Source organism: Balaenoptera musculus, chromosome 2 (genome assembly GCF_009873245.2).
Source record: "Balaenoptera musculus isolate JJ_BM4_2016_0621 chromosome 2, mBalMus1.pri.v3, whole genome shotgun sequence".
Classification (NCBI taxonomy): domain Eukaryota; kingdom Metazoa; phylum Chordata; class Mammalia; order Artiodactyla; family Balaenopteridae; genus Balaenoptera; species Balaenoptera musculus.
In genome coordinates this window covers 25,624,628-25,912,985 of record NC_045786.1, presented here as the reverse complement: position 1 = coordinate 25,912,985, position 288,358 = coordinate 25,624,628, and the positions used below count along the sequence as shown (strand labels likewise).

The following is a 288,358-nucleotide window of genomic DNA, read 5'->3' as shown; positions in this document are numbered from 1 at the left end:
CCTAAGATCTGAGTCGATTATGGTGGGGAAGGAACACTGGTCTGTGTTCATGGATTTCTTACATTCATGATCGAGTTGTTGGGAAGTGCGGTTTGAAGAAAGTGAGGGCTGGAGAGGGCCTGTGTGGTGCAAAAGCAAGAGACAGTGCTTCCCGCATTAAACCCTGGCTCCCAGAGGTGGCATCAGATAACCCAAAGGCCGAAGGGGCTTGTCAGAGATTTTCAGTGTTCTCGTGGGGTGGACACTACAGCTGGGGTCATCAGAGAGGGCTGCCAGCCCTGGGACAGTCACAGAGCAGCTGGCCCATCTTGACAAGTCCTCTTTCCTGACACCCTCCCCACCATGCACGTTTCCTCATATGTAAAGGGAAGAGCACGGGCTCTGGGGCCGGACAGACTGGGATTGTAGTTATTGCTGCCCTGCTGACTGGGCCCAAATCACTCGTCCTCCCTGTGGTGACAGCTGACACTCTGGCAGCCCTTCCTGGGCGCCGGGCCCTGCTGTGAGCACACTGCCTGTGCAGTGACTCACTACCACCCTACGGGGGGCCACCCTTTGCAGCTTCCCCATCTACAGATGAGGAAGCCGAGACCCCGAGAGCTTAAGAAAGCAGCCTGTCCCACAGCTGGTAAGGGGCAGAGCTGGAGTTGGATGCAGGTCTGTGCCCCTGATCTCACTCACAGCCTCCCCAGAGCTCCGTGGCCTCCACCGTGACCTGATGATGAGAATCGCACCTCCTCCAGCACTTGAGGATCAGAAATCATCTTAACATGCCTGGCATGCAGTAGGTGCTTAATAAATGACAGCTACCATTGCTATCATCCTTCCAGCACCAACACTCTGTATTTCCACCCCTCGGAACAGTCCAAGGGAAGAGCCGGGGTCTCGTTTGGGAACTGGCCCCGGCGGGGCAGCTGCAGAGCCCCCTTCGTGCAGGAGGAGGAACTGGTGCTCTGACTGCGGGGCCTTGCAGGCTCGGCCTCTTTGGGCTCATCCTGCCGCAGCCTCAACAGTCGGGGTTGGCTGAACTCCTGCAGGTGCAGGCTTGGGAGCAAGCCCGGAAGAGCGGACGGAACGTCTAGGTGCCATGGACGTGGCTGCCCCAGTGCCATGAGCAGAGAGCCAAGCCCGCTGTCACCTCAGAGGCTCAGATGTGCATCATGGTCCCATCTGCCAAAAGAAGCATTGACGTCATCCCCAGGGACCTTGTGTCTTTCATGGGACGTGTGCTCAGTGCTGCAGGAGGGAAAGAAGTAGAGGTAAGGAAGGGGGGGTTCCAGGTCTCCCTGCACAGTGTCCACGGGTCTGCAGTTGCCAGTGTGGGCCTGGCTGGGGAGCTGGCATTCAATCCCCTCTGTCCTGGTGGGTGCCCTAAAGTATGGGGACCTGCGTGCCTGCCAGCACTTAAGCTGGAAAGGGTGAGGTGTCTTTCTGCGTCTCTGTCCAGCCTCATGGCATCACACCGGAACCACCCTGCCTGCATTTAACAAGCTTTAGAACCTGTCGTGGAGAACCCCTGGGGCCAGGGCAGGAATGCAGCTGGTGTTGGGAAGACCTCCTGTCCCTCCCGTGGGTGTGCCGGTGACACCCAGGAACCAGGCTGCGAATGAGGGGTCTGGGCAGACTGGAACCAAGATGACAGTTTCTCCCCCGTCCCTAGAGACAGCAGAGCCCCTCAGACCACCGCCTCCTGTTTCCAGCTTGGCTCTCGTGACCCTGAGCATTGGGAGGAGTGCACCCCATGGGGGACCGGCACACACAGGTTAGTGATACACGGGCCTCCCTTCTGCGTGCAGATGGGAATCGGGCATCAAGGCTGAGGGGACCACAGAGCTGAATGTGCCCCCCTGGGTTTTACTTTCCTGACACAATTTTTTTTAATGTTTTCTGTTGTCCTTTCTCATTCAAGCAAGGCCATCAGCCAGCTCGGCCACATGGCTGGCCGCTCTCCCAGACTGCTAGGTTAGGGACAGGGATGCAAGCCCAAGGGGCACACAGGGTGGCACTCTCTGAATCTGGGGGGTCCCCTGCCTTGGTCGGTGTGTCCAAACTGCAGTGGCTGCAAGTCCTTCACGGTGGCCGACAGCCAGGCGAACCCCTCACAGTGCCCACCTCCGTGCCGGCCACCGGCCACTCCCACTCCGGGTGTCCCGTCGTCACATCTGGGCCTCGGCCAGGGACTCGGGCTCCTGGGCCACACCCGCGTCTGTCTTCAGCCTCCTCTCCCCCTTCCCGCCCCCCCGCCCCGCCCCGCTCCATCTTCTTTTCCTTTTCCCTCCGCACAGCGCCAGGACTTGTCCTGTCCTCAGACACCTAGACAGACGTTTTGTTGGTAAAGTGCAGTCACTGCAATTGCCAGGTGTAGGTCCTTGGCCTCGTTGAGTAGGACGGGGCCGGGGGGAGGGAGGAGGATGGGAGGGGGGCCCTGAGGACCTGAGCGAGGAGCCCAGGCCTGCAGAGCAGCCCGTGTTTCCAGAACAGACTTGGAGCAGCCCCTCCATGCTCAAGTTCCCTTTTCCTTTCAGTCCGCGAATAACTGGACTTAACCTCTCTTCATCCCCCAAAAAGGTGCTTTCTGACTGCAGCTCAGAACATTCCATCCATCTTTGGGGAAGGAATTTATAAATATTACCTCGGCTTCCATGTGCTTTCGGCAGGCCTGTCATAAATCAGTGCAGGGCTCCTGGACCTCCCAGGCTATATAAAGCCACTCTTCTGCCTCCTGTTTCCAATTTTAAATCAAACACAGCTCAGCCCCGCAGGCTCCTGTTGATCCTTGCGGATTCCAGGGGCCGCTCAAAGGCTCCCCGAATCAGCCGGCTAAAAATGACTCTGTTGTTCCCCTGGAGAAATGTAAAATTAAAACTCACGTGTGGGGTGGAGACTGCCCACGATGAATATGAATGAGGAATACAAGATGTGTTTCTCCACCAAAAAAACAAAGCAAAAAAAACACCTGTCTCTGAAAAAGGTCTGGGCCCAACTCACCTGCCAACCTCCCCACCATCCTGCTTTTTGTGTGGTTGTTTCTATAGCAACCAGGTTCTCAGACAGGTGCCCGGACACCCCGTCCCCCCACCCAGAGGGGAAGCAACCGGTTAAAGGCCTCCCCTGGCCCTCTGATCAGGTGCCAGGGGCTGGGGGGCTGGGGCACCTTCCTCCAAGTATGGGGAACGGAAACGTCAGGGGCTAGTCCTGGGAGACGCGCTTGAGTTAACCTGGAAAGGATGGTGGGTTTCCAGGCCTGGGGAGACAGTACCCGTGGGGACAGTCAGTGAAGGAATCTCGCACTGTCCCCTAAGCACCTTCTCCAGTCTTCCCACCTTTCTAATGGCCTCAGAATCTCCAGGGACGGGAAGGAGCCAGGCCCTCGGTGCAGAAGGAGGGGTGGCATCTGGAGTCTAGCCTCAGGTGGGCCCAGGCTGTCCTGGCTGATCACCTGGTGCTGCCCTGCAGGCCTGGGATAGCTGAGCATTTGTGGAGGGACCCCTCCCTCCCCCACCCGCCACGGGGAAACGGACCTCATGCAACACTGCCAGCCCGTGGGTAAAGCTCATCTCCCTGGACACCGAGCTGACCCATCTCTCGTCCATCACGTGCCCTGCAGGCTGGTTTGGAGGGCTCCCAGGATAGATGTTCAGGTCTCACTGAGGGCAGGCTTCCATGCCGGGACCAGACCGTGTGAACTGCTCACCAGGCATTGCATTATCAGCTCCTTAAATCCTCAAAACAAGCAAGTGTGGCAGCTGCTTTAATGAGCCCATTTTAGAGAAGATTGAGGCCTCAAGGGTCTAAATAGCGTCCCCAAAATCATGCATCTAGTAAATCAGAGTTTGAACCTGGGTCTGACCAGCTCCAGATCCAGCATCCTTCCCACCATCACAGAGAAGCTTCTCGGAGCAAGCAGCCTGAGACTGACGGCAGCCTGACCTTGCAGAAGTCTTGAGGCTGCAGCAGAGCTGCGAAAGGCACGTTGATGGGAAGGGCCTGCAAGTGGGAACAGCTGCTGGGCAGGGTGTGGGCAGCCAGGACGCAGAGAGAACACAGACATCAGCCGGTGTTGAGGGAGCCCTGAGAGCCGCTGTGCCAGCGCCTGGATGGCTGCAGAGGGAGTGTTGTCAAGCCTTCCACAGTCCTGGGCCCTGCATGGGGTCCTCACCGCATGGCCCCCCGCCCTTGCCCGGGCACTGGAGGGCAATGCAGTGTGGGGCACCTGCTGCCCCAAGGAAATGGAGGAGGCCGCCATCACCAGGAGAGAGTTCTGCCCTGGCCCACGTCTTTGTGACAGTAGATGCCAATCAGTTTGCAGTGCTGAGCAGGCATCCCTCTGGCCAAAGCTGGGCCCAGGCCTTTGTCACTGGAGAGAGGAGCTCGGGAATATCTGGGCCTCCAAGCTTCTGTTGTGGGAGAACCCTGCCTCCCCCCAGACTCACATCATGGGGTGATGATGGGCAATCATAAGAGACTCATGGGTTGAATTATGTCCCCCAAAGTTCATATGTTGGAGTCTTGACCCCCAGAACCTCAGGGTGTGACCTTATTTGGGGATAGAGTCATTATGGAGGCAGTCAAGTTAGAGTGAGGCCATTAGGTTGGGTCCCAACCCACTATTACTGACGTCCTTCTAAGAAGGGGAAATTTGTGGAGGGTTTTTTCAATTTTTATTTATTTCATTATTATTATTTTTTTGACCATGCCACATGGCTTGTGGGATCTCACTTCCCTGACCAGGGACTGAACCCGGGCCAGGGCAGCAAGAGTGCAGAGTCCTAACCACTGGACTGCCAGGGAATTCCCAAGATGGGTAAATTTGGACACAGTTGGACAATCACGTGAGGACACAGGGAGAAGATGGCCATCTACGTACCCAGGAGAGCAGCCTCAGGAGGAACCAGCCCTGCTGACTCCTTGATGTTGGACCTCCAGCCTCCAGGACTGGGAGAGAATAATTTCTGTTGTTTAAGCCCCACAGCTTGTGGCGCTTGGTTACAGCTGCCCAGCAAGTGCATAATACTCCCTGTATAAGGCGGGGTTAGGGGTATTCACAGATTCTTGTCTTAGTCTGAGTCCCCGAACTGGTTTTCTCCTGGTCCAGCTCTGATTTCATGAGCCATACACACTAGACTCTGAGAGAATCCAAGGAGAAAGGAGATCTTGCACATGGAAAAACACCTTCTGATGCACTCTCTTGCGGCTTCCCAGACTCTGGTCCTGCAGACTCACCTCTCCCAACCTCAGCACCTCTGAGAAGTAAAACAGTCACTGGAGTCGGCGTGACAACGCACAGTGCTTCAAAACCTGAGGGTGCATTCTCTCCATCCCCCTGACTGAATGCAACGTGACGTTCTTACCACGGAGCCTGAGGTAGAGATAAAATTTTAGACTTGAAGAATCTTGGGTCTGTACACCACCTTAGGAGTTATCTGGCCTGATTTCCCATCCAGGATGAAAGGCCTAAACATGACAGCACCCTGGAGAGATGGCTGGTTTGCATCTCCTTGAAAGTGTCCATTAGAGAGTTCAAGGTCAATTGGCCAACAGTTGGATAATTCTTATCCTTAGAAAGTGTTTCCTTATGTGGGTCTGAAATGTGTCTTTCTTCCTTCTACCTACATCCTGGGTAGATTCCACAGCCCCAGAAAATATGACGAACACCTTCTCTCTGTGTCAGTTCTTCAAACAGCTATAGAGACCATCAAGTCCTGCCCTACACTCTCTCCTCTGCAAAGTAGCTCTAATTCCCTCCAGAGTTTCTTATGTGACACACATTCAGGCCGCCTCACCTCTTGACATGCTTTAGCATTTCAAAGTCTCTCTTGTCGATGTGTCACCGGGCCCTAGCCAGGTGTGACCAATGCCAGTGGCGGTGGGACCACATCTCCCTGTGCTGAATACGGCACCTCTAAGAATGAAGCTTGTGGTCAAACCGGACTTGTGCGCAAGTGATATGCTACTCATCTGACAAATATTGTTGAGCGTGTGTGTACGTGCTGGACTTCAGGGGACACAAAGATGATTAAGACTCAGGACCTCACCACAAATGGAGGGAAGATCAGTAAAGAAGTGGTTACAAGACAGTGCCGGGGGGTGGAGGAGAAAGTGGATGAGTGGAGGAGGAAATGCCTCGGCCGTCCAGCCAGTGGAGGGGCGGGGGAGGGCGGGGAAGGACTACACACATGTGACTCGCCAGCTGAGTCCTGAAGGCAGCCAGGCAGTGTGATGGGGTGGGGGGGTAGGCAGGCCTGGATTTGCTGTTCCCAGGCTGAGTGTACAGCATGGGAGAAGGCACAGAGGCACAAAGGAGCGACCACCTCCTGTCCATCCTTCTAATACTGTTCAATCCTCCAGGAAGGCTGACTTTCCAATCCCTCCAGGTTGGGTCAGATCCCTTCGCTCTGTCCTCTGTGACACCTGCTGCAGACCTGTGACCTCCGCACTTACTCTGTGATATTGTCATGATCTGTGATCTCCCCACGGAGCTGTCACCTCTTTGAGTTCACCAACTTCATCTCCAAATGCCTCGCAGAGAACTGGCAGAGAGTCATTGTTCAAAACAAGTGCGTGGATGGATGGATGGATGGATGGATGGATGGATGGATGGATGCAAGGATGGATGGATGGATGGGTGGAAGGATGGATGGATGGATGGATGGATGGATGGATGGATGTATGGATGGATGAATGGATGGATGGGTGGAAGAACGGATGGGTGGATGGATGGATGGAAGGATGGATGGATGGATGGATGGAAGGATGGATGCAAGCATGGATGGATGGATAGATGGATGGATGGATGGGTGGAAGGATGGATGGATGGATGGATGGATGAATGGATGGATGGGTGGAAGAATGGATGGATGGAAGGAAGGAAGGATGGATGAATGGATGGATGGGGACACCAAGTGTGTCCCAACCAGAGACACTGGAGCTCATTGTGGGGAGGCAGGATGGTGAGGCGATGAAGACCTGCCCGCCCTTCTCAGGGGTCTGGTCTTCACACCGCAGGCAGTGGGGAGGCAAGGGTTACTTTTACGCAGGAGATTGATTTGAGGGAGAAAACATGCTGGCAGCCATTCGAAGATGAAGATTAGAGGCGGAGTAAACAGAAGCAAGTCATAAAACCTGGGTGACAGCCCAAGCGAGAGAGGACAGGGCGTGACACAAGGCAGTGACCACAGGGAGTGAATGGCAGACAGAGGGAAATGGGTTTAGAAGATAACTAGATGGAGCTTGGTGGGATTCAGGAAAGGAAGAGGCCAGAAGGACTCGGGCAACTGGGCTGATGGCATAATCCTTGTCTGAAAGTGAGAAATGAGAGAGAGAAGGATTTCCGTTTTATTTTGACAGCTGGAGGACACTGGAGGAGGGACAAGATAATAAATTCTTTTTTTTTTTTTTTTCGGTCTTGTTGATTTTCAGGTAATGGGCCTTCCAAACTCATTCCAGAAGCATGAGTTTGGGGCCAGGCTGGGTGGAAGTTCTGGGGGCCATCAGTGCCCCTAGGAAGCTGCAGGAATCAACGAGGCAGCTGGGAGAGGACACAGTGCGGGGAGAAACGGGCCAGAGACAGAATCCAACCTGTCAAGGCATCGCTCAGAGCCCACGCTCAGAAGAGCCCCGAGCTTGGTTCGATGCTATGCTGTCGCCACCCTTCTCAGAAATTCCTACCAATTTTTCAATTATTAAGAATCAGGGGCCCACATTTTCATTTTGCACTGGGCCCCCTGAACCACGTGTCCAGTCCTGCTCCCCACGCTGTCCTTCGCTCCTAGGGCAGGGCTGCAACATGGGGGGGACCAGGTGCCCACGGAGACGGAAACACGTGGTCGGATGGAAGAGGTGCCAGGAGCCAGCAGACTGGCGGAAGCAGAGGAGAGGGTTTCAGAGGGAAGGTGCGTCCCTGGGTTCTTTGCCCTGGACCACAGTGAGGATGGCAGAGCATTTGCCCCCAGGCGTGCGGTCCTGCCAGTTGAGGCCGATGCCCACCCGCGAGCGGAGCGGCTGCTGTTCCCGGACTCTTCTTCCACTCGGACCCGTCCATCCTCCCACACTGAAGACGAGGCAGGGTCTCTGATGAGGGGCTGATGTTTGTTTCCACCCAGCTCGTTGACACAACTTCGGATTTTTCTTTTGGGAGCTTCTTTCTCCAGAAAGCACTGCTGGTACTGATTACACCCTGACTGGGGGGAATGACCACCCTAAAGATATCAATCCCTGTGGACTGGAGAGGACCCAGACCCCAAATGACCCCACTTCCTCGCCCCCGCAGGGGAGGTCTCCAGCCGGGCCAGCTCAGGCCCCATCCTCAGTACCCCTCGCATAGCGGGCTGGAAGCCCCAGAACTTCTCCCTGAGACATCACAGCCAAGGTGACAGATCTGGTTGGAAAACAGGTGCTAACAGCCCAGAATGTGTCATCAGCCTGGGCTGAGATTGTAAATTCTCCCCACGGACCCCTCCCCCATCACCATCGGCACCACCAAAGGAGGGAAAGAAAATACTCCAGAGGGACTGGATTAAGGCCTTTCATCTCAGAAAGAGGGAGATTAGGCAGAAGCTGGTAAAGAGATGGTCTTCTGGGAATTCCCTGGCAGTCCAGTGGTTAGGACTCTGCGCTTCCACTGCAGGCCCGGGTTCGATCTCTGGTAGGGGAAGTAAGATCCCACAAACCGTGTAGCGTGGCCAAAAAAAAGATGGTCTTTTCCAGGAAGAACTGAGCCACAAGAAATGGTCTTAAACATCCACAGGGAAGATTTTGATCAGAGGTGAAAAAGAGTTTCACAATAGCACAGATCTTGAGAGGCCTACAGAGAACACCAAATGAGAAAATTTACCTGTGCAGGAGCACCGGCTACATGGGGGGAGTCTCTGTATTCCACGAAGCCCCTATCGCAGGCTTTGCATAGGCGGTTGGTAAGTAAACGCCTGAAGTTATGCATGAAAGCTTTTTTAAGATATCCCAAGAGATACCAGCTGCATTTCCAAGAACCAGGCTCTCCAAACAAAAATCTGGGTCCAAAGTCCTCTACGTAATTTTAAAAGTGAATTTTCAGTTCTTGGATCTGGAGGCTTTGTGGCCTCATCCAAGTCTCAGATTCTGCACAGTCACAATTTCAAAAAATAATACAGTGTTCCCAGCGGAGACGCTCCGGGGCTGGAGGAGGACTCTTTGTAACCCAAAACCTGTGAGGAAACTTTAGTTCTGGCGCCAAAGAGAGGTTTCCACTGAAAGGGAACAAAAACAGGCAAAGAGGTTTTGCAACAGGCAAGCGCTCTGTTTAAAAAAAAAATGCGGGGATGTCAGGAAACTCCAAAGAACTGGCTAAAAACAAGATTTCTTTAACCTAGAACATGGGGACTTCAACAAGGCGAAGGAAATTGGATGTTGGAATCTGGCCCCACCAACATTCTCAATTCTAACCTTCGTCGACCTGCTGGAAGGGAGGTGGTAGGTGAGGAAAAGGACATTTCCTTCATCTGGGATCGCATCTTCATCAGGACTGCTCTCTGCTGTTGTGCAGACAAAGCTCCATTCATGGTGCTTGGAGAAGGAACTACCAGATACTGATTCCAACGTGAGTTTCATTCATTCATTTATAAATCTTACAATTATTTGTTGACTGCTCCCTGCCAGGCACTAGGCTATTTACTGGAGATGAGAAACACCTACCTTCAGGTAGCTACTGTTTAGTGAAAGCACCAACAGGTGGGCTGCAGAACTGAAACATCTCCAGGACCGGAGATCCCGAGTCACCCAAGAGATGTGGGGTGCATCACAACTGCCCAAGCTACATCATCGTGTGTATTCCCAACAGATGAAAACCTCAGTGTTGATTAGGCCTTGAGAGGAACCAAGTCCATCCCTTACTGTGTTACGTCTGATGATTGCAAGAATTTTCCCCAGTCCAGCCTCAAGCTCCATAAATGTCGAGCCTCATTTCTCTTCGCCACTCCGTCCTCCCGTGCCCCGGCATCATTGGATGTCTTCACGTGGCACTGAGACCACAGGCCGGTGGTGGGAGAAGCATCCCCGAGGCCGTTTCTCTACCAGAATGTGTGTGGATAACGTGACTGTACACGGAGTGACTGCAGCCTGCCTAAATCAGGGAGGAAAGTGAGGGCAGCCGTGACCGACCGCACCTACAAATTGTCTGCAAACACACAGCCAGGGGAGCACCTTGCAGGGACACTCCCTGGCTGTGGAGGGAGTCGCCCTACGAGGGTCCGGAAGCAGAAGCTTGAGTCTACTTTTCCCCAAGGTCAGTGCAGGTCTGGGGGAAGGTCTACATGTTCCGAGAAGTCATCTCGGTGGTCGAGATTCTCAGCCCCGCAGGTCACCTCGGGTCTGTGTCCAAGAGTCACAAACATTTAAATCAGGCTCTTCCTAAATGCCAAGAAAAGATGTGGTGATGCCAATCCTGTGCCCTGTTTTTAGATCTAACTGCCAGACCTCTCGTGCTGTCGGTTTTCTGTTTCTGATTCTAGATGTGTTTAACTCTCTTTGGAAGCCTTCTCATCGTTTTCTTTCCATTCTTCCCTCTTTTATACCTGTATTGCCCCGTCTTCTCTCCTCCATCTCTTTCTCTCTCCTCTTCTCCCCTGCTGTCACCAGCATCTCTCTACTTTAAGATCTGCCCCCTCCATCCCTCCTTCCTTTTACTCTAAGCTTTCCCTCAACTACTTCTGTCTCTGGTCTTCACATCCCACTCTGGACTCTCCCGCCTGCCCCCATCTTTCCCTGGAGCTTTCACTTCTTTCCAAATACAACCAAGCTCCACTTCATCCTGACATAATTTTTCCCCTCTATTCAGTAGTTGTTTAAGAACTTGCTCTCGGGACACAGCCTTATTGCAGTCTGTTTTTCCTTCCTGTGGCCTGAAAGCCCTGAGCAGCCTTTCCCTTCAGGCTGCAGGACGGGAGCAAGGCTAGGAACAGCAGGAGCTGGTCCAGGGCCCCCTTGCTCCTGTGTTTGCAGGCACTGCCCGAGAGGGAAGGGTTTCTTGGGATGTCCTCTGTCTCAGACATGATGGAGAAGAACATGTCAGTTAGTTGGAAATTCCTCTTAACTCCGTTTTTTCTCGAATTTCCTCTAATTCTATCTGTTTTTGTCTGACTTTCTACGGAAGCCTATACCTATATGTTCATCACTCCACTAACAATTTCTACTAGAACACCCTCTCTGAGCCATAAAGAGCAAAACAAAGTCCCTGTCCTCAAGAAATGTACTGTCCAGGGTCTATGGACACAAAACTATCACCTATAAATAGTCATCTAAGTAATAAAATGTACAATGCTGACCATACAGGTGCAGGTCAGGGAGGGGAGAACCCAGCCTGAGCCTCAGGACTGGAGGTTCCCAAGGAGACAGTGAGAGACAGGGCAGCAGGTCCCCTGGGAGCCAGCTCAGTGGGGGATTGGGAGTCGCAGAGAGGCAAGGAGAAGGACCTTTAAACTAAGTGATAGTGGAGCGAACCCATTCACCACCAGAGCTCTCGGTCCCTCCCTGACACACCTGCAGGTTCCACTCCCTTCCGGCCACTAGGAAATTGGGTTATAAAATCCAATCGATATCCTGATTCTTGGGAACTTTGATTACAACCACCTGCTTTGGGGATTACAGACCCAAAAGGGAGGGGAAGAGCCCGGAGGAAGGTGTATGACAGACATCCGGGGATTTGTCTTCCCCTTTCGGGTGAATCTTTGGATTTAATATCCATATTTTCCTCACCGGAAATGAAATTACATGGTGTGGTAAGTACTCTTACACTAAAAGAACAAATTGGAACTTTCCGAAAAAATCCAAATTAGTTACCTAATAATCCCAAGTTTATGCAAAGGCTTCCAGAAATACCTGAAGAAGAGCAGTCTTTGCAAAACCTTGCCCACGGGCACAGTACACTTCAAACTCCTTTTAATGCCATTGTCCTTCTATTTGCTCTTCAGTGAGAGAATCACAGATGCTTAAAAGCAAATCATTGTAGTGACCCAAGAGATTAAAAAGCCCAGCTCCCTCACGAGGAGAAGAACATCACTCTAACATGTACACAGTTCTTAGCATTTGCCAAGGGCTTTAACAAATGTTGGCTCTGGCTTATTGAATACAACAACTTGGATGTTATTATTCCCATTTTATAGATGCTGAAAATGAAGCTCAGTAAGAATAACTGAGATGGCCGGATTGCTATGTTAAGTAAATGATAGCCCAGTTTTTTGAACCTATATCCTACACACAAGCCACTGCTCTTTTTTTTTTTTTTTTTTTTTTTTTTTTTTTAATATTTATTTATTTATTTATGGCTGTGTTGGGTCTTCGTTTCTGTGCGAGGGCTTTCTCTAGTTGTGGCAAGTGGGCACCACTCTTCATCGCAGTGCGCGGGCCTCTCCCTATCGCGGCCTCTCTTGTTGCGGAGCACAGGCTCCAGACGCGCAGGCTCAGTAATTGTGGCTCACGGGCCCAGCTGCTCTGCGGCATGTGGGATCTTCCCAGACCAGGGCTCGAACCCGTGTCCCCTGCATTAGCAGGCAGATTCTCAACCACTGCGCCACCAGGGAAGCCCCCACTGCTCTTTTTATTAAAAAAAAAAAAGTTTCTGATCATAAAAGCGAGATTTTTTTAAACTTTAATTCAGAAGAAGATAAGGAAGAAAATAATGAGCAGTCAACATTTGGTGCATAGCCTTCCAGGATTTTTCTCATGAAGATATGTATATATTTAAAAAATAAAACTGGGATCGCACTGTGCATACATTTTATAATTTATATTTTTTATGTAACAGTACATCCATGAGCATTTTCTTATAGTCCAAGATATAGATACCAAGATAGATCATATTCTGTGCCAGAAGACAAATCTCAACATATTCAGAAAAATCTTACAGAATATGTTATCCAACTATATGGAATCAAATAACAAAAAGAAATCAATAACAAAAAGATAATAGGAAAACCTCGGATCACTAAATACACATCTAAACAATCCATGGGTCAAAGAGGAAGTCTCAAAATAAATTTTAAAGAAACGCATTGGACTGGATGAAAATGAAAAACACAGTACTTTGAAATTTGTGGGATACTGCTAAAGCAGCGCTGCAAGGAAAATTTATAGGACTAAATGAATATGTTAGAAAAGAGGAAAAACCTCAGATTAATAACCTAATCTCCCACCTCAAGAACCTAGAAAGAGAAGAGCAACATAAATCCAAGGAAAGCAGAAATAAGGAAATAACAAAGAGAAAAGCCAAAATCAATTAAATTAAAAACAGAAAAATAGAGAAAATCAACAAAACAAAGGGCTAGTTTTTTGGTAAGATCAATAAAATTGACAAACCTCTAGCAAGACTGACAAAGAAAAAAAGAGAAGACACAAATTACAAATAGGAACAAAATAAAATAAAATACCACCACAGACCCCAGAGACATCAAAAAGATATTGATGGAATGCTACAAACAATTCTACCCACATAAATTTGACAACTGGATGAAATGGACCAATTCCTTGAAAAACACAAACTACAACAACTTACCCAAAATGAAATAGATAATTTGAATAGCCCTATTGAATAGCCCTGTAACTATCAAAGAAATTGAATTTGTAATTTAAAAACTCCCCCCAAAATAAATCTCCAGATCCAGAAGATCTATACAATCTCTTACAGGAAATAAGAGAGGGAACATTCCCCAATTCATTTTATGGAACCAGCATTACCCTAACACCAAAAGAAGTGTACAAAAAAAGAGGAAACTATAGACCAATATCCTCAATGACTACAGATGCAAAATCCATTTTAAAATAGTAGCAAATAGAATTCAACAATATATAAAAAGAATTATACACAGTTACCAAGTGGGGTTTATTCCAGAAATACAAGACTGGTTCAATGTTCAAAATCCACTGGTGCATATAAAAAAATAAATTAATTAAATTTTTAAAAAACCCATTGGTGCAATTCACCATATTAATAGGCAAAAGAAGAAAATTCACATGATCATATTAATTGATACAGAAAGAAAATTGACAAAATTCAACACTCATTTATAATTTCAAAACTATCAGAAAAAAAGGAGTAGAGAAGAACTTCTTCAACTTGATAAACAGCATCTGCAAAAGCGTACAGCTAATATTATACCTAACAGTGAAAGACTGAATGCTTTTCCCTAAGGTCAGGAATGTCCACTCCAGACTGGGAGAAAATATTTGCAAACCACATATTTGACAAAGGACTAGTATCTAGAATCTGTAAAGAACCCTCAAAAGTCAACAGTAAAAAAAATCCAATTAGCAAATACTGGGCAAAAAACATGAGACATTTCATCAAAGAGGATGCACAGGTGGCAAATAAGCACATGAAAACATGCTTAATATTATTTATTAGGGAAAAGCAAATTAAAACCACAATGAGATATCATTATGTATCTTCATGATTGAAATAAAAAAGAGTGACAACACCACATTGGCAATGATGCAGAGAAACTAGATCATATATGCATTGTAGGCAGGGATGTAAAATGGTACAGCCACTCTGGAGAACAGGTTGGCAGCTTCCTAAGAAAAAAACTAAAAACCTAAACATGCAACTACCATACAACCCAAGTTGCACACTTGGGCATTATCCCAGAGAAATAAAAACTTATATTTAAATTTTAAGTACACAAATGTTTATAGTAGCTTTGTTATGCCCTAAAACTGTAAACAGCCTGATGTCCTTCACTGGGTGAATGCAGTCCATCCACACCATGGACTATTACGCGGCACTAAAAAGGAATGAATGATTGATACATGTAACAACCTAGATGAATCTCCAGAGAATTATGCTGAGTGAAAAAAATTGAATCCCAAAACGTTGTATACTGTACAATTCCATTTATATAACATTTTTGAAATGACAAAATTATAGATATGGAGAACAGATTAGTGATTGCCAGGAGTTAAGATGGGAATGGGGACAGAAAGCGGGCATAGCCCTTAGAGGGCATCCTGAGGGATCCTAGCAGTGATGGGAACATTCTGTGCCTTACGTATTAATGTCAGTATCCGGTTGTGGTGTTGTACTATTTATAGTTTTGCAAAATATTACCATTGGGGAAAATTGGTAAAGGGTACACAGGACCTCTCTGTATTATTTCTTAAAGCTGAGTGTGAACCTACAATTATCTCAAAATAAAACATTTAATTTTTTTAAATTAGAAAAAACTGGGATCATGCTTTACATATGTTTTATATTTTATTTTTTATAATATATCATGAGCATTTTCTCTTGGTCTAAAGTAGTCTTATATGTTATATTTGTTGACTGCTTATATTTCATCTATGGATATATTATAATTTTTTAATTATTTGTTTTTCCTAGGGATCTGGATTATTTTTTAATATTTTGCTATTATTATTTTAAATTGCTGAGAATAGCATCATGGTGTCCATTTTTTTAAAAACAGCTCTAATGAGATACAAATAACATACCATACAAGTCACCTGTTTAGAGTGTACAATTTAATGTTTTTTAGTATTTTCAGTGTTGTACAACCATCACCACAATCTAATTTTAGAATGTTTTTGTTCCCCCTAAAATAAGCCCTATACCCATAGCAGCCAATCTCTGTTCCTCCCCACTCACCTGCCCCAGCCCTAATCAACCACTAATCTACTTTCTGTCTCTATCAATTTCCCTATAGAGACAAGTTCTGGACATTTCATATAAATGGAATCATACAGTATATGGTCTTTTGTGAGAGGCTTCTTTCACTTAATGTTTTCAAGGGTCATCCGTGTTGTGGGAAGTGTCAGGGCTTCATTCCTTCTATTGGTGAATAATATTCCCTTGTATGAATATGTCACATTTTATTTATCCACTCAACGGTTGACAAACATTGGCTCGTTTTCATTTGAGTGGCTAAGATAAATAGTGCTGCCATAAACATTCCCATACAACTTTTTTTTTATGGACGTATGTTTTTATTTCCTAGGAGGGGAATTGCTGTGTCATATGGTAATCCTATGTCTAACTTTTTAATCTAGTGTGCATTTCTGATTATTGCTTTAAGGCACATTCTTAGCCATGAAAATAACTGGTCAAATCATAGTGCATCTTTAAAGTTTCTGGTGTGCAGTGCCAAATTATGCTCCTAAAAATTCTGCCCCGACCGGAGCAGGAGGACACTTTGACAGTACAAATCCGGGCTCCAAAGGCTCTTCCAGGATTGGTCCCACAGTTATCTGATCTGTTTGGAGCTGCAGCAAATGACGAGGCAGCCCACTCCGTTCCGGGACAAGGCTTAGTAGAAGGAACCAGAAGACCCGCCTTCCTCTCCCAGGCCTGCTACTTGCTGGCTGTGCAACCTCCAGCAAGGTATTTATTTCCTCCTTTGCAAAAGGAAGTTAATGCTCGTCTGCCTACGCCACTCAACGTTGGCAGATCAATGTAGCAACTCGGTGTAGGCATGCTTTTCCAATGTGGACACACCCAGACATGAGTGAGTCTGGCCAAGGGATCACTTTTTGAGAAGCGCCGCTTAAGTGGGTTGTCCACTGAGCCTTGATTTTGGGGTGGAACTTGGTAGTCAGGGGTCAGTGATTGGTTGGCTCAAGATATATCTACTTTAACAGAACCTGAGGATAAAAAAGCTTCCTTTTTTTTTTACCATGAATGTGATTGCACAGCACACTTTTGATGTGTCATTAAGCTATACACACACACACACACACACTCCCAGCAGTAGCTCAGTTAGGGAGGGACAGAGAGGGCCGAGATGCCAGGGAGTCCGTACCTCGATTGTAGGGTTTTCTTATTACTGATGGAAACTTCTTCCCACCATTGGGATAAAATGTGCCCTCCAGAAATTCTCACCATTAGTCCTTACTCTGCCCTCGGTCCTGCGGCCATGGCAAGGTTGCCTTTCTGAGACTCTTCCCACAAGGCCAGGGCCTTCCTCCGTGGCCCAGTGGACAGTGGGCCTGCACATGAGCCCGAGGGGAGCTCTGTTCATTTTAACAGATGAAGAAATGGAGCTTATAATGGAGAGGGAGGAGAGCTCATCAACTCACAGGGCTGCTTCTGAGTCAAGACAGGAACTACTGAATTCTTCCTTCTCTAGCTGCCTTGGGCCTGAGAGCTCTGCCCCATCAGAGCCCCCCAGAAACACCCTCCTGGCTGCCCCCTAAGGATGGTTCCCCTGTCCACACACCCACCTCCCCCTAAGCCCAGCCTGGCTAAGAGCACAAGGGCCTCCCCAGCCAGGGTGTCTGGGACTGAGAAGCCCTTACTTCCTGGTTTCTTTCCACACAGCTGGGCCCAGTTATACTAGATTATGTGCATTAGGAGCCCCAGTCTCAGGAGCAAAGGCATAATTTCCCCCCAAGGGCATTGTTCCACGCATGCCAGAGGGATGAATTAACACTATTGGATTAACCCTGGAAGCAGGCCCGCCCTGCTCCCTCTCACAGGTTGTGCGCTGCACAACTGCAGGGGTGCCAGGCACACAGTGACCTGCCTAGAGGGATTTATGATTTCATGGGAACAAACAAATCTTAATACAGATCTCTCTTTACTATAGACAAAAGGGTCGGGAACAAGCAGACTGTCCACATCAGTTCAGAAATGACAGTGGAGGATCTCAGGCTAAGCCGGAGCTGAGTCCCAAGTGACCTGCTTCCAGCCCCGGCTCAGCCAGGGACCAGCTGGTTAACCTTAGGCAGGAGCCTTAGTTGCATCACTCCCAACAATACAAAACATGCACAAGTACTGCAGAGCTATATAATTTAATAAGTATCACGTATCATTATTTGGAAAATTAAAATTCAACTGGACTAAAGACCTCAGAAGTCCCTGCTGGCTGGCTGGCTCTAGAGTTCTCTAAGGCAGACGAAGAGGGTTAATTGGTAGAGGATTCGGGGTGGCAGATGGGGAGGGAAGCCAGGTGGGGCTGGTTTTACCTAAACACTAAGAGCAGAGAAACAAGCACACACCCTCTCCCAATTCTGTGATTTTTTTTCAGCCGTCTCAGCTGGAACAAAAAGCCTTTTGTGAGCTTAGTGGAGCCTGACTTCGCACACTTTTCTGTCTCCTTCTCCTTCTGTGTGGGAAAAAACAAGCCGTTCCATCCGGGTTTGCTAGGTTCCTTTGAAGGGCTTGCGGCTTTGGTTTAGGCAAACAGGAACCTGGCCGGGCCGCCTCCGCCCTGGTGAGGGAGCTTTTTGGCAGGACTTTCTCCCGGCCTCGTCGTGCAGAGATTGCAGAGGGGGAGGGGAGCACGGGATGGGCGTGGGGGGAGAGCAGGCCTGCAGGTGCTGTGCCAGGCGAGAGACCTGGTAATTATGGGGTTTCTGAGTGCTGAGCAAGCAGGGCGCTGGGCCCTTCCTTGTGTGATGGGAACCCACCGACATCCCCTCACTGAATCCTCTCCTGCGCCCAAGGAGGCGGGGACCACGGCCCGGTTCCACATCAGGAACCGAAGCTCGCAGGGCGGCCTGCCTTTGCCGGAGGCCACACGGACCAGGTGAGTCTCACCCCGCGGCCTTTGCTCCTTCATGGCCGCCGTCCGCTCCCCAGAGAGTCCCAGCCTCCCTCATCTTTCGCAAACCCAGAACCGGGGCCTCCACGGAGGCAGCGGGATAGCCGAGCCTGAAATCACGTCTCAGTCTCTTGAGACTGGGGTCAGTTCCCCAGCATCGGGGAGGAGAGCAGGTTCACGCTCAGACTCCAGCCCCTGGGAGCCCTGCGCACTCTGCTCGCGCCCCCGCCCCGGGGCTGCTTCCACTCGGTGCCGGAGGGGGGCTGGCCCCGCACGGCCTGCCCGCTGCACGCTCACACTCTCAAGCTCACTCACACTCATATATTCGCACTTACGTGCACTCGCACACAACCCCTCACCCACAGTCACACACACACACCCCTCCCAGCGCACCACGGGGCGCTGACACACAGGCACCTTCCAGGAGTGCGGAGCCTCTGTCTGCACGTGGGGTGCGTCGCGGCCGGTGCACGGCTCAGCAGTCACGCAGGGTGACTAATGCTGGGTCAACCCCGAGGATACACGGGGGCCTCGGGGTGGAGGGATGAAGTCAGTTTCATGCAGTCTCCTCTCATCGGAGTGGAGTGCCTGAACTAAGGGGGAGGGAAGGAAGGTCCGTCAGGACCCCACATTTGGGGCAGGGGTCTGTGAGGGGCCCTTGCAGGAAATCAGGACTGCACTGGGAGATTCAGCGGCCTCATAGCGCCCATCCCTGTACACACGCACACATGCTCACACACACATGCACACTCACACAGCAGCCACACGGCCTGGTCAGCTCCCTGAATGCTGCAGGGCTGAACAGACGAAAGAGCGGAGATTCTGAATATCAGCATTATGACCAGCATTCACTGAACCCTCAGTAAGTGCTCGGCTTTCTGCCGAGCTCTTTCCATGCAAAAAAGAAATTTCCAATTAATTCCCATGACAAACCCAGTGAGGTAGGCACCATTGTCCCCATTTTCCAGATGAGGCCACTGAGGCTTAGGGCTCCGGTGACTCCTCCAAGTTCCCACCGCTGATAAGGGGCCAGAGAGCCGCTTGGTAACCAGCTCACTCGTCCCTCCCCTGCGGGGCCTCTCGGGCACCGTGAAAGCCTCTGCCGGCTGAGCACCTGCACTCAGAGGGCAATGCCCAGAGCCCAGACCCTGACTTTAAATCACTCCTTTTAGCCATTCAGCATTTCTCTGCCACAGTGGATGGACTTGCAGAGCAAGACTAGGCCTTTCTTCTCACTGGCCCCCCACTGTGGAGGCCTAGTGGGGATGATGTGGAAGCAGTGGCTGGGTGGGAGGCCGGGACACCTCGTATCTTTTGCTTCCCCGGCAGCTCCTGAAGATTTGTAAGGAGGCATGAGTTAGGGAGCCGGAATGGAAAGGGGAGTGGGGCTGAACCACACCATACCTCCCCAAAGATGTCATCCTAATCCCCAGGACCTGGGACTTACAAGGCAAAAGGGACTTTGCAGATATGACTAAACTAAAAGTCTTGAGCTGGGAGAATCCCTGGGTTATGCGGTTGGATTATAGCCAGTGTGACCACAGGGTCATCGCACATGGGCCTCCGTCTTCCCTGCCCTCGGACAGCAGCTCCCCTGCTTCGGGTTTGGACTGAAACTATACCACCAGCTTTTCCTTCCAAGGGGCAGGCAGGAGGGTCAGATCAGCAGCAGGAGCTCACGGATGGTGGAGTAGGTGAGGAAGGGGCCACGAGCCAGGGACTGTGCAGCCTCTAGAAAAAGGCAAGGAAACGGATTCTCCCCGACACCTCCAGAAAGAACCAGCCCCTCGAAGCCTTAGTTCTAGACTTCTGACCTCCCGGACCGTCGGAGAATGCATCTGTGTTGTTTCAAGCCACTGAGTTTGTGGTAATTTGTCACATGCAGGAAACTAATACAGAGGGAAACCAGCACAAGGAGGACTCAGATCAGCTGGAGAAGATGCTGGGGACCGGTTTAGTCCACTCCGGCTGCCATACCAGAACACCACACGGGGGCTGAAACAACAGACAGGCACTGCCTCTCAGTCTGGAGTCTGGGAGTCCGAGATCAAGGTGTCAGCACAGCTGGTCTCCTCGGAGGCCTCTCTCCTTGCTGTGTAGACGGGCACCCTCTTCACGTGGCCATCCCTCTGGGCACACGCACTCCTGGCTTCTCCCTGTGTCCTAATCTTTTCTTATAGGGACACCAGCCAGATTATGGGCCTCATTTTAACGAATCACCTCTGTAAAGACCCTGTTTCCAAATAGTCATATTCTGAGGTGCTGGGGGAGGGGTTAGGGCTTCAACACGGGAATTCGGGGGCACGTAACAGGGAGCCTCCAAGCCTGCCTCATTCCCACAAGGCCCTCACTTTTCTGGCGTTCCAGACCTCCCTAGGGCCCAGCGTGAGCCCAGGCAGCCTCAGCCTGTAGAACCAGTTGGAGCTGCCAGGAGAACCGGTCGGGGCAGTCCCGGGGGTGTGGGTTTGCAGAAGGGACCGGAGTTCCCTGAGGACTGGTGGTCAGGACAGGACCCAGGCACCAGGCACGGAGGAACTCAGTCTCTCCCAGGCCAGACCCCAGAGCCACTCTCCCAGTCCTAACAAGGGCCGCTGAAGGCACCAGGGAACAAGCAGCAGTGGCTGGTGGCAGGCAGCGGGGTCGGGAGTTAGACGTGCTCTGGTGACTTGGCTCTTTGCAGGGACATTGACACGGAAGGGGCAGAAGAGGCAGCAAAGCATGCAACACGCAGCCCCCAATGCAGCCCAGGACTAAGAGAGGAGAGATCTCCTGATTCCTCCCTCTCTCGACACCACCCAGGCCCCTGACCACTCAGGGCCCCAGAGCCTCAGGCAGCAGGAGTGACAGACTGCCTTCCAGACTCCCTCCTCGCTGACCTGTAGCCTCCAGCCTCCACTGGGCTCCCCTCCCCCCTCCTCCAGGCCGGGATGGACTCGCTCACACCCACAAACTGCAAAGGCGCAGGGCGGGTTTCAGACAGAAGACAGCCCATGCCAGGTACACGAATGGAGAAGATTCAATACATATAGTTACATAAGGTATAAAATTGCTACACTGGTGACTCAAAAGGTAAAAAGAGGCTGAGGCAGCAAAGGGAACAGCTGGGATTGTTAAAACGCGGAAACGTGGGCCTTGGACCCCAACCTCGGAGGGAGGGGGTCTGGCGGGTGCTGGCGTGTCTGAGGTGCCATGAAGTTGTTTTTACAAGCGTTGGAAAAGCCACAAAGGGATTCAGCTCCCCACCCCGACCCTCTGCCTCTGGGACACTGAGTGTTTCTACAGCTTCTTCATAAAAACACAACTCACATCCACACGGAGAGAATCACATCCTTCCCGAACTCTTTCCTCCTGCATCACCACCGGCCTGTCTCAGCCAAGGGTGAAAAGTCTTGGAATCTAATAGGGTGGCCGTTGAACCCAACCCTGACCCTTTTTCTCTCTTGCTACTTCAGCTTGTGTGATGGTTGATTTTAGGTGTCAACCTCATGGGACTGACTGATGCCCAGGTAGCTGGTAAAATATGATTTCTGCCTGTGGCTACGAGGGCGCTTCTAGAAGAGATTCACATTTGAATCAGTGGGTGAGGAAAGCTGATCCCCCTCCCCAAGGTGATGGACCACGTTCAATTCTTTGAGGACCCACGTGGAACCAAAGGTGGAGGAAGGGGAATTCACTCTCTCTGTTGAGCGGGGACGTCCAGCTTCTCCTGCCCTCAGACGTTGGTGCTTGTGGTTCTCAGGCCTTCGGACTTGGACTGAATCACACCCCAGCTCTCCTGGGCCTCTCAGATGGTGGGACTTCTGACTTCTCAGCCTCCATAATCACGTGAGTCAATTCCTAGCATGAATCTCCTATATCTCTATATACCCTGTTGGAGAACCCTGGCTAATATGCCAGCAGCGTCTCTCTTTGCCTTGAAGACGTTGATTTTATTTTATTTTTTATTGAAGTAGAGTTGATTTACAATATTATATTAGTTTCAGGTATACAACATAGTCAATATGTTTACAGATTATATTCCATTTATAGTTATAAAATAATGGCTATATTCCCTGTGCTATGCAATATATCCTTGTAGCTTATTTATTTTAGACATTAATAGTTTGTATCTCTTAACCCCCTACCCCATCTCACCCCTCCCTGCTTTCTTCTCCCCACTGGTAACCACTAGTGTGTTCTCTATATCAGCGAGTCTATTTCTGTTTTGTTATGTACATTTGTTTTGTTTTTTACATTCCACATATAAGTGGTAACAGAGTATTTGTCTTTCTGACTTATTTCACTAAGCATAATACCCTCTAGGTCCATCCATGTTGTTGCAAATGGTAACACTTCATTCTTTTTTATGGCTGACAAGTATTCCATTGTGTATATATACCACACTTTCTTTATCCGTTCATCTGCTGTTGGACACTTGGGTTGCTTCCATTTCTTGGCTATTGTAAATAATGCTGCTATGAACATTAGGGCGCATGTCTCTTTTCAAATTAGTGGTTTTGGTTTGGTTTTTTTTTTTTTTTTTTTGGATATATACCCAGGAGTGGAATTGCCGGGTCATATGGTAGTTCTATTTTTAGGTTTTTGAGGAACCTCCATACTGTTCTCCATAGCGGCTGCACCAATTTACATTCCCACCAACAGTGTAAGTGGGTTCCCTTTTCTCCACATCCTCACCAATATTTGTTGTTTGTAGACTTTTTGATGATAGCCATTTTGAAAGGTGTGAGGTGGTATATCATTGTGGTTTTGATTTGCATTTCTCTGATGACTAATAATGTTGAGCATTTTTTTATGTGCCTGTTGGCCATCTGTATGTCTTGTTTGGGAAAATGTCTATCAGGTCTTCTGCCCATTTTTAATCAGATTGTTTGGCTGTGTGTGTGTGTGTTGAGTTGTATGAGCTGTTTATGTACTTTGAATATTAACCTCTTATAGGTCATGTCATTTGCAAATATTTTCTCCCATTCAGTAGATTGTCTTTTTTGCTTTGCTTGGTTTCCTTTGCTGTACAAAAGCTTTTAATTTTAATTAGGTCCCATTTTGTTTACTTTTGCTTTCATTTATTTTGCCTTAGATGACAGATTTTTTTAAAATGTTGCTTTGGTTTATGTCAAAGAGTGTTCTGCCTATGTTTTCTTCTAGGAGTTTATGGTTTCAGGTCTTACATTTAGGTCTTTAATCCATTTTGAGTTTATTTTTGTATATGGTGTGAGGAAATGTTCTAATTTCAGTCTTTTACATGTAGCTGTCCAGTTTTGCCAGCACCACTTATTGAAGAAACTGTCTTTCCTCCATTGATTATTCTTGCCCCCTTTGTCATAGATTAATTGACCATATAAGTGTGGGTTTATTTCTGGGCTCTCTATTCTGTTCCATTGATCTATGTGTCTGTTTTTGTGCCAGTACCATGCTGTTTTGCTTACTGTAGCTTTGTAGTATAATCTGAATTCTGGGCCTGTGACACCTCCAGCTCTGTTTTTTTTTTATCAAGGTTGTTTTGGCAATTTGGGGTCTTTTTGGTTCCATATAAATTTTAGGATGATTTGTTCTAGTTCTGTGAAAAATGTCATGGGTATTTTGATAGGGATTGCATTAAGTTTGTAGATTTCTTTGGGTAGTATGGGCATTTTAACAATATTAAATTCTTCCAACCCATGAACACAGGATATCTTGCCATTTCTTTGCATCATCTTCAATTTCCTTCATTATTGTTTTACAGTTTTCAGAGTGTGGGTCTTTCACCTCCTTGGTTAAGTTTATTCCTAGGTATTTTTTTAATGCGATTGTGAATGGGATTATTTTCTTGCTTCTCTTTCTTATAGTTCATTATCAGTGTATAGAAAAGCAACAGATTTCTGTATATTAATCTTGTGTCCTACAACTTTACTGAATTCATTTACTAGTTCTAATAGGTTTTTTTGGAGACTTTAGGGGGTTTTTTGTTTGTTTCTTTTTTAAAGCAAGCATCTGCCTGTGTTGTTGTTGTTGTTGTTAATTAATTAATTAATTTATTTATTTTTATTTTTGGCTGTGTTGGGTCTTCGTTTCTGTGCGAGGGCTTTCTCTAGTTGTGGCGAGCGGGGGCCACTCTTCATTGCGGTGCGCGGGCTTCTCACTGTTGCGTCCTCTCTTGTTGCGGAGCACAGGCTCCAGGCGTGCAGGCTCAGTAGTTGTGGCTCACGGGCCTAGTTGCTCCGCGGCATGTGGGATCTTCCCAGACCAGGGCTCGAACCCGTGTCCCCTGCATTGGCAGGCAGATTCTCAACCGCTGCGCCACCAGGGAAGCCCCCTAGGGTTTTCTATATATAGTATTGTGTCATGCAGCAGGGTCTCTCTGGTCTGACATCCCCCTACCTGTGGCTGGGAGGCTGGGTACACATAGGAGCATGGGAGGTTTTCAGTGTAATTATCCGGGCTGGGTCCCCAGGGCAAATGATTTCCAGTTAGTTGCCTGCACTCGGTGAGGGATCCCAGGAGATAGGCTGGCAATCCTGTTCTCATCCATGCCCCTGTGAACCTGGTCATGTGCCCACGTGTTCTACCCAGCACCAGTCCAGCGAGTGTGGGCTGTAATTCCATATAATACTGTGGCCCTGAGCCCCAGGATTTTTTTTAACTTTCCATCGCTTGTTTGCTCTCCAGCACATGTGTTTGAGGAGCTTTGTTCTTAGAACATGAGACTGTCAAACCTCACTTATAGGAAAGTCCAGAAAGGATGGTTTTCCTATTAGGATAATTCGAGGAGGCATGATAAAGGGACTGGTTATGAAGGGTTAGAGGGTAGGTCCCTGGAGAAAATCTACCTTTCTGTAAACTATACCTCTTGGAAAATGGCAATGCTGCTCCAAGGTGACCCCAAGGGCTCTCACCCAAAAAGCCCTGATGGACACAGGACAGCCCAGAGTCCCGAGTGGAGTCCTAGGGAGACAAGGGTGGTTTTAGGGTCTGAGAATGATGTGGACCATTCTGTGGGTCCCTAGCGATCCAGATCTCGGGCTTGAGAACCAGTGGGTTTCCCTGGCCTTATCCCCTCTCTTTCCAGCACATTCTCTTTGGAACCTTGGGATTTCCATAGGCTGCTTTGATTTAAAGCCAAATCTGAGATGACCCAGTGGGACCATCCACTTGCCTCGCTCTGTGTGGCTCGGTGACCCCCATGGATTTCCCTCTGAGGACCTGAGGCTTCTGCCCTCCCCCATATCAAGAGATGCCTTAGGGAACACGGGTCCCGTAATTGATGGGGTCAGTGACCCACAGGTCATTCTCCTGGAGTCATCTTCCTCTCCAGCTAGCAGTCCACACCCACAGAGCAGCACCCCTCGCCCAAGAGGGACAGTCTGTGTGGCACTGCCCCCCGGGGCCGACATTACCCAGCGCCCCTTTGCATGTCCCTCGAGGCTCCTCAAGTACACTCGGCACTGCCAGTCAAGGGCAAGCACAGGGCCACGTTTCAGCCTTCTCTGGGCTGGCATTCAGGCTGGAGCCCAACACCCATCGCTCAGTTCAAAACCAAAAACAGCCCTGCAGGAAAACTCATCAGGCTCGGCTCCAGGCCAGCCAGTTAAAAGTGGATGCTGGTCCCTCAGAGGCTCACACAGATCATTTCTGCTAATTAAACAAATATTTTTCCAGACTGGTCTCGGTTTCCGCTACCGCCGTTGGCCCCAGTTGCTGGCACGCCATTGGACCTGTGCCCTGAGGAACAGCACAGATCAGGGGACAGACAGAGCTCTGGGGGCAACAGAAAAGACGTGTCTTCAGAGCAGAGGAGTCTGAGTCCAAACAGAAAGAAGGGCGAGGGAGGAAGCACGGATGCTCCAGCCCTGAGTCACAACCAGCTTACAGATGCCAGCTCATTCACACACACAGACACACACACAGACACACACACAGAGACACACACACACAGACACACACACACAGACACACACAGACACACACACAGACACACACACACAGAGACAGACACACACACACACAGACACACACAGACACACACACAGAGACACACACAGACACACACACACACAGACACACACAGACACACACACACAGACAGACACACACACAGAGACACACACACAGACACACACACACACGCAGACACACACACACAGACACACACAGACACACACACACAGACACACACACACACAGACACACACAGACACACACACACAGACACACACAGACACACACACACACAGACACACACACACAGACACACACACACACACAAGCAATCTAGGGCACAATAACGATTCCAAATTCCGAGGCTTGAGGGCATTTTGTTCTCCCCCTGCAGGAAGCGTGAGGGCAGCTCAAGAAGTTACTTGGAGAAAGGAGCTAGGAGATGAGGTTCAAGGCCTCCATGTAGCCAACATCAGCAGGGCTTCTGAACCCCTTTGGGAGTGTAATTATCACAGTCACCGCCCGCTTCCTCTCACCTGACAGCCCCTGCCTCCCAGAGAAATGTCCACACACATCACGTTTCCGCACCAGGTCAGGAAGTGCAGGACCCTGAGGCCAGCCAAAAGCAGACCGCTGATGGCAGGTCCAGAATCCCAGTGCCGAGCAGTTGGTCCCTGAATGGGAAAGAGTTTGTCCTCTTTCTGCCCCCGCAAGACCCTGACTGGAAGTGCTCAGCTCTCCAGAGCCTCCCACTGCCATGTCCCCACAAACCCTGAGCCACCCTTTACACCTGGGACCCCTGGCTTTTCTTAGAAAAGGCTGAGCTTCTCACTGCCCCATCCCCATGAAGACCTGCCAGGCCTAGCTGCATGGAAGGAGCGATGCCCGTGAACTTTTTCCTCTCTTGAACCAGGTCTGTAAAGCAGAGCAAAGCAGAGGTGCTCCGGTTGAAGAGGGGGTGGGAGAAGACCCCCCACTGACCCCTAGGTCTCTGGGAAGCACAGTTAGAAAATGCTGGACTAGGAGATTCCTAAGTGCCCTGCAGCCCAGGAATGTTATGATCAGAGACTCTGGATCTAAAACATCCCCCTCCCCGCCATCCCACTACCGGTCACCCATAAAACCAACACTCGCTTGACTAGTTATGCATTCCTTCTTTCCAGATCATTCCATTGTAGTGAACTGATGAACTAGCCATGCTTCAGGGTTCAGGGGGTGTTATTAGGTTAATGACCCAGTCCAGCCCCTAAGGGAGCTGCATAGTAGTGGGAATCACTTTGCTCCAAGTGAGAAATGTTAAAATATATTTTTTGCATTTTAAAAAATGTTATAAGCAACTGCTATACCATAGAAATACATTGCAAGAGAGGTGAAAACTCCCCCTCTCCTCTCCCTCCAAATCCAAGGCCTGGGATAAAGCAGTACTTAAGTGACGAGCATCTTGGCAGGTCTGGCGATTCGTGCCAGGAGAGCTGGGTACCTCCACCCTCCTGCGGCTCTGGCCTGTGCCGGTGCTGCTGACCAGGGTTCTTGGTCCCCTTAATCAATAGAAATTGATCAGAGGCCAGACAAGAGATTCAGGCAAGGCTTTATTGGGGCCCCTGCTGCAGCAGGGAGGAGAGAGAACAAACAAGTTCCCTTGCTTGCTTCCCAAGGTGGGGCGCGAGCTGGTTCCTTATGTGGGGTGAGGGTAGGAGTGTGTCCACGGGTCTGGCTGGAGGGGTGGCTTAGGTGTTCTGCCCACCCCTTTGGTGGTGCTGGGTGCAGGGGGCACACACAGGACCCTGCTTTTGCTCCCGACACCCTGTTTTGCTCCCTGGCTCTTGGGGGTGGCAGTTGGGTTTTTTTGGTCTCTTTGTATCTTGTCCAGAATTTGCCCCAATTCGCGAGCAGGCAGGCACGCAGTTACGCAGTTATTTTTAGTCCCTTATAGTTTCTTTGTGTTTTGTTGCTCGAGGAGACGAGGAGAGGTGTGTCCAGATGCAAGCATTGCAGCACTGCAGCAAAGGGTCCCAGGGCCCAGCCTGTCTTACAGGTGCTGCCATGACAGCCTTTCCTGGAGGCTCATAAAACATAGGGTTGTATGAATTCCAACCCTCACTCCCTAAACAAGTGCAACTCTGAGCCTGTCACTTGCTCCTGCTGCCTTCCTGAGATAAAGGGTTAACCTTTATCTGACCCCGCAGGGAGAAAACCAAACCATAAAAGCATCAGTCATCCCCTGATGAAGAAATGATGGTCCAGCTCATGAAGACCAGGCAATCGGGGCTGAATAATCATCAGAGCTTCCAAACCACCAGGGGTCTGAGGTCTCTACAGACCTATGCTTCCAGGAGCTTTGAATTTATCAGAACTGGCAAGAAGCATCGAGTCGAGCACCACACGTTGTCTTGTGCAGACTCTACTTGAACACTTCTGGTGATGGGGAGCTCTCCAGCTTGCGTTGGAAGAAGGTCCTGATAATCAGGAAGTCCTCCCTCACAGGGAGCCCAGACACTCTTCCCAGGTTGTGCACACCCCCTGGGGCATCTGCTGGGCCCCACACGTATAGGAGCTCCCCACGCAGTACGCTGACACCTCACGAGATAAAAAATGCCCATCTCACATCAAAGAAACTTCTCTGCATTATGAGTCACCCGGCATCTTTCAGGCTGGACATTTTCTCCCCTAATAACCAGACCTTCCCTGAGCTCAGCCAGGCCAAGTGTTTCATCTCCATGCATGTCCTGTTTGAGCACCAGGGGAAGTCGTGGGTACATCTGATCTTAGAGCTGGGAGCAAACAATACATCAAAGGCAGCTCCTTTTGAAAGTAGCGACTGCCCTGTTACAATCCAGCAACAAATTCCACCTGGCATTCCAGGAGGAAATCCCAGCTGACCTCTCCCTCCCCGAGACCCTCCGGAGCTTAACTCACTGCCCGCACCGTCCATCAGACACTTCTCACTGCCCGCACCGTCCATCAGACACTTCATCACGTGCTCTTTCCAGGCGTCTTTTCTCCTGGAGAGGAGAGTCTGAGTAGACAGAGCGTTTCTCCTTCCCCAGCCCCACATTCTGATCACAAGCTAAGTGCAGGGTCGCAGAGAACTCACTAAGTTCTCTGGCTGAGGGGTCACACCCCAGAGACCCTCGTGGTGCCACTGCTGCACCACAGCACTGGGGGGCGTGGGCCTGGAAGAAGACTGAACTCAGCGCCTGCCTGGGGTGGGGGGGTCTCCCCGCAGGACAAGGGGAGCCAGCTAGCACGTTCGGATGGCACTTCTGCATCGTGGCGTGGGAGGGTGGCACGAGCCTTCCCATAAGCTGAGCGGACGCGGCAGAAGGGACAGGCTAACCCAGAAGGAAGGCAGCTCCTGGGGTGCAGGGGTGCACAGCCGGAGCAGAGCTAAGGGGAGGAGACAGGAGCCCAGCTAGCGAGGGTGTCCCCCACGTCGGGGAAAGCTGCTGTGCTCGGGACTCACCCCTGGAGAAGGCCAGCAACGGTGCCTGGCATGAAGAGACCACTCTGGACCACAGCACCACTGCCCCCTGCATCCCTCCTCTCATCCCGACCCCGAGGAGCCCGGCGCCAAGGCAGGAGGCTCCAGCCCGAACCTGGGAGGGCAGTGGCCAAGGCTGGACAGGGCTGGACCTCGCTCCTACACTTCTGGGCACACATGCCCCAACGCTGACAGGAGCCCCGGGCCCCCTCCTGGCGTGGGGAAGGACACTGTGCCCTCCAGCTGCCTACTTCAGAAGAGGGGTCCTGGGCAGAAACGAGGGGCAAGGCGACAGTCTCCATCTGGACACAGGAAGGAGGCACCATCCTAACCATCCATCAACAACACCACCTGTTAGGGAAGGTTTCCCCTGGGCTCCTCCCAGGGGACTTGAAACTCGTTGTGTGTGGTATTGATCTCACCTTTGATTCCCAAATGCCCTGGAATGTCTGGCACAAAGAAAGTGCTTCCAAGATATTTACTGGATTGAGTTTAACAAGGAGCCCAGTGTCTGGGGACAGCTCTGGTGTTTTCAGCATCACAGAATCAGCCAGCTGTCTGGTTCTATCGCCCTTTACAAGTGAGAAGGGCATCCTGCCCGAAATCACTGTCTTGGAGGCGGGAGAGACTTTGGAGGAAGGAAGTGCAGTTCCAAGTCAAGATCGTTATATACTTCAGTGTATTGGGGCCCAGATAAATCAAAGATGATACAATCTGAAATCTCTCCCAAGCGTCCTTATATGGGAGATTCGTCCTACAGCCATAACTCAGTACATAGATGCACTTTTTTTGGTAAGTGCACGAAATTTTTTTATGGGTCTTCCCCTCCACAGAGGATGCCTCAGCAAAGTGCTTAATAAATTGAGAGTACCATGTCAGCAAATATTTTGGAGTGTAGACCCTTGGTGCAGTTTTGCACTGACCATTGCCATGGGTGAACTTCTGATCTTTGATCAAGTGGGCCTTTTTTTTTTTTTTTTTTAACTCTTCCCCAAGATCCGCAATACCTCTGGGTAACCTGGACCATATAAATATTTAACCAAGTTGTTCCACGTGGGATTTTCAAGTATGAATGATGCAATTTCCCTCGTAAGAAAAATCTGTGTTCCCCTGATTTGCAGTCACAACCCACCACGCCTGCAGACCCCCCACCCCCACCCCGCACACTGCCTTTTTCTTACCACACACACACTGTCTGGAGAGAGAGCCAAGGGACCTCCGGGGAGGAAACTGCGAAGAAACGGAATGTCTAAATAAAGTCAAGTCTTCTCAGAGCACCTCGCGTTCATTATTCAAAGAACATTTCACACATACCCTCTCGCTCTGTACAAAGCACACCTTCCCCGGTGGCTCGGAAAACTCACAGACAGCCAGGCCTAATCAGTAGACATGCACATCCATAAATATCTGGTCCTTCGAGCCAGCCTCTAATGTAACTGCAGACTTGGGAGGAAAATGCAAAGAATATTTAAACTTTAAATGATGACACATCACCAAAACTAACGGGCAAGGGCCAGTCGGGTTCTCATCTAAAATTAAATGTAGTGTTGTTTGCAGAACTTTTACTCAAGTGCCTTCAGATTCTTCCCTGAAATAGATTTGAGTCTTTGCCCCTTGCTCGTGGCTTTGTCTCCAGACAGCTTGCACTGATGGGAAAAGGTCGGCGTGGGTGCAAGGGGAGGGGTCTTGACTACAAGGCTGGGAGTAATGGACTGATCCCATCCAGAGATTCTTTGGAAACAAGTTGGAAATGATCTTCTAAAGGATTTGGACACCTTAAGAGAAACACATTCTATTTTATTTAAAACAGTCTTGCAAGTCAAGCAATCCATCCGTGGCTGGTTGTTGAGAATAGCGGGAACATGACCACCCAACAATGGCTCTCAAAGAGCCAGTGATACAGTTTCCGGAGGTGAAGAGCTGAGTTTACTGGTCCGAGGCTGGGGAGAGGTCAAGGTCCAGCCCTGCCATGTACTAGAGTTTGTGCCTCGCTGGACAAGTTATTGAAGGTCCGGTTTCCTCATCTGTAAGATGGGGATGAGCTTTGTTGGGAAGGTTAAGTGTGGAGGTACCCACGGGCCTGGCACGTACCAGTTCCCTATAAAGGTGGGTTATTACTGTCACCCATAAATAATGCTCCGAGGTACCAGGTGACATAGCAAGTAAGTGGCACCGTCATTAAATTCATGGAGGCTCAGTGGTAGAGAGATCGGGGCGACACAGAGAGGGAGGAAGGTGTCCACAGAGAAAACATTTAGCCGTGACTACGATTTCAGAGATCTGGTCACTAAACATCCCAACCACGACCCTCGCTCCTCCGTAGGCTTGGTTTATTCTGGTCTTGGCCAGACGGGATGGATGTCTTGTAAAGGGTGGGATTTGGGGCCGTCTGCTTCTGTTCTGCTGGCCTCCCCTCCCACCCTGGACACCACATCCCAGTGAGCGACTCGAGATGGAAAGGGGGCGGTCCTCAGGCCGCCCCCAGAGCAGGGCTGCAGAATGTCTTCAGTGGCCTTACCGTGAGATGACCACCAGCTTCCTTTCCTGCCCCTGAGGAGGACCCAGAAGGATGGGCGGGCAGAGTGGGGAGATCCATCCACACCTGCAGTTAGAATCCATTTGACCCATGCATCCCAACACTGTGACCAGCCTGGGAAAGGACCCAAGTGGACCCTGCATGTCGTATGAATCCCGGATGAAGGGCTGGCTGAGGGTCACGGTGCACAGCCATTTGGGGAGGGTCTGGGAGAGTCTGCGTTGGGTTCACTCCCTTCTTTGTGCAACCTGCTGGTTGAGCATCTGCTGACAGGTCGTCCAGTTCTGTTAGGAGATGATGGGAAAGGTGAGTCAGAGCACATGGGGCTCGAACAGGTGCCCAGGATGCTGGACTTTACTCGGTGGACAATGTCCCTTCTGGCCTCTTATCACCGTCAGCGTCCCATCAGTGATAATAGTAATGCAAATAACAACAGCAATACCTAGCATTGCCTGCGAGCTTAGCATGAGGCGTTGTTTGAAGATTTTGCGTGAGTTAGTCCTTCAGTCTTCAGTACACTCTATGGGGAGAGACTTCCATCTTACAGATGAGGAAACCGAGGTGCAGGAAGTTTAATGATGCTTCCCAGAGGCAAAAGCTCCGAGTGGCAGAGCGAGCCTCCCGACTCTGCCTCTCCTGACAGTCCCCTCCCAAGTTCACATCACCTCCTCGGCCCCCTCCTTGCTCCCGATCGCGACCACCGCCCCGTGCTCTGGTCCTAACCCTCCACCCAGGCTTATCTCTACACCCGGCCCGTCTTCACCATAGCCGCTCTCAGGGCTGGAAAGCAGTCTGACGGCCCCACCCCTGTCACAAAAGGTGGAACATCTCATAGAGGCATCTTGTATGCTCTTTAACTATTCATCTGCTCCCATCAGCGGCAGCGCCTGCCACCTCCTTGGTCCCCCAAAGTAAACTCGGAGGCCCAGGGCTGTGTTTACTTCACACTGTGCTGCCTGGACATAGAGAGCGGGGCTCAGTACAGGCCCCGATGAGTCCTGGTATAGAGCCCGTGCCAGTGCAGCGTGCCAGCCCCAAAGTGGTTTCTCAGGGATCTGGACATTTTCTTCTTTGAAACCCTCGAGTGACAGCAGCCAGATTCCTCTGCTCTCCCTGTACCTCTGTCCCCAAAGTCGTGTCCTCACACTTCCTCCCCACCTGGAATGTCTCCGTAAAGGAATGAGGAGGCCCTGAAGGGACAGCCCCCCAGCAGCAGAAAGGCCTGTCATCGCCACCTTCGTGGCCCCAGCCACTGAGGCTTCATGACCCCACAGACCAAGGCTGACCCCTGGGAAGAGAGGACATGGACATTTCATTTAACACAACTGAAATCTCAATGAAATGAACACCAAAGGCAGTAGCCCAGAGTTCCCCAAAGGGAAGAGACTTTGAAGTTGGGGAGATCTGAGTTTTTACTACGTATTCTTTTTGTGCCATTTGTGTCATACATAAAGCGTGTATAATTCCTGCTGTATTCGTCCAAGGAAATACCAGCTGCTGTAACAAGCCACCGCAAGCCTTGGTAACTAAATGCAATAAAGCATGCACTTCTCTCTCTCAGGCAAAGCAGAGTGATCATGCGGTTCTCCAGGTGGCTCTGCTCTGCCCTGCAGCACGTGGTCCTCCACCAGACCTGCTGCCTTAACCAGCTGACTGGGGGAGAGAGGAAGCTAGAGAGGAGGGGGCCTGGGGCCAGCCTGGAAGAGGTGTACATCGCTTCAGCCACGTCCCCCATCTGGAAATAGGGGGAGGAGGGGCAGGAAACGTGGAAAACCAAATGATTTGGAGAACACCTGCACTGACTGCTTCTGTCTCGTCTACCTGACAGAACTGTGTTTATCAGAACAACACAGAGAGGTGCTGAACAGGGTCCTGGCCCGTGGTAGATGCCAAAATAATAAATTTCCTTCTTTCTTTGCCTTTGGTGGTTAGTTGGGGCTGGACGGTTTCTAGAATGATGTCTGTGTGTAGAGGAGCCCTAAGTCTTTTTTCTTTTTCTAAGGACCTGCTAATGAGGCTTTTTGCAGCACTAGCCAGTCATCAGAGGCCCAGGGGTGTCCGGCGGGGGGGGGGGGGGGCGGTGGTCGCCCTGATTTTCCGGAACATTTGGAAAGCTGTGCGCTGCGGACCACGACGACGTGTGCTCCCACACCTCCACCCACCCCGTCAGCCACAAACACACGTCTGTCCTGCTCCGGAAGGAGACGGAGGCTCAGGTGACTGGATTCCGAATTTCCTAAGTGAAGATTAAAGATGCTCGAGGAGTCAGTGCGGATGGAGCCAGGGAATGAGCTGTCTCTGGCTGAGAAGGTGTGACTCAGGGTAGAGTCAGCTGTTCCCCGCAGATGCTGGGAGGCTGGTGGGATGAGACACAGGGGAGGCAAGAGGCAGAGGCTCAGACTCTTCCCTCACCTCCCCTTTAATCCCTTCCTGCCCTCACCTGAGGCTTGTTGATGTAGTAGGGGAGGGGATGGAGGGGGCTGTTGGCCAAGGACCCTGTGTCTTGGGGGCAGAGACAAGGTGCTGGTGAGGATGGGTGGCCTACAGGGATTCAGACCACCTCCAGGGAGCAAACGGAGCTCAGTATTGGCAAACAATTAGCTGCACAGAAAGGGAAGAGAAGCAACTCAACACAGCTTGTGGGGGAACCCATCCCCACCGTGGCCCATGGTTCGTTGTCTCTGAGAGTCTTCCCGCCAGGCTGAGGGAGCTTTCTGTAAGATTCACAGGTTCTCGGCTTCCAGAAGGAGCCCCAGTACTTTCTCATCTTGGTTTTGGACATCCCGTTGCTATTGGTAACAGCAGCATCCAACAGCAGCTGTTATGTGGCGGCTGACCCCTCGGGCAGCCAACCTCCTTCCTGCAGCCTCATGCTCCCCAGCGCTCCCTGGGGACACATCACCTGCTCATCCCCAGGTCCCTGGGCCTCTCGGTGGCTGTACCGATGGGGCCTCCAGACCCCTCGGGTTCCTTCTTCCCACACCTGCTTTTCACTTATAATCCCCCAGCAAGGAGAAGAGGAGAGCAGGGAAAACAGTGCCATGAGAATCCATTCTTCTTTGGGATGATTGTTTTCCCTTCATCTCTTAGGGTTTGGAAGGTGAGGAGGCCCCACGATCTTCAACCTAAGAAAAGAGGCAGAACGCGGCAGCTCTGGCCATGAGCACCCAGGTGTGGGGGGAGCTCATTTCTTGCAGGCCATCTTCCTTTCACTTCTCCAGAAAAGCCACAAAATGCAAACACACACACATTCAAATCCAATCTGGACAAAACCGTCAAGGACCCTAACACAGAAGCTGGGGGCATGCCAACCGACTTCTCACCCAGCTTCAGGGGACCATCTCCTGACTCACTTTGGTGGTCCTGGCACCTGGCTATGGTTCTGGCCCCTGGGCAGTTACTTTAGAAGCTGAATTTCCATAACCGTGTGATAGGCCCTCCTCTAGGCCTTCAGATGCTCCCCCTGCCTTCCTTTCCCGCTGTCTCCCAGATCCCTCCTTTTAAGACTCATATTTCATCTTAAGCCAGATTTCTCTTTTCTCCTTAAGCATGATGACTGGCCATCACCATGACAACCCTCCCACCCCGCCAACCTCCTCTTAGGAATGGGCCCACAGGCAGGGGCTTGTCCTTGTCCTGTGTTAGTCAAAGTGAGTCAAAGCTCAGCTTCCACCAGGATCAGCCATGAGTGCTCCTCCCATTTGTTTCCTCGTAGCTAGGATGACTCCAGCACTGGAGAGCTTTGGGTAGGGCAGGAAAATCCTTCCCTGGGAGCAGGAAATAGGTTACCTTCCTTTGGAGTTGGCTCATCCAGTGATAAAATGGGGCTGCTCTGGGTCCCTGCACAGCACAAATCCCACAATGCAAGATCATAAAGCATCTTAAAATATATATATTTAAAACAAATACATATTTTAAATATATGTTTAAATATAAATAGATATATATTTTAAATATATATTTAAATATAAATATATATATATATACACACATACACACACACACTATATATATATATATATATAACTATTTTGAAGATTTTTCTCACACAGATGATCAGAAACTACTCTGATGGGTGATTTTGCTCAAAAATTAAGCTAGCCGTAAATCCACAAAAGATGGGCATGAATGGAAGTCATCTCACAAACCTTGCTGTATCTTGTGGGAAGCAAACATACCGCACACATTTGACTTCTCAAGATATTATGAAAATATTTGTGGGGCAAAAATACTCAGGTGTAGATTTAAATAAATTTTGTTAAAGTAACCATCTATAAATGTTTGCCCAGTGCGAAGGGGGAATACTCCCTGCTCAAAACTTGTATTCCTTAAGGAATCATTTTAAGAGAATCAGCTAATTAAATAATACCAGTATTTTTCATTGTGGTTGAAGGGAATAACTCTCCTTTTCCGATACCTGTGTGCATTTTGTTTTGTTCTGTGATAGGAATGATATCAAATGTATTTTATTAATTTATGGCCATGTTGCTGAACCTAAGTAGAAAAGCCACACCTGGATGTGGGTGTAGTAGGTGCGGTCTCTCCGACAGGTGAGGTCATTCCTAATATCACTCACCAGGTAAGAGGAGGTAGGTGGCTTAGATCTAAAATGATAGGAGGATCAGAGATCATTAAACCTTGATCCAGTGCTGATTTCACAAGTGTATCCACATGTAAAAATTCATCAACCTGTGCAGCTGCGTACACGGAACTATATCACCTCACATCCCGTAGAAAAATAGAATAAGTGATGAGAGGGCGTGCCGAAGGCAAACTTCAGAGAGCATCTCAGTTCTCTTGGCTTTGACCATAGAGGTGTCAGAATACCCGCCGCCCCCCCCCCCCCCCCCCCCCCGCAAACTGAAGAGAGAGGCTAGAAGGGAGGAGAATGGGGCCCAGACAACACACCTGTAAAATGTTGCAACCTGTGAGGGCTGGGAGATGCATATCTAAGTAAGCAGTAGGATATGCTAGTTTCTCTTCTCTCGGACTTTGTAAGCTAATTTGTTTTATGTGTTTTGGATTCTCTCCATTTATTTCCTTTATTTCTCACTTAGTATTAGACAAAGTACGGTTGCTTATTGTTATGCACAGTAGTGATGTTCGTTAAAATAGCCACGAGCACTGAATTAGCAGACACTAAACCATCGCTCCTGGGTGGGGGGCGGGGGGCGGTGGGGAGAGACAGAATTAGGCTCCTACAGCTGCTGGCTAACACACAACCTTGTTTTGTGCGTTGCTGTGTAAAGACACCTTACTTAGTGGGTATTGTTAGGGCAGAAAGGTGGCGACAGTGCAGGCAGGTATCTTTCTCTCTCCCTCCTTCCTCCTCCCTCCTTTCTTCCCGGCGTTCTCTCTTCCTCTCTCCCTTTTGTTTTTCTATCTCACTCTTCCACTTTCCATTTATTTATTTGTTTGGCTGCGCCGGGTCTTAGTTGCAGCATGCAGGATCTTCGTTGCAGCATGCAGGATCTTTAGTTATGGCATGCGAGCTCTTGTTGCGGCATGTGGGATCTAGTTCCCTGACCAGGGATGGAACTCGGGATAGCATTCCCTGCACTGGGAGCAAGGAGTCTTAGCCACTGGACCACCAGGGAAGTCCCTTCCTCTTTCCTTTTTAATTAAGTCTTTCCTGATTAAAGTAATTGTATCAGACACCTGGGCACATCTCACTCTGGGTAACAAGGACTTGACCTTCCGTTCTGGAAGCAGAGAGGCCCACTGGGAGGCTACTGATGATCGACAGTGGAGATTGCAATAGGTGGTCATATTCATAATATATTTGGAAGGGAGAGCTGGCCGAATGTGCTGGAGGACTGAACGTAGGGAGAGGAAGGGCAAGGGATCAGGGTCTCTAAGGTTTCTGACCAGAACAACTGAAAGTTGGAGCTATCGGTTACTGGGATGGAGAACACCGGTGTGAGGGAGGGGCAGGACTGCAGGGGGTGCCCAGGAGCTTGGCTTTTGATGTTAACTTTGACCTTCCTCATGGGTCTTTGGGTTCAAGTAGGATCCCAAGTAAGATCCAAACGTATTTGCTCTGCCTCTGTCTGCTCAGGCAGGCCCTCAGCCCGTGAGAAATGCCACCCACCCCACCCCTCCACTGCTGAGAATTTCCCAGGGTCCACAGGGAAATGCCGAGATGAAGTCACAAAAGAGTGGGGCATGGCCACCAAAGCTGGAAAGCCCTCAGGTGCCCAAGTGAGCACGTTTCCTATGGAGATGGGGTGGGGGGACACATACACGCCTCTCTCCTGCTGTAGTAAGATTATGGGGTTTGGGGCGTTGATGATATCACCAGGATGGCGACTTCACTCCCCATCATGTGATACTGTCCTGAAATGTCTGTCTTTCTTCTGTTTCCCCTGAGTCCCTTTGCACAAGATTCTCCGCCGAGTCAGAGTTGCCCACTTTGCCTCAAAGAGTGTTCAAGTTTCATACAAGAAAGCAAAAAGGAAGAAGGGCCCCGGATCCATTTCTCACTTCCTGATAAGCCACCAATGCCCAACCCAGAATCTACAGCTAGGAGAGCCGGAGCTTTGGATTCCAAGAGGAGGCTCACCTCCGGAAGAGGCTCTTTGATGATCGGAGGGGGTGGCACACGAGGAAGTGGGTAGAGCTCACCTCTCACGACAGGCTGGGGAGACTCCAGAGGAAAGCCAGGGCCACCTTCCCAAAGTCCCTTCTCCAGCAGCCTTAAGACCTGACATTTCCAATGTGAAGATCACCAGTTCAAAAGCTTGATGGCAACATAAATATTTTAATGGGATCACAAATAATTTTGCCAGGGAAGATAGAACCTGTTAAGCTAATGGTTACCCAGCACTCATTTCTCTAGTCCATCTTCCCTTTCATCCATGGCAACCATACCAAGGACAGGCACATGGTGGGTGTGCTTTGACAGAAAAGAGGGAAGAAGTCAGAAAAGGTCTGGAGCAGAGCTTCCAAATTAGCTCTAGAAAAACTGTTGTGAGGCCATCTGCCCCTCAAATGAGCTTGCTTATTCATCTTTAAAGGATGGTTATCTGCTGTAAAGGGACATCCAATCTTTAATGTGTTACCATGATCACAAATCTTCCCAAAAGACGGGAAGTCCTCAGTGTGAGCTGGACTTCTGGAGTGGAAATGAGCATCTGCAAGCCCCCTCCCCTTTAGTCCGGGGTCAGAGCGGTTCTGTGTGTCTGTGGAATTACTTGCCGTTATCACTAGGGGACAACCCTGTTCTGCAACCCCTCCTCTCCATGTGAACAGGGGAGCAGACCCTGGACATTCTTGCCTCTGTCTGACCTGGGGAGGGGCCATGGGGCATCTCAGTTCTACCAGTGGTCTGGACAAGCTGCTCAACCTCTCTGGACAGTAGGGCGGAGGCTCAGCAAGTGAAAGGCTTGCACAGAGCCCATCACTCTGTGGATAAAGTTCTATTGACCGATAAGGACGTGGCTCACACCTCACGCGTTTATGCAAATGCGTGTTTGTGCTTGTGGGTGGGGTGCGTGCCAGGTGGGAACGTGCACCCTCCCACGTGGACACTGCCAGGCCCAGGGCCAGGTCCCTCCAGTACAACGGCCCAGGACCTTGTCGTGAGGGCCCTGTGCTCCTGAGTCACAGCCTCTGTTCTCAGTGCCTCGGGGAACGTGGGTCGTGTAGCTGTCACTCCTCAGGTGGCGGGGCTAGAGGGGAGGATTCTTGCAGCAGGAGTTGTTCAACAAGTATCTACTAAGCACCTAATGTGTACCATGCACAGGGGTTAGAATCCTTGTTAGGTGGTTGGGGACAAGGTCAGGGAGCCAAAGTTATTGACACAAGATTTTTTTTTTATAAATTTGATATCTATTCACACAGCACATGGAATGCTTACTGTGTCTGGGATTTTGAAAGCAGAGGAAGAGGAAATCTAGCCGTGACCATGATTAGGACCAAGTTTCCACCAGCCCTGTGGGATCCAGGAGCAAAGGAGAAGGGCCGCTCCTGCCTGCACACCCGTGGAGGTGGGCACACCTGCTCATACCTCTTCCACACCTGGGGCCCAGGAGTGGGGTTCGGAAACTCTGCAGTTGGAAAAACGCAGCCTGGACAGTAGATTCTGGGTGGGGGACAGGGACAGGGACCTGAAAGCAGGTCCCATCTGTGTGTCCTCTTTCTCCTGCCTCGGGCCTCATGCCTCGGGCCGTGGACTTGGTAAGGACAGAGCTTCGCGGTGGCCTCCCTGGATGCAGGACTCACACCCGCTGAATTGCTGCCCGGTGGCCTTGGCCTTGAGCTGGCGGGAGGCTCCGAGTGTGTGAGGTGCCTCCAGGGCTCCCAGGCTTGAGGGGCCTTGTTAGCCCTCTCCCTGCCCTGTCATGGCCACCTTTGCAATTTGCAGGCCTCTGAACCAATAATCACACCTCCCTGGGTGAGCTGGGCCTCAGAAGGACCAGGATCCCAAAGCCACAAGCTCTTTGCAGCCCTGACACTGAGGAGGGTGGCTCTGGGCCTCCCTGCGGGGTTGGTTCCTTCTCCTCAGGGCACTCACAGGTTCCCCAGGCCTCCCCCTGGGTGCATGCTCTCGGAGCCCTTATTCACGTGGCTTTCACGCCCACAAACCCCGGACCTGGTCACCTTGACCACACCCGCCTGCATTACAGCATGAGAAACCCAAAATTCAGGGAGATTAAACACATCGCCGAGCGCAAGCGGATGACTGGCGTCTGAATCATTCTGAGGCCTTACAAACATGGTTTCAACAAGGACAGAGCCTGAGGCCAGGCGCCCCCCAACAGCAATGAGACGCAGGGAGAGAGAAACCCTGCGCCGGGCAGGTGGCTAGGTTAAAAGCCAAAGAATAAACTGAGATGCACAGCGCTGCCCTGGGCCCCTCCCTCATGAGGAGCACACTCCATCGGAGACGGTCCCACACGGGATGGGAACTGCACAGACAGAGGCCGGCCGGGGAGGGACAGGGCCTGGAGGCCGGTGGCCTACGCTGGTATATGTTTAAGTCAGTATGGGTGGGTCTTCCATTGGAAAGATGGGAAATTAATGAGTGTTCATTCGACCTGTCAGGACCTGTGCTAAGGGTCTTCTGTGCAGAAAATGCTCACAGGAGCCCTGGGAGATGGGTGTGGTTGAGGACCAGGGGCTCCTGGTGACCGGCTTTGGGTGGTACATCCGGGCCGTTACATCGCTCCCAGCAGCACATCCAGCCTCCACCGGGCCTCCGACACTGTGCCCGTCTCTTCCAGAACAACATCCCGCCTGCAGACTTACTGCAACGCCCAACCTGCCCCACTCAGCCCAGGTGGCTCCTCCTCCTCCTCCTCCCAGAGCCGAGGCCAGCCCGGAGGAGGCTGGGGACAAAACGCAGCTGTTCCTTCTGGAGCAGGCCGCACACAGCGTTCCTGGGCCTGACACATGTACTGGAACTTCGTGATCTGACACTAACGCGCAAAACTCCTGGCTGCCCACGCCTGCCGCAGAGGAGGGGGCAGCGGGCAGGAGGCTGGGCCCGCCCGCTTGAGCGGATGCCCGGCTGAGGCCGCCAGGGAAGGCTGCTCTGGACCAGTCCCAGCTCAGCATAAGGGACCACGGGGACTTTGGAGAAGACTGGGGTGCTCAGAGGTTGTCGGGGGGGCCATCCAGCCGGGCGAGAGTCAGAAACAAACTGGAGCCCAGGATTCTGACCTTTGTAATGATAAGAGTGCCCAGCACTTAGAATGTTCCAGGGAACTAAGAACGACCAGGGGCTGGCCGGCCGAGCTGTTCACTCACCCACTCCCCTCAGCGGCCCTGCGAGGCCAGGCCTGCTGCCATCCGCGTCACACACGAGGAAACAGAGGCAAGGGATGGGAGACTGGCCCCAGGTCACACCGGCCTGGTTAGGCTCTTGCTGTCACATCCCCTGTGCCTCCCACCAGGAGGGCCGCCTGGTTAATGACCAACATGGTCTCAGGTCCAAAGTGTGCGGGCAGTGTGCCCAGCCGCTAGCTCACCAGCACCTGCTGTTCTGTGGATGGTCGTAAACGTCCTGTGACCATAAAAACAATGGTTTGTAGACTCTCAAGGCACGTCCAGACACACAGCCAACCAGGTGGACGCTCAGACACTTCCTCCTGATGCCAGGCGTCCCTCCACACCCCCCTGGCGGCAGGAGGCCGGCCCGCCATCAAGGCAGACACCACGGGCATCCCCTTCCGACGCCTGCCTTCTGCACGGCACCTGCCACCGCGGCCTCACTGGGATGACCCTGCCTCTTGAAAAGCCTTCTCTGACCCTCCATTTCCACTTCTGCGTGATTCCTCAGATCAGGATATTTTGAGAAAGACAAAGCTAACCCAAAGAACTATTGCAAAATCAAGGGATTAGAAACGAGCCTGCAGGGTGGTGGGAATGAAGCAGAGAGCACCTAAAGAAGGGAGCCCTGGTTTAAACATGTGCTCAGGCGAAGGGCCTCCATGACTACCTGGACCTACAGGGTTTTCCTCTTCCAGAAGGTAAAAGAGCTGGGGCTGGACACGCATGAAGCCTGCCTCCTGAGATACGGCTACTCGGGATGGGCCGGAGGGGCCCAGGGAGCAAAGGAAGGGCCGCATCTCTCAAGGTCTTCAAAGGGCAAAGCCCCTCTGATTCCCCAGGGAGGACACTATCGAGGGGTCCTCGTGGCGGTGATCCCACCGATCGCTGGTTCCAACATTGGTGAGACAGGCCCTTCGGAGGTCGAGGTGCTGAGGCTGCAGAGTGAACCTGCCCAGGTGGCCACCATCCGTCCCTCCCCAGGCCTTGTTTTCATCTGATTTTAAATTTATGTCTTACTGTTTCAGTCTTTCGATGCTCATGTTCTCATACCTGGGAAAGGAGGGCAAAAAGAGTCCCAACAGAGGAAGAGAGAAGGGGAGGATGGGACTGAAGACAGGCGGGTGGGAGGGAGGATGTGTACAAAAGGAAGGGCTCCGCAGGGCCAGGTGGACCCCTGATGTGGCAGACACTCAGGAACACCTGTCGGTGGGGTGCAGCAGGGCGCTCGCTGTGGGGGGCTCTGGGCGTCCTTAGCAGGCAGAGGGACCCTCGGTTGACATTTGGGACACTTGCTCCTAAACAGTGGACCTGGGCCCAACCCTTGGCCCTCCCCTCCACTCCTTGACCCCTGGAGGCCAGGCCAGAGCCTCTGCTCTTTTCTGCACCCCTGGTTGCTTTGGCAACGGCTGCCGCTGGCCCCTGGCCTTCCAAAGCCCCAGCTGTAATGTGAATCTCAGGCAGGCTTGTTTGCTCCTCTGGCTTTGAAGACAATACGGGAGGGAATGCAGCAGCTCTGGTTTCAGAACCTGTCTCCGAGGACACCCCCCAAGTGCAGGAACAGGATCTGGGAGGAAAGGTAAAGAGGGGGCCACAAAGCAGTGCAGCTGGGGGAGAAGACCCCAGGGTGGAGTGGTGGGGTGAGGAGCTTTCTGAGAACACCCTTTGGATCAGTGAGCAGGAGGGTCCACAGGGGCCGGTCTGTAGTTGACGAAGTAATAGCAGCTGAAGAAAGTGTCTTGTCCCTAGCCTGTTCCTTTGCTGTTTAATCAGAGACCAGAATGAAATCATGCTGCTCAGATCCACAGAGGAGGACGCCAAGCTACAAGGCAGAGCTAATGGGCTTCAGAGGACTGAACTGGTAAAGGAGACTTCATTACATTAGACTCATGGGCCAAAACCAATCATTTTAAGCAATACCTTATGGGGGAAGTTTGACTGCCCAGAAATTGTCTGGAGGGTTCTAGTCACTCACAAACCCCGTGTGAGCAAGTAGGAACAAGACATCTTGGAAAGCAGATGTGACCAGAACACACCTGTGTGCTGGCCCATCGCCTGCTCCCCTCCACTGCCTAGAAGCTGGGAATCCCTCAGGGAAAGTGTGTGGATTTTGGAAGTTAAGGAGACCGATGCCATTTGAATGCAGGTTCCAGTATTGCATTTAGAATGTAAGTAATTGTGTAACCCAGGAGCTGTTTAATGGTGTGGTTAAACTAACTGGGTTTGGACCTTAACTCTAGTATTTATAAGCTGTGTGTCCTTCAAAAAGTTATTCATCTCTCTGTGTGTCAGTTGCCTCATCTATACGATGGAGATAACATTCCTAGGATTTCATTGTGGTTTGAGCCCATCACTCCAGATAAAGCACCTAGTAAATGTTTCTAAGTGGTTGCTACTGGTGTCAGTGACTCAGCTGTGTGCTTTTAAAAGGTTGATGAGTTCCTTTTGCCTGGAGGGCCCTAGACTCTGAATGTCTGGCCAGCCTCACTGTGTTTGGACAACTCAACTTCCAAACTCCTGGTCGCCCCTGATACCATTACAATAATCATATATCGAGGTTCAAGGTCCACTGGAAGTCAAATCTTCTGCCGTCTTGGGCCTAATGGGTTCTGACCAGTTTGTCATATCCTCACCGGCTGTGTCATTCTTTTGAGGGTCATGCCGTGCCCCCTTCCCTCCTGTCTCATAGATGTTGATTTCGGGAGCTGTCACCCGCACTGGTGAGAGAAGTAAGTGATTTACACAGTGCCTTGCGACAGTGCAGGCCTCTGTCCCCGAGACTGGCTCCCCGGCAAGGAGGCCGTGTCTTTAACTGCTTGTCAAGTTCTCTGTTTGGGAACCGCCTTCCTGCCTATGTGCCTTTCCCCAAACCCAAACCAGATGCGAAGCAACCAAAACTAGGCTGCGTCTTAAAACCGGAATACCGTCTCCCCCGCCACAAACCCGTTCGTCGTGGCCACCTATGGCCCTTTACATAGTCATAGGTTATTTATTTTGCCAACACTGTGAGTGTGTGATGCAGGTGCTCTTTTAAGGGCTTTGCAAACAGTGACTCCTTTAACCCTCATAACAGCTCCGTAAAGTAGATGCTTTGTCTTCATCACCATGTGCTGGGGGCAGGGCTGGGGGGAACCTTGGCCTGGAGCAGTTCCATACATGCCTCAGGTGTACAGACAGTGAGTAGCTGAGTTAGGATTCAAACTGGGGCAGCGAGCTCCAGGGTCCCTTGTCTTGTGCTGCCTCCCGTCCTGCCATGCTTTCTGCGTTGTCCGTAAGTAGCCTGGGATCTTCTAGAAGGCGGAGACAGTGTCTTCCTGAAAAGATCTTATAGTGAAGGTGGTCAGAGATGACTTGTGATAATGTTGAAAGCTGTTGACCCAGAAGTGCCATTTACCCGCCCTGCCACCCATCCACCGTTGACCAACCGCGGCCCCGGGAAGCAGGAGAAGCAGTTCCTCCCTGGGGGAGCCGCTGCCCAAATGCCCTAAGGGGCGAGGGTCCGGCCCGGGGAGGGCAGTCTCGTGATGCCCGCTCCTCCAGGGGAGGCGGCTTCCCGGCAGCACTCACTTGACCCCTCGGAGACCTGTAGCCACCACACTCCGTCCAGCTTCCCCAGCGGAAGACGGCATCTTCTCTTCCATTGTTCTTGGAGGAAGTCTTGCAGTGGGCACAGACAGCCTTCCTTCCAGGCCCCCGGGCAGGCTTGTTGGAGCCTCACCGGGCAAGAGCCCCCCCCAGATGCCCCTGGAGTTCCCGCCGGAGCTGCAGCTCAGGGACGGCCCGGTCTCGCTCCCTGAAGCTGGAGAGGCTGAGCTGGGAGGGACAAGGCTGGCTCCCAGTCACAACCCCAGCAGCTTGCATGGCCTGAGCCCCGGGGCTGGGCGGCTGCCGCTGCCATGCTGGGGGAGAACTCTCACGAGTGACACCCGCCTGGTGTGAGCAGAGACCACACCCATACCTGCCCGCAGATCTGTAGAAGAATGACGCCTCTCACCCGTGTCTCATGGGGCAGGGGGCATGCCTCTCCCCAGCCCTGGTGAGGTTTACTCCCCTCCCCACTGCTGGGAGTCTCTGAGCACATGGGGAGTTTTGCTCTGGGAGGCCTGGGGTTTGCAGCACGAGGTCTGCTCTGAAGAGCACACAGATCGGAGCCCGCTCCTACCGTGGGTGCAAGGTCTCTTCCCACGTGCCAGCAAGGTGGCAGGTGAGGACAGATGTGTGACCCAAGGGCAAGGCAGGAAGGGACATTTGCCATCCACTGCTCTCTGCGTCTCTACGATCGGCTAGCAGGCTGCAGGGCATTCCGAGTATCACCCCGTCACACTTGAGGATATGTGATCCCAGCAACCCTGCAAAGCAGATGGGCTGGGGCTTTATTACGTCCATTCTACAGATGAGAAAACTCAGGGCCACAGAGGTGATCAGTGGAATGGCGCCCCCAGCCCGTACTCTTCCCTTTGCCCCTCTGCTGTGGAGCATGGTACCAGGCAGTGGGGAGGGAAATGAGGCGAGGGATTGCACAGACTTGAGACTGAGCTCCTCCTTGAATTAGGGGCAGGACGCCCTGCCTGCCCCCCCCACAGTCCCAGCCCTGCAGAACCCTGTGTCCTGGAAGTAAAGGCAGGCGTTGCGGCCAGGACCCAGAGATCACCAGCCCCTGTTTTCCCCTTACCCTCTCCAAGGAGAGCCTGCCCAGACTTAGCAAGCATTTCCTCTCTCCGGACACCCTCACCTGGTCATCCCCAGGACGCCCCTGGCCAGAGCTGCCTTTCCTTAAGAAAACCCAGGGACATGCAGCCACTGGCAGCCAGATGGTGGACCTGAGGGACCTGGGGATGGGGGTGCTGGCATGCACTGGGAGCTGCCTAATAATAGACCTGCACTCCAGGATGTTGAGTGACAGCCTCTCCACGAGCACATCTGGGACCGGGTGATGGAGGACTGGGGGATTGGGAGCCAGGGAGACTGGGTGTCCCCAGTGGGCTTAGTGAAGCTATTTTGAAGCCGGTTTATTGGGCTGCCGGGAGGGCTCCCCCAAGATGGCGTGCTGACCCGGGGGCACTGGTGCTGGGAAACGATGGGAATGATGGCTCAGAGAAGCTGGGTCAGCCGGCATGGGAGCAGAAGGAAGGGGGAGGGGCACTGGGAGGGAAGGGGGCATCCACGGGACTCCAGACTGCAGGCAAGTCCGAGATGTCCCACGTGAGTGGCCACCGCAAGTCTGTCCTGGAGGGCCGTCACCAGAGCTGCGGGTGGTTCCCATCCACTGGCTGAAGCCTGTGGCCGACCACACACGCAGCCCTGCTCTGGGTTCATGGAGGTCCCTTGACACAGTTTCCACAGAGAACAGTCCAGGTGTAGAGGGTCTTGTGCTGCAGCCCCCTACCCGTGACAATTCCTGCTGCCCCAGCACCCAGCCCCCCACCCTGAGATGCTTTGTGATAATAATCCAGATTCTACTGACTCGACTGAGAAACGATTACACGGATGTCCCGAAGTTCAATCGTATGAGACACAGTCCTTGACCAAATGGGGTTATCATCTAGCTGGATAGAATATGTGAGTAAAAAGGTGAATGACGTTACAACACAACCAGTGGTAAGAACCAAAAAAGCCTCTCTACAATAAGAGTTCCAGACAGGGACACCACAGTGCCCAAGGTTGGCCAGGATTGAGGGGGATTTGAGGTTGAACTGAACTCGGACCCCCGTCTCGGCACGGGGATGTGGGCAGCAGGCCAGGCGGGAAAGGAGGAACACACCTCGTGGGGGGTCGAGGTCTCCTCCCAGGGATCGTTGGAGGATCAGGGCCAGATGAAGGAACCTGTCTGAAAGCTGAGGGTAAGGGGCTTAGTCCTAGTCCTGTGGCCGGTGGGCAACCGTCAAAGGTTTAAAAGGCAGGGGCCCAAGTGGGGTTCTCAGGGGATCAGTCTGGGTGTGGTCTGGCTGGACTGCAGGGAAGAAATAGCCTCGAGGGTCCTGAGCAGAGTGCAGGCCATGAGGCAGAGAGGCAGGGACCCGGGGAGGTGGGAGAGAGAGGCAGGAGGGGAAAATGATGACTCCACAGTCTCCAGACTAGAAAATCCAATAAAGGGACGCTTGCTAATTGTCCTCTCGATGACTTAGCAGCCTAATTAAATGGCATCTTTGTAAGCGGTTCCACGAGGAGTGAGGCTGGTGCCCAGAATTCCAAACACAGGAGGAGTAGCGTTTGCGGGGAAATTGTCCAGCTCGCCACCCTCATTTGTGACTGACTGGGGCGCTGACTGCTGGGCTGCAGAGACCAGGGATGAAGGCAGAAGGAGCCCTCCAGATGGAAAGAGAAAGCCCCCCACCCAGTGGGCGGACCCCAGCCCCGAATCCACCCTCCCAGCCCAGCTTTGGGAGCCCCCATCGTGTGCGTCCATGGAAGGGGCCTGCTGACCCTCTGACGCAGACAACCCCAGTTTGCTGGGAAGCACACGTTTCGCTTAAAGTTTGACTGGCGCTGTACGGAGACTCACCACCCTTCTGTGCTTTCCATCATTGTGCTCATGATCTGGGGGCCCTCCCTTCCCCAGAACTTGTTCCCAAGTCTCCCACCTACTGTGACTCTGTTTCTGCTCATACTCACCGCTCCCCGCCACAAAAAAAAAGAAGGAAAAAAAGTAATGAGGTAACAAAGAGGTGACGCGTGTCTGAGCCATCAGAGCAGGGCAAAGAGGCCTTCCCTCTCAAGGAGGCGGGCGGGAGCCATGGCTGCAGGAGGACAGAACCGTAACCGAGGCCAGGATTAGACCAAACTCCTCCCAGCCCACCCCGCTCCCCGGCTTGAGGGCCCCTCCCATCTGTTACCACCCCTCCACCTCCCTCATTAGGGTCCTGACCTTCAGTCTTCCTTGTTGGTCCTTTGTCATATTTGGCAAAGTTATCCTGATGCCCTGAAGTCTTCATCTTATAGTTGCTCAGAATTCAGACAGGATGCTAGCAGTGCGGTTCAAATACAATTGCATTTTGCTTTTCTTTCTCGAGGTTTAATATTTACAATAAAGTACCCAACTAAACCATTAGGAAGAACTTAAAAGGAAGGCACACAGTGACCACCCCTAAGTGGCCTGCTTGAAGATTTGGGGAGGTGGGCAGACAGAGGGGACCTGAAACACCAGGTGCCCCGGGACACCCCGCCGGTGACAGGGGCCCAGCCTGGAGGCGGAATGCACTCTCGGACCTGCAGCCATCAGGGCCTGCACCTGTCCCTGCCTTTCACCCCACCCCTCAAGAGGCCCCGGGACAACTTCCCAGGCCCAGACATGGGGAACTTTCGGGGCTGGGTCTGGAACGAGGTCTTTCCGGGTCACAATCGTGCAGAGAGCTGGCCTCCCAGCGTGAGCCGCTCTAAGCTGGAGGTCTGCACCAGGCGAGGGGGTGACAGGCGTAGCTAAAGGCTTCCCAGGACAATGAGCCGGGCCTGCTTTCACCTGTTGTTCTCAGCCGACAGCTGCAGGAGATGAATGAGCCAGAGATGGGCCAGTAGCGATGGGGAGGCCATTCGGCCCCTGTGCACCCTGTGCATGCACAGAGCACTGCAAACGTAGTCTTGCGGACTCAGTGCCCGAGACTCAGACTGCAGCCTTTCAGTGCAGGACTCACAGCCTCCAAGGCCCGATGTCACCATGGCCCGAAGCTGAGCTTGTCACAGGATTTTGGGCCAAGTTCCTGCTGCGTGAACCTCAGGAAAGACACATGGCGGAGGCAGCAGGACCACGGCTGTGCTTTCCATCAGGGTCTGCTCTGGGAGCCCCTCCAGCCCACACCTGCCATAACTGCTCCTCAACCACCCAGAAGGCAAATGCAATGACCCGTGACCACGGAGGTTTCATGGGCTTTCCTTGCATGTTTTGCCTGCTCACGGTGTCATGCTCAGAACTCATCCTCTTTCTCTGTTGTATTCGGCAAACTTCATCGGGATACCTTGAAGTCCTTGACTTACAGATTCTCAGAATTCAGACAGGATGCTGTCAGTGTCGTTCAAACACAATTGCATTTTGCAATTATTTCTCGATGCTTAATAGATATGAAGCACCAAGCTAGGTCACTAGAAGTAATGTAAGTGTTAAAATTGGAGCAATCCAGAGGCAATTAGCATGGCCCCTGAGCAAAGATGACACACAAGTTTGTGAGGCATTCCATGTTTTTGGATGTAACTGACCTTATTGTGGTAGTGATTTTGTTATACATACATAAAAATCACTACTTTGTACACCATAAACTTACAAAATGTTTTACGTCAATTTTAGCTCAACAAAGCCAGAAAACAAAAGAAAGCAAGCAAGTAAACAAGAAAGTAAGAAAGAAAGAAAAGGAAGGAAGGAAGGAAAGGAGGGAGGGAGGAAATAAAGAGAAAGGAAGGAAGGAAAGAAAAAAAAAGAGAGGAAGGAAGGAAGGGAGGGAGGGACAGAGGGAGGGAGGGAAGAAGAAAGAAAACTTAAGAGGAGGTGACAGAATTACCACTCTCAAGGGACCTGCTCGAAGATTTGGAGAGGTGAGCTCACAAATGGACCTGAAATACTGCAAGGACGGCACGAGAAAGAATAGAGTTCAGGGCCCACAGACTGATTCAGAAGTGAAATGCTAGGAAAGGAGAGAGGATCCACCCAGGCCATGGGTGTCCCACAAGACTGGCTGTTACAAAGGATGGAGTCATGTGATCCTATGTGAGTTGCTGATATAAGGGGAGTGTGCAGAATTGCCCAAACCCCAACCAAGAGGGAGGAAGAGTGAGGTGGTTCTGTCCCTGGGGGCAGCAGGAAGCCCATTGCTCTGGGGGGGGGCGCGGGGCAGGACCTCCCCATCATTCTTAAATTACTGATTAAATGAGATTGAGATTTTTTTCTTGAAGTAATTTATCTGTGTTTGTGGTTAAAAATATAGAAAATACAAATGAACAAGCAGAAGAAAATGTAAATCACGTGTATCCTCACCCACAGTACCACTTTGTCCCACGCATCTTTCTCTACATGAGCACAGTTTTGCTAAATTGCAATTTGCCAAAAAGAGCGTAGATTTGGGGCACATTTATCTTAGTCTGTGCTATTGTTGGATGTGTTCAAAAGGCGCCCACTGACAGTGATTCCTCTTTTGTGTGCAGAGGGTTGAACAGAGTTCCCTTTTGGGAATAATGGCCTTTATTTGTCACCCATCGACCTGGACGTCTTTGGATACATAAAGGCAAGCCCTCTACCTGCCAGGTAGGATGGCCTGTTACCGCCCATTTCACCTTCGTTTTCCATGGTGCGTGCCTGTGACATGGTGTGGGGCGTGCGGTTTATTTCAAATTCTTCTAAATAACCTCTCTGCCTCTCACTTAACCTCTTTAGTTCAAGAGTATTGAACCCACAGGGGCAAGAAGAGGTAGAGAAATAGCCGTGTACACCCAGAGGTGGCCCCTGACCTCCAGGAAGCAGCCACCTTGGGAGAGGCGGCATGCGGATTAAAAACACCCTGGTAATACACAATTGAACACGCTCACAGGCTTGCACACTGTAAGGGCTGGAGAGGGACTGAGAAATAGCCTGGTCCCCCCACCCCAACTTTGACATTACAGATGAGGAAACTGGTTCCAGACACGGACTTGTCCAAACGCCTCTTGCAGAGCCCCAAAATGTCTGTTTCTGAGCCCTCATGTAATTTCTTAGCAGTTTCTCTGCCTTCTGTTTGGGACACAAACACATCAGACACATTTTTGGTGAGTTTGTAGTAAATCACTGTGACTCACACCATCTTCTTCCAAAAGGCAAAATAGCCCAGAGCAAGTCCAGGGCCTTCCTCGGCCCCAGAGCGTTGAATGGGGGCCAGTGACGTAAGTGCTGATCCCACCGGTGCTGGGACAGGAAGAGAACTGGGGGGCTGTTCTTCTCCGAAAGCCCCTCCCAGTGGAGTCACTGGGGTTTTATAAACCAAATGTCTTTACAGCTAAAATGAATAACCATGACCTCAGCCATCACACACGCAGCCTCTGCTGCTATACATTTAGCATCGCGGGGTCTGGGTGGTGTCCTGTAAATAACCCACGTCTGGGGCACATGTCGGGGAGGAGCTGCCGTCAGGAAGGGTTCTCGTTGGAGGCCAGAGACCGTAGCCCGTGAGCCCCACCGTCATCTGTTAGCAATTTCTCGCTCCCATTAAAACCAGATGCTGGATCTGTTTGCGTCGTCCAGACCGTCACAGGGGATTCATTTTTATGGCTTGGACTCGGGTCTCCGAACCACATCAGTTACAGCCCTTGGTGTTGCCAGTGGGGGTGTGTGAGATGAAATGAGGACAGTCTTATTGGGAACAGTTCACAGATTGTGCGGAGATGAATCCTGCGTTCATGGTGAGAACAGAGGAGGGAAAAAAATCGAGATTCTAGGCAAATCGACCCCCAAAATATGATGCCTAATCACGATCAGCAAATCATTGCATTGGGGAGTTTAGGCTGCATTCAAACCTAACTTTATGAGGGTTGGGCAACGGAGACCTAGGACCCAAATTTAAGGAGTAACTTCCAGAGTTACGAAACAACATGCCATTATTATTAGTCTTATTAGTATTAATTACAGCATATGAAAATTGAGTTGTTATTAACTAGCCTAATGGAAACTATAAAGCACACAGTGGACCAGCCAGAGAAGAGACCTGGGGTTTGTCCTGGTTCTTCCATGAATTTCTTGGTGACCTTGGGTATGTCACAGGCATGGAGCCTCAGTTTCCTCTTCTGTCAGATGAAGGGTTTAGATGATCCAAATTTCCCTCCATCCCTAACTAGGACTCGGATCTAAGCACCTTTAGGAGGTGTGGAAATAAATTGTCAGCAGAAAAAGTCATGCCTGACCTGAGAAATCATCGTACCTTAGCCGCGGGCACTGCTGGGCTGAAAGACACCAAAGCCTCTTAGACAGAAAGGCCAGTGCCTTCCCAGAGTCCACAGTCTAAGACAGCCATGATCGCAGCCACGGGAATTTGGGTCCACACCACAAAGCCCTCCACCCTGGAGGCCACTACAGAGCTATGAGACTGCAGGCTCTCCAGCCTCTTGTCAACCATGTCCTGCCTTCCAGGGAACACCCCTCCCCCAGGAGAAGAGCCAAGGTTATGCCCTGGGACAGGTACCCTGGAAAGTATATGGAGAATAGTCTTCAGGGAACTCCCACACCTCACTGAATGGGCCTGACTTGGTCAAAAAACATCCCAGCCCCACAGGAGGCTCATCAGCCACGACAATTCCACCAAATCCTAGAAGAAAAGGGACGTCTGCAACCAAGAGTTTGCAGACTGTCTCCTCTCTTGCTCTCTTCTGTTTCCTGAGAGTGACTGATGGTGCCCTGGCCAGGAAGGGCCGCCGGGGAAGTCATTTCCTCCTCAAAGGCGCTTGACTCACCTCTGATTCACCTCGAGCGAGTCTGCTCAGAACCAGACAACGCGGGCAATTTTCCTGAGCTCTGATCTGTTGTAGTTCTTGACTCGAGGCCCCCATCGCCCCGCGTCATGGAGCTTGTGCAGGAAGCTGGGGGCTGGGGCCTGTGGGGCTGAGTCCTAACCCTGTTTCTCTGCTCTGAACTTGGTATGGTTTAGAAGGTGTCCTGCTCATCTCCAGCTTCTGGGCCACGGGAACAGGAGGATAAGGCTGCCAGATTCACAGGGGCTCGGGGCCCAGCCACAGTCGGGACCAGGCCCCGCTTGTCCTGAGCACACAGGAGACCAGGGGCACTTGGCAGTCACCAGCCTGGTCTTACAAAGAAGTCCGACAGCAGCTCTCACCAGGCTTGACATCCACAGAGTTCACATCCTAAGAAAAAAGAAGAGGGTATTTTCCACTTAAAAAGCCTTAATTGTCCACCAACCACATTTCTTCCATACTTACTCCCAAGGCTTGGTGGAGGGACCTGCAGCTGACGGCCTAGGAGAAAACAAGAAGACTCCATACTGTGCCATTTTTCTGAGTGCTGTGTGCCCGGGGACACACACACATGTACATGTACAACTAGTAGGGACCATGCCTTAGCAGCCCCATCAGGATGGGCAAAGGGATCAATGACCAGAATGGTTTTGGCTAAGACAGAGCTGCCCCATGGGCTCCAGCTGGTGAGAGAGGAAGTGGCAACTCCACATGCATCCCGTAGAGGACGCTCTCAGCCTACACGGAGGTGACCTTCCTCTGCCCATTCACACCTGTCATTCCACCAATAATCACTGACTCTACAAGATGGACCCACATGGTCGACCTGCATCATGGCAACGGCCTGGGGCTGACCACTGTCTCTGTCAGACCACGGTGGGGGGGCTTCCCAGGAGGCACTGAGCTCACAGCTGACGCCACTGAAAATAGGTGGGGCGGCAGGTGGTCACCTGAAGGAGGACAGACATGCTGGGGAGGAGCAGGTGTCTCTGCAGATTTGCCCGTTCCCGGGGGGCCTGAGCACACAGGCAGGATGGGTGACCCAGGGGCTCTGCAGAAGCTTCCACAGACCCCGCTGATTCTCACAATCTGTGGACGATCCAGGAGCAGGCTTCTCCATGAACAAAATACGTGGTGTGATCCGAGACAGGAGAGTGGCTATGGAGGAGAAGGGGGCTGGGGGACGGTCCTCATCCTCTGCTTGGGCATCAAGGGCAGCTGGTGAAGGGGGGGACACGGTGTCATCCTCACGGGACACGTGGAAATGTGAACCCTGGAGGGTTTCTCTTCCTGAATTTTCCCCTTTCGAATTCAAACTTTGTGCCTCAACGTCCCCTGAGTAAAAGCAGCAAGAATGAGAATAGGAACATCTATTGGCTACTCTGTGTGCACCAGGCACATTTATTATTAACTCTCTTAATCCCAAGGGAGGCAGGAGGCAGGCAGGAAGCAGAAATAGCCTGCACATTTCCCTGGCTTTTTGTGGTGGATGGGAGAGAGTCAGTGTCTTGAAGAAACTTACAGGGAGAAGAATCTGGCCTGTAAGGAAGGAACCAGAGGAGAGAAAGAAGGAATGAGAGAGAGGACTGCGGTTCCCAGGGGGGAGCCAGTGGGGCCCTGTACCCACACTCTTGGCTCCTCTCGGGGAGAGGGGCAGGTGGGAACATGAGCAAGACCCTCCTCCAGCCTCAAGCCTGACGTGGAGGTGCGGGGCCGACTGGTAAGCAGTGAATATTTCAACGGCTCCCGTGTAGACTGGGCATCAGGCCACAGGACCGTCCCCCAGAGCTTTTGCTCTACTCAAGACCCCTGGAATATGCCACAATCTTTGGATGGGGAAGCCCGGGAAGGATAGAGGTTAATTTTCCCAGCATCCTGGAGAAAGATGGGCGTGAGATCAGATAATTACGTTGTTAATAGAAAGATAAAGTCGGCTGTTTCTTTTTGCACTCAGAGTCACATATGCTACATTGTCTTTAAATTCCCAGCTCAACACTCAGCAATTCTTCAATGAGTGTTTATTAAATGACTGTATGAGCCAGAGTTAAAAAGAGGGTTAAAGATGAATAGATCACAGACCAGTTGTTCTCAAACTGTGATACAGGGAACCCTGAGGGTGTCCAGGCTCTTTTTGTAATAATCCAAAGACATTAGTTGCTAGTTTCCCTCTCAGTCTCTCACTGTGGAGTTTCCACAGGCTACATGACGTGTGATATTGCAAACAATTGAGTGTAGAAGCAGATATAACAATCCCATGGTCTTCTATGAAGCCAGGCATGAAAACCATTTGCAAAATGGAGAATGATACCACTCTTTACACTAATTTTTTTGTTTTGGAAAACATAGTTATTACTCATAAAATATGTTGTGTTAATGTGCAATGAGTTTATTAATGTATTTTAATGAATTAATACATAATATATATTTTTAATTTCTCAGCTTTAACTTTTAACATAGGCATCCGTCGATAGCTATAACCCAAATAAACAAAAGCTCTTGGGGTCCTCACTAATTTTTGAGAGTGAGGGTGGTCCCAAGAGCAGGTTCTTTGGGAACTGCTGTAACAGAACAGAGCAGGAGGGATGAGGTCGGGGCGGAGCTGGGGAACAGGAAGGCAGATTTGCAGCTGACTGTCGACCTCTCCAGGCTCATCCACCAAATGAAGATGCTGGACCCATAGGCTCCATCCTTAACAGTCTCTAATTTCACAGGCAGAGGCAGAGATGGAAGCTCAAAAAAGCCAACGGGGCCCTCCCCAAAATTCTGTCTCCCTCGAGTGCACCATGGAAATGCCACAGGGTGGGTTCGAGGCTAAAAATAATTGCCTCAAGACCTGGGGGTCAGAGGGCTCCTCCCAGAGCCAGAAGGGGGGATGATGTCAGCTCCCAGGAGCCGGCAGCATTCCTGGCCGCTCAGGTCTGTGGGCGACTTCTCAGGAATCCACCATCCTTTTGTGCCTCCAGAATCTCCGCCTGAGCCCAGTGTGTGTGTGTGTTTGTGTGTGTGTGTGCGCGTGTGAAGTAATCCGATTCAGGCTCTAACAACGTCCTTTCACGGAAGCCCTGGTGGAGGAACAAAGCTCAGAGCCTTGTTTTTCAGACGGCCATGACTGCCCCATGTTGGGGCCCCAGTGAGCAGAAGTGCTAAGGAGAGGGCGGGTGGTGATTCCAGCAGCCATGACATCTTTTCCTTTCTACCCTGTCCCTCGCCAGGGCTGGAGCCCACACTCCTTTGCAGGGTTATTGGAGAAATGCTCTGAAACACTGTTATAAATACCCACTAATAAATAAACACAAGTTATTTCTGAAATGTACCCAGGAATAGCCAACTGCCCAAATAACCAATGTTGTTCTTCAGATTCTGGGAAAAATAGAAATGTAGGCATGGTTTATTTTTCCATTGCCCAAAGCAGCAGCATTGTGCATATATGCTAATTTTAAGTTTCTGTTTCCATGCTTTTTTATCTTATCATCTTGTAGCTTGCAGCAAGAGAGAAGAAGGAGAGAAAGGAAGACAATGAGAAGGAAATAAAAAACAGAAGTGGGAAGGAAGATTCTACTCTTCTCTTCCAACTCTTTTGATAACATTCAGAAAAACAACATAGTCTAGGTTTTCATGCTTCCTTGACCCTGGTAGACATGAATGATAAAGACCCAAGATGGCGGGTGAGCCATAGAAGGATGTTATCAACTTCCAGATCCCAAAAGAATCAGAAAAAAAGAGAGAAATCTGGGAAAAAGAGAAAGACCACGATAAAGACTGGGGTGACTTGAGGCATCAGAAAAGGAGTTTAAATGTAAGTAATATAAAACAACTAGTATTATTAAGCACCTGTGATCTACCTGTCATTTGACATGCGTTGTCTCATTTAATCACCAAAAAGCCTTTTCTCATGTACAGATGAGGTAACGGCTCAAAGAGGCGGACTCATCTCTGAGTTCTCAGTGGTCTGGCTGGTGTACGGAGCCCTCGGCTTGTCCGCTCACCGCCACACCTCAGTCGGCTGCCTTTCCCATCTGTCCCCGCTGGGCAGCAGAGAACCCCGTGAGGAGGGGACCCGGTGGTGGTCAGCCTTGCAGCTCCAGCCCCCTCACAGTGCTGACACCGAGGCACCAGCACGACAGCAGATTCCAGCCAAGTGCTGCACTTGGCAACTAGGATGCAGTGCTGGAAACAAGAGGAACCCGTGTCCTCACTTTGTCAGGGGGCTGAAGGGCCCAGCAGAGGGACCGCCCCAAAGGGCAGAGATGGCACAACCGACCTACGACCACCCCGACCCCACCCAGGTGGATGACTGCGGGGTCGGGGGAGAAGGAGGTCGGGGTGCGGCCCTGTGTTGGGGGTCTATGGCCGGGGGCTTTTCTTCCCCAGCCCGTGGGAGGGGGTGCTCCTCTCTGAGGCCAGGTGAGGCTCAAGTGAAGCTCATTCAGGTATCCTTCCTCCAGGCAGGGCGCCGGCTTCCCCTCCCAGCCGTACCTGCTGAGCAGGGGCGGAGCGTGTGGAGGTACCTAGGAGTACATGACACGGTCCCCCAGGTGTGGGGTATGCGTGAGGGCCAAGGTCTCTGCGGTGGCCAAATCAGCAGGGGCTTTAAGAGACCAGGGCCCTGGAAGGAGGGAGAGGACATCCTTCCAGTTCGACGAGGCTCTAGAAGGTCAGAAAGGGACTCAGAACCTCCCACGGCTCCCCCTGAGCAGAGGGGAAAGAGGGGAGCCCGGAGCAGGGGCCCCCCACTCAGGAAGCAGATGGGAAGTGTCTGCCCAAGGCGGGGCTGAGGGACACAGCGACTCCTTCCTCGGGGAGCCTCCAGTCACAAAAGGAGCCTGGGACCACCACACACACACACACACACACACACACACACACACACACACACACACACACGTGCGTGCACACACGTGCACACACGCCCACATACAGGCACACACGTGCACACACGCATGCACACAGTAGACCCACCATCTACACAGGACCTGCCATGTCATCAGAGGCCCCAGTGCCCACGGAACCAGACTGACATCGGGACCCTCCACCACCAAGCGCAGCCTCACTCAGGTAAGCAAACTTCTTCCTCTGCCACCGCCACCCCCCCACCCCCGTTTTAATTGAAGTATAGTTGATTTACAACGTTGTGTTAGCTTCTGGTGTACAGCAAAGTGATTCAGTTTTATATATATATATATATACTCTTATTCTTTCCATTATTCATTATGTACAAGATATTGAATATAGTTCCCTGTGCTGTACAGTAGAATCTTGTTGTTTATCTATTTTATATATAGTAGCTAATATCTGCTAATCCCAAACTCCTAATTTATCCCCCTCCCCTTCCCCTTTGTAACCCTAAATTTGCTTTCTATGTCTGTGAGTGTTTCTGTTTTGTAAATAAGTTCATTTGTATCATATTTTAGATTCCACATATAAGTGATATTGTGTAATATTTGTCTTTCTCTTTCTGACTTACTTCACTTAGTATGATAATCTCTAGGTCCACCCATGTTGCTGCAAATGGCATTATTTCATTCTTTTTTATGGCTGAGTAATATTCCATTATATATATGTACCATATCTTCTTTATCCATTCCTCTGCTGATGGACATTTAGGTTGCTTCCATGTCTTGGCTATTGTAAATAGGGCTGCAATGAACATTGGGGTGCATGTATCTTTTTGAATTATGGTTTTCTGCAGATATATGCCCAGGAGTGGGATTGCTGGATCATATGATAGCTCTATTTTTAGGTTTTTAAGGAACCTCCATACTGTTCTCCAGAGTGACTGCACCAGTTTACATTCCCACCAACAGTGTAGGAGGGTTGCCTTTTCTCCACACCCTCTTCAGCATTTATTGTTTGTAGACTTTTTTTTTTTTTTTTAATTATTTATGGCTGTGTTGGGTCTTTGTTTCTGTGCGAGGGCTTTCTCTAGTTGCGGCAAGCGGGGGCCACTCTTCATCGCAGTACGCAGGCCTCTCACTATCGCGGCCTCTCTTGTTGTGGAGCACACGCTCCAGACGCGCAGGCTCAGTAGTTGTGGCTCACGGGCCTAGTTGCTCCGCGGCATGTGGGATCTTCCCAGACCAGGGCTCGAACCCGTGTCCCCTGCATTGGCAGGCAGATTCTCAACCACTGCGCCACCAGGGAAGCCCTGTTTGTAGACTTTTTAATGATGGCCATTCTGACCAGTGTGAGGTGATACCTCATTCTAGTTTTGACTTCTATGCCCCCCTTTTTTTAACCTTAAAAAAATTGTGGCATATAACACACATAGATAAAAGTGTGTAAAACAGAAATGTTTGTCTGTGAATTATCATGAAGCAGCTAACAACTGTGTAACCACGTGTCTGTTCAGCTGCTGGAACAGAACAGCAGGCTGGGTCTTAAACAACAGACACTTATTCCTCACAGTGCCGGAGGCTGGGAGTCCAAGAGCAGGGGTCCAGTGTGGTCAGGGTTCTGGGGAGAGCCCGCTGCAGACTGCCTTCCGTTGTGTCCCCACATGGCTGGGAGCAGAGAGGAGCCCAGCTCTCTCGTGACTCCTACAGGGGCACAAACCCATCCCTGAGGCTCCACCCTCATGGCCTCATCTCACCCCAAGGCCCCACCTCCTAACACCATCACATGGGGCGGAGGGGTAGGGTTTCAACATGTGAGTTTTGGGAGGACATAAGCATCTAGTCTATAACACAAGCAGGCAGAAAGCAGAACATGGCCAGGCCCCCAGAATCCTCCTGCGGGTCCATCCCAATCTCCACCTTCCCTTCTCCCAACCCTCCCTGCTACCTGACTTCCATCTCTGCCCTGTAGCTTGGCCTGGCTTTAACTGAAACCATTTCTTAATTTTCCCCTTCTCTTCCCCACCTTCACCTACTAGAGTTGTGTCATGGGTTGAAATACGTCTCCCCAAAATCCATATATTGAAGTCCTCACCCCCAATCCCTCAGAATGTAACCTTATTTGGAAATAGGGTCATTGCAGATGTAATGGGGTCATCCTAGAGCTGGGTGGGCCCTAATCCAACATGACGGTGTCCTTACAAATAGGGGAAATTTGAACACAGACGTGAACACAGGGAGAACACCATTGAACATGAAGGCAGAGCTCAGGGTGATGCTTCTACAAGCCAGGGGACACCAAAGTTTTCCAACAAACCACCAGAAGCGGGGAGAGAGGTCTGAACGGATCCTCCCTCAGAGCCTCAGAAGGAACCAACCCTGCTGACACCTTGATCTCAGACTTCCAGCCCCCAGGACTGGGAGATGACCCATTTCTGTAGTTTGTGCTGCCCAGTGTGTGGTGCTTCATAACAGCGGCCCTAGAAAACGAATACAATCCTTCCACAGCCTAGGAGAGTGTATGAAAAGGAGGTGCAGAGCTTTGAATTGGCTCATAAGTCATGGTTTCAAACTAGACAGACTAAATTTTAATATCAAGAGTGGTCCAGCTCCTGTTCAGGGAGAGGGTTGGGGGTTGCAGGGGGGTGAGGCTGCCATCGGGTTGGACGAGGAGAAACACTTCCTGCGTCAACACACAGGTCGCAGCTCTTCGTGGGGCGGCTGGAGGCTGAAGGGGCTCCTCAGGGCGTCTCTGTGTGGTGAGGTGTCTGGGGGGGCCCACCCTGGGGCCTGCGGGAGAGACATGACCCACATCTGGCTCGGTCACCCTGGGGCTGATGCCACCCGTCGGTATGGCCCGTGCTCTCACCTCCAAGGGAGACTGAGTCCTCTGCCCAGCGTGACCTCGTTTCCTGTTCTCTGTTTCCCCCTCGTGCAAAGGAAAACTCCCTGCTGCACTTAGGGCATGAGGAGTGACGAAGGGAAATTAGTCCAAGGCTTTCGTGATGTAGAAGTTGCTTTAGAAATGGTAAACAGCCAACTCGAGACCACGTCGCTCCCCTCAGGAGACATTTGTCTCTTCTCTAAATTACTGGGTCAAGACTTTGGTTAGACTTTAAAATTAAAAAGCAGCAGCAGCGGGCTTCCCAGGAGAGCGTGCATGTGTGTGACGCATGGTTTCGGCCCTGGAAAGCATTGCTTTTCAGTGGTTTTCTGGGTGGCGAGGACAGGGCATCCTTCCCTGGGTGTCGGGGCTCCTGAGCACTGGGGCAGCTGGTCAGCACGCCCAGCTGTGTCATGGTGGCCGTTGGGAGGCAGCACTTTGCACGGAGGTCTCGTTGGACCCACCCTGCCTTCCCCACGTGGCTCTGTTGGGAAGCTGCCAGCTGGCTCCAATGTCCAGATGACACAGCTTCGTCTGGGGCCCCTCGAGGGACGTGGAACAAAAACACTGATCAGAGGGAGCCAGACACAGAGAGTGCAGGTTGCACGACCCTCCACGTGGGGCCCCAGAAGAGGCAGAACCGCCAAGCTGCTGGCGTCCGTGTGCCCCTGGCCTGGGCTTGGGGATCAGTGGAAGGGACAGCGACAGGGCCCCTGAGGGTCGGCTCTGCTTTGTGTCTCCACCTGGGGCTGACTTCACAGGTGGGCTCAGTTTATAAAATGTCAGCTAGCTGAACGCATACAGATTGTGTATTTTTCTGTCAGTACATTCAGTGAAAAGTGAGACAGAGAGAGACAAAGAGAGACCGAGAGACATAGAGACAGAGACAGAGAGACAGAGACAGAGAGAGACATAGAGAGACAGAGACAGAGAGACAGAGACAGAGAAGAGAGACGGCACCAGCACAGCCAAAGTACCCTCCAAATGTTGGGGTTTCTGCAGATTTCAAGCTGTCTTGTCTTCTTCTACATGGGGTGAGTTCCTTCTCGCCCTCTCATAAAAGTGATACTGATGTCTAATGTCCCAAATCAGAAAGAGCCTGTTCTCCGGCCTCAGAAGGGAGAAGTTGGCCCACTTTCCTGTTCCCTACAGGAAACGGCCCCGTGAGGAACATGATGCTTGGGCTCCAGGACGTCAGGCAGATGCGATGTAATTACTGACACAGGACCTGGGGGCAGGCAGCCGCCCCAGGGGCTGCATGGACACAGGGACGCCCTCCCCACCTGTCTCAGAATTAGGCTCCCTCCCACTGGCTCTGTCTTCAGGGATCTCCACCTGCTTCACCCAGGATTCCTCTGGGGAAGACCTGAAGGTGAGGTGGAAACTGAGGCCTTGGGGGTGGGGGGCAGGGCTGGTGTGGGATCCACGCTCTGTTCCTGAGGCAGCTTCATTCCCAGAACCCGGGTGAAAACAGCACATTAATTCGCAGAACAGGCATCAGTCAAACTGAGTTCCACTCCTCCTAAGACCTAATAAGTAATCTCTCTCTCCACCTAAAAATATAATCTGGCTTTATATCCAGCCCACAGGGTTATATAAGGCGCAGGGAGCAGGGAAACAGCGAGGCTGAGCTCTCACTCTCAAAAACAAAAACAAAAATCGTGCCAACGAGCAGGCGCGGACCTTACGGGCAGACCCTACAGAGGTCCTCTCGTGCGCCCCGATTTCCCCAGCGTCAGCCCTGACGGCTTCATCAGAACACGCCTCACCGACTCAAGTTAAAACCTTCACTTAGCTGCTTCTCTCACACTCTGTCACCTTAAAGCATCTTAAGGCCAGATTCCCCTAGGGCCACAGTGGAAAGGGACCATGATGTCCCCTCCTGTGACAATTACCTCCTGTCCACCAGCACTCGAGATCTGACCTCTTTACCAGAGAGTCCAATGAGTCAGGTCTCAGAATCCTGAAATCTGGACAGGCCCTCCCCCTGCCCCCCCCCTCCGCCCGCCCCTCGGCCATGGACAGGTGAGAATGCACCTCAACGTGATTGGAAGGCCAGGAACTGGAAGTGAGAAGACTGCCCAGGTGGCTTTTACTTTTGCTTTTACCTCTTAAAAGAGCTAAGAGCGCACATTGTTCAAGCCATAAGTTCTTTAAAACGTTAAGTGTATCCAGTTACATGATGTATTTGTAGTAACAAGCCCAGAACTGGCCATCAGGAGGCAACAGGTCCAAGAGTTCTAATTCCATCACTTTCCAGGGTTTAATTTGGGGGTAGATCTTGCCCCCTCCCTGGGCCTCCGTCCCCTATATAAGCTCAAAGGAGGGCATCAGATGGTCACTAGGTCCCTTCTGGGTCTCCAGGGTCTGATTCAATTCCTCCTGGGTTTCCCACATCAGCGTTGGGCCTCCCGCAGCCATGGCGTCTCCTGGTGTCCAACAGTCAGGCCCACGGGGTCTAGCAGGCCCAACCGGTGGGTCTCACTGCTCTAAAACCTGGGGTCCACCAAACTGAATGCCCCCAAATGGTTGTGTGTGACCCCAACTCAGCAGCTGCGCATGCACCTCTATCTACCTAAACGGACAGGCACAGAGTATGGGCAGGTGCCGGGGTGGCCTGGACATAGAACAAAGGTGCCCCGGAGCCAAGGCAGCTCCCTCACCAAGAGCATCACACACCCTCCAGCCTAGAAATGCTGTTGCCTGGACACGAGCGAAGTGAGGTGCGCTGGCCATTTCCTGCCTAAAGGGAGCACAGTGGAGAGGTCACAGGTCACCACAAACCGGCAGGCAGGGCCCTTCCCGGACTTAAACACCAATACCCAATTCCGGTTTGGCCATTGAGGTTCAGGCTGGCATCTGGAAGCCCGCCTCATGGTTTCCGCTGACTCATTTCCTCATCTTCCCTGGGGAGACTGAGGCCTGCAGGTGGTTTTCACCTCTTCCGTGACCACACCAAGTGGGGCTACAGTGTCACACAAAAGGCTGGTTTCAAAGTGAGAAAGCAAGAGGGAGAGGTGTGCCCGGGTGAGTGATTGCATCCCGAAGGGCAGACTCGCTGATGGCCCCAGCCCAGCGGGCCCAGGAGCGGCGTGCAGAGGTGCCCCTCACCCTGGGCCCCGCTCCTTCCCTCCCGTAGACTAGACGTGTTCTCAGCAACCGTGCGTGGATGCAAGCCCGAGTCCAAGAGGAGAGCCTTCTAGAACCACTGTTTCTCCTTTTTCAAAGAAGAAAAGGTTCTTTCAGAGAAGCCCCCTCCCCATCCCCAACTAGTTCTCAGGCGCATCCCTCCTGCCAGGAGCAGCCCAGAAGGAGATGGGGCTTTAACGCCCCACACGCACACAAGATCCCATCAGCCGCCCTCACCCAAGCCGCCCCTGGAAGTTATTCTTTTTTTTTATAAATTTATTTATTTATTTATTTACTTATTTTTGGCTGTGTTGGGTCTTCATCGCTGCACGTGGGCTTGTGCGGTGCGCAGGCTTCTCATTGCGGTGGCTCCTCTTGGTGTGGAGCACGGGCTCTAGGCGCGCGAGCTTCAGTAGTTGTGGCACACGGGCTCAGTAGCTGTGGCTTGCAGACTCTAGAGCAAAGGCTTGGTAGTTGTGGCTCACGGGCTTAGGTGCTCTGCGGCAATGTGGGATCTTCCCGGACCAGGGCTCGAACCCATGTCCCCTGCATTGGCAGTCGGATTCTTAACCACTGCACCACCAGGGAAGTCCTGGACGTTATTCTTGATGCGTTTTCTCAGCCTTATGCTGCTGTGGACACCAGGGGCCGCCCTCCCCCACTACCCCACATCCATCATTTGCAGAGAACTGGCACAACCCAAGCTCCAGGTGATTTTTCTCATCACAGGTGTGGTTCAGGGAAGGATGCAAAGACTCAGTCCACGCATTCAGGGTGAAATGCAGGGTTTGTTCTCTCTTTGGGAGAAGAGGTGCTCCCTCCCTCGTCCTGGAGGTGAACAGGGGAGCACATGCCCTGGCAGGTGTGGCAGCCAGGCCATCACCGTGAGGGAAGCCAGCCTGAGGACAAACCTGCCCCATGGAGGAGGCGGGGCTCAGAGAAGCACAGACAAATCGACCTCTAGTCCTGATGAGACAGAATTTCCAGAGCGAATCCCCCAGAATCTGGCCCTACCTCTGGATGTTTTCGTCATGTAAGCTGACAGGTGCCCTGCTGTTAACATAAGTTGGATATGTATTTTCTTTACTTATTTTATTTATTTTATTTATTTATTTATTTTGGCCACGCCGCATGGCTTGTGGGATCTTAGTTCCCCGGCCAGGGATTGAACCCCCGGCCACCACTGTGAAATTGCTGAGTCCTAACCACTGGACCGCCAGGGAATTCCCATGATGTGGATTTTCTTGACCCATGAAGCACTCTGGTAAAACCATCTTTAGAAACCTTTGCTATTTGCATGCATCTGTTATTACACAGGAAGTAAACACATCATGCTTGCTATAAAGGTCACGCCAAGGCAAGTCCTAATCCCTCCCTTCCAGCCAGTTGCCCCACCAAGTCCCCCTGTCCAGGTATTCAGGAGCCACTGAGCAGGAACCTCTCAGGCGTCCCATTGTGATATCCCGACTTGTCCCTACAACATGCTGAGGTTATAGATCCTTGAGCAGAACGGGCAACGTGATGAGCGAGAGATTCTAGGAGGATTGTCTGGTGACACGGAGAAGCAGCAGAGCCAGCGGGAGGCAGCAGCAGTGATGGGTGCGGGGAAGGGAGAAGTTTTAGAGACACGTCCAAGGAGGAAGGGCCGATGGACTTAGAGGGACTAGGGGCCAGCAGGGACCTGCAGCTGTGCAGTGCCTGGCAGAGGGGGACATGGTGGGGGTGGGGAATGGGGACTGGGGACTGGGGACTTAGCGATTTGGCTACATGAACTGCGATATTTGGCTACATGAACTGCAATGTCTGCAGGAGTGATATCAGGAAGCACCTATTCTGGTCTTAGATCATTTACAGTTTTGTTTCTGTTTTGCTTGGCGGGGTGTGTGGGAGTTCACATGGTGAGTGAGAGGTTTATGGGAAAGAGGGCATGAGAAATCACTGCTCTGCTAAGAGAAGTAAAGACGGGGATGAAGGGAAACAACGCTTGTATTTCACTGTTAAAACCTCGTTGGCTGTGGGGTGAACATCACCAAGGCTGGCATGCAGGAAATTCTGCTTTGTTCCTTAAAAGGTAAGTTCGGCTAAGAAGGTCCTCCCTTCTAGGAGGTATTTTAGAATAAGTGGAGTAGATTCCCTCACACACACACAATGAGATAAACTCCTGTAAAGCGGCTGACGTTTGCTGGGTAACTAGAGGCAGAAAGTATCCCATTAAAACAACAACATTTTACAATGAGGTAACAGCCCAGACAGATGAGCGGTGGTGCTGAACTGCAATCAGGCCTCCTGGTCCCTGCACTAGAGTCTGGGGTCCATCCAAGTCCTGCATCGTTACTGCGTTCCCCCTTTCACTCTGAAAAGGGCCTGATTTGGACCATCGATTATTTGGTCCACTACCTATGGGGTGGAAGAGTCTGGATGCAGAGTCACCAAGTCCTTTTCTTGGTCGCCGTGAGAGCCTGGCGGAAGATTAGGATTGAGCGGAGGTGACTCTGGGTTTGAGAACCTGAGTTTTCTGCCTGCTGCCTGGTGGGCTCTGCATGGGGTCTGGAAAAGGGGTCCCTTCTCTTCGGGGTGTGCAGTACGAACTTCTCTCTTTTCATCTGTAGTCGGTGAGTCGCCTGAATGCCTGCTCATCCAGCTCTCTCCTCCTGGCAACCTCCTGGTTCACTTCTGAGCCATCTGGCCACCAAGGCACCGTCGCTGCGGGGACCACGGGCAGCTGAGGGTGTCTGCGTCCCTCCCCGCAGTCCACACGCAGCTCGTTTATGTACTGAGCTCTCACAGCACAAGTGCAGCGGCCGCAATCTCCCGAGCCCTCAAGAGTTTCGGGGAACTGGCCTGGGCCAGGGGTGTCTGCTCGTGGTCACTGCTGTCTGCCTCTCGGGAAGCATGGCTGAGGAGGAGGGAAGAGGCGCGAGAAGGCTGGTGTGGTTCACAGTCACAGGGATGCGGCCACAGACGGGGGACAGAGTCCCGTCGAGGCCTCGCTGTTCTTCCGGGCAGCTGTGCGGTCTGCTCACCTGTCCTCACTTCCCCGTGGACTGGTGAGAGGAGGCAATGTAGCAAGGCAGGTGCATCCTTTCCAAAGAGCAGAAAACCAGTGATTCCTCCCCAAATGGTCCATCACGCCCAGAGCTGAGGGTCAAGCCCGACGTTCTGTGCCAGGACCTCCTCCACTGCCTGTCTCTGAAGAGGCAGCAAGACCTTGCTACGGTCTGTCCCTCTGCTCACCGTCTGAATGACACTAATCTCGGCGTCCATGCCGTGTGCCATCCCGGGCAGCCTCCCGACAGCAGGATGGGGCCCGGGTCTGCATTCGGAACCTGAGTTCTCCACACGTACCCCTGCGCCTGTGACCCCGGCCAGTGCAGACTGAGGGGTCTAACAGAAAATGGACAATCAACAGTCTGACGGTGCTTCCCACTAACATGCGTGCGAGTTATCAGAAGCCACCATGAAAGCTGGGTGTCAGGCCCCGTGCCAGCCACTGGTCAATTCTGATTTTTCTCCCAACGTACAGCTGAGGAAACGGAGGCCCAGAGATGTTAGCTCTTTGGGCCCAGGTCACACAGTTAGGCAGAGGCAGAGGTGAGATTTGAACCCAGGTACTTGGACCAGCAGTGATGCTCCACCGTTCACTGTACAGACACTACACCCTCTTAGACCTAAGGAGGCATCTCCCCGTGACCTCCCAGAACCCATCCGCCTCCAATGGCTCTAATGTAGGTAGCAGGGCTGGGGGAATTTTAATGTCACCCCTTTGTCTTAGTGAGCTCGGCTGCTGTAACACAACACCACAAACTGGGCGGCTTATAAATAACAAACGTTCATTTCTCACAGTTCTGGAGGCTGGAAGTCCAAGATCAAGGTGAGGCCAGGGTTTGTGTCTGCTGAGGACCCGTTTCCTGGTTCATAGACAGCTGTGTCCTCAGCTGGAGGAAGGGGCGAGGGAGCTCTCTGGGCTCCCTAATCCCATCATGACACTAATCGCATCATGGGGGCCTCCACCCTCGTGACCTCATCACCTCCCAAATCCCCACCTCCTGACACCATCCCCTTGGGTTAGTGCTTCAGTGTATGAATTTGGTGGAGGACAAACATTTACTCTGCAGCACCCTTCCTCTCCTTCCTGGGGCCTTTTGGTTTGGGTACATAGAAACATTATTTGTGGGACAACTCAAAATGGACAAGCTTTGGGGAAATGCTGGGGTACTGATGTGGGCATGGAAGGAAGCTGACATCCTGAGGGCAGGCACCGCGCCTGCCTGCTCCCTGCTGTACCAGCGTACTCTGGTACTCTGTACTCTGGCCCAGGGCCTGGTGCAGAGTGGTGAGAGCTCACTGATCATTTCCTCCGTGAGTGACTGGTGATTTTTAACAGGTATAACCTATGTGACTGCCAAGGAGATCCACTGGAGTCTCTACGTCCTCAGGCTTTGTTTGCAGTCTCGCCAGCATCCCATTAATTGAAATGTTTGTGGACTTACACATTCTTCGGGTCTGCTCACTACGCAGGAGCCCCCAGGTGACCAGGGTCTTTATCCTGGTCACCTTAGCATCACCAAAGAGAAGAAGCATCATGGCAAATCTCCTCTCCACCTGGTCCTACCCTTCCAGAGGCCCCAGGCTCTGCTGGACCAACGAGCTGGAGGAACTGTGGGTGGGCAAGGCTTGTAGTATCATCTTGGTGCAGCCAGTCCATGCCCTTGGGTGCACACATTGCATGTGTGTATCTATGCATACGTGTCCAATACCATTTCCTGGAAGGCCACAGCTATGCCATGAAGAATGAATGACTCACTTCCCCACAGAAGCCCTCGCCAGCTCACAGGCCTGTCTGGAGCTGCCCAGAGCCCAGGTCTCATGGTGAAGGATGCTCAGCTCACTGCAAGCCGGCGCCCCGGCCTCCGCCCTCAACCATCTGTTTGACTTTTGGCCACTGAGAAGAGAAACCTGCTAACTCTCCAGGTAATACCCTCTCTCTTTAGCTTCTTAAGTAAATATTCCAGAAGGGGAATCAGTCAGGTCTCAGACAACAGCAGAAGTCTGAGAGAAAACGGGTCCCATACCTTCCCATCCAGATCACCAATCCACCGTCTCCTCTGCATTTCCCCCACCTCTGGCTCTGCAGATAACCTCTCTGTCCTTCTTCTCCTCCTGGCATTTCCTGACTCTTACTCATCATTCACTCAACACTTTAGGAACCTACTCTGTGTTAGATTTTATGCTTGGCCCTGAGGATACAAGGATGGATCAGGCAGCGTCCCTGCCCTGAAGGTAAAAACTGAGATCAGCCAGGAGAAAAAGCTTGCTCTGAGTCGAGTGTTGGCAGGTGTTGTGAGGGGGAAAAGGAGAAGCTGAGTCCTGGACCACTTCTCCTTGCAGGTGAGCAGTTCAGAGAGGAAAGTCTTCACTGCTTTGGGTCATCCTTGGAAACCGGAAGGCAGGACTGGTATGGGTATCCACATTCCCAAACAGTTCTGCCATGTTAACAGTATGTGGTGGCTCTTTTTCCTAACCACGCACCCCTGGTCCCCCGGAAGTACTCTCTTCAGCATAGAATCGAAGACATGGCCTGTGTGTGGTTGGTCCTGCACAACCAGACCCCCTAGAGATGGTGAAACCAGACCAGGATGGGACTGGAAAGATCTGACGCCTTAGCGCAGAAGCAGAAAGAACAAGGGGAGGTCCGGAGGCATCCTGAACCCAGTCTACCTTCATCCTGACTCCTTTTTATTTTATTTTATTTTTTTTATTTTTTATTTTTTTTAAATTTTATTTATTTATTTATTTATTTATTTATGGCTGTGTTGGATCTTCGTTTCTGTGTGAGGGCTTTCTCTAGTTGTGGCAAGCGGGGGCCACTCTTCATCGCAGTGCGCGGGCCTCTCACTATCGTGGCCTCTCTTGTTGCGGAGCACAGGCTCCAGACGCGCAGGCTCAGTAATTGTGGCTCACGGGCCCATTTGCTCCGCGGCATGTGGGATCTTCCCAGACCAGGGCTCGAACCTGTGTCCCCTGCATTGGCAGGCAGATTCTCAACCACTGCGCCACCAGGGAAGCCCCATCCTGACTCCTTTTTAAAGTTCATGAGCCAAACCATCTCACGGGATGACCTGTACAGTTAGGAAGCAGGGAGAAGGCCTGTGTCCACAATCCCCTTGAACCCACTGGCCAGGATAGAATTTCCTCCCAAGCAGGTCAGGTCTGGGCCATCAGAAGGATCTGTTTGCTTGTGTGTTTTGTTTGTTCGATGGGAGGGGGAGGTGGGGCAGCCTGGAAACAATCAAGGTGACTGTTGACCTTTCACCAGTTAAGGTCCTAAGGTCCCAACACCCAACGTGTGAACAGGCGCTGGAGGGCCCAGTAAGCCAGACACATGCAGACCGCCTCCCCACGGCCCCACTGATCAGGGAACAAATGCAGACAAACAGGCAATCCGTGACATCCTTGAAAAGGATGTCTCCAGTCCCAGCAGAGAGACAGGGGGGAGGCTGGGAGAGGCTTCAATCATTCACAGGCCCCCCACCAGGAAGATGCCCCTTCAGTGCCCGCCCCCTCCCCGAGACTGAACCTGAGATCCGTCCGGTTCTGTACTCCACCTCCCTCACCCCTGCAAGTAGGACGAACAAAAGAGGCACGAACACAAGGTTGAAAGCTCTAGTCCAAGTGGTTAGGACCACAGGGTTTGCTCCATCCTAGAGCTCCAGGTGGACCTCCGGCTCTGGGAGGCTTTGTAGCTGGAGGGGATGGGCCCACGACTCCAAGCCAGTCGGGACCTGGGGTGGCATCCCTGGGGATGCTGGAGAGGGATGCTGGTTCAGTCTGTGCTGGGGCCACGAGGTGCCGGGCTCACCCAGCCCAAGGAGCTGCGTGGGGCGGGGAAGGTGTACGGAAACCTCAGTGGTCTCTAGGGGGATCACAGGCGAATTCATCAACCTCAAAGCTGCTGCTTGTGATTACGAGGCAGAGGGCAGTGCATCATGGTTTTGGGATCACTTTGTGGAGGTTTTTCAGGAAATCAAGGTCTGCCGGGAGCCAGGAATCTGGGTGTGTTTAGCCCCGCGCCCTGCCCTTGACAGTCATGGAATAGTCCTGAAATCCACATGCCCGACCCGCCCTAAGCTCCCTGTTTTGGTTGGGTTTGTTTTGCCCTGTCTCATCACTAACCCTGTGGTTTTCGAATGCCTCCTCCCTGCCCCTGTTCCATGAGGTCCCTCTGTCCCCACAGGGGTCTGCTGCCAGGAGCCAGAATAAATAGTGGGAGCTGGAAAAGAGGAGGGTTGAAAGTCAGCGGCTCCCACGAGTCTCTCTGTAGGGTCTACACCCCACCCAACCTGCGTTTCATCTGCACACCACGGCTGGCTCCGGCACCGCCCTGGCCCCAGCTGCTGGGACTCCTCAAGTTTCTTTAGGTTGGCAGCAAAGGGAACTGGATGCTGCTGCCCTGGAGGACGTCGTGTTCTTACATCCGCCTCAGACCACAGCCCTGTGACCACAGAGATGGAGAAATTGATTTCTTCCCTTTCCCCCAACCGTCCCCAATGTGACTACCTCTGCCCCACAGTCACTCTGGTTGCCTTGGATACGAGTTCTGCTTTCCCTTCATCCATAGAGGATAAATGGCTGAGGTGTCACAGCGCGCAGATTTCATAGCCACGGCTCAGATGCAATCAATACCTTCCTATAACAACCCCACACAAGATATAGGATCTTCGTTAAGTCAACAAATATTTTTCACAACTGACACTCAAATAGGAGCCTGATTAGCAATTGGTTTTCATTCTTCTTGGTTGTGGTATTTTAGCTATTTCCTTCTATCTTTCTTTTTTCCTTTTCCCCTTCCTTCCTTCCTTCCTCCTTTCCTTGCTTCCTTCCTTCCTTCTTTCCTTTCTTTTATTTGTTAGCCCTAATATCCTTATTCTTCAAAGTATTAGGTAAAGAGAGTGCCAAAAAGCCTTTGGTCATTTATTCTAGTGTCCTTCAATGACCACAGTCAGCAAGTTCTATCCAAGTTCTAACTTAAATCATGTTGGCAGCTAAAATAAACAGGCCTGTTTTCTCTCAAAAATGTGAATGTCTACACTAAAAAGCCTTAGTTAGGTTCCTGTATGAGTCATTCTGTGTTGACGTGGGAAGATTTGGATGATTAGCCCGAAGTTTCAGGAAGACGTTGCATCAAAGGAGGGCTGATAAAACATAATTTCAGGAGGTGAAGCCTTACTCTAAGAGGCTCTCATACATCCAGGGCTGGAGTGAAGCTCATGAAATAACAGTAATTTATTGAACAATTACTCTAGGCCAGTCCTGTGCTGAGCAAGTTTATTCATTATATCATTTAATCCTCCCAACCGCCCTCTGAAAGAAATATTGTTATTTCCATATTCCAGTCAATGCCTTCAGAGCCCATGTCCTCCCCAGGGTCAGCCACTCACAGGCAGAGCCTGGTCCAGGCGGGGCTGTCCGGCTCTGAGGCTTGGGCTCTAACTGCCGGGACCGTGGGGGTCTGGGTCTTCTTCCCTTGTTCTTTTTTCTTTTTTTTAAATTTCTTTATTTTTATTTTTATTTATTTTTGGCTGCGTTGGGTCTTTGTTACTGCGCACGGGCTTTCTCTAGTTGTGGTGAGCGGGGGCTACTCTTCGTTGCAGTGCGCGGGCTTCTCAATGCAGTGGCTTCTCGTTGCAGAGCATGGGCTCTAGGCGCACGGGCTTCAGTAGTTGTGGCATGTGGGCTCAGAAGTTGTGGCTTGCAGGCTCTAGAGTGCAGGCTCAGTAGCTGTGGCTCACGGGCTTAGTTGCTACGCAGCATGTGGGATCTTCCCGGACCAGGGCTCGAACCCGTGTCCCCTGCATTGGCAGGCTGATTCTTAAACACTGCGCCACCAGGGAAGCCCATTCCCTTGTTCTCATTCTTGGCAACTAGCGACAAATTACTTTTCTTCTGTGGCTTCAGTCTCCTTACTTTGCAATGGCATTATTGTCAACCATTCACTAAAGAACATCAATGGACAGTTCCTGGCACTGCTCTAAGGGCTGTGAATGGGAATTGCAGCTATACAGCCCCCAGGGTTGTTATGGAGATTATATTATGGGATGGTGTCTAGAGATCACTTAGCACAGAGCTGGTACACAGCTGGTACCTGACAGACAAGGGCTGGCTCATAATGATGGCCCCACAAAGCCTTCCCAGAGTGCGCAGGGCCACCAAACTTCTCTTCTTCTGAGCTGACTCTGCTCCCACTGCCATACGGCCACCTGCTGATAAGGTCTCGCTCGGGCTCATGTATCCTCCAGCATCTAGCAAAGTGCTAATGGCATTGAAGAGGCTCAGAAACATCACTTAGCTGATGCCCCAAATGCTCTCTACCCACTGCACCAGGCACACAAGCATCCATCCACACCACTGGTGTGATGGCTCATTTCATGTGTGACATCGGCTGAGCTAAGCGATGCCCAGTAAACATGATTTCCAGGTGTGGCTATGAGGGTATTTCCAGAAGAGATTAGCATTTGAATTGGTGGATTGAGGAAAGACCACCTTCGCCCACGCAGGTGGGCACCATCCAGTCCATCAAGGGCCCGAATAGAACAAAAAGATGGAGGAAGGGGGAAGTTTGCTCGCTCTGAGCTGAGACATCCATCCCTTGGACATCGACCGATATTCCTGGTTCTCGGGCCTTCGGACTTGGACTGAATCACCCCCCACCCCCAGCTCGCTTGGGCCTCCAGCTGGTAGATGGCAGACGGTGGGGCTTCTCAGCCTCCATAATCACATGAGCCAATTCCTATCACAAATCTCCTCTGTATGTCTATATATCTGATTGATTCTGTTCCTCTAGAGAAGCCTGAGCAGAGTGGCTGGGTCCTAGTCCCACTCTTACCAAAGCAAATAGACAATCAACCCCCTTGGTACAGAATGAAACAGTTCTCCTTGAATAACTGTTTTTTTTACAGTCATTTTTGTCCTGAGAGATTTCAAGTGCTTTTAAGGACCCTTGAAGCTTGAGGAGACTTCTGTCGAATCAGCTGTGAGGGGAGTTTTCTGGTCCCTCCGCTGTCAGTGAGGGAACGCCAGGTTCAGGCCTCTTTGGGAGAGTCGGCAGGTAGAGTCTTCTTTGAACTCAGGACGGGGCAGAGACCCCCGGCCCCGGGTTCCCCCAGAGGCCCTGGGGGGAGGGGCAATGAGATCATGTCTGCAGAGGTCCCCAGCCACTTGGAAGGCGATACCGCTGTAATTTCTTGGAAAAGCCTTCTCCTTCCCGTGGTTTCTGCTCACACCAGCTCAGTTTTCCTCGCCTAACCGCCACTCACAGCAGCCTCCTGTTCTTGCCAGATTTCCATCTGCCTGCCCTCCCGGCCTCTCCTCTGGGTTCTCCCCTCAAGGCCAGGTGCCCATCTGTCCACAGGAGCCTGAGTTTAAAATCCTGTGGTCTCCACCAGCTATTTAATCCTCTGGATCACTCTAACAAAGGGTGTTTGGGGGTTGGGGGAACATGTTTCATTTTGTTGTTTCATTTTTATGCATTCTCTCACTCTGGGTACAGGGGTCTGGGGAAGGAGGAATCCGGGGAGTAGGTTTTCGTGGTAGGAGATGCTCACCTGTTGGAAGCACAGTCATATACGCTTGGGGGGTGCTCTGCCAGCCCGCAGCTTGTGTGTGATGAGCCCACCCCCCCATGGGCTCCTTCTCAGTGCCTGGGGTAGAGTTGGGCAGGGAGGCCCTGTCCCTCCGTAAACAACTCCACCCAGGACACCTCGGATCTGGGTTCTGGTTCCACTTGTGTTGATTTTCTTGGGGGTGGACGGAAAACCCTTCTCCATCCTGAGTTCTGACCCTCTTATCTGAGGGATGGCTATCGCCATCCAGCATCCACAATTTTCCGTGAGAACATGGGATGCTTAAGTGGAGACAGAGACGTGAAGGAGTTTACGGGGCAGACGGATGTGTGAGCCATGAGTGTGAGGAAGGGTACAGGTGCCACCGGGGAGGGGCGTCCAGGGAGACCCTAGAGCTGACTTCTCCACACGGGATGGAGCAGGTGGCAGGTGGGCAGGGCCTTGAATAGCACGCCAAGGAGATTGGGCTTTGCCCTGAGGACCAAGTGTTCTTAGCAGGTGTGGGCGGAGCTGGCAAGACCAGAGGCAGAAGATTCTGCCAACTCATCCCTCGGGCTGGGGCAGCAGGGCACCTCTCGGACACACGTAGTGAGTAGAAGGCCCATTGGAACGCAGTGACTCCAAGTCCTGAAGGAGCCTTGAGATCTCTGGACAGACTCAAGCCAGAGGAAATTTTCTGAAAGCAGCAAGCGTGTGTGCTTCAGAGCAAGCTCCCTGCCCCACCGCTGGGCAGTCACTTTGCACACATCACCTCTTCATCCAAAAGCAGGAGGGTAGGGCTCCTCCAGCTCTGAAAGGAGATGCCAGGAGCTCTAAAAGCAGGGGAGGCGCTCTGGCTGACGCTTCCACACTGGAAGGTGGGACAGGGTGGTGATTACACGTGTCGGTTCCCAGGTTGTACACTTCAAACTTCCACTATGTCATGTCCACTATACCATAATAAAGTCGGAAAACAAAGAGCGGGGGTTCTGGGCTACAACGTCCAGGCTGGAGTCTCAGCTCCACCACCAATAGGTGTGTGACCTTGTGCACGTTCCCTAAGTCCTCTGGGCATCCACTCTTCTTTAGCAAACTAGGGATCATGGTGAAATCTACCCCACAGACCTAGTCTGAGGATGTCATGGGATAATTCGTGTGAACACTTGGACTGCACCTGACACATTAGAAGGCTTCCATAAAATGAGCCTTTATGAGGACTGTTTCTCCAGCATTTTGCTTTGAAACCATCCTGGGAAGATTGAATAATAAGGAGTCATTTGGGATTCCTGGATGTAGGAACTACGAGTCTCCCCATGTTCCTAGTGAGGAAACTGAACCTCAGAAGGTTAAATACCGTGCAGCATCGCAAAGCTGAACAAGGGGCAAAGCTCAGTTGGGAGGCTGTCCATACCTCTCATCACCCAGCCTGGCCGGGAGGAGGGACACGCCAGCCTGAGCTTCACAGAGCATCTAGTTCAGAGGCGCAAAAAATTGGGGGCTGTCGGGCTTCCCTGGTGGCACAGTGGTTAAGAAGCCGCCTGCCAATGCAAGGGACACGAGTTCAATCCGTGGTCCGGGAAGATCCCACATGCCGCGGAGCAACTAAGCCCGTGTGCCACAACTACTGAGCCTGCGCTCTAGAGCCCGCGAGCCACAACTACTGAAGCCCGTGCGCCTAGAGCCCGTACCCTGCAACAAGGGAAGCCACCACAATGAGAAGCCCGTGCACCGCAACGAAGAGTAGCCTCTGCTCGCCGCAACTAGAGAAAGTTCGCGCGCAGCAACGAAGACCCAACGCAGACCAAAAAAAAAAAAAAATGTGGGCTGTTGGCTGTCGTGCCCTGGAGGGCCTCTCCCAGACAGGGCTTGGGGTTGGGGGGAGGTGCAGGATCAGAGAAGGCGGCGGTAGAGGCAGGACCCCAGCCGGCCCCATCAACCACACAGGCCTGCGCTGCTCCACGGGTCGAGGGAGGCACCCTCATCTCGTCTTCCAAGCAGGAAAGACACCTGACCCGAGGCGGCCGAGCTCTCCATGCCAGGTAATGGGTCCCAGCTGCGGCCGCTGGCCCGCCAGCCCAGGCTCAGGCCCCGGCTCCCTGTGGTTCTGCAGCCTGGCCGAGCTGTAACTCAGAGCCTGGGTCTCTCCAGCCCCACGTCTGGAACCGCCCGCCTGCGGGTCTACAGAGAGTAGAGTAGGTGCTCAGGGCTCACTGGACGCTAAGACGACGCATGCGCGGTGCGTGGGCGCGTGCATGAGCGCCGGGCGTCGTCGGTGACGCCCGCCCCGTGGCGTGGCTCCCGCCCTCAGCAGTGCGGTGCTGAGAAGAGGGGCCTGCGGTGCGGGAGGACCCGGCCCCTGGAGCCTCACGGAGCACAGCAGCAGCAGCAGCAGCAGCAGCAGGCTGACCACCCGGAGCCGTCGTCCGAGTGACCGCTCGCGCTTCCCCTGCGCGCCCCACGCCCGGACTCAGAGGCCCCGAGGCCCAGCGCAGGGCCGGCTGCTGCCTCCGGGAAGAGGCGAGCAGAGAAGGGAGGTGAGGGGCCGGGGGCTGGGGGCTGGGCGCTGGGCCCCCTCCCAGGGAGGGACGAAGGGGCTGAACTGCACAGGCCTGGGGCAGGAACGCTTGGAAGAGTTAACAGGAAACCCACCAGCCAGACTCTCCTCTCTGCTCCCCAAGAGGCTGGGGGTCGCTGGGGGGCCGAGGAGAGGGCGCGATGAGAGAGCAGGTCTGACCACAACCCGCTTCTTCAAGACGCCCATTTCCGAGGAGGGGGGGACCCCGAGGCAGAGCCCTCAGCCCACACGCGGGAGCCTTGTCACTTGGCTGTTTTATGTGGTTTGAAAGTGAATCAGGTTCTGGGTTTTGAGGCCAAGATACTTTTTTTTTTTTAACGCCCCCCCCCCCCTTTCCTCTTTGGTGAGCTTGTTATGACTGGTTTTGGAGCCTGGCTTACGGAGCGGGGAGAGTGTGCAGGCTGTGCGGGTGTCGGGGCCCTGACAGGGGGAGGCAGCCCGGAGGGGGCCTGCGGAGGCCGGAGGCCGGGCACCCCTGCAGGGGGCGGGGGCTGCCTCCCCAAGGGCAGGAGGAGGGGCGGTGGCGTCGTCCCACCTGGCCGGGGTTGGGGTGTAGGAGGTGGGGAGGTAGTACTCTCAGCTGCGAGTACTTTGCGTCTGTGAGTTAGATTGTTCTCTGGTGCAGACGTCATTTACCCGCTCGACTGTTTCTCCTGTGCTGGGGCAGTCGAGGCCCACCAGGACGAGGGAAGCTTCAGGCGTGCCCTCGGCCAGCCCCAGGAGGCGGCTGGTGGTGCCCAGCTGTCCTGGGCAGGCTCGGGGGGCTGAGCGCCAGGGGTTTGGGGGGGCGCCCGGCGTGCACTGCCACCAGCATTCCACAGTGACCGCAGCCCGGGAGAGGCTGAGGACGCGGTCCCAGACTAAACATGAGACGGGAAAGCCTGCCTCTGAAAAATGGCTATTTTTACATCCCTCTTCCCCAAATTCCAAGATGCTGAGATACGATTTAAAACAAAAAGAAACCAGAAGAAAAAAAAAAAAGGATAGGGGGAAAAAAAAGCCACCCGCTAATGAAACTTATTCACTCTTCCAGCATTTCTGTGGAGTGCTTTTACCCAGCAGCCCGTTGAAAGAATGCTGATTTTCGGGGGCCCACCCAAACCTACAAAATCCATCACAGGAACAGGCCTGGAACTCTGTATTTTTAACTGGCGCCCAGCTGACTCTTGTGCAGCACGTCTGCTCATCGTGGGGCCTGCTGCCAGCCACTGGGCCGGGCGCTGGAGACCCCGGGTGTTCAAATCCCAGGGAATTCACAGCCCCGTGGAGACACTTCCCACAAAAAGCAACCATCTAATATCCCTCATCCCAGTGGGGTCCAGGCAGAGCCAGTGAAAGCTCTTGTTGGAGGATCTGGGGTTGGTTTTGCAGCCCCAGAACCAGGAGTTTCTCTTGGCTTTGGAGGCGGAAGGCAGAAGGTTCTGGTTTCCAGGTGTGGGGTTGCCCCCAGCAGCCTGCGTCCAGCCCCCTTGCTCTGCAGTGGCCCAGCCCCCAGCCCTTTCTCAGCAGGAGAAGTCAAAGGTCACCGGGGACACTCCAGACAGGCTGCTGGCCCACTGAAAGGCCTCTTTCTTACAGCAAGCGAGTGCGAACCAGAGAGGGGAAGTGACTTGGCCCAGGTCGCCCAGCCAGGGTAACTGCAGAGCAGAAGCGAGACCGACCTTGGGGCACACAGCTGTGCTTTGGCCCGGCTGTATTTCCTGCAGAATTAAAATTTGAGAGCAGAAGTGACCTCAGAGATCTTTACAGTCCACCTTGAGTGTTTCAGTAAGGAGCCTGAGGCCAGGGAGGTGACACTCCTGCCCCAGGGCCACACAGCTCAGCAAACCTGGGCCAGAAGGGGGGCGGCCAGGCTGACAGGGCTGAGATCCAGGCGGGCAGGACCAGGCCTGGGTGCCAGACAGCAGGCCGGACCATCGGTGCCCCCTTGTGGCCAAACACCAGAATGCCAGGCTTTCCCCCATGGCACCTTTCACCCCACAGGTCATCCATCAGCCAGTGAGGCTAAGGGGTCTGTGGGTATGGGGACTCCTCAAGTGGCTGGCCAGAATTTTGGGGTGAGCCCTTGGCTCATCCATGAGAGCTGCAGACACGCGGAGGACCCCAAGCTTAAGGGAGGTTCCTGCTGAGGTTAAAAAGCTTAAGTCGGGGATCTCTCCTGGCTCAGGCTTCAGTAGTTACAGAGCCCAGGTGCCATTTCCCCCAGAGCAGCCCCTCGGCAGCCCACCCAGTGGCTAAATCCCTGGCCTGCTCGTTATCAGGCTGACTTTTCCAGTCAGGGATGCTGCAGTGCTTGGTCCGTGGTGCTTCTAAGAGTCTGTGAAAACATTTCAACTTGAAGTTCTTCCAAAACTGAAGAAGGAAAAAAGTGAATATAATAATGATGAATATATAATAATCCAGCCTGGAATATGTAATAATCCTACAAACACAATCATGAAATATAATTTTTGTGTGTGTGTGTTTTTTTTAATGGGGGAGGAGACCATGAACGCAGAAGTCCCTCGGGCCCACGACAGTCACAATGCGGCCTGGAGCTCTTATGAAGGCAAAAAATACATTTCCAGAGAAGGAACAAGATTAGGCCATCCTCGTTTGTTTACACGGAGTGGACTGACTCATCTGTTCTCTGAGACATGCAGACAATCTTGAATAAATGGTTTAACCTCTCAGAACCTTCTCTCATCTGAAAAACAGAGAAGAAAGGAATATATCCCCAGTACAGCTCCTGTGATATACAGTAGAGGCTCAAGAAATGGGAGCTTAATAATAATGTCACAGACTGGTAACTTTTGTCCCCCCAGATTCCTGTGTTGACGCCCTAACCCGCACTGTGATGGTACGTGGAGGCGGGGCCTTGGGAGGTGATTAGGGGTAGATGAGGCCATAAGGGTCGTGGGATTCGTTTTCTTACGAGAAGGGAGAGACCAGAGTTCCCTCCCTCCGCCCTGTGAGGACACATGGAGAAGACCGTTTTCTGCAAGCTGGGAAGCAGGCTCTCACCTGGGCCTGGCAGCGCCCAGGACAGTGAGAAACGAATGTGTGTTGTTTCAGCCCCTGGCCTGTGCTGTTGTGTTGCGTTGTGACAGCCCGAGCTGAGACAAATAACCTCCATCGTTATTCTTTGCAGGACTGACTGCCAGGCGGGAGGAAAAGCAGACTCATTTGCTTCGATCCCAAGGAGAGAATGAAGGCCAGTGAGTAAGAGCTTTACCGTCATCTCAGAGCAAAGCCTGAGTTGTGCAAAGAGAGGACAGACGCCGTCTGGAAGTGGCCAGTCCCGCGTGGCCAGGCGGGTGGGTGGTTAGAGCCTCCACTAAGGGTCGGGCCCAGGCCCATGCGCCGCCGTGGGAGGTACGGTGCGGGGGGGAAGGAGGACGTCTCCCTCTGCAGGGGAGAGAGGACCAGCCTTAGGGGGAGTCACAGAGAGCCCAGAGGGTCTACTCTGTGTCCCTCTGGGTGGCAGTCCATCGCCGACCACCAACATGGCAGGGCTGGTTGCTGAGGTGGAAGTTGCCCTGATTTATCTCTGGTTTTCGCTGACTCTCTGGCTTGAGGACAGGGTGCTGCGGCCTCTTTCACCCTCCAGGCACTGTGGACGGGTCGTGAGGCCGGGCCGCTCTGCCAGGACACCCTGATCACTGTTGGTTCACAGGTCAGACACCCTGATCACTGTTGGTTCAAAGGTCAGAAACCCCAAAGGGCAGCTGAACTTGTGGCAACTGTGGAGACAAGCTGGTGTGGTCTGCGAGCTTAGGAACCTTCTGCAGCACAGGACCATCTTGACCATTTCCCAACCGTTCCTCCCTGGCATTCTCTCTTTTCAACCTTCCGTGGTACCAGGGGTTGGCAAACTGTGGCCCATGAGCCAATTCTGGCACACCACCTATTTTTGTAAATACAGTTTTATTGGAACACAGCCATGCAATTCATCTGTGGTTGACTTTGCCCTGTAATGACAAAGTAGAGTAGTTGCAACATACGTTCCAAAAAACTGAAAATGTTTACTATCTGGTTCTGTACGGAAAAAGTTTGTCAACCTCTGCTCTAAACCACAGGCAGTACCTATCTACCCCCAGACTTATTATGTAAAAATAATGAATCCTCCTATGTGTAAGACAAGAGGTCAGCTTTCTGTTATTCACAGCCTAATTGATATAATAATACTTACACTTGAGGTACATAGAGTTTACACAGCTATGGGAGCATAGCATAGCAACTTTGGGGAAATTAAGAAAAAAGCACATCCCAAATTCTCTTCATTAGAAGAAGGAGCATAGTCATCCAACTGGACATAGTCCTGCATAACTCCAGGAGGCTCTATTCACACCATAGTCTGGGTGGAGTTGTGAAGTACACAGCCTGGGCAGCTGTACATGGCAGCCCTGTAGCCCTGCCTTCATCCATTCATTCAACCAGTATGTGTGGATTATCTCTGTGCCAGATACTGGGGAAGTTGAATATAACATGGTCCCCAAAACAGCTATACTCCAATAAAAATTAATTTTAAAAAAATGGTCCCAGATCTTTAGAATCTTACAGTACAGAGGAAGTAAACCAAATATTGATATGTTAGGGACAGAACTATATCCCCCTTACCCCCAGTTCATGTTGAATCTATAACTCCCAACGTGACTGCATTTGGAGGTGGGGTCTTTAACCAAGCTTTGGGGTAAGTGTCCTTGAGAGGCAAACATAATTCAGCACGTAGCTTAGCTCTGAGCCTGTGGGACAAGGACACGCTGGCCTGCCAGTCTACATTCAGACGTACGGTGAGCCATGGCTGGCACCTTCCCTAAGTTCAGGCAGGTGCACCCGACCCTGAGATTTTCCTTGACTGGTGTGCTGTTTGAGAAGCAGGAACAGACCTGGGAGATGTGAATACAGTTGCCTGGATTTCTTTCTTTCTTTTTAATATTTATTGATTTTTATTTTTGGCTGTGTCAGGTCTTACTTCATTGCAGTGCACAGGCTTCTCTCTAGTTGTGATGTGCAGGCTCCAGAGCACGTGGGCTCTGTAGTTTGCAGCACGTGGGCTCTGTAGTTGTGGCTCGAGGGCTCAGTAGTTGTGGCACGTGGGCTTAGTTGCCCCCACAGCATGTGGGATCTTAGTTCTCTGACCAGGGATCGAACCTGCATCCCCTGCATTGCAAGGCAGATTCTTAGCCACTGGACCACCAGGGAAGTCCCAGTTGCCCAGATTTCTTCTCTCTGGTCTAAATCAAAAGGCCCTCTTCTATCTGGGGGAGTAAAATGCTGACAGGCCCTGACGGGTCTCTGGGCTCACTTAGGCTGCATACCTGACCTGTTCCAGGTGAAGTGTGTTGGACTTCGAGCTTCCATCTCCCTTTGAATGCTTGATTTCCTGAAAATACACTATTTTGGAAAATAGTGTTTTCTTTCCCTCAGCTCAGATGGGAACTCTTTCTGCTGCCCCTCCTGTCTCCCCGCTCGTTAAGTGTTGGCGTGAGGCCGTGTCAGAGAAAATGTGGCCTCTGCTCTGCCCAGCGGCCAGTCCTCCTACAAGCCTAGTGTCCTGCAGGGCCAGAACTGAGTCAGGTTAGGTTGTCCCAAAGGAGAACAAGAGAGCAAGGACGTGACATCTGGCTCCAAGAGGGACACAGACACGCCTCGGCCCTCATGGCAGAAAGGTCCTTCTCCTCCCTCCTGTATTACGTGCACAGCAGGTGCCCAGGGAGGCTGGTCCAAGCCTTAGATGAGGATGCATCTTCCTGGCCAGCAGAGCTGGGGCAAAGTCTAGAAGGAGGTTGCATTTTGCACACCTTATCCCCAAACCTGCACAGGGTCTTGCTGATGTTTCAGCCTCGTCTTGAGGGAATGCTGCAGGTGGAACCAGGGTCCTAAGCTGAGTGAAGGGGGTGGTGAGCCAGCTCCATCTCTTGATCCCTTTACTGTGTGTGTGTGTGTGTGTGTGTGTGTGTGTGTGTGTGTGTGTGAGAGAGAGAGAGAGAGAGAAAGAGACTGCCATTTTCCCAGGGACTCAGGCTTAAATTCACGAGACCACCATCCAGACTTAATGCAGTCATTCTGTCAGTCCAGTTGCTTTTATGTCTGAGCTGGCGGGCACAACCTTCCTCACTGTTGTCCCTCACTGCCGCCTCTCCTTACCTCTCCCCCACTCCTCAAAGAAACTTTAACGGGCCTCGCATCTCGTTCCTCCAACCTCTGCATCTGTTTGTCTGTCTCCCAGCTCCTGTTATTCCCTGACTAAAATCCCTCAGAATGTCCCCTCCACCTCCAGAATAAATCTCCCTGCCCTCCTTCCCTTCCACTGTATTTCCTGATGCCACATCACACATGTCCTAGGCCACAGTAGGTGGCCTTTACTGTGTTCCCTGGTGGTCCCTTTGTGGGCCCCCAACACCCATTTCACCCCAATGATTAGTCTAAGCAAATCTCCATCACTTCATTGCCAGCGATTGGTTCAGGAATGAACATTAGTCCAACTCTGCCCAATGTCTGCTGAGTGGGCGATGGGGCAGGGGTTGGGGAGCTGTGGAAAGATAAGGATGTCTGCTAGGGAGATTTAGGGAAAGTTTCCCCCATCCTAAAAGAGAACCCCAGAAAAGAGATGATATCACTTAGGTCCTGGAGGGGAGCTAAGATCTTTGCTTTCCCCTCCTAACACCCAACTCAGAACCATGTATTGGACATCTAATACATTTCTACTAAATAAGGCATAGACAGATAAATGATAGAAATAGATAGATGGACAATAGATAGATATATAGATAGATACATAGACACATAGACGTGATGGATGGATGGATGGCTGGCTGGCTGGCTGGCTGGCTAGGTGGAAGGAAGGGAGGGAGGGAAAAAGGGAGGGAGGAGGGGGGGAAGGAGGGAACATCAATAACATGGACAGCTGTTATCTCTGGCCTTGTGGGAATGCTGTTGGAGCCAAGTTAAAAGTCCTGGCTAGATAAGGAACCAAGATGGCAGAGTAGAAGGACGTGCTCTCACTCCCTCTTGTGAGAACGCCAGAGTCACGGCTAGCTGCTGGACAGTCATCGACAGGAGGACACTGGAGCTCACCAGAAAGGGTACCTCACATCCAAAGACAAAGGAGAAGCCACAGTGAGACGGTAGGAGGGGCGCAGTCACAGTAAAATCAAATCCCATAACTGCTGGGTGGCTGACTCACAGACTGGAGAACACTTACACCACAGAAGTCCACCCACTGGAGTGAAGGTTCTGAGCCCCACGTCAGGCTTCCCAACCTGGGGTTCCAGCAACGGGAGGAGGAATTCCTAGAGAATCAGACTTTGAAGCCTAGTGGGATTTGATTGCAGGACTTTGACAGGACTGGGGGAAACAGAGACTCCACTCTTGGAGGGTACACACAAAGTTGTGTGCGCATCGGGACCCAGGGGAAGGAGCAGTGACCCCAGGGGAGACTGAGCCAGACCTACCTGCTAGTGTTGGATGGTCTCCTGCAGAGGCGGGAGGTGGCTATGGCTCACCGTGGGGATGAGGACACTGGCGGCGGAGGTTCTGGGAAGTACTCCTTGACGTGAGCCCTCCCGGAGTCTGTCATTGGCCCCACCAAAGAGTCCAGGTAGGCTCCAGTGTTGGGTCGCCTCAGGCCAAACAACCAACAGGGAGGGAACCCAGCCCCACCCATCAGCAGTCAAGGGGATTAAAGTTTTACTGAGCTCCGCCCACCAGAGCAACAGTCAGCTCTACCCATCACCATCCCTCCCATCAGGAAACTTACACAACCCTCTTAGATAGCCTCATCCACCAGAGGGCAGACAGCAGAAGCAAGAAGAACTACAGTCCTGCAGCCTGTGGAACAAAAACTACATTCACAGAAAGATAGACAAGATGAAAAGGCAGACGGCTATGTACCAGATGAAGGAACAAGATAAAACCCCAGAGAAACAACTAAATGAAGTGGAGATAGGCAACCTTCCAGAAAAAGAATTCAGAATAATGATAGTGAAGATGATCCAGGACCTCGAAAGAAGAATGGAGGCAAAGATCAAGAAGATGCAAGAAATGTTTAACAAAGACCTAAAAGAATTGAAGAACAAACAAACAGAGATGAACAATACAATAACTGAAATGAAAACTACACTAGAAGGAATCAGTAGCAGAATAACTGAGGCAGAAGAACGGATAAGTGACCTGGAAGACAGAATGGTGGAATTCACTGCTGTGGAACAGACTAAAGAAAAAAGAATGAAAAGAAATGAAGGCAGCCTAAGAGACCTCTGGGACAACATTAAACACAACAACATTCGCATTATAGCGGTCCCAGAAGGAGAAGAGAGAGAGAAAGGACCCGAGAAAATATTTGAAGAGATTATAGTCGAAAACTTCCCTAACATGGGAAAGGAAATAGCCACCCAAGTCCAGGAAGCACAGCAAGTCCCAGACAGGATAAACCCAAGGAGAAACATGCCAAGACACATAGTAATCAAGTTGGCAAAAATTAAAGACAAAGAAAAATTATTGAAAGCAGCAAGGGAAAAATGACAAATAACATACAAGGGAACTCCCATAAGGTTAACAGCTGATTTCTCAGCAGAAACTCTACAAGCCAGAAGGGAGTGGCATAATATACTTAAAGTGACGAAAGGGAAGAACCTACAACCAAGATTACTCTACCTGGCAAGGACCTCATTCAGATTCGATGGAGAAATCAAAAGCTTTACAGACAAGCAAAAGCTAAGAGAATTCAGCACCACCAAACCAGCTCTACAACAAATGCTAAAGGAACTTCTCTAAGTGGGAAACACAAGAGAAGAAAAGGACCTACGAAAACAAACCCAAAACAATTAAGAAAATGGTCATAGGAACATATATATCAGTAATTACCTTAAACGTGAATGGATTAAATGCTCCAACCAAAAGACACAGGCTTGCTGAATGGATACAAAAACAAGACCCATATATATGCTGTCTACAAGAGACCCACTTCAGACCTAGGGACACATAGAGACTGAAAGTGAGGGGATGGAAAAAGATATTCCATGCAAATGGAAATCAAAAGAAAGCTGGAGTAACAACACTCATATCAGATAAAATAGACTTTAAAATAAAGAACGTTACAAGAGACGAGGAAGGACACTACATAATGATCAAGGGATCCATCCAAGAAGAAGATAAAACAATTATAAATATATATACACCCAACATAGGAGCACCTCAATACATAAGGCAACTGCTAATAGCTATAAAAGAGGAAATCGACAGTAAGACAGTAATAGTGGGGGACTTTAACACGTCACTTACACCAATGGACAGATCATCCCAAATGAAAATAAATAAGGAAACAGAAGCTTTAAATGAGACAATAGACCAGATAGACTTAATTGATATTTATAGGACATTCCATCCAAAAACAGATTACACTTTCTTTTTTTTTTTTAAACATCTTTATTGGAGTATAATTGCTTTACAATGGTGTGTTAGTTTCTGCTTTATAACAAAGTGAATCAGTTATACATATACATATGTCCCCATATCTCTTCCCTCTTGCATCTCCCTCCCTCCCACCCTCCCTATCCCACCCCTCTAGGTGGTCACAAAGCACAGAGCTGATCTCCCTCTGCTATGCGGTTGCTTCCCACTAGCTATCTATTTTACGTTTGGTAGTGTATATATGTCCATGCCACTGTCTCACTTTGTCACATCTTACCCTTCCCCCTCCCTATATCCTCAAATCCATTCTCTAGTAGGTCTGTGTCTTTATTCCCGTCTTGCCACTAGGTTCTTCATGACCTTTTTTTTTTTTCCTTAGATTCCATATATATGTGTTAGCATACTGTATTTGTTTTTCTCTTTCTGACTTACTTCACTCTGTATGACAGACTCTAACTCCATCCACCTCACTACAAATAACTCCGTTTCGTTTCTTTTTATGGCTGAGTAATATTCCATTGTATATATGTGCCACATCTTCTTTATCCATTCACCCAATGATGGACACTTAGGTTGCTTCCATGTCCTGGCTATTGTAAATAGAGCTGCAATGAACATTTTGGTACATGACTCTTTTTGAATTACGGTTTTCTCAGGGTATATGCCTAGTAGTGGGATTGCTGGGTTGTATGGTAGTTCTATTTTTAGTTGTTTAATGAACCTCCATACTGTTCTCCATAGTGGCTGTATAAATTTACATTCCCACCAACAGGGCAAGAGGGTTCCCTTTTCTCCACACCCTCTCCAGCATTTATTGTTTGTAGATTTTTTGATGATGGCCATTCTGACTGGTTTGAGGTGATATCTCATTGTAGTTTTGATTTGCATTTCTCTAATGATTAATGATGTTGATCATTCTTTCATGTGTTTGTTGGCTATCTGTATATCTTCTTTGGAGAAATGTCTATTTAGGTCTTCTGCCCACTTTTGGATTGGGTTGTTTGTTTTTTTGTTATTGAGCTGCATGAGCTGCTTGTAAATTTTGAAGATTAATCCTTTGTCAGTTGCTTCATTTGCAAATATTTTCTCCCATTCTGAGGGTTCTCTTTTCATCTTGTTTATGTTTTCCTTTGCTGTGCAAAAGCTTTTAAGTTTCATCAGGTCCCATTTGTTTATTTTTGCTTTTATTTCCATTTGTCTAGGAGGTGGGTCAAAAAGGATCTTGCTGTGAATTATGTCATAGAGTGTTCTGCCTATGTTTTCCTCTAAGAGTTTTACAGTGTCTGGCCTTACATTTAGATCTTTAATCCATTTTGAGTTTATTTTTGTCTATGGTGTTAGGGAGTGTTCTAATTTCATTCTTTTACATGTAGCTGTCCAGTTTTCCCAGCACCACTTATTGAAGAGGCTGTCTTTTCTCCACTGTATATGCTTGCCTCCTTTATCAAAGATAAGGTGACTATATGTGCGTGGGTTTATCTCTGGGCTTTCTATCCTGTTCCATTGATCTATATTTCTGTTTTTGTGCCAGTACCATACTGTCTTGATTACTGTAGCTTTGTAGTATAGTCTGAAGTCAGGGAGCCTGATTCCTCCAGCTCCATTTTTCGTTCTCAAGGTTGCTTTGGCTCTTCGGGGTCTTTTGTGTTTCCATACAAATTGTGAAATTTTTTGTTCTACTTCTGTGAAAAATGCCAGTGGTAGTTTGATAGGAATTGCATTGAATCTGTAGATTGCTTTGGGTAGTATAGTCATTTTCACAATGTTCATTCTTCCAATCCAAGAACATGGTATATCTCTCCATCTATTTGTATCATCTTTAATTTCTTTCATCAGTGTCTTATAATTTTCTGCATACAGGTCTTTTGTCTCCTTAGGTAGGTTTATTCCTAGATATTTTACTCTATTTGTTGCAATGGTAAATGGGAGTGTTTTCTTAATTTCACTTTCAGATTTTTCATCATTAGTGTATAGGAATGCAAGAGATTTCTGTGCATTAATTTTGTGTCCTGCTACTTTACCAAATTCATTGATTAGCTCCAGTAATTTTCTGGTAGCATCTTTAGGATTCTCTATGTATTATATCATGTCATCTGCAAACAGTGACAGCTTTACTTATTCTTTTCTGATTTGAATTCCTTTTATTTCTTTTTCTTCTCTGATTGCTGTGGCTAAAACTTCCAAAACTATGTTGAATAATAGTGGTGAGAGTGGGCAACCTTGTCTTCTTCCTGATCTTAGAGGAAATGGTTTCAGTTTTTCACCATTGAGGATGATGTTGGCTGTCAGTTTGTAATATATGGCCTTTATTATGTTGAGGAAAGTTCTCTCTGTGCCTACTTTCTGCAGGGCTTTTATCATAAATGGGTGTTGAATTTTGTCGAAAGCTTTCTCTGCGTCTATTGAGATGATCATATGGTTTTTCTCCTTCAATTTGTTAATATGGTGTATCACGTTGCTTGATTTGCATACATTGAAGAATCCTTGCATTCCTGGAATAAACCCCACTTGATCATGGTGTATGATCCTTTTAGTGTGCTGTTGGATTCTGTTTGCTAGTATTTTGTTGAGGATGTTTGTATCTATGTTCATCAGTGATATTGGCCTGTAGTTTTCTTTCTTTGTGACATCTTTGTCTGATTTTGGTATCAGGGTGATGGTGGCCTCATAGAATGGGTTGGGGAGTGCTCCTCCCTCTGCAATATTTTGGAAGAGTATGAGAAGGATGGGTGTTAGCTCTTCTCTAAATGTTTGATAGAATTCGCCTTTGAAGCCATCTGGTCCTGGGCTTTTGTTTGTTGGAAGATTTTTAATCACAGTTTCAATCTCACTGCTTGTGATTGGTCTGTTCATATTTTCTGTTTCTTCCTGGTTCAGTCTCGGAAGGTTGTGCATTTCTAAGAATTTGTCCATTTCTTCCAGGTTGTCCATTTTATTGGCTTATAGTTGCTTGTAGTAATCTCTCATGATCCTTTGTATTTCTGCAGTGTCAGTTGTTACTTCTCCTTTTTCAGTTCTAATTCTATTGATTTGAGTCTTCTCCCTTTTATTCTTGATGAGTCTGGCTAATGGTTTATCAATTTTGTTTATCTTCTCAAAGAACCACCTTTTAGTTTTATTGATCTTTGCTATTGTTTCCTGCATTTCTTTTTCATTTATTTCTGATCTGATCTTTATGATTTCTTTCCTTCTGCTAACTTTGGGGTTTTTTTGTTCTTCTTTCTCTAATTGCTTTAGGTGCAAGGTTAGGTTGTTTATTTGAGTTGTTTCCTGTTTCTTGAGGTAGGCTTGTATTGCTATAAACTTTCCTCTTAGAACTGCTTTTGCTGCATCCCATAGGTTTTGGGTCGTTGTGTCTCCATTGTCATTTGTTTCTAGGTATTTTTTGATTTCCCCTTTGATTTCTTCAGTGATCACTTCGTTATTAAGTAGTGTATTGTTTAGCCTCCATGTGTTTGTATTTTTTACAGATCATTTCCTGTAATTGATATCTAGTCTCATAGCGTTGTGGTCGGAAAAGATACTTGATACGATTTCAATTTTCTTAAATTTACCAAGGCTTGATTTGTGACCCAAGATACGATCTATCCTGGAAAAGGTTCCATGAGCACTTGAGAAAAACGTGTATTCTGTTGTTTTGGGGTGGTATGTCCTATAAATATCAATTAAGTCCATCTTGTTTAATGTAGCATTTAAAGCTTGTGTTTCCTTATTTATTTTCATTTTGGATGATCTGTCCATTGGTGAAAGTGGGGTGTTAAAGTTCCCTGCTATGATTGTGTTACTGTCAATTTCCCCTTTTATGGCTGTTAGTATTTGCCTTATGTATTGAGGTGCTCCTATGTTGGGTGCATAAATATTTACAATTGTTATATCTTCTTGGATTGATCCCTTGATCATTATGTAGTGTCCTTCTTTGTCTCTTGTAATAGTCTTTGTTTTAAAGTCTATTTTGTCTGATATGAGAATTGCTACTTCAGCTTTCTTTTGATTTCCATTTGCATGGAATATCTTTTTCCATCCCCTCACTTTCAGTCTGTATGTGTCACTAGGTCTGAAGTAGGTCTCTTGTAGACAGCATATTTACGGGTCTTGTTTTTGTATCCCTTCAGCCAGTCTATATCTTTTGGTTGGATCATTTAATCCATTTACATTTAAGGCAATTATCGATATGTATGTTCCTATTACCATTTTTTTAATTGTTTTGGGTTTGTTATTGTAGGTCTTTTCCTTCTCTTGTGTTTCCTGCCTAGAGAAGTTCCTTTAGCATTTGTTGTAAAGCTGGTTTGGTGGTGCTGAACTCTCTCAGCTTTTGCTTGTCTGTAAAGGTTTTAATTTCTCCATCAAATCTGAATGAGATCCTTGCTGGGTCGAGTAATCTTGGTTGTAGGCTTTTCTCCTTCATCACTTTAAATATATCCTACCACTCCCTTCTGGCTTGCAGAGTTTCTGCTGAAAGATCAGCTGTTAACCTTATGGGGATTCCCTTGTATGTTATTTGTTGTTTTTCCCTTGCTGCTTTTAATATGTTTTCTTTATATTTAATTTTTGATAGTTTGATTAATATGTGTCTTGGTGTGCTTCTCCTTGGATTTATCCTGTATGGGACTCTCTGTGCTTCCAGGACTTGATTAACTATTTCCTTTCCCATATTAGGGAAGTTTTCAACTATACCCTCTTCAAATATTTTCTCAGTCCCTTTCTTTTTCTCTTCTTCTTTTGGGACCCCTATAATTCGAATGTTGCTGCGTTTAATGTTGTCACAGAGGTCTCTGAGACTGTCCTCAGTTCTTTTCATTCTTTTTTCTTTATTCTGCTCTGCAGTAGTTATTTCCACTATTTATCTTCCAGGTCACTTATCCGTTCTTCTGCCTCAGTTATTCTGCTATTGATACCTTCTAGAGTATTTTTAATTTCATTTATTTTGTTGTTCATCGTTGCTTGGTTCCTCTGTAGTTCTTCTATGTCCTTGTTAAATGTTTCTTGCATTTTGTCTATTCTATTTCCAAGATTTTGGATCTTTACTGTCATTATTCTGAATTCTTTTTCAGGTAGATTGCCTATTTCCTCTTCATTTGTTAGGTCTGGTGTGTTTTTACCTTGCTCCTTCATCTGCTGTGTGTTTTTCTGTCTTCTCATTTTGCTTATCTTACTGTGTTTGGCTTCTCCTTTTCGCAGGCTGCAGGTTCGTAGTTCCTGTTGTTTTTGGTATCTGTCCCCAGTGGCTAAGGTTGTTTCAGTGGGTTGTGTAGGCTTCCTGGTGTAGGGAACTAGTGCCTGTGTTCTGGTGGATGAGGCTGGATCTTGTCTTTCTGGTGGGCAGGTCCACATCTGGTGGTGTGTTTCGGAGTGTCTGTGGCCTGATTATGATTTTAGGCAGCCTCTCTGCTAATGGATGGGGCTGTGTTCCTGTCTTGCTAGTTGTTTGGCATAGGGTGTCCAGCACTGTAGCTTGCTGGTCGTTGAGTGAAACTGGGTCTTGGTGTTGAGATGGAGATCTCTGGGAGATTTTCGCCATTTGGTATTACGTGGAGCTGGGAGGTCTCTTGTGGACCAGTGTCCTGAAGTTGGCTCTCCCACCTCAGAGGCACAGCCCTGATGCCTGGCAGGAGCACCAAGAGCCTTTCATCCACCTGGCTCAGAATAAAAGGGAGAAAAAATAGAAAGAAAGAAAGAAAGAAAGAGGATAAAATAAAATAAAATAAAGATAAAATAAAATAAAGTTATTAAAATAAAAAATAATTATTAAGAAAAAAAAATTTTTTAAGTAAAAAAAAAAAACGGACGGACAGAACCCTAGGACAAATTGTGAAAGCAAAGCTATACAGACAAAATCTCACACAGAAGCATACACATACACAGTCACAAAAAGAGGAAAAGGGGAAAAAATAATATATCTTGCTCCCAAAGTCCACCTCCTCAATTTGGGATGATTCGTTGTCTATTCAGGTATTCCACAGCTGCAGGTACATCAAGTTGTTTGTGGAGCTTTAATCCGCTGCTTCTGAGGCTGCTGGGAGAAATTTCCCTTTCTCTTCTTTGTTCGCACAGCTCCCGGGGTTCAGCTTTGGATTTGGACCCGCCTCTGCGTGTAGGTCGCCTGAGGGCGTCTGTTCTTTGCCCAGACAGGACGGGGTTAAAGGAGCAGCTGCTTCGGGGGCTCTGGCTCACTCAGGCCAGGGGGAGGGAGGGGTACGGATGCGGGGCGAGCCTGCAGTGGCAGAGGCCGGCGTGACATTGCAGCAGCCTGAGGCGTGCCATGCGTTCTCCCGGGGAAGTTGTCCCTGGATCACGGGACTCTGGCAGTGGTGGGCTGCACAGGCTCCTGGGAGGGGCGGTGTGGATAGTGACCTGTGCTTGCACACAGGCTTCTTGGTGGCAGCAGCAGCAGCCTTAGCGTCTCATGCCCATCTCTGGGGTCTGCGCTGATAGCCGCGGCTCGCGCCCCTCTCTGGGGCTCGTTTAGGCGGTGCTCTGAATCCCATCTTCTCATGCGCCAGGAAACAAAGAGGCAAGAAAAAGTCTCTTGCCTGTTTGGCAGCTCCAGACCTTTTCCCGGACTCCTTCCCGGCTAGCTGTGGTGCACTAAACCCTTCAGGCTGTGTTCACGCCGCCAACCCCAGTCCTCTCCCTGGGATCCAACCGAAGCCCGAGCCTCAGCTCCCAGCCCGAGCCTCAGCTCCCAGCCCCCGCCCACTCGAGCGGGCGAGCAGACAAGCGTCTCAGGCTGGTGAGTGCTGGTCGGCACCGATCCTCTGTGCGGGAATATCTCCGCTTTGCCCTCCGCACCCCTGTTGCTGCCCTCTCCTCCGTGGCTCCGAAGCTTCCCCCCTCTGCCACCCACAGTCTCCACCCGCGAAGGGGCTTCCTAGTGTGTGGAAACCTTTCCTCCTTCACAGCTCCCTCCCACTGGTGCAGGTCCCATCCCTATTCTTTTGTCTCTGTTTTTTCTTTTTTCTTTTGCCCTACCCAGGTACGTGGGGATTTTCTTGCCTTTTGGGAGGTCTGACGTCTTCTGCCAGCGTTCAGTGGGTGTTCTGTAGGAGCAGTTCCACGTGTAGATGTATTTCTGATGTATCTGTGGGGAGGAAGGTGATCTCCACGTCTTACTCTTCTTCCATCTTCTCCTCTCTCAGATTACACTTTCTTCTCAAGTGCGCACGGAACGTTCTCCAGGAGAGATCACATCTTGGGTCACAAATCAAGCCTCAGTAAATTTAGGAAAATTGAAATCATATCAAACATCTTTTCTGACCACAACGCTATGAGATTAGAAATGAATTACAGGGAAAAAAACGTAAAAAACACAAACACATGGAGGCTAAACAATATGTTACTAAATAACCAAGAGATCACTGAAGAAATCAAAGAGGAAATCAAAAAATACCTAGAGACAAATGACAATGAAAACACAACGATCCAAAACCTATGGGATGCAGCAAAAGCAGTTCTAAGAGGGAAGTTTATAGCTATACAAGCCTACCTCAAGAAACAAGAAAACTCTCAAATAAACAATCTAACCTTACACCTAAAGGAACTAGAGAAAGAAGAACAAACAAAACCCAAAGTTAGCAGAAGGAAAGAAATCATAAAGATCAGATCAGAAATAAATGAAATAGAAACAAAGAAAACAATAGCAAAGATCAATAAAACTAAAAGCTGGTTGTTTGAGAAGGTAAACAAAATCGATAAACCATTAGCCAGACTCATCAAGAAAAAGAGGGAGAGGACTCAAATCAATAAAATTAGAAATGAAAAAGGAGAAGTTACAACAGACACCACAGAAATAAAAAGCATCCTAAGAGACTGCTACACGCAACTCTATGCCAATAAAATGGACAACCTGGAAGAAATGGACAAATTCTTAGAAAGGTATAACCTTCCAAGACTGAACCAGGAAGAAATAGAAAATATGAACAGACCAATCACAAGTAATGAAATTGAAACTGTGATTAAAAATCTTCCAACAAACAGAAGTCCGGGACCAGATGGCTTCATAGGTGAATTCTATCAAACATGTAGAGAAGAGCTAACACCCATCCTTCTCAAACTCTTCCAAAAAATTGCAGAGGAAGGAACACTCCCAAACTCATTCTCTGAGGCCACCATCACCCTGATACCAAAACCAAAGATACTACAAAAAAAGAAAATTACAGACCAATATCACTGATGAATATAGATGCAGAAATTCTCAACAAAATAGTAGCAAACAGAATCCAACAACACATTAAAAGGATCATACACCACAATCAAGTGGGATTTAACCCAGGGATGCAAGGATTCTTCAGTATACACAAATCAATCAATGTGATACACCCTATTAACAAATTGAAGAAGAAAAACCATATGATCATCTCAATAGATGCAGAAAAAGCTTCTGACAAAATTCAATACCCATTTATGATAAAAAGTCTCCAGAAAGTGGGCATAGAGGGAACCTACCTCAACCTAATAAAGGCCATATATGACAAACCCACAGCAAACATCATTCTCAATGGTGAAAAACTGAAAGCATTTCCTCTAAGATCAGGAACAAAACAAGGTTGCCCACTCTCACCACTATTATTCAACATAGTTTTGGAAGTCCTAGCCACGGCAATCAGAGAAGAAAAAGAAATAAAAGTAATACAAGTTGGAAAAGAAGAAGTAAAACTGTCACTGTTTGCAGATAACATGATACTATACATAGAGATCCTAAAAATGCCACCAGAAAACTACTAGAGCTAATCAATGAATTTGGTAAAGTAGCAGGATACAAAATTAATGCACAGAAATCTCTTACATTCCTATAAACTAATGATGAAAGATCTGAAAGAGAAATTAAGGAAACACTCCCATTTGCCATTGCAACAAAAAGAATAAAATACCTAGGAATAAACCTACCTAGGGAGACAGAAGACCTGTATGCAGAAAACTATAAGACACTGATGAAAGAAATTAAAGATGATACCAACAGATGGAGAGATATACCATGTTCTTGGATTGTAAGAATCAATATTGTGAAAATGACTGTACTACCCAAAGCAATCTACAGATTCAATGCAATCCCTATCAAATTACCAATGGCATTTTTTACAGAGCTAGAACAAAAAATCTTAAAATTTGTATGGAGACACAAAAGACCCCAAATAGCCGAAGCAGTCTTGAGGGAAAAAAACAGAGCTGGAGGAATCAGACTCCCTGACTTCAGACTATACTACAAAGCTACAGTCATCAAGACAATATGGTACTGGCACAAAAACAGAAATAGATTAATGGAACAAGATGGAAAGCCCAGAGATAAACCCACACACCTATGGTCAACTAATCTATGACAAAGGAGGCAAGGATATACAATGGAGAAAAGACAGTTTCTTCAATAAGTGGTGCTGGGAAAACTGGACAGCTACATGTAAAAGAATGAAATTAGAACACTCCCTAACACCAAACACAAAAATAAACTCAAAATGGATTAGAGACCTAAATGTAAGACCAGACACTATAAAACTCTTAGAGGAAAACATAGGAAGAACACTCTTTGACATAAATCACAGCAAGATCTTTTTTGATCCACCTCCTAGAGTAATGGAAATAAAAACAAAAATAAACAAATGGGACCTAATGAAACTTTAAAGCTTTTGCACAGCAATGGAAACCATAAACAAGATGAAAAGACAACCCTCAGAATGGGAGAAAATATTTGCAAACGAATCATCAGACAAGGGATTAATCTCCAAAATATATAAACAGCTCATGCAGCTCAATATTAAAGAAACAAACAACCCAATCCAAAAATGGGCAGAAGACCTGAATAGACATTTCTCCAAAGAAGATATACAGATAGCCAAGAAGCACATGAAAAGCTGCTCAACATCACTAATTATTAGAGAAATGCAAATCAAAACTGCAGTGAGGTATCACCTCACACCAGCTAGAATGGGCATCATCAGAAAATCTACAAACAACAAATGCTGGAGAGGGTGTGGAGAAAAGGGAACCCTCTTGCACTGTTGGTGGGAATGTAAATTGGTGCAGCCACTATGGAGAACAGTATGGAGGTTCCTTAAAAAACTAAAAATAGAATTACCATATGATCCAGGAATCCCACTACTGGGCATATGCCCAGAGAAAACCATAATTTAAAAAGACACATGCACCCCAATGTTCATTGCAGCACTATTTACAATAGCCAGGTCATGGAAGCAACCTAAATGCCCATCAACAGACGAATGGATAAAGAAGGTGTGGTACATATATACAATGGAATATTACTCAGCCATAGAAAGGAACGAAATTGGGTCATTTGTTGAGACGTGGATGGATCTAGAGACTGTCATACAGAGTGAAGTAAGTCAGAAAGAGAAAAACAAATATCGTATATTAACGCCTGTATGTGGAACCTAGAAAAATGGTACAGATGAACCGGTTTGCAGGGCAGAAGTTGAGACACAGATTTAGAGAACAAACGTATGGACACCAAGGGAGGAAAGCCGTGGGGGGTGGGGATGGTGGTGTGATGAATTGGGTGATTTGGATTGACATGTGTACACTGATGTGTATAAAATTGATGACTAATAAGAACCTACTGTATAAAAAAGTAAATAAAATAAAATTTAAAATTTTTTTTAAAAACCATAATACTAAACTTTCTTTGGGTTATTTGTATGGAAATACATTAATATAAATGTTTCAGACATTACATGAAATTCCTAAAAATCTTTTATGTTCTGGTATAATGTTATAAGTCATAATTCTAGTTATTATTTTAAAATGTATATCAGAAATAACTAAATTTCCTTGTCAATTGCATTATTATGAACTTTCATCAAATCTTTAACCACGGTCATTTTTAAGTCTTTTGTCATTTACAGACAGTTCTGGGTGTACTCTGATGCTTTTGCAAAAATGTTCCTATAAAAGGTTTCATCTTCAAGGAATTCATGGAAAAGACTGACAAGTACAGGTTTCTGGTAACTGACTATACTGCTGAACGGAATGAATAAGCATTTTCAGAACTCTAATGGAAAACTGATGAATTCATAAAAGTGCTAACAAAAGATCAAGATAAAAAAAAATTAATTACATGGGACTGAGTGAACTGATGAGGATGATTTTAATTTTTGTGACTTTCTGTTTGAATAAAAAAAAAAACTGTAACAGAAAAAAAAAAAAAGGTCCTGGCTGCACTGGGCAAGGGCTGGGTCCCCACTCTGGCTGTAGCTTCCTGAGCACCATGAGAAACACTCCTGACCCCAGGTACCTGTCTTCCTCAGTGTTCCACCCGGGAACCAGCCCAGCTGGGCATTCTGATCTCCTAAGGGGATCAGATGTCCCAGTTTGGGCAAAAGGACCTCCTGAGGAAATAAGGTGCAGCTGAGGGTTCAGTCTAGCAAATCCCCAGAAGGGAGAGAAGCACCCCCATCCTGCCATGCACTCGGATGCAGCCACTTCCCAAGTTACATTTTTATTCTGCTGTTTTCAGTGCAGACAATGGCAGCACGCCCTCTCCTTTACTTTATGAAGCTGCTCAAGGGCCAAACTTTACCAGGGGCCTGGATTCACTTGGAAATATAAAAATCACCAGAGGAAACTCAATCCACGGTGGCCTGCCCTCGTTCACTGGTAAGACAGAGATTTATGCAACGTCTCTGGATCTCTTCCGGTCATCCATCACTTCCTTCAGCCATCGGAAGGAACATCCTGAGGAAAATAATGATTCACACCAGGGCTGTGATCAGAGCCACCTGTCCGCACCAAGTCCATACAATTACAGTGTTCACTTCCTGAGGTTCAAACGCTTGGCTGCATCTGGAAGTCGACACAAGACGGCAGCAGAGAGAAAGTGCTATTCTTCGTAGCCAGGAGCTGCGAAGTAACGTTCCAAGGACTCCAGCCTCAGAAGCCTGGCTCCCTGCGATTCCTCCAGGAAGCACGGAGCAGGGTCCACGACGGCGAATGGCCTCGGCTGTGCCTGGCATCGCGAGGCTGCATACATCTCCCTAAAGTACTAGGCGTCAAGGACATTTCACTAAACGGGGCCTAGAAGCTAAAATCCGAGAGCCTGGTGAAAAGGAAACCGCAGCGGGCAGAGCAGTGGTCCCCAAAGTGTGGGTCTTCCCGACACCCCTCCAGCAGCAGCCGCGTTCCCTTGGAACCTACTAGAAATGCAGATTTTTGGACCTCACCCCAGACCCACTGAATCAGGTTCTCTGGGGGTGGGGCCCAGCAGTCTGTTTTAACAAACCTCCCAGGTGACTCAGATCCATGCAAAAGTTTGGGAACCACTGGAACAGAAGCTGAGGAAAGCCCCGTGACCACCTTCATCTCCTCCCTGGCAGATCAGGGTGTGGGATTAGATATTTTAGGTCCGTTTGACCCCAACCCTGGAAATCCCAGCCTAGCTGCTCTCAGGCATTACCCACTGACGGAAGACAATGCTTAGTAGGTAGCAGACTATGCTACATATTTTAATAAATGCCGATTTTTAAGCCGCATTTTTGCTTGGCAAATGGTGGGTCCTAAGTTTATGTTCAATAGACACCACCATGTTGAATCACGACCATCAGATTTGCAAAATACTCCTTTCTTGTGTTAGTCAAGGTTCTCCCCGGAAACAGGACCGATGGGATATGCATATCCATGCAGACAGAGAGCGGGGGATTTATCACACAGAGCTCACTCGATTATGGAGGCGGAAAGTCCCACCATCCGTCTGCAAGCTGGAGACCCAGGGAGCTAGTGGTGTAGTTCAGTCCAAACCTGGAGGCCTGGGGACCAGAGACACCAATAGTGTAAGTCCCAGTCCAAGGGCAGGAGAAAGCCCACGTCCAGCTCAGCAGTCAGGCAGAGAGTAGATGTCCCCTCCTTCCCGTCTTTGTTCTCTCCAGGCCATCGAAGGTTTGGATGGCGCCCGCACATTGATGATAGTCATCTTCTTTACTCGACAGTGGTCTTCTTTACTCAGTCTACTGATTCAAATGCTCATCTCTTGCAAAGAGACCCTCACAGACACCCCAGAATAATGTTTAACCTGCTACCTGGGCATCCCTTGGCCCAGTCAAGCTGACCCATAAAATTAACCATCACATTCTTCATAGAATCCCTTCCTCCCAATCCACCCCGAGGCCTCCCACCCCTGAATGTTACTCCAGGTAGTAACCAAACTCTGCTGGGACAAGTTTTCAACATCTCTTTCACCCCTAAATTGTTTCTTTCTCATCCAACTTTTGCCCAATAACTTAGAAATTGATTTTCCTCTCTCTCATTATTCATTTTATCTCTCACACTCTTCTCCCATTTTGGGCACCAAACTGGACTTTCAGGTGACTCACAGGAGTCCTGGAGGCATACCTGTGACAAAAGGCACCACCTCCGTTTAAAGTCACATCGGTGGGACAACCCACGTTACAAACTTCTAAAACCAAAAGTGCCTTGGGCATCTTGGTAAAGGTTTCCTCCTCCTGCTTTCTCTCAAGTTCAATATAAACCAAATGCCTGTCTTTGAAATTGTGTTTTGTTTAGTCTCGAGTGCATTCGGTCCTGATCCTTCACCATCCAGCCTTTGGACTCCATCATGCTTCCATCTGGGGGTGATGGCCCCTCCCCGAGCAGTGTCCCCACAGCCCTGAGCAGAGCCCTCGAGTTTGCAGTCAGCTGGCTGCCTTGCTTTGGATTTTATTCCTCTGTGACCAGGGCAGGCCCTAGCAGGATGCTCTAACCATCATAGGCAATCAGTTAAACCGATTACATGTTTCTAAAACACAAAGGAATACATTGTTGCAGGCTGGCCTGGGAACTTGTCATATTTGTTTCTGTAAAGAAATGTGTTCAACTAAGAACCAAAGTCCGCCGTCTGGTTCCTTGTGATTAGTTTCCTTGTGATTAGAAATGTCATTCGGTTTTATCAGGTCTCCGCGATTGTGCGGCCCTTGTTTTAGAGGCATGTGGAGTTGATCCTGGGGCTGCCTTTCAGGTGTGGCTCCCTGGGTTACAGGTGTGGAGGTTGATGTCCTCCAGCCTTGCAGGTAATATTGCTGTAATCAGTGCCATATATGTCAGAAACAGCGCCCTACTATCAGCCTGTTCTGAGAGCTTTGGCCAGTCTTTCCTCGTGAGATACCACCAAAGGCAGTTGATAGAACTGGTAATCAATCCCGACAAGCAGGACCCGGTGCCCCACCCATCTTCCACCAGCTCTCTCTTCCTTTCCCCTCCTCCGTGCCTCCACCTTCCACCCTCTCCCTGTGCTACCCTTATCTCTTTTCAGTTGGTTATTAAGTAGAACTGAATCCTATTTTTGCTGTACACTCTTTGCTTTTTTAGAAGAAGCAAGGGACCCCTCTGACTCTCCAGAATAAAAAGGGGGGAAAAAAAGTAATGAATAGATTCTTTGAAGGTAGCTTGTGATGAATTTTTTCCTACAGCTCAATTAATTTCAGTTTTTTTAATCACCTGTTCGTGTTCTGCATGGTATAGATCCCCAGAGGCTCATAGGCAAAATCTCTTGCTCCCTGCGTGGCCCAATCTGGCCCTTTGTAAAAGTCTCCTCCAGGTCTTTGGAAACAGTAAGCATAAGAAGGGATTAGAGTAAACGCTTCACACGTGTAAAATTAAACTTCACTCTCTTGTTTCTGTGTTTGGGAGAAAAGTATGAAACAAAAGAGAAACTGCATCAATGAGTCTTTTGCATCTTCACACTCACTCTGGAAAAGTCCTGCCAATAATTCAAGTCCTTATAAAGCTTTGTAAACTATACAGCACCATGGATATAAAAATGAATGCAATTGTATTTATTAACCCCAGACTTGAGAAACAGAAGCAAGGTCATCTCTCTCTTTCCCTCCTAAGAGTAGAGTTGGAGCTTCCTTCCTGTTTAGGGCTCATGACCCTCACCTGCCCTGTTTCCAGATGCAGTTCCTGTGTCTGCTCCCTGAGAAGTGATCTCAGATCCTTCAGGGCCAGGATTTGTGTTTATGTTTGTTTGGGGTGTTGGTTTTGGGTTTTGGTGGGTTTTTTGGTATCCTCAGTGCCCAGCAGAGAACTGAAAATAGAATAACTGGTTAAAACAAGAAAGAAAAAAGGATAGATGTATGGATATGGGAAGGAAGGATGGATGAATGGATGGAAAGTTGGATGGAAGGGAGGGAGGGAGGGGAAAGTGGACCAAGGGCTGAGAGAATGTTCTGCTTCTCATCTCGTCCAGTGCCCTGCCTCTACCACAGTAGAATGAGCCTCGGGATTTGGTGAAGAACGAGAAGCAGTGGGAGTGTTCTCTGTGGATCATGCAGAAAGCAGAGAGCTAAGTTACTTACACACCCAGCTCAGAGTTCAGTTGCCAGTTCTCATCTCTGAGGTCTGTGGTTCCTGAGAACTACACACCTGGAGACCAGCTGTTGGGAAGTCAAATTCTATATGGGGAAGAAACTATGTTTGTGAGAGAGAGACTTGTCACGAATCTCTCCTCCCTTTATTTGTGGTTTTGAGACATTAGGCTTTTAGGAGGCACCCTGTTTAGATGGGGCCAACTTAAGACATATTTGCATTCAAACTGCCAGAGATCACAAGACTTCGACTCCAACATAACATGGGCTTAGCTGTCGATGCCATATGGTACCCACACTGAGGAAAGAGGAAGCAAAGTCTCCGGGATCTGGAAGTCTTTTCCAGGCCATTACAGGGAGAACAGTCAATGCTGCAGGGCTGCCAAGGGTGGGAAAGCAGTCAGCCTGCTAGCGCTCCCGTGGGACAGCATAACTGTTCACAGCGTGAGCTGGTGAGCTTTGTGCCGGGAGCCAGGTTTAGGCTCATTTTCCCAAATAAAGGAACTCAAATGCTTAAACGTGAAGGGTGTTACCCCCGGAAAGAAAGCAGCCCAGGAGAGGAAATGGGCTTGCAAAGGCATCCTTTGTGTCTGCAAGAACTTGTTAAAAGATAAACTGAGGAATATTAAAAATTGTAAGAGTTTATTTGCGGAAACTGAGTCAAATCTAGCAGCATCCATCTAGCTGTACAAAATGAGAGACTTTGATAGGCCAGGGGGAGCCAGATTAAGGAAGTTATTTTAGGCAAAAAAAGCGGGTTGGTTACTGCAAGGTCACTTTTCTTTAGGGAGTGCAGGGGTCTATCAGGCAGATTGTGTAACTAGTGCTGATCAGGTGGTTCCTGATTGACTCCTCTGGGTTCAGTTCTGGGAGAGTGGAAACTGTAATTATGTCTCGGTTTGGTGATGTGGGGCTTAGCATAAGTGGCTTTATTGGGGTCTGTTGTCTTGCTTTTAACAAATGCCAAAGCTCATCTAGGAGTATCGATGGGTCACCCCACGTAGCATCTCTGTGCAGGTGTCAGTGAAGGGCAGGAGGGAAGGAGGAGACTTCACCTCCTTTTCAGGAGACGAGGACACAGAAGCAGCCGGGAGACCCACTCTTTCCTGCCCCTCCCCTCGTTCCCACCTGCAGAGGTTGGGCAGTGCCCAGGAACCTGAGGCCAGTCTTCCTGCTGTGAAATGGTTCCTCCGGTTATAGGAACACACTTTGATCTCTCCAAAGGCTGGGATTTGGAAGCTGGGGACTTTGGAAGGTTCACAGTCATCCAGGGAGTAAGTCACACCAAAGCAGGAGAGGCCAAGCAATGGAAGGGATCTTACCCGACGTTTTCCTTCCGATGAGATGCAGGCCAGCCCTGGGAGCCACACAGCGCACAGCACGCTCAGGGCCTTTAAAGCCTAGTTTATCTAAGGAAGTAGCTGCAGCCTGTTTCCTCATCCATAAACGAGGTGGGTCAAAAAGAAGTGTTAGGGACTTACCTGGTGGCACAGTGGTTAAGAATCTGCCTGCCAATGCAGAGACACGGGTTTGAGCCCCGATCCGGGAAGATCCCACATGCCGCGGAGCAACTAAGCCCGTGAGCCACAACTACTGAGCCTGCGCTCTAGAGCCCGCGAGCCACAACTACTGAGCCCACGCACCTAAAGCCTGTGCTCCTCAACAAGAGAAGCCACCGCAATGAGAAGCACGTGCACCACAACAAAGAGTAGCCCCCGCTCACTGCAACTAGAGAAAGCCCGCGCACAGCAACGAAGACCCAACACAGCCAAAAATAAATTAATTAATTAATTTTTAAAAAATGTGTCAGCACATATTGTGGAATGAATACAAGATCTTAGAACCCAAAACACGACCTCATTGCCAATAGGAAGCTGAGAGGGATTCTTAAACAGAATCCACTTAGTAACAGTCACACAGATCTCTCTTTTTTTAAGACAATTCTACCCTTTGTCCCTCCTCTGCATTAAATTTTTGTTATGAATAAAAATGCTGAAACACATGGAGAATAACACCCATGTGTTATTACATGTATGTTAACCCATGTGTTATTACATGTATATTAATGCCACATACATATTCACCACCCAACATGAACAAATAGCAGCATTGTCATATTTGCCTCATGTCTTTTTCTTTTTAAACAAATGAAACCTCAGAGTTGAAGTTCCCTTTGTTCCCATCCCCAAGTCACATGTCCCTTCCTCAGAGGTAACCACCGCATGACACTGGCGTGTGGGTTCCATGATGTGTGTTCACTACACACGGGTATTCTTAGATAGACTGTTTTGTATTTCGGTTTATACAAATGGATTCATACTACATGTAAATAAGGTTGGCAACATTTTTTCGTTTGCCATTATAATTTTTAGATCCATTAGTGGTAAGACATGTAACTCTAATTCATCTTAACTGTCACGGAGTGTAAGCATTATGCGAATATATGAATATCTTCTACAACTTCTCCCCTACTGATGGGGTCTTTCACTATGACAAACATTGCAGCACTAAACATCCCCACTCGTCTCCTTTTGATACATCTGAGCGTTTCTTTAAGGTACATTCGCAAAAGTAGAAACACCAGGGGGAATTGGATGAAAGCGGTCAAAAGGTACAAACTTCCAGTTACAAGATAAATAAGTACTAGGGATGTAACGTACAACGTGATAGAGATAATTAACTGTTGTACATTGTATGAAAGTCGTTAAGAGAGTAAATCCTGAGTTCTCATCACAAGGAAGAATATTCTTTCTCTATTTCTTTAATGTAACTGTATGAGATGATGGATATTCACTAAATCTAAGGTGGTCATCATTTCACGATGTACACCTTAAACTTATACAGTGCTATATGTCAACTATATCTCAACAAAACTGGAAGGGAAAAAAAACCCCCAACAAGTAGAAATGCTGTGCACATGTGGTATAAGCACTTTGAACAGTACCATTTAACAGCTCTCCAAAACACACATACCAATTTATATCCCCATTGGCAGTCTGTGAGTTCCCATTTACCTATACGATCTATCAACATTAAGTAAGTGTCAGACCTTTTCATTTTTGTCAAGATGTTGGTATATAACAGTATCATTTTGTTGAACTGCGTATTCACTAATTTGCATTTCTCTCATCATTAGTGACCATCCTTTCCTGTCACGGGACATTTGAGGTTTCCTCTTTTGTAAATTTCTTGTTCATAGTCTTTGCCTGTTTTTTTACTGGGTTGTTAATCTTTTTCTGAATGATTTATAAAACATCCTTATATATTTCAATCACCATATCAATGTTGCAAATGTCTTCTCCAAATCTGTTAGCTGCATGTTGAATTTTTTTTTAATTTTGTTGAAGTATAGTTGATTTACAGTGTTGTGTTAATTTCTGCTGTACAGCAAAGTGACTCGTTTATACACATATATATATTCTTTTTCATATTCTTTTCCATTATGGTTTATCACAGGATATTAAATATAGTTCCCTATGTGCACATTGAGTTTTAAAACATAAACCGCGAGGACTTCTGAATCGATTACTCCTGAAATAGGTGGTCCTATCCCAAAGTCAGAAGAGAATCATTTACATGGCTGTAAGATCTACACACATCAGCAAAGCCACAGTACAGTCACACATACAACTTTTACATTTGAGGAGCACGTCTCAGTTTTCAAGGCATCTTCTAATCACCTAATTTTGGCCTCACAAAAACATCTGAGCCTAGCGGGGCCTCATTTTCTCATTGTTAAGATTCAGTGGTTGATCATCAACATCCTTTCAATGATCAAAGTCTGACCTTTGATCCCTCTCCTGCAGCTGGGAAGACCCAGGCTCAGATGGCTGGAGAGATGTCTTCAGCCTCACCCTACGGATGGGTCTAGACTGAAGGATCTTATGTCAATTACATCTCAGTAAAGGTGGGGAGGGGTAGGTACAGGAGGCCCTAGAATCTTAGTCATCTGATCCCTTGGGCAGGTTCTCTCCGCACGTGGGTGGCATTGAGACCAGCACCAGGGACAGAGAGGTGGAAAGATGGGAATGTGAGACAGACATCACCTGACCGTCCAAAACCCAGAGGAGATGACAGTGGCCCCTCTAACTCCCATAGGATGAAGCTCACACACACACACCCCAGTAAGAAAAGGGCCATGTGAACACAAGGATGGACTCTCTCCAACAACCTTTATTGAGCAGTGAGTATGGGGACCGGATTCTGCCCTGAGCACTCCACGTGTGGAAATGTTAGCAACTTTCATGGCTAGAGGCAAGTTCCTGTTAGAGAGATGAAAGGGCAGAACCCAACGCTCTTTTTAATTTTATTAGTACACGCAGATACACTGATTTACCCAGAACATGCATGTACACCTGCAGCCGAATGGGAGGGGCTCTTATCTCCACATACGATGAAGCACCATCGTAACAACAGCCAGAACCAAGGAGCTGGAAAATACCCACGGCTGCCAGCATGGAACTTTCCACCAGATCTGGGCCCCACCCAGGTAGATCTGCCAAGAGGTGCCTCTGGTTGTGAGCACAGCTGGCGTGACCTTGGCCCATCCCGGCTCACTCTACTCCCCACACTCCTGGGGGAATCTGGTGAGGTCACATTTCTGGGGACGATGGCTTCAGGCTTGACCCTCAAGAGGGTTCACAAGCGGTACCTTCTCCATTTCCCCTGAAACCAAATAGACCTCAACTACTTATACAGAAGTCCTCTAGTTTAACTCCCGGGTTTTGGGTTTGTTTTTTAAACTATGATATAGAATCTTAAGCAGACAGATGCAGTCTGAACATACTACGTCATGTTACCTCATGGTTTATCATGTAGAATTACTTGTTTCTATTACTAAAGAAACAGATTGTGAAACAGTTTCTTTCCCTGCCTTGATGGTGAGTCACATTCTTAGCCAGTTCAAAACACTGAGGCAGTGCCTGAAGCATAACAGATGTTCCTTAAGTATCCGCAAAATGCATGAATCCACGGTTGACAGTACCCACCAGGTGCCGGCGACCTCTTCTGCCAACTGCAGAGCTTCAAGGAATGAGCAAAACTTAGGGTGGGAAAAGGATTCATTTGGCAGCTGTAGAAAGAGATGAAAAACAATCTCTGAAGAGCTTCCTAACAGTGCTTCACATTGGATCACTACCCCTGGGAAGGTGTGCTGAGATGCCTTCCTTTTACCTGTTGCTTTAGAGACTTGTTAACGAAACCTAAGTGTTACAGCGTATGTGTCTAAAAGTTTTTGCTTTATACACTTTTTAAAAGAATTGAGACCTCAAAATAAAGAAAAACTTCCTAAGAAACACTGAGCTTATTGTGGGGAATAAAAAGCCTGAGGCTTCCCCACTAAGACCCGTATAAAGCCCCCCTGAGCGGTGGGTACACCTGGGCGCAGGTGGGTCTCAGAAAGTGCCGACTGTGGCTTCAGAAGACAGCACCCAAGTGGCAGGCTGTCCCCAAAGTGGCGTCCCGGCCACAGTCAGGAACCCCCTCCCAGAGGCCCACCCCTCTTCAGCACAGGTCCTCCTTTTGAACACCCAGGGCCACCTGGTGCTGAAGGAATCAGAGATGGCACCTCCCGGGCGTGTGGAATCAGCATCAGGGCCCTGGACCTCCAGCCCCGCTGGGCTCCCTTGTGCTCCTGGGAGAGTCTTTCCTGACGATCCCTCCGAGGGAGGTCTGTGAAGAGAGACAACTGCACGGCCGGGAGGATGCCAGAGTTAGACTGAAGTCCCGGGAGGGCCAGCCCAGGGCCTTCCCAGGGCCTCAGAAACACCTGCCAAGGGTCTGCAGAGAAGACGAAACAGGACGGCCCGGAGGGACTCCAGTCCTCTACAGCAACAGCATGGCTTCAGGCACCCAGGGCAGAGCGACCCCGTGGCCCAACGCTGGGCTCAGCAAGGCCAGCAGCCTGGTGTCACCGGCCCACCCTGACCCCGTGTCTGCAGCTCAGTTGTAGGAAAGGTAGTCAATGAGCCGGGGAGGGATGTTCAACCTGGCAATTTTCTCCAGCCCCCTGACGCCAGCCGCCCTCCTCAGGCTCACCCTGCAGAGCTGGGACAGGCTCAGAGGTGTCTCTGGAAAAAGGGGACAAGACGCATGTGAGGTTAGCTTAAGGAAGAAGCACAGCATCCTTCAACTTAACAAGTACCAACATGGAACTGAAAACACCTCCCTTTTCCTGAAAAGAGGCTGAACCCTGAGTACCTTCTCTGGAAGGCGACCAGGAAGGACAAATAGGGACCAAGGATGGAAGATCAGGAAATGGAATTCAGGTCATGGCCACTGGGATTTCATTTTGTAAGCTTTTGGCTTTTGGGGTTTTGTGATTTATTTTCTTCCCCATAACGTTATAACTCAGCACACAGATTTGCCAGCAAAGCACTAATCTACAGCTAGTAGGCTTGTTTGTCAAACTTCCAGACAAATGAGGGCTGGGGGAGGGTTCGGGCAGGCAGTGCTGGCTGCCCGCCCCTGCTGTTCCAGGCCACAGGCTCTGCTCTGCTCCTGATCGCTGCAGGCCACAGGGACCCACGGAGAACTGACCCACAGGGGCAGATAGTCCACAAATGCACATCTTGGTGGCAGAGAGTCAGGGCCACAGGCCTGAAGATGAAGCCTGGAGCTATAGCTCACGAGGGATGCACACCAGGGCCAAAGAAGGAAAGTGCTTGGAACTCCCTGGCAGCTGGGCCACGGGAATGTGAACAGAGCAGGGCCTGGCCTCGAAGGCTGCCTTTAGGACCATCTGTGTTTGATCAAAGTATAAATCAACCAAAGAGAGTATTCTCAACTTATGAAACATTATGAAAGACAAAGCTCTCTGAAAGAAAAATAAACAGAATTACTAGTGACATTCATTTTCCCATTTACCTCCTCCCCCAGATTATTTGAATGCAGGAAAAGAAACACCTTCTAGGAAATGTTTCCCCGATAGACGTGGATGGTATTTGCCTCTAAAGTCATGATGGATTTTGGTTGGGTAAGGTTGGCAAAATGTGGAATTAATGGGCTTTTTTTCAATTGATAAGTGTTTGAAAGCCTCTCGTGACTGTAATTCTATGTAAACTCATTTAAAAATGTGTCCCAGAGAGGAGGTCTTGTCTTAGCCGGATGGTTTGTCCTTTGTTTCCTGAAGAGTGAGGGCTGCATCTATATCATCGGCCTCATAGGGACCCAGGCTGAGTCAAGAAACGACTGACTCAGAGATGAACTGATATACGTGATCGCAACAAAGCCTCCTGCACGAGGTTCCCCTGCAGACCTCAGTGCAGGCGTCGCACGAACGACACACACTCACTCTCATAGTGCTCCAGGCACTTGGCGGGGGCACTGCTGCTCCAAGTGTAGTCGGATGGTTTCCGCCCCCGGTTGTCCCGGGCATAGATGTTGCCTCCAAACTGGATGAGCATCTCGATGAGGTCCACGTTCTTCACCTTGGCTGCATGGTGCAGCGCCGTCTCGTGGAGCTTTGCCGCATTCACGTTGGCCCCTGCATGCAGGTCCGGAGCAGGAACAAACGTCACCGAGGAGCACAGGACACAAAAGGAGCAACCCCTCCCCAGGAACAAAATCAAGACTCTGCTGCAGCCTTTTCAAAACCTTCTTCAAAATCCAAAAGCACAGATTCCTTTTATTTTTCCTTAGGAAAAGAGAGCTAAAAAAGAAGTATAACTGGAAACAACCAAAAAGAAGAAAAACAAGACCAGAAACCTTCCCTGTGAGTTCAGAGGCTGCTCTAACGCCCTATGCTGTCTGTCCCCAGGTCCTGAGGCTCTGGAAGCTCAGGTGAGTTGCTCAAGCTCTCCTGCCGTCCTCCACGTGTACACACACACACACACACACACACACACCATGGACACACACACACAGGCACACACATGTGCACATAGGTACACAGTTGCACACACCTCAGATACAGACATGCACTCAGGCACACACATCATGTGCACTCACACACCACGTACACAGGACAGTGGCTCTAAAAATGTGTGTTGTATGAATGAATGAACATTAAATATAAGAAATCTTTTACAAAAGGGAAGCTCAAAGGGAAAATAGGGAATGTTCCCCCCAAATTCCCTGAAGTTCAGATAGAGAGGAAGTATAGTAACTGTGAATTCAGCTCTGCCATCCACCTCGCTCTCGGGATGATAGTAGACATTCAGAAAGATGCAAACAAGTAATAGCTAAACACAGCATTTTTAGATGCTTTTTCAAAATAAGAGATTTTGATAAAAATATGATTTGTGTAAAACACCATTCTTAGGGTACGACCGTCACCATTCTATACAGTGGGATCCCCTGGAGCCTCAGAATTTTTTTTAAGAAAATACCAACTTCTTTGAGGTCTGCTCCCAAGTGGATAAGGAGGTTACAAGAGAAAGGGGATGGGAGAAAAGTATTTTCAAGAAGCCAGCAAAGAGCCCAGCATCAGTGAAGATATTCCCTCAAATAACAGATTCAAATCACAATCATAAAATATTATCAAGGTGAGGCTTAAAAAAATCAGATCACCAGTATGTCACTGTGTAATAAGAAATTTTGAGGGTCAGAACAAGAGAAAATGAGGGGGTATAAGGCTATTAGATTTTCTAGTCCCACAGCTCAAAAATACTTGAAAACTTCTGCTTTCTGGTTTCTGACTTAAAATCATTTTAATCCCCTAGTAGAATATAAGAACTGTGTTCCTAAAGTAGTCTGTGTGATGCTAAGAAAATAGCAAGCATGCCAACACGTAACACACGTGAAGGAAAGCTACCCTACTTCCCAGAGCGAAAACTCAGACGGCAGGTCAGGAAAAAGAATCCCTCAGTTAGGAAGCAGGATAAATTACCTAATTATTTAACTTGGCAGATACGTATTACAAAAATAATAGTAAAAATCAATACATGAAATAAAAGAAGCATTTTCCCCACAATCTAACCAATATACCATATCAAGGGTTTCTTCCAATATTGCTGATACGAATAAGTAATGTTATAGTGTTGCAGTCATAATGCAAATATGAATTTGAACATTAAACTTGTAATGAAAAATAAGTTGCAAAGTCTGCAGAATCTGAAGCCCCTGTGGCCTCCTCTCAGGTCATTAATTCTCTCAATATTCTTGCCAATCGGGGAGGAAAGAGGCTGTCTCTATTTTAGGGACGGAGAAGGGTGGGTGGGGAAGCAGAGTCACTCTCAAGGTCAAGGAGAACCAGCACTGAACAGCTCTTCCCTCCCGCCCACTGTGGGTTCTCAGTACACAAGGCTTGGCGGCGTGACTGTTCCAAGGGACACACGGGATCTGTTTAAAATGTGCCTTGGTATCACTGGATTGGGCGCAGAGAGAGGGCTGGTGACTAAGAGGGGCAGCTAGTGTCTCCGCAGAAGCTGGAAAACAACGGACCAGAGCTTCCTGGAGCAACACGGGTGGGTCTCGAAAATTCAGGAATGGGTGAGCAAACAGGAAGGAGAGTCAAATCTATAACAACACCATTTACCGTGGTGAAAAATTCATGTCTCAACCAATAACACACAGATACTCATTAGAACGGTGGGATGGTGAGGGGGGCAGAGGAAAGAAGGAACGGAGAAGCCAGGGAGAAGGTGGCTTTGTGGGACTAACGATGACGTTGCCTGGAACTGAGGACAAAAGCCAGAGCCAGCAAAACACCCGACGCCACCTGGGCCTTAAAAATTCTCAATTCACGCATCAGAGAGAAGGGATCAGAGTTTGCTCATGATAAAAAGCCTGATTTCAAAGCAAAACAGGATTAGAGTGGATTCAGTAAAACCTCAGGGAACAAGGACAGGGGCTGTCACACGCCCACCAAGAACCCAGCACGACACTATGGAGAACAGTATGGAGGTTCCTCAAAAAACTAAAAATAGAGCTACCATATGACCCAGCAATCCCACTCCTGGGCATATAGCCAGACAAAACTCTAATTCAGAAAGATACATGCACCCCTATGTTCATTGCAGCACTATTTACAATAGCCAAGACATGGAAGCAACCTAAATGTCCATTGACAGATGAATGGATAAAGAAGATGTGGTACATACATACAATGGAATACTACTCAGCCATGAAAAAGAATGAAATAATGCCATTTGCAGCAATATGGATGGACCTAGAGATTGTCATATTGAGTGAAGTAAGTCAGACGGACAAATATATGATATCGCATATATGTAGAATCTAAAAAAATGATACAAATGAACTTATTTACAAAAACAGAAATAGAGTCAAAGATGTAGAAAACAAACGTACGATTACCAGGGGGAAAGGGAGTGGGGAGGGATAAATTGGAAGGTTGGGACTGACACATACACAATAATATATATAAAATAGATAACTAATAAGGACCTACTGTATAGCACAGGGAACTCTACTCAATACTTTGTAATGGCCTATATGGGAAAAGAATCTAAAAAAGAATGGATATATGTATATGTATAACTGATTCACTTTGCTGTACACCTGAAACTAACACAACATTGTAAATCAACTATACTCAAATAAAAAAATTTTTAAATACACATATATATATAAAAATAGAACCCGGCGTAATGCCCGGGACAGGGTGGCAAGCACAGGGGCTTGGGATTTGCTCGCTGAGACAACAGCAGAGACGTGAGGGACCAGCACTGCTGGGAAGGTGGACGCCCCTTATGAACGCTCCCAGCACAGTTAAATATTTACTGCCGGGGACCAGATTAAAAGTTACCTCACCAGAAATAACTGGATTTTCACCCCCTTGGCCGCAGTCCTCTGCAAAAATAATCCGCAGCTTGGCAGCTTGACCTCGCTGCCAACAGAAAGCCTCTGTGTCCACCCCGGGAGGGCACCACGTGGCCCCGACGGCTCTGCTCCTCCTGCAGGGCCAGGACCCTCTCCAGAATCGCGTGCAAAGGCACCTGCACGCGTGTTTTTCTAGAGATGTGGTCCATAGCTTTCATCAGATGTTCCAGCAAAAAGTGACAAATCACTACTCTAAAAAGAAAGCATATGCTGTCCTCTTCTCTCTACTTTTCTGTATGTTTGAGATTTTCCATAGTTAAAAAGTAGTTTTCTTTAAGAAGAAAAGAAGAATGCATGTGATCTAGGAAGGGGTGTCAAGGAGACCATCTGAGATTACAACAGAATCAGGGATGAAATCTGGAGCTGGTGGTAGACGCTGACACCTCAGGAACCTGCCCCAGGGGAAATCTCCTCAGCCCTCACTCCCAGGGGATGGAAGCTCCCTTTGTAACCACCGGATCCCCTGCTTAAGGCCGTCGTGGACATCATGGCTGCCTCCCACCCAGGAGCTGCACCCTGCGGTGTGGGGCAGGGGTCCCGGGGCAGGGGTCCCGGGGCAGGGCTGGGCACTGCTGGGTGAATCCCTCTCCTCAACCCAGGCCCCAGCCACTCAGAATGTGGCAAAATCCGGCCAAAGGGACGGGATAAGTTTTGGACTCGAACCCAGTTCAGGCCGATGGGGCACAGGGAGGTGTGAGGGGGGAGTTTAGCTCTTCTGAGGTGAGGAAGCCACCAGAAGCCTCAAGAGTCAAGAATCTGCATTTTAGCCAAACTCGGCTGCTGCAGCCATTTCTCCCCTGCTAGGGACGCCAGGCGTGGGATAAAGGGAGCGGTGAGGAAGGCAGAGATGTAATTCAGAGGAGGTGAGTGCTTGCTGACACTGCTGAACCCCCCGCGTCAGAGAGACTCTGAAATCTGCTCTAGTTCTGATCCTTTCGGTTACTGAACCTGGAAACTCCCTCACCCAGGGGTCGGGGGAGCTGGTTTCCTCCTTCCTACAAAGGAGTCATCACTTACACAGGGTCCTCAGGACACAGAAAGGACAGTGGGTTACACCACTCGCTTGATCCTCTCCCCTCCAACCACGAGAAAGGAACCAGAGAGAAAACAGATGAAGGTGTGCTGCACATATGCACACCAGGCACCCTGCAGAGGGTGGCTGTGCTATGAAATTTTCATTTTAATAAGCTCAACAGGAAAAATAGGTAGATGCCGTGGACAGAAACGGGATCCAACCATGCCATGAGCGACTCGGCTGGAAGACCCACTGTTTCTAATCTAGATATATAATCTTTGCATAAAAAACAAAAACTACCCCAGTGACTAACCTTACACAAAATGAAGCGTGTTCACTGAAAAGACTTAAAAGTGGCACGTTAAAGTGAATAAGACTCAGTAGTAGAAAACTGTATATAACTGATGCTCAAAAGACCGTCATCCGGAAAGAATTCATACTCTATTTCTGAACCATTTTGGTTTTCCCCTAGGTTGCCCCCAGAATGGACAAGATGGCTGAGCTAAAATGCTCCCTCAACAAAACATTTAAGTTCAGGGCTTCCCTGGTGGCGCAGTGGTTAAGAATCCGCCTGCCAGTGCAGGGGACACAGGTTGAAGCCCTGGTCCGGGAAGATCCCACATGCCGCAGAGCAACTAAGCCCGTGCGCCACAACTGCTGAAGCCCACGTGCCACAACTACTGAAGCCCACAGGCCTATAGCCCGCGCTCTGCAACAAGAGAAGCCACCGCAATGAGAAGCCCGCGCACCACAACGAGAAGCCCGCGCACCACAACGAAGAGTAGTCCCCGCTCACCACAACTCAAGAAAGCCCACGCGCAGCAACGAAGACCCAATGCAGCCAAAAGTAAGTAAATTAATTAATTTAAGAAAAAAAAGAATGCATTAGATGTGACCCTACTTTATAAAGAGAATCTTGAAAGAAAAAAAAATTTAAGTTGGGTTCATAGTAACTCCTTGCCCGTAGCCGCTTTGGCTACATTTTAAAACTTCTGTGGTAGACAGGTCCTGACTCTAGCTTCAGTTGGGCAGGTTGTTTGTTTGTTTTTAATAAATTATTTTTGGCTGTGTTGAGTCTTCGTTGCTGCGCGCAGGCTTTCTCTAGTCGTGGCGAGCAGGGGCTACTCTTCGTTGTGGTGCGCGGGCTTCATTGCGCGGGCTTCTCTTGTTGCGAAGCCCGGGCTCTAGGTGCATGGGCTTCAGTAGTTGTGGCACGTGGGCTCAGTAGTTGTGGCTCACAGGCTCTAGAGCGCAGGCTCAGTAGTTATGGCGAACGGGCTTAGTTGCTCCGTGGCATGTGGGATCTTCCCAGAACAGGGATCGCACCTGTGTCCCCTGCGTTGGCAGGTGGATTCTTAACCACTGCGCCACCAGGGAAGTCTCTTGGGTTATTTTTATTTTGTTTTTGTTTTTCACCATGGGAACCTCTCTATCCTTAGGACACCTGACAGCCTCCTGGATCCTGACGCAGCTGACTCGCTTCCCCTGGTCCCCATCTCCTGATTCAGACCAGGCAAGCCTTGGGGACAATCCCCTGCGGCTGCCAAAAATAATCATTCGCGTTCGTTGAGCACCTACTGTGCAGCAAGTACTGTGGAAATGTTATCACGAATCCTCCCAACAGTCCTGCAAAATAGGTTTTATTTGTCCAGTTTTATAGATGCAGAAACTGAGGCCCAAGGACTCAGCTGACAAGTGGGAGAACCAGCTGCAAACCTGGGCTGCCTGACTGCACCAGTCAGCTCTCTGCCAGCTCGCAGCACAGGTGAACACAATGCACCCACAGTGAGCCAGGCAGGTATAAACGTGACGCACCTGCGTTGAGCAGCATTTTGACGCAGTCCAGATGCTCCCGGGCACAGGCCACGTGCAGAGGGGTCCCAAAGTGGCAGTCGTGCGCTTCCAGGTTGGCCCCAACGTCAATAAGAAGCCTCACACACTCAGAACTTCCTTAAAAGAAATGGAGACGGAGGAAAGGCATCGTATCACATATATTTGAAATAACAGGCTTGGCAGACACGCGGCTGCTGGAGCAGGTGAGCCCCGAGCTTGGCGGCAGCAGGAGGGAAGGGAAGTGGGCCTGCATCCTGACCAGGAGCAGTGGGTCCTGGACACGGGGTGGGTGTCCTTCCCCGGGGAGCTCAGTGGCTCCCCGAGCTCACCAGGCAGTGGGAGAAAAGGAGGGAGGGCACGGCCGGCACCCGTGCTGGGAGAACACAAAGTTGGGCTCACCAGCTGTGGACGCAGAGAAGGCTCCTCACTGCTCTCCAGCCTTCGGGGGAAAAGGAAGGGTCTCCCCACCTCCAGCTGCCCCCCAAGCTGTGTCAGGAATGCCAAGCTGCCTGGATGAACTTCCCTAAACTTCCCCACTGCTCGGGTCCCCCCCCCCACTCCCAGCAGACGCCTTTCTGGCCTCTTTCCCGGCTCCTCTACGGCGTCTTTAACTCCAGTTTGGGATCAGGCTTCATCCCATCCCAGACTCCATCCTCTCTCATCCCTTGATCATGCTTGGCTGTTGGCACCGACTCTCCACCTCCAGCCCTGAAACCCAGCCCCACCTCCACCACCGGGCGCTGGCCCTTCTCGGGTGGACATGCCTCCCACGACGAGGTCCTCCCCCGACTCCCCAGCCAGCCTCCTCCTCACCCTGAGTTGGTCTTGACGCCGTGCTCTCCTCTCCCTCACGTCAAATCCCATTGATTCTTGCCTCAAAGCTCTGCACATGAATCCATCCCACCTGGGCTCCAAGAGCTTTGCACTTGGGTCACTGCGATGGCCCCCCAGCTCATCTCTTCATTTCCAGGATATCCCCCCCCGCCATTTCATATTGAAGGGCAGCAGAATATGCCACCCCAAAATATGCCACTTAGGCATAAGGACTATTTGGAGCTGAAGACAAGTAAGAAGCAGCAGATACAAGAAAAGCTCTCTTGTCTTCCCCCATTTGTCTAAAAGCAGGACATAAATGTATAAAGGTGTCCCCTCCCGTCTCTACCAGGAAAGACAGAAGTTAACCACCAGGGACAATTCTAGACCCTGATCAGCCCAGAGCCGGCACCAGAGGAGTCCACACCGCAAATCTTACTAACTGGCCTTTGTCTCCCAGGAGTTCCCCGCTGTATTTGCCTTCATATAACTTACCATCCCTAGAAGCTCATGGTCCTTTTCCTTGGTCTTGTGCCTGCTCGACAGAATTACTGCTCTTTGTTAAGATGCTACATAAACCCCAATTCTAACGACCCTTTGCCTGAGCTCTCCCGTGTGTATGTGCAATGCACACACTAACTTCCACTTGTGTTTCTCTTGTTAATTGGTCCCTTGTCAGTCTCATCGGCAGGGCCCCAGCCAATGAACCTAAGATAGGTGAAGGAAGAAAAATAAACTTCCCTCCACTACTCTGTACATGGATGGCCACTAAACAAACCTTTCAAAAATGTGTTCTTATCATTCAGCATCTGCTCAAAAACCTCCAGAGCCGTCTGTAGCAATTCCCAGTGCCTGTGGGCGACCAAGGTGACCTAACTGTGGGATTCGGGGTGAGGGCAGCAAAGACTGGCCCTGTGTGCAGCCGTGGAAGAGCCCACACCCTGCACCCTAACAAATGCAGCGAAGACGAACACCGCGCCGACCAAAGCACAAGACACAAGTGTGCAAACCTTGCTCAAAACAGTCGAACCCAAAATCCCTGGTCTGTCATCTGAAACACTGCCCACCAGCTGGCCTCGCCCCAAATTTCCAGTTCTGCCTGTTGTAGCTCCTCTGCTGGGTGCGTCTGACCCAGCAAGGCTGGAGCAGCCTTATCCTCCCACCGTCTGAAATCCACCTGTTCTCAGAGGGCAGGTGAAAACCCACCTGCTCCCTGAGCCTTGAGGACCAGCTCTCGGCTCCTCTGAGAGTGCCTGCCTGGGGGTACGTCTGGGCCTCATCTCCCCACAAGGTCAGGGGCCTGCAGGGCAGAACGAGTGAGCGGCTGCCGAGGGCACCCATTTCCAGGGTTAGCATCTGAAAGGCACCGAATCAGCTAGAAACAGAACCCTACCTTCAGCCCCCAGCCCTGGGTGAGGACTGTATCTCCAGGAGGAAAAGTGTCAGATTCCACGGCTGACGGACCAAGAGCCAGACCCAGCCTGGGAGCCCCGCTTCACCAGCGGATGGCTTCCCCTCCTGGCTATCACCGCTACCCGACTCACCACTCATGCAGGCCTCGTGCAGCGGGGATGCCGTGTACAGGGGCGGGTTGACCTTGGCCCCGTGGGAGAGCAGGAGCTTCACGCACTCGATGCTGCCCGAGGCACAGGCGTCACAGAGCGGGGTGCTGCCATCGATGTTGCGGGCGTCCACCTTGAGGGGGGAGGAAACGAGCATCAGAGGGCAGAGGGCAAGGTACAGGCCACTCGCCTTCTCATCCTGATGCACGTTCATCTTTGAGACACCACGTAGTTTTTCGAAGTTCTTAGGTTTTCTATTACGTGCCGAGGTGCCGTGCCAGGCAAGGGGGTTCAGAGACAGAAAGTAGGGCATGTCTACTGGCCGCCTGAGTACAGCGGGTGTGCAACTGGGGGCTTTTTTTTAGCTCAGCCTCACTCCGGCCACCACCCCAACACCTAATAAGCACAGGCAGGGTATGAAAACGGGCTTTAACTCCAGCCTCAGCTAGGAGGAGTGCCTGAAACTGTTTAACATGCCTCCTCTAGTTGGAAAATCATAAGGCAGGAAAAGGCAACTCCCCAAACCGGCAGATTCTGCTTAGAATTTGTCCAAATTCAGCTGTTTACTTGGGTTCATGCTGAAGCTTGTTCCATTTCCTGTGAAACCGCCTTCATAGCCAAGTTCTGGGAAGAGTGAGCAGAGCACAGCCTTCCCTTCTTCCTCACCCCCCACCGCTGTCCCACGGCAGCTCCTACCAGCTCACCCAGCCAACTGGTAAATACCCAGCAATTCCACCAGCTGGTTACCAGATACCATATGCTGGGGGCTCCACATGGGCTGTGGTGTGAGTACATATACTAGGGGAAAGCAGCGAATGTTCTTGTTCGTTTTACCTGTCCTTCCAGAGCTAGTTTGCCAGCATCCCACTTAGTCATCCTGCTCTCTGAGCCCAAAAGATTCCTGCCGCCAAGGCCCCGCCAGCCCGGTAGGCAGCCCGCCTCTGTGTCCACAGCCTGCCTGCCCACGTGCAGAGCAGAGCATGCCATCGCTTTGCTAACCCGGCCTTCTCTTCCACCACCAGTGACCTCCCGACAGCCAGGCACCCTCACTGGTCCTCCGGGTGTGGTTGCCATGGAGACCAGCCCTCCCTCCTCCTTCAGCCCCTGCTACAGCCCACTCTGGTTTCCCCCTTCCTCTCCTTCTCAGCCTCCTGCGGTGGTTTCCTTTCTTCCCATGTGTTGCATAACACAGAACGCTCTTCCCAAGCCTCCTTCCCTGTGGAGTTGGTCCCACCAGTCTGGGGACCATGCTGTGGGTGGCTCACCTGGGCCCCGGCGGCCAGCAGCAGCTGCACGCACTGCGCCTGGCCCTGCAGGCTGGCCGCGTGCAGGGGCGTGATGGAGTCCACCATGACCTGGTTGACGCAGGCCCCACTCTCGATCAGCTGCTGCAGCTGCCGGGTCTCCCCCCGCTGGGCTGCCTCGTGCACGGGGGTGCGCTCCACCCAGAAACCTGGAAAGAAACACATGCGGTGCTAAGAGCACGCCACTTCTGTCCAGGTCAGATGAACCCCAGGACCCTTTACGAAACCCAAGCCATTGTATACACGATGGTGTAATTGGTCCAAACACCCCTACTCAAAATCCTTGAGTGATCCCCACTGCCCGCGGGTGGAGTCCAAGTCTTTGGTGAGGCCTACAAGGTCCTTCATGATCTGGAGCTTGCTCACCTGCTTGACCCATCTGCCACCACTGCCCTACACAAGCCCGCTCTCCAGCCACACAGCTGGCTCACCGTGGCCCCCTGCCCTTGCACACCTGCATCTCTACATATATTCTCTCTGCCTGAGAAGCCCACCTTTGCCCCCACCCCGATCATCCATTTTGCATCTCCTGTTTAGATGTTATGCCATCCACGTGGGCCCATTTGAAATATCTCCTTCTCCGGAAGAGACGTCTCCCACAACCCTGACATCTACATGCTTATGATGCAGCACTTGTACTGTCCCCCCTCCTGGCCTGGGAGAGCCTTCAAAGTAGGGACTTGATTTAATTATTCAATTTTAGCAGAAATCTCAGGATTTCCTACATACAAAATCATGTCATATGCATTTAGATAGAGGTAGCTTTGCTTCTTCCTTTCTAATCTGAATGCCTTTTCTTTTTCTTGCCTAACTGCCTTGGTTTGAACATCAAGCCCCACATTGACCAAAAGTGCCAAGAGGCACCTCCTGCCGTATTGCTGGTCCTGGAGCTTTGTCCTTCACCACGAACCATCATGTGAGCTGTGGGTTTTCACAGATGCCCTTTATCTGGTCAAGGAAGTTCTCTTCTATTTCTAGTTTGTTGAGTGTTTTTATCATGAGAGGGTGTTGCATTTTGTCAAGTACTTTATCTGCATCTGTTGCAAAGATCATGCTGGCTTTTTTTCCTTAATGCTGTCAAAATGCTGTATTACGTTGATTGATTCTCAGATGTTAAACCAACCATGCATCCCTGGGATAAATTCCACTTGGTCATGGTGTATAATCTTTTTATACATTGCTCAATTTGGTTTGTGCATATTTTGAGAATTTGGGGGTCTACATTCGTTAAGTGTCATTTTTCTTGTGATTGATGTATTTGTCTGGTTTTGGCATCAAAGTAATACTGGACTCAGAGAATGAGTTGGGAAGTATTCTCTCTTTTAATTTTTGGAAGAGTTTATGAAGAATTGGTATTAAATCTTTAAATATTTGGTCAAATTCATCTGTGAAGACATCTGGGCCTGAGCTTTCATTTATTTAAGTTTTTTTTATAATTCAGTCTCTTCATTTGTTATAAATCTATTCAGACTTTTTTTTTTTTGAGTCCATTTTGGTAGTTGGTAGTTTGTCTTTTTAGGAATTTGTCCACTTAATGTACATTATCTAATTTGTTGGCATACAATTTGTTATGGACTGAACTGTGCCCCCTGCCACAAAATCCATATGTTGAAGCCCTAACCCCTAGTACCTCAGAATGTGACTGTATTTGGAGATGTAACTTAATTACAGAAGTAATTAAGTTAAAGTGAGGCCATTAGTGTGGGCCCTAATCCAATCTGACTGGTGCCCTTATAAGAAGAGGAGATTAAGACACACGGACACCAGGGATGAGTATGAACAGAGGAAAGACCATGTGAGGACATGCAAGAAGGCGCTGTCTGCAAGCATAGGAGAGAAGCCTCAGGAGAAATCAAGCCTGCTGGCACCTTGGTCTTGGACGTCCAGCCCCCAGAACCTGAGAAATAAATGTGTTGTTTAAGCCTCTAGTCTGTGGTGTTCTGGTATGGCAGCCCAAGCAGACTAATAAACAATTGCTCATAGTATTCCCTTATAATCATTTTATGTCTGTAATGTCCATAATAACATCCCCTCTTTCATTGCTGATTTTGTAATTTGAGTCTTTTTTCCCCGCCTTGGTCAGTTTAACTAAAAGGCTTGTCAATTTTGTTGATCTTTTCAAAGAACCAACTTCTGTTTTGTTGATATTCTGCATTGTTTTTCTATTCTCTACTTCATTAATTTCCTCTCTAATCTTTATTCTTTCTTTCCTTCTGCTTTCTTTAGGTTTAGTTTGCTTTTCTATTTCCAATGTCTTAAGATGAAAGGTTATTAGGTTATTGATTTGAGCTGTTTCTTCTTTTTTTAATGTAAACGTTTACAGCTATAAATCTCCTCTAAGTATGGCATGAGTTGCAGCTTATAAGTTTTGGTATGTTATCTCTTCATTTTCATTCATCTCAAACTATAATTATTTATTTTTGCATTCCAACCTCGTAAAATACATGTTCAACAACGATGTGTTAAGAAATAAACAAAGGCACGACTCCTCTCCCAAAAAGGAGTAAAATTCTCTAACATCCCCCCTTTCTTCCACAATGCCTTACCTCTCCCCCTCCCCCCCTCCCCTGCCCTCAGCTCTAGAGAACCAGGTGCACGAGATGCAGCACCCTGACCTCCCATGTTTTAGCCAAGGTTCTCAAACTGGAGCTTCCATCAGCATCGCCTGGAGGGCTTGTGAAATCGCAGGCTGCTGAGCCCCACCCCCAGAGCTGAGTCAGGGGTCCTGGTGGGGCCTGGGAATCTGAGTTTCTAAAAAGTGCCCAGACGATGCTGATGCAGCTGGTCTGGGGACCACACTTGAGAACCGACACCACTTCTCCCTCTGAACAAAGCTCCCTTCTCTCCCCACCTCTGGCCTCTCTATCTCACCCCCCACCCCTCCCTGCTCATCCTAGATAACGCCTACTTGTTCCTTTCCTGACTGAAGTGCAGTGGTCAGGTTTGCAGGAGGCCTTGCCCAGCCTCAGCCCCATCCGCGCTGAGTGAGCCCCTCATCTGTGCCTCCACCAGGCCTTACTGTGCTGTGGTCCCCACGTGGTTGCCTGCCATGCAGCAGAAGTAGACTAGTAGTGGGTTCCCAGAGCCATCCATCCCACCTAGACAAGCGGTCTAAGTTAATCACAGGATTCCCATTTCCCGTAGGACGTCTGACCCAACTCCAGTGAACGACACATGAGGGAGAGGCTGCTGAGAGCGTTCACAGTTTCGACACACCCCTCGCCCCGATGTTGCCTAGACGTGAGCTGGGAAGTGCCGAGGCCGTCGGGCCACCTGCCTAAAGTCGGCTCTGAGGATGGGAAGCACCAGGTGAGTCACTGGTCACGTGGGGCCTGCAGCCCTGACAGCCAGGCTTCCTGTGGCGTGAGGGTGATGTTTCTTTACAGTTTAAGCCAGGTGCAGACAAACGCATGCAAACTCAGAGTATAAACTCCCCAGATGCAGAAACTACAGGATGTTTTCTCAACACCCGTCAGAGCACCTTGGATACAGGGCAGTCTTCTAGACACTCTTTTAAAACGTCATAAATGACAGCAGTGCTGGATTATGCTGACACATCCTTATTGTCAAGCCCCAACTTCGGCAGACGACCACATAACACACCTCTTCATAATAAGCAGTTTCCTTTTATTATAACTACATTTTATTATCACATCTCCCTAGAAAACCTTCTGATCAACCACATGGTTCCCAAGTCTTATCAGAAGCACTTTCAAGAACCATATCTGGGGTGAATGTATTTCCTTGGCAGATGGATAACCTCCTGGGTTATGTGTTGATGACTGTCCCCTCTTGGAGATCCCCTCATTTCCGCCGACCTACAGCCCTACCCCACCCCCGCAGTGGAGCCGCGTGGTACGTGGCTCAGGGTTCTCCAGAGCCAAACCGCTCAGGGCTAAAACTCAGCGCGGCCATTTATTAGCTTGTGCGAGAAACAGCTTCCCTGACTGTCAGTTTTGTCACCTGTAAATTGGGATAATAATATAGTTCATTCATCGGTGGGTTATGAAAATTAAATGAATGAAAGTAAAAGCACTTAGCGTTGGGCCGGGCACAGAGTAAGTGCTCCATAAATGGAGTCTATTTGTGGTATTTTAACCCCCTCATTGCACCTAACTGTGCGACTGCACAGGGGTCATGGGGGGCCGGGGAAGTGAACGGAGGACTGGAACGCAGAGGGAGATCTGATCCCCACAAATGTAAAAGCCAAGCTTGGGGAACGTCTTACTTACTGTCCCAGGAGTAAGTAAGTAAGCCAAGCTTGGGGACCCCAGTATGTCTCCCAGTCGTGATGAATGGCCACCTGCATGCCTGTCTTGTGGGGTGGGTAGTGGAAAGCAGCTGTGGATCACTCTCAAGTCAGTCTGGGGGGAGCAGAACCCCAAGGGCAGACTGAGTAAAAAGAGGAGAGCAGGGCGAGTCCTGGGTCCTGCAGGAAGGAGGAAAGTGCAGCTCAGGAAGGCGGTGCAGGGAAGGCCTGAGCATCCCTCAGCAGCCCGTGCAGGTAGATGCAGCCTCTCCCACCGCGGTGCACAGAGACGGATGGACATGGCAATCAGCAGGTCACAGTCATGGGCGGGGGAGGGTGGGGAAACAATTCAAAACAACACAACGACTGCGATAGTGGTGGAACAGGTCAAGCTACAGGAACTTAGAAGCAAGACAGCCCATCAGGAAAGCATCACGGAGGAGGCAGGGCTGCAGTGAGCCTGCCGGGCGTCACTGTCTTGGCTCTATTCCCAGCACCTGGCACAGTGCGAGGCCCAACAAAGATGCTCACGTCACTTGCTTGTTGAGTGCATAAGGGACGAATGAATGGAAGGAATTACTAATGTGAATTATAAAGTGTAGACATAAAATTTTTTAAAGAAAATCTAATTGTATCTCTTTATGACCAGTCTATAGAGGAAGTGCAGCTTACTGGGAACCATATTTTCTAGTGAATAAACATCAGCTGCAGTTGTCTTAGCAGCAACTGAGGGCAGAGATCAGAAGCAGCAGGTGTGATAACACAGGAGAGCATTTGTGTGCATCAAAGAGCATAGTCAACAGTGAAAAGGCACCTATAGGATGGGGAGGAATATTTGTAAACCATGTATATCAGAATATATAAAGAATGCCTACAACTCAACAACATAAATAACCCAATTAAAAAATTAACAAAGGACTTAAATAGGTATTTCTCTAAAAAAGATATACAAATGGTCAACAGGCACACGAAAAGATACTCAACATCACCAATTATCAGAGAAATGCAAATTAAAACCACAGTGAGATACCACCTCACACCAATTAGGATGGCTACTATCAAAAAACAAAAAATAAATGTTGGCAAAGATGTGGAGAAATTGGAACGCTTGTGCATTGTTGGTGGGAATGTAAAGTGGTGCAAGGACTTTGGACAAGAGTATTCTGGTTCCTCAAAAATTAAAACAGAACTACCATACGATCCAGCAATTTTTATCCTAAGAAAATGCAAACACTAACTCGATAAGATATGTGCACCCCTATTCACTGCTGTATTATTTACAATAGGCATGACATGGAAACAACCTAAGTGTCCATGGAGGGATGAATGGATAAAGAAGATGTGATATATACACACAATGGAATATTACTCAGCCTTAAAAACGAAAGAGATTCTGTCACAGGCTACAGTGTAAATGAACCTTGAGGACATGATGCTCAGTGAAATAAGCAAGTCACAAAAGACAAATATTGTACGATTCCACTTATATGAGGTTCCTAGAATCAAAGTCGTAGAGACAGAAAATGGAATAGTGGCTGCCAGGGGTGGGGAAGGGGAGAAATGGGAAGGTGAACAGGTGTAGAGTTTCCTGTGTTATAAGATGAAAAAATTCTGGAGCTCTGTTGTACCAAAATGTGCATGTGCTTAATACTGCTGAACTGCACACTTAAAGTTTACCATCTTAACCATTTCTATGTTTTTAGCCACAATTAAAACTTTAGCCACAATTAAAACTTTAAAAATTATTTTTTTAAATGTCACTTTTGGGGCTTCCCTGGTGGCGCAGTGGTTGAGAATCTGCCTGCCGGTGCAGGGGACACGGGTTCGAGCCCTGGTCTGGGAGGATCCCACATGCCGCGAAGCAACTGGGCCCGTGAGCCACAATTACTGAGCCTGCGCGTCTGGAGCCTGTGCTCCGCAACAAGAGAGGCCGCAATAGTGAGAGGCCCACGCACCGCGATGAAGAGTGGCCCCCGCTTGCCACAACTAGAGAAAGCCCTCGCGCAGAAACGAAGACCCAACACAGCCATAAATAAATAAATTTTTTTTTTAAAAAGTCACTTTTAAAAAAATTTTATTTATTTATTTATTTATTTATTTATTTTTGGCTGCGTTGGGTCTTCGATGCTGCACGTGGGTTTTCTCTAGTTGCGGCGAGCGGGGGCTACTCTTCGTTGTGGTGCGCGGGCTTCTCATTGAGATGGCTTCTCTTGTTGCGGAGCACGGGCTTTATTTTATTTTATTTTATTTTTAATAAATTTATTTATTTATTTTTGGCTGCGTTGGGTCTTCATTGCTGCACGCGGGTTTTCTCTAGTTGCGGCGAGCAGGGGCTACTCTTTGTTGCGGTGCACGGGCTTCTCATTGCAGTGGCTTCTCTTGTTGCAGAGCACAGGCTCTAGGTGTGTGGGCTCCAGTAGTTGTGGCACGTGGGCTCAGTAGTTGTGGCTCACGGGCTCTAGAGTGCAGGCTCAGTAGTTGTGGCACACGGGCTTAGTTGCCCCGCGGCATGTGGGATCTTCCCGGACCAGGGCTCGAACCCGTGTCCCCTGCATTGGCAGGTGGATTCTTAACCACTGCACCACCAGGGAAGTCTGGTGCACGGGCTTTAGGCACGCGGGCTTCAGTAGTTGTGGCTCGCAGGCTCTAGAGCGCAGGCTCAATAGTTGTGGTGCACGGGCTTAGTTGCTCCGCGGCATGTGGGATCTTCCCAGACCAGGGCTCGAACCCGTGTCCCCTGCATTGGCAGGCAGATTCTTAACCACTGTTCCACCAGGGAAGCCCTAAAAATTATTTTTTAAAGAAGTAACAAAGATGGAGGAGGCCCCGGAGATGGGGGAGGTTGTCACCCACAGCTGGTACCAACCACAGGCTGTCATCAGGGGGACAGCTTTACAGTGGGAAGTGGGGGTCAGGGGGAGGTGGTAGCCTCAATGGCCTCTGGAGACCCCGAGAAGCACAGGGGGAGGGGAGAGCCACCCCAGAGATAAAGAACACGGGGTGCCTGGTGGCCCACGGAGCTGCAGCTGCATGAAGGAGCGCTGGTCCTCAGTGGGAAGTTCAGAGGCACCCACCCCCTCCCCCTCCCCCTCCCCCTCCCCCCACCAGAGAGAGGATGGGGGACGGCTGACATGTACTTATAAACTTTAAAGCAAAAAGACATCTGCTAGCAGGGAAGAGAGACAGGAAAACGCTGTACGTTAGTCAACCCACTGACCTCAGGCTTTGTTTCTGGCCCTGTGCCTGGACCCCACTTGTGACCAGATGCCGCCACCCCTGTACCATCTCCCCTGGGAGAGGGGCCGCCCTGGAAACCTAAGACCCTCCCTCTGGCAAGTTCCCTCGGGGATGAGCCTTCCCCTAAATCCCAGCCCTGCCACATAAGTGGCCTCCTAGCACCCCCTTCCCATCACCCTCCCTCCCTTCCTCCTGTCAACAGCCCCCTCTGGTGCTCCCCTGCCCCAGCACCCCCTCCCCTCGCCCCCTCCCTAATGCAGCTAGGTCATCAGTGGGTCATGGGGGGCCTGCTCAGGACCCTTAGATTACTCCTGATTCCAGAAAAACATCCACACTCCTTTGCAAGCCAGGATGGAGTCCCAGCCCCTTTTTCCAGTCTCCCCCCACACCCTCCCATCACCACCCTCACACACACACCCTTGTCTCCAATTACGCTGAGCTTCATGTAGCTGACATAGGGTCGGGTGGTCCAGGGCCTGTTCCTTCGGGGGTGTTGTGCCCCACTCAGCCCCCCACTCTCCATCCTCCCCACCGAGACCGAGTCTTAGCGCCTTCAGGAAGCCTTCCAGCGTGCAGCCTGCCCACCCATGCCCTCCTGTAAGCCACCTCTGTACACACAGCTGCATCTGATTTCATGCCTCTTCCATCCTTCCACGAGCATCTTTAGGACAGGACCATAACCGCCGACCTCCTGTTCCAGCACAGCGCCTGATACACAGGTATCAAATAAATAGACTCTCCAGAAGCCTGTTCTACTTGCCAGACAACTTCTACTGCAGTTGGGTCTGCCCCCGCCAGAGTACACCCCACTACCGGCCCCTTACAGGCCTGCCCAGCCCTGACACTGACCTGGGCCACACCTTGGCCTTGCCCACTCCGGCCGTGCCAGGTGCCAGGGCATCAATTAAACAGGAGTTTGTTGTAGCAGAGCCCAGGCCGCAGTCCCCAGAAGACAGAGCACCAGGGCGCTGGTGCTGCAGGGCAGACAGCAGCGTCCAGGCCCCTCCTGCCTCTTGCCCGTGCTTCGGTTCAAGGTCACGGAGATACCTGTGTCACTCCTCCTGCTGACCGGCTGCTGTCAAGCCAAGCTCATGAAGGACTAAGTGAAAACCATCATCTGCAAAACTAGAGTCTCACCGACACCACCTACAGATCTTCTACCGGACAAGTGCAAGGTCACCCCGAGAAGGAATGACAGGTGCTTGAGAACATTTTTGCCACTTGTCTGCACCCCTACCTGACCTGATTGATCCAGCCTGGGTCCCAGATGTGCACCGGCTGACTCCCAGCCCGACACCCCTGTGTACCTTGGCTGGGCCCTGACACTCTCACGTCTGAGGGCTGGCCCTGCCCTGCCCAGGCCCAGCCTTCGGGAATCAAGAAGCCCCAGCTGAACACTTCAAGTGGTTCACCGGCAACCTTCCCTCGGGAGCGGGATACCTGGTGAGGAGCCTCAGGAACCACCCAGCTCATGAGTCCGACGCCTGTCTGTCCCTTAGCCCTGTGACCTGGGGCACGTCACTTATCCTCTCAAAGCCTCAGTTTTCAATTACACATCAATTTTTTTAAGCCTCAGCTTTCTCTCATATAAAATGGCGATGTTTTTGCCTACTCCCCTGGGGTGGCGGTAATGACAGTGAAATCCTGCTGGGCATTACCAGCACGGTGCCAGGCAAGTGTACGACGACAGCACACACTATGACCATGATGGGATTCTTAGCATCATTCTATTTCTGCTGGTCCTGTTTGGGTCCCAGCCTCCAGTTCTACTGTCTGTCATGTTCCAAAGCCCCACCTGGGACGCCGGCTCCAGCATCTGGATCCCGCATGAGTCCCCCGTATGGAGTCCCAGCCCCTTGGCCCTGGCACCCGCCTTCTCTACGCGTGTCCAGCAGTGGGTGTTCCAGACCAGCTCCCCTGGCCGACTGTTAAATATTCAGCAATTCCGCCAGGCGGAAACCCCTGGGAGCTGAAATCAGCGTGGGGTGAGTATTTACACCAGGGAAAGCAGAAAATCAGATCAGGTTTCCTTTTTTTTTTTTTTTTTTTCTTTTTTCTCCAGAGAGCCAATTTACCAGCATCCTGCTTAGTCATCCAGAGCCCAGAATCCTGCTCTTTGAGCCCAAACAGCAGCTCTCAGCCAAGGCCCCACCGGCCCTCCTAGAGAGCCTGTCCTTGCGAAGTGCAGGGCCTGCCGGGCTCCCGTTCCACATGCAGAGCGGAGCACTCATCGGCCCCACCCACCTGTCCAGAGTCTAGAACCCGGCCCCCGTGCAGACCCTGACCCTGACCACTCCTCCCCCAGCTGGGGGGCCCCTCCACACAGCAGCCCCGCTCTAACAAAGAGTGTTTTCCAAACGCCACGGAGAACACCTACACCACAAGCGGATCCAACGTGCTCAGTATCCACCAGGCACCCTTCAATGCTGCTTGGGCCAGGAATCTTGCTCCAGGTATGTCATGAAGGGGGGCCCAGGGCCCTCGCTGCAGACATGTCCTTCTCGGCCACAGCTGCAGCTCTGAAATAAGCCCTTCTCCCCAAATACCCCAGTAAATAAATATTCTTGAAATGATGATGGATAGCCTCCCCATACCCCATCCATGCCCGCGGGGCACCTGTGTGCAGATGTAGCCGCCGGGAGCGGCTGCTGAAGCCACAGTGGAGCTGGTGTTTCGAGCACCGCTCTCAGCAGGCTAAACTCAGCTTTCGGGAAAGTCAGGGGTCCCAAGTGACTTGTCCCCCAAGGTCCCAGAAGGCCAAGGATTTGTGTGTACAAAGCAGAAACAAATTGAAGAGCTAAAAGGACCTAGAAATCATGGCAAAGTGTACCCATCCATCTGATAGTACAGAGTGAAAAAACAAAATAGGGGCAAAACCCCACAAGGACAAAGAAACCAGCACCTAAGAATGACAGACCTGCTCCAGAGGATGCTGTAAGGACCAAAGACACAATACATGCGAAGTGCCTGGCACAGGTGGTGCTTAATATATGCTTTGTGGTGACCACCCATCTTTAACGTGCTGTCCGAATTAAAGTTCAGTGAGCTTGATATTACCAGTCACCTTGATTCTAAGGGAAAATGGAAATCATTTTTATATGTAGAAACACATTTAGAAATTGGGGCTGAGAATTTTGTTACTCTTGAAGAGATTTTTCAACAAGTTCTATTTCAGCGTTTTAATTATGAATACCCCAAATACTGTTTGTCAGTAAACTTGAGGTTGGCAAACATGGTTTTAAGATCTGTTAAATGGGATAAAAATTAAAGAGAAAAGGTTTACTTTCCTACAGGGACAAGACAGTCAAAGCTCAGTTAAGAGAGGCAAAAGGAAAGTGAAAGAGAATAAGTGAAAGCAAAAGAGAAAAGTGGGAAGAGGTTACCGAAGCAGCAGACAGCGAGGGAAAAGGAAAGAAAGATCTTCCTAAACATGCTTAATGAGAAACGCCCGAATCCAACTCTCGCCCTCACTCAGCAGCCCCTACTAACCGCTCATCCAATTCTCTGCCACCCAACCCCTCCCCTTGCCTCCCTCCCACCCCACGGTGCTGATGACCAGGGCAGGAGGGTTATACCAAAAAAATCAAAACTCACTTGTACTGCTATAGTTGGCAGCCACTCCTGGCCGCAGTGACTACCCGGAATCCCAGCTGGTGTTAAAATCAGCCTCATTTCCTTCAAACGTTTTTATTAGCAGTGTAGTACAGTGCCCAGAGGCTTCTCCACTAAAGGACACATCTAGACACTTTTAGAATGCAGCTTTCGCTAAGGCAGAAACAGAAGCACGATTTGAGAAGATTTTAAGGAAGTTGACCTCCCAGCCAGGGCACTGATTATCTAGATCTCTCAAAGTACTTTCCATACAATTCTAGGTTTAAAAAATCAAATTCCGGAATTCCATGGCAGTCCAGTGGATAGGACTCCTTGCTCTTACTGCCAGGGCCCCAGGTTCCATCCCTGGTCGGGGATATATATATATATCAAATTCCACAGACTCAACAAAAGGATGAACTTGGATATAGGTTCCCGGGCACGGGGACTCAGATCAATCTACCATCCTGATTGTGGACCCCCGGAGGCAAAGACATTTCTCAGAGCCCGAAAGGTGCTATAGTACAGAGATGATGGGTGGTAGCAGTGCTCCCCAGTCCCCTGAGAACCCACAGCGGACATGGCTCATCCATCCCAGTCACAAAACCAGCTCAGCGCTCCAGGCAGCCCTACAAATTGATTACAGATGAACCTATCTGATAGGAAGGACATAAGCATTTTTAACGTAAAACAAGCAAAACAAAAAGAAACAAAACAAAAAAGAACCACCTGTGTTAAAACCTCAGCTTTGTGACTTCCTAGCTGTGCGAACTCAGTTTCACCTCTAAGTTAGTCGATAATGATGACTGTCCTGCAGCTGTCACAGGGCTCGTGGCCAGCGCCTGGCACACGGCCAAGCAGCTCAGTGGCTCTCATCACGGTCCCAGGGGCTGCCTCTCCTTTTCTCTCTCCATCCCATCTTCCCAACACCCCAGAGGCCAATGAACTGGTTAGACTTCGTGGCTGAGGATAACTGAAGAACACCAGCAGCTCACCCTGCTTAGAGCCCAGATCCCTAAGGCACCCTTTCATCTTCTGCCAGCCTCTTGCTTCCAAGTCAGAAGCCCTTGAGCACAGATGATGAATACAAGAGTCACGTTTTCAACTTTACAAATAGACACAACCTAGGGTCAATAATGATATGAATTACATTTGCTAAGTAACAAACACTGGATTCACTTTAGGATGTGACTTGCTCTAAATTCTTGGTTCTTATTGATAAGGCCATATTATAAGACTGCAACCTTTACCTCTGTGAGGTGTTATATTAAAACTAAAGCTACAGGGCTTCCCTGGTGGCGCAGTGGTTAAGAATCCGCCTGCCAATGCAGGGGACACGGGTTCGAGCCCTGGTCCGGGAAGATCCCACATGCCGCGGAGCACCTAAGCCCATGTGCCACAACTACTGAGCCTGCACTCTAGAACCCGCGAGCCACAACTACTGAAGCCTGTGCACCTAGAGCCCGTGCTCTGCGACAAGAGAAGCCACCTCAGTGAGAAGCCCACGTACCACAACGAAGAGTAGCCCCCGCTTACCGCAACTAGAGAAAACCCGCACGCAGCAACGAAGACCCAACGCAGCCAAGAAAAATTAAATAAATAAAATAAATTTATAAAAAAGAATAATAAAGCTACAGAGAACCTACTGTATAGCACAGGGAACTCTACTCAGTGTTCTGTGGTGACCAAATTGGAAGGAAATCCAAAAAAGGGGATATATGTATACGTATAACTGATTCACTTTTGCTGTACAGTAGAAACTAACACAACATTGTAAAGCACCTATACTCCAATAAAATATTTTTTTAATTTAAAAAAATAAAAATAAAGCTACACGGTTTGGTTAGAGTATACCACACGTATAGAATTTGAGATCAGAATGATAAAATGTGTTAAAGTTCCTATGATGGGCCTCTACTTCTGCTGGGATAGCAGTGTCGCTCTGGATTCAACACATTGAGCTTATTCATTAGCGTTGAGAATAAAACTGTCAGCAGGATGTATATTGGGAGAAATATATGAAATAAAACAATGACAATGTCAAAAATAGCCACGAACCCCAGAAACTGTGCGTCCGTTAGTTTAGAATATGTTTTTCTTCTAAAGATACATTCCTTAAACTATAAAACATACTCGGAAGTGATGCTATGCTATTGAACCTTGTACATGAACAAAAATATTAAAATGTGTTTAAAAGGCTTCCATGGTGAGCTGTTTATTGCTTATTTAATTGAACCAACCAAACACAGCACACACTGGCAGGGTCAAAGTCCTGTGCCTGCCTGGGGTGGAATGCCAAGTAAAAACAGAGATGCTTATTAAATGCCTTTGATCCTGTGGCAGGTGGCTGTTTTGCAAAATCAACTAAAATAGCTTTGCTAGGGCTGCAGTTCCTCTTAAGCTAAATTAACCCTTAAGACTTCTCACTTTCATTCGCACTACATTTTTTTATCAGTGTAAAAATACTTTATAGATTATTTTTTTCTTTGCAGGCTTTGGAAGTGTTTTCACTGCTCATTTGCCCTAGAATTACTCCGTAGGCGGGGAAGTTTGCTTCCCCAAAGAATGGCCTTTTGTCCTCGAATCCATTTTATTCTCGGGTTGCCCAAACGGTAAAGAAGGTTCAGTTAAGAAGCGAGATCGCATGTCTCACACAGTGCGACAAGGGCACATGCTCCTTCCGGATTGGATTCCTGGGTGTATCCGTTTCATGCGAACGACCCTGCGCACGACCTTCCCACAGGGCTCCTGGAAGACGGTCCAGCTCCCACCCCGGGCCCGTGCCAGGGCTGCCCTACGAGTGGTCCCGCGTGGGCATTTACTAGGTTCTCCTCGGAACCTGGCAATGACCACGCACAGTCCCGCATCCTCCCCAGGGTGCGCAGCGCTCCGGTGGGTCTCCGGTTCTGAAGTCACAAGGATGACCCAGCCGGCAGGGGACCAGGAGCCGGACGCAGAAACCGCGTCTGAGCTGCATGGGAGCCCCGGACCTGCTCCTTTAAAGACACGGCCCTTCGACCCGGGCCCAGCCAGACGCCCCTGACGAACCCCTCGGAGCGGGTTCGTCCCCGCTCGGGGCGAATGTCAGCAGATGCAGCTCTCGGTCCGCGAAGGCGGCCCCGCACTCCCGGCAACCCGCACGTACCCAAGTCGCCCAGGAAGCTGCCGTCTGCGGCACGGGTCTCCATGCCACCGGCTCCACGCGTCCCGGCTCTGCGGCCCGCCACTAGCACCGCCCGCTGGGCGGGGTCAATCGGCGTCGCCGCGCGTCCAGGAGAGGCGGCAGCGCGCGCCGGGAGTTGTAGTTCCAGGCCCGGCCGGCGCGGCTCCCCCAGCTCTGGGCCTGCGCCAAGCCGCAGACACCTGCGTCCGACTCCGCGCTCGCTGCTAGTGTTTGCTAGGCAAACGTGTTCGTGTGCAAAATATTTGTTCTTGTGCAAACCGTGCCGTGTGTCCATGTGCAGAGGGTGTCAGTGTGCAAAACGTGTCCATACGTCCCTCTGCAAAACACGTGTCCAGGTGCAAAATATGTCCACATGCAAAACGTGCCCGTATGTCCATGTGCACAGCGCGTCCGTGTGTCAGTGTGCAAAACGTGTCTAGGTGCAGAACAAGTGTCCGTGTGCAAAACATTTCCACATGTCCAAGTATCCACGGGCAAAATCAGCGTCCGTGTGCAAAATATGTGTGCATGCAAATTGCGCCCATATGTCCACGTGCAGAACATGTCCTGTGTCCGTGTGTAAAACGTGTCCACGTGTCTAAGTGTCCATGTGCGGAAGTGTCCAGCTGCTACAACTCACTACCTTCCTTTGTATTGAATCGACCTCGGCAAAGCTCCAGAGCCTCCCCGCCCCTCCCCTCCATGCTTTCATTTTAAAGACAGACTTCCTACCCGAGTTGGCATACCCCAGTTTCTTTCATCTTTCCAGAGAAATCATAAATTCCAAATTGTTCAGGTTCGTTCAAACGCACGCATACACCACGCCTTTTGAAGCCTCATGACAGAAATGAAGACCCTGTTTGCAAATGATTCCAAGTGGGCGATTGAGTAATCGATTGCAGCCACATCACGGGACCTGTACTGAGCCTAAATGCAGAAGTTAGTTTGAGCTGAAAAGTAAAAATATCAGGAATGATCCCATCTGGAAACACATAAGGACTAGCAGAGAGCAGACCCAGGAGAGGTCTCCCCTAGGACTGAGTCTTTACCTCCAGTCCGGCGCTGTACCCACAAGGGTTTGAACCCCGTGTATCCGAATCCCAAGCGTGGGGAAATTCATCGCCGCAGGCCTGGAAGTGACATTTCAAGCCTATTAGCAATATATGTTTGTAACCTTTTTGCCACTTGTCTACCAAAATTAGGCTCTTGCATTTTTCTTGCAAGTTTCTTGCACTTTTTACTAAGTGCAGTACATTTTTGAATTAATATATTTGCCCAGGGGATGTTATGTTTTTCCCTATGACAATGCCGTGTGTTTGTATGTTTGTATTTTCTTCAATATTTCTTCCTTAACAAAGGATCATCTAGATCTGGGTATAGACTATATCTTAAAATTTATATTTATATATGTATATACCATATATTTATATACTTATGTATAGATGTATTTATGTCTATATCTGTATGTATATATACACACATACATATATGTGTGTTTGCAAGTATTTACTAAATATATTAGAAAGCAAACATTTCCTTATTATTAGCTTACCATGTTATAATTTTTCTCCACTCTGTTGCTTGATTTCAACATTTTCTTGTAGAAAAGCTTTTTTAAGTTGTTATATATTCAGAAATATATTCTCTTAGAGTATTTCTTTTATCTTCAATATTCTGAATGTATTTACCCACCAAGAGCCAGAATATGTATATTATTCTGTTTTGTTCTGTTCTGTTAAGTCTTTAACCCATCTGGAATTTGTTGCTATGTGTAGAATCTAAGGTAATTTTTTTCTGAACTTAAAAAGAATTGTTCCCAAAATACTCATTACGTAGTAATTCTTTTATCTATTTTTTTGTTAATCTCTAAGGCTACTTTTTTTTTTTTTTGCTAACCTACTAAGGCAAGGCTTTCAGGGGTTTCTCCTGAATGCCCCAGGTGTTCAGCAAGGTCTTTCTTTCCTCTCTGGTAGGTCAGAACTCAAATGTCTCCCAAGCCTGTGTGAGCTCTGGTACTTGGTAATTCTACAGCTCCCCAGGAGTCTTTTTCTGGGAGTTCTTTTCCTGACCTCTTGGAGTCTCTCGTTATACATGTGAAACTTAGTATTCAGTCAGACTTTAGGGAATCCCTATACAAATTTCTGGAGTTCTCCACATACCTTTCTCCTCCTTGTGTACTGTCCCAAAAATTCAAACCACCTTAGTTTCTTGAAACTCAAATTTCTGTTTCCTTAGCTCAACAATACCATCATTCTATGTGGGGTTCTCCCTTCCCACCCATGGTGCAATAAATGCATCCAGTCAGAAAGCTTGTTTGTTCACTTTCTTTCAGTTCAGGGATCAAAGTGCTGGGCTGTCTCTTGTTCAAAGTCTGAAAATAGTTGTTGTAAATGTTTTTCCCAGTTTTCCAGAAATTTATAGTGAAAAGATAAAATGATACCAGTTACTCCATCATGGCCAGAAAGCAAAATGCTGTTTTGGTGTTTTTAGTTTTAACAACTATTAATGCGTGATTAAACTTGTTTTGCCTAAAATTTTCCAATTCTCTATGCCACTGGTTACTGTCTAGGAGCATCCTTAAGGAAATGTGAATGCCATGGTGGGTCCAGTGGGCTGGCTGCTGGAGTCCGTGACTCAACTACGCTTCCACAGCAGGTCCTCTTGAACGAGTTCACCTCCAGTGCCATCACAGTCAATCCTTTGCACCAAACAGATCCATTTCTCCACACACATTTGGGGAGCAGTTCCTCCGTGGTTCCCAAGGCCCTCTCAAGGGGAAACTTAGGAAAAGAAGGTTTACTTGTTGATCTTATTATTCTATCCATTATTGAAAGTGAATATTTCTCTCTTCATTTCTGCAGTTTTTTCTTCATGTGTTTCGGAGTTCTGTTATTAGGTGCATATCTATTTATAACTGGTATCTCTTCCTTATGAATTGATACTTATATCAATTTCCCTCCTTATCTCTAGGAATATCTTTTTTGTTTCAAAGTATGTTTTGTCTTATATTAGTATAGCCATTTCAGCTTTCTTATGGGTGAATATACTCCCATCCTTTTACTTTCAATATATTTATATCTTTGGATCTAGAGTGTGTCTTCAGCAAACAGATTATAGTTATATCATCTTTTAATCCATTCTGCTGATCTCTCTACTAATATCCCTTTTGATTTGTTGTTTAATCCATTCACATTTAATTATATTTATATAGTTGGATTTATGTCTTGCCATTTTATTTTTTGTTTTCTATATGTCTCATGTCTTGTTTCTCTGTTCCTCCTTTACTGCTTTCATTTGCATTAAGTGAATATTTTCTATTGTAGCATTTTCATTTCTTTAATTTTGTTTGTTTATTTTAGTTTTTCTCTAGGGTTTCCTATATACATCTTATCGGAATCAGCTTCAGATTTATACTAGCTTAATTCAGTGATATATAAAAATGCTACACCTATTTAGCTCTAATCCTTTTCCTTTTGCATTATTATTGTCATACATATTACATCTACAAATGTTACAAACCCAACAATACATTTTTATAATTATTACCTTACCATCTGTTGTCATTTCCTTAGCCAAATGCAGCTTTGCCCCACTTACCTCCTTTGTGCTTCTATTGGCAAATGTACTGTACATATATTTCATTTCTACATGTTATAAGCCCCAATAAGGCCAATATTACATTATGTACATATTATTTCATGGCTTTTAAAATTAGTTATGAGAATAAAGGAGAAAAATATGCATTTATACTGTTTTTTATCTTTATGTAATAAATTTTACCAGTGTTCTTTGCTTTTTCATGCAGATTCAGATTACCATTTGTGGTCACTTGTTTTCAACTTGAAGAACTTCTTTAGTATTTCTTGTAATGCAGATCTGCTAGCAAAAAATTCTTTCAGTTTTTGTTTATTTGGGACAGTCTTTTATTCACTTTCACTTTTGAAAGATAAAGTTGCTGGATATAGGATCCTTGGTTGACAGTTTTTTTTCTTTGAGTACTTTGAATATGTCATCTCACTGTCTTCTAGATTCCATTGTTTCTGCTGAGAAGTAGGCTTTTAATCTTATTAGGGTTCTATTATAAACGACAAGTTATTTTTTTGTTGCTGCTTTCAAGATTTTGTCCTTGTCTTTGACTCTGAGCATTTTTTTCCTATGATGTGTTTGTTTGTAACTCTCTGAATTTATACCACTTGGAGTTCATTGAGCTTCCTGGATGTGTATATTACTATTTTTCAATCAATTTGGGGAGTTTTTAGCTATTATTTCTCCAAATATTTTTTCTTCTCCATTCTCTCTCTCCTCTCCTGCTACTCCCATTATACACAGGTTGATGTACTCAACATTGTACCACATTTCTCTGAGGTTCTGTTCGTTTTTCCGTTTGCTTTTTTTTTAACATCTTTATTGGAGTATAATTGCTTTACAATGGTGTGTTAGTTTCTGCTTTATAACAAAGTGAATCAGCTATACATACACATATATCCCCATATCTCTTCCCTCTTGCATCTCCCTCCCTCCCACCCTCTCTATCCCACCCCTCTAGGTGGTCACAAAGCACCGAGCTGATCTCCCTGTGCTATGCAGCTGCTTCCCACTAGCTATCTATTTTATATTTGGTAGTGTATATATGTCCATGCCACTCTTTCACTTTGTGCCAGCTTACCCTTCCCCCTCCCCATATCCTCAAGTCCATTCTCTAGTAGGTCTGCATCTTTATTCCCGTCTTGCCTCTAGGTTCTTCACGACCATTTTTTTTTTTTAGATTCCATATATACGTGTTAGCATACGGTATTTGTTTTTCTCTTTCTGACTTACTTCACTCTGTATGACAGACTCTAGGTCCATCCACCTCACTACAAATAACTCAATTTCGTTTCTTTTTATGGCTGAGTAATATTCCATTGTTTGTATGTACCACATCTTCTTTATCCATTCATCTGTCGATGGACACTTAGGTTGCTTCCATGTCCTGGCTATTATAAATAGAGCTGCAATGAACATTGTGATACATGACTTTTTTTGAATTATGGTTTTCTCAGGGTATATGCCCAGTAGTGGGATTGCTGGGTCATATGCTAGTTCTATTTTTAGTTTTTTAAGGAACCTCCATACTGTTCTCCATAGTGGCTGCACCAATTTACATTCCCACCAACAGTGCAAGAGGGTTCCCTTTTCTCCACACCCTCTCCAGCATTTATTGTTTGTAGATATTTTTGATGATGGCCATTCTGACCGGTGTGAGATGATATCTCAATGTAGTTTTGATTTGCATTTCTCTAATGATTAATGATGTTGAGCATTCTTTCATGTGTTTGTTGGCACTCTGTATATCTTCTTTGGAGAAATGTCTATTTAGGTCTTCTGCCCATTTTTGGATTCGGTTGTTTGTTTTTTTGATACTGAGCTGCTTGTAAATTTTGGAGATTAATCCTTTGTCAGTTGCTTCATTTGCAAATATTTTCTCCCATTCTGAGGGTTCTCTTTTCATCTTGTTTATGTTTTCCTTTGCTGTGCAAAAGCTTTTAAGTTTCATTAGGTCCCGTTTGTTTATTTTTGCTTTTATTTCCATTTCTCTAGGAGGTGGGTCAAAAAGGATCTTGCTGTGATGTATATCAGAGAGTGTTCTGCCTATGTTTTCCTCTAAGAGTTTTATAGTGTCTGGCCTTACATTTAGGTCTTTAATCCATTTTGAGTTTATTTTTGTGTATGGTGTTAGGGAGTGTTCTAATTTCATTCTTTTACATGTAGCTGTCCGGTTTTCCCAGCACCACTTATTGAAGAGGCTGTCTTTTCTCCATTGTATATTCTTGCCTCCTTTATCAAAGATAAAGTGACTATATGTGTGTGGGTTAATCTCTGGTCATTCTATCCTGTTCCATTGATCTATATTTCTGTTTTGGTGTCAGACCATACTGTCTTGATTACTGTAGCTTTGTAGTATAGTCTGAAGTCAGGGAGCCTGATTCCTCCAGCTCCGTTTTTCTTTCTCAAGATTGCTTTGGCTATTCAGGGTCTTTTGTGTTTCCATACAAATTGTGAAATTTTTTGTTCTAGTTCTGTGAAAAATGCCAGTGGTAGTTTGATAGGGATTGCATTGAATCTGTACATTGCTTTCGGTAGTATAGTCATTTTCACAATGTTGATTCTTCCAATCCAAAAACATGGTATATCTCTCCATCTATTTGTATCATCTTTGATTTCTTTCATCAGTGTCTTATAATTTTCTGCATACAGGTCTTTTGTGTCCTTAGGTAGGTTTATTCCTAGGTATTTTTTCTTTTTGTTGCAGTGATAAATGAGAGTGTTTCCTTAATTTCTCTTTCAGATTTTTTATCATTAGTGTATAGGAATGCAAGAGATTTCTGTGCATTAATTTTGTATCCTGCTACTTTACCAAATTCATTGATTAGCTCTAGTAGTTTTCTGGTAGCATCTTTAGGATTCTCTATATATACTATCATGTCATCTGCAAACAGTGACAGCTTTACTTCTTCTTTTCCGATTTGGATTCCTTTTATTTCTTTTTCTTCTCTGATTGCTGTGGCTAAAAGTTCCAAAACTATGTTGAATAATAGTGGTGAGACTGGGCAACCTTGTCTTGTTCTTGATCTTAGTGGAAATGGTTTCAGTTTTTCACCATTGAGAACGATGTTGGCTCTGGGTTTGTCATATATGGCCTTTATTATGTTGAGGTAAGTTCTCTCTCTGCCTACTTTCTGAAGGGTTTTTATCATAACTAGGTGTTGTATTTTGTCAAAAGCCCTCTCTGCATCTATTGAGATGATAATATGGTTTTTCTCTTTCAATTTATTAATATGGTGTATCACATTGATTGATTTGTGTATATTGAAGAATCCTTGCATTCCTGGGATAAAGCCCACTTGATCATGGTGTATGATCCTTTTAATGTGCTGTTGGATTCTGTTTGCTAGTATTTTGTTGAGGATTTTTGCATCTATGTTCATCAGTGATATTGGCCTGTAGTTTCCTTTCTTTGTGACTTCGTTGTCTGGTTTTGGTATCAGGATGATGGTGGCATCATAGAATGAGTTTGGGAGTGTTCCTCCCTCTGCAATATTTTGGAAGAGTTTGAGAAGGATAGGTGTTAGCTCTTCTCTAAATGTTTGATAGAATTCGCCTTTGAAGCCATCTGGTCCTGGGCTTTTGTTTGTTGGAAGATTTTTAATCACAGTTTCAATCTCACTGCTTGTGATTGGTCTGTTCATATTTTCTATTTCTTCCTGGTTCAGTCTCGGAAGGTTGTGCATTTCTACGAAATTGTCCATTTCTTCCAGGTTGTCCATTTTATTGGCTTATAGTTGCTTGTAGTAATCTCTCATGACTGTTTCTATTTCTGCAGTGTCAGTTGTTACTTCTTTTTCATTTCTAATTCTGTTGATTTGAGTCTTCTCCCTTTTTTTCTTGATGAGTCTGGCTAATGGTTTATCAGTTGTGTTTATCTTCTCAGAGAACCAGCTTTTAGTTTTATTGATCTTTGCTATCATTTCCTTCATTTCTTTTTCATTTATTTCTGATCTGATCTTTATGATTTCTTTCCTTCTGCTAGCTTTGAGGTTTTTTTGTTCTTCTTTCTCTAATTGCTTTAAGTGTAAGGTTAGGTTGTTTATTTGAGATTTTTCTTGTTTGTTAAGGTAGGATTGTATTGCTATAAACTTCCCTCTTAGAACTGCTTTTGCTGCTTCCCATAGGTTTTGCGTCGTCGTGTCTCCATTGTCATTTGTTTCTAGGTATTTTTTGATTTCCTTTTTGATTTCTTCAGTGATCTCTTGGTTATTAAGTAGTGTATTGTTTAGCCTCCATATGTTTGTATTTTTTACAGGTTTTTTCCTGTAATTGATATCTAGTCTCATAGCACTGTGGTCAGAAAAGATACATGATACAATTTCAGTTTTCTTAAATTTACCAAGGCTTGATTTGTGACCCAGGATATGATGTATCCTGGGGGATGTTCCATGAACACTTGAGAAGAAAGTGTATTTGTTGTTTTTGGATGGAATGTCCTATAAATATCAATTACGTCCATCTTGTTTAATGTAGCATTTAAAGCTTGTGTTTCCTTATTTATTTTCATTTTGGATGATCTGTCCATTGGTGAAAGTGGGGTGTTAAAGTCCCCTTCTATGATTGTGTTACTGTCGATTTCCCCTTTTATGGCTGTTAGTTTTTGCCTTATGTATTGAGGTGCTCCTATGTTGGCTGCATAAATATTTACAATTGTTATATTTCTTCTTGGATTGATCCCTTGATCATTATGTAGTGTCCTTCTTTGACTCTTGTAATAGTCTTTGTTTTAAAGTCTATTTTGTCTGATATGAGAATTGCTACTCCAGCTTTCTTTTGATTTCCATTTGCATGGAATATCTTTTTCCATCCCCTCACTTTCAGTCTGTATGTGTCCCTAGGTCTGAAGTGGGTCTCTTGTAGATAGCATATATACGGGTCTTGTTTTTGTATCCCTTCAGCCAGTCTATATCTCTTGGTTGGATCATTTAATCCATTTACATTTAAGGCAGTTATCAATATGTATGTTCCTATTACCATTTTTTAAATTGTTTTGGGTTTGTTATTGTAGGTCTTTTCCTTCTCTTGTGTTTCCTGCCTAGAGAAGTTCCTTTAGCATTTGTTGTAAAGCTGGTTTGGTGGTGCTGAATTCTCTTAGCTTTTGCTTGTCTGCAAAGGTTTTAATTTCTCCGTCAAATCTGAATGAGATCCTTGCTGGGCAGAGTAATCTTGGTTGTAGGTTTTTCCCTTTCATCACTTTAAATATGTCCTGCCACTCCCTTCTGGCTTGCAGAGTTTCTGCTGAAAGATCAGTTGTTAACCTTATGGGGATTCCCTTGTATGTTATTTGTTGTTTTCCTTTGCTGCTTTTAATATTTTTTCTTTGTATTTAATTTTTGATAGTTTGATTAATATGTGTCTTGGCGTGTTTCTCCTTGGATTTATCCTGTATGGGACTCTCTGTGCTTCCTGGACTTGATTGACTATTTCCTTTCCTATGTTAGGGAAGTTTTCAACTATACCCTCTTCAAGTATTTTCTCAGTCCCTTTCTTTTTCTCTTCTTCTTCTGGGACCCCTATAATTTGAATGTTGGTGTGTTTAATGTTGTCTCAGAGGTCTCTGAGACTGTCCTCAGTTCTTTTCATTCTTTTTTCTTTATTCTGCTCTGCAGTAGTTATTTCCACTATTTATCTTCCAGGTCACTTATCCGTTCTTCTGCCTCAGTTATTCTGCTATTGATCCCTTCTAGAGAATTTTTAATTTCATTTATTGTGTTGTTCATCACTGTTTGTTTGCTCTTTAGTTCTTCTAGGTCCTTGTTAAACGTTTCTTGTATCTTCTCCATTCTATTTCCAAGATTTTGGATCATCTTTACTATCATTCGGAATTATTTTTCAGGTAGACTGCCTATTTCCTCTTCATTTGTTAGGTCTGGTGGGTTTCTACCTTGCTCCTTCATCTGCTGTGTGTTTCTCTGTCTTCTCATTTTGCTTAACTTACTGTGTTTGGGGTCTCCTTTTCGCAGACTGCAGGTTCGTAATTCCCGTTGTTTTTGGTGTCTGCCCCCCGTGGCTAAGGTTGGTTCAGTGCGTTGTGTAGGCTTCCTGATGGAGGGGATTAGTGCCTGTGTTCTGGTGGATGAGGCTGGATCTTGTCTTTCTGGTAGGCAGGTCCACGTCTGGTGGTGTGTTTTGGGGTGTCTGTGGCCTTATTATGCTTGTAGGCAGCCTCTCTGCTAATCGGTGGGGTTGTGTTCCTGTCCTGCTAGTTGTTTGACATAGGATGTCCAGCACTGTAGCTTGCTGGTCATTGACTGGAGTTGGGTCTTGGTATTGAGATGGAGATCTCTGGGAGATTTTTGCCGTTTGATATTACGTGGAGCTGGGAGGTCTCTGGTGGACCAATGTCCTGAACTTGGCTCTCCCACCTCAGAGGCACTGCCCTGATGCCTGGCCAGAGCACCAAGAGCCTGTCATCCACACGGCTCAGAATAAAAGGGAGAAAAAAAGAAAGAAAGAAAGAAAGAAAAAGATACAATAAAATAAAATAAAATAAAGTTATTTAAAATAAAAAATAATTATTAAATAAAATTTTTAAAGTAATAAAAAAAAAGAAAGAAAGAAGATAGCAACCAAACCAAAAAACAAATCCACCAATGATAACAAGCACTAAAAACTATACTAGGGCTTCCCTGGTGGCGCAGTGGTTGAGAATCTGCCTGCTAATGCAGGGGACACGGGTTCGCGCCCTGGTCTGGGAAGATCCCACATGCCGCGGAGCAACTAGACCCGTGAGCCACAACTACTGAGCCTGCGCGTCTGGAGCCTGTGCTCCGCAACAAGAGAGGCCACGATAGTGAGAGGCCCGCGCACTGCGATGAAGAGTGGCCCCCGCTTGCCGCAACTAGAGAAAGCCCTAGCACAGAAACGAAGACCCAACATAGCAATCAAGCAATCAATCAATCAATAAATTAAAACTTTAAAAAAAAAAACTATACTAAATAAAAGAAAAGAAAAAACGGACAGACAGAAGCCTAGGTCAAATGGTAAAAGCAAAGCTATACAGACAAAATCACACACAGAAGCATACACATAGACACTCACAAAAAGACAAAAAGGGAAAAATATATATATATATCGTTGCTCCCAACATCCACCTCCTCAAATTGGGATGATTTGTTGTCTATTCAGGTATTCCACAGAGGCAGGGTACATCAAGTTGATTGTGGAGCTTTAATCCGCTGCTTCTGAGGCTGCTGGGAGAAATTTCCCTTTCTCTTCTTTGTTCGCACGGCTCCCGGGGTTCAGCTTTGGATTTGTCCCCGCTTCTGCGTGTAGGTTGCCTGAGGGCATCTGTTCTTTGCCCAGATAGGACGGGGTTAAAGGAGCACCTGATTCGGGGGCTCTGGCTCACTCAGGCGGGGAGGGGGGGCAGGGAGGGGTATGGTTGCGGGGCGGGCCTGCGGCGGCAGAGGCCGGCATGACGTTGCACCAACCTGAGGCTCCGTGTGTTCTCCCGGGGAAGCTGTCCCTGGATCACGGGACCCTGGCAGTGGCGGGCTGCACAGCCTCCCAGGAGGGGAGGTGTGGACAGTGACCTGTGCTTGCACACAGGTTTCTTGGTGGCTGCAGTAGCAGCCTTAGCGTCTCATGCCTGTCTCTGGAGTCCGCGCTGATAGCCGCGGCTTGCGCCTATCTCTGGAGCTCCTTTAAGCGGCGCTCTGAATCCCCTCTCCTCGCGCACCACGAAACAAAGAGGCAAGAAAAAGTCTCTTGCCTCTTCAGCAGCTCCAGACTTTTTCCTGGACTCCTTCCCGGCTAGCTGTGGCTCTCTAGCCCCCTTCAGGCTGTGTTCTCACAGCCAACCCCAGTCCTCTCCCTGGGATCCGACCTCTGAAGCCCGAGCCTCAGCTCCCAGCCCCCGCCTACCCCGGCGGGTGAGCAGACAAGCCTATCGGGCTGGTGAGTCCTGGTCGGCACCGATCCTCTGTGCGAGAATCTCTCCGCTTTGCCCTCCGCACCTCTGTTGCTGCGCTCTCCTCCGTGGCTCCAAAGCTTCCCCCCCTCCGTCACCCGCAGTCTCCGCCCGCGAAGGGGCTTCCTCTTGTGTGGAAACCTTTCCTCCTTCACAGCTCCCTCCCACTGGTGCAGGTCCAGTCCCTACTCTTCTGTCTCTGTTTTTTCTTTTTTCTTTTGCCCTACCCAGATATGTGGGGAGTTTCTTGCCTTTTGGGAGGTCTGAGGTCTTCTGCCAGCGTTCAGTAGGTGTTCTGTAGGAGTTCCACATGTAGATGTATTTCTGATATATTTGTGGGGAGGAAGGTGATCTCCACGTCTTACTCTTCCGCCATCTCAAAGCTCCTTGTTCCTTTTTCTTTACTGTTTATGCTCTGTTTTTCAGCTTGATCAATAATCTCTATTGATCTATATTCAAGCTTGCTAATTCTTTCTTCTTTCAGTTCTAATCACTGTTGAGTCCCTCTAGGTGTTTTTGTTTCAATTATTTTACTTTTCAACTCCACATTTTCCATTTGGCTCTTTTTTTTATTTAGGATTGGTTTTATAATTTCGCTTTATTGATATTCTTCATTTGATGTGATATTGTCAACATATCTTTCCTTACTTCTTTTACCACACTTTCCTTTAGTCTGTTGAACATGTTTATAATGGCTACTTTGAAGTCTTTCTCTCTTAAATACAATATTAGTCACTCTCACAAGAGTTTCTGTTGCTTGCTTTTTTCAGTGCATGGTCATACTTTTCTGTTTTCTTTTCATGACTCATAATTTTTGGTTGGAAGCAGAATATTTATGTAATAAATTGCCACAACTCTGTGTGCTGGTCTCCCCTCACCCCTTGGGGCCTTGTTACTGTTATTTGCTTATTTATTTGCTCAGTGACTCACTGGATTATTTTGGTGGTATCTATTTCCTCAAACACACAGTGTTAAGCTTCTGCTGTTTCTCCTTGGGGCTTTTGGAGAAAGCCTACAGTCACCCTGCTGTGACAGTGGTATTGGTAGAGCTCTATTCCTCTAAAATAGATATTCTTAATAACTCTATATCTATTAATGAAATAAAATTTGTACTTAAAAAAACTCCCTATAAAGAAAATACAGGTCCCTAACGACTTCACTGATTAATTCTATTAAACATTTTTGGAAGAAATAATACAAATTTTAATCAGAGTATTTTGGAAATTAAAAGATGAGGGAATACTTACCAACTCATTCTGTGAGGCTAGAGTTACCCTGATACCAAAACTAAGATACTACAAGAAAAGTAAACTGTGGACCAATATCTCTCATGAACATACATGCCAAAATCCTTAACAAAATATAGCAATTCATGTCCAGTAATATAGAGAAAGGATAATGCATCCTAAGTAAATTTGGTTCATCCCAGGAATTCAAGGTTGGGTTAACATTTGAAAATAATGTAATTCATCATACTAGTAGATTTTTAAAAAAGAAAACAACTATATAATCCTCTCAGTAGATGCAGAAAAAATTCAACATTCATTTATGATAAAAGCTCTCAAAAACTAGGAATAAAAGGGCAAATCCTCAACCTAAAAAAGGACAGAAAACACCAAAGGTAACATTATACTTACTGGTGAAATACTGAATGCTTTCCCCATAGATCAATAATAAGATGCTTGCTCTCACCTCTTATATTCAATATTGCATTTGAGGACTTAAACAATGCAATAGGAAAAAAAATACAGATTGGAAACAAAGAAAAGTATTTTTATTTGCAGTCAACATGTTTGTCTTAGAAAATCTTAAGGAATACATACACACACACATACACACACACAAATAGCTATTAGATCTAATTAGTGAGTTTAGCAAGTTGCAGGATATAAGGTTGCTATGGGAAAATCATTTGTATTTCTATATACTAGCAACAAGCCATTATAAATTAAAATTTCAAAATACCATAAAACTATGAAGAGATAAATATAACAAAATGTGCACAAGACCTGTACACTGAAAAATATAGATGTTGCTTAGAGAAAATATGAGAGACCTAAATAAATAGAGATATCATGTTCATGAATTCAAAGGTAGAATATTAAGACGTTAATTCTCTCCAAATTGATCTATGTATTAAACACAATCCCAGGCACTATCCTAGCAGATGTGGGTTGTTTGTTTGTTTGTTTTTGATTTGTTTGTGTGTGTGTGTGTGTGTTTTGAGGTAGAAAATAAGCTGATTCTAAAATTTATACAGAAATTCAAATGACTTAGAATAGCCAAAACTATTCAAATACTGGAAAAAGAACAAAGTTGGAGTCAATGAAAATTCAAACCATATGACACCCTTCAGAGTAGCTAAAGTTAAAAAATATTGACCAAGATGTAGAGAAACTAGAATTCTCATACATTTCTTGTGGAAATATAACTTTGTAAAACCAATTTGCAAGAAGTTTGACTTTATCTATTAAAGCTGAACATATGCCTTCTTTATTGCCACAATAATGCTGTATAATAGACCACCCCAAGCTCAGTGACTTAGGACAACAGCATTAGTTCTCATACTCACCAATCTTTGGGATGTCTAAGTTTATGCTAACCTAAGATTGGTTTGGCCTGCAGGTTGGATTCACATCTGCTCCACATGTGCTTATTCTGAGGGCCCAGACTGAAGGGGCAACAGCTACATGAGACTGTGGTCTCCTCGTGTGCATCACCTGCACTCAGGAGCCAAATCAAACTATGCAAGCACACAAGACTCCTGCATATATCATGTCTGCAAATATTCTATCAACTAAAAGAATTCATATGACCAAGGACAATATCAATGGGGTAGAAAAGCAAACCTGACCAACAGTAGAAGAGGGAAGGGAATAAATATTTGCTGAAGCAAAAATCCAAATCATCATGTCCAGCACGTCCAGCATGTAATACACCCAACATAAATGATGCCCAAGTGTACAGAGACGTGAATAAGAAAGTTCAAGCAGTATTATTCATAATAGCCAAGAACTGGAAACAGTGCAAATGTCTATCAACAGTAAAATGTATAAAGAAAATGTGCTACACCCACCCCTATATACACAGCAATGAAAATGAAAGAACTGCATACACAAAAACATGAGTCTCACAAACAATGTTACTCCAAAGGAACCAGGCACAAACCCATTCAGTTTATATAAAGTTCAAACCACAAGCAAAACTAAATGATAAAGTTTAGGGATGCATATTTAGGCAGCAAACCTACTAAGAAAGGAAAGGAAGAGATTACCATGCAAGTTAGATTTGTTGTTACGTTTGATGGTAGGTAAGGGGAGTGGGTATTGATCCATAGGTGGCGCAAGAAGGAACTTCCGGGTTTTTGGCAATGTTTTATTTCTTGACCAGGGTGGTGGTTTCATGAATATTTGCTTTGTGATAAACCAGGGAGTTGTACATACTGGTTTTATGTACTTTGAAAACATCGGCTGTACTTCAGTCTCTGCTTCTACAGCCAACCTTCCTCAGTTCTTGAACACAATTTCATGTCTAGGGCTTTTGTACTTGCTTTGTCTTCTGCTTGGAAAGTTCTTCCTCCTCATCTTCCAAGAACTAATTTGGTCTGTTTTTATCACTGAGGTTTGACCTCAAATATCCCTTATTCAGTGAGACGTTGTAGCTCTGCCTCTTCTGCTCCGGCGTCCAGCCTCCAACCCCATCCTCAGCATTTCTGGCTTGTTTTCACTGCAGTATTATTAAGTTCTGTTCTGGTGGTGGTGGTGGTGGTGTTACTTGTTACTGTTTGTCATCCACCTCTAGAATAAGCTCCACTCTGTGCAGGGTCCTTATCTGGCTTATTCATGACTGTAATCTTAGTGCCTAATTCAGCACCTGGCCACAGTAAACAATAAAAGATGCTACTGAATGAGGAAATTATTCTATTCCCATAGTGTGGCCCAGTGTCTGGCTCACGGTTAAGTGCATCACCTAGTATCTCTGATTGGTAGAAGTAATGCTATTTGTGGTAACAGCATTGCTATAGTAATGCTATTCCCCTAACTCTGCATGGAATAGAAACTTCTAGCGGTGTTTTCCTAGGGAACCACCATATAAACAAATGTTACATGGATCAACGTTTATTAAGTTACTACAAAGGCGTGATTTCGTAAACGTCGCTTTTGGGCAAGACAAGACAAGCGTCGCTGCGGCAGCTATAGCAGGAGACTCAAGGAGGTAAATACTCCCAACGGTGAAGTGAACGAAGCCCCATATCACATTCAAGGCCGTCATGGCCGCGCCCCTTGCGCGCCTTCCGCTTCCGGTGACGCGTCAGCCCCGCGAGACGCCCCGCTCCGCCCGCCGGGCAACCGCGCCCGCCAGAATCCTTCGTCCAATTCCGGGCCGCGCTGCGGCCTCGCGCCTGCGCAGAGGAGAGAGGCGAGCGCCGCGTGGACGACGGCCGCAGCTCGCGCCTGCGCGTCGGCTTCTCCCCAGCGATTGGCTCCTGCCTCCTAGGGACGCCACAGTTCAGTTTTCACTTTCTCTCCCCCCCCCGCGACATCTTCGCTTCCTGTGGGCGTGGGGTTTTACTTCCGGGTTCCAGCGTCAATCAGTGAGAACGTCGACTTGTTACCTCAGGTGGCCAGGCGTCTCAGGGTCCGTGGCTTCCTATGACCCTCTGGGGCAGGGACGGCGTTTGGCTGACGAGCGCGGCGAGGCCTGCAGGCTCCGAGCCTGGACGCCGGGCCCGCGTCACTCCTGTCGGCGCCTCGGAGCCGCCCCGCGACGCCCGGGCGGCGTTCTTGGCACAAGGGCGGAGAGGAAGGACTGTTTGCGACGTGGAGGGTCCCGCGCGCCGCTGACGAGCCTGTGCGAACGCGGGCCCTGTGGAACCAGGAGGAGGGGAGTCCCCTGCAAGGGGCGGCCCGACGGCTCCCCGGCCCGGGGAGTTGGCCCGGGCGCGGCTGGTTCGCGGCGTCCGACGGGATCTGTCACGCTCGGCCTCGAGGGCCTGAGGGGAGGAAGCGCGTGTGGAGGCGCGGACAGCATCTTAGCATGGGGAGGAAACTGAACGCTCATCTTCGGTCCGCGGCGGCGGTGGCGGCGCAGAGGACAGGTGAGACTGCCCCTCGTGGACGCCCACCCGGGGGGACGCGAGAGGAACCCGTCCTCCGGGGCCGAGTGCTCGGCATGGCCGCTCGGGCTGTGCGGGGTTCGTTGTTGTTGTTTTTTTTTTAATGAAAAATTCAGTTCCAGTCGACTTTGCATGCTTCTCATGGATGCTGAGTTGACTCCCGCGTTCTTGCTTGTTAGCGCTGCTCTGGGTGGGAGGGGCGGGGGGGGGTGGTTTTCAGAATCGCTTTTGCTTTGCTGCTTCGGCTCTGACTCCACCTGTGGCCGCTCTCAGCTGCTAACACACCGATCTTCACCTGTTTCTAGTCAGTCAGAGTCTTCCAGGTGTGTAAGGCGTCAGAATTCCTGTTTCCCCTGTCGGAGGCAGAAAGTGTAGGGCGGCTCAGCACTTCCTTTGAGTTGCCTGTGAGAGGACCGCTGCATCCTCGTGGACGTTGTAAGAAGTAGCCAGCTGAAGCTTTGCTCCTTGGATTGGGACTGGCAGTGAAGTACTTTTCTAAGGATTCTTGGTGAAGTCCGCACCTCCGCTTTCCTTCTGCAGAGACTTCATTGGCCGTGTGTGACCTTTTCTTTTTTAACGTAGGCATAGAAGGAAGAGGTCTTTCCCCAGGGAGGGTCATTTAGCTGAAAACTGAAGTAGCGCGTCATCGTAGGTTGGTCCATGCAACCCAGCAGTTTGTCTGAAGGTGGCACCAAGCAGCATTTGTGGGAGAACGTGGCACATTAACCTCAAAATTGGGGGGAAGATCCTTTGAAAATCCTCAAGTTTCTCTTAATCACCGCTTGTCTATTTGAAATCCATATATTTAAATACACCTCTTTTACCCTTTATTCTCCCTGTAAGGTAAAATTAGAACAGTAAGGTTTTTGAAAATATATTCCGGACGTTAAGTGCTGTGCAAGCATACGGTGTTATTGCAGTAACGTTGGTGATCCAAGGGCCCACGGTGTTCCCCTGCAAAAGCATTAGAAGGGGAAAGGGGTTTGGGTATATTTAATATTATAGGCTCTGAGATTGATAGTAAGCCTACTCGGGAGGTTTATAACAAAGCTGCTATTCCTTAATAGTGTAAAAATACTTTTCTGTTGAAAAACTGCCTTCTAGAACCGGATAGCTCTATACAGTATGCTCAGTACATCAGTGAATAACTCAGACTGGAGAAAAATTAAAAGTGACACAGTGTTCACAACTATTTTAAGGAAGACAAAGAACAGTGTTTGAAATTTTGTGTTTTCAGGACATTTCTCCAAGTGTAACCAGTTCTTTTTTAAAAAGAGCTGTATCAGGAGCATCTCCTGTAATCCAGACATAGTTGCTTAAATGAATTAAAATCTGCAAAGTGTCTAAAAACTTAACTGAGACGTAGTGTTTGTTAAATAAATGCAGTGTGATATATCTATTTAGTATAATTAAATAGATATGGCATCTATTTGTCAAATGAGTCTTTCATTCCTCTACTGATGGACGTTTAAGTTATTTTCAAGTTTTCCCTTATAACTAAAATGCTACAGCGATTTTTTTGCCATTATAAGCAGTGTTTCATGTGCTCATCATAGTATTTCTATGAATCATAGACTTGATTGCTTCTGAGAATGATGCATAATAATGCTATTAAATTACCCTCAAATGATTGTACCCTTTTATATTCACTTTCTCAAAAGATGTGTTTTATCTCCCCACTAGCCAGCACCGGATGGTAATATTTTACTAATTTTCTAATAGTTGAAATAACATCTCATTTAAATGTTTATCTTCCTTGAGTAGTAAGAAAATTAAGCATTTTTGGCCAGGTCATATACTTTGCTGATTTTTTTTTTTAATTGAGTTCTGAATTTTCTTCTTTTCTTTGGCCCATTTATCTATTACCACACTGTTTTAATTATTGTAGCTTTATGATATAGTTTGGTACTTTCTTTTGAAAAAAGCTTTGGGCTCTTCTTTTGCATTTGTCTTCCAGATGAAATTTAAAATCATCTTTTCAAGTTCTATAGAAAATCTTGTTGGAATATTGTTTGTGATTGCATTGAATTTATAGATTAATTTGAGAAGAGACATTCTTTTGAGTTTTTCCTTCTAGGAGGATAGGTATGTCTCCTTGTTCCTTCTGTTAAAATTTTCGTTGTGAAATATGCCATTTGTATGTACTGATTTAAAAAAAAAAACTGTATCTGTGTACTCTGCTTAATAGACCATCACAAGTACCTTAGAAGCCTTTGGTGTGTGCCTTTCTCCAGAAACAAAGGATTCTCTGCCCCCATCACCATGGTCGTCCTGAATTTTGTGTTAATTATTCCTTTGGTTTTCTTCACAGTTTTATCAACCATATATGTATCCTTAACCAACATATTGTTTGCTTTCACCTGTTTTTGAACTTTAAGTAGAATCATATTGCGTATTCTGTGAATTACTTTCGTTAAACGTTATGTTTCTGAGATCCATCCCTGTTGAAGCATGTACCTATAGCTCAATTCAGAAACTTCAGGACTCCTTCACAGTTCTAGGAAGTATTGAGGACCACAAAGATCCTTTGCTTATGTGGATTATATCATATTAGATATTAAAACCAACCAATTTTAAACGTAGATATTGGTATATTTACATATACCATTAAGTTTATAGAGGTGTATACCTCTAAAAAATACTACTACTAATGATAGTAAACCTACTACGTCTTAAACAACATTTTTAATGAAAAATAACTATGTTCCAAAACCCAAAATAAGTTAGTGGCAAGAGTGGCATTGTTTTACGTTTTTGCAAATATCTTTAATGACTAGAGTCTCATGTTTGCTTCTGCATTCAGTTAGTTGCAATATACTGTTTTGGTTGACGTATATGAAAAAATCCGGCCTCACTGAGCTGTATGTTTAGAAGAGGGAGGAATATTTTAGTATTCTTTTAAATAGTTATATTTTTCTTTAATACTCATCAAAACTTAATAGTTTCTTAAAGGTTAGCTGCAATGTAGAGTTTGAAATCAATGAACTTCTCAACCTATGCGACATTAAAACCTATTGGTCTAGCTTGCATTTTTTTTTTTACATCTTTATTGGAGTATAATTGCTTTACAATGGTGTGTTAGTTTCTGCTTTATAACAAAGTGAACCAGCTATACATATATGTATATGTATATCCCCATATCTCATGTATATGTATATCCTCATATCTCCTCTATATGTATATGTATATCCCCATGTCTCCTCCCTCTTGCATCTCCTTCCCACCCTCCCTATCCCACCCCTCTAGGTGGTCACAAAGCACCGAGCTGATCTCCCTGTGCTATGCGGCTGCTTCCCACTACCTATCTGTGTTACATTTGGTAGTATATATAAGTCCATGCCACTCTCTCACTTCATCCCAGCTTACCCTTCCCGCTCCCCGTGTCCTCAAGTCCATTCTCTACGTCTGCGTCTTTATTCCTGTCTTGCCCCTAGGTTCTTCAGAACATTTTTTTTTTAAGACTCCATATATATGTGTTAGCGTACAGTATTTGTTTTTCTCTTTCTGACTTCACTCTGTATGACAGACTCTAGGTCCATCCACCTCACTACAAATAACTCAATTTCGTTTCTTTTTATGGCTGAGTAATATTCCATTGTATATCTGTGCCACGTCTTCTTTATCCATTCATCTGTCCATGGACACTTAGGTTGCTTCCATGTCCTGGCTATTGTAAACAGAGCTGCAGTGAACATTGTGGTACATGACTCTTTTTGAATTATGGTTTTCTCAGGGTATATGCCCAGTAGTGGGATTGCTGGGTCGTATGGTAGTTCTATTTTTAGTTTTTTAAGGAACCTCCATACTGTTATCCATAGTGACTGTATCAATTTACATTCCCACCAACAGTGCAAGAGGGTTCCCTTTTCTCCACACCCTCTCCAGCATTTATTGTTTGTAGATTCTTTGATGATGGCCATTCTGACTGGTGTGAGGTGATACTTCATTGTAGTTTTGATTTGTATTTCTCTAATGATTAGTGATGTTGAGCATCCTTTCATGTGTTTGTTGGCAATCTGTATATCTTCTTTGGAGAAATGTCTATTTAGGTCTTCTGCCCACTTTTGGATTGGGTTGTTTGTTTTTTTGATATTGAGCTGCATGAGCTGCTTGTAAATTTTGGAGATTAATCCTTTGTCAGTTGCTTCATTTGCAAATATTTTCTCCCATTCTGAGGGTTGTCTTTTCATCTTGTTTATGTTTTCCTTTGCTGTGTAAAAGCTTTTAAGTTTCATCAGGTCCCATTTGTTTATTTTTGTTTTTATTTCCATTACTCTAGGAGGTGGGTCAAAAAGGATCTTGCTGTGATTTATCTCATAGAGTGTTCTGCCTATGTTTTCCTCTAAGAGTTTTATAGTGTCTGGCCTTACATTTAGGTCTTTAATCCATTTTGAGTTTATTTTTGTGTTTGGTGTTAGGGAGTGTTCAAATTTCTTTCTTTTACATGTAGCTGTCCAGTTTTCCCAGCACCACTTATTGAAGAGGCTGTCTTTTCTCCATTGTATATTCTTGCCTCCTTTATCAGAAATAAGGTGACCATAGGTGCGTGGGTTTATCTCTGGGCTTTCTATCCTGTTCCATTGATCTATATTTCTGTTTTAGTGCCAGTACCATACTGTCTTGATTACTGTAGCTTTGTAGTATAGTCTGAAGTCAGGGAGCCTGATTCCTCCAGCTCCGTTTTTCTTTCTCAAGATTGCTTTGGCTATTCAGGGTCTTTTGTGTTTCCATACAAATTGTGAAATTTTTCGTTCTAGTTCTGTGAAGAATGCCATTGGTAGTTTGATAAGGATTGCATTGAATCTGTAGATTGCTTTGGGCAGTATAGTCATTTTCACAATGTTGATTCTTCCAATCCAAGAATATGGTATATCTCTCCATCTGTTGGTATCATCTTTAATTTCTTTCATCAGTGTCTTATAGTTTTCTGCATACAGATCTTTTTTCTCCTTAGGTAGGTTTATTCCTAGGTATTTTTCTTTTTGTTGCAGTGGTAAATGGGAGTGTTTCCTTAATTTCTCTTTCAGATTTTTTATCATTAGTGTATAGGAATGCAAGAGATTTCTGTGGATAAATTTTGTATCCTGCTACTTTACCAAATTCATTGATTAGCTCTAGTAGTTTTCTGGTAGAGTATTTAGGATTTTCTTTGTATAGTATCATGTCATCAGCAGACAGTGACAGCTTTACTTCTACTTTTCCGATTTGGATTCCTTTTATTTCTTTTTCTTCTCTGATTGCTGTGGCTAAAACTCCCAAAACTGTGTTGAATAATAGTGGTGAGAGTGGACAGCCTTGTCTTGTTCCTGATCTTAGAGGAAATGGTTTCAGTTTTTCACCATTGAGAACGATGCTGTCTGTGGGTTTGTCATATATGGCCTTTATTATGTTGAGGTAAGTTCTCTTTGTGCCTACTTTCTGAAGGGTTTTTTTATCATAAATGGGTGTTGAATTTTGTCAGAAGCTTTTTCTGCATCTATTGAGATGATCATATGGGTTTTCTCCTTCAATTTGTTAATATGGTGTATCACATTGATTGATTTTTGTATATTGAAGAATCCTTGCATCCCTGGGATAAACCCCACTTGATCATGGTGTATGATCCTTTTAATGTGCTGTTGGATTTTGTTTGCTAGTATTTTGTTGAGGATTTTTGCATCTATGTTCATCAGTGATATTGGCCTGTAGTTTTCTTTCTTTGTGACATCTTTGTCTGGTAGCTTGCACTTTAAAGGGATCTTTCACCCATGCATTGGTCATGAGGAAGATACTAGTTCACTGAATTATGTAGATTTCCCAAATGATGACACATTTCAATATATAATACCAAAAAATCACTTACATTATCATCACCACTTTGGGAACCACTCCTGTGATTCGTTCGTTTTTGTTGAAGTATAATAATCTACTCTAAGAATATATTATACGTTTATCCATTTTATTCTTTATGAACATATTGGTTATTTCCAACATTGGGCTATTATAATTAGTGGAGCCATGAATGTTCTCCGTCATCTCCAAGTGCATATACACAATACTGTTGCTCGGGCATATTTGTAGTGGAAGTGCTAGATCCATTGGGAGGATATTTGCATGTTCAATTTCATTAGATAATATCTAACTTTTCCCAGATGGTGATTCTGATTTATACTACACCAGTTGTGAATGAAACCTCCCTTTGCTCTCCATTCTCTCTACATATGGCATTGTCCAACTTTTTAAAATTTTTGCTGGTCTGGTAGAAGTGAAATGATATATTACTGTGGTTTTAAACTGCATTTCTCTGATTACTTAAAAGAAACTCAGGGTCTGTTTTCTACAGGCTGCTTGTTTTCTCTTACTAATATCTACAAGTTAAAATGAAATATGTTATATATACAAGTTGATGAACACTTCCTGTTGCTAAAAAAGTTACTAGGATCATTTATTTAAACAATTTAAAAACATGTAAAGGTGTACATTGAAGAAAGTCTTTCCCTGTACCTGTCCAGCTCATTCCCCCAGTGTATTTTTTTATATTCCTCCTTCTTACTCTAATTTCTGCTATGCTCCCTTATTTTCCTCCACTTTTCAGTATATTCTGGAAGTCTTCACAAATCAGTATAGAGGAAGCGTACTCATTCTATAGTGTAGGAAAAGCAGTTTTCTATTGTGTGGCTGTACCAGTTTTACCTAATCTGTAGTAGATAGAGTATTTGATATTTTTCTAATCTTTTGCTGTTAAAAAAAAAAAAACAGTGGTGCATGGAGTAACTTTGTAGAGTTGTCATTTTGTATGTGAGATTTCTATACAATTAATTTCCAAAACTGTGATTGTTGGGTCAAAATATAAATGCTTTTGAAATTTTGATGAATATTGCCAAACTGCTTTTCCTTGGATTTTGCACTCTTACCTACAGTATACCTAAGTGACTATTTTTTCTAAAATCTCCCCTCGCGGAATATGCTAATAAACTTACAGGTTTTGATAGTGTGATCAGTGAAAAGTGGTATCAGTTTATTTGAATTTACATTTTCTTGTGAGTGAGTTTGAGCATCTGTATATATGCTTAAAGGTCTTCCCCCCCCCTTTTCTTTTGTACTAACTGTTCATATCCTTTGTCCATTTTTCTGTTTTTTATTGGGTTGTTGAAATTTGGGACTTCTTTACATACTCTAGGTACTAATCTTTTGATAGTTAAGTAGGTTGCAAATTCCTTTTCTCTTTATGGTGTTAGTAATTCTTAATTTTAAACATTTTTACTTCATGTCTGTATATTTAGAATTGTTACTTGTGGGTAGTTTGGAGTATAGCTGTAATTTTAACTTTATTCACATATGGATAACCAGTTGTGGTAGAAATTACCACTGAATCCACTTGGGTTTGAAGTTTTGGCGGTGGCAGATTCTTGACTAGTGATTTAATTTTTTTAATGGTTGCAGGATTACTTAGATTCTTAAAGAAAATTATGTCAGTTTTGGTAAATTAGATTTTTTCTAGGACTCTCTCCATTTTGTCTAAATTTGTAATATTTATTGGTACAGAGTTGTTAAAAGTGCCCTCTTCCTATTTTTAATGTCTGAAAAATGTGTAATTATGTCTCCTTTTTTCATTTCTGATACTGCATATTTCTGTTCCCAACTCCCCTCCTCCTTTTCTATTAATTCATCTTGCCTGTAGTTTATCAGCTATATTAGTTTTTCAGTGAATCCTTTTTTGGCTTTGTGATTATCTCTATCATGTATTTGTTTTTCTTCTCTTTTTTATTTTTTTAATTCTTTTTTTATTAATTTATTTGTTTATATTTTATTTTCAGCTGCGTTGGGTCTTTGTTGCTGTGTGTGGGCTGTCTCTAGTTGCGGCGAGCGGGGACTACTCTTCGTTGTGGTGTGCGGGCTTCTCATTGCGGTGGCTTCTCTTGTTGCAGAGCACAGGCTCTAGGCTCGCAGGCTTCAGTAGTTGTGGCACGTGGGCTCAGTAGTTTGGCTTGCAGACTCTGTAGTTGTGGCACATGGGCTTAGTTGCTCTGCAGCATGTGGGATCTTCCCGGACCAAGGCTTGAACCTGTGTCCCCTGCATTGGCAGGCAGATTCTTAACCACTGAGCTACCAGGGAAGTCTTATCATATATTTCTTTTTGTGTTTATTTTTTGTTTTTTCATTTATTAAACTATTTTTGAGATAGCTGTAGATTTGTATTCATGTGTATGTTTTAGATGTGCTTATTTTAAAGAGCATCTGTTGGAATTTTAATGCAATTTTCAAACATTTTTAGCTGGGATATATATAGCCTATTTACATTTGCTACAGTTGCTCTTTTTTTTTTTTTTTTTTAAACTTATTTTTATTTATATTTATTTTTGGCTGTGCTGGGTCTCCGTTTCTGTGCGAGGGCCTTCTCTAGCTGCGGCGAGCGGGGTCCACTCTTCATCGCGGTGCGCGGGCCTCTCACTATCGCGGCCTCTCTTGTTGCGGAGCACAGGCTCCAGACGCGCAGGCTCAGTAGCTGTGGCTCACGGGCCTAGTTGCTCCGCGGCATGTGGGATCCTCCCAGACCAGGGCTCGAACCTGTGTCCCCTGCATTGGCAGGCAGATTCTCAACCACTGCGCCACCAGGGAAGCCCTGTTGCTCTTATTTTTGCTTTCTATTTGTCCTGGCTGTTTTATATTTCTTTTTTCTCTGTTTTTGTTATGTTTTAAAATAGTTATTTAATATCTTATATCATTTCATTTTCCCCATATATTAATTCAGAAGTTTTATACTTTTTTTTCTTTTTATAGTTATTCTAGGAATATCATGCATCCTTGACTTCTCAAAATCTAAAAATAACCAGTATCTTTATCTTCCTCTTAGATAATACAAGAACCTTAGTAGTTTAGTTTTATTCAGCTCCTCATGACTTAACATGTTATTATTATGTAGTTTAATTTTTTTTTTAATATTCTTACCAGACAGAAGGAGACCTGTTTAGAATTATTATTGCATTTTGCAGTCAGTCCTTTTTTATATTTCGCACATTTTTGCTACTTTCTCTATTATTCATTGATTGTTTTATCTTTTAGACCATCCATCTAGGCCCATTTTCCTTCTGCTTAAAGTCTATCCTTTGGAATAGATGAACTCTCTTAGTTTGTGTTTACCTGAAAATGTCTTTATTTCACCATCACTTAAGGAAGATGTTTTTGCTGAATATAGCAGTTTAGGTTGGCAGTTATTTTCTTGTAGCATTTTGAAGATCTCATTCCTCTGTCTTCTGGTTTCCATTATTGCTATTGAAAAGTCAGCTGTCAGTCTTTCAGTTCCTTGTCTCTGGCTACTTTAATATTTTTCCCTTTGTTTTTAGCTTTCTGCTGTTTCACTGTATCTGTATTTATCTTGCTTGGGTTTATTTGGCTTTCTTAAGTCTGTAAATTGGAGGTGTTTTGAAATGTGTTTACTGACTATTCATAATTCCTAAACTGTGAATTTCCATTTTTATGTTCTATTGATCTATTTATCTTAATGTATAAATAAATCTTTTATAACCTTCATAGTAAATATTTTCTCCTGGTCTTTTGCTTTTCTTTTCCTTTGTTTCCCACAGTTTCCCCAACAGACTGCATTGCCAAACTCGTGGATTTTTGATAATCTGATAAGTGAAAAGTGAACCTTGACAATAAAACTCTGGAACTGGTCTTTTGAGAGGAGTAGGACTGCGACTACTCTTTCAGTTATTTCATCGTAATTGGTTTATTCAGATGTTTCTTCCATTTAGACCAATGTTAGTAAATTATATTTTTATAATTTTCGAATTTATTGGTATAGTGTGTGATAATTTATAATTTTAGAAATTTTCCCCTGTATTTGTGGTTAGCCTTCTTTTGTTGATATTTAATTTTTTCTCTTTATTGATTATATTTGCTAAAGGTTACTTATTCCAAAAGAACCAGTTTGGGGACTTCCCTGGTGGTCCAGTGATTAGGCCTTCACCTTCCAATGCAGAAGGTGCGGGTTCGATCCCTGGTGGGGGAGCTAAGATCCCACATGCCTCATGGCTGGGGGGGAAATAAAACACCAAAAACATAAAACAGAAGCAATATTGTAACAAATTCAGTAAAGATTTTTTAAAGAAATTGTCCACATAAAAGAGAAAAATCTTTAAAAAAAAAAAAAAAGAACCAACTTTTGGTTTTTATTGTTTAACTCAATTGGCCTTTTGTTTTTGTTTTTAAATTTGGCCTCTCTTTTTTTATTTATGAATTTTCTAAGAAGTGTCTGGGTCATACTTTCTGTTTTCTCTTAAGAATTTAGTAACACTTAATTGGATAACTAAATCCCTTGGTAATATTCTGTGTTAAAGACTCTGCCCTCCTTGGTACGGTGAAATAGACCCCGTTTAGAACCTTTGGGTACACCTGCTCCCTCATTAAATATTCAAGACCCCAACTTCTGAGGCCTGTTTTGACCAGTTGAAGCACCTGCTTCACCCTGTGGTTATCCTCCACTTCTCTATGAGCCATCTTTAGTAAATAGGCCTGATCTCTGCCCAGGGCATTTGTGATGGGATATATCTAGGGGTGGTGGCGATTAAAAAAAAATCATTGTTACGGCATGGATTAGATATCACTTTCCCTTGTTATATGTGATAATCAAAATAATCGAAAGCAGGTCTTAAAATGTAATTGACGGCTTCCCTGGTGGCGCAGTGGTTGAGAATCTGCCTGCTAATGCAGAGGACATGAGTTCGAGCCCTGGTCTGGGAGGATCCCACATGCCGTGGAGCAGCTAGGCCCTTGAGCCACAACTACTGAGCCTGCGCATCTGGAGCCTGTGCTCCACAACAAGAGAGGCCGCAACAGTGAGAGGCCTGCGCACCGCGATGAAGGGGGGCCCCCACTCGCCACAACTAGAGAAAGCCCTCACACAGAAGTGAAGATCCAACACAGCCAAAAATAAATAAATAAATAATTTTTTTTAAAAAAAATGTAATTGACCCTGAGAGAAATTTAGTCTTAGGATTTTCTTGTAAGAAGGACAAAACTACTTAACAATATCTTTGTAGTGTATAAATACAGTAATGAGTTTAATGCAGCCATTTCATTGCAGGCTGATAGTTTAATGCTGAAGCACAAATTAGTAAACGTGGTTTGATGAGCCAGAACAGAGGCCGGTTCCTTTATACAGATGTCTGAAAATGGCACCATATAAACTTTGAATTGATTCTAATAAAAAGTGCATAATCTTGAATATGGAAAGTATGTTCTCCAAAGAATCTGTTGACTTTTTATACAGCATAGCAAGAAAGAAAACAAAATATGATATAAGATTATAAGCATCTGTCTGATATACAGAAATCTTTTTTATAGTAGAAATAGATTTAGAAAATGTTAAAACAATCTTCAAAAATTGAATATTAGGTCTAAAAGTAAGCCGCAGTTAAATGAAAAAATCATAGTACAAAGGGATAACTCATTTTTAGCAATGGAAATAATTTTTTTTTTTTACTTTTGAATTTTCTTTATTTTTTTATACAGCAGGTTCTTATTAGTTATCCATTTTATACATATTAGTGTATGTATGTCAATCCCAATCTCCCAATTCATCACACCACCCCCACCCCCAGCCAGTTTTCCCCCTAGCAATGGAAATAATTTTTTAAAGTTTTTTAAAAAGAAGGCAGTTGCTCTCCCATTGCATATAGTAAATATGCAAAGTGATTTTGCTATTTTAAATAGTAATTAATCTACATGATTCTTTATGAATTTAAGTAACTTCCTTTGTGAGTTAAGGTTTTCCTATATGTTTTCTATTTGTTCAGTACCATAGTGGCAATGATTCTCTAGGAGCTCCTGATTAGTTTTCCTCTAGCTAGTGCAGATATGGTCCAGGAAATGCATATGGATGTCTTAGATTACTTGGTTAAAACATGAGCCAAAAGGAAGGACGTCCTTAGATCAGGCCACACACCACACACACACACACACACACACACACACACACTCCATTCAACTTTATTTTTCATGAGTTTTGTTAGGGCTGTGTGGCTTAGTGGGAGGGACAAGCACCCCCATCCCAACCCCAGGTGCTGGTATCAACATCTCCTGGGCATATATGGAGTATCCAAAACCATATTCAGTAGACCTTTTATTTTTGTAAATTACACAGCAAAACCCCATGAAACCATAATCAGCGAGTTTACTAGACAATAATGGGAAAGCTTTATAGAGGCGGTGAGTTAGAATAACTTGGAGTCACTGTAGTGAAAAGACATGGATTTCGGGTTAGGTCTGGGATTTGCAATCCAGAATGGTTACTGAATAACCTGCAGGCAAGACCTTCGAGGAAATTGAAGCTTGGAGCGATCGTTGTAAAATAACAATAAAGCTGTCCACCTAGGAGTACTGGGAGACGTCAGAAACAGGGAACTGAGGACACTCTGCTTGTCCAGCCCTCGGACCAGACCGCGGCTCCCGGACCCGGCTACCCGGCTGTGCGCATGTGCGGGGCTTGAGGTTCGCCACCCGCCCTCGTTGACTTCTAAAGGCACAGCCCGCGCCGCCCCCGCCACACTGGCTTTCGCTGGCGGGAGGGGGCCAGAGGGGCCAGCTGGGCAGAGGGACAGCCTCCTCCCCCACGCACCATGAGGTGAGGAGGAGGGGCTGGCCCTCACCCCCAGCCGGGGGCTCCTGGAGACACCTGCGTCCGGGTTCTCCTGCCTGGCCGGTGAGCTGCCTGCCAGAGAACTGGGTGACGAGGAGACTGGGAGAAGGGACGGACTGGGTGTCCCAGCTTCAGGGAGCTTTAGGGAGTAAAGCTTTGGTGGGGCCGCCGAGGAAGGTGGTGAACAAATGGTTCTATGTACTAAAGGGTTTACGGAGCGCCTTTGCCTCCTGACTCATGGGATTCTGCGAGCGTGGAGTGGGGAAACCCTTGCCGAACTGCCAGAGAGATGGCATCACTCTTTACAACTCTTTTGTGTGTGTAGACTTACAGTATTTTAGGAAATCTTTTGAATTGTAAAGCAGTGATTCCAAATGGACTTTTGCACTTCAAATAATAGCAAGGGTATCTTGGTTTTTATTCTTTCTGTGGGTGATTATCTTGACATTAGAAAACATTTAAACTTTTGTACATGGTAGACTTTTTTTAATTTAAAAGATTTTTTTAATTTAAAATTAAAAATTTTTAATTTTTAACAACTTAAAAATTGTTATAAAAATCATACATTTCTCATTCTATAGTATTTTCTATTTTTTAATAGAGAAGCTTTATCTTATGGGTCTCTTACTGTTTTGGCTTATGGGAAATGCTGTTTTCATTCATTTACTTTGTGTTCATTTTAAAAAACTAAATTGCTACTACTTAGGGCCATGGGAGATCTTTTTTTCCAAAATGAAAATAACTTTACTTCCCCAGATTATATTTATGCTTACATAAAATTTCAGATGATACGTAAACTGTAAAAAAATGAAACAGAAATTACCTGTACTTGACCTACCCAAAGATAACTTGGTAGAGCATTGAGTACTGTGGTGCTAGGAGCTCTGCTGGGTACTGAAGGGCTTTGTGAGCAAGACAAAGAGTATCTGCCTCTGTGGACCTTACATTCTGCTGGGGAAGATGGACACACACACACCCAAAAGTAAATTGACAAAATAGCTGTATGTTGTAATGAGTGATTTAAAGAAAATACCTACTTTAAGTAGGGTGATCAGAGGAGGTTTATCTGAGGGAATAACTTGAGATTTCACTAAAAGAAGAGAGGGAGCTAAGCCAAGGGCAAAACAGGAGAGCGAGCATTTCAGTCAGAAATAACAGCAAGTGCAAAGGCCTGAAAAGAGCAAAGAGCTTGAATGGAAAGACCAGGGTAGCTGGACCGTAGTAGTAAGCCAGAGGAAGGCGGATCAGGTGAGGTGGAGGAAGCAAGCAGGGGTCAGATTTCACAGGGCCATGGCAGGGAGTGTGCTTTGTATTCTGGGGGGCAACGAGAAGCCGCTAAGGGTTTAAGTAGAGGAGTGAAGTGATTTGGAATATGGATTGATTCATTCAGTACATGAATGTTTATTGAAACCTTACTGTGTACCAGGCACTGTTCTGGGCACTGGGGTACAGCATGGAAAAGGATAAATTCCTGTATTCATGAAGCTAATAATCTAGTGGTGGGAGCATAATCAAATAAACAAGAAAAACATCAGATATTGATAAGCATTATATAGATGATGACCATTGTTTAAATCGTAGTATATGTTCTTAAGACTTTATGTATATATATACATACTTATTTGTAATCAGATTTTCTTTCCCCTAAACAACTTATGGTAGGATTTTTTCTGTGTTACATTAAATGAACAGCTTTCTTTTATTTGGGAGCATCAATTTGTTTTTTAGATTAAGTATGGCCAAAATAATACTACATAAATGAAAAAAATACTGTGCAGCAACAAAAACTTATCTAAGTCATCTGTTTGGAAAGAAGTATATAGTAACTTCCTTTGGACAGTCTGACATGTGGCTCTCCTGCCTCATCCCACGTTCCAGCAGCCCCTCATGATAACTTTGACCTGTTAATGTGGTTAGTTAAATTTATGGATTTCCTATTTATTGAACCAATTCATACATTCCTAGAATGTACCTTAATTGACTTCTGTTATTATTTTAGTGTCCTTTGCCAGTACATATATTTTAGGATTTTAGTATCAATATTCATGAGATAGATCTATAGTTTCCTTTCTTATGGATTTTCTTTGTCAGATTTTGGTGTTAGCATTTGACTGCTTTATTTTAAAAAACGGGGAAGCTCTTCCTTTTTCTGAGTTTTGGAACAGATTAAATTGCATAAGTATTATTCTTTCATTTAATTATCAAATACATATTTACTGAACATTCACTGTGTGCCAGGCATTGGGCTGATGCTGGGTAATCACAAGTAGACAAAACAGATATGATTCCTGTCCTCAGAAGGCTTGGTTTATTAGGTAAATAGACATTAGTGAAATAATTATGATTATGTAATTATAAACCATGATAAATACTCTGAAAGAAATCATTGAAGATCTACTTTGACTGTTCTTTTCATGTATTTGAGTAAATGGTTATTGAGTTCATACACACTAAATATTAATTATTTTAAAATTAATCTAATATTTGTTGAAGATGTGATACGTAATTAGTTCTGTGGTAAATACATAAGGAAATAAAATGAGGTCTTCATAATTATAAAAGTTAAAATAAAAATAATGGTGATAGTAGCTACATGGTAGGTGGTATATTGCACATTTAAAAAAATTTTTTTTTTTAATTAATTAATTTATTTATTTTTGGCTGTGTTGGGTCTTCGTTTCTGCGCGAGGGCCCTCCCCAGTTGCAGCAAGCGGGGGCCACTCTTCATCGCGGTGCGCAGGCCTCTCACTATCGCGGCCTCTCTTGTTGTGGAGCACAGGCTCCAGACGCGCAGGCTCAGTAATTGTGGCTCACGGGCCCAGTCGCTCCGCGGCATGTGGGATCCTCCCAGACCAGGGCTCGAACCCGTGTCCCCTGCACTGGCAGACAGACTCTCAACCACTGCGCCACCAGGGAAACCCCTATTGCACATTTTTTGATTGAAGAAATTAAGACTTACATTAAGTAGACACTTCAGTTATGTCTGACACATCCAGTTGTACACTCCTCTGGAAATTCCACTAAGATTATAGTAAAAGAATAAAGATATAAATCCACAAAGATCAAGAGAGTGAGAAAGGAGAAGGTAAATGAAATCAGTATTTGGGAAACTACAAAAGAAGGTGGGTGGTCAATTACTAAACGATTCAGTGGATTAGAGAATGCTGAAGGCTGAAGAGAGGTAAGCCAACAAGAGAAGCAAGCTGATTCCCTCCATAGAATCTGGAAAAGGCTCAGGATTTGGAGGTATCAAGTACTTCTCAGGGCAGGAATATGGGTGGAATAGAAATAGAAGGGGTGATTGATGATTTTATAATTTTGATGCCCTCTATCCTCTTCACTGCATGCACCCAGACAACTACCTTTCTTGTACCCTGACAGAAGATTGAAGGTTTACACTCAGCAGACATGAACTAGGCAGGCTCTAGACAGCTGAGGCAGGGGTGAAGCACCTAAGTAAAAATAAGGATTAAGTGAAAGTCAACATACTAAACAGTGAAAGTCTTTTTCTGTGTGGTTCCCAGAACTATTAGTTAAGCTTATGCTTCCCCTAAACAAGATATTAAAGGATTCTTTTCTGGGGAAACTTACCAACCCATGACAAAATATTTAACAGATATGGACTTTGCAAGTTCACTTGATTAAACAGCTGCATCACGATCAGATCACCTGCAAGAGTGAGGGCTGCTGGTCAGGAAGCAGTGCCCATGCACCAGACTTTCAGTTAGCTTTAAGTGCCTCACACATAAACATAAACAGACAGCTAAGGATCACCAGCCATTTGCTGGAAGTCTCTAACATAGAAGAGACCACGCAGGAATAAGCAAGTAGGAAAATAAAGGAACTTGGTAGAAATAGATTTACTGCTGGCAACAGAAGAAACTTCAACAAAATGAAACTGTAGTATCTTTAAAGAGAAAAGAGAAAATATAACTTACGTGAAAGAAGTGATTCTATTTTTCAAAAAGGGAGAGAAATTATTCAGGAAGCAGGAAAGGATTAGATAATAAAACTGAAGAACTCTCCTAAAAAATAGAATAGCCACAACAATTAGACAAAAAGAGTGAGAAAGTATTTAGAAAATAAAGGTCCAGTCAAGAAAGTTTTTCATCTAATCCAGTGGTAGGAAGAAAAATCTTCAACGAAATCAGTACTATAAATATGTGGGAGAATCTGGAACATGATACAATAGGTACCCAATGATACCAACAGCCAGTGTCATTGAGATGGGATATGTCATGAAAGGTTTCAGAGAGGCACTGATACTTGAAATCTGAGTAAGTATACAAATGATAAGGAAGCCAAAAAAGGGCACTAGTGTATGCATTTTCAGGGCAATAGAAATAGCAAATGCAGAGGTAGAAACACGATGCACATGAGGAACTGCAAGCAGTTCATTATTTGAGAAATTCAGTATACTTTACAAAAAATAGCATGTATAGTTTTATAATAGTGCACCTTTTTTCAAAAAGGATTTGAGGTAGAACTGTGTGGATGTATTTAAGGTTCTTTAGAAAAAGTAGCAATATTGATTATATCATTCATTATGTCAAGAGGGGAGAATTAAATTGGGAGTCAGGAGACCAGGATTCTAGTGCAGTCCTACCACTAACTTGTTGAGACCTTAGTGTGATAATGTTGTTGACTGCCTTCCCAGTAATCACCTCCCTTTTTCTTCCCTTCCCCCAAACCACAATTTTGTCTAGGTTTTGGGGTAATCCCATACTTCAGGAGCAGTTTGGGCGGGTGAGAGTGGGGGTTTGTGTGACTATTAGTTACTCTAAGCTCATTATGGTAATTCCATTCTCTTTGGTTAGTGATTGTTTTAGGAATAAACGTGTGACTCAGTTCTGGCCAATGAGGTGAGAATGGGTGCCTGCAGAGAGAATTCTGCGAAAGCTTTCTCACCAAGGACAAAGGAAAAGATGCACTCTCCCTGCCTTCATCTTATTCTAGCTCTGAAGATGTGTTTGAGCCCAGTGTAGGGATGCGACAGAGCAGTTTTCAGGCTTAAGTGTTCCCTCCTCTGCTCCTGAAGCCGAGGATTGTTTTTAAAAATATGGTGCCTTTGTTGCTACTCCTTTTCTAAGCTGCAAGTGTAATCTGGTTTGGGAGGGTCTTTACTTCCAGCTCTGCTTTCCTCTTTGAGACCACTGTCACCAGGAGACACAACCCTTGCTTTCCAAAGGCACACACTCACTCTAGGAGTATTTTGTGAGCACATTCTAAGATCTCCAGGCCGCCCAGACACTTTCATCATAGAGACTTTTTCTCGTTTGTCTTGATAAAATCCAGGGTATAGCATAGTACTAGATACATAATAGTCATCACTAATAGTTTTGTTTAATGAAGGGTGAATCAAATACTACTTATTTAGGGGTGGGGAGAGGTTTTATTTGTGTTCTATTTGATTTTATTATTTCCAACCAGTAGAACATGGGTGTGGTTCTATAATCTGTTCATTTTGAAAGTTTTTTTTCAATGAGGCAAAAGTGATTCCTATTTTTCTCTGTGAAGAAAATTTTCTTTAGAAATTAAAGAATTGGGGGAAAACACTTCAATTTATGTGTGTTATTCTTATAGAGCAAATTTAGTCTTTAGCTCTGGAGACTTGACAAAGAAGGGAAACATTACAAAATTGTACCTAATGCAAACTAGATGCTCAGTAAACATTTATTTATATAGTAGATATGCCCGAAATAGAACTATTCACTTTATGATTTAATTTTTTCTTTTTTCGTTTTAGCATTTATGACATTAGCAGAGAACAGGACTATGTCAAAAATTCTGGGGGTATACTTGGTGAAAATGAATTAAGACCACCCTCCCAGCTACATTCCCTGTTAGAGAAGACCGAGACAGGGTTCATATCAGAAAAGAGTGGGTATTAAACTAAATGCTATAAGCTATTACTAATGACTCCAAAATTGAACAATACAATTTTTTAGATTTTAATTTAGACCATGTAAAATGAAAGGACTTTTTAAAAAATTATAATTTCCAGTAGCTACAAATTTCTTATTAGTCCAAAATTGATAGGTGATTAAGTTTTCAAATTGCATCAGAAAAGGTGTGTGTTCAAGAGAGATTGTCACACTCCTCTATTTGTATTTCTTTGAAATTATGATTTATTTTACTTGATTTTAAATTGAGATATTTTAAATAGTAGAAGTAATACATGCTTATGTAAGAAAAATCTAAATTGTAGTAATATATATAAGGCAAAAGTGTAAGTTCTCTTTTTTGTCCACTCTCCAATCACCATTGGTGTAAATACTGTTAACAGTTGGATTTCCCATCTTTCTACATCTTTTTCTGTATACTTTCAAACACATAATTTTTTATGGTTTTTTTTTTTTTACCAAAATGACATATAATACATATTATTCACTCAGTAGTATACAATAGATATCTTTGTACGTCAGTATATACAGATTTACTTTGTTTTTATTTAGTAATTGCAAGGTGTTTCCCTGTTGATGGCAATTTAGGTTGTCTCCAGTGTTTTTGCTGTTATAGGTGTTGGTGCATGGAACACCCTTGTACATAAAACCCCTGCACTTATGCTAATATTTCTGAGGAATAGATTCCCAGAAATGGAATGGTTATTTGGTATGCCCGTTTAAGTTTTTGTTACTTTCTGCCAAATTGTGTTCTAAAAAAGTTGTATATATCTTAAACTGGCAGTCCTTTGATGTCTTAAAGGTAAAGGTAATACATTTTAGGATTAGGTGATTAAAGAATGGGCTGTTCCTTCAACAACTATCAAATGACATACTTAGAGGAGATAAAGTATATAGGCATGGAGAGTATTAAAAGGTGTAGGTTGCATTCTACTAATAAGAGCCTTTAATGGCACATATTGTTGGATTCTGAGTGTTACTGTCTTTGATAAGTGCTATTGCTTAATTCACAAACAGGAGATGTGGTCATGTAAGTCTGGGGGAGATGTAGAAGTGGCTAGATTCTGTTAGGTTACTGTGACACCTAAGTTGTTGACGTTTGTTCATCTCATTATTTGCTTTCAGACCAGATGCTTATAGAATGGAAAATAGATACCTGTGGTATAACATCAGAAACTGGTTTATAATTTTCTTATCTCTCTTATTAGAAGTTAAAAAGAGAGAAAGAAGTGTCCTAAAATCAGACATTCAGTATCCCTGTGATGGATTTTGAGATGGGGGAGATTGATGCAGGGCACTTTGAGCAGAATCCAACTTGTTGTGTCAAGCTTGACCTAACTTTTAAGATCAAATCCACAAATAGCAGAGAAACGTGCCCAAAGCCAGGTGCTACAGGAAAGAGTGTTAACTCAGTTTTCAGAGCCATTTTGATTGAACTTCATTTTTTTCCATGTGCTCTCTGTTGGTCACTTAAACCATAAGGGACACTCTTTATGCTTTACAGACAGGTACTTTTCAAGTTACCTTCTTAGATGTTGCTTTAGATTTCTTTGTGGAATAGCCCCCTCTTCTTTCTCTTAATATTCTGATAATCTTGAATGTTTAACTAGAGCATGTGCATTGCTCAGCAAAAAATGAAGCTATCCATTTATTTAGTGCTCCTCATCTTGTACACTTGTTTTAGGCAGTTAAATGAAAGTGCATTGTGTTGGAAGAGACAATGTCAAATGTTTTCTCAATAAAATTCTCATTAGCTCCTTAATTATAGAGCAGGAAACTTGTGCTTTCTTGAGAGTATAATTGAGGTCATTTATTATGAAGTCATGAAAGATTCAGAATTTACTGTGGTTTTCCATTAACTTCTCTTTTGATATGCTTTTCCTTCTGCCAACTGTAAAATTATTACTTTTCTAACATACGGCTATTTGGAGAGTGCTGACATAAAAAGGAAGCATTTTTAACCATAAATAAGTAGTTTTAGAAATTACAGTATAAAAGTACAAAATAAGTCATTTCTTACTTGTTCCTCCTTGTTTATTTTAAATCATTACCATTAGTCTTAGCTTTATTGGGAGCAGTACTCCCCACATTGTATTAGATAGGGTTTTTTAAATTGCATTATTTCTCACAGTTTTCAGTTTATTATTGTGCGTTGATGCTCAAAATTGGGGATATATGTAGTATTCAGTACTTCTGAAACTTAAAATCTATTAACATCTTGCAGAATTTAGGGAAGTTGATAATCATAGATTGGTCATTTCCAAAGCTATGACAACTTTTATTTCTTTCACTTGTAAGCAACATATTTCACAAATATTGAGCCTCATAGTATAATTAGATTTTTAAAATATTATATTGCCTTTTAAAAAATATTAAATACTAGGTTTCCAAAATTATAATTTTTAAAGGAATCCTGATTTGCATTTGAGCTAGCAGTGCAGATTATTTGTAAAAGAAATTTGCAAGTGCATAGGCTTCCCAGTTTGTTTTGAGTAAGTAGCTAAAGAAAGCCATAATTTTTTAATTGTTATCACTGGTGTTTTGCTATTTGAATCTCTTTAGAATATCCATATTTTTTACAGCACTGGTATACTGATATTGAAAGAGAGAAGGTGAAACTGAGGAAAAATAAAAGTAAGATAGAATCGATATAGATCCGATGTGCCAACTTCAGAATATTCTTAAGTGTTTCATCCTCTTTTCTTTCCTTGCTATTTATAATCTTTTATTTTTGATACTAGGAAGTTTTGTTATCAAAATCATTTTTAAATTACCTTGGGAATTGAAGTGTTAGGACAGTTCAGTCCAAATTAATTTTACTGAAATGTTTGTTTTGATTTCTGTAGTAGTCTAGGGTTTTTTAATCTGTTGTTCATAAATTAATTTTAATTAAAAAGCTTATGTTTTTTTTAACTTTTGAACTTTAATGTAATTGGCAGAGTCCTGGTATAAGTAGGAAGCCATATTAATGTACTTATTTATACTGTAAGGCCAAAACTTCCAGTGTTACATAAATTATTCTCTCTATTATTTACAGATAATCAGTGTGTATCTTCCCCCCAACCTTGTTAAAGAGAATAGAGAGGATGTAAATAGAAAGGAGTAAACAAATCAAATAGTTAAATGTTATGAGAACTCATTAGGCTCAGTTCTTGCTAAGTGAGGACTCGTAAAATCAAAAGACACAAGGGCTCAATCAAGAGAATTACTGGATTGAGTCAGTAGTTCTCAATTAGGAAACATGCCTCTCATGGGAGGGGTATACCAGCATTTCTGGGATGGCACATGGGTATGGTTTGAAAAAAGCACTTTCAAAAAAAGTAATAAAGTTTTATTTTTGTAAAATGATGATTTTATAATACAGCCCATAAGAAGTAAATTTTAATAGACATGTACAGGCTGGTGAGGAAGCCCCAAAGAAACATGATTTCTAATGTGTTTGCTGAGTGTGCAGTAGTAGGCCCCTTCCAAGGAACCTAACAGACTTCCTTGGGGATTTGGTGAGAAGACAGGAAGGGTAAGTTTATCAAAATGTGGCTTAGGTTTAAAAAAACTTAAGAATGAGAAGCATTGGTCTAAGCAGTTGCTGACCACCAACTTGACACTACAGTTGCATCTGCTTTTACCCAGTGTGGTTACAGCACCCAGCTTTAAATCAAAAGGGATTTATTCTTGCATTAAAAGTAATTCACCCTCAGTTATAATCCATTTTGGTTATTTTCACATGTGAGATCTTTTAAGATAGTCCAGATATGGTAGCCAAAACACATTGTAAATGTCTTAGTTATACAGGAAGGAAATAGATGATTATTTCCTATTATCATAGATGATATATTTCCTATATCACTCTTCAGTGATATTTAGTGTGCCACTTTTCCCCATCCTTTGGTTATCTTAAACAGTTGCATTATTTTTGTTTGTGTTTTACAGTTTTTGAGACAGTGTCCTTGAGTTCAGACTCTCTCTTCCAGAGCGCAGTTTCAATTCTCCATACTTCTTACTTGGACTCTGCATCTGAGCATGGTTTTCAGTACAGTCAAGTGACTTTGGTGAAAAATGACATTTTCTTGAATGAGGTGAGGTGCTTGGTACACACTGTGTCTGTGTGTTCATTTTATTTTAGTTTTAAAGAAATAGACCCATTATTTTTGATATATAAGCCTAGTCCTTTTTAGCTATCACATTTCAGCTGAGATAAAAGATCCTTGGAATTAGTCACTTGAAAGGTAATTATAATATATTCTAGGGAATAGAAAAATAATAAATTTCATTAGTCTTTTAGCAGGAGGAATTCAGATGATGCATTTTTAAAAATTAATTTGCAAGGCAAAATAACATGTTTATAACATTTGATTATTCTCTCCTTATACAGTACAAAACTTTTTACCAAGAAAAAAAAGCAAGTAACTATACTCACGAAGAACTTCAGGAAACTTATGGGTTTCTTCTGTTTGAAACTGAAAATCAGGTAAGGGAATTCGGTCGTAGAAAAGTAATTTTGTGATGTTAATGTACAAAATTAATTATATTATTAAAGTTAAATATTGGTATTTTAGGTCTGTAAAGTTTGTAAGATTACCAGTTCATCAGTCTTTTTTGTTAGTTTGGTGGCAATGTAAATGACAGTGAAAGCTTGTCATGAAAGAGATTTGATTTCTACAACTTTTCATAGGTTTTCTTTAGTTTTATCTTGAATACATTTGTAAGCTCGTGGTGAGATTTTGATTAATACAGATTTCTTAAGTATTAATAATGACTTTTAATGGAGTGAATGGATATTTTCTATTCTCGATCATTGTTTAGATAGATATTTTCTATTTCTTGTGGAGGGTTTTTCAAGTTTAAATTACATGGTTTTGGGGGCAAGGTGAACACGTTCAGCATTCTAGTTACTTGGAATTGTTTCATGCCTTATTTTGAAAATTGAACATCCATATTGTTGGCTGTACCTAAATTGTGGAGAAGGAAACTACTGTGTGCAGGTATGTCTCCAGAGACGTGTGTGGCTTCTAGATACAGTTCAGCAATGCTAGAGATCTATAATCCAACTTAAAGTAATTCAAAGGTAGTATTTTGGTTGGGGTCATGATTTTTAAAGAACAGGGATAGATTTGCTAAAGAGTAATTAACATTAGCATATAACTTATGGATTATATAGTAATACTAGAGAGTTTATTTACTTAATCGTTGACTTCCAAATAAGATATGTTATGGATGCATACTTAAAAAAAAAAGGCATTTGGGGATAAGACATTTTCAAATATAGTGATTCCCAAGTGTAATTGAAAAAGAAATCTTCAAGAGAGGACTTATCTGTGAGCTTGTTTAATTTGGTTTTGCTGGTGACATTTTTGTTAACAGAAATAATAAAATTTCGGGAAAAAGTTTGAACTGTTAATATTAACTAAAACACAATTGCCTTACATAAGCTTACTTTGTGCCATGAATGCATACAATGTACAGATTCTGTATTGAAAGTTTTTATATAGATTATAGAGTTATTTCATTGACCCTCCCAAGAATGATGTGATAAGCAAAGTACGATCTTTTGTTTAAGGCAAAGTTGGTATGTCAGCGTGGGCTCTGTGTTGGCAGCAGTGCTATCACCACTCTGGGTGACCCAGGGAAAGGTACGTCTGTAAGGAAAAGGAATCTCTTTTACAAGGTGAAGTGGGGTTTAGTTAGTTACATAAGATACCTATGTTAAATGCTAGTTTGGTTGATGATAAATAGTAATCTTTGGAATCAGACCTTTAAACATATAAATGAGCTTTGAGTCTAAGACCTAAGGTTTTCTAATAGGAGTTACACGTTTTTTAAAAGGATGGTTGGACTAGAAGAGGTACTGAAGATATCTTTCAGTGCCAAGAGTTTAGTGCAGTCATCTGGGGCTAATGAGGATTTCTTCTGAACTGTCATAATGGCAGTAGGAACAGAGAATAGATGGAACTGATGAAACTTAGCAACTGTGGAATGTGAGGAGTAAGAGAAAGGAAATAATCAAATGTAAGGTTTTAAACTTACACTGCAGTGATATTGTCAATAGAAAAGAGACACGGAAGGAGAGGAAATTGTAGGGAAGCTGATGAGTTAAAAGAGAAAGGTAATCTTATTGTCAAGAATGTGGATTAGCACTGATTTCTTTAAGCTTCACTTTACTCATCTGTAAAATAGATAAAACTGTCATCTACATTTGCTGTGAGGATTACATGAGACTGTGTCAAGTGCTTAGCTTGGAGCTTACACCTAGTAAACGCTCAGTAAATGAACACTACTACTTTAGTGAGCTAAATTTGAGAAATAATGAGGTGGTCATAAGTGTTTCTGGAAGCTGTCCTGCTGGTGGTAAAATAGTTGGAAAAGGGATTAGAACTGGAGATTGGGGTTCAAGGTGGCAGCGGGTGGGTGTTAGTTGAAGCCAAAAACATTGTTACATGGGGCAGCAAAGATGGCAAAGAACAGAACTTTCAGGTGGTTATGGGAGCAAGGGATGGGGCCATGCGGCAAGGCTAGGAAGAGGGAGTTGAGAGCAGTCCAGAGGATGAAGAATCAGGAGGTGGAGTTTCACAGAGAAGAGAAGGCTGTAAGGAGGGGTGTTAGCAGTGTCAGATGCTACAGAAGTTGGAGATCAGCACTGAGAAGGATTACTGGGCTTTATGGCTACATTCCTGGGCTTCATGGCTACATTCCTGCTGACCATTTCTTTTAAATAACAGCTTTATTGAGATAACATTCACATACCATTCATTTCACCTGTTTAAAGTATACAGTTTTTTTAGCATATTCACTAAAATGAATATGCAACCATCAGCACAATCAATTTTAGACCATTTTCATCAGTCACTCCCCACTCCCACCAGCCTAAGCAACCAGTACTCTACTTTTTGCCCCTATGGATTGGCCTATTCCAGACATTCCATGTAGATGGAATCGTGTATGACCTTTTGTGACTAACTTTTTTATTTAGCTTAGTGTTTTTGAGATTCATCCATGTTGTAGCATATACTTCATTCCTTTTTTGACTGAATAATATTCCATTGTACCACATTTTCTTTATCCATTCAGCAGTTGATGGACATTTGGTTGTTTCTACTTTTTGGCTATTATAAAAAATGCTACTATGTACATTCTTGTACAAGTCTTTATGTGGACATGTTTTTTCATTTCTGTTGGGTTTATACCTAGGAGTGGAATTGCTGGCTCATATGGTAACTCTGTGTAAAACAAATGTTTTTTTAAACTTATATTCAGCTCTTCTAAAGGACATGAAAGGGGATAAGTTCATAACCCCAATAACAGTTTACCTAAAACCTTTTTTTCTTCTCCCCTACTCTTTTTAACTCCCCCTTCTTTTCATTATGAAAAATGCTAACATAGAAAAAATAGAGAGCATAGTATAATATACCTATCACCTACGTTTAACAGATAATGTTTTCCATTATTCTCTTCATTTGTTTTAAAAAAAGTTTTTTTTTCTGAAAATTGTGAAAGTGAATTACAAGCAAACACCTCAGCTTACATCTCTAAAAATTAAGGCCATTTTTCTGCTTTACTGCAATCGCATGAGTTTATTGTTGATGTTTGAGAGGCTGGCTTCAGTAGTGTGGTGGAGTAGATAGAGGTTGGATTGCTCCTATAAATACACAATCTTCTTCATCACATGTACTGGGGGTAATAATAAAATAGCACTACTGCCTGTGTGTGTTCTATAGTTTTGGGCTCAAATAGAAATGGATAGTTCTGTGTATGAAAGTAATCCTTTGTATTACTGTAGTGTATTATAGTTTTAAAAGTTTATGGATCTTTTTAAATCTTCCTGAGAACCCTGTGATTTATGTATCTATGACTCATGCCCACCCTGTCCACTTAAGTGACCTACTCCTCAGTCACATGGTTATTATTAGCAGTAAGTGAAAAACCTGGAACTGGAACCCAATCTTCTGGCCACAGGTTTACTGCTCTGTCTGCTGTATCCATGTCCTCACCATTGTCTTTTATATTTCAAAAGAGATACTTCAGGAATATCTCTGAAATGTGTCCTTTCCTCCTTATTCTCAGTGCTGCTGCCGTGTGGGGATCCTCCTCTCCTGTCGTAACTTACAGGAGTCTCTCCCCTCTTGAGACTCACTTCTCTATTAAGCTGCAGTGGGCTGTGATGTGGCTATAGTGGTGAACAAAACAAATATAACCCCTGCCTCCCTGGAATTCACAGCCCAGCAGAATAAGCTGCTTGAAGGCAGGACCTCGTTGTATTTCCCTTTGTGTCACTGCTGCCTGGCACACAGCTGCCGTGTAGTAGACCTCAGCACACATTCTTAAATATGAGTACTTACTGAGATTTTTTGCAAAAAATGACTTGAGAATCAGATTACCATAGGCCTTTTCACTGAATGATTGCATGGAGAAAAAACAGACTCACAAAGACTTTTCCAAAAATGTGATACTCTTATCCCTTTTCAGTTACTGTACCCAAATAGAAAATTAGTTGTCAAACAGATATATTGTATCTTAGCTCTAATGTTGCCATACCTTTAGAATATCTCAAATAGTTTTTAAAAGGTAAGCAGTTTCAAAATAGTTTTTTAATGTTAGCATTTATTTGTCTTTTGTGTTGTCTTGTTCAGTTAAATGTAACCCATGTGTAAACAATCTTTTTAAAGTGTAAATTAATCTATTTTTATACTTTTATAGGTGTATACATTTCCAAATACTCAGACTATCTTCATGCAAGACCTTGGTATCATGGGAAGTCTGGTTATGTTGTAATTTTTAATCTAATTAAGGTAAAGCCTAAATGTGCTTCTGTGTAATTTTTCTTTTAAAAACGAAAGATTATCAGTCTGTGACAATGTTCTTGGCAGATCATTTGCTACACATAGTCCTTGCCAAAGACAGCTATCTAAAGTCATAAAAAATAACTGCTTTTTGCTTTCCTTTAAGGACGAAGCTTTTTTAAAATTCATTTAATAGATGATCTATGAATATGTTTTTTTAAAAAGCTTCAAAATAATACAACAGGTATTCAGTGAAAAGCTTTCCTCTCACCCTGTCCCACAATGCCACTTTTTAAATAGTAAATAACAGAAAACAAGTAGCTGCTTATAAAATAATGTGATTTCAGTTATAAGAGATGAATTTAGAAAGCAACATTCATTGTCTGATTTAAATTGTCAAAATGAGAAACCTTTTTATATTTTTTTAATCCCTAAAACATTGAGACCTTGTTCACAGTTTCATGGGGCACCTGCAACTGATGATCTCAGAAATTTTTAAATGCCCTTAAATAGTCCAGTATAAAGGAATCACGCAATTAGAATTTTCACTCAAATAGTAGGAAAACTCTGATTTTAGAGGTTGGGGGGCTTTTTGAGGACATATTCTGTGGTCTTATTTTGTTTTTGCTTTTGTTTTAGCTTTCCTACTATCTTAAGTTCTTTGGTTATAAACCTAACACTACTGATTTTTTTAAGAGTGTGAACTCTTCATTTTCCAAAATTTGTCCCCAAGAACTGGAGGGAAAGTAGCATTGCATTGGCTCATAGTCACTGCTTCCCTCCCTTACTCTTCCCTCTCCTGCTCTGTGATAAGTGCTGTAGTTCTGCCACAGATGACGTGCCTGTCAGCTCAGATAGCAAACATTTTTTATTTATGTCAGATTGTGCCTCGCCATTGGTTTCGTGCCCCCGTATCCCACCCTGTCTGGTGGATACTGCTGTTTAGTTTTTGCCTATATGCTCTCAGTCTTGCTTACTTTACTGCTTAAAAGTCAGCCCTGCCCAACATCATAAGCTGTTTGATGGGGAGAGGATACAGGTTTTGATTGCTCACTGAAGTACCATTTATATTATTTGTCTTCTTAGTATTGCCTTTGGTGGTCATATTGATGAAGGGGGGGGACATTAACAGCAAACATGTATATATGTTCTTTATTAGGCTACTTTTAAATCCTAGAGTAAGATTATTGCTATTTGAAGACATTTGATTAGTCTTAATATTTTCATTCTAGGGAGAAGTCAAGTTTTTGTTTGAGAATTATACAACTAACTATACTAGCCCATATTCTGGCTATGATTGCCATGTGGCTGCAAATATATGTGTATATATATATTTTAAGTAATGCATCTTGTAAAGATAAAATAAAAATTGCCTATTATTTCACACCTCATTTTGGTATATATTTTGTGTATTTTCATTTTTTTCATATATGTCATTATATTATTCAAGACAGCTTTTAAAATCATTGTGTGATCTTTCATTGCATGATAAGCTTAAAAGTTCTTTTTTTCCTTTTTCTGGGAGATACGTAGCCCTTGATAAAGAGAAATCCATAATGGAAAATACTATCAACTGTTCAGTAATCAGGGCCATTGGCCTGTGAACTGCTTTACTGTGTATTTGCTCCTTGCTGGTTTACCAGGTCCTGGTGTAATAGAAGTATCTTGGTCTGTAGCTTACAATTTTATAATTTAATACTTCAGTTTAGAAACTCATCTTTTGAAATTTTAGATTTCACTTGTCATCTTTTATGATAATAGTCATTGAATAGCTAATCTGTTTGGTGGGCTATATAATTTCTCTATTAAAGAAATGGTTCTCCTAAATTTGGGGTAATTCATGTACTCCTTTGATACTGTGATAAAAGCTGTGGACACTTGCCTGAGAAAGATGCCCAAACGTATCAGATTTTATTTTTTTAATTTTAAGGGTTAAGTACAAATTTAATGGGGTTCGTGGATAATTAAAACTATTCTTGGCCTTAAGATAATTTTCTAAGAACCATAGTTCTTAACACAGTTAACTGTTAGTTAAAACACGTCTACATCTTTATTAGGCTACTTTTAAATAAATCCTAGAGTAAGATTATTGCTATTCGAAAACATTTGATTAGTCTTAATATTTTCATTCTAGGGAAAAGTCAAGTTTGTGTCTGAGAATTATACAACTAACTATACCAGCCCATCTTCTGGCTATGATTGCCACGTGGCTGCAAATACTAACAAGGTTTCTCACAAGACAAGTCATTTTCGCACCTTTGAACTGAGTCAGGTATAGTCACCTGGGAATAAATCATTTCGAAGGTACATTTCTAAATCTAATGAGTTAAATTTTGGGGTTGGGTAGGGTTGAAATAAACTTGATGCACGTGGAATTCTGTAGTATTACCCTGATAATACTTATTTTGCTTCTTTCAGTATTACCTCTACGAACTTTCAGGCAGCACTGTTATTGAGCGACCCAGACAGATCTGTCCTTATATGATTGTAGCTTTTCAGTACAGGGAACCTAAAAAGATGGCAGCACCAGCTCATAATCATAAAAGCGTGTAAGTAATTATGTGCATACTTTGTGTTACTGGATTTCTTTCATTTGCTCTTATAAAAAATGCCTCTTTTTTTCCCCCTAGACTTGAACTCAAAGAAAATGGTAAGAAATTATTTAATTGGTTCTTTTAGCTGTTTCTTTAAGTAAATGTTTTGTTCATAAATAAAATAATCAGTTTCTTTCTTACCCTCATTTCTTAAGTTCTCATCTCTCCATGGAAAGGGAAATTAATTATTCAAGACTGTCTGCTGTGTGATATAACTCTTTGGTCCTCTTACGGTACAGTGGTTCCAAAACAACTGTAAGTATTGAATGAGTGCCTTTACTGATGCTTGTATAATTTTTTGATTCTCATTTTGAGGTCTTGCTTGTTGGCACTGGTGTGAAATACAGCAACTGTACTTGGTTTTAAATTACTCTTGGGGAGATGTATAGAGCACAGGGCCATGACACAGGAGACCTAAATTCAGATCTAAATCTGACTGTTGCCTTGAAATAAGTTAGTTTTATAATCTTTGACAAATCACTTTTTATATTTTAGTATCTTAATCCATTTATGGGAAAATGATCTCTCAGGCTAAATTAATTTACTTGATGCTAGAAGTTTGACTTTCCCCAAGAAACAAATTGGACTTGCCTAGATAACAGATGCAACAGATTCTAGCCACTGAATTCTATTAGAGTCTTTATAAGATTTGCAGTATCTAGTTTTTTAATTTTCACATGATTTTCCTAGACTAGTATTAGAGTAGCTTTTACATGTATTTACATTATGATGAATTAAAGTATTTGCTTCTGCAGGGAGAACTGTGAAGGGCATCTTGTGATATCTTTTTGTTTAATCTATTCTTAGTTTGCACCCAAAACTGTTGAAAGTTAGACATGCTTTAATTGAAAAAGAAAATGAAAACTGGTGTGCTATTAGAAATCATTTTCTTTCTACTGGCCTTTTTTAAGAAGAGAGAGGGAATTTATAGCCCATAGAATTACGAATTACGAATTCTGTGAATAAATAAATGGGAGAGAAGGGAAAGTTCTTCCTCACTATAGAGTGCAACTAATAGGTATAGAAAGAGTGATGGAATTCGGAAATCACATTTTGGCAACATCATAATAATCAATGGAGGCTTGATATAGTAGGTGAAAGTTTGATGGTATTTACATACTCACAAAGGAAAAAATAAAGACTTTACAATGGAAGAAGCTGCAGATACCATCTTAGCTAAGTGGTTAAGTTAATGTCACCAGGAGAGGAATAAACATCATGTGCTTCCTGATATGATGCACAGAGAATAACATGATATCAGTCTGTGGTGCTCCTGCCAATCTAATCAGGAAGAAATGTTAGACATGCCCAGATTGAGGGACATTCTGCAAAATAAATGGTCTATATTATTCAGAAATATCAAGGTCACTGAAGATAAAGAAAGACTAAGAGACTGTTGCAGACTGAAGGAGACTAAAGAGACATACGTAAATGCAATGTGGCATCCTGGATTGGATCCTGAGCCAGAAAAAAGTACCTTCTTTTGTTACAAGGGACCTTAGTGAGACAGTTGGCAACATTTGAATAAGGTCTGTAGGTTAAAAAACTGTCCTGTATCATTGTTAATTTCTTGATTTTTGCTATTTATTTTGTGGTTATATAAGGAAATGTTTTTCTTAAGGGTACACATTAAGAAGTATTTGGGGGAAAAGGAGACATCTGTAAGTCTACAAGTATTTCAAAATGAGTTTTAAAGAAGGAAAAGGTAGTCAGGGGAAATGATGCAAGTCTGGCTGCGGTTCATCCTGTGGCACTGAATGGTCGGCAGTCCCATATTATCAAAAGTTTTCAACTCTTACGTAGTGTAATTTCTAGAAGATTCTCATTCCAATATGCATAATTCTTCCACATGTCTGGATATTTTGATTATAACGGAAATGCATGCATTCAGAAAATGTGAACACATTTGCAGACCATGGTTTATGAGGTCACATACTCAAAAATCTATAATATTTACGAATATGTACATTATTTGACCTGGAGTTTATAGATTTAAGAATTTTTTGTGGTTACAGTATTTTTGTTTGCTTTATATTAGAAAACCAAAACTTATGAAGGTGTAGTTTTAGTGTTTATTACATTACATGATATTGTTATTTTGTTTTTTAGACCACATGAACTAGATTTTAAGTATGTAATGAAAGTGTCGTCTTTGAAAAAAAGACTACCAGAAGCTGCTTTTAGAAAACAGAATTACATGGAGCACAAAGGTCTGTTCAGATGTCATGGTACACTGCATGTCCTGAGCTTTGTTTCAGTTATTTTCCACCCTTTCTTTCATACACACATGCATGCGCACATGTGCACTCTCTCTCTCTCTCTTGCCCTCTTACTTCTGTTTTCCCTTAAGTGATTCTTAAAAGGTCTTTTGTGAAAGGTGTAGAGTAGCTCTGAGATTCAGTTCCTGGGAGGTTCCCTCTCTACCTACTTTGTGGAGAGTTTATATCATAAATGAGTGTTGAATTTTCTCAAAAGCTTTTTCTGCATCCATTGAGATTATCATATGGTTTTTATCCTCCAATTTGTTAATATGGTGTATCACATTGATTTTTTTGTGTATATTGAAGAATCCTTGCATTCCTGGGATAAACCCCACTTGATCATGGTGTATGATCCTTTTAATGTGTTCTTGGATTCTGTTTGCTAGTATTTTGTTGAGGGTTTTTGCATCTATGTTCATTAGTGATATTGGCCTGTAGTTTTCTTTGTGACATCTTTGTCTGGTTTTGGTATCAGGATGATGGTGGGCTCGTAGAATGAGTTTGGGAGTGTTCCTCCCTCTGCTATATTTTGGAAGAGTTTGAGAAGGATAGGTGTTAGCTCTTCTCTAAATGTTTGATAGAATTTGCCTGTGAAGCCATCTGGTCCTGGCCTTTTGTTTGTTGGAAGAATTTTAATCACAGTTTCAATTTCAGTACTTGTGATTGGTCTGTTTATATTTTCTGTTTCTTCCTGGTTCATTCTCAGAAGGTTGTGCTTTTCTAAGAACTTGTCCATTTCTTCCAGGTTGTCCATTTTATTGGCATATAGTTGCTTCCAGTAGTCTCTTATGATACTTTGTATTTCTGCAGTGTCAGTTGTTCTCCTTTTTCATTTCTAATTCTGTTCATTTGAGTCTTCTCCCTTTTTTTCTTGATGAGCCTGGCTAATGGTTTATCAATTTTGTTTATCTTCTCAAAGAACCAGCTTTTAGTTTTATTGATCTTTGCTGTTGTTTCCTTCATTTCTTTTTCATTTATTTCTGATCTGATCTTTATGATTTCTTTCCATCTGCTAACTTTGGGGGTTTTTTTGTTCTTCTTTCTCTAATTGCTTTAGGTGTAAGGTTAGGTTGTTTATTTGAGATTTTTCTTGTTTCTTGAGGTAGGATTGTATTGCTGTAAACTTCCCTCTTAGAACTTTTGCTGCATCCCATAGGTTTTGGGTCGTGTTTTCATTGTCATTTGTCTCTAGGTATTTTTTTATTTCCTCTTTGATTTCTTCAGTGATCTCTTGGTTATTTAGTAGCATGTTGTTTAGCCTCCATGTGTTTGTGTTTTTTACAGTTTTTTTCCTGTAATTGATATCTAGTCTCATAAAGTTGTGATCGAAAAAGATACTGGATATGATTTCAATTTTCTTAAATTTACCAAGGCTTGATTTGTGACCCAAGATATGATGTATCCTGGGGAATGTTCCATGAGCACTTGAGAAGAAAGTGTGTTCTGTTGTTTTTGGATGGAATATCCTATAAATATCAGTGAAGTCCATCTTGTTTAATGTGTCATTTAAAGCTTGTGTTTCCTTATTTATTTTCATTTTGGATGATTTGTCCATTGGTGAAAGTGGAGTGTTAAAGTTCCCTACTATGATTGTGTTACTGTCGATTTCCCCTTTTATGGCTGTTAGCATTTGCCTTGTGTATTGAGGTGCTCCTATGTCAGATGCATAATAGTTACAGTTGTTATATCTTCTTCTTGGATTGATCCCTTGATCATTATGTAGTGTCCTTCTTTGTCTCTTGTAATAGTCTTTATTTTAAAGTTTATTTTGTCTGATATGAGAATTGCTACTCCAGCTTTCTTTTGATTTCCATTTGCATGGAATATCTTTTTCCATCCCCTCACTTTCAGTCTGTATGTGTCCCTAGGTCTGAAGTGGGTCTCTTGTAGACAGCATACAAACGGGTCTTGTTTTTGTACCCCTTCAGCCAGTCTGTGTCTTTTTGTTGGAGCATTTAATCCATTTACATTTAAGGTAATTATCAGTATGTATGTTCCTAGTACCATTTTCTTAACTGTTTTGGGTTTGTTATTGTAGGTCTTTTCCTTCTGTTGTGTTTCCTGCCTAGAGAAGTTCCTTTAGCATTTGTTGTAAAGCTGGTTTGGTGGTGCTGAATTCTCTTAGCTTTTGCTTGTCTGTAAAGGTTTTAATTTCTCCGTCGAACCTGAATGAGATCCTTGTTGGTAGAGTAATCTTGGTTGTAGGTTTTCCCCTTTCATCACTTTAAATATGTCCTGCCACTCCCTTCTGGCTTGCAGAGTTTCTGCTGAAAGATCAGCTGTTAACCTTATGGGAATTCCCTTGTATGTTATTTGTTGCTTTTCCCTTGCTGCTTTTAAGATTTTTTCTTTGTATTTAATTTTTTTTTAAATTTATTTATTTATTTTTGGCTGTGCTGGGTCTTCGTTTCTGTGTGAGGGCTTTCTCTAGTTGTGGTGAGCGGGGGCCACTCTTCATCGCGGTGCACGGGCCTCTCACTATCGCGGCCTCTCTTGTTGCGGAGCACAGGCTCCAGACACGCAGGCTCAGTAGTTGTGGCTCACGGGCCCAGTTGCTCCGTGGCATGTGGGATCCTCCCAGACCAGGGCTCGAACCCATGTCCCCTGCATTGGCAGGCAGATTCTCAACCACTGCGCCACCAGGGAAGCCCCTGTATTTAATTTTTGATAGTTTGATTAATATGTGTCTTGGCGTGTTTCTCCTTGGATTTATCCTGTATGGGACTCTCTGCACTTCCTGGACTTGACTGACTATTTCTTTTCCCATGTTAGGGAAGTTTTCAACTATAATCTCTTCAAATATTTTCTCAGACCCTTTCTTTTTCTCTTCTTCTTCTGGGATCCCTATAATTGAAATGTTGGTGCGTTTAATGTTGTCCCAGAGGTCTCTGAGACTGTCCTCAGTTCTTTTCATTCTTTTTTCTCTATTTTGCTCTGCGGTAGTTATTTCCACTATTTTATCTTCCAGGTCACTTATCCATTCTTCTGCCTCAGTTATTCTGCTATTGCTTCCTTCCTGAGAATTTTTAATTGCATTTATTGTGTTGTTCATCATTGTTTGTTTGCTCTTTAGTTCTTCTAGGTCCTTGTTAAACGTTTCTTGTATCTTCTCCATCCTATTTCCAAGATTTTGGATCATCTTTCCTATCATTACTCTGAATTCTTTTTCAGGTAGACTGCCTATTTCCTCTTCATTTGTTTGGTTTGATGGTTTTTTACCTTGCTCCTTCATCTGCTACATATTTCTCTGTTTTCCCATTGTGCTCAACTTACTGTGTTTGGGATCTCCTTTTCACAGGCTGCAGGTTCATAGTTCCCATTGTTTTTGGTGTCTGCCCCCAGTGGATAAGGTTGGTTCAGTGACTTGTGTAGCCTTCCTGGTGGAGGGGACTGGTGCCTGTGTTCTGGTGGGTGGGGCTGGATCTTGTCTTTCTGGTGGGCAGGGCTGCGTCCAGTGGTGTGTTTTGGGGTGTCTCTGAACTTAGTATGATTTTAGGTAGCCTCTCTGCTAATGGGTGGGGTTGTGTTCCTGTCTTGCTAGTTGTTTGGCATGGGGCATCCAGCCCTGGAGTTTGCTGGCCATTGGGTCGAGCAGGGTCTTAGCGTTGTGACGGAGATCTCTGGGAGAGCTCTTGCCGGTTGATATTACATGGGGCCAGGTGGTCTCTGGTGGTCCAGTGTCCTGAACTCGGCTCTCCCACCTCAGATGCTCAGGCCTGACACCAGGCCGGAGCACCAAGACCGACCCTGTCAGCCACACGGTGGGTCTAGGGAGAAACAGAATTTTTCACGATAGCATTTTAAAATAAGAAATGTTCTGTGTTTCTGATTTTCTCCACAGTCTGTTGCCAAGATATGTGCTTCAATATGTATGAGGTGGAACTGTCCAACAAGCAAGGGGAAAAAGTAGATAAACTAACAGAGTACATTAAAAGGGAGCAATTGGTAAGAATCATCAATTTAAAATATTATGTTTTCCTTAAATTGAGAAATTGATATCTATTTATTAGTTGGCTCTGCCTAGATTGAATTGTTTTAGCTTGCTTAAAAGGATTTTTTTTTTTTTGGTCACGCCCCACAGTTTGTAGGATCTTAGTTCCCTGACCAGGGGTCAAACCCGGGCCCACAGCAATGAAAGTGCCGAGTCCTAACCACTGGACCGCCAGGAAATTCCCTTAAGAGGATATTTATCATTTAATATTTATTGATATGATATTTATTGGCTAACATATTCATCCCCTTTATATCTTAGTTTACTTTTTTTGTGTCTCACTAGTCAGTTCATACTCCTGGTTTTAAGTATAGGAGGACAGTTTTTCTCAAATCCTTTTTTGTTGTTGTTTTTGTTTTATGATGGAAGAATTGAGTAGATCCCTAGTATTTCTGCATTAATCAAAGGAGATTGATTTGTGAGATATTTCTTTAAAAGTGAACCTTGTCAACACATAGGTGTATAAAGAAAGAAAAGTTGCTGCTTCTATTGTTTTCATAGTGTAGAAAAAGCACGATTCTGCTGAGAAATATGTAACATCCAAAGACCTCTCCACTATGTTAACCAGGGCTCCTCGGTCTGAGGATAGGAGTAGATGCTGACCTTATAGTGAGTGATTCCCAAACATCCCAAAGGAAACGGTGTGAGTGATGGAAGTGACCAAACAAGTCTGCTCAGCCCTTAGTGGCACAACAGACTTATCCCCATAGTAGACAGCATGAAACCAGTAAATTAACAGAATAGATATGTGAGCTGCGTTGGGAGTAGTGTCAGGTAAGATGCTTGAGTTGCATGTAACAGAAATTCAAACTGGCTTAAACAATAAAGAGTTTTGATAGGCTTACTTTTCAGTTTTAGGTGATAAAGCAAGTTCAAGTGCGGTTTGCTCAGGACTCTTTTTCTTTCAGCTTCTCCCTCCTCTGTGCAATAGTTCTGTCCTATGCTGCCAGTCAGGGCTGCGTGCTTCCTTTTTGCATCCAGAGAGAACCCGTCCTCCAAACCATGGCTTGTGTCCTTAGACCAGTTCCATCATCTGCATGTCTCTCAACAGTAACTGGAAAGGGAATGGCCCACACTGATTAGCTCAGGCCACTCAGAGCCCACCTTCCAGAACTGGGTGCGAGGTCAGTGCCCCCCATTCTGCAGTAAGGAGATGCAGTGGATGACACAGGATGCTGAGCAGATAACCACTGAATATCGACTGGGATTATAGGCTATGTGTTTTTGAAGTAGTGTAGTTCATTTTATATTTGGAAATTAAAAGGAAGAAAGTTCAAAGATATTTTCAGAAAATGCATTAGTGAAGGGCCTACTTGTGAGTGCTTCTGGTATTGAACTCAGGAGACTCGGTGCCCAGCTTTACTTCACAGTTTGTGTGTTAATTACTTACAGAAATTACTTATCACATAAGGTCCTTCCCTCTCAGTGCTCCAGACTGCTTTTCCTGCCTCATTTTATAATGAATATCGGTCTCCCTACCTAGACATTGAGCTCCTTGAGGGTAGGTATCATGTCTTAAGCATCTTTGACATCTTGATGCCTGGTGTATAGTGGACGAGCAGTAAATATCCCTTGTACCTACAACACTGGACTTTAAGACACAGTACTGAGGAAGGTCTCTTCTTAAAAAGGTGGTAAAGACATGTATGGCTGGATTTTTCTGTGTGTAAATGGAAAAGGCTAGAAGTAGATATTTCAAAGATTCTATGATTTTTTTTCCCCACAAAGGTTAAAATAGGAACTTTATATAGCCCTTTCAGCACATAATTTGAGAGACTAATAAGATACACTACATATTTGTTTTATTTGCACATATTTTGGAATAAAGAAATGTACAGTTTTAAGCAGATATAGGATTTTACTTTCATCTATATTACGAAACTAAAATTCAGAATAATGTAGCTAATTATTGTCACTTTTACTCTTTACACCGATAAAAATGTAAAACAAGAATTACATCTGTTTGCTGATAAATACCAAAGATATGGGTATATATAACTGTTGATACATTTATTCAGTAATTCTTTCTTGAGTGCTTACTGTGTGCCAGAAGCAAAAAGACAAATAGTCCCTGCCATCAAGGAACTTATAAGACTGTAGGAGACAAAAATGTAAACCAACCAATGCGTAGGGGCTGTGATAGAAATGTATGGAGACTCACAATAGTGATTGTTCCTGTGGGTGAAGTTTCAGTCTCATCATTAGTTCCAATAAATAATTAGAAAAGAAGTCTTTTTTTCATACTTGAGTTGTTGTTGAATAATTTATTGATTTATCATATTTGTAGGCTTATGACCTGTCAATTTTTGAAGTATGTTTTATCACTTTATAAAGTGGTATATTTTATTCAGTTTTTTTAACTGACAAATTATTGTATGACATTGAATTTTATCTTTGTTAAGGGTATATAGGCTTTTGAAATGGTGACTAATGGGGAAGAAGAGCTGTTATCTCTGTGATGTAGAATGACAGAAGATGCCACTGAAGAGTGTGGTAGAGGGAAAAAAGAAGTATTTATTTTTGTCTGCATTTCTTATAACCGGGGGACCTAATGATGTTATTTCCAATTATTACCCATCTCTTAGGAAGCTGTAGAAAGGATTCTTTTAATGGATGGTATCTTCCAGTTTTTCTAGTTCCAGGATTCTGTGATATGTTTTGTATTAAAATGAGCTTAACATGTTAATCATAGGTCTGATTGACCTTGAATTTGTAGTGGCTGAATGGGAACAGAGCGGCTACTTAGCAGTATGAAATGTCCAACACGTCAATGAAAAAAATGAAAGACGTTGTTTCTGATTGATTTGTTATGTAGTTGAACACTATCCTAAAACTAACCCATGATGTTCTAGTTATTTATTATATGTAGCCCTAACGAGGCCAAGATTACTTGAATGCTAAGGAACTTGCAGTTTCTGATACTGGGGACAAAATTGTCCTGATTCCCATAAATACTGACATTTCAAGAGTTTTTTTCTTTAACTTTTTATGAGCTTAAAAATCACTGAAGAATGTGGTAGAGGGAGAAGGAGAGAGGAATTGACTCTTTCTTGCTATTTTATGTTTAAGGCAATCATCAAATGCTTAGAAGATCGAGAATTTTTCATTTTACTTACGTCGTCAGCCTTAATGTCAGAAGCAAGTAAGAACAACTTTTTTGAAAAAATGTTTTTCAGTATGTTTACTTTTATTGTATAAGATCAGCAACCTGACTTTTCTTCTGATTCTCATTCTGTGTAGGTTTTGGAGAGGAGCAGATGGGTCTTCACGGGTTGCATTTATTCCATTCATCCCTGTCAGCAGGTAAGGACACAGGACTGGCAGTTCACTGCACCTGTGGGCCATTTTTCATTCCTCATCTTAAACTCTCAGCAGCATATGACCCTGGTAACTCTTTTCTTCTTTTAAATAACTTTCTTCCTTTACTCTCCCTGGTTAATCCTTCATCTCCTTTCTTTGTAGGCTTATCCTTTCCTGTCTGCTCCATGCTCAGATATCCACCTGCCTATTGACATTTCTTTCTACTTAAATGTCTCAGATGGTCCTCACATTCAGCATGTCCAAAACTGGATTCATTTGTTATTGAACAACAAGAGCTAGGAGATGGTTTTATCATAGTCTCCCAGTCAGTAGGACTTAAGGTCCTCACAGAAGCACTTCCCTCTGTCTGGACTACTTGTCTCCTTCCCCGTGATCGGATGATGTTGACCACCCCCCCAGCCAGGACCAGGAATTGCCTGTTAGGGGCAAAAAATATTGCTCCTGCAGTATGTAAATAGATATACAGTATATCTGTGGTATTAGAATTTCAGAGGGCAGTTAGGAAACAAAGTCTAGAAAGGCTCTCTCTGGTAGGGGGGAGATAATGAATAAAATTGGAGGAGAAGTGCTGGTCTAGCCAATTACCCATAGCTGTCAGGTGTCAGTTTAAATATCACTTTATTTATTCCCATCACCACTCTTCCTTCAATGAGGACCCCTAGGCTTTTCACCAATATAATTTAAATATTTATTTTTATAATTATTTAATGCCTGCCTTTCTTGTATTCTACTGCATCCCTACTGCTTAGCAATGTCAGGCACCTAAAAAATAATAAATGCTTGCTGAGCAAATAAATAAATGAAAGTAAATGAGTCATTTCTTTTTGTCATATGAGGAAAATTTCCTCATTGTTTTATAATCACACTGTGTATGTTTAAACATAATTTGTATATAGTATATAGTATTTATAAAGCTACAACCAATCCAAAAAAATTTTTGTAATTGATGTTTTTAAATTGTATTCAGCTACTCAAAGCAGAGAACTACTGGCATCACCTCTTTGGAATAAGCAAAATATTACCAATTATAATAACATAATGGCAATAGCTGCTTGCATTTTTCAAGCATTTACTACATTGGTATTCTGCTCGGCACAATTGATTTCACAGCCCTTAATAGGTATTTTTATTATGACCATTTCAGAGATGAGGAAACTGAAACTTAAACTTGCCCAAGGTCAAACAGCTGACTCTGAGCTGGCTTCCAGCTCTGTTCCCACACTGCCTCCCTCCGTATGCAGGAGCTCTGCCTTCATTCTTATCTTTAGGTGTACACTACCACTTGAATAAGAAACATTAGTTCCTGTACCATTTGGTGTTGAACAGCACAGGATTTCTTTTTGAGTAAACATTGGAGTGTTGTGTTCAATGTTCACAGCCTCCTCTAGTTCATTAAGACACTTTTCTATTTCTGGTCACTCAGAAATGTTCAGTGCTGTGGTTATTTGTTTTAAGTTGAGTGACTCTTCGCTTAGCAGACTTAAAAAGTTCTTAGATTTCATAATAGCTGTTACAAATCGTTCTGACTTCTGCCTTTCCAAATTCTTGAAATAATGAAGTTGTCTAGAAAACTACTGCTTTATTGTGAACTGTTAGTAGGACCTAAGAACTCTGTCATGTTTTATTTTTCCTTGTTACTTTCTAAATGAACTGCAGAGAAAGGAATTTTTATTTTAATGGCTAGCCACATTTTCCTATTTATTTATTTATTTATTTATTTATTTATTTTTGTTTTTTTAAAATTTATTTATTTATTTGGCTGTGTTGGGTCTTCGTTTCTGTGCGAGGGCTTCCTCTAGCTGCGGCAAGCGGGGGCCACTCTTCATCGCGGTGCGCGGGCCTCTCACTATCGTGGCCTCTCTTGTTGCGGAGCACAGGCTCCAGACGCGCAGGCTCAGTAGTTGTGGCTCATGGGCCTAGTTGCTCCGCGGCATGTGGGATCTTCCCAGACCAGGGCTCGAACCCGTGTCCCCTGCATTAGCAGGCAGATTCTCAACCACTGCGCCACCAGGGAAGCCCTTTCCTATTTATTTTTATTTGCCATTCTTTTCCTGATACCTGCTCAAGTATAAATGTATTCAGCTAGGTTTCTTAATTTTGAGGTTACTTTTTCGTTAAAAAGAATGGTATAATTCATACTTCAGTTTAGTAGGCACCAAAGGTCTTTATTATCTGTGGGTTTTTTATTACTGATAAATTACATTTTCTAGGATTTTATTACCTATTTCTCAGTGACCTGACCTTTTCTCTTCTTTCCCTGTACTGTTTTCCTTTAGGTTATTGATTTGCTGAAAAATTAGCATTTCTGTCAGAGAGTGAACCAGGGAGAGGAAGTAAAATACAGACTAGTCAGTCTAGTTACATAATATTAAAAATTTTCATTTGATAGAGAAGGTGATGAAATATATACCAGTAGTTACCATGAGACTTGGGGGTTACTTAGGGTTTACTTTCTTTTAGTTCAACTGGTTTGTGTTGTAATTCTAGTTTCTTTCAGTTTTATTGAGATATTATATAATTGACATACGGCACTGTATAAGTTTAGGGTTTACCAGCATAATGATTTGACTTACATACATCATGAAACAATTACCACAGTAATTCTAGTGAACATCCATCATATCATGTAGATACAAAATTAAAGAAAATAGAAAAAAAAATTTTTTTTTCCTTGTGATGAGAACTATTAGTATTTACTTTTTTTTTCTTCTTTGGCTGCGTTGGGTCCTCGTTGCTGCATGGGCTTTCTCTAGTTGCGGCGAGCGGGGGCTACTCTTCATTGCAGTGCACGTGCTTCTCATTGTGGTGGCTTCTCTTGTTGCAGAGCACTGGCTCTAGGCGCACAGGCTTCAGTAGTTGTGGCTCGCAGGCTCGGTAGTTGTGGCGCACGGGCTTAGTTGCTCCATGGCATGTGGGATCTTCCCAGACCAGGGCTCGAACCCATGTACCCTGCAAAGGCAGGCGGATTCTCAACCACTGCGCCACCAGGGAAGTCCCAGTATTTACTTTCTTAACTTTCATATGTAACATCAGCAGTGTTAATTATTTTTATTATGTTGTACATTACCTCTTTAGTACTTAAATTTATCTTATAACTGAAAGTTTGCACCTGTGACTACCTTCTTAAGAGAATTTGAAGTAGGTCATATAAGGTACAGATCAGATATATTTTAAAAGCAGAAAATGAGAATAGAAAAGTAATTCTGCCAACTCTAAATGCTGGTGCATTGAGTTCACGCTGGGCTCCTGGTCAGATGAGACGGAGCTGCAGGCGGGCCTGCCTTCTTCATTCTCACCTGGTGATCCCATCTGAGTGACTCTTTTTTGGTTCTGTGTGTGCATGTTTTCATATATATGGAGATAATATATATTCATTAAGCACATCCATAAGTCTTCTATTAATTGCTATTTAGATTACCATTTGAAACACTGTATCATATTTAACCATCCTATAATTTTGTAATCTAAAGCGTTTTTTCCTTCATGTTTTTGAAAAAAAAAAAAGAACTTTGGGTTTCTAATACATGTGTATATATTTTAGGGCTGAAAGACTTGAAAGTTGAAGATGACATCTCATTGAAGGTGGTACCTATTTTACCTGCCCTTAATTGTGCCCTGCTGGAAGCAAAGAAATCATTCTCTGAAAAAGGAATCTGTCTAAACACATTAGTAAAGCATAATTTCCAAGAACTGTACAAGGTGGACAAAAGTTCTTCATTGACTGCTGCTTCTCAGGATGGAATTAAAGAGACTGCATTCTTTGGCAAAGTGTCCAGTGGTTTTGACTTGACTCCTCCAGCTGAAAAGTGCCCTTTACAGTCTTTAACTCAGTTGAGGTCTTATATTTCAGATCCTAACGGGTACATTTTGGAAGTATCTACTGTACTAGACTTATTGGCAGAGTGTCCTCAGTCTCCTTGTATTTCAGATGGAATTTGTGATGTTGGATTTTCTTTAGTTATGACTCCAGATCCTGAATTTCACGACTCAGAGGCAGAAGTAAGAAAAGAAACAGAAACACAAAAGAATTCTGAAGAGATGTTTAAAGCAAGGCAGGGAGCTCTGGTCCCATTAAGTCCAGCATCAAATCTGAGAGTTCAGCCTAAGAGAAAAGCAAGCACGCTGCCCGTGGTACAGAGTAAAAGGGTGAACTTGTGCCGTCCCTTTCCCAAAAGAACTTCTGCTGGAGCAAACAAGGGTCCAGACTCTCCCACAACTCTCAAGTTAGTCAAAGGACAGTTTCCTCAGAAAAGAAAAAGAGGTAAGCATGTCTGTATGGATTTTCAGATGAGCAATTAGTAATAACTGTTGTGTGTTAACCCTGTTCCTATGTGACCATCCTGGACTGTAGCTTGACAGTGTCCGTTAGCTCTCTCCAGGTGATTTGTGTGCATGCTAAAGTTGGAGAAGCAGTAATCTAGATAACATGAAAATCAAGAAATAGGACAAAAGCCCACTCACCAAAAGCTTGTATTTCACTTGTAAAACTGCTCAAATCATCACTCAGTTATTTACTTACCTGTCTAAGAAATAAGGTCATTCCGTTTCTGAACTGTCCTCAGACAAATTCGAGTGGAAGAAGAGGGTCTCCTAAAATCAGGCACACTAAGAACAAATGGCAAAAACTGATAAGTGATAGCCCGAACATGTTTAAAGAGGGGGAAAAGTGCCTGGACTCTCCAAAACTAGAGCATCCTGGGGCAGAATTTCTAATGCTTTATGTGTTTTAAAAGTGGTCACCTGGATCCTACTATAGACCTATTGAAACAAGGTCCAGTGGCCTTGAGACATACATATATTGAAACAGTTCCACAAGTGGTTTTGTTGCCCCCTGAAAACTGAGGGAGAATCAGCTTCCAGAGCCATTTAATGTTAGTCAAATGCACTTCAGTGAACAGAGCACAACAAATAACACAATTTTGGCTTAGAGTCATCTCAGATTATGTGCGGTGTATTTTGTTTAAAACTAGGGAACTTATGCTCTATGACCCCTTAGAGAAGAGGTGAGCAGACTGGGGCCAAAGGGCCCCTCAGGCATTACCTGTTGTCTCTGTCCTTCACTGCACTGGCACAGGTGGGCGGCTGTGACTGAGGTCTGGCCCTTCACAGAAAAAATTTGCCAACCCTATCTGTAGTATTTTGAATTTAAAAATTTTGATGCCTAAAGAAGAAACATTGGAGGTATGTGGATCCCCAGGATCCTAGATAATTAAGATTTTACCCTGTGGTTTAACAAGTAGTTATTTCTGGCCAATTATAGTTTGAGAAATTGTGTGTGTGTGTGTGTTTAGGAGGGTGGTAGAAAGAACGGCAATATGAAGCAGCGACTCACACTCTACATTTCCTCACAAATTCCAGGCCAACCATATTGGGTTTCTTCTCTATATGAACCATTTTAAAGGTATTAAATAAATTACCTATAATTCAACATATATGTTGTCACTGTTTCTCAAGTGTTTTAATTTCATCTACTATAAGAAATATGTTTTAGGGACTTCCCTGGCAGTACAGTGGTTACAACTCCACACTTCCAATGCACAGGGCATGGGTTTGATCCCTGGTCAGGGAACTAAGACCCCACATGCCACACAGTGTGGCCAAAAAATGAACAACAACAACGATGTGATTAAACCAGCCAAGATGACTAAATATAATACCACAAAAACTCAAAAAAAAAAAAAAGAAATATGTTGTATATTGTAGTCCAGTACACACAAATTCATACATACTGAAACAGAAATTTCAGAAAACATTTACCCTAACTATGTGTAATACAATCTGATATCTTCTATTCTGTTTCATTTAATAAAGAATTCTGGTTGCAGCCCATTAAGTTTATTTTATAATACACCCATGGATTATTGCATGCAGTTTGAGAAACATGTCATTGAGTGATGCGAATAAGCAGGGCAGTCCCTGCAGGATCACCTGTTTCGTGTTTCTCCTTTTCCTCGCAGGACCTAGGTTGTGAGAGATGTTCCCCTCCTGCCCGTGCAGACGTTACGCTTCCCCTAGTCTTGATCATCTCATCTTATTTTCTTTCTCTTCTTAATTTAGTCTTAACAGTTTTCCTGCTTGACTTATATTTTGCCTTTTTTTACGCTAAAAATTTTAGAAATTGTAACCAGTATAAAATCAGAAGTCTTACTCTAAAAACAAAACTCCTGCTTTATTGCCTTTAATAGTTTAGTAGGGAAGAAAATAATTAGACCCAGGGAAATGTACAACATTAAGAGAGTCTAAAAGCTTTTTAAAAAAACCTTTTATTTTTCTAACCTTCAAAAGAATAAAATGAAATTGGTCTCTTTTCTACATTTCACTAATAACCGTCACATTCTGAAACTGTTTAATGTTTTCTGTTCTCAATTAGAAATAGTATTTTCCATATAATGTGATTTTAAAATATTTGCAAACATTCACATGTGTGATTATTTTGTATAGTCAGTGGGGAAAATGTTTTCACAGGGAACATTTATTAACATTTTTTTTTAACTCTTAAAGGATTGAAACACTTTCTGCGTGTGATACAAGCAGGTTGTTAATAGTTTTTTCTCCTCATGTGCCTCCACCTTTAGTTCTTTCCTTCCTTCCCTATGAGAAGTAAAGCTGAGCATTTTGTAAGAGAAATGAGCAATTATAATAGATTTATAGGAAGTTAAATCAGAAGAGGACTTTCTTCAATGTACCTTCCTCTGTCTTCTCTTAAGAGATGATTTTTCAGGCAGTATTAAAGCTTTGATATTTAGGTGTAGTGAAGGAAAATATGTAAGATGGCTCTTTGTGAACCTATAGTCTCTTCTCTACAGTGTGATCGTGGTTTTAACCACATGGCTTTGTGGAAGCTGTGTCGCTTTTGTGTAAATTGAATTATCCGTCACCCTGTGCTGTGAACTAGCATGTTCAGCCTTACCTGCCACATCAGTCAGCAAAGATTACGGAATTTTTTTAAAAAATTAAGTCATGCCTTGTTTTTATAAAGTTATTACTCTGATATTTTTCTTCTAATCCTAATTAGGGATATAGACCAACACTTAGCAAGTTCAAAAATCTTTTAATGAAATACCCCAAATTTTATATTTTATTCCCCATTATTAAAGTTAACCCCCCAAAACAAATCAAAGGAAAGCTATGCTGATAAATATGTGAGCCCCCTACCCCTTAAAAAACGGTGTCTTTTCTGCATAAGGTGCTGAAGTGCTGACTGCACAGTTTGTACAGACAACCAAATTGGATAGGAAAAACCAAGAAGCTCCTATTTCTAAAGATGTTCCAGTGTCAACGAATGCTAAAAGGGCAAGGAAACGAGAGACATCTCCAGTCAAAACTGTTCCAAGGGCTAAGCCACCTGTGAAGAAATCTCCACAAAAACAGAGGGTAAATATAGTAAAAGGCAATCAGAATCCCAGAATCAGAAAGCAGCCACAACCTGGTAAGAAATCCTCTTCCTGTAAATTTCAACACCATAATACGGACTAATCGAGATTATAAGATAGCATATTGAAACAGTATAAGATCAGTTGAAATCTGTCACGTTCTTTTGGTCTTCTTTAGTTCAGACACTGACAGGACAAGTAACTTGGTTTCCCAGTGTGAATAAATTAGAAAGTGCAAAGATTCATACCTTCACTAAATAGACCCTACTTTTCATTTTGCAGAAAGCCTGAACATGAACTGTTTAGCAGAGTTAAAGTATAAATGGCCTTTTTTATGACTAAATTCACAAGCAAGTAGCATCTGGCAGTATTTTTCTGGACCATAATCAGTTATAAAAAGGAGATTATAAGTTTGTCCAGAGGGAACTATAAAGACATGGTTCAAAGCAGTCAGTAATCCTGAATCCTGTATTTGGTTTTAAAAGGCATTAAATTAATTTTAAAAGCAGTTTTACTTTTCTACTTCTACTTTTGCTGAAGTGAATAACCAAGTCTCCTTATGTGAGCCAGCAGCTGACTGCTAGTTCTGTGTTCCACCTGCTGGAACCTCGTCGTTGCTGGCGTGTTCCCTCATCACTGCGGACCTCACTTTTCTCCCAGCTCCATGTCCCACTTCACACCCATCTCTCTGAGTAGAGTGCAGCTCCATCAAGCTGCAAAATCTATACATTTTACAGTATCTTCGGTATTGAGTCCTACTGTGTTGTATGTGTGGTGGTGGGTTTTGTTTAGAAAAACCTTCATTTCCTCATACCTCTGTATTTCCATCAGTTTTCTGTCTAATCTCATGATTCTACTTTCTCTCTTATCTATCTTTAGACTTTTTTAAAAGCCTCAAATATAGTGGAATTCAGGGAAAGAAACTCTTGTTGGGGTGATGGTATTATGGATGAGCTTGGTTTTTTCTTTCCTCATTTTTAAAAAAAATTTTTTCGGCCGCACCTCGCAGCATGTGGGATCTCAGTTCCCTGACCAGGGATCGAAACCACACTGCCTGCATTGGAAGCGCAGAGTCTTAACCACTGGACCACCAGGGAAGTCCCTTTCCTCAGTTTCGTTAATGTTGTTTATGACTGAAGATTTTTCTGAAAGCTCCTCAGTCATATCACCGTACAACCTGTAGAGAGTCATACCCAATGCGGACTCTCTGCTTGTCTCCCCAGGCAGTTACGAGGTGGTCTTACCCACGGGCCCACATTTCTCTCCTGCCATTTCCCAATGCGTGCCTTCCCTGTCAGGCACGTGGTGCCACCCACACGAACCATGCCTGTTGTCACACCTGTGCAGTCCCCTCTGCTCAGCTAAGTCCACACGGAGCCATTTCCTGATGCTCTAATCTGCACTCATTTCTCCTTTTTTTTCATTTCTTTTTGGGTTTTTGAGAACATTAAAGAGTTAATTCATACTATTTTCCAATCATCTGGTGTGTCTTGGTCCTGTCTTTCCAAGTAGTTTGTAAACAGGATGAGTATAGATACATACATAATGCATTGTATTCCCAGCCTTGTCATTAGAATTCCTTGTGCTGAATTGGCTTCTGTATAGTTGTAGGCTAATCAATTAGTGGGAGGAGGTATGCAACTGGGCATTGGCAGAAAAGTGAGCCCAGAAAATGAAAAGTTTTCAGAATGGGTATTCAGAAATAGGCCGATTTGTATTGCAAATGTCTGTATATATTGTGCAGCCACATTCTAAGTTAAAATTTTAAGATTACCACCTTTTAAATAATGTGTTAATTTTTCTTTTATTTCTTAATCACCCATGCTAATCCGCTTCATTTCTTTTACTTGAAATATCAGAGTTTAAGAAGGCTCAGTCATTTTGTTACTGAAACTAATCGTTTTCAATATAGTTTTTATTTACTGAACTCTTTATATTTTTTATAATTTATTTGGCATCATTTTATCTATATTTCTTAAAAGAGATAGATTATCAGTATTGTATTTTTAATTAACTGAAAACCTCTAACAAGTCAGTAATTAAATGATTTACCTGAAATGACACATATTTATTAAAATGAACCCTTTTTCTTGATTCAATACAGTGTTCTCTATATCAGACCTTCCTCATAGTGATACTCAGTGTAAGAACCATAGTATTTAAGGATAGAATGAACTTAGTGTCAGTAAACACATCAGATCCTAAAATGAACGTGTTTCTAGTTCACCCGGGGGGTTCACGAGACAACTCTCTTTGGGCCACTTTCTCGTACCTCACCCCGTTGGGCTTTGATATTTTAAATAAAAACTGGGCAGTGGTTGATTAATTTTACCCTCCTCACCATACACACACTCTTGTCATTCTGTTTGATGACCTCATAGGCCAGAGTTTTCTCTGTAAATGTATTGTCATTGGGCTTTGCAGACAGGTCAGTAATTTATTTCAGACCTGCTACTACTAATTATAAAGAGGAGCACAGTTGGCTTTTCTGTCCATCCAGCCACCTGCTACAGGGACTCACTGCCCAGTATTGTTGAGAACTTTGTCCATCATGATAACCGCATTTTAAAAGGCTGAATCAAAGTCCTGAGAAGGCAAGTAAACCCACCTGAGAATGTCAGTTTTCTGACCGAATGCCAATGGGTAGATTTGACTACCTGCTGTAAGAATTATCAGTAGATGAGGAGATTTGCTTTTTTGCAGATAGAATAGAGAGGAAATGTTTTTAATGCAGAAACTGAAGTTTTAAAACTTGAAATTAATTGGTGATTCTGAATATTCTTACTTTTCTAATTTTTTATTCATATCATAACGTATTATAATTAAACATCAATATGGTTAAAAATCATCTCTGTTTTGAACTTAGATGATTTCTCTAATAACTTGCTAAGGGAAATGATTTCTAGGAAAGTACATTAACATTCTATAATATACACTTTAAACTTAGAAATTCTTAGATTCTCACTAGATTGTAAGCTCTCTGAGGGCAGGAGTCTTGTTTTCTTTTCTTGTTTTTGTTTTTTTCTCTTTGTATATTTCTTGAGCTAAGGAGTATGCCTTGTGTGTAGATCAGTACATGCAGTTTTGAAGCGTGATTTCTTTTTAAATTAATATGCATATTCCTTAAGGCTTGTTCCTCTGGTAAATACATTATAATACATCAGGAAGTTGGACAAGACCTCACTCTGGTAATAAAAATTTAACATACAATTTATGCAACATATCAAGAGGTTTTTCTTGAATATGTTGCCTTAACTGTTGATTTTCACTGAACCATAGTAATATGACAAAGAATTAATTCTATGGAAATCAAGTGTTACGTGTCTTTTTTTCTTTTATGCTGAAGCCAAGGGAGAAACTTCTTCACAGCTTCAATCAGAAATTTCAGATGGTCAAGAAGATGTTATTAGCATAAGTACAGCTCAACCAGAAAATATCACAGTGGCTCCAAAAGACCCACCTGAAAACTCCATTGTCAACTGTGACTCCCAGGCCCTAAATATGTTGGCTGATCTTGCATTAAGCGCTGCTACCTCTACCACACCATCCTCTGAGCCCAGAAACTTTCCCTGCTCCTCTGAATTGCCACAAAACGATGTTTTGCTTTCTAAAGAACATTCTTTGCGCGGTACATCAGACCATGAATATCATAGAGTAGTTAAAAGTCAAAAAGGTGGACCGTTATCCAAGCCCTCCTCTGATAAGAGTAATCTGACGTCAGACCCCACGGTCAGCCAGGAGGACGAGAGCTTGGTTCCTGGCATTCAGGCCCCTGCGGAAGTCCAATCGGCACTTCCCGAGGAAACCCTAGAAAGTTCCGACGCAAGCCAAAGCTCTTTTGTTGCTGTGGAGCATTCCTATGCCCTGCTCCTTGCAGAACATTCAAAGAAGCATCTACAGCAGAGAGGGGCCCCAGGCCCTGCCTTTGCCAAGAATGGCACAAAAGGCCCCGAAGCGGGAACCCCAGTGGGGAAAGTGATGCCATTTCGGCATCAGCAGATCACCTCCCCACTGCAGAAGCTCTCCGAGGCCCCAGCGCTCAGGCGCAGGAGCAGGTTGCTGCCCTCCAGCCTGCAGGACTTCTGCCGCTCTCATACCGTATTCAGCTGTGACGGCTCCTTTAAGGTCACTTTCAAATGTGAAGCAGATTACGTGTTCAGCTTAGACAGCAAGTATACCAACAACCCCCTGGAGAAGACTGTAATCAGAGCACTACATGGGTGAGTAGGAGTGACACTGGATGAAAATGGATGAACTTTTCTGTTGAGATAAATGTAGCAAGAAGGGATACTTGTGCTAAACTCTGGGGAGGGAGAAGGAAGTGTGTAAAATCCAGTAACTTGGGAATAATACCAAGCAGTTAATCGTTGACAATTAAGAAAACCTTAGTCTTCTGCACGGCTTTCCATCTTGAGATGCTCCTTCATAAGTCTTTCTGGTCTTTGAATTATAATATGTAAATGAGATGTTAGTGTAAAATAGTGAGGTAAAGAAATAATGCTTTACAGACTGAATTCCAGAAGAAACATTTAAAGAATTACTTCTAGCTTGTCAAATTGGTCAGATTGCTACGAGTGAGCAGTTTTCACGGGGTCGTTCTATAAATCTTCCTTAAGGGGTCAACGCAGAATAACAGAGAGCTGAAAGCACAGGCTTTGGAGGGTAGACTGACGTCGGTGTTGAGCCTGGGCTCTCCTGCGTGCCAGCGTGTGTGCCTCGGGACAGCGCTGCTCACTCTTCACTGAGACTCATCTGGGGTCTCATTGAACTGCAGCTTCTGACTCAGTCCATTTGGGATGGGGCCTGAGAGTCTACATTTCTAACCAGTGTCCAGGTGATGCCAAGGAAGGGTGACAGTATGCGAGCAACACTTTTAAGCATGGGTTTAGTAATAGCCACTAAAGTTAGAGAGTTATGAGGGAGTTATGTACATTAGGGTTTGCATGGTGACGGGCACATACTAATAAATGGTGACTATCGCTATTAGCAGGAAGCGTTAGCCTGTGAAACAACAGTGACCTCCTGGTAGGGGGATACTGCACGTGTGAGGGACTGAATTCCGTGAGACTTCTTTCCTTGCTCCAGGCACGAGCTTGTGCTTTCGTCCCCACCTGCTCATGAGGGTCACTTCCTTAGCCTTAACCCTGTTTCACTGAAGCCTAGTTCTGTAGCCCCTCTGACTCATTCCACTCAGCTCTGCTGTCCGTTGGCCTGGCAGATGGCCAGAAATGTTTTGTGCCTCCCCTTCGGTTTTAGGAGAGTCTCCAGAGCTGTACTCTGAAAATAGTATAGTTCTGCTGAATTGCCCAACTCCTTTAATCTTCAAACTTCCCAACTATTAGAAGAGACACATAAAAATAGAAAAGAAATGAGTTGGCCAGACTTAACAGAAGCAAGGAGATGAGGATTTGGGAAGTTGCTGAAACCATTATTCACATAATGTGTCTATCGCATCCCAGGAGAGCTTGCACTGAATAAGAGAAAAATCCTAGGCTAGGAGTGTGAAGGCCTATATTCTGATCATGGTCCTACCACTCACAGATTTTGTGATTTGAAAGAAGCCACTTAAAGCTCTGATTTTCAGTTCCCTTCTCTGTCTCTGTAAAAAGAGTGAATTAGATTCACTGTAATTATTTGTTAAATCAGCTTCATTTTTATTTTACTCATTGTTTCATGCTCATGTAATTTTTAAAATAAAAATGAACACAAAAACTAAGGTTAATAATTAAGGCACTTATGATAAGATAATCAACGAAAATAGTCATTTTCAATGGTTTTTGTTTCTTCCTTCTTTAAAATCTCAGGCCCTGGAATACTGATTTACCAGATAATGTGGAAGAAGTGAAGCTTTTACTTCATATGTGGGTAGCTCTGTTTTACAGCAATCAAAACAAAGTCATACGATCATCCCGAAAAGTAGTAGAACACAGCAACCCAGCAAAATACGTGTCCATAAATAGCACGTTAGAATCGTTTGAATTCAGTGAAATTGAGGAGTCCTCCGGTGTGGAAAGGTGCTCCGTAGACCCTCTGTTGGAGACTAATGAGGCTCCCAGAGGTCCTACTGCCGAAGTGTCCTTCCCGGACACTGACCCCCTGCTTCCTTTCATGAAACCACCGCCTGTGAGAGGCTTGGAGCTTTGGGTGCAGAATGAACAGAAAGAAATGTTTGCAACAGCAGGTCATCCAGAGACCCCAGAAAGCCAGAATTTCATCTATTCTTGTAATAATGAGGTAGGTAAAGCTGAATAATATAAATGCTGGTATTATTTTTGAAGAAATTTTTTTTGTACATAAAATCACATTCATAACAAGGCATCAGTTTCTTTTAGGAAAGTGGATTCTCTAGCTATGTAAAGGATTAGAATGCCAGAAACTTAGCTGTCAAAGTCTGGATTGTCTGCAGGTGGAGCTTATCTACCATCCTGATTGAAGAAACGAAAGTAGAAAAAAAAATCGTAGGCCTCAGATGATCTGGGAACCATCCATAATTATGTAACTTTTTAGTTGTATGATTTGGGGCAAATTACTTGTTCTCTCTGAGCTTATTATCTTTTAAAAGAGGTGAATAATACTTACTCTGTTTACCTAGAATAGTGTTTATGGATCAAATGCAGTAATAATAAATATAAAAAATCTTTGATAAACCTTAAAGTAAACTAAAATTGAATATATTAAAATTATTTTTAAAAACAAATCCTGAGACAGTAAATAAAATGCCAGACCTCTCATAGGTCTGCAGATAACTGTTTGGAAATATGGAAAATACACTTGGTTTCATTTCACTGTTCTCAACTGATAGTCAGGACAGATAATCGAATTTTAATTGGAGCAAATTAAAAAGTTGTATCAAGATTCTAAGTAAATGGATTGGCAAGATACCTGCCTTTTTAAGCTTTCAGAACAGATTTATTCCAGAATAATTTTACATGGGTTTGGGCACCTTCAGTGCCTGTGTTAACATTGAGTTTCTGTACCTGGGCTTCCGTGGGGATTTGCAGGTCCAGGGGTGAGCCTTAGAGGGTCTGTGAGTGTCTGCAGATGCTCATCTTCATCAGAATGAAGACTGGTGGAACGCTGTGGGCCAGAGACTGGTCTGAGCCCTTCACTCGCATTAACTCAGTTAATTCTCACACAGCCGGGTGAGGTAAGGACCGTGCCACCCATCTTATAGGTGAGAAGACTGAGGATGAGAAGTACAGAATGGCCTGGAAGCACATAGTAAATTGTCCGGCCAAGACTCAGATCTGGACACTCTAGATGTTTCTCAATGTCGAATTCTGTGGATGTATTTATGTATATATATGCACACATGTGTGTGTTCATATGTGTATACATAAAATATGTTACGTGCATATGCGTTTTTTTTCTGAGGATGGGGTTCATAAATTTCATCTTACTCTCAAAGAGATACGTAAAATCACTACCTTAGAATAAGAAAGTATTTATAGTTTAGTCAGGCAGATTTTAATTATTACATATATATTCAATTATTACATATATATTTATAAACACACTAGTTTCTTATAAAGTATTTTTGGTTGTGGTAATATATAGTAACTGTTACTTTAGTAATGTCCAATTAGGAATGATTTTGTTGCAGACATGAAAGAGTATTAAGTAGAAAGTAGAATGTTAAAATTAGTGATTCCTAACACTTTCTATAGCATATACTTACAAATATGTTTCCGTCATCTTCTTGAATACTGTACCTGTACTTTAAAGGTGCACACACGTCCTGTACCACTCCCTATTCTAGGGCAAACTAGGATTATCAAAGTTTGCATTTCACTAAGAGCACAGGCATGGTGAGATTCACGACTATGGCCCAACATTATCAGCGACAGTATGATTGGGAGGGTCATAGAACTGTTCTCAGAATGAGTGTACCATCCAGATTTTTCTATGCTTTGTATCTGGCCAGTCGTGTCCTCTTAAAACCAAGTCTCAGCTCCACCCTGCCAATTACTCAGGTCAGTGTCTTTCTTTGACTAAGGCAGAAATGTTTTTAACAAGAGATTTGAAACACAGGTCCTGACTTACAACACGATTGCTTCAAAACATGGCAGGAAATCTGTGACCGTAATGTTCCAGAACTACAGGTGTAGGTCAACTGTATTATCAATCCACTTTACCATATTCTGAACAAGACCATTCTTCAGCCTTTAAAAAAAAAATAAAAGAAACAACCTTTTTATGAGGTTATCAAAATTGTCCAGAGGTATTTCTGTTACTGTTTATCCTAAATCCTTTCTGGTACTGTTTAAATCAGTCCTTTTAGTTTAGTTTATTAATGCAAGCTGCACTGTGTTTTCTACTGCTTTGTTGAATAGGAAGGTATTATAATGAGAGAGAGATTATGTCCAGTTATAAGCTAAGAAGATAGCTAAGGGGTAAGGGACCTTTACTTAACAGGATAGAGATTGATACCTTGGGAAAGCTGCTTATCAGTGTATTCTGAGTACAAGAGATAATAATTTAGTGTTTCCTCATGGGAACATTCCAGATGACAGTGTATTTATAGTCTAATTGAAAGCTGGTGTTTAAAATAAGTTATTCTTTGCTTTAAAGATTATCTTTTAATCTTCCTAAAAAATAATTTAAATTAATTGAGTACTTTTTCCTCTACTGCTGCATTTCTGAATTAAGTGATGCTATTTAGCAAACAGGCTGCATTTTCAAGTCTTTAAATTGCCAGTGGTCTAGCCACTTTTCTTCCCAAAAGTCCATTAAAAAAAAAAAGGCTGTGCAACTAAGAAAGTTTTGGAGTTCTCGTGTGTGTGTATTTAGATAAAACAAATTCCTATTTGGGGGGTATTTTAAGCCTATCTAAGAAGAGAGGGATTTGCTTGATCTCTACCCTATGAAGATTCAAAAGAACAGAGCAAACTAAAATTGATCTTTGTCTATTCTGTTCTTCACATATGTAAATGCTTGAAAAAAAGATCTATTTGGCTCTTGATTTTTTTAATTAATTTATTTCTTTTGCTTTTATCGTTTCAGATAATTGGGGGGAAAGCCAAACAAGAGTCATCAGATAAACTAGAGACCTCTAATCTGGTGCTTTCTAGCATTGGAAGCACCCAAACTAATGGATCTTCTATTCCTGCTGAAGATAAAACCTTTGAGCCACTTGATAGCACACAGGTGACTTCTTATAATGATACTGTCACACAGTCCACGTTCGCCAGGACTTACGATGGGATCAGCAGTCCGTCAATGATTTGTCAAAAGTCTGTGTACAGCACCCTTGAAAGCAAAGTTGATGTTTTTCATGCAAAAATGCAAACAAAAACAGGTGCTTTGCAGGGCCTTATCCAGCATAGCAGCCCCATAAACAAAGAATGTCAGCCATCGTTGGAAGGGAAGGATGATATGGGGTATGTAATGATTAATCTGGAACCGGTTACACTCACTTTTGAAAAAAATGCCTATGCACCAATACAGACAGAAGTTGTAAATAGAGCTGATAAACCTACAACCTTTAATGTGGAGTTGATTAAACAAGTATCACCTGCTACAAGCCTTAGACATCCTGTGTCCGCATTTGAAAAGGCACAGACACAGGGTCTTAGGGACATTCCCTCTCTGGCAATGTCAGGACAACAAGGCGCTAAGTACCTTTGTGCCTCCTCAGTGAGTAGAGAGACACTTGCTAAAGAAATGTGTTCATTACAGAAAGGACAGGCTGTTGCAGGCTCACCATCGCCATCTGATAATTCCCTGGTAACAGAGGCATTATCACTGGTTAAAAGTTCTAATTATTTGTTACCCAGAGAAGAAATGAAGGTCTCTCAAGAATGTCTTCTGTCGACTCAGAGTCTCTTTAGCATCTCTTCGGAAGAGATTGTAGAGCCGTCCCAGCTTGAAGAAGTAGTCTCATCGTCAGCCTCTGCCCCCTTGGAAGAAAAGGATTCACTTGACTGCATCCCATCAATGAGGAATGCTTCGGATGGCTCTTCAGAACTAAAGAATGACAAGAGTGGTCTAAACAGTGAAAATATGAGTTTTGAATCATTTAATTCTGCATTTACCAAACAAACCAGCCTATCTGTGAATAGAGAGGAAGTCAGCCTCGAGTTATCAGAGGAGGATTCTGACCTTGACCTCACTCTCACCATATCACCGCCCACGAGTCCCAGGGAAGAAGCACCCGCTGGTGAAATGGAGCAGCAGCAGGAGGCCCCGTTACCCTGCTTAGAGCTTCAGGAGACAGCGGAAGAAATAATTGAGCCTGAAGAGGTGCCTGACGTGAACTCTGCTCGTCACACGTCAATGAAACCACTAGAAAGTGAGAGAAAAGGTGATAAGTTACAGACAGTGGCTTTCATACTTTCTAAAGAAACCTGTGCCCTTGAGGTTGCGGAGGAAGTTCATGTTGCTTCAGACTTCCCCTTCGGTTCTTTAATTGAAGAAGTGTCACCAGCTTCTAGCCCTGACTGCCAGGTACCGGGTGAAGAAGTGCAACCAGCTCGGGCTGTATCTCCAAGTAGTTTTAAACTCTGTGATGCACACTGTGAGAAAAGTGACAGATCCTCCCAGGTTGAGTCAGTAGATTTGGCCATAACAGAAAAAGAAAATTCTTTTGTTGGTCCCACCCATCCAGTGGGACAAGATAACTTAACTCAGATACAACAAATGCAGCTTTCTGCTGAAATGCCTCTAATACTAAAAAATCACCCAGGAAGAAAAGATAGATTTTTAACCCTTCCTGGTGAAGTCACTGAGGAAATTGTCCCAAGTGAGTGTGGTGAGGGTTTCTCTTTCTCAGAAAAGGTGCCACGCCATGATGCAGAGTTAAACCAGCCTGCCTCAGCTGCCACATGCAGAGATTCTCTAGAAAACCTGGTAACATCAAGAAATCCACTGCAGCCAATGAATGTAGAGAACAGAAATCCCCACCTAAGTCATCTTGTCGTGGAGACCAGTGAGCCTCCGTTTAGTCCTCAGAAGATCCTTGAAAATAAGTCTTTTGCCGACACGTTTGTTTCTACAACCACACCAAGTGGTGTGAATGTGTCATTAAAACAGCAGACCAGCCCTAAAAGCCTTAAGGAAAATGTCTCGAGCAGTGATTTGAAAACAGATGAACACTGTTACATCCTGGTTAAGTCCTTGCGCTTTGACCCAGTTGACGGAGCTGAGGCTGTGCAGGCCCGCGGGTACCTGGAGCTCCCCAAGCCCACCCTCTCCTCGGGAGGGGCCGCCCTAACCCACAGGGCAGGACCCAGCAATGCAGGGATGGAGTTTCAAACACAGGAAATCTCGGTCGTCAGAATGGCCGGTCTGCTCAAGAATAATGGAACTGGAGCTGAGTTATGTGAAAGAGCTATAGATCTAGGAGGTGTCGGCTCTCCGCTGCACATCACCTCTTCAGAAGGCAGACACAAACCGGCCCACATGCTGCAAGATGGGTCACCGTGTGCAGCAAGAGGTCTGCTGAATGGTGGGCTTTTCCCCGTGTATTTACATGCTGATTCTTACCAGAACGCAGCAGCAACCGGTGAGACTATCGATACAGAGCCTTCTGCTTCCTTTGTTCCCAAATCTTGTGCCCCTCTTGTTTGTGGGGTCTTTGAAGAGCAGGTGGAAGATAAGAGTGCTGATGAGGGGCTGAGGGCTGAGGGGAGCGCTGTGACCCGAGGTGGAGGCATGGATATCAGTGTGAACTCTGACATCCATTATGAACCACTTTCTGGAGACTCAGATCAAGACTCTTTTGGTGAGTGTGGAAACCCCAGATTAGATACGGAAGAGTCCTGTACTTTGCGATGTAGTCACACCGAGAAAAAAGAACGTACTTCCAAAGATGGTTTTGACTCTTTCCTGAACCTAAACAATAGCGATCATGATGACTGGGGCTACTCGAGCCAGGTTCCAGGGCTGGAGACGGGCATTCCTCCCAGAAGCTGGCCCGTGGGATTAAAGAAGGAAGATAAGTGTGTGCCCTGTTACGTCCAAATCCGAGATCTCCGTGGGATCCCCAGGACCTACGCTAACTTCACTGTCACTAAAGAGCTGAGAGACACCACAAGAACCCTGCACAGCCTGTGGAGGCACCCCGGCGTCACGGCCAAGGGCGGCTTGCGCAGCTCCTGGACGGACACTTGGCAGGTGGCAGACGACCTCACCCAGAACACTTTAGATCTGGAGTATCTGCGTTTTGCACATAAACTAAAACAAATTGTGAAGACGGGAGATGCTCCGTGTTCCGCCCCTTCCACCGCCGTCTTTCCTAAGGAGCCCCCTCTCCAGGGCGCCATGGGGGCTTTCCCTGCGACAAAAGTGCCCGAGTCCCCGGGGCTGCCTCCTGCCTCCCGCAGCAGGAGTCCCCTCATGGTGACAGTTGTGCACTCAGACCCCAGACACCACGGTCAGCAGGCGAGAGGGCAGACACCCAGCTGTGTGGACCGTTCCTCCTTCTTCTGGAGGAAGAGGTGTGGCCACGATAGAAATCATCTCACAAACTCTGAACGAAATTCGACTGTTTCATTCCACCTCAACAAACTGAAATATAACAGTACGTTGAAAGAGTCCCGGAATGACATTTCCCTCATTCTCAACGAATACGCCGAATTCAACAAGGTGATGAAGAACAGCCACCAGGCCATCTTCCAGGAGAAAGAGCCCCACGCTGCTCCTGGAGAAGCCGAACCCCGAGAGCTGTGCCCCTCTGTCCCTCGGCCAGCCTCCTACGAGGACATGGTCGCAGACCTGTGCACCAGTCTGCACGTCAAACTGGAGAGGGTCATGAAGGAGGCTTGTACCAGGACCTTCCTCTTCCACCTCGTGGAGACAGAGGACAAGTCCTTCTTTGCAAGAACAAAGGTAAAGTGCCACATGTTTCTTACAGTTTATATTATTTTGATTGCCGTCTAAGTTTTTTGTAAGTAATACAGGATTCTCAGCTTCAGAAAGAAGCCATGATATGAAGTGGTGTTTCAGTTTCTCAGCTCAGTCTTTCGCTGCAGACTAAAGGTTTGGCCACAGGGATCTGCCGTTTGTACTATATTTGAAGATTTGTATGATTTTCCAGAGTTAGTGCAGTGAGTTCTTTTCATAAAACAGTACCAGTGGAGGCATATTCAATTGTACATACACACACAGGCCAAAGGTAAAATTCAGCTTTAAAAAAAACTTACCTGTGTTCCTCCACTAGTGTGGAGAGTGAGGGGGATCCAGGGTCCTTCTCAGGTGTGCGTGTTGGAGCCCCGCGTGCACGGGTGAGGGGAACGTTGCCTCTCCTGATCCTCACGGTCTAACGGGACGTGAGAAACATGGTAAAGATACCTGTGCAGCTGTGGCAGGTGTGGCGGAGCAGGTGCGAAGATGTCGTTCTGAGGGTGGCAGACCTGGTCGGGGGCCCAGGGACGTTCTCCTTCAGGAGGGGATGCCGGCCTCTCACCAGGTGTGGACGGTAGACCAGTAAGAGTTCGGGTCCCGACGCCCGACGAGATTTGTTTCAGGTCCACGCGTGTCAGCCCTCGTGCTAAGTCCTTGGTTAAGTCGGGGTGGCTGCCCCGGGATGTCATGTCCCAGGAGACCCCTGCCAGCGCCAAGCTGCTGAGGAGCACAGAGCGCCTGCAGATGTTTGCAACGTCTGGGCTGAGTGACGAGCGTGACGGTCGCCATGACGGGTGCGCGGTGTGTAGATGCCGGGGCCGCTGCAGAGGAGCGCGAGGCCCCAGACCGCGCGCTGGCCTCCTGGCGGGCCCTGCCCTGCATCGGTCAGTGTGGACGTCGCAGTCAGCAGGCACCTGCGGGTCGAGGATCAGCGCCGCCCGGGGGAAAGCATGGGGCCTGAGGAGGCTTCCTGAAGGGTGGGGGGCACCCGGGGGCACGGCCATCACCATCAGGGGTAAAAGGGCCACGTGGACGTCACGCGGGGGCACTTGGACTCTCCTGAGGTCCCTGCAGGGCACCGAGAAGTGTTTCTGAACGATGAGGAGCAGCATGTTTGCACTTGACAGAGAGTGGTCCCTCCACCACAGCACAGTGTGGATTAGAAAAGCGAGGCAACCGGCCTCAACGCGAGGCTTCCCAGTGTCGCCGGAGTCAGCAGTACGTTCTCCTGTGAGGCGGCTGATGGCTCCTGCTTTGTATCACTTAATATGATTTTTAAATACTTATTTTCCAAATTTGTAGAATTAAGGATCCTTTTGTTGTCGAAGGTTCTTCACAAATGACTGCCATGTCTGGTCTGCCCTCCGCCCGCCCCCCTCCCCATTGTCTTTGTTGCAATTTCTGTGCCATTTTGGTAAGATTTTAGTTGAAAAAATAAAGCATTAAGTGGCCTTCAGTCTTTGGAAGGTGCTTAGCCTCCAAAAGTAACCTGGAAATTATTTATTTTAACCTTGAATTAAAGTTGATTTTCTCTGACTGATACGCCACACCCTGACCTGTGCTGAAATAAGTCAGGGATCGACTGAGTTAGCACCATGGCCATGTCCTTGTTTTGCCACATTGAGCAAAATACTTGATTTCTTTTTGCTTCCATCTCAAAAGCAACAATGCACTATCTTAGTTCTCATGTCTTTTACAGAGCACAGGTGATGCTGGTTTTCATACGGGAGCAGTCACAGCGATGATAGTTTATTTATCGTAGGAACACTTCTAGATAACATGCTTGTTTCAGTAGTGAATGTATCATTTCATGGTAATATTTTATCATGTGACCACTATTTACAACGGAAAATAACAAATTGTGTGCACCTTTAAAACTAAACTTCAAGTGAGAAAGTGGACATATATAAAGTACATTTGAGAATAAAGTGTGATCAAGAGCAAAGTGTTTTTAAAAAGCTCAGAAAGCTATGGTGGAGAATCCGTCTGTCCTGGAGCATTCACCAGTGATGGGTATCAGGCCGTTTACTCGTAAGGTGATTCAGGGTGTGACAGGGTGTGACAAGATGGCCCAGAATTCCACAGGAGCTGATGAAAATGTTGAACCTATCAGAAAATGTATTAATTCAAATCGTTTATTAGTAAAATAGGTGAGGATTTATAAGGATTTATATTTAGATATTTTAAGGAGCTCTTTGTTAAAAGATATCTTGTCTGTAGGAATGTCTTTGAAAATACATCACCATACTTTTTTTCTCATTTTATTTTTAAATTTTTATTGGAGTATAGTTGATTCACTGTGTTGTGTTAGCATTGCCATACATTTTGAGTGAAAACTTGAAGTCAAAATTTGAGTTGTCCTGAGATCTGGGGGGGGGAGACTGACCAAAGTCAGTCCTTATTTCCTTATTTTCCTTATTAGGACTTTCCTAATAAGGAAAGTCCTTTCCTTATTTTAGAAAGGAAATAACAAGTGATGGTCAGTGTTTTTGATAAACCTCCAGAATCCTTCAGATAGAAACAATGTCAAAATCACAGAGGACAAGGTTAAGGAATTTCTTTAACTGCACGAACTTATCCTCCCAATGAGGCTTATTGCAGAACTGCTCTGTGGAACACAGCCGCGCCCCATAACCAGGCACAGTGTAACACCCGGCTCCCGCCACTCTTCGAAGCCTGGGTCCAAGCCACTGCCAGCTTCCAGAATCCGTCCTTGTTAACGATACTCAAAGTAATGCATAGGCATCATGGGTATTGTCAAAAGTCGTAGAAACATTTTGACTGGAGATGGCATTTTTAAAGTAAATATCTGCCTCCCCAAGGTAACTCCCTTGAAGAGGGTGAGATTCATGTATGTATATTAGTCTGATGTTTCAGAAGAATCCACCTTTGATACTTTATGAACATGAAAGATTCATTACGAAGTGCTTTGCCTTTAAAATAAACTTCTAAATCCAGTTGTCAGTGATACCCAGGAGTCATTTTATATGTGAAAGCTCATCTGGTAATAAGGTAAACTGCCATTTATGTTGCCTTATTAGAACATAATTTAGTAAACAGGATGTGGTCTTTGATATTTTTAGTAAACTGTAAAAGTAGTTCTGTGCAAGTATCCTTTTTTAAATAATGTCTATTTGTAAATCTTTCAGCATATTCTAAGGAAAGGAGGCCACACAGAAATTGAACCTCAGCATTTCTGTCAAGCATTTCACAGAGAGAAAGATACGCTCATAGTCATCATCAGAAATGAAGATATATCATCACATTTGCATCAGGTAGGTTTGGAAGTAACTTTCTTACAGAGAAATGTATTCTGGGCATTTTATGTTATTCTATAATTATCAGGCTCATCACTGCCTTTTTATTTAGGGAAGAAGTTAAAACACAATACCACTGAATCTAAGTGGGAAGATAATGGGGTTGAGATACTGTACTACTGATACTAATGTTGTAATTTACCAAGGTATTCATAAGGCAAATTATGTCTCAGAGTTAAGAATATTTTCATAGTGACTAAGGGAGAACTTCGATGAAAAGAGACTGGTAAAATTTTCTCACCTGAAATATAAATCTGCATCTGTTGATGTCTAACAGTAATAAATCTTGCTTTAAAAGGACTTGTGAAAATTTTCTTAACTCTTTGTTACCATATTTACCTATCAGTTAAATAAAAGTAATTGCTTGTCCCAAAAAGCTCCGACATCGAGGCTCGGCCTGGGCATACGGTCCTGCGTCAGGAGGCAGGAACTGAACCCACAGCACGGATGCCACGTGAAGCGGGAGACTAGGGTGGTGGTGAGCTTGCCACCTGCCTGATTACAGGTCCCAAACCTCAGGTGTTCTCCCCTCACTCCATCTCCCACCTTTGGAGTTGAGAGACCACTTTGTAATTAACTAATCTTAATGAGTTTGCAGCATTGCTGATGGAGTTAAAATTCCTTATTAACTGACAGAATTACCAGTCAGTCATCAAGGTTAAAGGTATTTCCCAGCTGTTCCTGAGTTTGGACACCCTTGGATGGAAGTGACAAAAGTGACCCAATGAACCTGTCTTCACCAGGGGACCTTTTTATGTTTCAGATTCCTTCTCTGCTGAAGCTGAAGCACTTTCCCAGTGTCATCTTTGCCGGAGTCGACAGCCCTGAAGACGTCCTCGATTACACCTACCAAGAGCTGTTCCGGACAGGAGGCTTTGTGGTGTCAGATGACAAAATACTAGAAACTTTAACATTAGGTTTGTCTCTCATTTTCCTTTCTCATCTAGTCAAATCAGCTTCTCCTTGCCCAGTGATTCAAATATTATTTCATCAAAAAGAAATTAGCATCAACTCAAAATAATATGTCACCATCTGTTGAGGGCTTAATTTCTGTCATATGCTGTGCTAAATAAGCACTTTGCTCTTGACCTCTTTTGTATTAACCGATTACCTTCACCACCAAACCTCTCAGTAATGTGGCTAAACTACTCATACACATTTGAGAGTTTGTTATATTCAATTCCTCCCTTTGCCAAATCAAGTCAGCTACATATTTGTTTAGAATCAGCCCTCTTTCCTCCATTTCTGTTGCCATCGCCCCTACCATTTTGTCAGTATCATGGATATCTAAAAGATGGCTACTGGAAGTCTTCTCAGTTATCTGCTTAAACACTCATATATAAATAATTTCTCTCAGGGCACTGAATTTGACATCAAAGAATGTTAGAGCACAGGGCAGATACTTTATGTACAATCAAAACCTGCCCAGCTCTGATAGCACATTAGAAGTAAATATGGATACCACTTGTCCATTGAAGGACGAAGAGGAGGACGTACCTTAACAAGCATGAATGTTGTTGCATGGAAAGTGGAATTGGAAATATTTGTAGATTCTGTATTTAGAAGCCTAGAACTATCTTATCTCTATTGCAACAGGACCCCACTTTTGTTCCATCCATAGATTTATATACACTCAGAGTTTTTAACTGCTAATGACTGCAGTGCTCCTCTCTCCTGCTAGTGTGAGAAGGTGGGGCTGGGTTGAGGGACCACGGGTTAAAGTGCGGTACAGCATCCTTCCTGCCCAGCTACAGGAGTGGCAGTGATGGTCAACACTCAAACATGGGGCCTTATTCTCACAAATAATCATCCCTGGGCTTTGACTAGACAAGCCAAAAACCCTAAAATACATCATCTTCTCTTGTCAAACTTGTTCTATTCTGTAGTACAACTGAAGGAAATTGTCAAAATCCTGGAGAAACTAAATGGAAATGGAAGATGGAAGTGGTTGCTTCACTACAGGGAAAATAAAAAGCTAAAAGAAGATGTGAGGTGAGACCTTTATGGAATGTAAGGCCTGGGTATGGGGGAGGGTGGAAACACCCAGGTTCACCCAGAAAGGCTCCCTGAGCTCTGGACCAGTGTCGTCCAAGTGTTGCCACAAGGTCAGTTTGCAAGAACACAAATCATCTATATCACTGAAGGCAGTGTTTAGGTCTGTGAACTGTTTTTCGGGTTTTGTTTTTATAGCAAGGCTTTCAGTGCAGGAAGCTGTGTTGTGACCATAATCCAGAGTCTGAGTTGCCTTCTCCAGACCAACAGTGACCAAGTCAGACACACACAGGAATCCTAAAATGTAAAAAAAATAAATTCACCTATGGGTTTTTGGATATTTATTCATAAATTAGGTTGCTCCAGTTATAAGGACAGAAACATTGAGACCAGCATGTAGCCTTAATTTAACTCTTAATAGACTAGAAACTGGCAGACCTCCTTAAATGAAGAGACTTGGGGCCTGCGGGAGGCCCTTCCATATCAAAGATGGGCCTGCAGGTTGTAATGAGACGGAAAGGGAGTGTGGGAACGCAGAGGTGGACTGGGGGAGTCTGTAGATGGGACAGGTCATCTGTCACAGGACTGTCCTAATAAGTTCACACATAAGAAGTAGACAGTACAAACCCACTTTAATGATGTGGAAGTTGAGGCACAGAGGATGCCAGACCTGACCCAGGCAGACAAGGAGGAAGTCAGGAAGCTGGGCTTTGACGCGGAATGTTCGTCTCCGACCTGACAGTTACCTTCTGTTTGACCACACTGCTTTCTCCAGAGGAAGACAACTGAAATCGTGGATGTGCACGGGATCTCGAAAGATGGCTGAGAATAGCAGTTGGGGAAAGGCTTGCACTTAGGAGAGGAACTCGTACAGGAGGAAAAGAGGGAGCGGAACCGAGAGCTGAGACTGTCAGGGAGGAAGGGCTCCAAGGGGCCCTCACAGGGCTTAGTTAACAGCACTTCAGAGGGAAGGTTCAACTTCAGGAGTAAGTACAGAAGCAGATGAAAGCTGAGGTGGCACAGCACGCCTGTTAAGATCGGTCAGTGTAAATTAATTCAGCATGCGTAGGACTTTGCGTAAACAGAGACACTTATGTCACTGGAATCTCTTCAAATCAGGCCAGTCTCGAATAGTGAGAACTTTTCAGAAAACTTATCATATCCTTTTGCCCTTGGAGGTGGGGAGAAATTGTCCAAAACTAAAACAAAACAGAACAAAAACCATGCGTGGTTATCAGTAGCTACAAAACCATCCTCTAATTCATCTCTAGGCAAATACAGGACTAAATAGATACATAATTATTTAAATATGCAAAATAATGCCACACATAGTGTAAAATAGTAACTAGAAGCATATAAAAAATTTCTGTTCACAGTGATAAACTATGTACAGTATGATGCCAGGCATATAAATTTACATGTATGAAGGATAAAGCCTGGGAAGAAATTCATCATCGTGACGCAGTTCATGGTGTGACTAGAGCTATGGGAATACGCAGGCTTTGGGTTTTCTCCAGCAAGCAGGAGCGAGGGTGTGAGTGCTGGAGGGGCTGCAGGATGGAACATTTTCCTCTAGAAGGAAGAATAAAAGGTAGAAACAAGATTTAAAGTGAGGTGAGAAAATTCTAGCTGTTAGATGATCTTAATGAAGTTGGTGACTATCTAACCAAAAAGAAGTAGACTGGTTTTGGAGAGACAAAGCCCGGGAAGCACTGCTGTACGAGACAGGATGCAGGAAGGGGCCCGCTGGGAATGAGCGGCAGGCTTGCCAGCCACATGGCTGGAAGCAGCGTTCGACGGCCGTGTGCTGTCCCTCCTGACGGAGCGAGGAGTAAGTACACTCGGAATGTTTTGAGGGAACTCGACAGGACGGTGACGTCTGGGAAGCCAAGTTTGTCGTACAGAAGAACAAAGAAGGGAAAAGGAGTTTGACTAAGTATAGTGAAGGCCAGAAAAAGTCTAGGAATAAAGCAACTGAAAATTAAGATACAGAAAATCTTTCACAAACTTAGACTTATCTAAATTTAACATTTTTGTGTATTTTTCAGAGTGGATTCAATTGCACATAAAAAGAACTTAATATTGAAATCGTATCAGAGTGCAAATATCATTGAGCTGCTTCATTATCACCAGTGTGACTCCCGATCATCAACAAAAGCTGAGCACCTGAAATGTCTGCTAAACCTGCAAATTCAGCATGTCCATGCCAGGTTTGCCGTCTTCCTTACAGGTAAATTCATAGCCTTAGTTCTAATTTTCATCAACCAGTTAACGCCCAGTAGGTCCACTCTAGAAACGTCCTTCCAAGTGGAGTCATTGGCGGCCAGGAATAAACGCACACGAGGCTGGGGCAGCAGGTATTGTGGGTTTTGTCCTGTTAATAGAAAAAAAAAAACGTGTACTAGATCTGTTAAGTATAACCATCTAAGCTTTTAAAAAAGTACTCCAGGAATGAATGAATGCCCATCAGTGGTTTCAGCTCCTGGTTTCAACTCCCTCCCTCCCACCCATGGAGGGGGCTGGTCCTAGAGCTCCAACCTCATTCCTCACTCGAAACAGGCTTGCTTTTCCCTTCACGTGTATGAGTCTTTTTTTTTTCAATAAAAGGGATTTTGCTACTTTTAAAAAATACTAATGAATTTTTTCACCAAAAGTTATTTTTCCTTTTACAGAAAAGCCTGTTGTCTCCAGAGAAGTCTTTGAAAACAGTGGCATCCTTGTTACAGATGTAAATGATTTTATTGAAAATATACAGAAAGTAGCAGCTCCGTTCAGGAGTAGCTATTGGTAAGAACACTTGTGACTCTCTCCCATGTGAGCTGGAACTGACAGCAGATGCTGACATCTGTGTCTGCGGGAAACCAGTTGCTCAAAAACTTTTGTACGTTACACGTCATGCTGTAAATTTAAAGTTTTGTTTATTTAGGGGTGCTGCTGGTTTGGCATAAATGGGACTTTCTCAAGTACCACTAATGAAATAACTAACCTACTTTCTAAATGATGAGTGTTTTCACCTGCAGTCCATCTGCTGCCAGGACGGAAGACAATGTACCCTACATGCATAGACGTTTTCCCCAGTAGATAGCATCCTATTTATGGAATAGTTCTTGGTTATTTTATTTTAAAGATGGAATTATCAATTTTGTATTTATCCAGGTGATTTAACTGCAGCTTACCTAGACATCGGTGATGCCAACAACAAATTAGTATTTTCCCATTTCTTTGAAAACCTTGGATTTTTTAAATATGAGAAGACTGTTCTGTGTATCTCCGTTCTACAACTTGGGGGATCATTTTTCTTCATGTTTTACACGTTACCAGAATGTCTGACTTTGTTCACAGCAGCACTGTAGTTTTCTATCAGTTTTGGGTTACAGTGTTCAATATTATTGTTTTAAATTATTTTCATTTTAAGCAGAATACCTTCAAAGCTATTAATTGAAATTAATGATAAAAATAAGAATTTTACAAATGTACTCAATTGTAGCAAAAATAAGTCTATTTTAACCAGTAGCTTTGTTTTTGCACATTAAGGTCAGAAATGCACCTATAATGCATGTTATAGTCTGTTTTAAAGGTTTTACCACCTGTGTAAAAACTAAAATCTTCAATGGTTTTATCTGCTGTTATTCATGCTACACTACATAAAACATTTTTTTCCTAGATGGTACAAATTTATCAACTGTCATTTTCACTTACTCAGTTTTTGTAAATAGCGCACTACAAAAATCAACCCTCTGAGGAAGAAATAATCATTTATTTATATTAGAAATAATTTCTACAACAATCTTTAAAACTCAAAACCAAGCAAAAAACATTTGTTAAGATACATATAGTATCTATTTGGAACAAAGGTTTTTGTAACTAATTGGTTTCATTTTTTTTAATAAAGACAAGTAAAAATCATTCAACTGCTTCTGCAATGATTTTATAGCAAATATAAATTTGTAAGAGAATGTTTTACAGCAGTTTAAAGTTTTTAGGCCATTTAGCAGACTAAGTAACTTCCCAAAGAAAAGAATCCTACCACTTACTTACCTCACTTTGGCCTCCATCTGTCAAGCCTCATCCCCGCAGGCCTGCCGGTGCTTTCCCCTCCCTCGTGCGGTGCCGGGCAGCAGGCCCCAGCAAGAGGACACTTCACGCCTCTCCGCTTGGCCCTGCCAGGGGGTCATGTCAGCCTGCACAGGAACTTCCCTCAAAAGCCATTTATCTGCTTTTATACTCCCCCTACAGAACCGAAACAGAACTTTCCCCTCGTTATGTTCTCAGGAGGAGGAAGACTGACTGAGTTTTAATTATTCTTACCCTAGCTCTTGCTGGTAAGAGCTGATTTTTACCCCAGGAATAAGAATCTAATAGGACCATAACTGTATTCGGTACACTGAATTAATTTGAAACTACTACGGAGAAGGAAAGTAACATTTACAGCGCACCTGCCAGCTGTGCTCCTCCCCTGAAGAGCCTTCCAGCACCCACGAGGCCACCCATTCTGTAACTGAAGGCTTAGCCAGGCCACAGAGGAGCAGGCGCCTCCAGACTGAGCTTCTGCAGAGACTCTGCCCTCATCACCTTTGTGCCCCATTGGCCTGGCACAGAAATGTTAGTTGTTCCAATAAATATGCCAAATGCAGAATATGAAGACATTCTGGTGCTTTCTTCATATTACTAACCCAGCTTGTGCCTCCACCTGCGTTAACAGTTCACAATGTGAAATACTGCAGGAAAAGAGGGGAAAGGCCTGCTGGAATTTTAGATAATCTTATGCAGAGGAAGCACTTGTTTTCAACCGGGGTGATCTGGGGTTGTCATGCCAGGGAGGTGCATACAACGTGCAGGACAGCCCCCCTTCAACAAAAAATTCTCTGGCCAAAAATGGATAGTGTGAGATTGAGAAAATGAGCTAAAGTAATCACTTGGATAATCGAAGTTATTATTACCCTAAATCCTTTAACAGAGCACCTACCTTAGTCTATGTTCTTCAGACTCAACTATAAAAGAGAATACAACGTCCTCAATGTAAATGACAGCACATACAGTGAGGCTTGTAACAATCAAGGGGAAAGGAGGTACCACTAAAAACTATGTCTAACTACAATCTGAACTAAATGAAAATACTGGGACTTCCCTCGTGGCGCAGTGGTTAAGAATCCACCTGCCAATGCAGGGGACACGGGTTCAATCCCTGGTCCGGGAAGATCCCACATGCCACAGAGCAACTAAGCCCGTGTGCCACAAATACTGAGCCCATGTGCCTAGAGCCCGTGCTCTGCAACAAGCAGCCCACACACCACAATGAAGAGTAGCCCCCGCTCACCACAACTAGAGAAAGGCCGTGAACAGCAAGGAAGACCCAACACAGCCAAAAATAAAATTAATTAAATAAATAAATATATTAAAGCACCCATTCCACCTGACGTCACTTACTCTCTGATGGGAATGAATCCTTGTTCTAAACCACTACTAAGGATATCTAAGAGAGTCTAATAATTATATTGTATCAAGAAGTAATTCAGGGTCTACTCACAGTAAAGCCAGATGATGGCGCTCCACCATCCACTAAGGTCTTCAGCACTCTTCCCCACCATCCGTTTTCAGCTCTAGTGAAGGAAATGAGCAGCTGTGTCAAGGCCAGTACAATACTTACTAGCTCTAAATTGTCAGGACACAAAAGACCAACAAGAGGGAGCTGGTTTCCAGAGTTCGGCTTTATTTTGCAGTACAGAAATCATTTGGAGCCATTGTGAGACAGACATCACTGAAGCAGAGGCTCTGTCAAATCAATACTGCGTTGCAGCAGCTTGGTCCATTGAAGAAGCCACACCTGGGATACAAAAGAAGCTTCTACATTTACCTGCTTTATGATAGTTTCCTTCCCCTCTGCTCTCATCAAATTTATTAGATTAAAACACCGCACACAGGCTTCCTCCAAAATGGCTCTCAAAGTCTGGAGTTTGGTTAGAATTGGAGGCCCACATAAACCAAGCTTGTGGCTATGCTTCCTGGGCACTGTTGTAACACTTGATGTAAATGTAAAGGGGTGGGGAGGAGTGAGGGATGCTGTCCCCAACGATGGAACATTCGATTCCGTATCTCCTTAACGTCAAGAGGACAGATGGCACGCAAACTGTACTGACCCAGCTCTTGAGCAGCAGAAGCTCATAACTGCAAAGGCTACACTGATTAAAAGATACAAATACTGTATCAAGTTCTCTGTATCAGTATCACAATGTTTTAAAACTGATCCTTCACTAGAAAAAACAAGCCAGTATTGGTTAAATTGAACAGAATGTGGGAACCTGCCAATTCTGAAGAACCACTCCATGAAAACAAGTTAATACATGATATTAGAAAGGGGAGGAATATTTACTGGTACAGTGCTCTGCAATCTCTCAGCTTTGATTACAAAAGCAGGCCTTACAATATTGATTTCATACAATATGCATCATTTGCCAAATTTTAAGTTTGTCCTAATTAGATGATAACATGTACTGCTGTTAGTCTTCCCCATAGATGTCATTTTTCTTGCGCTTCATTTCCTCAAAGTCAAACTCGGATCCCATCATCCTCTTATAGATGTCCTTAATGTCATCACAGGTTGTCTCAAAGTGAGTTGTCGCATCATATGTACGGGATATAAAGATCTGGAAATGAAAGTCACAAAGACTTAAGACTATTTAGTGATGTCTCCCAATAAAGCCTGGTAATTACCCTTTTCAGATTGCCACTCACCTGGCTTTCTGTTCCCAAATCTTTTGGTACAAGGAGGTCACTGATGCTTACGAATCTGGAGGGGAAAAAGAATTAAGTAAGCAGGGAAGTTGACATGCCCACTCACTGCTTTGCCTGAAATTCAAAACCCAGGCTGGTAAGAGATGATGGCTACTCTCATTGTTCTCATGGGGTTCTGCTCACCATGGAGCCAAAGGCAATCCTGGGTTTGAGCTGCTATAAATGAACGCATCACTTACTTCTGCTCAATTGGTTCCAAGAGTTCCAGAGCTGGTCTGATTTCTTTCTCGGGCTCCTTGGTCTCCACGGTTGTGCTGGCGATGGCAATGTACTTGCCCTGTGCGGCCACGTTATGTGCGAAGGAGATCATGCAGACATAGATATCTGCAAGCAAGCAAAGCCACCTCACTGCCAGTGTCTTTAAACCTTGGGCCTGTGCGTGCACTCAGTTTCACCCATACTTCATTGAGGTGTGAGTTAAAATTACTTGGAACAGACTGGATCTTCTAAGCTTAAGTAAGTTCTATATGGAGACAAACAAGGTCATACATAAAATATACAAATATTCAGCAACTCATAGCCTACTGGAGATGAAGGATTTATGTGGCAGTGAACGGTGGACGGGGAGATGACATTCTCTACCCAGATGTCACAGCTCACTGTGGAAACCTGTCTTCCTCTCTGAAGCCTGCATTTAGAAAGGTTTTGAATAGCTAAGATAGGATTTATTTAACTACTGATTTCTCATTTTTTAAGCAATATAAAATTGCAAACACAATAAGCTATTCTTGAGTTGGCATAAGCTCATAATAATTCCATAGATTCTACTTGTCTGTATACCACTAAGTAACTACATAATTTCCAATATAGAAGATAATTACTGGGCTCCCTTTACTCTTTTTAGACTCTCCCAGACCCTGAGATCTACTTGGGAACACTTGAAAGATTACTTTATTCTGTGTCTCTTAGTTCTCGTAAGATTCTTCTGTGATTTCGTTTCTTACATGGAAAAAAAAATTAAAAGCTTTAGGGCTTCTAACTGAAAGGAAGATGGGAAAAGCTAGTGGATGAAAACTGGTTAAAGCAAACAGATTAGGAATTACAATTTCAGAGCTAAGTCCTTATCTTTTTTTTTTTAATTTATTATTTATTTTTGTCTGCGTTGGGTCTTCATTGTTGCACGCAGGCTTTCTCTATTTGTGGCGAGCAGGGGCTACTCTTCGCTGCAGTTCACAGGCTTCTCATTGTGGTGGCTTCTCTTGTTGCAGAGCACGGGCTCTAGGTGCGTGGGCTTCAGTAGTTGCACAGCGTAGGCTCAGCAGTTGCGGCTCACGGGCTCTAGAGTGCAGACTCAGTAATTGTGGCGCACGGGCTTAGTTGCTCCATGGCATGTGGGATCTTCCCAGACCAGGGATCAAACCCGTGTCCCCTGCATTGGCAGGCGGATTCTTAACCACTGCTCCACCAGGGAAGTCCTGCTAAGTCCTAATCTCAATCAGAGAAATCAAAGTTGTTTTCTAGCACACTGCTAAAATCAAATACAAGTATTAAGTTGACAAATCATGACATAAAAGCAGTGCTGTCATCAGCTCAAAGTAACAGTGAAATTAGGTCAACTAATAAGCATAAACCTCCACAAGCACACAGTGTTCAAACCAGGCAAGACTGCCTGCTCATCCAGTCCAGCCTCTCAGTTCTACAGAGGAAGAAATGGAGGCCCAACGAGGGGGGTACAAGTCCAAGGCGGGGCTCCTAGGCAAACGTTTCCATTTCAAAGTGATGACTTAGGATCTCTATGAGCTAAAAGGGATACATCACATTTTATTTTCCATATGTAAACTAAAGTCTCTTCACTATAACAGAGCAGATAAAATTTGGAATTTCTACAAACATCTGCTTATCTTCAAAACTGACCTGATTTCCGATTGACTTGGTTCTGTGGAATAATGATCTGGCAGGAGTTGGCATCGTTGGTGTTCTTGATGGGGTGGCTGAGGATACAGATGACCCTGATCACCTGGCCCACTTTTTCGACTCGATCTTTCACGTAGCTGGGATCACAGATGAGCTGCTTACAGCGAGCAATCTGTAACAAAACATTAAAGACTTTCTAATGGGTATAATGATGCCATCGTCCTTGAACATCGCCTGTTATCTTCATCAAGTTAACTGTAGATAATTAGTGAATTATAGATAACTATTAAAACTAGCTTTGCCAACAATCCCTATAAATTCTCCTGGAGCAAATCTATTAATTCTAAATCTTATTCAAATATTAGGAAAAGTGTGTTGCATGGTTTTCAGTGTGTTTCATGGTTTTAAAACACATAAGTTTTAAAACTGGGCAGAAGAGGGTTCAAATCCTGGCTCTACCCAACCTCAAAGAGGTTGTTAGGATTAAATGAAACAGTGTTTAAGGAATGTCATTATATGTGAATGGACCCAGTGAAAAGTAAATGGTCTATAAATAGTTCTAATATTAGAAACAGACCATAATCTCTCCTTTTAAGACTATACTTACTAAGTAAAACTTAAGTTGCAAGATAAATTATGTATTATTATATTATAGTCTTCCTCTTTATATCAAAGCCCTGAAATGTCCTAAGAGGAAGCAGTTGTCTGAAGCAAAGAAAAATGGAATGAATAAAAAGAACTTTGAGATATCAGATTAAGACGTTTATCCCTATTCCTAAACATCTATTATGTGTATGCTCAAGCACAAGATAGTTACAAAAGACCTACAACAATAAAGGGTCAGATGGCCAGCTAGTGAGTATAGATTATATGGTCTGAACCCATAGAATACCATCAGGAATCCCAAAATATTTTTTTAAACATAGTTTTTCAGTTTCTTTTTTGAACAGTTCCATTTGTAAAAGTTGATGGTTCATGAAATATGGTCTGGCTTGCAGACCAACAGCACTGGCACCATCTGAGAGCTTGCAAGAAAATGCAGACCCACCACAGACCTACTGAATAAGAAACATGTACTTTGACAAAATTAACAATTTACATTCAATTCAAATTTGAGAAACACTGCTCAAAACTCCACCTGGCCAGTTCCTTGGCTAAACCCCAAATAAAATAATGTTAATAGTAATGATTATTAACATTATTAATATTTAATAATTTATTAAGTAATAATAAATTAAATAATAAAATAGTATTGGCCAAGCCCCAATTCAACCAATAAGTTATAAGTGGTACATATAAAGCTAAATTTAAATGAAAATTTGGGAGACAGGCACCAACCCACACTATATATATAATACTTACCATTTAGAGCTCATTCATAATTTCTATTTTAGTCTTAAGCAACAATCAACACAACAGAAAATATTAAACATTATCTATAATTAGTTTTCAGTCATTATGAATACCAAGTTACCATAAAGAAAACATACATGGTGTGAAATCTAGGATCGATGTTCATACCAAATTCAGTACTTATTAAACAATAAAATTTTCTTTACAAGAATATAATATTTCTTAAATTGTAAAAGCTACTTACCTCTCCTTCAGATTTTACACCAATCACTTTTCCATTTTGCATAATGATTTCTTCAATTGGTTTATTCAGCATGTAGGTACCTCCATAAATAGCACTTAGCCTAGAAAAGTATTTAAAGTACAATTAGTGATTATAATTGTAATTATAATCAATCAGTAATTTATAATTATTTCAACTACTAAATTCTCCTTTCTTAGATTTTAATGAGTTACAGGAAACATGTATTTGTTCAATTTCCTTCCAGAAGGCATTAGTTTAAGTCATAAAAGCATCAATTCTAAAACAGTCAAAACCATGTAATGATGTCTCACATTCATAGTTATGAATATCAAGTGCAAACAAACAAACCACACTGACCAATAATGGAAGAACAGCTTGTAACTCTAATCCTCCTGCATATTAAAAATTAAGACTCTGAACAACCAAAAATCTATCAGGAAGCACACTGGACAGTGAGTAAAAGCAGGCAGAAACTAGACAAGAGACTTGAAGGAAGCAACTGGATGAGATCTTCATGCGGTTTGTATGGCTCTTCCCCTGACAGAATGACCTACCCAGTCCTTGTAACATGGGACAGCTAGAACAGAAGCAAAAAACCCACAGTCTTACTGATTTAAGGTGCCATAAGGTAGAGTTTGGGGCTGTATGAGGAGATAAAAATTGTGGGAGAAAATCTTCCAAAATGGGGAGCAACCAAATTATAAAATGTCTTCAAATCCTTAACTAACTCCAGAAATGCTTGTACACAGGAGAGAGACTCCAAGGAACCCAGCAAAAAACAAAAGCTAAAAGGCAAAATGACTTTTGGAGAAACTACAGCTACAGGCCTTAAGGACAAGTAAGTTTGAAGTTTGAAACTGCCATATTAGAGGAACTTGGTACATACCTTGGGCTTTCCAATGAAACCCCAGAAGACCACACCTCACTAAGGATTCAGCCAAAGACAAAAGACCCCCCACCTACAAAGTATAAAATCAAGTCTCCAAAAGTTCAAGGTGAACGGCCAATAATTTAACTGCCAACTCAAAACTAATATCAACACTCATCACAGAAAGAATCCAGCATCTCTACAATATACCAATCAGTATGTCCAATATACAATCAAAAATTACTGGACACATGGAAAAAAAGAAAATGGAAAAAAGTAAAGAGGAAGAGCGATCAAAACAAACATGCCCAGATTACTGATGCTAAAATACGCAGGGAGTTAAATGCAGCTACTACGAATATATACAAGGACAAACATCCTTGTTCAAAGATCTATGTTCAAGAATGTTATAAGGGAGAAGTCAAGAGGGCGATGTGGGAAGACACGGAGTTAGCGTCTCCCCACAACTAGGGCGGCTGCCAGCCTCTGGTGGGGGACTCTGACCCACAGGAGACAGGAGGAACCCCGTAATGAACCAGTAGGACGTAAGGGGACAGAGGGAGGGAGGAGAAGTGGAGGCCAGACAAGATCGGCGCCCCTGAGGCTGGGGAGATCAGGAGACGCAGGTGGGAGGGAGTCTCCAGGAAGAGCGGGAGAGCAGCGGAGGGCGACTGCCCCACCCACTCGGGCACGGGGAGCCTGCTGAGCTCCCAAGCCGGTTCCCCCACCTCCAAAGCACCATCCAGGCCACATGTGTCCTGGGGGGCACAGAAAGGAGGCTGAGGGGAGTACATGAGAGGCAAGCGGGAGGGGCCCTCCAGAGGAGTGGGTGAGGAGCAGAGGGTTACTGTCACCCCGCGCACTCAGGCACAGGGAGCCTGCTGAGCTCCCAGGCCGATCCCCCGCCCTCCAAAGCCCCCTCCAGGTCGCATGGGTCCTTGGGGGCATAGGAAGGAGGCCGAGGGGAGAAGAAGAGCGGCACGCAGGAGGGGCCCTCCAGGAGGAGCAGAGGGCCAATGCCCCGCCCACTCAGGCACAGGGAGCCTGCTGGGCTCCCAGGTGAGGTCCCCTGCCTTCTGAGACCAGGGGTGGGGGGCACGCCTGGGCCCCTTCTGTTCCTTGAGCCTAAGCCCCACCCCTCACAGCCCCCAGCGCCTTTCCCAGCCCTGTGGGTCCTGAGCATTGGCCCCGCCTACCACCCAAACCTTGCCCTTGTTTAGGCCCCTGCTCTCCACAGCCAAGGCCCTTCCACCTCTGGCTTTTTTTTTTTTTCCCCTCCTCTTTTTTACTATTGTGGTACTGATGTACCTTCTGGTTGTTGATTCATCTATATTTTTATTTTTACATTCTTTCTAATTCATCTGTTAGTTTCCTAGTCTAATTTTACTTTTTACTTTGTTATTCTTTTTTTTTTTGCCACCCCACGCGGCTTGCAGGATCTTGATTCCTTGATTCGTGAGCCAGGGGTCGGGTGGAAGCTCCTGTGGTGGGAGCTCTGAGTCCGAACCACTGGACTAACAGAGACCCTCAGGCCCCAGGGAATATTCATCGGAGTGAGGTCTCACAGAGTTCCTTATCTCAGCACCAAGACCCAGCTCTACCCAATAGCCTACAAACTCCAGTGTTGGAAGCTTCTGGCCAAACAACTAGTAAAACAGGAACATAATCCCACTAACAAAAAATAAAAAAAAAAGGGAGATGGCAAAAAAATATGTCACAGATGAAGAAGCAAGGTAAAAACCTACAAGACCAAATAAATAAAGAGGAAATAAGCAATCTACCTGAAAATAATTCAGAGTAATGATAGTAAAGATGATCCAGAATCTCAGATATAAAATGGAAGCACAGATTGAGAAAATACAAGAAATGTTTAACAAAGATCTAGAAGAACTAAAGAACAAACTAACAGAGATGAACAACACAATAACTGAAATGAAAAATACACTAGAAGGAATCAATAACAGAATAACTGAGGCAGAAGAACGAATAAGTGACCTGGAAGACAATGGTGGAAATAAATGCCGAGGAGCAGAATAAGGAAAAAGGAATGAAAAGAATTGAGGACAACCTCAGAGACCTCTGGGACAACACTAAATGCACCAACATTCGAATTATAGGGGTCCCAGAAAAAGAAGAGAAAAACAAAGGGTCTGAGAATATATTTGAAGAGATTATAGTGGAAAACTTCCCTAACATGGGAAAGGAAATAGTCAGTCAAGTTCAGGAAGCACAAAGTCCCATACAGGATAAACCCTCGGAAAAACACACCAAGACACATATTAATCAAACGAACAAAAATTAAATTCAAAGAAAAAATATTAAAAGCAGCAAGGGAAAAACAAAAAATAACATACAAAGGAATCCCCATAAGGTTATCAGCTGATTTTTCAGCAGAAACTCTGCAGGCCAGAAGGGAGTGGCAGGATATACTTAGAGTGATGAAAGAGAAAAACTTACAACCAAGATTACTCTACTCTACCCAGCAAGGATCTCATTTAGATTTGATGGAGAAGTCAAAAGCTTTTCAGACTAGCAAAAGCTAAGAGAATTCAGCACCACCAAACCAGCTTTACAACAAATGCTAAAGGAACTTCTCTAAGCGGGAAACACAAGAGAAGAAAAGACCCACAAAAACAAACCCAAAACAATTAAGAAAATGGTAATAGGAACATACATATCGATAATAACCTTGAATGTAAATGGATTAAATGCCCCAACCAAAAGACACAGACTGGCTCAATGGATACAAAAACAAGACCCATATATATGCTGTCTATAAGAGACCCACTTCAGACCTAGGGACACATACAGACTGAAAGCGAAGGGATGGAAAAAGATATTCTACGCAAATGGAAATCAAAAGAAAACTGTAGTAGCAATACTCGGTATCAGATAAAATAGACTTTAAAATAAAGACTGTTACAAGAGATAAGGAGGGACACTACATAATGATCAAAGGATCAATCCAAGAAGAAGATATAACAATTATAAATATTTATGCACCCAACATAGGAGCACCTCAATACATAAGGCAAATACTAACAACCATGAAAGGAGAAATCGACAGTAACACAACAACAGTAGGGGACTTTAACAACCCACTTACAAATGGACAGATCATCCAAAATGAAAATAAATAAGGAAACACAAGCTTTAAATGACACAACAGACCAGATAGACTTAATTGATATTTATAGAACATTCCATCCAAAAGTGGCAGAATACACTTTCTTCTCAAGTGCACATAGAACATTCTCCAAGATAGATCACATCTTGGGTCACAAATCAAGCCACAGAAAATTTAAGAAAACTGAAATCGTATCAAGCATCTTTTCTGACCACAATGCTACTGGAAATCAATTACAGGAAAAAAACTGTAAAAAACACAAATACATGGAGGCTAAACAGTGCACTACTACATAACCAAGAGATCACTGAAGAAATCAAAGAAGAAATAAAAAGACACACAGAAACAAATGACAACGAAAACACGATCACCCAAAACCTATGGGACACAGCAAAAGGAGTTCTAAGAGGGAAGTTTATAGCAATTCAATCTCACCTCAAGAAACAAGAAAAATCTCAAATAAACAATCTAACCCTACACTTAAAACAACTAGGGAAAGAAGAACAAAGAAAACCCAAAGTCAGTAGAAGGAAAGAAATCATAACGATCGGAGCAGAAATAAATGAAATAGAAACGAAAAAACAATAGCAAATATCAATAAAACTAAAAGCTGGTTCTTTGAGAGGATAAACAAAATTGATAAACCCTTAGCCAGACTCATCAAGAAAAAAAGGGAGAAGACGCAAATCAATAAAATTAGAAATGAAAAAGGAGAAATCACACAACTGACACGGCAGAAATATACAGGATTATAAAAGACTACTACAAACAACTATATGTCAATAAAATGGACAACCACGAAGAAATGGACAAATTCTTGGAGAGGTACAGTTTTCCAAGACTGAACCAGGAAGAATAAGAAAATATAAACAGACCTATCACAAGTAATGAAATTGAAACCGTAATTAAAAATCTTCCAACAAACAAAAGTCCAGGACCAGATGGATTCACAGGTGGATACTATCAATCATTTAGAGAAGAGCTAACACCAATCCTTCTCAAACTCTTCCAAAAAACTGCAGATGGAGAAACACTCCCAAATTCATTCTACGAAGCCACCATCACCCTGATACCAAAACCAGAAAAAGATATCACAAAAGAAAACTACAGGCCAATATCACTGATGAACATAGATGCAAAAATCCTCAACAAAATACTAGCAAACAGAATCCAACAGCACATTAAAAGGATCATACACCATGATCAAGTGGGATTTATCCCAGGGATGCAAGGATTCTTCAATATACACAAATCAATCAAGGTGATACATGACATTAACAAATTAAGGAATAAAAACCATATGATCATCTCAAAAGATGCAGAAAAAGCCTTTGACAAAATTCAACACCCATTTATGATCAAAACTCTCCAGAAAATGGGCATAGAGGGAACCTACTTCAACATAATAAAGGCCATATATGACAAACCCTCAGCAAGCATCATACTCAATGGTGAAAAACTGAAAGCATTTCCACTAGGATCAGGAACACGACAAGGATGTCCACTCTTGCCACTCTTATTCAACATAGTTTTGGAAGTCCAAGCCACAGCAATCAGAGAAGAAAAAGAAACAAAAGGAATACAAATAGGAAAAGAAGAAGTAAAACTATCACTATTTGCCAATGACATGATACTATACATAGAAAATCCTAAAGATGCCACCAGAAAACTATTAGAACTAATCAATGAATTTGGTAAGGCTGCAGGATACAAAATTAACGCACAGCAATCTCTGGCATTCCTATACACCAACAACGAAAAATCAGAAAGAGAAATTAAGGAAACATTCCCATTTACCACTGCAACAAAAAGAATAAAATACCTAGGAATAAACCTGCCTAAGGAGGCGAAAGACTTGTACTCAGAAAACTATAAAACACTGATGAAAGAAATCAAAGATGACACAAACAGATGGAGAAACATACCATGTTCTTGGATTGGAACAATCAATACTGTGAAAATGATTATACTACCCAAAGCAATCTACAGTTTCAATGCAATCCCTATCAAACTACCAATGGCATTCTTCACAGAATTAGAACAAAAAATGTTACAATTCATATGGAAACACAAAAGACCCTGAATAGCCAAAGCAATCTTGAGAAAGAAAATGGAGTTGGAGGAATCAGGGTCCACGACCTCAAACTATACCACAAAGCTACAATAATCTAGACAGTATGGTACTGGCACAAAAACAGAAATATAGATCAATGGTACAGGATAGAATGCCCAGAGATAAACCCACGCACATATCGGCACCTAATTTACGACAAGGGAGGCAAGAACATACAATGGAGAAAAGACAGCCTCTTCAATAAGTGGTGCTGGGAAAACTGGACAGCTACATGTAGAAGAATGAAATTAGAACGCTACCTGACACCATACAGAAAAATAAACTCCAAATGGATTAAAGACTTAAATGTAAGACCAGACACTATAGAACTTTTAGAGGAAAACAGAGGAAAAACACTCTGACATAAACCACAGCAACATCTATTTTTTGACCCACCTCCTAGAGTAACAGAAATAAAAACAAAAATAAACAAATGGGGGGCTTCCCTGGTGGTGCACTGGTTGAGAATCCGCCTGCCAATGCAGAGGACACGGGTTCGAGCCCTGGTGTGGGAAGATCCCACATGCCGCGGAGCAACTAGGCCTGTGAGCCACAACTACTGAGCCTGCGCGTCTGGAGCCTGTGCTCCACAACAAGAGAGGCCACGATAGTGAGAGGCCCACACACTGCGATGAAGAGTGGCCCCCGCTCGCCACAACTAGAGAAAGCCCTCGCACAGAAACGAAGACCCAACACAGCCAAAAATAAATAAACAAACAAATGTGGTGTTTAAAAAAAAAGAAAATAAATAAACAAACAAATGGGACTTAATTAAACTTAAAAGCTTTTGAACAGCAAAGGAAACCATAAACAAGACAAAAAGACAACTCTCAGAATAGGAGAAAATATTTGCAAATGAAACAACCAACAAAGGATTAATCTTCAAAGTATACAAACAGCTCATGGAGCTCAATATCGAAAAAACAAACAATCCAGTTAAAAAATGGGCAAAAGACCTAAATAGACATTTCACCAAGGAAGACATACAGATGGCCAAGAGGCACATGAAAAGATGCTCAACATCACTAATTATTAGAGAAATGCAAATCAAAACTAAAATGAGGTATCACCTCACACCAGACATAATGGCCATTATCAAAAAAGCTAGAAACAATAAATGCTGGAAAGGGTGTGGTGAAAAGGGAACCCTCCTACACTGTTGGTGGGAATGTAAATGATACAACCTCTATGGGAAACAGTATGGAGGTTCCTTAAAAAACTAAAAATAGAACTACCATATGACCCAGCAATCCCACTAATGGGCATATACCGTGAGAAAACCATAATTCAGAAAGAGACATGCACCACAATGTTCACTGCAGCACTATTTACAATAGCCAGGACATGGAACCAACTTAAATGTCCACCAACAAATGAATGGATAAAGAAGATGTGGCACATATATACAATGGAATATTACTCAGCCACAAAAAGAAACGAAATTGGGCTTCCCTGGTGGCGCAGTGGTTGAGAATCTGCCTGCTAATGCAGGGGACACGGGTTCGAGCCCTGGTCTGGGAGGATCGCACATGCCGCGGAGCAACTAGGCCCGTGAGCCACAACTACTGAGCCTGTGCATCTGGAGCCTGTGTTCCGCAACAAGAGAGGCCGCGATAGTGAGAGGCCCGCGCACCGCGATGAAGAGTGGCCCCCACTTGCCACAACTAGAGAAAGCCCTCGCACAGAAACGAAGACCCAACACAGCCAAAAATAAATTAATTAATTAATTTTTAAAAAAATAACGAAATTGAGTTATTTGTAGTGAGGTGGATGGACCCAGAGTCTGTCATACAGAGTGAAGTAAGTCAGAAAGAGAAAAACAAATACTGTATGCTAACGCATATATATGGAATCAAAAAAAAAAAAAGGTACTGATGAACCTAGTTGCAGGGCAGGAATAAAGAGGTAGACATAGAGAATGGACTTGATGACATGGGGTCGGAGGGTGAAGCTGGGGCTAAGTGAGAGTAGCATCGACATATATACACTACCGAATGTAAAACAGTTAGCTGGTGGGAAGCAACAGCATAACACAGGGAGATCGGCTCGGTGCTTTGCTATGACCTAGAGGGGTGGGATAGGGAGGATGGGAGGGAGACTCAAGAGGGAGGGGATACCGGGACATGTGTATGCATATGGCTGATTCGCTTTGTTGTTCAAAAGAAACTAACACAGTATTGTGAAGCAATTATACTCCAATAAAGATCTATTAAAAAAAAAAGGTTATACGTTCGTGAAAGTCAAAGTGAATAAACAGAAAACCTCACAAAAAAAATGAAAACTATATTTAAAAAATGGAAATTCTAGATCAATTGAAAAAATATTTTTTAAAAAATTAAAACTCACTGAATGTGATTAACAGCTTATTGGAAGTAACAGAAAAAGGAACTAGTGAACTTAAATGAACACGCATTACCCAATATGAAACATAAACAGATAAACAAAATGAACAAAAAAATGAGCAGAGCCTCAGTGACCTATGGCAGCGGTCCCCAACCTTTTTGGCACCAGGTACCGGTTTCATGGAAGACAGTGTTTCCACAGACCAGGGGCAGGGGGGGCGGGGGCAGAGTTTGTTCAGGTGGTAATGCGAGTGATGGGGGGGATGGTTCAGGCGGTAACGCAAGCAATGGGGAGCAGCAGATGAAGCTTCGCTCGCTCACCCGCCACTCACCTCCTGCTGTGCGGCCTGGTTCCTAACAGGCTGAGGACCTTTACCAGGGGTTGGAGACCCCTATACTATGGAATAATACCAAGTATCTAACATACAAGCAATCGGTGTCCCAGAGGACAAGACAGAAAATGGGACATAATATCTGAAGAGGATAATGATTTTAAAATTCCCAGCTTGAGCTAAAAAATTGACTTACACATCCAAGCAGTTCAGCAAATCCCAAGCAAAACCACACCTAGGCAAATCCTAGTTATACTCCCAAAAACACAAAGAAAATCTTGAAAGCAACCAGAAGAACAAAAAACAAACAAAAAACAAAAACACAGAAACAACTATTTATTACAGTTGACAGCTAACTTCTCATAAGCAAAGCAGGCCACAAGTGAAGGTAACAACAGCTATAAAGTGCTGAATAAAAAAAATCTTAAACCAACGAAAGTCCTTCAAAAATGAGGGTGACGTAACACTTTCAGATAAACAAAAGCTGAGAGATCATCAACAGTAACTACAAGAATGCCAATGGAAAGCTGAAGAGAAATGACAACAGATGGAAACAAGGATTTATAAGAAAAAATGAATAGCATCAAAAATGGTAAAAATGTGGACAAATCATTACATTTTTCCTTCCCTTCATTTCTTTAAACTGACTGTTTAATGCAGAAATTCTAATGTTGTACTGTGGGGTTTAATAAAGTATGTAGACATTAAAATATAGGCAACAACAGCACAAAGGAGAATAGTAAATGGGATGAAATTGTTGCAAAGTTCTTACAGTTTATGTAAAGAAGGACAGTATTAACTCCAAATAACTGTGATAAATGAAGGATGATATTATAATTTATGGAGTGAGCACTAAAAAATTAGAAATGAAAAGGCACAGCTAAAAATTAAGCAGTTAAGATGAAAATATTTGATTAATTCCAAAAAAGTAAAGAGGAACCTGGGGGGGGGGGAGGGACAGCAAAACAACAGATCTAATCCCAACCATATCAATAATTATATTAAAAATAAATGACTAAAAAATTTCATTAAAAGGCCAAGGTTGTCACATTGGATAAAAAAGCAATATTCAACTATATGCTGTCTGTGAGAGACTCACTTTAAATATAAAGACACAGAGGGTTTAAAAGCAAAAGGAAAAAAAAAAAATTGTTCAAACAGTAAACAAGTTGGTATGGTTATATTAGTATGAGACAAGGAAGACTTGATGTAATCAGAAATTAGTATCACCTAGTAAAAGAGCTTTAAATGTCTGAAGTAGAAACTGACAGAACTAAAGTAGGAAACAGATAAATCCACAATTGTGGTAGAAGACCCTCTCTCAGCAACAAAACTAGAAAAAGAATCAGTAAGAATATACATTTGAACAACTCTATGAGCTACCTTTCTAGAACATGCATGCAGAATTCTTTCAAGGGCATATTCACTAAAACAGATCATATATTTTGCCATAAATTATGCCTTAATTAATTTCAAAGACTGAAAATTTACAAGTTTGTTCTCTGACCATAATGGAATTAAATTAGATGTCAGTACGATATTTAGGGAAATCCTCAAATGTTTAGGAATTAAATACTATACTTTCAAATAACCCAAGGGTCAAAGAAAAAAAAAAATCATAGGAAAGATAGGGTACCATATTTGATGGTACATATTTAGAGGGAAATTTAGACCTTCAAATGTTTATGTTAGAGAAGAAAAGTATAAAATCAATTCTGTTTCAACCTTAAAAACTAAAAGAAAATAAAAACCCAAATAAGTAAAAGGAAAAAATTAAGAACAGAAATCAGTAAAATAAAAAATAACTACAAAGGAAATTAACAAAGCTAAAAATTTAGCACTTTGAAAAGATTAATAAAATTGATGAAATCCCATCAAGAAAAGAGAAATTATAAATTATCCATCACAAGAATGAAGATGGGAACCTCACTAAAGATCCTATAGACATCAAAAACATAATAAAGAAATATTTTGAACAACTTTTTGTCAAAAAGTTCAAGAACTTGTTTGAAATAGTCAAATTCCTTGAAAAACACAACTGAAAATAAGAAATAGTATATTTGAACAGCCTTATTTCTATTAAAAGAAAATGAATTAACACTCAAAAGCCTTCCCATAAGAAAAGTTCCACAGGCCCTGATGGCTTCATTGGTCAATTCTATCAAACCTTTAAGCACAATACCATTTTTCACAACCTCTTTCAGAAGACAGAGTAGGAGGAAACTCTTCCAACTCATGTTATGAGTCTATTAAACCCCGATACAAAAAAACAGACAAGAATATTACAGGAATTATAAACCACTACCTTTCATGAACATAGGCACAAGAACTCATGTGTGAATGTACACATACAAACAGGCACACACAAACGCATACATACTCACACATATATGCAAATTAAATCCAACAATAAATTAAAAGGAAAATACATCATGAATAAGTAGTGTTTGCTCTAAGAATGCAAGGTTAATTTAATATCCAAAAATCAATCTATAAAATTCACAATAGCATAAAGAAAGTCTGCACTCAATGTCAACACCCATTCATAATAAAAATTCTCAGCAAGCTATGAATAAAACGGAATTTAATCTGACAAAACTGCCTATTAAAAAAAACCTACAGAAAACATATTTAATAATAAAATACTGAAAACATTCCCCTTAAGGCTGGAAACAAAGCAAGAATGTCCATCTTCACCACTTCTATTCCTCATTCTTCTGGAAGTACTAGCCAGTTCATAAAGTCAAGAGGGTAAAAACACAAAGGTTGTATAGGAAGAAGCTAATCTCTCTATTCACTGATGATGTAACTGTGTACAAGGAAAATTCTAAGAAATCTGTAAAATAGACTAAGTGCAAGGTCACAGGAAGTATAAAAATCAACTGTACTTCTGTATATAAGCAGCAAACAACTTTAAATAAAATTGAAACTTTCATTAACAGCAGTATCAAAATAACATATAATACTTATGAATAAGTTTGAACCAAGAAAGTGCTGGATCTCTATAATGAAAGCTACAAAATACTGCTGAACCAAAGAAAACCTAAATACATGGTGAGAGAGCGTTCACGGACTGGAAAACTCAATGTTATTAAGATAATTCTCTCCCAAATTGATCTATAGGTTTAACTCAATCCCAACTAAAATCACACCAAATAATTTTTTCAAGAAGTTGATACCTTGTTCTAAAATCTATGTAGAAATGCAAAGGACCTGGAATAGACAAACCAATTTTGAAAAAGAACAAAGTTGAAAGATTTATATATTACCTGATTTCAAGACTTACTATAAAAAACTGTAATAATCAGGATGGTGTAGTAATGGAATAGGAAAAATAAATAGATCATTGGAACAAAATAGACATGTGTATATGGCCAACTGATTTTTCACAAAGGCACCAAGACAACTTTACAACAAATGGTGCTAGAACAACTAAATATCAGTACAGAAAAAAGTGAACCTCAAGCCTCACCTCACACACCAACATGATTTCAGGATGAATCACAGATTTAAACACAAAGCTAAAACTATAAAGCTTCTAGAAAAAGACATAGGAGAGTATCTTTGTGCTCCTGAGGTAGGCAAAGCTTCTTAGGAACCAAAAAACACTAAACATTAAAAAAAAACCACTTTGGTAAATTAGCAAAATTTAAAACTTCTGCTTATCAGAAGACAAGCCACAGACTAAGAGAAACATTTATAATACGTATACTGACAGAAGACTTGCAGTCAGGATACATCAAGATTGCCTACAAATCAAAAACAAAAAGACAGCCCAATCTCTAAAAATGTGCAGAAGAAATGAACACTCACACCACAAAATTATACAAAACAAGCTCATGAAAAGGTGATCAACGTTAGTCCTCAGGAAATGTAAATTAAAACCATAATGAGATAGCATTTCACACCTACTTGGGTCGTTAAAATTAAGACTGACAATACTAAACGTTGGCAGGTATGTGGAGCAACCAGAACTCTCACATGCTGCTAAGTGAATGTAAAATGGTACAACCACTCCGGAAAGTTGCTGGGCAGTCTTATCAAGTTAAACATATACTTGCCATATCAGCCAGCAATTCCACTCCTGGATATGTACCCGAAAGAATGACAACTGATGTCCATACACAATTTTACACAAAAGTTCATAGTAGCTTCATTCATAATACCCCAAAACGTTTTGAAAACTACCCAGATGTCCATCAACAGGACAATGTGGTATATTCACATAATTCACATAATGAAACATTACTCAGTATTTTTTAAATGAATTAACAGCACATGCATCAACATGGCTGAATCTCAAAAATATTGTTAAGCAAAAGCCAGATAAAAATGAGTACATAGGGACTTCCCTGGTGGCGCAGTAGTTAAGAATCCGCCTGCCAATGCAGGGGACACGGGTTCAATCCCTGGTCCGGGAAGATCCCACATGCCGCAGAGCAACTAAGCCTGTGCGCCACAGCTACTGAGCCTGCGTTCTAGAGCCCGCGAACCACAACTACTGAGCCCACGTGCCACAACTACTGAAGCCCACACGCCTAGAGCCCATGCTCCGCAACAAGAGAAGCCACCACAATGAGAAGCCCGCGTACCACAACAAAGAGTAGCTCCTGCTCACTGCAACTAGAGAAAGCCCGTGCGCAGCAACAAAGACCCAACGCAGCCATAAATAAATAAAAAAATAAATAATTTTTTTTAAAAAGTGAGTACATATATAAATAATAAAACTTCAAAAACAGGCAAAAGTGTTCTATGGTGATAGGAATCACAAATGTAGTTGTTACAGTGCAGGGGTGGTGGTGATTATGAGGGGATACAAGGGAACTTCTGGAGTAAGGAAAATGTTCTACATCTAGATTGGAGTTTTGGTTACACAGGTCTATATATACGTCCAACTCATTTTTTTTTTAACCACAAATCTGTGGTTTCACTGTATATAAATTTTACTTCAATAAAAACAAAAAGCACCTCACCACTCACAGACAAATCTTGTCTCATTATTCACAACCACAACCATATCATAAACTACCGTTCAAGACGAGGTTCAGGATCAGTGAGGTTTTATTTAGCACAAAGATTAAACATGGGCTCTCACCGTGCAAATCCTTGTGGCAGTTCTCCAAGGCCGTAGAGTGGATAAAGGTATGGGCTTTTGCCATATCTTGCCAAAGATTCACTGTAAAGTTTAATCCTATTAATGGTTTCACAACATGGTTGATCTAAATAGCTAGACAAAAGGAAATGACCATTAGAAAAGGGCTTTGGTTTGCATTCTTATATTCAATTTAAAATCTTTTTCTGAATGGATTTTAATTCAACATCTCCATATTTTACTTAAAAGGTTCTAACTCTAATTTGCAGTTAGAACTTCTTCTTTGGTAGTATAATAGAGCTATATATTTGTTTTGTTAGAATTTCCACTCTGCAGAATTGGGAAATTCAGTGAAGAATTCCAAGAAAAATATAAATCTAAAAACCAAAAAACTTACTCATCAGTTCTGTAAAGTGCCAGGGCATGACCAGTAAAATCTATAACATCTTGGCCCAGGTCAAATTTCTTATACACCTCTCGCATTGCCGTCTTCTTAGGATCAATGCCCTCAAAAGTTCTAGGATCATTCTCATCAAAGTTGGCAACATACACCAGGAATTTTCTGAATCGACGTTTTTCAAACAGCCCCATTAGGCCTAAAAAAGAATTTTTCAAAAAGCACACACTCACAATAGGACACTGAGGAAAAGAAAATGTGAAAATAAAGTTTAAATATTTTATGTTATCTGAGGCTCTTCTAAGGCAATGTGCAATTTAAAATATGGGAGTTTGGCCATTGCTTTAAAATAAACTGACAGTTTCATAACACTTTAAAATAAACTGTCATAATTACAATAGATCAGCTATTAAGCCTTCAATTTTACACTACAATTACAAGTAATTATAACCAGTAATTAATTAAATGCAACATGTATAATTATACCTCTTATTAGGTACAAGATAAATAAGACTTTGAAAAACTATTATTCATGAAGGCATCTATCTGTTTTTTTGACAACTCTGATCTATACTCCAGCAACTGCCTAAAATTCTCAATGCACTTCATTTTTTTTTTCTGTATGCTAAGATACACTCTGGCATTTAATGGAAAAGCAGCTTAGATACCAAGAACAATTTGACCTCAAAGAAATTTAGATGCTGGTTATGCTGCCAGTCACTTTCATGAAGTCCTAGATAAGCAGTTCACTGCTTTTTACACTAAAAAGTAGACCAGGAGAAAGCTATGAACTACCACCTAAGAAACCCTCAGTTCTTCCTACGACTCAGGATCCCTGCTACTGTAGATAGCTGGTAGAAAGACAAAGTCAAAGGAAAAGAAAATTTTCTGGTTCCATCTCCTTCTTCCCCTTTCTTAAACCATACGGCTACTTTAAAAACAACTATAGCTTTAAAAATAAACGCTTAACCATTTCTTTTATATCTGTTGACAGTTGAATATTTTGATATTTTAAACATTATTTCCCCCAAGACTATAGCTGAAATCAACAAAACTGAAAATTAAAATGATCATGAGGCTATTCATGACAGCTGACTACATTTAACTTTTTAAATTAATATTTACAACCTAGCTTTAAAACAATGGACAGACTGCACACACAGTAAAAGCATAAGGCTAAAAAGAAATATTCTATTACCACACAGCCCCCTACTTAAGACACAAGTGTAGTTTCAGGGGAAGGTGTAAAACAGCCAAAGGAAACACGAGTCACCACTGCAATGCACTTACAACTTGGGGGTCACTCTGGTGGACACTGCCTGTTGGAACCTAAAGCTCTTATCAACAGTTTATTGTTGAGTTATCGCATAACTTCTCTTAAAATAAAAATGAAAATCTACTGTGTATTCTTAAATTCCCCACTCTTTCCCTCTTTTCATCTCCCTCCCTCCTCCAAGCCTTGAGCCTGACAGGGACACTCTCCCAGCACAGTGGACTCCTGTCTCCCAGCACAGAGGAGATGCTCTAAGCTGCTCCTCCATCCCTTTATGTCGGAACCAGATACCAGTGCAATTACCAACATGTGAGAGACCGGGTGCTCATTCTGAAAAAGTCCTAATTTAACGAATTCAAATATTATTTCCTACCATGTAATTCTTAACAGCTACTTCTATATGACGATGCCTTCCCTGGTCACCCTATTTAAAACAGTAGCCCCACCCTCACTCCCTCCTTTCATCTCCATATCCCTCTGATACGCTTTTATATCAGATTATATCACCATCTGAAATGCTTCTCCTTATTTATCTATAGTCAGTCTCCCACTAATGGAAGCTCCAATAGGGATAGCATTTTTGTTTACTTTTTTCCTTCTGTTGCACCCTCCCTACCCCCAAACCTAGAAGGGTACCTGGCATATAGCAAGTGTTCAATAAATATTCAATCCATATAATTAACATCTGATGGGACTGAATATAAAAGAAGTTGACTTGTTCATATACTGGACATACAATATATAAAGAAAATACTCAAATTATATGATAAAAGGACTAGAAAAAATCTTTTTCACAGTCAGTCCACTGAGTTGTACCTTCACTCATTTCAAGTGGTTTTACTTTTCCTTCATTCACTTGCATACTGAGGTTTATTTACCAAAAAAGACACTTATGTCAAGACTTTTAAAACAGAATAAAGCTACAATATCCAGAGCAGTTTCAATAAGAGAACAGAAAAAAGCGTTCCAATTAACTAACAAGTATAAGATTTGACAAGTGAATAAAAAAATAAAAAATAGAAAAATCAGAGTAGAATTAACGTCACAAGAAAAGCACTAAAACATGGCACATGACATGTCATTCCGACAGTGGACCTAAACAGCCCCACCCCAGTTCACAGCTGGGCTTTGCAGCAGGCACACCAACTCCTGACGGCCACAAGCCCTGAGATGTCAAAGGTGCTCCTGACAAACAGATGCCTCACAGCGGTAAGAGTGAGAACAAACAAGCAAGCTAAAGATTCAACAGAGGATACAAGATTTTGCTGGGCACGTTTCAAAGCTATTCATGAAAATGTCTCAAACTTTTCTGAACATAGTATCTGTGTTCAACATTTCTCTAGAAGCCAAATATATTTCTCATTTATTTGACTAAAATAACATTTGACCAATGAACGAATATTTATTGGAACCTTGAGGTTTTAGCTGGCATCATGACCTACCACAAGAACCAACAGTATATACAGCTCCTAAGAAAGCTAATGTAAACTTAGGCTACATTAATAGAAATATATTGTCCTAGTAAAAGTCCCAAGGACACTGAGTGGGCAGACAACACTTGGAGTATCAGGTCTGGTCTGGCTCTAATTCTATTTTATATATAAGATAATCTTGGCAAATCAGAGAATTTCCAAAGAAAAGTGGCCAAGAGACCTAGGCGGCATATTATATGAGAAACCACCACAGGAACTGGAAATATGTAGCACGGAGAAAAAAGGAATTCCAGTGTACGTGACAGTTGTTAAAATATCTGAGAAGCTACATTTATATACTAGATAGTTCAGCGGTTAAGAGTGTGGGGTTCTTGAGTCTGACAAATCTGGCTTCAAACTAGTTTTACTAGTCATGAACTATGCTACTTTGGGCTCTTTCACACCTGTATACCTCGGTGTTCCCATCTGTCAATATAGATAATAGCACCACGTCTCAGAGTGTTGTAGTGAAGGACTATATAAAATAAACTTAGACTATACACATAAAATAATTAGTACATAAATGCCTGCACATAATGTTCAAAAATGTTAGCTATTATTAAAAGCATAAAATAATTTGTTTTTATTTATCTTTCTCTTGAACTTCCCACCCTCTACACTTTTCCTACCCCATTCATTCATTCTGCCTAGAAATGTCTTCCCTGCCACTCCAACTTCAAAATCCTATCCATTAATATAAAAACAGTTGCTGATAAGGTAGTGATTGGTAAAACTTCATGAAACTGTACACTAAAATAGGTAAATCCTAGTGTATGTAAATTAAACCTCAATAAATCTAACCTTAAAAATACATACATTAATATATTTGCTTATTTTTGCAAAAAGAAGCATAAGGAGGGTAAATCAGAAATCAGTAAAAATGACCACCTATCAGAGTGGAAAGAATGGAGTGGCAAAGATAAGACTCTAAATATATCTTTCAATATAATTTTGACTTTCAAGTCATATAAATGTTTTACATATTTGAAAATATTAAATCAAAAACAGAAACATAAAACTGTTAAGGTAAGTCCTTCAATTTTTATTAAATGAAGGAAGTGGTTGAAGCTATTAATGTAGATAAGAGCTCAAAGAGAGGATAAAAATTTTAAACTAAAAAACCCAAACTTTGTTTAAAAGAGTTCTACTCAAACTGTTGAACTCGTATTTCTATGAAAACACTTTATTTAAATTAGATGCAGTGTCACTGAAAAGACTTTAAATGATTTCTAACCCATGATCACACCAAGAACTCCCCTCCATTCAATCAGAAGCCATTCCTTCCCTTACCCAACTGTCACTCCCAACCTGGCCGCAATTCTTAGTGCTATTTTTTACTTTCTAGCTTTAGTGTCTTTCAATGTTTTATGCCCAATATTTTCTCCCCTAATAGCAAGAAGTAAATAAATGGAGTTAGAAAAACTGCCAAAATAACTTAAACTAGGTTTTTAGGTGAGAAATTTTTTTTTTTTTTTTTGGTCTGCGTTGGGTCTTCATTGCTGCGCACGGGCTTTCTCTAGTTTCAGAGAGTGGGGGCTAATCTTTGTTGCAGTGAGCGGGCTTCTCCTTGCGGTGGCTTCTCTTGTTGTGGAGCATGGGCTCTAGGCATGCGGGCTTCAGTAGTTGTGGCTCACGGGCTCTAGAGCTCAGGCTCAGTAGCTGTGGTGCATGGGCTTAGTTGCTCCGCAGCATGTGGGATCTTCCAGGACCAGGGCTCGAACCCGTGTCCCCTGCATTGGCAGGCGGATTCTTAACCGCTGCACCACCAGGGACGACCCCTAGGTGAGAAATCTTTTCCAATCTTAATGCCAAAATAATTACTGGAGAATTTACTGGCACTCTTCCTATTCTCCCAATGCAAACCCTTCCCTCCTCTGACCTCCTACAGCACCTACAAAACTCATCTACCCTTTAGTTATACAAATTTATCCTTCCTTAAACTGCTCTGCATGGCAACAAAAACACCTTAAAGGATGGAAGGTCTTTTCTTGGGGTGTTTGCTATTTAAAAGGCTCAGAATAAAAAATGTTAAGCAGAAATCTTTGATGAGCCAGTAGAGGAAATAATTTGGGGCAGAAAATAAAATCACTCCATATTCACTGGGAATTCCTAGAAACAGAGATGCTGGAGAATGACACCAGCACCACTTAGAGGATGAGTTCCACCAGAACACCATGTTGGATAGAGTAGCAAAGGAGGTCAGCGTAGATGGGTGATGAAGTACACGGGCTGTGCAGCAATCCCACCAGGGTTTCAATGCCATCCTGCCACTCATTACCTATGTGATTTTGGGCCTGAGTTTCCTCATCTATAAAATGGAAACCCTACCTCACAAAGGGCTTCACAAGTCAAGTAAGAAAGCAAATGTGAAGTGTCTCCCACAGAGCCTAGCACACAGGAAACAATCCAAGAGACAGTGACTCTCACGAATTATTAATCTGAAAAGAGTATACTAGACCTATGAAGGCTCACCTTCACCAGCAACAGGCTCCATAAGATAAAACCTCTCCAGGCTTCAGAAGGGCAGGAATTTCTGAACATCTTGTTTACTGAAGTACTCTCAACTGCCTAGAACAGTGTCTAGCACATAACATACTCCCAATAAATCTTTGTTGACTGGATGAGTGGGTGGATGACTAATTCAGGGGACCTTAAATTTTATCTCTAAGATCCCTTTACGTTATAAAATCCTAATATTCTGAGAAAATAAAATAGAATTACTTACTAGATGCCAGGGCTTCTGCTTCAGTGGAAGGAACCTTGTAGATTTTTCCTCCCTTATAAACAAAGCTCCCTTCAGTCACTTTGAAATCCAGATAGCGAGTGACCTCTGTAAAAAGCAGCATCTTAACCAGCTGACCTGTAAGAGTCACATAATTCAAACTGTTACTTAAATCTTACTACTTTCAAAAATCAGCAGAAAGAAAAGTACATTTACTAATACTAATGGCTTTCCAATTTTTTCTTAACACCATCCAGTAACTCCTAGAAAAGTCTCCAAAGCCATATTTTAAATAGGACAATCAGAATGCAGACCTATTGCTTAGCATATTTAGACTTTTTTTAAATGTTACAACTTCAAGGTTAATAACTTCAACATGCTTTTGTAAAAGTTACACAATAATTATTAGAAGTATGAGGTTTAGAATTATAGTACTACTGCAAATGGGTTTGGGTTTCTTTAAAGTTCCTACTGTATTTTAAAGAGAGAAAACTCATAGGCAAAATTCTCCAGGAATTTGTGCTTTTCAGTTCCTAACTCAATTTATATTTATTAAAATGAATACTAGTTTTGGGTCAAGAAAAAGCTAGGATAAACCAAAGAAATTTTGGTATACTAGAAACAGTAAACTTCTTTGAGAAACCAAACAAAATTATTTTAAAGCTCATTCGAAAGGATAAACATACAAGGACAATCAAAAAAAATTCTTTTTGAGAACAAGAAATAGAGTAATGAGGAGACCTTTATGCAGCCAAATGTTTCAGTATACTGTATATTAACTAGTCCATAAATCAGTGAAAAATAGAGACCCATGTAAAAGAATTTAATGTATGATGAAAGTTTTCTAATCAAAGTGGAAAAGATAAATGATGTTGAGGAACAACTGATTAGCCATTTTGAAAAAATAAATTTCTATCTCTACTTCTCAAACAACAGGGTAATAAAATAGATAAATTTACTCATGTTAAGATAGATGAACCTTGGGAGATTGGGATTGACATAAACACACTACTATATATAAAATAGATAACTAATAAGGACCTACTCTATAGCACAGGGAACTCTACTCAATACTCTGTAATGGCCTATATGGGAAAAGAATCTAAAAAAGTGATATATGTGTATGTACAACTAATTCACTTTGCTGTACACCTGAAACTAACACAACATTGTAAATCAACTATACTTCAAAAAAATTTTTTTTTAAATAAAATAAAATTGTTACATATTTTCATAGTTCTATGAAGGAATAAGATAGATGCTCTGACAAAAAAACAAAACAAAACAAAATAGATGAACTTATTTATAAAGTGAAAACATGAAACCATAATACCATTAAAAGCAGATATTAGTATTTTTATAAACTTGAGGTAGAGAGAAAAATTTTAAACATAGTCTTCCAAATCAAAACCAATAAAAGAAAGCTCAACCAACGACTGTGTGAAAAATAAAAGCTTTTGTACAGAAAAAAAAACCCACAAGAGTTATATATAATGCCAATCACAAACTGGAAAAGATACTTTCAACATACTTCAAAAGGGCATTTAGGGGCTTCCCTGGTGGCGCAGTGGTTGAGAATCTGCCTGCCAATGCAGGGAACACGAGTTCGAGCCCTGGTCTGGGAAGATCCCACATGCCGCGGAGCAACTAGGCCCGTGAGCCACAATTACTGAGCCTGCACGTCTGGAGCCTGTGCTCCACAACAAGAGAGGCCGCGATAATGAGAGGCCCGCGCACCGCGATGAAGAGTGGCCCCCACTTGCCGCAACTAGAGAAAGCCCTCGCACAGAAACGAAGACCCAACACAGCCATAAATAAATAAATAAATAAAAAAGGGCATTTAACAGCTGTTATAATAAGCTCTTTTACATCAGTAAGGAAAAACACAAAAACGTCAACAGAAAAATGTGCAAAGCGAAAGACTGGCCAGTTCATTAAGGAACATGAAAGCCAGTAACTCTAGAAATCATTTCACCCTCTAGTAAGTAGACATATTTTAAAAATCCACTATTTTGTCTTCTAGTATGACAAAATCACAAAAACTAAAATGAATAATATCTGGGAGTGGCAAAGGTACTGGGAAAGGGGCAGCCTCAGTCTACTGGTGAAAGTAAAATCTGGCAATATAAAGGAAAAAGCCTTAAAAAATTACTGCCTTTAGGGACTTCCCTGGTGGTGCAGTGGATAAGACTCCGCGCTCCCAAGGCAGGGGGCCCGGGTTCGATCCCTGGTCAGGGAACTAGATCCCACATGCATGCCGCAACTAAGAGTTCGCATGCCACAACTAAGGAGCCCATGAACTGAAACTAAGGAGCCCACGTGCCGCAACTAATACCCGGCACAAGCAAATAAATAAATAAATATTTTTTTAAAAAGAAAGAAAGAAAATTACTGCCTTTATCCCCATACTACACTTCCAGGAGTATACAATGAGATTTATCATCCCATCCAGCCCCTGGTTCCATCACTCCCTCTCTCTTAAGTGTTCACAGTATACTGACTGAAAAACATGTTATCTGGGAAGAGGTGGGGGGGAAACTGGCAGGTGATACACCAGAATATGAACCATGATTCTAAACAATAAGATTCTGGTTATGAAAATTTTATTTCCTTTCTGCTTATCTGTGTTTTCTAATTTTAATTAAATAATTTTATTATTTATATAATAAAAATTTTGTGTTTACAATTAACCTCAAGATAATTCAGTTATTTAACTTCAAATTTCAGAGAAAATTCCAATAGGATCTTTCCATTGAACATATTCCCAAATTATAGAACATAAATTCAAAAAGGAGGAAAGGGTGGTACATACTTTATTTCATGGGACATAAATAGACTTATACTTACAATTTAGTTTTTCAACGTCATCTCAGAAAAAGGTGCTAAAAATCACAGCAATTTAAAGATACTCCTCTAATTAAAAATATGAGAAAAAGAGTATATTTTAAATTTCTAGTTTGTGTTAAGGATTAGTTTATTAGTTTGCCTAGGGAAAAAAAAGTTTCAAAAAATTCAACAGCTAAAATTATAATGTTCTAAAATAATATACCCATTAAACCAGGAACTAAGAAAATACCGTGATGCGTTTTAAAAACAAAAATCTAATGAACATCCATTACTTATTCTATGCCAAGACCTTTGAAAGGGTTATTTAACAACTCCCTCAGTCCTCAGAACCACCCTATCATATTACTATTATTATCATCTCCATTTTACAGATAAGGAAATGAAGCTCAGACAGGTTTTGTAGGTGGTCTGGGGTCGCCCAGGTAAAGACATTTTGTGAAGTTTTCTCACCGTATCTCATCTTTTTCTGACATTAAAGAGCCTGCAATGGACTGTTAAGGCAGTGCTTCTCAAACGTCATTCTGCTTAGGAATTGCCCAGGGATCTTATTAAAATACAAATTTTGCTTGCATAGGTGTAGGTAGCGCCCGAGATTCTGCATTTCCAACCAGCTCCCAAGTGTCCCTTAGTCCATGGACTGAACTTTGCAAAGTCTTAAGGCATTACTTCCCTCCGTTTCCTCGCCTCTTCCACCTCCTTCTCTCTGCCTTGGCCTTATTTCCTTTTCTACTCACTGCCTTCATATACCTTTAAAAAATTTCCTAACAGAAATGACCCACAAGTATGAACCAGTAATATTAGTGATTCTCAAAAGGATGTACAGAAATAAATCCACTCAGCTGTCTTAAAGTTTCATGTATATTGAACAGTGTCAGATGATTCAGACTTCACTGAGATCTTTGGTGTTACCTAGGGACTTCACATTATTTTTAAAGCACACAAAAGACCCCCTCCCCCGCAAAAAGAAAAGAAAAAGCCCACTAGAGCATATTGAATCCAGTTTCTTCTTACTCTTTGTGCTCCGTGAGGCAAAGTGAATCATCAGATGATCTCCAAGTACCCCCAGTGCCTGAGCCCTCTGTTCTGTGATATGAGCCCTGCTGAAAGCCATGGTCGCCGACCAGGAGGGTGGATCCACTCTACCACTGCAGTGTTCCTTGGGGCCACCTGAGGCCGTATTTATGACTTCACAGCTGCCATTTCTGCCGCATTACAGTGAGATGTGTCCATGTTTCTACTGATGAATGAACCTCAAGAAGATCTTCTGATTGGCATACATTTGAGAGCAGCCACAAAGACGTTATTAGTATTTATTTACCAAAAGTTAAGATTTGAGATTGGAATTCTGCGCACACCAAAATTATTGCCTTTGTAGGAATTTTTCTTTTAATATAACTTGATTATGATAATTATTTGAAAAAAGTCACACTTTTTATACTACTGCAATGCCATTAACACATTATGCAATCATTTGTTTTCAGTTCCCTTTTATTCTTTGTCAGGTGCCCCAGTTGTTTCATGGGAGCTGATGAACAGAAGACACTGTCCTGGGAAATGTCTCTTCCACCCAGTTCCATGTATAGTGAGGAAAGTGTGCACAGTGTGTGGATCGGTTCCTTAACTGAGTTAAGGGACCTACCTGGAATATGAGCATTTATGTCTCTCACTGTTCACTCACTCACATTTACTTGCTTACCACCCCCCATCCCCCGCCCACCCACCTGCCTGTCCTTTTCTCTCTATCTAGCCTAGCACGTTACAGACCAGTTTGCAAACTCATTTCCTACTGAGGCCAGGCAGGTAATAGAAATGAGCAAGGTGGACTGGGCTTAAGGGAAGGTAGGAAGTGGTGGAAGCTGAGGGGAACTTGAGAGCTCAGGAGGCCTTATCTAAGGGAGGCAGCTGCCAGTGAGTCCTATCTTCCAGCATTTAAAGGGGACCTAAGTTAAGAGAGTGGATCCTAAGAGATCTCATCACAAGAAAAAAAACCATTTTTTTCTTTTTCTTTTTTGTATCTATATGAGATGATGGATTTTCACTAAACTTACTATGGTAATCTTCACAATACATGTACGTCAAATCATTATGCTGTATACCTTAAACTTATACAGTGCTGTATGTCAATTATATCTCAATAAAACGGGAGGAAAAAAGAAAAAAATGAGAAAAAATTAATATGAAAAAATAACTGTGAAAGCTTACAAACTAGAAAAAAACATTAATATGGCTGTTTCTGAAGGCCCAGTTACCTAAGACTGTCACCAAAGTATCAAGAGGAAAGTCTGTTACAAATGCTTACAATTCTGATATGTATTATGCCACAGCATAATTTTATTTCTCCAAAACCAATTACTAAGAAGTCACCCCCTCTTCCCTCCATTCTTAACTTACCGACTCTAGATGCCTCTAATGGGCCCTATTACTCACCATACCGTTGCCATTCAACGGAATCCACTTCCACATACCTGGAATAACACTCTCTGTCAACAGTTACTTTCTACTTTCAAATCGGATTCAACGTACTATCATAAATTTAAGTTGGAATTCTTTACCATTCGCCATAAGGAACTTGGGAATTAAGTCAACATTCCAGTCTCTTCCTCTCCCCATTGATGCTGGTGGTGCTCCAGGTATTTTAAATCTTTTGTATAACTAAAACCAAAACAAAAAACACCCATAATGTAACAAAATTTAACTTTCATTGCACAACTATTTTTTGATGAAGTGATTTTGGTGTAACTAAATACCACCAACATGAGGTAAAGTACAAGTGCATTTCATTTTTAATCAGAACATTTAGCACTATTCCAATACATATGTAAATTAAATATATTACTCAACTCATGAATGCCAAAATAAATATTGCAGAGGTGGTATGTGTTTGCTTTTAACTAGCAGGAATACAAAACAAACTATTTGTTATGTACTAGTTTTGTAGATACATCCCTTACTATTTGTAGAAATCATTTAAACTCATTCTCTATTGAATAAAAAGCTAACAAAGGCTTAATTTTGCTTCTGTGGTTACGTAGGGAGTTAAAAATAAATTTTGGATTATTCAAATCAGAAAAGACAATTAAAATTAGTTCCAGTTAATTTATAATTTACATGAGTTTGAGGCTCTAAAAGCAGCTTGCAGCTTAAAATTTAATATTCATTCAAACTCATGAGTTCCATTGCTAAGGTGGAACAGAACAAGCAAAGGTGGTATATATTCACTCAATAAAAACCCCCAAGTTCTTGAGTACATTAAAAAAGACAGAGTACACAACCCAGTCAAAAAATGGGCAAAAGATCTAAACAGACATTTCTACAAAGAAGACATATATATGGCCAAAAAACACATGAAAAAATGCTCAACATCACTAATTATTAGAGAAATGCAAATCACCTCACACCAGTAAGAATGGCCATCATCAAAAAGTCTACAAACAATAAATGCTGGAGAGGGTGTGGAGAAAAGGGAACCCTCCTACACTGTTGGTGGGAACGTAAACTGGTGTAGTCACTACGGAGAACAGTATGGAGCTTCCTTAAAAATCTAAAAAGAGAGCTACCATATAATCCAGCAATCCCACTCCTGGGCATATATGTGAAGAAAACCATAATTCAAAAAGATACATGCACCCCAATGTTCATTGCAGCACTATTTACAATAACCAAGACATGGAAGCAACCTAAATGTCCATCACCAGAGGAATGGATAAAGAAGATATGGTACATATATACAATGGAATATTACTCAGCCGTAAAATAGAATGAAGTAATGCCATTTGCAGCAACATGGGTGGACCTAGAGATTATCATACTAAGTGAAGTAAGTCAGTAGAGGAAGACAAATACCATATGATATCACTTACATGTGGAATCTAAAGAAAAAATGATACAAATGAACTTATTCACAATACAGAAACAGACTCACAGATTTCGAAAACAAACTTATGGTTAACAAAGGAGAAACATGCAGGGGAGGGATAAACTAGGAGTTTGTGATTAACATACACACACCATTATATATAAAATAGATAATCAACAAGGACCTACTATACAGCACAGGGAACTCTACTCAGTATTCTATAATAAGCTATATGGGAAAGGAATCTGAAAAAGAATGGATATATGTATATGTATAACTAAATCACTTAGCTATACACCTGAAACTAACACATTATAAATCAACTATACTCCAATATAAAATAAAAATTAAATTAAAAAAAAAAAAGAGGACAGCTTGCTCATCTTACTTAACACTAGGCTAATCAATATACTAGGTGAAGAAAGAATGACGCCAGTGCATCGCTCCACAGATGATTTACGATGGAGAGGTCAGTGGTCACCACCTCAACCAGGTCAAATTGAGCATCATGAACAGTGATGCTGATGCAGGCACTGTGCCTCCTGATGGGATGCAGTATGAAGTGCCCAACAATACCTTCTTATAAACTGGCCTAGACTTCCCAAAAGAAAAGAGGTGGCGAGACTTTTGTAGATTAAGAGAATAAAGGGAAACAACACAAAAGGCAATGCTTAAACTAGTTTAAAAAAAAAGAAAACAAACCACTCCTACACAGCAATATACAACATTCTTGGGATCACTGGGGAATTTGAATATAGTCTGGATATTATGGTTAATTTTCTTAAGTGTGATAATGGTATTATGATTATGTTGGAGAATGTTGCTCTTCACAGATGAATGCTGAAATATTTAGGTCAAGGATCATGTCTATTACTTTCAATGGTTTAAAACCAATAACACAAACAGACATGAAGCAAAAAAATATTCCACTGGTATTATTCTTTCAACTTTCCTATATGCCTGAATATAGAGAAAAAAGCTTTTTGATATAAACATTAAGTTTATTTCATCAAAGTCACTATTTTAAAAGTAACTGACAATATCTATATATCTCCTATAAAGCACAGTACAGCTCAGATTTATACACGTGGATGGTGAACAAACCCCACACAGAGAAATAAATATACTTAGTAAAACACACTTTGGAAATGCTTCATGTGCTCATTTTCTAAAGAAGTAGGAAGCACGGAGTATAGCAAAAGGAACTAAGCTTTGACATGGAAACACCTAAATATCCATCAACAGAGGAATGGATAAAGATGTGGTACATATATGCAATGGACTACTACTCAGCCATAAACAAAGAATGAAATAATGCCATTTGCAGCAACATGGTGGACCTAGAGATTATCATACTAAGTGAAATAAATCAGAAAGAGAAAGAAATACCACATGATATCACTTATATGTGGAATCTAAAATATGACACAAATGAACCTATCTAAAAAACAGAAACAGACTCACAGACACAGAGAACAGACTTGTGGTTGCCAACGGGGAGGGAAGCTGCGGGAGAGATGGAGTGCAACTTTGGGATTAGCAGATGCAAGCTATTATATATAGAACGGACAAACAATAAGGTCCTACTGTATGGCACAGGGAACTATATTCAATATCCTGTGAAAAACCATAATGGAAAAGAATATGAAAAAGAATATATACAGGGCTTCCCTGGTGGCACAGTGGTTAAGAATCCGCTTGCCAATGCAGTGGACACAGGTTCAAGCCCTGGTCTGGGAAGATCCCACATGCCGCAGAGCAACTAAGCCCACGTGCCACAACTACGGAGCCTGTGCTCTAGAGCCTGCGTGCCACAACTACTGAAGCCCGTGCACCTAGAGCCCGTGCTCAGCAACAAGAGAAGCCACCACAATGAGAAACCCGCGCTCCACAACGAAGAGTAGCCCCTGCTCGCCGCAACTAGAGAAAGCCTGCATGCAGCAACAAAGACCCAATGCAGACAAAAATAAATGTAAATAAAATAAATAAATTTTTAAAAAGAATATATATATGTATGTATAACTGAATCACTTTGCTGTACAGCAGAAATTAACATAACATTGTAAATCAACTGTACTTCAATAAAATAAGTTAAAAGAAAAAGGAACTAAGCTTTGGAATCATATAACCTGGGTTATCAGCCCGTCTCCGTGATCTTAAGCCCACAGAAACTATTTTCCCATCTAAAAAATGGGGATAAAATCTCTTTGAGTGACTGGGAAGATAACTAAGACTATGCGGAAAGCACTGGCACTGTGCCTGGCGTATGTTAGGTCTTCATCAAAAGGTACCCTCCATGCACCCTGTCAAGTCTACACTCTATTAACTTCGAGAGAGAACAGATAACTGCTCCAGATGGCAACAAAAATCACAATTTAAATTTCTACAAGCCCCAAACTAGGAGCTCCTGAAAATTATGATGTTACAGATAATCTATTTAATAAAACAAAATTAAAACCATCTATAAAAAAGTAGAGATTCACAAGTAAAAGACTCAAAGTACAAAAGGGACATTAATTTATTTTAATACTTACATCTTCCAGCGGTGTTATAGATGCACTCTCTCCTCCATAATATGGGTTTCTATCCATGTGAAGAACTTTCTTTCCATTCACTGACATTATACCTGACAGGATACATTCCTACAGGGAAAGCGTAAGTATCTTCAAAGGAAGGAAAATGCTACTGCATGTTTCAAACAGATAATTTTTACAAGCCTGTCATTAAACATTCTTTTAGTAATTAATACTTATGTATATGCAATATATGATGTAATTTTTAAGGACAAAGCCCTAAAGCAACCAGGGTTCAAAGTGTGTTCTGTGGCCCCTCTGAGTCCCAAGGTTTAAACTATTTTCATAATAACACTAAGACATTATTCATTTTTTCCCACTGTGTTACACTTGCACTGACAGCGCAAGATCAATGGTGGATAAAACAAATTAAGGCGGTGGCTCCAACTGCACTAGTCATTATATTCTTCACCACAAGGCACTCATGGTTTAAAAAAACAAGGCCAGTTTCACTTAAGACTATCCTTGATGAAGCATTAAAAATCACCTCTGTTAACAACATCCCTGAACACCCATCTTTTAAATATCCTGTGTAGCAAAACGGGAAGTTCACATAAAGCAATTCTGGCTCAAGGAAGGCCTTTTGTGAGACTGATTTGTAAGCTGAACTAGCTACTTTTTTCATGGATCATCTTTTTTTTTAATGTATTTATTTTTATTTATTTATTTTTGGCTGTATTGGGTCTTTGTTGCTGCGTGCGGGCTTTCTCTAGTTGCAGCGAGCAGGGGCTACTCTTCGTTGCGGTGCGCGGGCTTCTCATTGCTGTGGCTTCTCTTGTTACAGCACACTGGCTCTAGGTGCGTGGGCTTCAGTACTTGTAGCACGCAGGCTCAGTAGTTGTGGCTCACGGGCTTAGTTGCTCCGCGGCATGTGGGATCTTCCCGGACCAGGGCTCAAACCCGTGTACCCTGCATTGGCAGGCGGATTCTTAACCACTGTGCTACCAGGGAAGCCCCATGGATCATCATTTTTAATTGGAAAAATAACTGACAAACTATGATTACTCAGACTTAGGATTTCGGCAGACATTTTCTCAAAAATGAATGTCAAGGAAAATAACCAACAGTATTTGTTGCCAAAAATGATAAGTCAAAATTCTGAATGAGGGACTTCCCTGGTGGCGCAGTGGTTAAGAATCCGCCTGCCAATGCAGAGGACACAGGTTCGATCCCTGGTCCGGGAAGATCCCACATGCCACGGAGCAACTAAGCCCATGTGCCACAACTACTGAGCCTGTGCTCTACAGCCCACGAGCCACAACTACTGAGCCCATGTGCCACTACTACTGAAGCCCACACACCTAGAGCCCGTGCTCTACAAGAGAAGCCACCGCAATGAGAAGCCGGTGCAACCAAGAGTAGCCCCTGCTCGCCACAACTAGAGAAAGCCCACGTGCAGCAACGAAGACCCAACACAGCCAAATGTTAAAAATAAATAAATAAAATGTATTAAAAAAATATTTTTGAATGAAAATTTGAATTTTGGAAAGCTTATATCCACCACCATGGGTACATCAGATCCCCAATACTTAAAGGACTTTTCAGACAACATCAGTGATATTAACAAATATGAGCTTTTGATATGGCATAATGAAATGTGTCAACAATTCAGAAGACCTGCATTACTAAGTAAAACAGTACTTTCCCAAGTGACCAATGAATGATGTTACAAAATCATACAGGAGGTTAAACGAGAAATTCAAAGTGCAAGCTAGATTAACGGATTTTAATGTAACGGAATAAGAAATGTTCACTGATGTGGTTTCAAATTTCATATTGCAATTAATCTTTAAAAATACCCTGCCACTTGTGTTTAGGTGTAAATTTATATAAAAGGATACCCACAACAATCTGAAAGGCTATTAAAATACTCCTTTTTCCAACTACACATCTGTCTAAAGCCTGATTTTCTTCATATACTTCAGCTATGACAAAAATTATGAAAGACTGAACACCAAAGCAGATAAGAATCGGCTATCTTTTAAACTCGATATTAAAGAGATGTGCAGAAAATGTAAAACAACCATACTCTCCTCAGAAATTTTTTTGTTTTGGAAAACACAGTTATACGCCAAATAATTGTTATTCACGTTAACATGTAATGAGTTTATCAACGTTATCTTTAAGTGAATTAATAAAAACCATTTTTTAATTTCTCAACATTGATTTCTAATAGGATAAATATTGATAGATACTCTTACAAGCAAAAGCTCTTCAGGGACCTCAATTTTTAAGAGTGTAAATAGATCCTGAGACCAAGAGTTTGAGAACTAGAGCCCTAAATGAAGCATCCAAGATAACCATTAATCAACTGACAATCAACAGAGGATTATAAACCATCACTCTCAGTAAAAAGGTAAACAAAGCGTGAATATACTAAGACATACCAAATCAAGACAGGGTGGGGGAGCAGTCAAGAAAGTCAATCCAATTAATGGATTAATGAGAAGACACACAGAGATGGGATATTCATTCACCCAGAACCGTTATACCAGAGTTTAGGTGATAAGAGCTTTATTTTTTTAAATGACAAAGGAAATTCTCTGTAACTTTATAAATCCTAGTGCTTCTCAAATTTATCCAAGACTCCAGACAACAGAGAACAAGCTCATCCCCCTAAAGCCTGACTCTGAAATCTTTATTTTCAAAAATTCATACATATCTCAAATTCTCCTCCATAATGTACTATTCATTTTAATATTTTAAAAATATTTTAAATTAGTTACTGTCAGGTTCAAAGTTTACTCCAAGAGGGTGCATCATTTCTTTAAATCAAGAAACATAATGAGCACTCCAGGCCACCTCCAGCCATAACCACTCCTCAGCCCCAGCCACGCTCATGACTTTTAAGAGCAAAGATTTTTCTACCTGTTTTTGAACTCTGAATAAATGGAATCCTGTAGTATACACTTCTTGTATACACCTTTTAGTCAACATACGTTTACAAGATTCATCCATGTTTTGTTTGCAATAGAAATTTTCTTACTCTCACTGCTATACAGCAGGGGTCTCTAAAGTAAAGGAGCCAAATCCAGCCTGCAGGCTGTATTTGTAAATAAAGTTTTACCGGTAAACACCCATGCCCATTCATTTACATATTAGCTGTTTTCACTGTACCACAGTGGAACTGTAGCTGTGACAAAGACCACGTGGCCTGAAAAACCTGTGGACTTTTACAGGTTTGCCTAGCCCTACCAACAACAGTGGATCTCAAAGAGAGCTCCTGATTTGGTATCACCTGTGAACTTGTTAGAAATGTAAATTCTAAGCAGATTCTGAAACTTTACTTTGCATCCACATCACCGGGACAGCTTGCTAAAACAGAACGCAGGGCCCCACCCCCAAAGCTTCTGAGTCAGCAGGTCTGCGGTGGAGCCTGAGAATCTGCATTTCTCACCAGTTCCCAGGTGAGAATACTGCTGGTCCAGGACCAGTTTCAAGAACCACTAGTAAAGCAGTGCTGCTCAAACTTTATTAAACACCTGGGGATCATGTTAAACTGTAGATTTTGATTCAGTGTATCTGGGGTGAGGGGTGTAACCATCTGCACCTCTAGTAAGTTCTCAGGTGTTGCAGAAGCAGTTGATCCATGGACCACACCGCGGGTAACAAAGCCATAGGAGTCTTTTGAATGAATACTCCGCACAGATATTCCACAACTTATTTATCCATTCTATTACAGGTGGACATTGGGATCATTTCCAGTTTGGGGCTGTTATAAATAATGCTCTATAAACATTCTCAATGTGTCTTTTATGTATGCACTTGTTGGATAGATATCAAGGAGAGTACAGATACTGCCAAACACCTTTCCAAAATGGTTGTACCAATTTCATATGCTGTGTCAGCAGTATATGAAAGTCTGTTGTTTCAAATCCTTGCCCAACATTTGTGTTCTGGCCTTTTAATTTTAGTCATTCTAGTTAGGATGTGGTTTAATTTACATTTCCTGACACATAATGAGGCTGAGCACTTTTTCATAGTTTACTGATAATTGTAGTATCTTCTTTTGATAAGTGCCTATTCATATTATTTGCCCATTTTTAAAGTGGGCTTTCTTTTTTTTACTGCTATATAAAAATTCCTTATATATTCTAGATATTTAAAAGTGCTTTATTGGTTATATATATATTGCAAATATCTTCATCCATTCCACAGCTTGACTTTTAACTTTCTTAATGAGGTCTTGATAAACAGAACTGAAAGTATTTTAACTGTAAAAATTAACTCCAATATTATCAAAAGCAAATCACTTGCTTAAAAAAAAAAATCTAAAGAAGCACTAACATATGATTCAATATATTATATGAAAATAGAATAATATTTACAATCTCAAAAACAGATTATGACATAAACAGAGGAAAACCAAATAGTCACATTTCCAGTCGACAAAAGTAGACTTCACGGTTCAACTTTTGGAAGCAAAATCACAGCAAGCAACTTTGAGTGTTGCACAGCTTCTATATATAACTTTTCATACTCCACTGCAAATAAGCATGACCCACTCACTGGACCATGGCTCCAAAGCAAGCACTGAAGGCTGAGGCCTAATAAAGGACCCAGTAATATAAAGATTCAGCAGTCCGAAGAGCTGATACTAACTACCTTTAAAGGCATCACTTGGAGCAAATATATTAAAAGCTAATTAATAATTTGCAGGTTCACTGATTCTTCTAAACCCATCTATAAAAGATTGCTTTTACAATGCCAAGAGAATACATAGAAGCACAAATGTAATACTTTAAATTTTACTTTACAACATGGGATGAAGTCATTAATTCACTGATAAAACCAATCACATCTGAGTATAGAGTGTATATTAATGATCCCAAAATTTTAGTATCTTCCCAAATTAACAACTCAAAATTAAAATCTACTATTATCTGGTGAATACAGAATAAAAAGCAAAGCACATCAAAGTTAGAGAAAATACTCTAAGTGAATTTCCTTTTTTCACACTAGAAAACCTGGACCATCCAACATCTATGTCAAGAATACTGATAACTTTTACCAGGAAACATATATGAATGAATATTAACCAACACATTAGTTTTAAAACTAACAGATGAGAGTGCTCCACACTTAATTTCGAGCTCACCCACAACTGACCTGAACAGGATAAGAATATACAGACTCACAACCAAAATAACTAAAACTGTAAAACCATCTTCAGAATCCAAGGTTTTTTGGTGTTTTGTTTGCTATTATGCCTTATTTATTTTTTATTTTTAGGGCCTAGAGCATATTAGGTGCTCAGCATGAATAAGTGAACAAATGCATGCATACATGCATTAATGATGCACACAGGATGCCTGGCAATCTCAGGTGGGTCTTTCATCCAAACTGAGCTCAGGCCCAAAATCCAAGTTCTTTAAGATAATGGCATCTGCCACCCAACTGGCTCTTCATGTTGGCCTACATAAAGAGGTAACCAGATTAAATGTTTGAAGTTCAGCTGCAGCAAAATTCTAGTCTGTGCAGATGTGTGGGTGGGGTGATGGTCAGGAAGGATCAAATCAGTGATATTGAGGCTCACTTCCCTTCAGCACGTACACATAGCGCTAGGTTTGCAATAATCAGAGTAACTAACTCAAACGGACAGCACCTAAACACACTAGGCGAAGTACCTCTTACGTAGTGAAGCAGCCTGTATGGTGTTCCCATATATGAATTGTGACAAACCTAAAGAATTGCCAAGGCCACTGGTACTAAATAGTATCCCAGTATCCTGGAAAAGTTAATGCCCACCCCCCTTCCTACTTAGAGGGCAACTCAGGCTTGGAAGAGAATAGAACCAGAGTACGTTAATATTCTGATGTAAAAAAATAAAATAAAATAAAATTCTGATGTAACTTCCAAGTGACCAAACTAAACACTGTTAACACTCTAACTCCTCCTGCATTTTAAAGTTCTGGAGTGATTAAAAAAAAAAAAAAAAAGAAAGAAACAGAAAGTAAATGCACACAAAAATGTGATCAGGAAAACAAGGTACCTAATAACTCATCTTAAAGAAAAGTGCCTTTCTACTTATCTAGAAAATGTATTAACTAGAAAACTTTTAAATCATTTAATTTCAGTGGTATACGTCTTACAGCAATAACACAATAAAAATGGACGTTAGTTTTCAGCAGAACAAGTGTTTCTTTAAATGTCTCTGTCCCTCTAATGCATCTCATTAAAAGCTGTCAAAGATAACTTTTCTTGAAATTTGGCTCTAATTAGATCATTCCTGCTCAAAACCCTCTCTCGTTGGCCAAGAAGATAAAATTCAAACTTCTTAACCTACTATCTTCAGCATCCTTGGTGATATACCTTCTTTCCAACACTGTTTCCATTACACCTCTTCATACCTTCTGTTTCACACAAAATAAACTCCCTATCCCCTAAATATATATCCTTTTCTTAATACTGACTTACACTGCTCTCTCTGCCTAGAAAATCATTCCTCCTCATGTTCAAAACTTACCAATATTTTTTAAACTTTTTCAGTTTTATTGAGATATAATTGACATACAGCACTGTAAAGACTTAAGGTGTACAGCATGATTTGATTTACATACAACATGAAATGATGACCACAGGCTTAGTGAACATCCATCATCTCATATAGATACAACATTAAAGAAATGGAAAAAAATTTTTTCCTTGTGATTTACGCTCTTAACTTTCATTCATAATATACAGCAGTGTTAATTATCTTTATCATGTTGTACATTACATCCCTAGTACTTATTTATCTTATAGCTTAAGTTTGTTCTTTTTGATTACCTTCACCTAATACCCCTTCCCCCTACCCTGCTTATCAATTATTTTTAAAAGCCACCTTAATAACTCCTTCTTTATGCAGGTTTTTCTGATTCCCCTGTCTGAATTCCCACATGTGTGAATTCCCTTATGGCACTTAGTACTTTCTCATATTAACTCATATTATAGTTAGCCCCACACGAGAAGAAGGTACTCATAAACAGGTGTGTTTGCCTTTTTATTGCCCATAATCGAGCACAACAGTCACAGGTAACTGAAATTGAGTAGGCCATTACTCCATTAAGTCTTTAATCAGGTACTGTGAGAGGGGACATAAAGGTAACTGCAGGGTATCATGTATGCGAGCCAAACGTTTACCTAGCGGTCTTCCCAACCAAATGTCTCACTACTACTTCGAAATGCTGAAATATGTCTGATTTTACTTCTATTCTACTGGACCAGTATGCTTAAGGCTGATTTAAAATACAGACTGCCTACATAGTATTTATACCTTCCAAAAATAAGACATTTGCACACATTGGTCCTATGATCACTACTGCAGTGGACAGAAAGTTGTTTGTCCACAGAACTCTAACAGCAATGGCAAAGATTTTCAAGGAGTAAATATAAAAGGCAATTCAAGATTTTTAAATCAAGTACAAGAACTCCTCTTTGAAGTCACAAAATTTTAATAAAGAAGGAAAAGTATGGCTGGGATGAAAAACAATGTTTTAAACAAATACTGCTGAGAATAATCTGGTTACATATCACTAAAGTGTCCTTTTCGATTCAAAACTCCTTACGAAAATTACCATGTAGCACAAAACAAAATACTGCTGGGAAGCACAAGCAGCTGTGGAGCTAGTAACCCTTATTTTATTATTTATTACTACTTCTGAGAAGACTCATGAATTCATTGCCAAGCCCGAAGTCAATCAGAAACAGCAAATTAAGTGGTCAAAGGCTGTGGACAGTCACCAGCCTAACCAGCAAAGTAAACAAAGAGGAAAAACTGAAAAGTAGACGGTAGAACTAACTCCCAAAGCTGAGCAGTCTAAGAGGACTTAGTAAGGAGGCCAAAGTTCCTACAAAGCTCCCTAGGTCTCAATGGCTTCATTATGTTATAGCATAACAGTAATTAATCCTCCTGATGTGAAATCTTTGTTATCAAGTACATTAACTATGCTCTTCAGTTTGTTTAAAAAGTTGTGATATCATTTGAAAGGTTTTTATCTAAAAGTTATGCTTGTTTAAAGGGATAGCCCTCAATTCCTTAAAGAACTCAATTATATGAAATATTCCATTTCTCTTAGAATGAAGATTTTGCTCTAGTATATACTAAATTGTTTTATGCCTTCTTTATCAAAGTTACTATCAATATTTGTGCACTATTATGACCTTATTTTAGATGTAACAATCGATACAAAACAGTGACAACATTAGGCAACACAGAGAAACCCCAACACTTCCTTACACTTTATATTAAAAGTAACGAGTTAATCACACTAAAAAATGCAAACACACAGGCATCATGCAGTATTTGGTACCCACAACTGATAGCACACACCTGTTTTTAGGTTCTTAAATCTCAGGCACTAAATATTTATAAATCAAAAATTAAGTAAATGGTATGTTCACACCAAATACTCAAAATTAATTATAATTTGAGGCTTTTTAACTTTGGTGATCTCTTCATTTAAGTAATCAAAGTCCCTGTATCACTAAAAATGAGGGTATAAGATTTTATCGCTATCAAAATCATCCCGGGACTTCCCTGGTAGCGCAGTGGTTAAGAATCCGCCTGCCAACGCAGGGGACACGGGTTCGAGCCCTGGTCCGGGAAGATCCCACATGCCGCGGAGCAACTAAGCCCGTGTGCCACAACTACTGAGCCTGCGCTCTAGAGCCCGCGGGCCACAACTACTGAAGCTCGTACGCCTAGAGCCCGTGCTCCGCAACAAGAGAAGCCACCGCAATGAGAAGCCCTCACACCGCAAGGAAGAGTAGCCCCGCCCCGCCACAACTAGAGAAAGCCGGCGTGCAGCAACAAAGACCCAATGCAGCCAAAAATAAATAAATAATAAATGACAGCAGAAATTTATCTGATTGCTAGTTAAGTATGCATCTATCATTCACCAAAAAGGTCACAATTGATCCAAATGAAAATTTAAATAAGGTGCATTATCTTAACTTGGTTGTTATGCAATAAAACTGTGCCCTCTTTGATAAAAAGTGATACTTCTGAACTAGGCATATAGAAACCTGCATGAGAAAGGATCTGCACTTATTTGTCCATGTTTAACTGACCTAATCAAGAGCAAATCTGAAAGACCAGCAATAACCGTAGAAAAACAGTGGAACTAACTAGCTCTTACAATATGCTGGCAGCAACAGGGCCCATTCCAGTGGGCAAAATCCGCCCCAAACTAATAAGCTCAGCTCAGAATCCCAATTAAGCACTTCGAAAATGAAAAAAACCACCCTGCAGTGGGTAGGCTATTCATTTAGGCATCCAACAGTCTTCTAACTCACCATCAAAAAAAGAAATTCAACCCAATACCTCACATTCAAAATGACTAAATAGCTTTCTAGGTAAGCAATCTCATCTATTCGGTACTATTTCCTAGCCAGTCCCATTTCTTTCTCTGGACTGTTGAAACATAATGAAGCATTCAGAAATGAGTATTATCCAACAATCACCATAAATCACCATAAATAGAAAAATGACATGCCAGAAAAGTGCCATTCTACTTCCCAACAATCTTTTCCCAAAAAACTGGCCAAATGCAAGTTTGACAGTTTTCTCTTGTCCCGAGAAATCTAAAATAGTTACTTTGGAGTGTTAGCTGAAAAAAATGTTAATTTGATCTTGAGAGATTACAATGCATTTCAACAAATTTGTAGTGGTTTACATTAAATGAGTCCGGACTTTGCGATCAGTTTATATGGGATACACAAGATCAAAATCAGTATCCATCTTATAAAACAAAGCAACCCAATGTCAGAATTTCAAATTTCCAAAAAACTTTTGATAACGGAAATGGTCCTCTCTTCAAATGGAATTCTTTTGCAAGATGAATAGTCCTCATTTTCTTTTAAAAGCACAAAAAGAAGTAAAACATCTGCCTGCATTATTTGCAGATTATCTAAAGTTCTCTAAGCAGACAGCCAGGAAAATATATTTACCATGGTATTACGCACACCATGCACTAGTACAGAACCTGGCCTCTAGCACCCCATCACCAACCTCTTTCTCAGGGGAAAACCTCCAGAAGAGACAATGGAGGCAAGGACAGACCACACAGAAGGAAAAGATGGCAAAAGCCAGGTGAGAAAGGACTAGACACATTTTTGAGAAAACTCATTTCCAATTCTACAGTTGCTCAAGTGGGATGGGAGGGTGGTTAAAAGGAAAGGATAATGCTTCTCACCTGGAGTGGGGGAGGAGGATAAGAAATCTAATTTTCTCCAAAAATATAAGTTCATTGAACTTAATTACCTACCAAACAGTGATTATCCAGTGACTCGTCACCGACACTGACTAGTAGTAGAGGATGAAGTCTAAGTAGGAAATGCCACTGTGATTGGCCTCCACCCTCCCCCACTGCGCCGGCTGCTTTTCCGTTTTCAATCGCGAGAGGCCGTCAACCCGTAAGGGAGACGCATCAATACACCAATCCGGGCTTTTCCGGCCTCTGCTACAGCAGAGCGGACTCTCGTTTCCCACCTACTCTTACTCGGCCGTCACGACCCGCCCAAGCACCTGCCGGACCGGGCTTTCCATCCCCCGGTGTCTCCTCCCCGTCCAGACGCGCCGCCCGGCCCGCAGGCCCCGCCGCAGGCCCGGCCCGCCTCCGCTCCAGAGCGCGGCCCGAGACGGCGGCGGAAACCGGCCCCACCCGGAGACCCTCGGAGGAGACGCGAGGCGAGGCGCGGCGCGGCCTGAGGGGATGGGGAAAAGGGGGCTGGGCAGGGCGTGTGGCCGCCTCCCTCCCGACCCGGGACCCCCGCCCCTGCCCGCCGGGCCTCACCGTCAGGCCGGTGCCCAGCACGATCACGTCGTACTCCTCATTCATGGCGGGGCCGGGCGCGGACGGAAGCCCAGAGAAAAGAAAAGGCGCAGGACTCTAGGGGTCGGGAGCTAGGCGGCCACCCTGAGGAGGCGGAGGAAACGCTCAGGCCGGGCCCGGGCACAAGGGAAAAGGGAAGCGGGAGCAGAGGGAAAACAGAGCTGCCGAGGAGGCAGCCGGCCGCCACCTCAGACGGAAAGAGAAGAGCGGGGCAGGGAGGGAAGGGAGGGCAGGGAGGGAGAAAAGAAGAGGCGGGCGGCGACCAGGGCCTCTGCAGCCGGGGCGGGGCTTAGAGGAGGCCGTCGATCACGCCCTTCCCGCTCGCTCATTGGCTAGATCCCCGTCGCCCGCCCAACCTTCTTCCTTTCCTACCTCTCGCGAGAAGAGGGCGGGCCGTGCCCCTTGTGGATTCCGGCTCTCCACGCGGCGCGCTGCCACCGTGGTTGGGGGCGGAGGCGGTCGCGCGCTGGCCCCCGGGGGCAGGGACGGGAGCTTGCTTGCGGCCTGGGGGCAGCTGTCTAGTTCTTTACTCCCACCACCCAGCGGGAGCTGAGGCGCGCCCTGGGCCTTGAGCCTTGCCGCCGCCCTTGGACTTTGGGCCAGGACAGCGGGCGGCCGCCCCGGGCCCCGCAGACCCGGAGCTGACGCCAAGTGGACTGACCCTGGCTGCGGCTCAGCCCCCTGCGACCCTACGGCGCGCCTAGGCTGGTCTTTTGCAACTTCTCTTGCTTTTCTTTCTATCCTGCCTCGCTTTCCTGAAGGAAAATGGACCCAACATATTTTAAGGAATTCAGAAATCACTGTTTTCTCTTACTTCCCGCCCTATGTCGTCCTTGCTTGATGCATTGCCCCTTGTGCAGCCTTAGGAAATGTAGACGAATTTTAAAAAACGAAAAACGAACAAAAACCTTCCTTTTAAAAAGTAACCCTTCGCATGCAGGGGAAGGCCAGATTTGATTGGAAGCAGGTCTGCGCCTACTGAGGGCTATAACTTAAACCAGCTGTAAAAATAGCTGACCAGGATGTGCGTTGGTTTACTCCATGAGTGTAGCAGAAAAGAGTCCCTGTTTGCCTTCCATTCCCTCTACCCCTGACCGCCCGGCCCTCCAAACACACACACCTTTTTTTAGGATTCTGTTTGGCATCTCCAGCTCTGGGTGAGGTGTAAGTAGTGGCTTGTGTTCTCAACCAGAGAGTAGCTCCCATACAGACCTTCTAGAAAAGTGATTTTCCTAAAGGCCTTGACAACCTGTGTTTTCAGCCTGTGATAGGTCTGCATACTCAGAGACAAGAGTTGGTAGTTCCTTCAAGATATACTCTCGGGCTTCCCTGGTGGCGCAGTGGTTGAGAATCTGCCTGCCAATGCAGGGGACACGGGTTCGAGCCCTGGTCTGGGAAGATCCCACATGCCGCGGAGCAACTAGGCCCGTGAGCCACAATTGCTGAGCCTGCGCGCCTGGAGCCTGTGCTCCGCAACAAGAGAGGCCGCGATAGTGAGAGGCCCGCGCACCGCGATGAAGAGTGGCCCCCGCTTGCCGCAACTGGAGAGAGCCCTGGCACAGAAACGAAGACCCAACACAGCCATAAATAAATTAAATAAATAAATAAATAAATAAATAATTAAAAAAAAAAAAAAAAAAGATATACTCTCAAACATAGCTGGATAAGTGCTATTATGAATAGCATAATAGCATAAAGTGAATCTTGGTAGACGGATCTGCCTTCCTTCATGTTTAAGTCACTCTGATTCAGGAAAGAATGTAACAAGTTTTTACAATGTTTCTTCACCCCTAACTAGAGGTTAAGAAGGTATATTATATTGGACGATGGACCTTTTTTGGGGGGGGGGGAGGGAGAAGAAAGCTGTTTAAGTTTACAATCTTTTTTTTTTTTTAATGTTTTTGATGTGGACCATTTTTAAAGTCTTTATTGAATTTGTTACAATATTGCTTCTGTTTTATGTTTTGGGTTTTTAGCCAGGAGGCATGCGGAATCTTAGCTCCCTGACCAGAGATTGCACCCCCTAGTTAGAAGGTGAAGTCCCAACCACTGGGCCACCAGGGAAGTCCCTACATTCAATCTTAATTGGATTTGTATACATTAGTGAGCAAATGAATTTTTACAAGTAGACAAAAATCAAGTGCAGAGTTACTAGACTACTGAACAGATTGTGTAACAGTGTAACTGACTTTTCTTTGGCTAAACAGGTGATACCTTAAGAAAGTCCTGCTGTTGCTCTCTAAGTAGTCAGGTGTCACGTGTATCTAACATGTTTACAAACAACAGGAATTTATTTCTTACAGTTCTGGGGTCTAGGAAGTACAAGGTCAAGTTGTGTCTGGTGAGGACCAGTTGCCTGGTTCACCCTGTCTTTTCACTGTGTCCTTACGTGGCGGAAGGGACAAGGGATCTCTCTGGGGCTGCTTTTATAATGTCACCTATGTTTTTGAACTGACTGAAAATGTTGACTCTTTTTTTTTAAACTAGAACCTTTTTCACATATTGCCATCAGCCTCTGAATGTTGAAGAAGCTTTTAAGCATATCAGCTGAATTATGTTGCCATGTCTTAAGTGAAGGATAGTTCATCAATACTCACATGGAGTTACTGAAAAACTGAAAGGTATTAGATAAGAGAACAGAATTTAAGGTTAATAAAGGCTCCTCAGTCTGATCCCTTACACTCAAGTTAAGTTTTGCTGGCAGATAAGTCCTATGGCCCTGCAGAAGGACAAAAAAAAAAGAACTAATCTTCAACAGATTGAGTCCATCCAGATTCCACCCCACCTATTCCAGTTGCCAAGGAACTTGGCAGACAACAAATACTGTTTATGGAGCAGTGGCTTAAAAGCCACTAATTGGTTCAGTGTATCAAAGGCCACAGATGGCAGTTCCTGGTAGAGTGTGAAACCTTAGGTTGGGGGAAGTAGGTTGGTGGAGAGGAGTAGAAAACACCATCAACCCTGAAAATGTTTCAAATCTTTACACAAAGCAAGAGGAGTCCAGAGAGAGTCTTATTTATACTTGGCACTGGGGAATAATTGTTTGCTGATGTTCCTCTGCCTGCACTTCACAAAGGAAAAGACAGAGTCCAAGGAGAAGAAAATTAGAGTGAACCTTAGTCCAGGCGGTCTTTCTCTGTCCAATACCACAACAGTTTCTCAACCAGTATTCCCCCTCCTGGGGGTTCTGACCATTATCTTCTTAAAACTTGAATCAGAGTATGTTCCTGCTTCTGCCTGTGTTTTGCACTTAGAGTAAAATGCAAATTCTTGAATAGGGCCTAAAAGGTATTGTTTAATCTGCCTCTTCTCCCTCTCCCGCTCCATCTTGCCATACTTCTGGCTCACTACACTCCAAACACACTAGTCTTTCAGTTCCTAGAATCTGGTGGAGCTTTTAACCAACCAAGGGCCTTGCACTCTTGGCAGTCCTGTGGCTACCGACCCTCACTTCCCCTCCTGCACCTCTTCTCACAGCTAGTTCTCGCCACTTCCTTAAGTTTCAGCTTAAAAATCTTCCCTGACCACTTTATCTAAAGTGGGTTCACCTCAACTTTTATTCTCCATCAGCCCCCTGCTTACTTCTTTCATTCCTTTTTTTAAAATAAATTGGTGATCATTTGCTTGTTTTTTGTATGCCTGTGGATCAGAATGTAAACTCCCTGAGTCCTGCTGAGTCCCTGGCAAGTGATGAGTAAATATCTGATGAATGAATAAGAGACCTGGAAGTTGATCCCTAGATCTACAAGGACTAAATGTGATGAAATAGGTACCAGCTCCTCTTGGTACCTTTGAAAAGCACAGCTTTTCTTATAGCAGAAGATAATAAAGTTCATAATTTAGAGGGTCTTAAAGGTAGGAATTGGCAAAACATAAATCTGTTTAAAATCAGGATGGCTAATGCTGAAGATAAAACATGATAGGCTCTAGAAAAAAATTTAATGAATTTCCAAAAATATATATTTTCTAGTTTATGATAGATCATTTACTCCCCCATCCCGACCCCCAAACTCTTCATCTGCCCGTGGTCTCCATCTCAGCAGTGACTGGCTCCACCCTGGGCCCAAACCAGAATTCTAGATATCATCCTGATTCTGTCTTCTTTCTCTCCTTCCACATATATTCCTGTTTTGCTGTGTAACAAACCACCCTAAAACTTAGTGGCTTTAAAACAAACAAACCAACAAACGTAGTGGCTTAAAACAACAGTGTACTATTACCTCTTATGGTTCTGTAGGTTGAATGGGCTCAGACGCATGGGAATTGCTTGGGCCTGGGGCTGGGGCTGGGGTCATCTGAAGGCTCTAGTGGTCTGGACATCCAAGATGGCACACACATGGCTGACAGTTGTTGCCACTGTCGGCTGGGAGCTTAGCTGGGGCTGTCAACCAGAGCAGCTATATATGTGTGACTTCTCCATTTGGCTTATACTTCTCAAAAGTATGGCAGTTGTGTTCCAATAGTAGAAATTCCAAGAAGCAAGAAATCAAAAATAGAAGCTGCAGGCCTCTTAAGGCCCAGAACCTGCCACAGTGTCCCTTGTGCCATATTCTTTTGTCAAAGCAGCTACAGAGCACACCCAAGTTCAAAAGGAGGAGCTATAGAACCCAGCTATCAGTGGAAACAGGGTCAATGAATTTGTAGCCACCTTTAATTGGCCACAATGCCCCATTATGTTCTGGCCATTCCACCTCATAAAAAGCCTTCCAGTCCCGTCTCTTCATCCTCACAGCCACTACCCTAGTACCGGCCACCATCAAATTCTCTCCTAGATCATTGCAAAATCTTCCTTCCGTTTACTGGTCTCTATATTATAGCCCAAGTGATCTTCATAGAAAGTGACTGAGTTAACCATGACTTTAAAGTCTTTCATGGGTCTCCATTGCTCTTAGCATAAAGTTCAAACACCTGGTCATTTCCTAAGAGGAGCCTGAATGATCTGGCCCTCAATTACCTAGTCAACCAAATCCTCACCCCAGCCCTCCTCCACCGTATTTTCTGATCCATTGCTGTATTCGTTAGTTTCCAGTCGCAAAATCAGAGCCGCTCTAGGTATTTTAAACAGAGGCAGTAAAATATATGGAATTGGTTTCAAAACTTGTAAGGGCTGGAGGGGCAAAAAAGGTGACCCAGAAGTGAGGAAGTGCCTGGGTACTAGGCTGGAGCAGAAGGGAAGTATGTTACCCAATGCTCATGATTGCTGGGCTGCTCAGGCTGACCCTATGCCGGTACTGCCACTGCAGGGCCACTTTGCCACCACTGCCCCAGGAGCCCAGGAGTGCCCCCCACTCACTGATGCTACTGCTGCCCCCTCCCCCAGATGCTACAAGGGCAGGGAACATGGCTCCTCCTTCCCTTCTGCCTCCAGTCTCCTACCAGCGCTTCCCCTCGGCAGCACCTCCCCAGAAGCGCCAGAAGCGAGTTGGCAGAGGGATCTGGTTGGTGTACTCTGCTGACTCAGCCTCCTGCACCATAGAGAAAAGCAGGCATGGAGCCAGGAGCCAACAGACAGCTGATCAGAGAGCTAAATGCTTTTGCGTTCCGTGAACTCACCAGGCTCTTTCCCTTCTGTTTTTTGTTTGGCCGCACCGTGCCATGCAGCATGCGGGATCTTAGTTCCCCAACCAGGGATTGAACCCGCGTCCCCTGCAGTGGAAGCGTGGAGTCTTAACCGCTGGACCGCCAGGGAATTCCCCTCTTTCCCTTCTGAACATACTTTTCCCTCTATCTGAAATGTTCTTTCCTTCTCCTTCTACTTGACCTTGCTTTCTCCTGCTTGTTAGAATTCTCAGTGCAGATGTCACCTGTTCCAGGAATCCTTTCTTAATGCCCAGTCGGGGTTAAACTCCTTTATTCTGGGCTACACGGTTCTACCAACCCTCTCTTGACACTTGTCACCTGAGTGTTTACTGCTCTGTAGTCTTACTAAGTTGTATTCCTCTCAAGGGTAGAACACTCCCTTTTCATCCTTTTGTTCCTTACCACCTAAATCACAGTAGGCAGTAAATAAATATGTAATGCAAGGCTCAGAATCTGGGGGATAATTATGATGGCCTCTCAATGGTCTGTGAGCCCTCAGATTTGTATGCAAAATATAGTGCTTATGTGAATTTTTCCAGAGAGAGGATCCACCATCAGATTCCCAAAGGGATCAACGACTCCTAAATGTTTAAGAAACTGTATGTATGGATAACGGAATGAACTCACAATATTCCTAAAATGTAAAGAAAAATGTAACTTCCAGGAAGAAACTGAGTATCAAAGACCATTTCAGTGTCTTAGCCTCCATCACAACTTTTATTGAATTCCTGTATATACAGAAGTAAAATCAGTACCAAGACTGATGATGTACATGGAAATACAAAATAATATGCAAAATAGAAATCCTTAGCAAGTGTAATTATTAGCAGCTCTGCAGAGATGCTTTGTATATGGACTGGTAGTTGGTGGAACTGGGTGGGGCTCAGGTGTGGTGGCAGGACAGGTAAGCCAGGTGTCCTGATTCCCAGAAGAATCACAGGCACAGGGCAGGCATGTTCTAGACTTCTTTGCCCTTCAGGAAGATTCAGCTCACTCTAGCACCTAAGTGTAGAGACCTCGTGGGATGAAGAAGTAATGACAATTAACTATTTCATTTCACGTATTTGTTCCATCCTGAAAGACTAGACAGATCTCTAAGCTGCCCAAGCCTTAATGTTGCTTAGGTCACTTTAAAACCATTCACTTTCCTGGTGGCGCAGTGGTTTAAGAGTCTGCCTGCCAATGCAGGGGACACGGGTTGAAGCCCTGGTCCGGGAAGATCCCACATGCCACGGAGCAACTAGGCCCGTGCACCACAACTACTAAGCCTGCGCTCTAGGGCCCGCGAGCCACAACTACTGAAGCCCATGTGCCACAACTACTGAAGCCCATGCGCCACAACTACTGAAGCCCATGCGCCTAGAGCCCATGCTCCACAACAAGAGAAACCACCGTGATGAGAAGCCCGCGCACCGCAACGAAGAGTAGTCCCCACTCACCGCAACTAGAGAAAGCCCAGGTACAGCAACGAAGACCCAACGCAGCCAAAAATAAATAAATAAATTTATTTTTAAAAAAACACATTCACTTGAATGTTTCTTGTATTAACTTAAGTTACTTTGGTTTCAAATAACAAAAACCATGTCAAGCTACCTTAAGAATAAAAGGAGAATATATTAGAAGGATAAAGGGGCAAAAATGTAGTCAGGGGTCTGGAAGGAACAGGAATCAGGAACTGGAAGGCTGTCTCTGAGCTCAGCTGCCCTCTGTCCGGCTTCTCCTCTGTCCTCTCCCTGTGGGTCCACTCCGCTTCCCTTGGATGAAGAAGGGAGACGGCGGTGGGCAGCCCCACTCACCTGAGTTACCCGATGCCTGTTCAGGGGCTCACCTGGAGCAAGGTTTCTCAGCCACACACTGCCGACACTTAGGCAGGTGATTTGTGGTGGGGACGATCCTGTGCATTGCAGTGTGTTTAGCAGCATCCCTGGCCTCTACCCACTGGATGCCAGCTTCCCCCAACCCCCATCCCAGCTGTGACAATCAAAATGTCTCCAGATATTGTCAGTGTCCCCCGGGGTGGGGTGGGGGGGCAAAAATCAATGCGGGTGAGAACCTCTAAACCAGACTATCTGGTTTTTCATAATTCAGCATCAAATTTCCAGAAGAGAGAATTGGATTGGCCCAGCTCGAGTCTGTGTCCAATTCGACCCAATTAACTATAGCCAGGGCATAGGGTCACGTGGCAGAAATATGGCTGCCAGGAGTCCACCCCTGTGGGAGGGGTGTTCCATTCCCAGAAAAGAGGGATGGACAGATATTCTAGGAGGTGTCCATTACATTTCCCTAACCCTAGTGAGGTGTTCTAGCCTGGCTCTCTGTACTATATTTGTATGTGGTTTAGGGGAAATTTTTCTCAGAGATATATTTATGATATCTATATACCTTTAATGTTTAACCCCCAATCTTCCACTAGAAGGCCTTTGAAATAAAAATATCTAATTGTTTTCATTTATTTCTTCAATAATTACTGTGTCTCCTCTGTGGCAGGTGCTGTGCTAGGCCTTACTGAGCTTAGATTAGGTCCTATCTACACAGAGGTTATATTTTAATTCCAGACTAATTTAATGGTTATAATAGTATAGTCCTACTTTGGATTAGCATTGCTTTTGTTTTCAAAGCCATTTAACCTTTGATATCTAATTACTATTTTTAATGTTAACGTTTTAAAATAAATTCTCTTCTTTATACCACTGTGGGGCTGTCTGCCTGTCAGATGGGAACGCTGGACTTGGTCTTCTTGCCAGCAATTTGTGAACAGACGCCTGTGTTTTACTGGAATAGTCACAGTTTGACCACTGACTCTCAGATGCCCATGGCACTGGGAAAAAATTCCAAGGTCAGTCTTGACTCCTACCAGAAAAATAAATAACAAAGTGTCAGGAAGAACATCTTGTCTTTTCTCAGATAACAGAAAAATTAATTATTGGGTTAGCTGGCAAATAAGGATCCACTATGCAGTGATGGCCATATAGAATGACTCTGTTAGATTAAAAATGAGCTAGGCTTGGGGCTTCCCTGGTGGCCCAGTGGTTAAGAATCCGCCTGCCAATGCAGGGGACACGGGTTTGAGCCCTGGTCCAGGAAGATCCCACATGCCGCTGAGCAACTAAGCCCGTGTGCCACAACTGAGCCTGCACTCTAGAGCCCACAAGCCACAACTACTGAGTCTGCCTGCTACAACTACTGAATCCTGCGCGCCTAGAGCCCGTGCTCCACAGCGAGAAGCCACTGCAATGAGAAGCCCGCGCACCACAACGAAGAGTAGCCCCCGCTCGCTGCAACTAGAGAAAGCCCGCGCGCAGCAACGAAGACCCAACGCAGCCAAAAAAAAAAAAAAAAAACGAGCTAAGCTTACAGCTACTAATCTCTTCCCACCTCCCCAAACAGTGTGCTGCTCCTCCAGTCCCTTGTAATCTACATCAGTATCTCCCAGTGCACTCAAGATGCTTTTCCTGGAGAGAGTTCCAGGGTCCTGTAAGTTGAAGTGCTGCCTTTTATACCCTCTTTCGGGAGAACCACAATGAAGATGTAAGGGCTCTAAGGCGTTCTCACTGCCATAGCCATTTAGGAGAGAAATCGGCAGTATTTAATAAATTTAACATGCGTAAACCCTATATCCCATCTCCCTACTCCTGCGTACGTATCAAAAATCAGTTTTCTGGTGTGTAAGAAGAGGTGTTAAAATGTTCATCGGATACCAATATGTAGCAGCAAAGAGTTGGAGGTAACCTTCCTGCAGCAATCAGAAGGATTAATCTACAATGTAGCCAAGTGAGGGAAGCTGAAAACAGAATGGGATTCCCAGTACAATGCCATTATTGTAAAACTGTAAATCACATGCATCTTATACATTGTTCAAAATATACTTATGTTTAAATACTTATGTTAAGTTGAATTGCAATGGCACTCATTAGAGAGCAGGTGCACGTATGGGATGTCATCGAGTCCAAGCTCGTACTGCTCGCCACACAACAAGCCCATAAATCGAGAGACGAGGTTTTGGGGCAAGGAATAGCGACTTATTTGGAAAGCCAGCTGACAGAGAAGATGGTAGACTAGTGTCCCAAAGAACCATCTTACCCGAGTTAGAATTCATTCGGGCTTCTTTAATGCTAAAAGGGGAGGAGAGGTGGCTGATTGCTGCAAACTTCTTGGTGCCAGAATCCTTTGTTCTTGCAGCTGTCCATGTAGCTCTGGTCACAATGTTCCTATAAACCTCCACCAAGACAACTGTTATTCTCTGTTCTGCAACTTTTTATCTCTACATGAAAGGAAAAGTGTTATACCTTTAAAGGTCAAAGCCTTGAGAATGGGCTACCCCATAAATTTCAGGCTACAGGGAACATTCTTTTACAAAAGGTGCAGAGCCAGCATGACTAAGCACAGGCAACAGAGCCCAAAAGTTAGAGCTAAAGGAACAGTTCCAATATGGAGTCAGGTTTGTTCTTCTCTGTTACAGGGGAGCGGAGGCGGGGGCGGGGCACAATAATAAAATAAAAGAAGGAACATGAGATGATGTTTCACAGACTGAACACATGCCTTTAATCTGACTCCTTCCTCAAAGTCTGCTAAAATGGCAATAAGGGAATAAAAAAGGATATAAACCTGTGAGTTCAAAGAGAATAGAAAAGGAGATCAGCCGTTGAGAGAAGCCGATGGAATTTTTGAAAGATCAAAAGCAGATGGTGAAATCTAACTGACTTTACAGACCAGAGGAAGCCAAAACTTCAGAGCCTGCACAGAGGTATGGCATTAAGAAGCAAACGCATTCAAGCTAGAAGACCCCAGAAAACCAGAAGTTAGGGGGAACCTCAAAGGCCAGGCTGTGCACAGGGGTGAAAACAGAACTGGCTGGAGGTACGGACAAGGAGCAGTGGGTTCCTGGATCTCTCCTTCACCCCCCACCCCAACAAAGGCAGGCAGTTGAGTCAGCAAGGTCCTGATTCTGACACACTAGACACACAGAGAAAAATCACGCCACAGCTGAACAAATGGGATTCGCCGGGCCCGGTGCTCATAGTGGGGGAAGCAGGAGGTACATGGGAACTCTCTGCACCTTCCACTCAGTTTTGCTGTGAACCTGAAACCGCTCTAAAAAATAAAGTGTAGGAACAAAATAATAATCATAATAAACAGAGAGTTTTAAAATGCTTTGGGATAGATTCTCATTTTAAGAAAATAAAATATAGCATTTTCACTTGAGAAAATAAAAGGAATCCAAATGGCGCTTGTCAGGTGAGAAAACTGCGATGCAGGGAGAGTGACTATCTCCCTGGCAATGACATGGGGGGTGGGAGACATGGCCTGGGCCCCTCCCCATCTCCCTCCCCCCTCCCCCCCAGTACCGCTGGTTCCAGGTGACCAGCGGCCCTGCATCCCGGCAGTGGTGGGCCTGCAGCAGGCTCACTGGTTCCTCTGGTGTTTATGGCTGCAGCGGTTTACTGGCTACTCGGGTGAACATCTAAAAACATCTGGACCTTTCCTCTTCCGTGGCAATAAAAACAACTTCCAAACAGGGTCAGGGGGGATCTGTGCTGATGTATCAATCTGTGGACCTGAGCTGTAGCCATTTTATTCTTGCTGTTTCATTCACATTCAGGTGAGCTTATCGTCATGTTTATCTTGTTTTTGTTCCGTCATAAGGCTTTCAGTTCTCCCCACACTTCTCTTCAAACAGTGTGGAGCCGCAGGATTCTAGAATAGACGGAAAAGGATTTTGGAGGCCCCACTCGATCTCCCCATTTTATGGATGAGGAAACCCATGCCTAAGAAAGTCTCAGTAGTTTGTACCTCTAACCGCCACCATCCGTCAGTTAATTAAGTTACATTTCCCTGCCGGTAGAATCCCATCAGCATTGTGTATATGTGTTAACACTTTTTTTTTTTTGAAGTATAGTTAACTTACAATGTGTTAGCTTCAGGTGTACAGCAAAGTGATTCAGTTATACACGCACACATATATATATCTTCTTTTTTAGATTCTTTTCCATTATAAGTTATTACAAGACATTGAATATAGTTCCCTGTGCTATAACAGTAGGTCCTTGTTTATCTATTTTATATATAGTGGTGCGTATCTGCTAATCCCAAACTCCTAATTTATTTCCCCCCGGCCCCTCCCCATCCACTATCATTGTGTGTTTTATGAAAGCCTTGCTTTATGCTGTGAAGGTTTTACTTTGGACCCAGGGAATCTCTTCACCTTTCAGCCCTCTGACCTACGAGGTTCAATTCACACTCAGAGCTGTCCGAGTGCTTCCTCTCTGCTTTCCAGGGGGCCTGAGCCAGCAGGCCCTGCCCCACTGGCTGTGCTTCCCTGATTACCCTACTGGTCAGCACAGAAGGAAAACACCCAAAATCCAAGTTTAAAAAAATATGCATGGGCGTAATGTATCCTTGATGCCTAGTGCATCTCTCAACAGCATTTCTTTCACTGTTTTAAGCAACACTTTCTTTTAAGCAGGAGTGAGGGCTGGGGGTTCAGAAGCTGGTCAGCAGCCCCTGGTCACCCCAGGTTGTGAAAACACACCCTCTGGTCAGCTCTGCATCTCTTGCCCACGCTTTCCCTTCTTCTCCCTCTTCCCTGTTTCTCTCTCTCTCTCTCCCTCTCTTTTTTTGCCTTATTTCTCCCCCTTTCTTGGGCCTTTCTTCCCATGGCACCTTTGACACTTTCCAAACCACTGACATGAGGTCAGCTCTTCCTGTGTGTGTTGTTGGTGTGATGTAATGAAGTGTTTGTTTCCACTGCCTGGAACGTGCAGTAGGTCCCCGTCCCCCCTCCTGTCTCTGTCTGTCTCTGTCTCTCTCTCTCTGTGTCTCTCTGTCTCTGTCTATCTCTCTGTCTATCTCTCTATGTCTCTGTCTCTGTCTTCCTAGCACTATCAGGTGGTGGGTTTCTAGGGGCTCTGTCTCTCTCCGGGGGCTTTGCTCACTTCAAGGTGCAGAGTAAAAGGGCCTGGGCTGTGGATGGAGAGCGTGCCTCGCTGCGCGGTCACCCTTCCTGCTGCTCATCCGAGTGCCTCCCGGAAAACAGCTCTGAAGATTAGCGTGCTCATCAAACAGCTTTATTTGCATATTGGGGTCACAGGCACTTGTCCTGTGGGAGGCACCTGGGGATCCTGTGTTGCACAAAGACCATCCCACCCTTCTTGTCATACGTGAAACTGGCCTTGACCTGCAGCTCAGCTGGTGGGCAGGAGAAATTCTTGGGCAAGTTCTCACAACCTTAGAGCCTAATGTTTCTATGGTGTCAGAACACCAACACTGCAATTCACCCTTAAAAAGCCAGTGGTATATATTTTTATTAATTTTTGATTTCAAGATAACACACAGTTTAAAAATAGTCAAATAAAACTTGAGTATACAGTGGAAAGTAGCATGTGCTCCTTCCACCCCAGACCTCCACTCCCCACTGTTTCTTATGTGTCCTTCCAGAAACATTCTGTACATATACAAGCATAAACCCATGTTTATATTTGCATGGTAGCTTATTTCACCGAGGTGACAAAATCGAGAAGTCTGCCAAGGAGAGCTGAGTGGGAGGATGACACTTGCAGTGATGAGCAAGGAGACATCGGGGCCACGGAGAAGATGCAGGGGATGGGGGCCTGGAGGACAGGTGCAGGGACTCTGCCCGGGAGACCCACCTGAGCAGGACAGGGAGGGAGGCTGCCGACAGCGTCAGGGACTGCTTCTCGAATCAATAGTGTGGAGACGTGGGGAGATGGGAAGGGGAAGACATTAAGGGAAAAAAAACCTATCTGTAACAGTTTCTGGCCCCTTAGATCAAGAGGTTACGGGTACCACTTATAACACAGGCCTTTCCAGCCTCCTTTTATGTCAAACGCATCAAGAATGCCCTCGTGCGGGCTCCGGCTGTGGATACATCAGCTCAGGCCACGGAGCCAGTATCTGCCCTTTTCCACAGCCTGGTTTTTTTTCTCCTTTCCTTTCAAAGTGTTTCTTTCCTCGTGGCCACCTAATGCTTTTCCACGAGTGCTGGCATGAAACTTCATGACTGTTTCCAACCAGAAGGAACAATCTTCCCTTCAAAAAGTCAGGACTCTTTGGTGACAAACACGATTCAAAATAGCTTAGGAAAAGGGGAGCCGTGTGATGTTACGTGGCATCACCTAGATCCCCCTTCATGAATAACTCTCCACCCCAAATGCCAGGAGTGCCGTGGCAGCCCCTGGGCTGTCAGCTCCTCAAGGGGCTGCATCAGCACAGGAGAGACACCTTGCAGAAAGCCAGGTCCACGTCCTTGAGGGGCACATGGTCTCGCCCTAGATTTGGAAGGAAGACTCACTGTCCAGAGCCCCCGGGGGCCGGTCCAGGCTGTCCCGTTGCCTGTGTAGCAGTGAGGCTCCTCCCTCCACCCAATCCTGTCCTCCATCCACAGGTGTTGACACCAAGACACTCCCTAATGGGCCACCCGCCCGCCGAACCCCATCTCCATCCCAGCCTGGGCAGGAAAGCTACTGGCTCCTGTAACCAGACCATTAGTAGAGCAGCAGTGCAGCAGCCCGGGACCCACGTACCAGGGGCTGGATCGGGGGTTCGACCAGAGACCCGCTCCACGCTGGCCTCACACTGGCCGCTCACACCAGAGAGAAGCCAGACTTCTCCTGTCTCTTCCTGTTGGGTTGCACCCCACAGGCCTGCAAGCCCTGCACTTGCCCAGCTTTAAGACCGAAGAAAGAGCCCAGAGTCAGCAAACGAGACATCAATGGTTTAACGGATGGGGGGAGCTTACGTGTCAGAAGCAGGGTCCTAGAGCGACACCCCAGCACAGTGGGCAGGACATGGCAGCAGGCTTCGCTGGTAGGGGTGGTGTGAATTGCCAGTTATAGGGGGAATTACGTCTGGTTGGCTCCTTGGTTACCAGGGATACTAGCAGAGGGCACGCCCCTCACCACCCCTTTGACAAGAACAATCACCACCTGGGACCTGGCAAGTATGTAGGAAGGTCAGTCAGGTGAGTGGGGTGTAGGTGAAGCAGGGGCTAGTCCAGCAGGGGATGCACGGAGAGCAAGAGGACAGCCATCTTGAGTGGCCTGACCATACATTGTCCCCAGGGCAGATGCTGGGAAAAGGCACTGATTGGCCTTGACTGGGGCAGGCAGCTCCAGACTCAGAAAGAAGCAGCGCCCGCTGTGCCCAGTTTAACTGTTCAGAGGGGAGCCACAGCCAGGCAACATAAGAGGCAGGAGAGTGCTACTGAGTGGACAAACCATGACCCCCGGACACCATGGGCACCCTCTCCCCATCACTTAGTCTCTGCCGGGGAGCCCTCCCTGTCTGGCCCAGGGGAAGCTGGGGGCAGCATGCTGGGCTGTGACCTTGGAGGTCCGGGATACCCCCTTGCTGCATGCTCCTGTTAACGTTTGTTTCTTCACAGGGTTTAAGTCTCCTGAGGTGGGCATCATGCTTTCTGAACTGGACTCCTCACAGGCCCTCGACTGGGCATAACAAACGTGGTGGATGAACCGACACTAGTTCCTTGTAGTTTAAACAAAGAGGAATGGCATGGACTGCTTAGCAAGGGTGTCACTAATCCCCACTTAGATGTACTTTTCAACTCATTCCAGTCATTCAGAACAGTGCTAACCTATAAGTACAACAGCCCTTGAGGTTAGTAAGGAAAATGTAACATTAAGAGAATCAAAGCACATTAAATAAAAACCCCAAACCTAACAAAATAGAGATGACCAGTTCTCTTTCACACCCCCTCCCCCACCCCCACAAGCCACAAAGGCCAGGTCAGAACTGCATGCGCTCTGCAGATAGAGAGACCCTCAGGATCCTGCGTGGCCCCCTCCCCCCACTGCCTCTGTTCCCTCCGAGAACTGATTGGACCAGGATGGGCCCCTGACCTAAACCAGGCACATCCCCCTCCAGCCGCTTTGGAATCAAGACGCTGAGGTGCTGTGGGTCAATTCGGTCCTCAGCTGGGAAGCAATGTGAATGCAGGTGCACAGGGGCCGCACCTCACCAGGAAAGTGCAGAGGTCAGGAAGCAGGGCCTCAGAGACAGGGACCCTGAGGTCCTGGGGCTGGGACAGTACACCTGGGGCCTGTGGAGCCAGGGCAGACTTCTTGTGTGCCTAGTCTCTGGTTTTTGTGCTGACGACATCAGCTGAAAGGAAAAGGGTCCAAACAGGCCCTGCCCCTATCCACTGCCCTGCTGTCCATCTCATGCTTCTTTCATTTAGCAAGTGAGTGGCCCAGGTGAAACCTCTCCTGAGCATTTACATCCTGATAGGGATCAGTGCCTTCTACCAAAGGGACTAACTTTGAAGGAAAGAATTTCAGGCTTCTGCTGGGAGTGCATTTTCCAAGCACTCTGGAAGCTGGGGGGACCTGACTGTATTCTGGGGGCAGGCCCTGGTGAGGACCAAATAAGTGAGAAAATCAGGGGTCCTGTGGCCTGCAGGGTGGGCTGGGCTCTGATCTCAGGTCTCCACACCTGAGGCCTCCCTCACACCTGCCCCGAGCACTGGCCCCTGTGCTTGGCCTGTGGGTGAAGCATGGATGGACACGCGGCCCAAGAAGGGCAAAGGATTCTCTGTGAAAGCAGGGACCACTCTGGGGAGCGAGTGCGGGTGACCACAAGAGTTTCCCAGGAAAGGGAGAAAACTTAGGAATTATACAAACCTAATAGGAGATGAATCATTTTTTTTCAGAAGGGATTTGGGAGAAACACGTGTATTCCAGGACAGGTAGCTTGCAAGTTCCCATGGAACAAGATGCGGGGAGGAAACAGAATGTGTTCGTCAGGGCTCTCCAGAGAACAGAAGCAACAGGATATATATAGAGATATACACAAGAGGAGACTTATTATAGGAACTAGCTCATGCCTTATGGAGGCTGAGAAGTCCCCTAATCTGCTGTCTGCAAGCTGGAGGCCCAGGAGAGCCGGGGGTGTAGTTTAGTCCGAGTTTGAAGGTCTGAGAGCCAGGAGCAATGATGTGTGAGGCCGGGAGGAGATGGATGTCCCAGGTCAGCTGGAGCAGAGGGCAAATTTAACCCTCCTCTGGATTGAATTATGCCCCCCGCATTGATGAGGGTGATCCTCTTCACTCAGCCTGCGAAGGAGAGGGCTGACGGTGTAAGTTCCAGGTGGAGTCCCAAGGCCTGAGGACCAGGGCACCAATGTGTAAGTCCCAGTCCAAGGGCAGGAGAAGACCAGTGTCCAGCCCTGCGTCCAGCAGAGAGAGCAGATCCCCTCCTCCAACTCTTAGTTCTGTTCGGGCATCTGTATTGGGGAGGGTGATCTTCTTTCCTCAGTTCACTGATTCAAATGCTCATCTTTTCCAGAAACACCCCTCCAGCCACACCTGGAAATGATGTTACCAGCGACCTGGGCACCCTCAGCCCTGTCAGGTGGACACATAATGTTAACCATCACACAGACCAACTGGATTTTAGATCCTCTAGGATTCTACCAGGTATTTAGTGAGATGCATGCCCCCCGCCATGGGTAGATGGGGCCACTAGAGACTTTGACTTCAGTGGGAGTAAGCGATTTGCTGAAGAAACTCAGTCGATTAGTGGAAAAGTCAATCGTCCAACCAATACTGAGTGACTGGAGGTGCCTGGTACTGTAATGAGGACATGACAGTGGTAAACATTACAGGCCCTGCCCTCCTGGAGTCGAGTCTGGTATGAAGGACAGACACTGAACAAGTAGGGGGAAATGGGATGTGAGTTACACAGAAGGGCAAGTGTCAGGCAGAAGGCAAGAGAAGCTGGGTGCCCACATTCAGGTTCCCTACACAGGCTCTGCACCCTCCACAGCCTCACAACAGGGTTTCACTGTCATCCCCATTTTACAGATGAAGAAACCGGAGCCTTGAGAGGTTAGAGGTTTTGCCCAAGGTCACACCCCCAGTAAATGGCAGAGCTGGGATTTGAACAAAGGTCTCTCAAACACCCAAATCTGGGCTCTTTTGGCTTTCTGTGGCAAATTATAGAAATCCAAGTCAAACTATCTTCGACAAAGAAGAGGATATTTGGGTCCCCTAATTTAGAAGTGTAAGTGTAGGCTTTAAGCGTGGCTAATCCAGAGGCTAAAATAATGTCCTGGGGGTCCATCCTTCTCTTCAGACATAGGACAGGCTCTCCCGAGTGGCAGACTTCATGGCCACCCAGATCATGTCCAGGCCAGTCACCCCAGTAAAGAGCTTCTGCTGTGGTGGCCTGGAGAGGACTGTGGGGACATAGCTTTGGTCACATGCCCATCACTAAACCCATTAGGCAACTGGGGGGCGGGGGTGAGGTCCTCCAATTACCCAGGCCTGGCCTGAGACTGCCCTTGGGTAGGCAGCAGCCCCACCTGAACTGCATGGAATCAGCTCCCCACAGGAAGAAGGGCTTCTGTTGCCGGAAGAGAGGGAAGGGATGCTGATCAGGCAAAACCAGGCCCACCATGGCTTTTAACCACTACTCTCTGTGTCGAGTTGCCCTTCCATCCTGCACTAAGCGCACAGCCCAAAGTGCCAAGACTCTGAAGAAGAGAACAGAATGAACGCTAAGGATGAAGCACGTTTTATCATAGGATCACCTCACAACTGGTATTTATTCATTCCACCACCTGTTAGCACACAGTAATTAGCGCTGTTCCAGGCCCAGGGACTAGAGGACTTTTTTCTGAAGGCACAGGCCCTGCTCTTCAGGTGCTCTCCACCTGGCAGAGGAGGCAAACCCGTAAGAAATCGGAATGTGTTATGTTAAGAGCAACGATAAAGGCACACGAATGCCTCCAGGATGTGTAAACAATGCTTTCCACTGAAAAACAAAAAGACAGAAGACTCAGTTAAAAAAAAAAAAATGAGCAAAGAACTCGAAGAGACATTCCTCCAAAGGAGATACACCCATGGCCAACAAGCGCATGAAAAGATGCTCAGCATCACTAGTCATGAGGGCGAGGCAAATCAAAATCATGAGATACCAGGCCACACCCATTAGGGTGGCGGCTGCGTTGAAAAGTAAGACAAAGGGTGTGTGGAGAAACCGGAGCCCTCATACACTGCTGGTAGGAATGTAAGATGGTGCAGCCACTGCGGAAAACAGCTTGGCGGTTCCTCAAAAAGTTAAACAGAATTACCCTCTGACCCAGCAACTCTGCTCCTAGGTATACACCCAAAATAACTGTAAGCAGGCACTCAAACATATATTTGCACACAGGTGTTCACAGCAGTACAATTCACAAGAGCCAAAAGGAAACCCAGACGTCCATCAGTGGATGAATGTAAAACAAGTTGTGGTCTATACACGCCACGGAAGCTTCATCCATAAAAAGGAATGAAGCACTGATACATGCAATGAAACTTTGTGCTAAGTGAAAACAGTGCTACACAAAAGGTCAGGGTCACAAGGGTGTTGTATGATTCCATTTGTATGAAATATCCAGCACAAGCAAATCCACAGAAACAAGGAACAGACTGGTGGTTGCAGGGGGCGGGGAGGGGGGTGGATCGAGGAGTAAGCCCCTGCTTACTGGGGCTTATTCTGGGGTGATGAACATGTTTTGGAACTAGACAGAGGTGGTGGTTACACAATATTGTGATTGTGCTAAATGCCATTGAATCACTCAGTTTAAAATGCTTAATATTATGTGATGTGAATTTCACTCAATGAAAAACGAAAGTGCCCATGAAGTTGTACGTAAGCTATACAAAGCATATGAGAAGTCAGGCCAGAGAAGGAGGGGTGATTAAGTGCATGGTGAGGTCAGGAGAGCCGTTCTGGGCACAGATTTCCTCTGGGGAGATGCTTTGAGTAACGGAGGCAAGCGCAGCTGTGTGCAGGGACCCACGGTTCCGTTTTCTTCTGATTTACAAGGAGGCTGGTGCTTCTCACCAGGGAGATGGGCCTTCACTGCAGGGTCAGCCCTGAGCCTGGCTGTGCTTGCTGGAGCTTGTTTAGAGCTTGCTTGTTCAGAGACGGGAGGAAGGGCTGTTCTCCAAGGACTGTGCGTCCCCTGCCCCATTGCTGCGGCTGCACAGCATCCTGGGCAGGACAAAGCGGCCCTTGTGTGGATGAAGCAGCTACAAAGTACATTTTCCTCTGTGGGTGAATTGCCACCCTGCAAGGCAGGAAGGTTTCTTTCCATTGCACAGAGCACCTCATTTCATGTCTGAGGGGCCCCGGGCAATGGAGTCCACTCAGGTCTGGGCTGTGCGCTGTGGAGGGTGGGGACTTGGGAGGCTAGGGACCGCTTCCTGGAATCAGACGATGGAATCAGACAGAACCTGTTGGCAGGTGTGGCTCTGGAGTTAATGCATGCATGTTCCCTGAAGGTTTCACTCTGCAGTTGCCTTGGGAAAAGGTAAGGCATTGGCATGCCCCCTCCATTTCCCCTTATTTTGGGCATTTCCTCCCCATTTAAGGCCCCCTTTCTGACACCCATCAGACCCCTCCTTCTCTTCTCCAGAATCCCCTTCCACCTGTTTGTTCCATTGTTCCGTTCTTTCAAGGTCTCTGACACAAATTCAGACCACTGCTTTGCAGTTCTGCTTTGGACAGGAACTAGCTAGTACTTATCATTAGCCAGTTCATTTAACCCTTGTCATTAGCACAGAAAGCAGGTACTGTATTGCTAAGTCCACTGTACTGATAAGGAAACAGACTCAGAGAGATTGGGATTTGGCCAAGGTAAACAGCTGGTTAGTGGCAGGATAGGATTCAAGCTCTAAATTTAATGTTAATAAACTGACCTCTACTAGTAAACCAGTTATTGGAGAAATTATCCCTCCCTGATGACATAATGTCTCAACAGAGTAAAAATGAGATTTTTGTGGTAGCAGCAGTGTGTTTGCAGAGAGATGGGAGGTATTTGGACATATATTTTATATGGGGAGGAGGTCTTTCTATAATCCCCAAATTATGTGACAGCCTCTTCTACATATACCAGAAGCTGCTATTTAACAGCTTTATTTCGCAAAAGGCTCAATAGCAGTATTTGCTCTTTAAATTGACAAACAGGTGACTCTGAGTGAGCACAGGTGCACTGAGGCACTTTCGTCACCATCCTCTTAATTTAAATATATGCTGGAAACAGAATCAAGAGTAAGACTCACCTAAGGCCACAGGCAAGCTGGGATGCTCTTCTCAACTCACTTCAAGTGCTCTGCCTCCTAGGAAGCCCCCAGACTCCCACCCCTTTTGTGTTATCCCCTCCACTAGACCTTGACATCCTGTGCTCAGGGACTGCATTTAAGTAATCATCTTGTCCAGTGCTCTTTTAGTGGGAAAAAGGAGAAAGAGAGGAAGAAATAAAAGTTTCCAGAAGGTTTATTTACATTTCATTATAAAAAGACAGGCCAACTGGTGATCATCTTGTTATGTATAAAAACATCGAATCACCACGTTGTACACCTCAATTACGCTTCAACTGAAAAAAAAGACAAGCACATGAAAATGTTCAATGTCATTAGTCATCAGGGAAATGCAAATCAAAACCACTTCACATCCGACAGGATGGCCAGAGTTGAAAAGACGGACAATAACAGGTGCTACTGGGGATGTGGTGAAATCGGAACCCTCACACACTGCTGGGGGGAATTCGAAATGGAGCAGACACTTTGTCACACAGTCTGACAGCTCCTCAAACAAGTGAACTTATACACTGGACCTACTTACACACAGAGCTGTCATAGGACCCAGCACTCTTAGGTATACATCCAAGAGAAACAAAGACGCATGTCCACACAAACTTATGAAAGAATGTTCATAGCAGCATTAATCGTTAACGGCCAAAAGGTGAAAACAACTCAAATATCCATCAGCTGATGAACGGATAAACAAAGTGTGGTCTATCTACACAATGGAATATTATTTGGTCATAAAAAGGAATGAAATGCTGATACATGCTCCAACCTGGACGAACCTTGGGAACATTGAGCCAATGAAAGAAGCAGTCACAGGGCTTCCCTGGTGGCACAGTGGTTGAGAATCTGCCTGCCAATGCAGGGGACACGGGTTCGAGCCCTGGTCTGGGAAGATCCCACATGCCGTGGAGCAACTGGGCCCGTGAGCCACAACTACTGAGCCTGTGCGTCTGGAGCTTGTGCTCCGCAACAAGAGAGGCCACGATAGTGAGAAGCCCGCGCACCGCGACGAAGAGTGGCCCCCGCTCGCCGCAACTAGAGAAAGCCCTCGCGCAGAAATGAAGACCCAACACAGACAAAAATAAATAATAAATAAATTAATTAATTAACTAAGCACTTTTAAAAAAAAGAAGCAGTCACAAAAGACCACTTGACGTATGATTCCATTGATATGAAATGTCCAGAAATGGCAAATCCATAGAGGTAGAATGTAAATTAGCAGTTGCAGGGGCTGGCGGTGGGAGTGGGGAGGAGGGGCATGATGGCTAAAAGGCATGGGGTTTCTTTCTGAGCAATGAGGATGTTCTAAAATCGGTGAGAGCTGTAAGTATCTGCGAATACACTAAAAACCACACTTTAAGTGGGTAAGTTGTATGGTGTGTGAATTATATAAAGCTGTTTTTAAAAGAAAGTTTCCAGAAGGCACTGTGCCCCTTTCCACAATTCCTCTTTACTCATAATAAACTTAATTACTTGAATTTCTATTTTTAGCAAGTCTGATATACAATATTTTTAAATGCCTCATAAGCATTTTAATAAATACTAATAGTATTAAATATCCATTGTTGAGTTTGCTAAATAAACAATTTAATTTCTTAATATGACATATTTTCTCACAAAAGAATAAAATACTTATTACCTACTAGGAGTTTAGCATCTCTGTTCTCATAATAATCCAAGTCCCCGAGTCTATCTTTATGTTTGAATAGGTGATGTGTCTGCAGCTTCTACACTTGACACTTCTTGTAGGGTAGCAGTGGCCCGGAGGATATGCGGAAAAAACAGTCCGCTTCCTGTCAGGCCTCAGAGGAACTGAGAGAACAGTGAGGTAAAGTTACCAGCTTGCTAAATGCTGTCACGAACAAACAGACACCAAACCCTAGCACTGCCCTCCCACCCCATCCCCGGGATTCCCACGCACTGTGACTAAACAGACCCAGGACAGGGAAAGGGAATTCTGCCTTTGATAAAAGTATCTGACAGAAATGAGAGTCTTTTGCTTTTTCAGGGAGGTATGTAACATTTGTACAAAAGGCCTGTTTACATTTAACTTTAAATTACAGAGCAACTGGAGGGTCTTAAAAATGACACTTTGGCTTGATACGTTTGCTTGTTTCG

At 44.5% G+C, this 288,358-nt stretch overlaps 4 protein-coding genes, 2 long non-coding RNA genes and 1 other non-coding gene across 11 annotated transcripts in view; 5 read left to right on the top strand and 2 right to left on the bottom strand.

Moving 5' to 3' along the window:
- LOC118889576 (myosin light chain 1/3, skeletal muscle isoform-like) overlaps positions 1 to 333 on the top strand; it is a 2,674-nt gene extending 2,341 nt beyond the window's left edge. Inside the window, exon 2 of the mRNA XM_036841392.1 lies at positions 1 to 333. This exon is cut by the window's left edge and continues 1,661 nt beyond it. The gene's annotated coding sequence lies outside the window, so the exon portion shown is untranslated.
- A 17,831-nt stretch (positions 334 to 18,164) lies between these two features.
- LOC118889104 lies at positions 18,165 to 28,839 on the top strand. Its single transcript, XR_005018415.1, has 3 exons — positions 18,165 to 18,488; positions 20,389 to 22,328; positions 28,601 to 28,839. It is a non-coding gene; the product is annotated as an uncharacterized LOC118889104 (long non-coding RNA).
- A 21,433-nt stretch (positions 28,840 to 50,272) lies between these two features.
- LOC118891406 lies at positions 50,273 to 50,376 on the top strand. Its single transcript, XR_005018987.1, has one exon. It is a non-coding gene; the product is annotated as a U6 spliceosomal RNA (small nuclear RNA).
- An 18,831-nt stretch (positions 50,377 to 69,207) lies between these two features.
- LOC118890009 lies at positions 69,208 to 127,845 on the top strand. The gene is made up of 4 exons (XR_005018660.1): positions 69,208 to 69,433; positions 80,766 to 80,832; positions 122,778 to 122,942; positions 127,787 to 127,845. It is a non-coding gene; the product is annotated as an uncharacterized LOC118890009 (long non-coding RNA).
- Positions 107,262 to 133,949, bottom strand: ASB13 (ankyrin repeat and SOCS box containing 13). Of its 2 annotated transcripts, XR_005018659.1 has the most exons (7): positions 133,856 to 133,949; positions 119,595 to 119,782; positions 118,312 to 118,462; positions 115,937 to 116,071; positions 109,619 to 109,810; positions 107,866 to 108,395; positions 107,262 to 107,398 (listed from the first exon to the last, which is right to left on the bottom strand). XR_005018659.1 is itself a non-coding variant. In XM_036842227.1 (6 exons), the coding sequence occupies exons 1-6, from the start codon at positions 133,896 to 133,898 to the stop codon at positions 108,268 to 108,270; spliced, it is 837 nt and encodes a 278-aa protein (XP_036698122.1). In that variant the 5' UTR covers positions 133,899 to 133,949; the 3' UTR covers positions 107,370 to 108,267. The 2 variants fall into 2 exon arrangements, 1 of the variants encoding a protein (XP_036698122.1); XM_036842227.1 differs by having other exon boundaries at positions 107,370 to 108,395.
- Positions 133,950 to 149,553: 15,604 nt separating this feature from the next.
- On the top strand, positions 149,554 to 220,648 carry TASOR2 (transcription activation suppressor family member 2). Of its 4 annotated transcripts, XM_036842223.1 has the most exons (26): positions 149,555 to 150,471; positions 160,053 to 160,229; positions 168,855 to 168,988; positions 172,942 to 173,087; positions 173,384 to 173,479; positions 174,569 to 174,641; positions 177,703 to 177,794; positions 179,920 to 180,057; positions 180,204 to 180,334; positions 180,416 to 180,435; positions 180,535 to 180,634; positions 182,489 to 182,589; positions 186,482 to 186,585; positions 189,701 to 189,773; positions 189,872 to 189,934; positions 193,494 to 194,213; positions 197,139 to 197,381; positions 200,672 to 201,545; positions 203,130 to 203,559; positions 206,329 to 210,153; positions 213,318 to 213,443; positions 214,249 to 214,402; positions 215,372 to 215,477; positions 217,526 to 217,707; positions 218,150 to 218,264; positions 218,634 to 220,648. In XM_036842223.1, the coding sequence occupies exons 2-26, from the start codon at positions 160,207 to 160,209 to the stop codon at positions 218,635 to 218,637; spliced, it is 8,073 nt and encodes a 2,690-aa protein (XP_036698118.1). In that variant the 5' UTR covers positions 149,555 to 150,471; positions 160,053 to 160,206; the 3' UTR covers positions 218,638 to 220,648. The 4 variants fall into 4 exon arrangements, with proteins under 4 accessions (XP_036698116.1, XP_036698119.1, XP_036698118.1 ...); XM_036842222.1 differs by having other exon boundaries at positions 218,150 to 220,648; XM_036842221.1 differs by lacking the exons at positions 218,150 to 218,264; positions 218,634 to 220,648 and having other exon boundaries at positions 149,554 to 150,471; positions 217,526 to 218,133.
- Positions 220,649 to 221,166: 518 nt separating this feature from the next.
- Positions 221,167 to 265,813, bottom strand: GDI2 (GDP dissociation inhibitor 2). The gene is made up of 11 exons (XM_036842225.1): positions 265,510 to 265,813; positions 254,696 to 254,803; positions 250,858 to 250,957; positions 245,462 to 245,596; positions 239,992 to 240,190; positions 239,598 to 239,729; positions 225,721 to 225,820; positions 224,124 to 224,295; positions 222,449 to 222,593; positions 222,210 to 222,264; positions 221,167 to 222,121 (listed from the first exon to the last, which is right to left on the bottom strand). Exons 1-11 carry the CDS (start codon positions 265,552 to 265,554, stop codon positions 221,975 to 221,977), a joined length of 1,338 nt encoding a protein of 445 aa, XP_036698120.1. The 5' UTR covers positions 265,555 to 265,813; the 3' UTR covers positions 221,167 to 221,974.
- Positions 265,814 to 288,358: the final 22,545 nt, after the last annotated feature.

Coding starts and splice junctions, on each gene's coding strand:
- ASB13 (XM_036842227.1), bottom strand. CDS start 133,898: ATGGAGACCCGTGCCGCAGACGGCAGCTTCCTGGGCGACTTGG. Junction 119,783..133,855: donor CAGCTTCCTGGGCGACTTGG/GTACGTGCGGGT, acceptor GTTTCTTTCCAG/GTTTCTGGGTGGAGCGCACC. Junction 109,811..115,936: donor CAAAATGCTGCTCAACGCAG/GTGCGTCACGTT, acceptor ACCTGCATGCAG/GGGCCAACGTGAATGCGGCA.
- TASOR2 (XM_036842221.1), top strand. CDS start 160,207: ATGTTTCTTCCATTTAGACCAAT. Junction 173,480..174,568: donor TGTTTGAAACTGAAAATCAG/GTAAGGGAATTC, acceptor CTTTTGTTTAAG/GCAAAGTTGGTATGTCAGCG. Junction 186,586..189,700: donor ACATTAAAAGGGAGCAATTG/GTAAGAATCATC, acceptor TTTATGTTTAAG/GCAATCATCAAATGCTTAGA.
- GDI2 (XM_036842225.1), bottom strand. CDS start 265,554: ATGAATGAGGAGTACGACGTGATCGTGCTGGGCACCGGCCTGACG. Junction 254,804..265,509: donor TGCTGGGCACCGGCCTGACG/GTGAGGCCCGGC, acceptor CTTTCCCTGTAG/GAATGTATCCTGTCAGGTAT. Junction 224,296..225,720: donor GTGTAAAATCTGAAGGAGAG/GTAAGTAGCTTT, acceptor GTTTTGTTACAG/ATTGCTCGCTGTAAGCAGCT.